Source organism: Capricornis sumatraensis, chromosome 4 (genome assembly GCF_032405125.1).
Source record: "Capricornis sumatraensis isolate serow.1 chromosome 4, serow.2, whole genome shotgun sequence".
Taxonomy (NCBI): domain Eukaryota; kingdom Metazoa; phylum Chordata; class Mammalia; order Artiodactyla; family Bovidae; genus Capricornis; species Capricornis sumatraensis.
Window position 1 is genome coordinate 138,612,619 of NC_091072.1, and position 288,358 is coordinate 138,900,976.

At 40.0% G+C, this 288,358-nt stretch overlaps 1 protein-coding gene across 1 annotated transcript; it reads left to right on the top strand.

The window, feature by feature from the left end:
- Positions 1-48,367: 48,367 nt before the first annotated feature.
- Positions 48,368-185,190, top strand: RERG (RAS like estrogen regulated growth inhibitor). Its single transcript, XM_068971099.1, has 5 exons — positions 48,368-48,539; positions 52,837-53,000; positions 171,808-171,864; positions 181,390-181,463; positions 183,202-185,190. Exons 2-5 carry the CDS (start codon positions 52,940-52,942, stop codon positions 183,607-183,609), a joined length of 600 nt encoding a protein of 199 aa, XP_068827200.1. The 5' UTR covers positions 48,368-48,539; positions 52,837-52,939; the 3' UTR covers positions 183,610-185,190.
- Positions 185,191-288,358: the final 103,168 nt, after the last annotated feature.

Sequence of the window (288,358 nt, forward strand, 5' to 3'; positions counted from 1 at the left end):
TCCGTCTAGTCAAGGCTATGGTTTTTCCTGTGGTCATGTATGGATGTGAGAGTTGGACTGTGAAGAAGGCTGAGCGCCGAAGAATTGATGCTTTTGAACTGTGGTGTTGGAGAAGACTCTTGAGAGTCCCTTGGACTGCAAGGAGATCCAACCAGTCCATTCTGAAGGAGATCAACCCTGGGATTTCTTTGGAAGGAATGATGCTAAAGCTGAAACTCCAGTACTTTGGCCACTTCATGCGAAGAGTTGACCCATTGGAAAAGACTCTGATGCTGGAAGGGATTGAGGGGCAGAAGGAGAAGGGGACGACCGAGGATGAGATGGCTGGATGGCATCATGGACTCGATGGACACGAGTCTGAGTGAACTCCGGGATATGGTGATGAACAGGGAGGCCTGGCGTGCCACGATTCATGGGGTCGCAAAGAGTCAGACACGACTGAGCGACTGAACTGAGCTGATTATATTTATATGCCACAATTTGTCTATCCATTCATCTATTGATGAATATTTGGGTCAATTTCAGTTTGTGGCTATTGCAAATAAAGTTGAAGTGAACATTCACATGCAAATCTTTGAATGAACATATACTTTCATTTCTTCTAGGTAAATACTTAGGAGTGGAATGAATGGGTCATATGGTAAAGACATGTTTAAATTTTAAGACACTTCAAACTGACTTTCAGAATGATTATATCGTTTTAGATTTTTACCAACAGTGTATGAGAGTTTAGTCCCTCCATATCCTTGCCAAGGCACAGTAGGGTGCTCAGTTGTTATATTAGTTATGGTATCTCTTACCATAATACCATTACTTTCATGACAAATAATGCAAATAATTTTCCATGTACTTATTTGCCATCTGTTTATTTTATTTGGTGATGTGTTCAAATCCTTTTCTTATTTTTTGTTTAGTGGTTAGTTTTCTTCTTATTTTTGTTCCAGGAGTTCTTTATGTATTTCTGATGGCCTTTATCATGTAGACAATTTTCAACTATCTTCCAGCCTATTCCTTATAGCTCATTCTCTTAACAGTGACCTTCAAGTAGCAGAAGAGTTTTATTTAAATGTAATTCAATTTATCATGCTTTTTCTTTCTGTTTGGGTGATGTCCCTGATGTTATATCTAAGAATCTTTAATTTGTTGTATCTCAAAAATCTTCAATTTTTGCTTTATTATAGACCAAAGATAGTTTCTTCCAGGTATTCTTGCACAAGTTTAATGTTTCAGAACTTACATTTGGGTCTATGATCCATATTTTTTATATCACTACTTTAAAAAATACTATCTTGGGACTTCCCTGGTGGTCCAGTGGTTAAGACTTCATCTTTCAATGAAGATGCGGGTTTGATCCCTAGTAGGAGAGCAAAGATCCCATATGCCTCGTGGCCAAAAAGCCAAAAACAACAGAAGCAATATTGCAACAAATTCAATAAAGACTTTAAAAATGATCCACATACACACAAAAAAACTTTAAAAATAAATAATTAAAAAAGACTGTCTTTTCCCAGTGAATTACCTTTGTAATTTTGTGAAACAAAACTTGCCCATGAATGCAGAAATCTGTTTCTGAACTTTCTGTGAGTTCCCTGGATCTGCTTTTCTATTTTGATACCAATACCACACTGCCTTAATTACTGAGCTTTACATTAAGCTATGTGTTATTAGTATTAGTAGTATTAGTCTTTCAAATTTATTCTTTTTCAAAGTTGATTTGTTATTCTAGGTCCCTTCCATTTCTGTAAGAATTTGTTTATCGGCTTATAAATATTGACAGAAAGTGTACTGAGATATGATAGGGACTATGAGGAATCTGCAAATTAACTTGGGAGAGGAAAGAAAAAGTGAAAGAGTTCCTCACTCAGTCGTGTCTGACTCTTTGTGACCCCATGAACTGTAGCCCACCAGGCTCCTCTGTCCATGGGATTCTCCAGGCAAAAATACTTGAGTGGATTGCTGTGTTCCTTCTCCAGGGGATCTTCCTGACCCAGGGATTGATCCCAGGTCTCCTGAATTGCATGCAGACTCTTTACCAACTGAGCCACCAGGAGAGGAAATACATGTTAATAATATTGAATCTTTCAATATATAAACAGCCTTATGAATTTTCAAAATAATTTAAAAGATTTTTTTGCATCTGTGTTATGAGGGACACTGTAGTGTAGCTTCTTTTCTTTTAATGTCTTTGTCTGGTTATGGTATCAAAGTAACACTGATCGCAGACTAATATGGGATGTAGTACTAGTCCTTTGGGCTTCCCTGGTGGCTCAGACTGTAAAAAATTTGCCTGAAATGCAGGAGACGTCAGTTCGATCCCTGGGTTGGGAAGATTCCCCTGGAGAACAGACTGGCTACCAACTCCAGTATTCTGGCCTGGAGAATTCCGTGGACTGTATAGTCCATGGGGTTGCAAAGAGTCAGAAATGACTGAGCAATTTTCACTCTCTCTTCACCAGTTCTTTAATACTCAGGAAGAGTTTGTGCAGAATTAATATGGTGGCCTTCTTCACTACTTTGAAGAATCCACCAGTGAAGCCATCTGGGGCTAGAATTTTCTTAGTTGGAAAATTTTTAATAGTTTAATATATTTTATAGGTATGCCTATTAAAGTTATCTATTTCTTATTGAATGAACTTATTACCCTTTTAACACCTCTTTCATTTCTGATATGATAATTTGTGTCATCTTTCTTCTTTTTTGTGATCATTCTTGCTAAAGATTTATAAATATTATTGATCATAATGAATCAAGATTTGGTTTCATTAATTGATTTATGTCAGGTCTTTGCTATTTCTTTTCTTTTTCTTACTCTGTGTTTAATTTGCTTCTTTATTCTGGCTTCTTAAAGCAGAGGCTGAATTCACTTATGTGTGATGTTTTTTCTTTTGTAATATAGGTGTTTAGTACTATTAAATTTCCCCTAATTATTGCTTGTAATCAAAATTTCTTAATGCAAGCATTATTGACATTTGGGGGCAGATGATTCTTTTAATGGGAAGTTGTGTGCATTGTAGAATGTTGACCAGAATCCTCTGTTGCTACTCTTTAGATGTCAGTAAGATCCCTCACTCCTCACCCTTCATCATTGTGACAAGCGAAAATGTCTCCAGACATTGCTAAATGTCCCCTGAGGGAGAGGGAGCAAAATTACTCCTAGTCAGGAACCGCTGATTTAGATGCATCTCTCAGGGGGTAAGGGCTTCCTTGGTGGCTCAGACCATAAAGAATCTGCCTAACCATAAAGAATCTGCCTGCAATGCGGGTAGACCTGGGTTTGATTTCTGGGATGCGAGGATTCCCTGGAGGAGGGCATGGCAACCCACTCCAGTATTCTTAACTGGAGAATATCATGAACAGAAAAGCCTGGCAGGCTACAGTCCAAAAGTTTGCAAAAAGTCCGACACAACTGAACAACTAATCACAGCACACTCAGGGGGTGAAGAATCTGCCTGCAATGTGGGAGACCTGGGTTTGATCTCTGGGATGGGAAGATCCCCTGGAGCAGGAAATGGCGACCCACTCCAGTATTTTTACAGGGAGAATCCCATGGACAGAGGAGCCTTGTGGGCTACAGTCCATGAGGTCACAAAGAGTTGGACACGACTGAGCAACAAACACTAACACAAGTCTGGTATGTACTCAGTTCAGTCACTCTGTCATGCCCGACTCTGCAACACCATGGACTGCAACATGCCAGGACTCCCTGTCCATCACCAACTCCTGGAGTCCACCCAAACCTATGTCCATTGAGTCAGTGATGCCATCCAACCATCTCATCCTCTGTTGTCCCCTTCTCCTCCTGCCTTCAATCTTTCCCAGCATCAGGGTCGTTTCCAGTGAGTCAGTTCTTTGCATCAGGTGGCCAAAGTATTGGAGTTTCAGCTTCATCATCAGTCCTTCCAATGAATATTCAGGACTGATTTCCTTTAGGATGGACTGGTTGGATCTCCTTGCAGTCCAAGGGACTCTCAAGAGTCTTCTCCAACACCACAGTTCGAAAGCATCAATTCTTTGGCGCTCAGCTTTCTTATAGTCCAACTCTCACATCCATACATGACTACTGGAAAAGCCATAGCTTTGACTAGATGGACCTTTGTTGGTAAAGTAATATCTCTACTTTTTAAGATACTGTCTAGGTTTTTCATGTCAGTGTATGGCAAAACCAATACAGAATTGTAAAGTAAAATAAAGTAAAAATAAAAATAAAATAAGATACTGTCTAGGTTGGTCATAGCTTTTCTTCCAAGGAGCAAGCATCTTTTAGTGTGGTATGGTGTTCCGGTTGAAAACGCTATAATTTCCTCTTTGATTTCCTTGATCCAAGGGCTACTTAATTTACGAATATTTGAGGATTTTCCAGAGTTGTTTCTATTATTAATTTGTGATTTAACTCCATTCTGGTTAAAGGACATACTTTTAAAGATCTAAATCCTTTTAATTTTGTTAAATCTTGTTTTATGAGCCCAAATATGGTCTATCTTAATAAATAGTAATTTGTGCTAAGTTGCATCAGACTGTTTGTGACCCCATGGGCTGCCCACCAGGCTCTTTGTCCATGGGATTCTCTAGGTGAAAATACTGGAGTGGGTTGCCATGCCCTCCTCCAGGGGATCTTCCCGACCCAAGGATTGACTCTGCATCTCATATGTCTCCTAAATTGGCAGGTGGGTTCTTTACCACTGTGCCACCTGGGAAGCCCCCACGCTACACTTGATCTTAACCAAAAAAACAAGAAGCAGCTGAGAACCTATTTGCAAATAGATTATTCTATAGAGACTGTTTCTGATTTGTTTTGTGGGACCTGAGCAGGTGAATTAATCCCCATCATGAGGCAATACCTCAAGATTTCTGAGTACTCTACCCAGTGCACTATTAATTATGAGGTTTCTCCATCTGGCTAGTGGGAACTAGAACCACCTCCAACCCGGTGTGAGTGTTGACTACTGTTCCTTCTAATCAGCAGTTCTTTCCTGGAAATGAGCAATTTCCTCACATGTGTGCACTAAGTGTTCTGCAGATGACTTGAGAATACACCTTTTGCAGATCTCTGGCTAACCTCCCTTTGCAGCTTTCTTCTCTGGTACCCTATCCGTAAACTCTAGCCACTTTAGTCTTCCCAGACCCAGAGCTTGTTTCCTCAGCTTGGCACCACCTCAGTTTTCCCACCTTTAGTTCCTGCAAAGCACTCTCTTAAAACAGTAAGTTGGCACCATCAGGGGTATATTTTATTTGTTCACTGCTTGTCATGAGTCACTGTTCTTTATGCCTGAATTCCAGTGGTATAAAAATGATCATTTTATTTATTGTGTCTGTTTCTTAAAAAATAATTTCAGGCTAGAGGGTAGATCTGGTTCCTATTACTGTCTTTGGCAGAAATAGAAGTTCCTAAATGCATTTTATTTTGAAAATTGATTTGAATGGCTATCCCATCTGAAAAAAGATGTCTTCAATTATAAATAGATGTAAATGAATGAAGTACATAGTTTTTCATGCTTATCATATCATGGTACTGATTTTTGTATTCCATATATCAATTATACAGAAATTTTTGTTGGAACATAGCTGTTATATTTCTATCTCCCCAAATGCACTCATTCTTCTTGAACATAAGTGGAAATATGTTGTGCTTTTATATTTTAAGAAAATGACTTAACATGCATCAAAGCTCTTTGGAAAATTTTTGAAACTGCTTAAGTAAATCTGTGGTCATATTTTTAAGTGTGTGAATATGAAATTTTCATAGATGGCACACTTATACCATTTTCCAAATCACACAGTGATGGAGACATGAGAAGATAGCAGTTCTCAAAATGTACTTTGCATGTCAAGGAGCTCTTTTTAAAAGTAGGTAGTTTCTCACTTGTTAAAATCTTTGCCTAGAAGGAACAGATTAAATATTTTTTATTTTAGGAAACATATTTTATGGGTAGCATATTATTGTAAGTCACTTATTATCACTAGAAAGTTCAGCAAATTGGGTTTTATGTGGCTTGAAGCATCAGTGGAAAAAATTGCAAAGGTTTGTCTGCATTTTCTGGTTGCTTGGATTCTAAATGTCTTACTAATTGCGATGGCTCCACATTATCATTAGCTAACATTCCAAGGCAGAAAATACACCTAATGTGAGATTCAAATAGCCTTGATAATTTTGAGTTATTTTGGCTTCTTTCTTGTCTTATCTGATTACATCTTCATTGTTTCTTCCCCTTGGTGTGCTTGACAAAGAGCTCAAACTAGGAATAGAGGTGTCTACCAATATTTGCTGTTAGCCTATGAATTATTGGTATTATGTTTAGGTCAGGTTTCTTGCATGACATCTCAGGCAAGAAGCCATGGCCATCACCTACTTTGTACTTAGAATGTAACTTAGAATCTGCCCTTCCCCCAGCTTGCCTCAGTCACCTCACGTGACACAAGACTATCTTATATACAGAGTAAATTCAGGCACCTGTATCCATCTACACATGACAGGTAAATAAAGGTTAATTTCCTATCTTTTTTAATTTAAAATATATGATTCAAAGTTCTCATATTGTAATCCATATCTCACAACATAGAGAAGGCTGGTTTGGCTTTTGGTTATGGTGTTTACTCAGCTAAATTAGAAGACTACAAGGAGGGAATTACATTCCCAATGCTATAACTATTGAGCAATGGAAGCAAAGACAGGCTGCTCAACCAACTACTGCAGCAATTAACAGCCTGTATGAAAAAATATATATCTACTCAGGACCAAGACCTTAATACCGAGGACATTTCTAGGAATGAATGAATATATAAGGATCATACTCAAAAATTTAAACTTATGTAACTATTGGAGATCAAACTAGTCAGTCTTAAAGGAAATCAGTCCTGAATGTTCATTGGAAGGACTGATGTTGAAGCTGAAGCTCCAATACTTTGGCCACCTGATGTGAAGAACTGACTCACTTGAAAAGACCCTGATGCTGTGGAAGATTGAAAGCAGGAGAAGAGGGTGACAGAGGATGAGATGGTTGGATGGTATCACTGACTCGATGGACCTGAGTTTGAACAAGCTCTGGGAGTTGGTGATGGACAGGGAAGCCTGGCATGCTCTAGTCCACGAGGTCACAAAGAGTCAGAAATGACTGAGCGACTGAACTGAACTATTAGAAAATTAAAACAAATTCCTTGTAAAAGAAAACTGCTTGCTATCTCAAGATTAAACATCAGGATGACACCTAGATTATATACTTTCTCACATAAGAAAACATGCAAAGAGATTAATTGACATATTAGTGGATCTTAAGTTCAGCTGTCAGCAGATTTTGTCATTCAACAGATGGATAAAAATATTAAGCTGTTCACTCTTTAAAAATTCTTTAAAAGTCATATTCTTTAAAAATATTTTTTTTATTTTGGGAAGAATTTTAAGATCCAGTAAGGAGGAACTATTTTACCAAAGCTGTACTTAGTTGCTGCTAAGTCGCTTCAGTGGTGTCCGACTCTGCAACCCCATAGACGGCAGCCCACCAGGCTCCTCTGTCCGTGGGATTCTCTAGGCAAGAACACCGGAGTGGGTTGTGGTTTCCTTCTCCAATGCATGAAAGTGAAAAGTGAAAGTGCAGTTGCTCCGTCATGTCTGACTCTTCGCGACCCCATGCACTGCAGCCTACCAGGCTACTCCGTCCATAGGATTTTCCAGGCTAGAGTACTGGAGTGGGTCGCCATTGCCTTCTCCTCCCATTGGGTTCAACCTGTAGCAATTTTTGCAAGTGTACAAAGCTTGCTTTTCAAGATAGAGTGGATCTCAAGGTTCTAACCTCTCTGTGCTGCAACTGTTCCAGAAGGAATGTGTCACAGCTAGGTGGTTGAGAAAGTCTATTATGCTGGAGACGAGGAGCAAAGCCTTGACCCTAAAGTATTTTGTTAACAACTGGCTCATCGTCTGCACATTGACACACTCTTTTTTTATCAGAAGAGTCGTTAAAAATTCCATAGTCAAGCCAGTGAAGACGGGAAAAGCCAGGATACAGAGCCACTATCCCAGGGTCTTTATCATCTGTTTGCCTTTGTTTGCATTCGCCTGTGATAAAGTGGTGTATCCTGCAAGGCTCTCTTTGAAGATTATATCCTTGACTCAGCTCCCAGCTGTGAGAATCATGGCCCCAGTAACCTGAACAGATGGCCACTGATGCCTCTTACTCCTTCAAGAAAAGCATCTGAGCCTAGTGATGTTACATTACCATCCTAAGTGTTTCAAGTTTTTAGATCTCTCCTTGTTAAGTGAACTTCAATTTAATCATTAAATGAGGTAACAGAAACATGTCAGATGACCTAGGAAAATTCAAACATTGATGACAAAATGCAGATACAAAAGGATTTTTGAACTGTTTCTGCTTCCCTTAAAAAAAAAAAATTTTATTTGGCTCCTCCAGGTCTTAGTTGTGGCACATGGGATCTTCGATCTTCTTTGTGGCATTTGAAATCTTTGGTTGCAGCATGTGGGATCCAGTTACCTGACCAAGGATTGAACCCAGGCCTCTTGCACTGGGATCATAGTCAGCCCATGGACTACCAGGGAAGTACCTATTTTTGTTTTTTAAAAATGGATACTTCTTTTTTTTTTTTCTATGTCATCAGCATGACTCTTAGGACTATTGGCAAGATCAGAAATTAAGATAAAATTCAAAAATATGTATTGAAATTTTAAAAAACCGACAATAAATTATTCCATGTCATATATGAACACAGTCAGTTCAGTCGCTCAGTCATGTCAGACTCTTTGCGACCGGATGGACTGCAGCATGCCAGGGTTCCCAGTCCATCACCAATTCCCGGATATGAACACAGCTCTGCAGAAATACTATAAACCAGTAAAAACAGATTTTTCAAATCAGATGGAAGTATTTTTACTTTTATCATGTTTGTACCATGTGCATTTGATGGTGGTTGATTAAATGATATTTAGATGAATATATATATATTTTAGTGTGTGTTAAAATTTTAATTAGAGTTTCAAATGCATGCTTCAGAAATACTCATTTAAAAAAGTAGTTTAAAAGCCGTTTAAAAACAACTTTTAGATAAATAGTTGCATCAGTCATATGCAAATATGGTCAAATAGTGCAGGTGAATGGCTGAGTGTTTGAGAGATATTGCACTGTGTTGCTTGTAGTGCAATGGGCATAATTTATGGGTTTTGTTGACAAGCTTCCCTGGTGGCTCACATGGTAATCTGTTTGCAATGCATGACAGCTAGGTTTGATCCCTAGGTCGGAAAGATCCCCTGGAGGAGGAAATGGCAACTCACTCCAGTAGTCTTGCCTGGAGAATTCCATGGACAGAGCAGCCTGGCGGGCTATAGTCCACGGGGTTGCAAAGAAATAGACACATCTGAGCAACCAACACTTTTGTTGACAAAAACATCTTACGTGCTGTTTTAGGCTGGATTCCTGAGACGTGGAGCCTGAGGCAAGGATTTCTGTACAGGTGATTTCTTAAGGGGAGGCTTTCAGGAAAAACCTGAAGGGAAGAAGGGCAGGAGAAGAAGCTAGGTAAAACCATAATGTTAGGAGAATCCTAGCTTCAGACTGATCCTACAGGGAATTTGAGTATGTGATTGCAACAGAAGACTTGCTCTGCCCAGAGACAAGGAGGACCAGCTGTTATAAGCCCACTTCAGCCTGTTGTGAGCCACAGAACACTTGGGGGAATAGCATAATTTCCCAGGTATATGCTGGTAAGGAGGCAACCTTCTGGAGGAGAGAGCAACAGTAACAGAAACGGGGAGACAGGCAGTCCGGCCTGGTGAGGGAAATCTGGAGGGGGGCAGAGAATACCTGCCATGCAATCTTACTCAGGACAAGAAAATATCCCAGACAATAGTAAACACCCAAAGTCCCTGGATATAGTTCATTTGTAGATTGCAGTCCAATCAGATCTTGAAATCAACTGGCAACAATGACAATACATCATTTGTAAGAATTTCTGGGAGAAAAGTGTGTACTTTATTCGCTTAATCGAGTCTGACTCTTTTCGACCCCATGGACTATAGCCCATCAAGTTCCTCTGTCCATGAGATTCTCCAGGCAAGAATGCTGGAGTGGGTTGCCATGCCATCCTCCAGGGCATGTTCCTGACCCAGGAATTGAACCTCGGTCTCTTGCACTGCAAGCAGATTCTTTACCACCTGAGCCACCAGGGGGGAGTCTCATCAGTTCTAAAGGTCATGTTGACCATCTTCATACTGGTGTCTTGCTTTCTAGGCTGACCTCCCTGGGGCTGATGGCACCGGGTGACACCAGCAGGATTGTGACATGCCATCAGCAGGGGACTGGCCTTGTCTGATGGCATCCCTGACCTGAGGGGTCCATGGATGTAGTACGGCTAGCTGATACTCTGAGTTCCTGTTCAGTCATCACAAGGCAGAAATATCTCCTCTTCATCAGAGAGTCTATTATAAAGGGATAAATTGTGCAGAATCAATTAGCTATGTGGCAGGCACTCAGAGGAAAGAGAGATTAGGTTTCCACTTGCAGGAGATCTGGCTTCCGGCGAGGGCTAGCCCACTTCAGGGCATGCCAATTCATTGCAGTTGACCACATATTTCCACCTAGTATCTCGTGGACACAAACCGGATGCATCTGATGAAGTGCTCTCGGCTCTGGCTGTTGTAAGTGCCTCTCTGGCAGTTCGCCTTCTTGCAGCTATTCTAGGCTCTGGGCTCAGAGCTGGGAGCTACTGAGATTCGCCATGCTCACCCCAGAGGCTGTTTCAGCAGGGCCAGGTACCTGGCAGTGTTCCTCTGCAAACGCTCTTTCAACTCCTTTCAGTTCTTCTTGGTTTTGTTTTTCCCCATTCTACTCTCGACACTGTGCCTTGCTCAGCAGACCTTACCCTCTTTGTTCTGCCTGCTTGCTACTTGTCTTCTTTGGGCTGACTGCCCAATTTGGAGCAGCACAGAGAGCCCCATCAGGGTCAGCTGGAGCTCTCCTGGGAGGGAGAATTCTTAGTAACTTTGGTAATGACCCGGTGCAGGCCCCTGGCAAGCAAGACTGCACAGTGTTTTTCTTGTTGGACATACGATGTGATTGGCCACACAGTGACTCACAATACAGACTCTACAGCCAGACTCATTGCATTTGGGCAATGTCACTTCAGAGGCTGTGTTACCTTGAGCAATGTATCTACTTCCGTGTGCCTCAGAATGACCAAAGAGTCTGCTACATAGTAGGCTGTCCTTCAGTTGCTAAGTTATGTCTGACTCTTTTGCGGCCCTATGGACTATAGCCCGCCAGGCTTCTCTGTCCATGGGTTTTCCCAAGCAAAAATACTGGAGTGGGCTGCCATTTCCTTCTCCAGAGGATCTTCTTGATTCTGGGATAGAACCTGCGTCTCCTGCATTAACAGGCAGATTCTTGACACTGAGTCAGCACAGTAGCCTCTCATAGTAGGTTACTCCTGTGGAATAGCGGTAGTAGGTTATTCCTATGATGCATACAAATGGTTAGAAATAGTTCCTGCTACACAGAAAAATGCTGATGAAGTATGAGCAATTTTCCTTATTAGCATTATATAGCTAATGTAATTTATATTAATTTCATAGCTCTTCCAAGAAAATAAATGTCTCTAATATCTTATCTGATGAATTCACATCATAACCCTGAATTATTTTATGTTGTATCTTTCCATTTACCAAAGTCCTGCACAAAGCAATCTACCTTGTCTCTCATTAAAGTGTTAATTGTAGGCAGTAATGAAAAAGTGTGATTGATTTCTGAAAAGTGAAAGTGAAAGTCACTCAGTCGTGTCCGACTCTTTGCGACCCCATAGACTGCAGCCTGCCAGGCTCCTCTGTCCATGGGATTTTCTAGGCAATAGTACTGGAGTGGATTGCCATTATAGTTCCTGGAATTCTCCAGGCCAGAATACTGGAGTGGGTAGCCTTTCCCTTCTCCAAGGGATCTTCACAACCCAGGGATCGAACCCAGGTATCACACGTTTCAGGCAGATTCTTTACCAACTGAGCCACAAGGGAAGCTGAAGAATACTGGAGTGGGTAGCCTAACCCTTCTCCAGGGGATCTTCCTGACCCAGAAATGGAACCGGAGTCTCCTGCATTGCAGATAGATTCTTTACCAACTGAGCTATGAGGGAAGCCTTGTAAAAAAAAAGATATCAAATTGAGGAGCAACTAAAAATCACAAAACCATATGTGTAATATGACTCTATAATCCCATTTTATGTTAAAAAGCAAATTTATAAATATATATAATTAGGTATGTGATTACATTTATGGAGGCATTATAATATGAAACAAAAATTAACCTTTAGAATTACTGGCACAGGAATTGTTTTGTGGGAAGAGACCACTTTTGTTGAATCTGTACACTAAGAAAGTGTCTTAGCCTGATGGTCAAAGTACACGGGAGAGGGGACAGAGACGAAGTAAGACAGAGGTGGGAGTGGGCGAGTGCGGTGTCCAGCGTAGTGCGGCAGAGAACCCCAAGTGTCGGTAGTGGGTGTGACGCAAGAACATTGAAAGACAAAGAAATGCTTAGCAGAGAGGGACCGGTCGGTAAACTTAACACCGCTCCCCTAATACTTCAGAGAGTGAATTTCCTTTACGTAGACCATAGGAAAAGGCTATATTCAGCTTCCAGTTGAAAGAAGACACAGAGTTTTCAGTTGGAAACGAGCAGCATTTGAATTATTGGGTTGGCCAAAGAGTTTGTTTGAGTTTTTCCATAAGTCGGTATGAAAAACACAGACTTTTGGCCAGCCCAGCATACGTACAGACCTATGGGGAGATGTGCATATAGGGACACACACACATACAGAGAGAACCCAAAAGCGGGACCCACACATCTCAGAGTGTCATGCGACTGAGAGGAGGCGGGCATGCGAGGGTGAGGACAGGAGGGTTCACTGTCTAGACTCACTCTCTCTGTCTCTGTCTGTCACAAGGAGTGTGTCTTCATATCTGTGGGAGCAAAACGAGCAAACAGGTGGCTCCTCTCCAGGTCTCCTTGGTGAGATGCTTCCGTCTTTCTCAGCACCCGGAGCCCAGGCTGTCACTTAACTCTTCTACAGTTCCTAGTGCTGAGCAGGTGTTAAAGGGTCTGGGGTCAACTTCGCGGCGGGTTTGTGTGCCCAGCATGGGTATCCGCATCTTCCTTGCATTTTCTGCTAACTTTGTAAACGCTTTGACAGAGAAGTAAAGCAATATATGTTCTGTAGCCAACAATGTGTGAAGAGGAAAAAAAGAGGGATGAGGCTTTTTTTTTTTCTTTCCCCTTTCCTGAGAACAAGGAAGATAAAGAGAACAGTGAGCAGGCTTGAACATTCCTAGTTTTGTTTTGTTTTTTTAAAACTGTTCCTAACCCTGTATGTCTGTAACTAAATTCGTTTTCTGCCCCCTAACTCTGCAGAAGCTACACTTGGCACTGATTTTCCTTTGACTCTATGCTAAATACATCCTGTGTCTGGTATTTACCCTTACAACATCCTTCTCTTTGTAGTTATATTATCAGAAAGCAGGCCTCAGAGCTACCAAACTGCCAGACTCAATTACTGCGTTACTGACGCCAGCCTATGCCTGTTTTTGACAAGATCCTAACACTTTTGTTCCTCATCACTGACTCTTGACTGGGAGTCCTCATTTCTTGAAGCGTGAACCTACTGTGATCCCCTCTCCACCGGCTGAGAATTAAAGCCACCTTTCTATTCCCTCCAAACTCCGTCTCTGTCATTTTTATTCAGCTTCGGTGGGCAAGATTTTGGTCAGCAACGCATCCACTCACGTTTCCCCTTTAATATTCTCAGTAACCCCCTGCGTTAGTCACTACAGGCTCCATTATACAGATCAAAACATCAGGCTCAGAAAGATTGGCCTGACTGTAAAGATCCTATGGCTAGCCCGTCTTGGAGTCAGGGTTGAAACCCAAGGGTTTGTGGTTGTAGTTATGTTGTGTGGACTTAAAAAGATTCATAACCTTAAAGCTGAGAGTTAAGTTTTATTCAGTGGGAATTCTTAGGACTTGAAGTCCAGAAGGTAGTATCTCCTGTGACCATGAGAGAACTGCTCTGAGGAGGCAGGGGAGTCAGGTTACATAGAAGCTTTGTGAAAAACAAAGGGCAGGTAGTCTGAACTTATTGTGAATTAAAGGAGAACCAAGTGTTGCAAAGAATTTAGCACTTTTCTGTGTAAGGGAAGATGCAAGCGTGTGGGCTTACTGAAATAATTCCCTTGATATGCACCTCAGTGGTCTGGGAGTGGCCACAGTCTGATGGCTGCAACAGATGGCAGGATTCTTTCCTTACTAAATTCTCTCAAGGCTTTCAACTGCAAGACTGCAAGCACTAAGGGCTGAGGCATCCTTTGTTTACTAAGATGGCAGGAAATATCCCATTTCTCAGTTGTTTTGTCTCTGCTTTTTATTTTAGTTTCACAGCAGGCCCTAATTGGATTGCAAACATTAAACCCTCAACTCCCTAGGGTGACTTCTTTTCCAATCCTCTATCTTATCTCACTGTCTCCTCTTCCTTGGTATTAATCCTGCCTGCTGTCCTCTGTATTCTTCATCTGCTTGTAGCTTGTCCAGTTTCCTTCCCAGTTGTTCCATAGTTGATTCTGTTTTTCTCAGTCATCTCTAGATACAGTCTAACAGCTCTTTGAAGGCGGTACTGTGCTTTGTCCATCTTTCCGTTCCTGGGAACATCACACTCCTAGGAAGTCAATAGTTTTGAATAAAGATTGGTTGGACACATGGATGAATCACTGTGGTACAGCTTTATGTGTTCATGGTTTTCTGCTAAGCTTGAGGCACCTCCATGTCTGCCCTTCATGCCTCCAAGTGCAAACACAATTCCTCCTTCAACAATTTCCCCTTTATTTCTGCCCTGAAAGTTTGCCCCCCTTGCCTCCCCATGCTTTTCTGTGGAAGGTGCAAAAACTGTGTCTGCAATGGCAGTCTTCCTACTTGCTCCTTCTGAGAAAGCCTTGACAAAGGAGCACAGCATCCAGGCGGCTCCCCAGACCTCATCCAATGAGAGAGTTGAGAGACCCATTAATAAATAAAGCCAGAACTTTCCCCATAGCTTTCCATTTGTGGATGCCAACTATATTACGTGAATGGCTGACTCTTGACATTTTAAAACTATAAAACAGAAGTCCTTGAACCGTATTTGTATTTCAGTTATGAGAGTGTCAAGTCTCTTGAGAGGAGAGAGTCAAGCCGAAATTACTACCATCTAGCGATATTAACCCTGATGGCAAGAGGATGCCTTTCATCTACAGGAAAGTGCTGAAGTCCTGCCATCTAGTGGCCAACAGAGGTATGACCTCTGTTGATTTTCTCTCAATTCTGAAACTGCAGTAGGGAATAGCAAGCAGCCGCCAATTGCCTGCTTAAGAACTATTCTTCACCACAAGCAGAGTGACCCGAGCCTGTTTCCTTCCAGCTGCACTCTTTAATGCTCAGCAACTTTGCTTCTTAAAAAAACAAAAAGCCAGCAATGTATTTCACCCTTTCCAAAAATGTGTTTGTCCAGTGGAAGTCTAGATATTCAATCCATATACCCAAATGAATTTTGCGGCTGGAAGGTGTATGGCGGGCTTTTTGTTCAAACTGCAGGAGATACTTTGATTTCTTTGAATCTCAGGGAACAGAAGCAGGCAAACAATGCCTTCCAAGTGCTTTCTTTCACTTTTCTTCTCTTTGTTGGGCTGCACCCTTCATTGAAACAGATTTCTAAACACACAAATCAACCAGGATTCAAATAAACATTTTGTAGACAGGAGGGCAAACAAAGGATAAATAAGTGATGAGATGGTGATTCTTCAGTGAGACTGCGAAAGGCCTAGATGAAGCCACACTATTTGTGGTCAGCAGACTCAAAGCCCAGGCTTAGTGGGAGCCACCCTCTTGCTTTAATCTCCTCGTTTGTCCAAGTAATGCCCCGAAAGGGGGAGGAATGCTTCTCTGAAAGCCATTGCCACACACATCTCCTGCACATGGAGAGAGCGAAGGGCATGTACAAACTGCTGATCTGATGTTCTTGCCGGTGGGCAGATTGTACAGTGACCAAATGCATTGGGTCTGGAATACATTTATCATAATTTGATTAAAGATTTGGTTCCCTTATGCTTATACCCTAGAAATTGGGTTATTCTAATTTTTTTTCAATATTACAACAAAATGAAAATGAGATATTAATGCTGCTAGTGAAGTGAAAGTCGCTCAGTCGTGTTTGACTCTTTGGGACCCCATGGACTATTACAGTCTATGGAATTCTCCAGGCCAGAATACTGGAGTGGGTAGCATTTCCTTTCTCCAGGGGATCTTCCCAGCCCAGGGGTCCAGCCCAGGCCTCCCACATTGCAGGCAGATCCCAAACCCAGTCAGAGGGATCCAAATCTCTCCAAGTGTTTCAAATCATTTAGTAGCAGTTATCCACATTCCTTTCCCACATTTATAGAAGCAAACTCTTTGTGGAACTCTGCTCAGCATTATGTGGATGGGAGAAGAATTTGGGGGAGAATGGACACATGTATATGTATGGCTGGGTCCCTTCACTGTCCACCTGAAACTGTCACAACATTGTTAATCAGCTATACACCAATACAAAATAAAAGGTTTCTGAAAACAAAAGGCAAACTCTTAAAATTATAGAGACTGTGACTCATTCTGAGAAAGCTTGTCTTTTTCTTCTGTATTTTATGGCAGTAATGACACTCAGAGGTTAAGAAAATCAGGGCACCAGTAAAACATCTTGTGTGCAGGATCGTTTTTCTTGGTAAGAAGTCCAGTCCCTGGTACTGGATGTCCTTTATAAAAATGACTCACTGTTGTGAGTTAGAATTCTGTAAACACCTGAGCTGGTGTAGAACTTTTCAGAAAGAAAGTTTCTATAGCATTGCAAAGACATGGTTACCTCTGAAGTGAGGTGCTGGGGGCCCTGTAGAAAACACACTGGTGTATTTGTGTAGACCTCTGGGCCCCATAGCAGACCGGGCAGACCGAACTCCCTGGAACGTGGCCCTGGACTCTGCATTTTTGAGTCAGGTTTGATGACTCTTGTGTTCACCAACATTTGTGAATGCTTGCTCTGAAATAGTAGTTCTCAACTTCCCAGAGACTTTTTAAAAATGATTTTAAAAAATAATGCCCATACACTTTGATACTATGTATGAAATAGACTAAGGAGAACAGACTGTATAGCTCGGGCTTCCCAGGTAGTACCAGCGGTAAAGAACCTGCCAGCCAAGGAAGGAGACATAAGAGATGTGGGTTCCATCCCTGCGTTGGGAAGATCTCCTGGAGGAGGTCACGGCAACCCACTCTAGTTTTCTTGCCTAGAGAATCCCATAGACAGAGGAGGGCCACAAAGAGTCCAGACATGACTGAAGAGACTTAGCGGGTACACATGCACAGTATAGCTGAGGGAACTCTATTCAGTGCTTTGTGATGACCTGAATGAGAAGGAGATCCAAAAAAGAGGGAAAATATGTGTATGTAATAGCTGATTCACTTTGCTGTACAGTAGAAACTAGCATTGCAAAGCAACTATACCGCAGTAACTATTTTAAGAAGATATATATGTAGAAGGGGAAAAAAATGACGTCCTATTCCCTTGAGATCCTGAATTAAATGGCCTGAATTAATTCCCTTGAGCTGCTGAGTGTGGCATGGGCGTCTGGATTTTAAAAAATTCAGTAGGTCGTTGTGACATGCAACAAAGGTTGACAACCCGTGCTCCTAGACTGGGATGGGCAATTTTTTGTTTTTAAATATAAAGGGCCGGGCAGCAACTATTTTAACCTTTGCAGGCCATCTGCTCTCCGCCACCACACCCACTCTACTGTGTTATTGGCGCCTGAATGCAGCCACAGATCATAAGTAAACAAACAGAGGTGGACGGCGTTCCAGAGGAACACTGTTTACAGTAAGAGGCTGTGGGTTGGATTTGGTCTGCAGGCTGGAGTTTGCTACCCTTTGGTCTCCAATTTAAGGCACCCAGATGGCTCAGAGGTAAAAGAATCTGCCTGCCAAAGAGGGGGAAACGCCTGCCCAAGCACCCTGGGTTCCATCCCAGTGAGGAGAAGATCCCCTGGAGGAGGAAATGGCAAGCCCCTCCCGCATTCTTGCCTGGAAAATTCCATGGACAGAGGAGCCTGGCAGACGACATACAGTCCATGGGGTAGCAAAGAGTCGGACACGACTTAGTGCCCCAGGCTTACTGAATCAGACTTTGTATTTCAGCCTGGACCTACATTAAAGCCCAGGAAGCACTGCTCTAGAAGACAGCAGGGTAGAGAAAGGCAAGAGCAAGTATTTGTGTGTGTGTGTGTGTGTGTGAGAGCTCAGTCGTGCCAGACTCTTTACAACCCTATGGACTGTAGCGCACCAGGCTTCTCTGTCCATGGGATTTCCCAGGCAAGAATACTGGAGCGGGCTGCCATTTCCTTCTCCAGGGATCTTCTTGACCCAGGGATTGAACCCAGGTCTCCTGCACTGGCAGGTGGATTCTTCACCACTAGTCATACCCTCTACCACGCCCATGGCAGAGGCTCTGAAAGTCATAGTGCCTTCTTCAGCAGGGTCTCCAGATGACTTCAGAATCACTCTTAGCCCAGTAATCCAGGTAAAATGACTTATTAGCTGTGTCATATGGAACACAGCACTCAGCTCTTCTATTTCCTCATATATTAAATGAGATAGTTTAGAAAATTTCCAAGCTCCTTTTTTTGAGATAATTTAGAAAATTTTGAAACTTTCCCAGCTCCTGCAAGGAGATCCAACCAGTCAATCCTAAAGGAAATCAACCCTGAATATTCATTGGAAGGACTGATGCTGAAGCTGAAACTCCAATACTTTGGCCACCTTATGCAAAGAACTGACTCATTGGAAAAGACCCTGATGATGGGAAAGATTGAGGGCAGGAGGAGAAGGGGACGATGGAGGATGAAATGGCTGGATGGCATCACTGGCTCAATGGACGTGAATTTGAGCAAATTCCGGGAGATGGTGAAAGACAGGGAAGCCTGGTGTGATGCAGTCCATGGGACATGAAGAGTTAAACACGACTGAGAGACATCAGTAAATGTTCTGCAATGCTGGCTAGCTGTGGCCTGAATAATTGGCATGAATTAGTAAAAAAAAAAAAAAAAAACCTAACTGAAATAGAAAGCAGAAAATATTATTTTGCACTTCAGAAATTTAGCAAATTGTAGTGCCCAATTACTAGGGGAACTTAGAAATCTAAGAAAAGAAGATGTAAACTTGAAGAAGTATAACTCCCATCCCCTAGAAAACCTCGCATGACTGGCAGGAGGGGAATAAAAGAGGATGTTGGAGCGTCATCTTTAAAATATCAAAAAGAACTGTTTCAGTGGATCAAAGAGAAGAGGAAAATGTACACACAGCTGAAGGGATGCCCAGAGATGAGGATGGAATTTGAATACATTAATTTAACTTAAAAAAGGAGTCTTTCTCTACAAATAGGAAAGAAATTCACTGCTTCCCCAGTAAAGGGTAACTGTTGTGAAGTTTATTGATTTATGGTTCAGTAGGGAAGCTCATTCCCTGCTCTTTAGCTGTTTGGATTAGAAACCAGACCGCACACACCCCTTTTCCTCTTAGTCCGTTTGACCTTGGTCAGGACAAGTGGGTGAGTCCAGGCAGACTGAGGTCTGAAGAGCCAGTGTGTTTGCTGTAGCACCTGAGCTAAATGTCACAGAACTGTAGCCGAGGCTGGCCAATCTTACATTTGCTGTTTCCTTCACAGGATGAAAAGAATGCACTATCAGAAACTAAAGGACCCTTCAGTCAAAATAAGACTCAATTTTAATTCTCTCTCTACCGTTTCCAATTGCTTTGACTTGGGCCAAATCACTCACCATCTTGGATCTTCAAATTCCTTAACCGATAAACAATTTCATGCCTTAGGATAGCTGTGAGCATTAAAGGGATGAAGAGGATTTTACCCCAAACCATAGTACACATCAGTAATTATTAGCTTCCTTTCTGGGCCTCTTTCTTTAGGTATTCAAGGAAGTAATTTTTTTTTCTTGATGAATGCCTAGTGATGAATATATTATTTATACAAATTTGTAAATACAGCAATGAGGAAAGAGACCATAAATGCCTGCAAGTAAACAGTTTATGAATGAGTGGAACTTGAAAGGCAAATGCTTTCATATTTTTTTCCAGTCACTATTTTCATTTTTGCTCTGTTTCATCTCTCTTCCCCAACTGTTAATTTTAATTGGTGTCATTCCATAGCTTTCCAGCCACTTTTAGGTGTTATAAGAACATGATTACTTCTTGGGTATGAAAATGCTCAGTCAAATCTAAATAAAAATTATCTTCCCGTCTTCAGTTCAAAACTCATTTCCTTCATCCAACCAAGCCCTGAATCATGGCTTTGGGGCCCACGCTGTAGCGGGGGGAGGTGAGGGGAAGTGGGCAGGGGTGAAGGGTATAATTGAGAGCACACCAGCACAAGCCGCTCAGTCGTGTCTGACTCTTTGCAACCCCATGGACTGCAGCATGTCAGGCTTCCCTGTCCTTTACCATCTCCTGAAGTTTGCTGAAATCCATGTCTGTTGAGTCGGTGATGCCATCCAGCCATCTCATCCTCTGTCATCCCCTTCTCCTCTTGCCCCCAATCCCTCCCAGCATCAGAGTTTTTTCCAGTGAGTCAGCTCTTTGCATCAGGTGGCCAAAGTATTGGAGCTTCAGCTTCAGCATCAGTCCTTCCAGTTAATATTCAGGGTTGATTTCCTTTAGGGTTGACTGGTTTGATCTCCTTGCTGTCAAAGGGACTCTCAAAACCAGCATACAGTAGACAGACAGAATGACTGTTGACCAAAGATTTAAAGAGAAAACCAGGTCATTAAAACTATAAAATTAATTCACTTGTAAGTTATCTTCAAATACCTGTTTGATTCCACATACATTTACTGAACACCAACTCAAGGCAAAGCCTTTTAGTAAAGTAGTAGTTGGAAGGGGAAAAAAGCACACTAGCGAAAGGAGAGGTGGATATATATGTTCGATTCTGATATAAACTGACTGTGATAAATACAAGTGGAACATAATCTCTTTGAAGGTAGGAGTTTTTCTAATCCTAAAGCTGAGAAATACTCAATAATACAAATAGAATGTACTATGAGGATACAAAAAGCAAAATACAAAATTTCATAAAGTGTCAGAAGGAAAAAGTGGGGCATAATTTGGGGGAAAACCATAATTCCAATAGATTTTATATCTTAAGCACTTAAGGTAAGACTGTTAACACTGTAACTGAAATGTGTTCCATGTTTCCACTCTGGACTGACATTTCTTTTCTCTGTTTCAATTCTGAACAATTTTTTAAAGTATAATTGATGAATAATATTATATAAGTTACAGTTGTATAATATAGTAGTTCATAATTTTAAAGATTATGCTCCTTTCATAATTATGATAAAATATTTGCTATATTCCCCATATTGTATCCAGAAGGCAATGGCAACCCACTCCAGTGTTCTTGCCTGGAGAATCCCAGGGACGGGGGAGCCTGGTGGGCTGCCGTCTCTGGGATCTCACAGAGTCGGACACGACTGAAGCGACTTAGCAGTAGCAGCAGCAGCATCTTTTATGCTGAATAGTTTGAACGTCAACTTCTAAAACTGTCATTGCCTTTCTTGAACACTAGGTGGCACTACAAATGCAGGCACTGATATAAAAATTTGTTTTTCAGATTCCTGCCTAGATACTTAGAAAGGGAGTCTTTCACCTATTTTGTGGGACTTTTTTAGTTAGCCAGAGCTATAGAAAGAAAAATAGTGAAGGAGAAATACAAGCGGTTCTTGCTTTTGCAAGAACAGGGATTCTATCTAATATTTGGATTTTAATCAGTATTTCTTCAGTGAAAGTTATCATTTGAAAATTAAATTTTATTAAGATTTTTCTGTAAGACCTTATTTTATTTTTAGCATATAGGACTTTGGGAAAAGATGCTTTTTTTGAATTTGAAATATCATCAAACTTTTTTCAATCATTACATATTTAATCAAATTCCCTCAGATGTTTTAAATTACAGTAACAATTTCAATATTTTGTAGCTGGATTGCCTCAAATGATTAATCATCTCAGATACATACAGATTTTACTTTAAATACTCAAATACAGATCTAACAACATCTTGCTAAGCCCTGCATTTGTAAATCAAATAAATTAGATGCACAAACATAGTAGATCAAATTTGTCTAAGCATTTCAAACAGCTTGAGACGCAGACCACACAGACAGCATCATAAATGATTCCTTACTGACAGACTAAGCCAAGCTCTGTTGCTTTGGGCTCTTTTGCACGGTCACATTTGTGACTGTTATGTGAGCAGAAGCTTTCTAAAATTCTCTTTTCCTCCGAAATTAACTAGCTACTTACATTTACATGATTGCAACTCACTGCATTTGCCCCAAGTAATTGGTCCCTTAAATTCAAAGAAAATGTTCAGGTTTTTGGCCTTATAACTGGAAGGCAATGGCACCCCACTCCAGTACTCTTGCCTGGAAAATCCCATGGACGGAGGAGCCTGGTAGGCTGCAGTCCATGGGGCTGCAAAGAGTCAGACACAATTGAGGGACTTTGCTTTCACTTTTCACTTTCATGCATTGGAGAAGGAAATGGCAACCCACTCCAGTGTTCTTGCTTGGAGAATCCCTGGAACGGGGGAGCCTGGTGGGCTGCTGTCTATGGGGTCTCACAGAGTTGGACATGACTGAAGCGACTTAGCAGCAGCAGCAACTCTTTTCTGTAATTGTTATGTGACATCTTCAGTAAGGTCTAGTGTGTGCTGATGGAGTTCAGGACCTCTTCCTTTGGCTGGGGTTATTTCCTTTCACTCTCATAATTTATGCTCCTCACTATCCCCACTTTTGGGTTTCCCAGATGGCTCAGTGGTAAAGAATCCACTCACCAATGCAACAGACACACAGGAGACATGGGTTCAATCCCTGGGTCGGGAAGCTCTCCTGGAGGAGGAAATGGCAACCCACTCCAGCATTCTTGCCTGGAGAATCCCATGGACAGAGGAGCCTGATGGGCTACAGTCTATAGGGTTGCAAAGAGGTGGACACAACTGAGTGACTGCGCAGGCACTCATCCTTACTTTATAGTTGTTTCGTTGACATCAGCCTGGAACTTCCTCTCTGTCCTAGAGCAGGAAATAATCCTTTATCCTTTGTCTCAAATACAGTTCCTTCAACACTAGATACTGAAGTCAAGACAAGCAGGCTTGTACCTTTGATCAAAATTGTGCCAGACAGCTATTCTCAGCCATTGATCATGAACTATGGTATCAGCGAAATGAATTCCTCTAACTTTCAATTCATTTGTGCTTTTGCTTTCCTATTATCCATTGCCTTCCAGGACCAAAAGCGTTAGAGAATTTGATCTGATACCAAAAGTTTCAGACATATTGGAGACCATATTCACTCAACTCTGCAGTTTTACAGAGAAGGATTCTAAGTTTACTTCATAGGCCGGACCAAGGTCAAATATCTGGGCAAGATTAGAGTTGACACTTGAAGCCAGGAATCAAACTCTTTCTGAACAGTTCCCCTGATACGATGTGGGTTTATGACAGGGGCCACCTCTGTGTTATGTAGTCCCTATAGCATGGCAGGGAGTCATTTAATTGAATTCACTTTTTTTTTTTTTGGAAGAAAAATCAATAACCTCAAGATCACAAAACTATTGACCTTAGAAAATGACTTGCTTTTATGAACTTCAATGATAGCTACTATTTATTTATTGAAAAAGTAGCATGTTGCAGGAGTGGAATTGCTGTTTTCCACATGTAACAACAATGTTGTAGGGAAGAAATTATTAACTAATATAACAGGTGAGGTAACTGAGACTAAGCTGTTAAGGAACTTTTTCAAGGTAAAAAAGGAACAGGTCTGGAATGAATTTCAGAAACATCTGCTCCGAAACCAGTGCTGTTTCTTCAGCATTGGAAGTTCTCTTCACTTTTGTTTAGGTTTAGTTTCCACTGCTTTTATTTTTAATATAAGACTTCCTATAACTTTATAGCTCACTAACAGTTCACTAAATTGGTTTTGAAATTATCTTTTACCTAGGTATGTTATTAGGTCCAATTTCAAATGACTGTTACTCAATTTATGGCATAGGGTTCTAGATGGGGCCTGTTTATCTCCCTGAAGAGAAATAATTCTGCACTTCTAATAGTTCTGGAAACACCTGATCTATGGATGCAGACTCTGAAATTGATGGTATCGGGATCCTGAAGGTTCGTGGTCACTGCAACTGCTCAGCCGTCCTGATGGGGACCTAGGTTTGATCCAAGCTTCTGCTCCACAAGCTATGGTATATTTGCTTTAGTCTTCAAACCTGCTGCTTCATTTTGGAGAGATATACCTGCCAGTGGGGTTTCCCCGGTGGCTCAGAGGTAAAGAATCCACCTGCAATGCAGGAGATGCAGGAGGCTCGGGTTCGATCCCTGGGTCGGGAAAATCCCCTGGAGGAGGGGATGGCAATCCACTCCCTATTCTTGCCTGGAGAATCCCATGTACAGAGGAACCTGGCGGGTTACAGTCTGTAGGGTCACAAAGAGTCAGACATGACTGAAGTAACGCCTGCACCTGTCTGTATCTCACACCTGTCTGTATCTCTACTGCACTAAGAGAAGGTCCCTTGTATCAAAAAAGCAAGTTTTCTAAGGAGCCCCACCTATCAGCCTTCTGCTTCTCTCTCTCTACTCCCACGGGACCACGCCTAGAGAGGTTACTAGGGAGAAACTAGGGAGAAGGCGGTGGTGGGTAAGTGTTGACTCAGGCAAACTACAAAAGGTAAATTACAAAAAAAAAAAAAAACCTCTGGAATTTAGAAAAATTGTGCAAGGGGTGAAAGTTCAATGACAAATCCTGAAAAGCTGAAGCCTGTTTTATGGCCTCAGGATTTCAGCAGAGTCAGGAAATACTTCAAGCTGCCAGTCTCCAGAGCAGTACGCCAAGTTGGGGAAAAACCAAATCCACAGAGTGGGATGGTCTACATCTGTCTCACGCAGGGATTAGTTCTAAAGTATGCGCACTGTCTCTGGAAAATCCTTTAGAAATGAATCAGGTTAACCACGGATATATTGATTCTTAGTGAGTGCAGTGTAGAAAATTTCTGCTTCAAGTTTTCAAACAGATCTTTTATTTTTGGTTGACCATCAGATGAATAGTTGGCTTTTATTTATGCACATGTTTGTATAAAAAATACATACCTTTAAAACTATAATTGCACTTAAGTATCTCAGATAATGAATAGCTTATGTGCAGCGGACACATGCTAACTCCTTACCAAATACCTACTTTCTTTTTTTCTCCTTAAACAAAATTTCGTTGCTACTATTACAGTATTTTTACCCTCCCAGATTCTGTGTAAATAGGGTTGGTCGAATGATGCTCCTCTGTCTAATCAAAAATTTAGATGCTTCAGTTGTGAAATATAATTACACAGAGAAAGAATATGTATATTCAGTTTGGGGTTCCCAAGTGACCCTGCGGTAAAGAATTCATCTGCAAATGCAAGAAATGCAGGTTTGATCCCCGGGTCAGGGAGATCCTCTAGAGCAGGAAATGGCAATCCACTCTGGTACTCTTGCCTGGGAAATCCCATGGACAGAGGAGCCTGGTGGGCTACAGTCCATGAGGCTGGAAAAAGTCTGACCCGGCTGAGTGGCTGAGCACATGCACGCACACACACATATTCAGTTTAATAAATAATTATGATGAAGACAACACCTGGGTAACCACACCTATCAGATTTCTAAAATCTTATTTGGGAGAGTCATCCATGTTCTTATAGATTTAGTTCACTTCTTTTCATTCTTGCAAGGTATTTCATTGTACGAATAAATTCGGATCTAATATTGTAACCACTTTTATACAATGGATGATGACAGGATTATTTTACAGTGTATAAAATTAGCAAATTGCTGTGGTGTACAGCCTTAACATACTCCTTTTCCTATTTGGAACCAGTCTGTTGTTCCATGTCCAGTTCTAACTGTTGCTTCCTGACCTGCATACAGATTTCTCAAGAGGCAGGTCAGGTGGTCTGGTATTCCCATCTCTTTCAGAATTTTCCACACTTGATTGTGATCCACACAATCAAAGGATTTGGCTTAGTCAAGAAAGCAGAAATAGATGTTTTTCTGGAACTCTTGTTTTATCAATGATCCAGCGGATGTTGGCAATTTGATCTCTCGTTCCTCTGCCTTTTCTAAAACCAGCTTGAACATCTGGAAGTTCACAGTTCACGTATTGCTAAAGCCTGGCTTGGAGAATTTTGAGCATTACTTTACTAGCGTGTGAGATGAGTGCAATTGTGCGGCAGTTTGAGCATTCTTTGGCATTGCCTTTCTTTGGGATTGGAATGAAAATTGACCTTTTCCAGTCCTGTGGCCACTGCTGAGTTTTCCAAAGTTGCTGACATATTGAGTGCAGCACTTTCACAGCATCATCTTTCAGGATTTGAAACAGCTCAACTGGAATTCCATCACCTCCCCTAGCTTTGTTCATAGTGATGCTTTCTAAGGCCCACTTGACTTCACATTCCAGGATGTCTGGCTCTAGGTGAGTAATCACACCATCGTGATTATCTTGGTCATGAAGATCTTTTTTGTACAGTTCTTCTGTGTATTCTTGCCATCTCTTCTTAATATTTTCTGTTTCTGTTAGGTCCATACCATTTCTGTCTTTTATCAAGCCCATCTTTGCATGAAATGTTCCCTTGGTGTCTCTAATTTTATTGAAGAGATCTCTAGTCTTTCCCATTCTGTTGTTTTCCTCGATTTCTTTGCATTGATTGCTGAGGAAGGCTTTCTTATCTCTTCTTGCTGTTCTTTGGAACTCTGCATTCAGATGCTTATATCTTTCCTTTTCTCCTTGGCTTTTTGCCTCTCTCCTTTTCACAGCTATTTGTAACGCCTCCCAGACAGCCATTTCGCTTTTTTGCATTTCTTTTCCATGGGGATGGTCTTGATCCCTGTCTCCTATACAATGTCACGAACCTCATTCCATAGTTCATCAGGCACTCTATCTATCAGATCTAGCCCCTTAAATCTATTTCTCACTTCCACTGTATAATCATAAGGGATTTGATTATTGTCACCATGCTTATTTAACCTATGTGCAGAGTACATCATGAGAAATGCTGGGCTGGAAGAAGCACAAGCTGGAATCAAGTTGCTGGGAGAAATATCAATAACCTCAGATATGCAGATGACACCACCCTTATGACAGAAAGTGAAGAGGAACTAAAAAGCCTCTTGATGAAAGTGAAAGTGGAGAGTGAAAAAGTTGGCTTAAAGCTCAACATTCAGAAAACGAAGATCGTGGCATCTGATCCCATTACTTCATGGGAAATAGATGTAGAAACAGTGGAAACAGTGTCAGACTTTATTTTTTGGGGCTCCAAAATCACTGCAGATGGTGACTGCAGCCATGAAATTAAAAGATGCTTACTCCTTGGAAGAAAAGTTATGACCAACCTAGATAGCATATTGAAAAGCAGAGACATCACTTTGCCAACAAAGGTCCATCTAGTTAAGGCTATGGTTTTTCCAGTGGTCATGTATGGATGTGAGAGATGGATTGTGAAAAAGGCTGAGAGCCGAAGAATTGCTGCTTTTGAACTGTGGTGTTGGAGAAGACTCTTGAGAGTCCCTTGGACTGCGAGGAGATCCAACCAGTCCATTCTGAAGGAGATCAGCCCTGGGATTTCTTTGGAGGGATGATGCTAAAGCTGAAACTCCAGTCCTTTGGCCACCTCATGCGAAGAGTTGACTCATTGGAAAAGACTCTGATGCTGGGAGGGATTGGGGGCAGGAGGAGAAGGGGACGACCGAGGATGAGATGGCTGGATGGCATCACTGACTCGATGGACGTGAGTCTGAGTGAACTCCAGGAGCTGGTGATGGACAGGGAGGCCTGGTGTGCTGCGACTCATGGGGTCACAAATAGTCGGACACGCCTTAGCAACTGAACTGAACACCTGAAACTAATATAATTTGTATGTCAAATAAGACAATGAAAAAGAAGATTATGTTCTGTTTATTTACTTTGCTATCTATATCTGTATCAAGTTTGTTTCTCTTTTTGCTTCTTATTACACATTCTTAGGCTTCCCTGGTGGCTTAGACAGTAAACAATCTGACTGCAATGCAGGAAACCTGGGTTCAATCCCTGCGTCAGGAAGATCCCCTGGAGAAGAAAATGGAAACCCATTCCAGTGTTCTTTGAGTCCATAGGGTTGCAAAAAGTTGGACATGACTGAAAGACTAACATTTTCACTTTCACATTCTTAATATATGTATCTTGGTGGAGAGAAGTCATTATACTCACTGATTAATTACTAGGGTATATGCCTAAGAACGGAATTGGAAAAGCAGGTGTCCTGAGGTAGAAGGGAGACAGAGGGTTTTTTACTTTAATAATCATTATCATTAGAGAACAATCTTTTTTTATCTTTTATTTTGTATTTAGCCATAGCAGATTAACAACATTGTGATAGCTTCAGGTGACCAGTGAAGGGTCTCAGTCATACATATACATGTACCCATTCTCTCCCAAACTTCAGGAGAGAGCCAGAGTTTTCAAGGAAGAGCAAGAGGCCATGGCACCTGGGGCAGAATAAGTGAGATTAGTCAGAGATGAAATCAGACATAAGGGTAAGTGTGTGTGTGTTTGTGTGTGTCTATGTCTGTGTCTCTACCAGTACGTGTGAGAAATCCTGCAAGATTTCTGAACCATCCTCATGGTTCATTGTAAGAGTCTTGTATGTTATTCTGCTTAAATAAGGGGGACTTTGGAGAGTTTTGACAAAGAAGTGACATGACTTGGGGTATGTTTTAAGTGGATTACTCTAACTGCTTTATGGAGAATAAACTGTAGAACGGTAGGGAGAATAGCTAGGAGGCTAGTGAGAGAGTGAGATGATGATGGCTTACTCCAGGGTAACGGTGATGAAAATGGTAATCAGTAGATAGATTTTGAAGACAGCACCAACAGGATTTATTGAGGGGTGGGGGATAAAGGAATTGGTTATGGGGCAAAAGAGATAGAGAGGGGTCAAGTATGACTAAAATTTTGTCTAGTGCAAATAGAAAGCTGGAGTACCACCAACTGAAATAGAAAAGAATTGTGCATGGAGTAGATGTCAGGGAGAAGATGAGTCAATAGGTGATGAACATATTTTTTCTAAAAATTTTATGAGATAACCCAGTGGGGCTACAAGTAGAATATGAGTGTAGAGTTTGCAAGAGAGGTCTAGATTGCTGTGAAAGTATCCAGAATAGAGATAGTATTTAAAATCATGACATTAGATGAGTGTAGAGAGAAAAGATGGAGAAGGAAATGGTAACCCACTCCAATATTCTTGCCTGAAGAATCCCATGGACAGAGAAGCCAGGTGGCCTAGAGTCCATAGGGTCGCAGAGAGTTGGAGATGACTAAAGCGACTTAACATTCATGCACACAGAGAGAAAAGAAGGAAACAGATGTAGAGAAGGGAAGTCTAAGAACTTAAGCCCTTGTTTACTCTAAAGATAAATATGAGAGAGAAAAGGAAGAACCATTACAGAAAATATGGCCAGTGGTTTAGGGAGAAGAGCAAGAATGTATCTTTGGAAGCAAAATGAAGAAAATATTTCAAGGAAGATGGACTCACCTGTGGATTGTGTCAAATACTATTGATTGGATAAGTAAAGTGAAAGCTGAGAACTGGCTACTGTTTTGAGGCCACAATGGGAGGTCACTGGAGTGAGGATTTAGAAGAAAAAGAAAGAGGGATTAGAAATCATGAGAACAACCAACCCTTTGAAGAAGTCTTGAGAAAAAAAAATGAAACAGGGAAATAACAGGGTATGGATGTAGACTGTTTATAATGTTGAAAGTAAATTCCTACTCCTTGTTTCCTCTGAGACTCTCCATAAGATGCAGCAACGATTTCCCATTTTATAATTAAGAAATCAAAACTCAGAAAGGTAAATTGTCTTGGTCATTATTACACAGCTATCAGGTAACAGAGCCAGAAGCAGAGTCCAGACCGGACTTTTAGTCCAAACTGTTGCAGCATGCACAATGCAAATGCTAGCCACAGTGAAGATAAACTCTGCCTGCTTAATGGTTCTGCTTGGGGTCATGCTCAGCTGGGTTTATTGCACAGCTCAGTCCACTAGTGCACTAGGGCTGATTTTTTTTTTTTTTAAACAGGTTGATGAAGTAATTTATTTGTTCAGCTCCAGAAACCCTGTGGGTGCTCAATATGTGTTAATTCATTAATCGATTCTCAAGAGGAAACTTGTAAACATGAGTCTGTTTTCTTTATTGAAGAATATAATCACAATTCATGCATAATCACTATAATCACATATTTACTCCTCAAACGAAGATTCTTTTGATTTTCTCAGTGACAACTGGGGACCTCATTTCAGTTGCAGCTTGTAGTGTAGCATCATCCAAAGGGCCATTATGGTCATAATTAGCATGTAAATTTAATTTAATGTCTACAGCAGGCAGAGGAAATTAGTCAAACACATCATATTCTTCCTAGGCCCTTTGCAATTTCTTTTTACAGCAAACTGGTTAAGTCCAAATTAATGTCCATCAGATAGGGAAAAGAAATTTTTCCAGAGATGTATGTAAATAGGCATTTATGTTCCTCAGCTGTAAACAACGCATTTGTGAGAGCTTGTCAGACCACTGAGTGAAATCCCTAGCTGCTTTACTGTTGCTACACTCCAGTGTGGACAGGAGAAATAACATTCCTGGAATGGAAGAGTCAGTAACACAGGAAAAAATGTTTTAAAATGATAAATGGAATCAGCATTATTATTATTATGCTCTAGAAAAATAAATGAAATTATCCCCCAATCAGATACACACACACACACACACTCTTTTTGCTTATCTCCTCTCTGTTGCACTGCTGTCTGTCTTTAGATTTCCTGATTTCTAGAATCTTTCATGTGTATTAGGCATTCACGCACATGCTAAGTCACTTCAGCTGTGTTCAACTTTTTGCGACCCTATGGACTGTAGCCTGCCAAGCTGCTCTGCCCACGGGATTCTGCAGGCAAGAACACTGGAGTAGGTTGCCATGCCCTCTTCCAGGGGATCTTCCTGACCCAGGGATTGAAACTGTGTCTCCTTAGTCTCCTGCATTGGCAGGTGGGCTCTCTACCACTCGTGCCACCTGGGAAGCCCTAGTTTACTGTAATATATTTCTGGACATACATTTTTTTAAATTTCTTAATTCATAAAATTCCAATTTTCTGTTTTCATTTTAACCAAATCTTTAATCAAGTGGATGGGAAACTCAAATATAAGGACCAAAATGTTTCTGAATTTTGTTTTATTTTCTTGTGGACAAGTACATTGGCATATTTTCTCCATGTGGAAAAAAAATAATTCCAAACTAACATTGATAAAAAGCCAAACATGATTGAGGTAACAGCAATCATTAGTTGATCCTTAACAAGATATTTTCTTGTTATGTATTGAAAGAACCTCTATAATCAAACTGAACTAAACTTGACCGATTTCAATTTATTTATCTTTCTTTTTTAAGTAAGAGTTTCCAACTGATTACACTGAGAAAAATGTGTAACACCGTCATTATGTAAACATTTTCCCTTGTTTCTCTTACTATTTGCTTTTCCTAAAGCAAACTGATTAATTTTCCTGAAGCTTAAAGAAAGAAGTTTATATAACCTGTGAAGTGTGGGACTTGAGAAGGTAGAAATGCAATTTTATGATAAACTATAAAGGAATTTAGGCACAAGTGATTAAGGCATCAAACATCCATTAAAGATCATGGTCTGCTGTGGAACACAAGAGCATTTTTATTTAGGAAGCATGATTTATGTTCACTTCTTTAAATAGCATTTCAAGCAACATAATTGAAGCAAAGCTGCAGCGGTTGGCAGTGTGGTGATGAAGAAATTGGACAGGTAGGTGGGGAAGAGAGTAGCTGCATATAGTTGGATGGAGTGGGAAAGAGAACATCAGAGGGAGGGAGAGTAAATTAGCAGCGAAGAGAATCAAGGTGGTGAAGTCGGGTGTTTATGTACTTATTTTATCCCCTGTGTATGTGTGTATGTTCAGTCCTGTCCAGCTCTTTGCAACACTGTGGACTACAGACCACCAGGCTCCTCTGACCATGAAATGTTCCAGGCAAGAATACTGGCGTGGGTTGCCGTTTCCTTCTCCAGGAGATATTCCCGACCCAGGGATCAAACCCAAATCTCTTGTGTCCCCTTCATGGGCAGGTGGATTCCTTGCCACTACACCACCTGGGAAGCCTTGTCACCTCATATAAGGGATTACAGGCCGTTTACAGAGAATATATGCTACATACCCAAAGAGCTAGCTTTCTTTTCCCTTTTTTCCTTCCTGTCTACCTGCCTTGTCTCCTCCTCCTCTTTTTTTCTTCCTTTCTTCTCTCTTTTTTTTCCCCACAGACTGCTACTTTTCAAGAAGGAATGCATTACTAAGAAAATGAAATATAAAGAAAACACTCAAATTGCTCCATCTTTTTTCAGTGAGATGAGTTCACTGACCACAGGCTTGAATATCATGTCAATGTCAAATCATTCTTAGTTCTCAATTTCTTTACTTATCTGTCATGAACCATGGTTTTACAAGCACTGAGCTATTCAAACATAAATTAAAATAAAACTGAAGAAAGCAGACAATCACCTACAGCGTCCAGAAAACTGCGTGTTAGGGAAGGAAGCACTCCTACTCATTTGCTCTTGAACATGGTCCTTGGCGATGCTTGCATTTATATACATGCCTCTGGTTTATGTGTAGTAGTAGGAGTCACTATTTTCTGCTTTGTAAACAGTTTTCAGTTGGAAATGCCTTCATTTATGTGAATCCGAGGAAGAACAGAATTAGAACAGATTTCAGAGATTTGTGGAACCTGGCAATGTGGTGACTACATAATCTCCATTTTCTTTTTCTCATCCTTCCTAAATGAGCCTCAGAGTTTGTTGGGTGAGGGGAGGTAAATATGAGGGGAGCCTGACAGTTAGGATTTGGTTGAATGGGCTCTTCCCCAGTGATTGAGCCCTCTGTGCTACCAATTCCTGGAGGAGGAAATGGCAACCCACTTTAGTATTCTCGCCTGGAGAAACCCGTGGTCAGAGGAGCCTGGTGGGCTACAGTCTTTGGAGTTGCAAAGAGTTGGACATGACTGAAGCAACTTAGTATGCTGCATAAAGAATCAGAGGGGAATGGATATTGACAACCTCCACCCCGCTGTGGGTTCCCAGCTTCTGAGATGTGAGGAGTCTCACATTTCCCTTCAGGGGTGGGAGAGGTCCTAGAGAAAGGATGGGATCGTATGCTTGTTCATGTGGAATAAGAGGCACATATGTCATAAGAATACAGTGGGAATAATTATGGCAGGGAGATGGAAGACATGGCTTATGTTACAAGAGACCAGTGATGCCCAGGAGAGTGCTACCGCCCAGCCACTGAAGGTCGCAGACAATGAGATGGAAAAGCAGTCACCAAGCAAACAAGGAGATGGGGGAGGCCTTGCAAAGATGGCCAAAGAGGAGAGCACTCTGTCAACCCTGGTCTCTTCTTACCCCAGATTCAGTGAGGGAAACAGGAAGGACCAATTCCTTCCACTCAGAGCCACGTGAACTGCCAACAGCCTGCTGGCTGGTGGAGTGGGGAGAACAGCTAAATCTCACAGGAGATCAAAGTCTTCAAGTAAACGGGTCTGAGTCTTAGAAGCAGAATGAGACCAACTGAGCAAAAGTGACTGAAACCTTAGAGAATCAAACTGAGATATTGACCGGGAAGATACTCCTTAGTGGGAAACAGTGTCTCATCAAGTATTAGAGGTATGTGTTGCGTATGTCTGCTCAGTCATGTCTGACTCTTCAATCCCATGGACTGTAGCCTGCCAAGCTCCCCCATCCATGAGATTTTCCAGGCAAGGATACTGGAGTGGACTGTCTTGCCCTTCTTCATGGGATCTAACTCCTACATTGGCAAGAGGATTCTTCTCATAGTCATCATTGTGTTATGTAAATGTAGGTGTCATCTATACAGTAGTGAAGATAACATTTACAGTATCAGACTACCTGAGAAAACTTAGGCAGAGAGAGAGCAGAGGGACTCATTTAAAGGCTCTAAGAAGCTTCAGTATTCATAAGGTAAGGAGGAACTTTTGAAGGAGCTTAGTGGAGAAGGCAATGGCACCCCACTCCAGTACTCTTGCCTGGAAAATCCCATGGATGGAGGAGCCTGGTAGGCTGCAGTCCATGGGGTCGCGAAGAGTCGGACACGACTGAGCGACTTCACTTTCTCTTTTCGCCTTCATGCATTGGAGAAGGAAATGGCAACCCACTCCGGTGTTCTTGCCTGGAGAATCCCAGGGACGGGGGAGCCTGGTGGGCTGCCGTCTCTGGGGTCGCACAGAGTCGGACACGACTGAAGCGACTTAGCAGCAGCAGCAGCAGAGGTGAAAAATAGAAGGCTGGTATCATAGCAGGTTGAAGAATAAAAGCGAAGTCTTGCCACCATCGATCCTTCTGGAGCAGAGATGAATCTTCCTTTGGTTCCTTTAGTTCTTGGACAGACCTAGTCCATTCGTCCGTTAGTTGTTGGGACATGTTGGGACCTACTAGAATTGATAGTAAAATTAAAAGTGCCAGGGAACCAAAAGCTTCACGAAGCAACCCTTTAGACACAAGTCAATTGTCTTCAGTTCATTTGATTAGTAACAGAATTTAACAGATGGAAAGCACCATGGGGCACATTTCAGTCTGAAAGTTTTTGTGGGACTGGGAGAAGAACTGAAACCAAAAAGCACAATTGAAAATAAAAACAAAAAACCAACCAGCCAAACAAAAAACTACTAGAAAATCAGCCAGTATTCATTTTCACTCCCATTTATCAAACTGCTGCACATAACAGCTGCATCTCTCATTTGGTTCAGAAAGTTGACTTTTGAGCAGAGACATCCATTTTTAGGCTGAGGTAGAATAAGTATATTATATACTGATGGTTTCTACTGCCCAAGCAGCAATAAAGTGAATAATCTTAAAAATGTTTGTCTGGAATGAGTGAATATACAAATGAATTAAAGAATGCATGCAATGTGTATCATACGCCAAACAACAAGAAAAATTTGAGAATGTATGAAGAGTTGAATTAATATTTCTCCACCTGCTTTCTAAGCAGGGCATCATTTTCTAGTTAAAGAATGTCATATAACTTACCTTAATAGAGCTTAGGCTCTGAGAAGCTTTTAATTAAAAATTCTGTTTTGACTTTGTGGTTCAAATTATCTAGTGGAGCTAGAAAACTGTATATATAATTTTAAGCGAAGATTTAGCTGTTAGGATTCAGGATTAATTTTCACAATTGTTTAGTTGCATTCTCTCCCTTTGAAAAGGCTCAAAACTAAGACAAAACAGCTTAAACAATATTTTATCCATCACTGGAACATTGTTGTCTGAAGCCATTTTGGACTGAAAGATACTTTTTAGCATTTTCTAAACTCTAAAAAGCAACTTTAAACATTGGAATCTAGAAATATCAATCAATGTATCAATTTCTTTTTAGGAAACAATGGTAATTAGGTTTCTGCCTGGTAGAAAAGAGGCTTTCTGGCACAAAAATATACTTTCTTGATCATATAAAGTAGCAATTATTGCCATCCAGAGCTATTTTTGTTTGCCCCTGGTTTAATGTCTGTGAAAATCAGTTCTGGCTGAGGGAAAGCTTGATTTAACTACTTAGTTGGCATAAACACCACACATGATTTGCTCTAATAAATATGAACAGAAAAAAGTGATTCTTGTTTTCTTTAAAATTCTTAATAGTAGGAATTCACTTTTTAAATGTCATTATCCTTTGTTCTCAAATCGCTCATTTGCCAATGGTACATCTTGGTTCATTTCTGCAGATTTTCTATACTTGTGCTGCACTGGGGCCAGTTTTCCAGGAAGCCTGGCTAGATTTTCAGCCTCAGGGGAGTATATTCAGCACAGTGGTAAATGTGAGGGGAATTTGATTGGTGTTGAGTCAACTTGGATGGTTCAATTGCCAGGAAATGGAGAAGTGGAACTATGTCAAAGAGTTATTTGTTGGCCATGGGGCAAGGTCAAGGTTCCTAAAGGTTGCCAGCAGTCAAGTCAAAGGGCATCTGGTATGGTATACTTGTAGACTCTCATGGCAGCCCAAACAGTGTGGGTGGAAGGTTAGTACTAAAGAGTTCTCCCCATCCTGGAGACAGGGCAACATATTTGGGAATCAGCTATATATATATATTCCCCTTCCTCTTAAAGAGTTACGTTGGTGGCTCAATCTATAAGGAGACCGCCTGAAATGCAGGAGACCGGGGTTAAATCTCTGGGTTGGGAAGATCCCCTGGAGAAGGAATTCTCCAGTATTCTTGCCTGGAGAATCCCATGGACAGATGAGCCTGGCGGGCTCCATGGGGTCACAAGAGTCGGATATGACTGAACGACTAAACCACACATCTTCTGATATTTTTTATAGTTTAACTTAAATTAAAATTTTTTCACAGGTAATTACATAGATGTAATAAAATATTAATAAAGTAAAAATGGTATACAATGACAGGTAAGTACCTCTTCAAGCCTTCAGTTCAGTTTTCCAGAAGAAACCACTGTACCGGTGGCTTGTATACCCTCCCTCCAGAGACCGTCTACATATGCGTGAGGACACATGTGTGTGTATAAAGACAATTTCAAAACATACAAATTGTGTCATACTAGTTTGCTCTTTATTTCCCATTTAACAACATATCTTGGAGTTCATTCCTTATCAGTACCTAAAGACACTATTCCTTTCCTGCTTTGAATGGGTTCTGTTGTCTTTTTTTTTTTTTTTTTTTGGTGTATAGTTGCTTTACAATGTTGTGTTAGTTTCTTCTGTACAACCAAGTGAATCAGTTGTATGTATACACATATTCCTCTCCCTTTTGGGCCTCCCTCCCACCCTACTCACCCATCCCACCTGTCTAGGTCAGCACACAGCCTTGAGCTGAGCTCCCTGGGCTATCTATTTTACACATGGAAGTGTATATATGACAATCCTCGTCTCCCAGTCCATTCCACCGACCCCTTCCCCCACTGTGTCTCCATGTCGGTTCTCTACATTTGCATCTCTCTTCCGGCCCTGCAGATAGGTTCATCTGTATCGCTTTTTTAGATTCCACATATACATGTTAATATATGATATTTGTTTTTCTCTTTCTGACTTACTTCACCCTGTATGACACTCTCTAGGTCCACCCATGCATCCCATTCCAGTATATTTGCCTGGGAAATCCCATGGACGGAGGAGCCTGGCAGGCTATAGTCCGTGGGGGTCACAAAGGGTTGGATACAACTGAGCGACTGAGCATGCATGCACTGTGCTGGGAGGAATTGTCTCCCCCGTGGAGGACTCCAGAACTGTGTCTCCAGTCTGTGGCTCACACAGCTCATTCCCCAGGGCAGGTGTTTGCCTACCTACGTAATCTCCCTTTTCCTCTGAGTCACCTTCCAGGGGCACAGGTTGCATTTGTTCCCTTCCTACCTGATCATACATGTGTCTTTCACATAGCCTTGGTCGCATTTGAGTCCTGCTAGCTTAGAGTTGGGCTTCCCTGGTGGCTCAGACAGTAAACCGTCTGTCTACACTGTGAGAGACCCGGGTTCAATCCTTGGGTCAGGAAGATCCCCTGGAGAAGGAAATGGCAACCCACTCCAGTACTATTGCCTGGAAAATCCCGTGGATGGAGGAGCTTGTTAGGCTACAGTCTATGGAGTCACAAAGAGTCGGACACGACTGAGCGACTTCACTAGCTTAGAGTTAGGTTTCAGTAGAATTGTTCCATATGTTGATGTATTTTGCGCATGTTTGTGGTGGGTATTTTGCACATGTTTGTGGTGGGAGGGAGGTGAGTTCCATATCTTCTTACTCCTCCATGTTGGTCAGTCTGGGCTTCATCATTTTTATAGGTTCTATTTCTCTATTAAAATCCAGAAATGGACAAAGTATAGTAAATATTTTGTATTTTTATGTATTTGTTCACTATCTCCTTTAGAAAAATAATCCTAGAAATTTTGAAGTTCTAGTCTAGTTACTCCAAGGTTTAGGTCATCTATTTGCCTGCTCCTATTGACTTTTATCTCTATATTATTAGAGGTAAATCTTTTTATGCTTCCTGCTTATCTGGTAATGTTATTCTATTTTATTTTATTATTGGAGTATAATTACTATACAACGTTGTGTTAATTTCTGCAGTCCAGTAAAGTGAATCAGCTATATGTATGCTTTTATCTCCTCCTTCTTGAGCCTCCCTCCCACCTCCCCATCCCACCTCACCCCTCTAGGTCATCACAGAGCACCGAGCTGAACTCCTCGTGCCATACAGCAGCTTCCCGCTAGCAGTCAGTTTACTCATGGTAGTGTATATATGTCAATGTTACTCTCCCAGTTCGACCTACCCTCCTCTTCTCTCCTGTTGTGAGCACATGTCAGTTCTCTACATCTGCATCTCTATTTCTGCCCTGCAAATAGGTTCATCTATGTACCATTTTTTTTAGTAATTTTTATTGTATGCACTACAGATTAAAGGTCTGTGTCCCTCCAAATTTCATATATTGAAGCCCCACCCCTCAATGTGGTTCTATTTTGGCATAGGACTTTTACAGAAGTAGGATTAAAGGAGACCTTAAGAGTGGGGCCCTGATTTGACAGGATTAGTGTCCTCATAAGAGGAGATAAGGTGCCAGTAGTGGTAAAGAATCCAGTATTCATGTATGGATGTGAGAGTTGGACTATAAAGAAAGCTGAGTGCTGAAGAATTGACGCTTTTGAACTGTGGTGTTGGAGAAGACTCTTGAGAGTCCCTTGGACTTCAAGGAGATCCAACCAGTCCATTCTAAAGGAGATCAGTCCTGAATGTTTATTGGAAGGACTGATGTTGAAGCTGAAACTCCAATACTTTGGCCACTTGATGCAAAGACCTGACCCATTTGAAAAGACCCTGATGCTGGGAAAGATAGAGGGCAGGAGGAGAAGGGGATGACAGAGGATGAGATAGTTGGATGGCATCACCAACTCAGTGGACATGAGTTTGAGTAAATTCCTGGAGTTGGTGATAGACAAAGAGGCCTGGAGTACTACAGTCCATGGGGCTGCCAAGGGTCGGACATGACTGAGCAACTGAACTTAATTGAACAGTGGTAAAGAGAGGGCAATGGCAACCCACTCCAGTACTCTTGTCTGGAAAATCCCATGGATGGAGGAGCCTGGTGGGCTGCGGTCCATGGGGTTGCTAAGAGTCAGACACGACTGAGCGACTTCACTTTCACTTTTCACTTTCATGCATTGGAGAAGGCAATGGCAAGCCACTCCAGTGTTCTTGCCTGGAGAATCCCAGGGACGGGGGAGCCTGGTGGGCTGCTGTCTATGGGGTCACACAGAATCGGACACGACTGAAGCGACTTAGCAGCAGCAGCAGCAGCAGCAGCAGCAGCAGCAAAGAATCCACCTGTCAATGCAGGAGACACAAGAGAAGCAGGTTCGATCCCTGGATCAGGAAGATCCCCTGAAGTAGAAAGAGTACCTTGCTCCAGTATCCTTGCCTGGAAAATTGTATGGGCAGAGGAGCCTAGTGGGCTACAGTCCACGGGGCTGCAAAGAGTCGGATACAACTGAGCACTGTACAGAGCACAGTAAGAAGAGATACCAGGGTCTCTGCAGTCTCAAAGAAGAGGTCGTGTAAGTACACAGTGAAATAACAGCCACCTAAGAGCCAGCAGAAGAAGGAGGCCTCCTAATGCAACCTACTTAACCAGAACCTTGATCTTGAAATTTGCAGCTTCCAGAACTGTGAGAAATAAGTTTCTGTTGTTTACTTTACTCGGTCTATGTTATTTTGCTGTGGCGGCCCAAGCAGACAAATGCTAATGTCTGACATTATGGATGATGATTAGAGAAGCTCTGGATCATGTTCTCTTTCTCAACAGTTTTGTTTTAGCAGGCAGTTAATTTACCAGTGGATTAGCTTGTCCCTCTCAAGGCCTCATCTTAGTTTTCATTCAGGGGAGGGAATGTATTTCACATTTACCATTCTTCTTAGATTCTTGTTCTTATTCCCACACATGACTCTCACTCCTAGGATATGGGCCTACTGAAGTCTCAGTCAAACAAACATCCAGGATGTTCACCAAGTTCTCTGAACTCCGGCTTGGGTCAACTCCAGTGTCTCTTAGAGGACTCTGAGATCTCTGGAATCTCCGCCCAGCTTTCAGACACCACACAGCTGTTCTTCTCCTAGGTCTCCCAGAGACTCATGAGACAATGGGCAAGCTCATGGACTGGCCAAGGTCCCAGGGGCATGTCTATGCAAATATCTGGAATTCTCTCTCTGTGACCAGCTTCTACAAGATTTTACATCTGTTCCCAGACAGAGGGAAAGTCCAGCCATGGCCCAAGTCAGAATTTCCTTTGCCTACTATTGAAGCAACTGAGCATGAGCAATATCTAATTAAATAGAGAATAACAAAAATAACGCCCATCCACAGACCAAAAAAAAAAAAAAAGTCATTTGTAGCAACAAAATCAGGATGTGGTTTTGATTTCTTGCCATAAAACTTTAAAATGAATCTGCTAATGAAACAAAAGATTATGGTATAGACAGGCTCTTACTTCCTGAAGCAGTTTCAGTGAGTCATCAAATCCTGAGTATTCTTTTCACCAATAATGAATACCTCCAATTTTGGAGAGAAATAAACTGAGCAACTATCCTTCTCCTGTTCTAATAGGAGGGACAGGGTGAGTGGGAACGGCTTAAGAGAGAGTGTAGAGGGCTCTGAGAATGAATGGAGCCTCTCAAGCCTGGGGGAAACTTTTCTTTGGAATAGTGTGGATCCTGATTGCCTACACTAAATCCTGGCACTCGGCCATTAACAAGGCTGCACAGAAACTGCAGTGACCTCTCCTCTTTGCTTTATCTTCACATCTCAGCATGATAGACAGAGTCAAATGCTTAGCCCTCAAGCCATGGCTCCACGGTAAAAAACAAACAGGTTTCAGATAAGGGAGGAACAGAGCCAGGAAGAATTCCTTTATTATGGATTGCAGCAAATATGATATCTGATTAAAATAAACAATATAATAAACAGAAAAATATGTTTTTGAAGAAAAAAGGAGGAAGGGGTTCACATGAACAAAAGACGAGTAATAACAAAATAAATTAAAAATAGCAAAGATAGAAACAGTTGAATATACTCCATTATACAATACAGCCCATCCAAGACTTTCTTGAGAACATTACATCAGGAAGAAATGAAAAGGGATGAATCAAAATAATCACAAGTAGAAAAACTACAGCAAAATAATTGAATAAATTTATTTATTTTAATTATAGGACTAAGTTTAAAGCCCTTTGGGACTTAGAGTTACAGAACAAATGCAGATATTATAAAATCTTGATAAAAAATAATACAGAACTAAAAATATAGGAAGAGGGATGGGAAAGTAAGAGGCTAATTTCCTCCTGATTAAATGGCAAGAAGTCAACTGACATTGACTAAAATATGTGGTTAAATATGAACCATATAGGGGCTTCCCCTGTAGCTCAGCTGGGAAAGAATCCGCCTGCAATGTTGGAAACCTGGGTTTGATCCATGGGTCAGGAAGATTTCCTGGAGAAGTAAATGGCAACCCTCTCCAGTATTCTTGCCTGGGAAATTCCATGGACAGAAGAGCCTGGCGGGCTACAGTCCATAGGGTCAAAAAGAGTCAGACACGACTGAGACTAACATTTTTACTTTCAAAGTGAGTAAATATCTAAAGTGAAGACAATCTTTTAAGGTTCACTTTCATTTCTTTATCTTCTGCTTATTTAGTGTATTTATTAAATTAAAAAATAGCATTTATTTATTATTAAAAGGATATGATAGCCCTCAGCATATCTACATGCCATTTAATATCAGTATATCCATCCATTGATTCATTTATGTTCTAAAGCATCTTTAATGAGGTTCTCTTATGATAACAGTGGTCATTTCTGGATGACATCATTTGGAGTGTGATTTTCTTCTCTGTATTTTTCAACTACTCCAATTATTTGCAATGAACTTGATTAGCAACTACACACACACACACACACACACACACACACACACACACACATTCCAGTCTGTAATGGGTATTTTGGGCTTATACTGATGATTCATCTACTAATTTTGTGTTTGTTAGAAGTTTTCGCTTAAGCCTGAAGTCAGGCTGAGGGACCAGAGGATAACAGGAGCTCTCCCGAGGGCTATTGCTGCCTAGCAAGCAAATATGCTGCGACATTACTCTCACAGAATATAGGCTACTGAAGATATTGAGGCTTCTCCAGTGGATCAGTGGTAAAGAACTTGCCTGTGACACATGAGCTACAGGAGACACAGGCTGGATCCCTGAGTGGGGAAAAATCCCTGGAGGAGGGCATGGAAGCCTACTCCAGTATTCTTGCCTGGAGAATCCCACGGACAGAGGAGCCTGGTCATCTACAGTCCATAGGGGCACAAAAAGTTGGCCACAACTAAAGTGACTGAGCACGCATGTATGTGCTGAAAATATCACACAACGGGTATCAGGCTCCAATGTGGCTACTTCATCTCTGGGCACAGCACGTCAAGAGCTGTAGGCATGCCTGCAAGTGCTTCCCTAATTGAAAGGGGAATGCTGGCCTGCCTACATGGGCTAAGTAGAAGGATGGAGAGAACAGATTTTGTAGACAAGTTTCCAAGAACTGTTACAAAAGGAGCCTGGCTTGGACCCTCTTCAATAATTCCAATTAGATAAGAGTGGCAAAGTAGGAGTTCAACTTAAGTCTCTGTAAATAGGAAAATAGATATCTACATACAGATATGTAAATAGAGATATTTTTGGTAACTCCTTCCATGAATACTGGAAAAGGAAATAGCAACCCACTCCAGTACTCTTGCCTGGGAAATTCCATGGATGGACAGTACATGGGGTCACAAAGAGTCAGACATGACTGAGCATAATCACTTTCTTTTTTCTTTCTTTCCATGAATACAGGGTTTGATAGGCAAGGAAGGTAACATGTGAAACCTAAACACCTGAAAGCCACAGAATTCCATGTAACTGGATTTCTATAAAATTCCATATAATCTACCTGGATCATTCTTTCCACAACAGAAGCTTTGAAAACTTCCTGTATGCTGAGACATTTCAATCTCTCTCTCAGACCTCCTTCCTGAGCTTCAGACTCATATGTTCAACTTCTTATTGGCTATTCTATCTCAAATTAAGCATGTGCAAATAAATCCAATATGCACAGTCCCAATTTGTTTTCTTCATTCACTCAACGGTTTTTTGAACACCCACTATGTGCCACCATGATTGTAGATCCTGGAGGTGCAGAGACAATTATGCTATATCCCTACATTCAGGAATGTCAAAGTTTCATGGAGAAGACTGAGAAATAAAAATGAGTACAATGCCAATGTAATGATGGAGCACGGGGTGCTAGGAGACATCGAGTTGGGTCATCTAATGCAAGTGTGTATTTAGCAGTAGGACATAGGTCTGTGATCAGAAAAGTCTCAGAGGAGACAGTATTTGATTTCTCAAAGAATTCTTAGGACAACTGCTAAGCTGCAAGGAGATTCCTGCCTCTGTCCCAGACCCAACTGCTCTGGTCAGTGTGGCCCACAACTCATGGCTGCAGTGGCTTTTCAGGTGAACCAGTCCTGGAAACAGCCTCCCTGCTTACATCTCTCCCATCAAGAACACACTGCAGGTTGTACACTCAGCCCCAGGTCCCTGTCTACTCTATGTGATAGTTTCCTGGAGTCCACCTGGTATCTTGCGAAGGATACCTAGGTTTCAAAGAAAAAAAATAACCTAGCTGTTTTCTGTTCCTCTAACCAGAAGTGTTGTAGTCTTTGGAAAATCATTTAACCTCTCTGAAATGCATCTCCTCATCTCTGAAAAGGTAATAATTTTAAATATGAGTGCTTACCTCAGTTCAGTTCAGTTCAGTCGCTCAGTCCTGTCCGACTCTTTGTGACCCCATGAATTGCAGCACGCCAGGCTCCCCTGTCCATCACCAACTCCTGGAGTTCACCCAGACTCACGTCCATTGAGTCGGTGATGCCATCCAGCCATCTCATCCTCTGTCGTCCCCTTCTCCTCCTGCCCCCAATCCTTCCCAGCGTCAGAGTCTTTTCCAATGAGTCAACTCTTCACGTGAGGTGGCCAAAGTACTGGAGTTTCAGCTTTAGCATCATTCCTTCCAAAGAAATCCCAGGGCTGATCTCCTTCAGAATGGACTGGTTGGATCTCCTTAGAGGGTATAAATACCAAATGAGATAAAGAGATGTGTAAAGTGATCTAGCATAGCACGAATATTAATTATCTTTGCTAGGTTTTGAGGACGATGGACAGTGACTTCAATTCAACTGTTATAAATGCTGATCTTTCAAGGAGAGTGTAAAGCTTTTGGAACTTTCTCAAATGTACAGATATGAGTTTCCATTAAATTCAGTACGTGGGTCATCGTGGAGAGGTCTGACAGAATGTTGTCCACTGGAGAAGGGAATGGCAAACCACTTCAGTATTCTTGCCTTGAGAACCCCATGAACAGTATGAGAATGCAAAAAGATAGGACACTGAAAGATGAACTCCCCAGGTCGGTAGGTGCCCAATTTGCCACTGGAGCTCAGTAGGGAAATAACTCCAAAAAGAATGACGGGATGGAGCCAAAGCAAAAACAACACCCAGTTGTGGATGTGACGTGTGATGAAAGAAAGGTCCGATGCTGTAAGATCAATCTTGCATAGAAACCTGGAATGTTAGGTTCATGAATGAAGGCAAATTGGAAGTGGTCAAACAGGAGATGGCAAGAGTGAACATCAACATTCTAGGAATCAGTGAACTAAAATGGACTGGAATGGGTGAATTTAACTCAGATGACCATTATATCTACTACTGCGGGCAGGAATCCCTCAGAAGAAATGGAGTAGCCATCATAGTAAACAAAGGAGTCTGAAATGCAGTACTTGGATGCAATCTCAGAAACAACAGAATGATCTCTGTTTGTTTCCAAGGCAAACCATTCAGTATCACGGTAATCCAAGTCTATGCCCTGACCAGTAATGCTGAAGAAGCTGAAGTTGAACGGTTCTATGAAGACCTACAAGACTTTTTAGAACTAACACCCAAAAAAGATGTCCTTTTCATTATAGGGGACTGGAATGCAAAAACAGGAAATCAAGAAACACCTGGAGTAACAGGCAAATTTGGCCTTGGAGTACAGAATGAAGCAGGGCAAAGGCTAATAGAGTTTTGCCAAGAGAACGCACTGGTCATAGCAAATACCCTCTTCCAACAGCACAGGAGAAGACTCTACACATGGCCATAATCAGATGGCCAATGCTGAAATTAGATTGATTATATTCTCTGCAGCCAAAGATGGAGAAGCTCTATACAGTCAGCAAAAAATGAGACTGGGAGCTGACCGTAGCTCAGATCATGAATTCCTTATTGCCAAATTCAGACTTAAACTGAAGTGGGGAAAACCACTAGACCATTCAGGTACGACCTAAGCCAAATCCCTATGAGTGAGAAATAGATTTAAGGGACTGGATCTGACAGACAGAGTGCCTGATGAACTATGGATGGAGGTTCATGACATTGTACAGGAGACAGGGATCAAGACCATCCCCAAGGAAAAGAAATGCAAAAAAAGCAAAATGGCTGTCTGAGGAGGCCTTACAAATAGCTGTGAAAAGAAGAGAAGTGAAAAGCAAAGAAAAAAAGGAAGGATATAAGCATTTGAAAGTAGAGTTCCAAAGAATAGCAAGGAGAGATAAGAAAGCCTTTTGCAGTGATCAATGCAAAGAAATAGAGGAAAACAACAGAATGGGAAAGACTAGAGATCTCTTCAAGAAAATTAGAGATACCAAGGGAACATTTCATGCAAAGATGGGCTCAATAAAGGACAGAAATGGTATGACCTAACAGAAGCAGAGATATTAAGAAAAGGTGGCAAGAATACACAGAAGAACTGTACAAAAAAGATCTTCATGACCCAGATAATCACGATGATGTGATCACTCACCTAAAGCCAGACATCCTGGAATGTGAAGTCAAGTGGGCCTTAGGAAGCACCACTATGAACAAAACTAGGGGAGGTGATGGAATTCCAGTTGAGCTATTTCAAATTCTAAAAGATGATGCTGTGAAAGTGCTGCACTCAATATGTCAGCAACTTTGGAAAACTCAGCAGTGGCCACAGGACTGGAAAAGGTCAATTTTCATTCCAATCCCAGAGAAAGGCAATGCCAAAGAATGCTCAAACTGCCGCACAATTGCACTCATCTCACACGCTAGTAAAGTAATGCTCAAAATTCTCCAAGCCAGGCTTCAGCAATATGTGAACCGTGAACTTCCAGATGTTCAAGCTGGTTTTAGAAAAGGCAGAGGAACGAGAGATCAAATTGCCAGCATCCGCTGGATCATGGAAAAAGCAAGAGAGTTCCAGAAAAACATCTATTTCTGCTTTATTGACTATGCCAAAGCCTTGACTATGTGGATCACAATAAACAGTGAGAAATTCTGAAAGAGATGGGAATACCAGACCACCTGACCTGCCTCTTGAGAAACCTATATGCAGGTCAGGAAGCAACAGTAGAACTGTTAGGACATAGAACAACAGACTGGTTCCAAATAGGAAAAGGTGTATGTCAAGGCTGTATTTTGTCACCCTGCTTATGTAACTTATATGCAGAGTACATCATGAGAAACGCTGGGCTGGAAGAAGCACAAACTGGAATCAAGATTGCCGAGAGAAATACCAATAACCTCAGATATGCAGATGACACCACCCTTATGGCAGAAAATGAAGAGGAACTAAAGAGCCTCTTGATGAAAGTGAAAGAGTAGAGTGAAAAAGTTGGCTTAAAATAGAGTGAAAAGTTTCTGAAAAGCTCAACATTCAGAAAACTAAGATCTTGGCATCTGATCCCATCACTTCATGGGAAATAGATGGGGAAACAGTGGCTGATTTTGTTTTGGGGGGCTCCAAAATCACTGCAGATGGTGATTGCAACCATGAAATTAAAAGACGCTTACTCCTTGGAAGAAAAGTTATGACCAACCTAGACAGCACATTAAAAAGCAGAGACATTACTTTTCCAACAAACGTCCGTCTAGTCAAGGCTATGATTTTTCCAGTAATCATGTATGGATGTGAGAGTTGGACTACAAAGAAAGCTGAGTACTGCAGAATTGACGCTTTTGAACTATGGTGTTGGAGAAGACTCTCGAGAGTCCCTTGGACTGCAAGGAGATGCAACCAGTCCATCCTAAAGGAGATCAGTCCTGGGTGTTCATTGGAAGGACTGATGTTGAAGCTGAAACTCCAATACTTTGGCCACATGATGCAAAGAGCTGACTCATTTGAAAAGACCCTGATGCTGGGAAAGATTGCGGGCAGGAGGAGAAGGCGATGACAGAGGATGAGATGGTTGGATGGCGTCACCGACTCAATGGACATGAGTCTGGGTAAACTCCAGGAGTTGGTGATGGACAGGGAGGCCTGGTGCTGTGGTTCATGGGGTCGCAAAGAATTGGACACAATTGAGCGACTGAACTGAACTAATGTCTCTTCTAGCATCTCTGCTTCCAATCCGGCCCGAATTTCATTCCAACCGTTTACTAGCCTTGGGGACAAGTTTTGCGCTCAGTCGTGTCAGACTCTTTGCGACCCCATGGACTATAGCCCGCCAGTCTCCTCTGTCCATGGGATTTCCCAGGCAAGAATATTGGAGCGAGTTGCTATCTCCTTCTCCGAGGGATCTTCGCCAGCCAGGGACCGACCCCGCGCCTCCTGCATTGCAGGCGGATTCTTTTCCGCTGAGCCATCCGGGAAGCCCCAGGAGAAGTCATTTATCCCCTGTTTTCTCTTGAGTCTCATGGGGATCATTAAACATGCCCCTAAAGGATGGCGTGAGGATGGTTTGAAGTAGGGAATAGAAAACATCACGCAGGGATGCGTTCACATGCGAGGTTTTAACCAAGGGGCGAGGTCCCTCTGTGAGAACCCAGAGGCCGGGAACTGAGTGGGGCTGGGGTGCAGCGAAGGCGGATATATGGATGCTGGATGCTCGCACTCTGCAGCTGGAGGCAGCCTCGCGGGGGGAACCGGGGGGCTAGCGCCGGTAGGGGGCGCCGGAGCGCCGCACTGCAGCATCCCGGCGGCCTCCCGGGCTGAGCTCAGTCCTGCCGCAGTCCCTCGGCCGCTAGTCGGAGCGAGCGGCCGCGAGGAGCCCCCGGCCGCTCCGCCAGCGCTTGCCGCCGCTCCCACCCACGATCTCAGCCCAGCGGCTGGGAAACGCCCCCCGCAGACTGCGCTGCGCAACGTGGGAGGGTTAGCGGTCTCGGGGAACAGCTTCCGAACTTGCCAGGGGACCGCGGCTCTCCCGGGCCTGGAGAGTGTGAACAGGTGAGTGTAACGCACGTGCCCAGGTGGCCCTTTCGGGATGACTTCCTGCAGACCCTTCGGAGCCCATGAACGCTCGGCCTCTGGGGTGGTCCTCTTGGTCCCTGGGTCCTCCCAGGCGGGGGTTGGGGGTCTCCGAGAGGGTGATGTGAGCGCCAACGCCAGGGGCTTAACAGCGCTCTCCGTCCGGGGCTAAGATCAGAAATGTCCTTTTGACTCAGGTTCCATCCGCCGCCTAGATTGAGAGCAAGTGAGCTGCAGTCCACGATGGGCTTCTTTATCATTCCAGGATACCTGTTGCTTTCTGAGCAACGCTATAGCCAGGGGTCTCCTACCATCTTCCTCCTCCCCGTGCGTGCTGCGTTGTGATAAGATGAGGGACAATTCCTGGTAATGAGACTGGCAAAACTTGTTTTCAGAGCTAGAGAAGGAGTGGCCCAAAAAGAATCTCATCCCCACCGTCAGATTAGATTCTTTGTTTCCCTAAACACCTGCACTTTATTTTGATGAGACCATAAACACAGAAGTTGAAACAACTATTACCTTATAAAGATGCTTGTGTTTCCAACCTCCTCCCTTCCCCACAAGAAGGCGTAGAAAGCAAGGACTGTGGTAAGTATAATAGTTTAGGGATTTATTATGAATAAATTTTTTTTAAAATAAATAAGATCAGCTTTTAGTGAACTAAATGTCATAGGCCTACTGGATTGTAAGCTCTTTGAAGATGACCATTGTGACTAGCATGAATGTGGGATGACTGAATGCATGTGTTAACAGTAACAGAATTTGGAGTCTTCTTAAGCTTTCTTTTGGTACCTTTCTGTTTAGGAAAAAGATCAGTACACCTTTAATCTCTTAAATGAACCTTTTACCTGTGATTTTAGCTTTAGTAGTGATAGGAACTGAGAAAATTTTTTTGTCCTATTAAAACACTGTCCACCTAAAAACTGAATGGCAGCTTCGAGACCCAGGCAGAATACTTCTGCCCAACAACATGAAAACAAATGTTTTCTTTCATCCATGTTATGGAAGGTCCTGGATCATGAATTATTTTGAACATCAGAGACTTGGCAACAGGTCCCTTATTAATACAACTGACACATTTATCTTTGTTTCCTGTCTTCATCAAATGTAACTTTTTCACATATTCATGTGAGAAAATGTTCAAAGATGTATGTCAGTTTTGTGTCTCCCTTTAAGGATTTTTTCTTAACATAAAATTGACACTAACTAGCTGTATCTTTTTTACATTACATATGAAACATTCAACCCACAGAATTTCTCTAATGTGAAGTTCCTATGCCTCTGAGGCCATTTGGGAATTATTGAAAAACTTGACTTAACAAGTGTTTTGTTTTGTTTTTTTTTTTTTTCCAAATCACATTTGATGGCTACTCTCTTGAAGCATAAATCAGATAGTAAATTATTTGGATTTTTATGGGCATGGGAATGAGCAGTCCTGCATGAGATAGAAAATTGTTGTTTATACAAGCTCCAGACACTTGCATGTTCTATGTTTCAAAGATATGCTTGCCATTCTTATTTGGAATTCATTTAGTTAATATATCTCAATAGATTATGCTTCTGTGATGCTTCTGTGATGAAGCACTGAACCTTAAACATAGAGGCCTTTTCTTTTCTTTCTTTTTTTAATTAATGCACATAAAATGAAAACAAAATTCTTTTATCTTTAGCTGAAAGTGTGGGACTGGACAAATTACAAATGTTACAACTTCTGTGTTTTGTGCTACTAATGATCACTAAGGAGTTTTTTCATTATTTTGATGAAGTAAACAACAGCCAATGTTAATGTTGACCTTTCTGTCCTTCGGAGGAAGCTCTGACACTGTGGAAGTCAGCAAATACAGAATTTGTGAGGCAAAGGTCAATGGTTTAGATGCACAGGGAAGGAAACAATTACATGTTAATGTCTTTGTAGAAATACTTTTTCAGAAGAACTTTTCCTTTTTTTCTTTCTCTGGAAAAGCTCTTTTAGAAAATTTGTAAATGCCAAAACTCTGGCAGGAGTGGTTCATATGTTTAGATAACAGACTTGAAAGTGAAGTCTTACATTTAAGATGAAAACATCGATTGCAGAGGTTCAGAATGGGGGAGCCTTCAGTTCATGTGAAAAATGTGAGCCTTAATATGAATATAACCACCATGCCTTGTTGAAGAAGAGGAAGAATCCCATGAAACTTGTGCTGGGTCATTTGTCAGGTCACATTTCGAGGGGCTGAATGCAGAGGATGCCATGTTTTTAGAGTGATTAAAATGGCAAATGCCAGAGAAGGGAGCTGCATATGGTCAAGAGGGAAGGTGAGGGTCAAAAAGCATAAACAAGAACAGACATCTCCGTGTAGAACCAAGGAAGAGGATTGGGTCTCACTTTCCTAGAAAGGATGTCTAGAATGAGACAAAGGCTCCTAGTAATTGCTAGGTACTTGAAGGGCTCCGAGTGAAAGGAAAGAAAAAGTTGATGTTATGCTGCTCCTCCCCCCACCTCTGGAAGTGGTAAATTTGACCCTGAGTGGTTATTAGATGGTTGCCTGGTCATATGAAAGGGCTCCTGTGATGGCTGGAGGATGTTTTTTTAATTAACTCCAAGACTTTTTCCAATTTTGCATTTCCATGGTACCAAGGACCTTGGTGTCATTCCTAAAGTACCCATAATATAAAGTGGGCTTGCATCCGTGCTAAGTTGCTTCAGTTGTGTCCGACTTTGTGTGACACTATGGACTGTAGCCTGCCAGGCTCTTCTGTCGAGGGTATTCTTCAGGCAAGAATACTGGAGGGGTTGCAGTGCTCTCCTCCAGGGGGTCTTCAGGGACTGAACCCACATCTCTTACATCTCCTGCATTGGCAGGCAGATTCTTTACCACTAGTGCCACCTGGGAAGCTTATGTTTACATAATGTCATCCTTGGAAGGAAAGTTACGACCAACCTGGATAGCATATTCAAAAGCAGAGACATTACTTTGCCAACAAAGGTCTGTCTAGTCAAGGGTATGGTTTTTCCAGTGGTCATATATGGATGTGAGAGTTGGACTGTGAAGAAAGCTGAGCACCGAAGAATTGATGCTTTTGAGCTGTGGTGTTGGAGAAGACTCTTGAGAGTCCCTTGGACTGCAAGGAGATCCAACCAGTCCATTCTGAAGGAGATCAGCCCTGGGATTTCTTTGGAAGGAATGATGCTAAAGCTGAAACTCCAGTACTTTGGCCACCTCATGCGAAGAGTTGACTCACTGGAAAAGACTCTGATGCTGGGAGGGATTGGGGGCAGGAGGAGAAGGGGACGACAGAGGATGAGATGGCTGGATGGCATCACCGACTTGATGGACATGAGTTTGGGTGAACTCCAGGAGTTGGTGATGGACATGGAGGGCTGGCATGCTGCGATTCATGGGATCGCAAAGAGTCGGACATGACTGAGTGACTGAACTGAACTGAACTGAACTAGTGGTGAAGAATCTGCCTGCCAGTGCAGGAGACATGCAGAAGGGGTTTCTGATCTCTGGGTCAGGAAGATCCCCTGGAAGAGAAAATGGCAACCAACCCCAGTAGTTTTGCCTGGAGAATCCCACGGACAGAGGAGCCTGGCGGGCTACAGTTCATGGGGTCACAAGGAGTCAGACATGACTGAACACCCAAGTATTAGGACAATGCCATAAACTAATGTACTTGAGGTTGTTCTAATAGCATTTATCTTTTGTGTCCCAGGGCATTGTGCCTAGGAAAATGTAAAAATATCTAGATGTTATATACCAGTTTTAGGAATGTGGGTATCTGTGACATGACTTGACCTTGTGATCTAGTGAATGGAGATAAAACTTAAACCTTGAGAGGCAAATTCAATCATATTACAGTGGGGTTAGCTAGTAGGAATGTGTATTAGTCAGCCCAAAGGGAAATAGAATTCCAAATGTGACTGTCCCTATCGTGTGTGTTTGTATATTGGGTGTTTACAGGCACATGATAAATACTTGTATTCACAGACAAGGATTTGTTATCAATTACTGACATAAAACGTTCTTTGAGGAGTGCTTTTGAAAATGCTATCTTATGTAAAAAAAAAAAAAAAAAGGTATGTTTTAGAACCAGACAGGTTGAAGAGCAAGTCCTGGAACTATCATTTTTTAGTTGAATGGTTTACAGTAAATTGCTCAAGCCCTCTTGCAGGATTGTGGTGGTGATCAACAGGGAAGATACTGATCAAGTCATGATTCTGGCACATAGAAGATACTTAATAAATATGAAATTCTCCAGTCATTTGTGAATTCACAAATCTCTTTTGTTTAAGGATTGCAGATTTACCATGATATGGTGAATCCCAGGGCTGGAACCAAAAAGATCTTCTCAGCTCTTTAGTTTGAACCACAGTGAATTGTCTACCACCACCCAGCATGGCTAAAAGTGCAGAGGTCAAACTGGCAATATTTGGGAGAGCAGGCGTGGGCAAGTCAGGTAAGGTGTCTGTTGTGGTAGTAGTAGTGTGTGTGTGTCTTTGTGTGTCTTTTTTATCGTGCTTTGTTACTGACTGAGCGGGGGGGGGGGGGGGGGGGAGGGGGAGGGGGAGGGGCGGTTGGCATATCTCCTGTTCTCCTGTGTGGCTCTATTAGATGAAGCGTCTTTCTCTTTAGCTCAGATTTTCATTTTGCATATCAGGTTTTATGTCTTCTTTTGCTTCTTTATGGTAAAGCAGCGCTGTTGATAATACACAAGGCAATGGATACGTCAGAGGTCTTGATATTCCAAGGGAGGATATCTGACTTCCAGAGAAATAAGATCGGAGAAATTAAAAAATACATTTGCTCCTTTTTTTTTTTTGTCTATATGAGATCCTGAGGGGCCAATGTAATATCTCATCAATCTCGATATGCTCAGCAACCGGCTCAATGTCAAGTATGTGTTGAGTGCTGAATACATGCATCTTTACAAGGAGAAGAATTCTATTATTGTTATCCAAAGCAGAGTTCGACTGCTTGCTGCTCAAAAGTCAATAAAGAGACCAGATTGGTCGAAAGGAAGGTTTGCTTTATTTTGGATTCTGGCAGCCAGTCAGGGAGAGAGGACATCTGTCTAAAGGCTGACTCCCCTGTACCCCAATCAGGGCATGTGAATTTTTAAAGACAGAGGGAGGGGGCTACATGCAGAAACCACGCAGTCAGCTGTGACAGTCATCTTGAAATTGGTCATCAATGGTCTGACCAGCATCATCTTGATTGTTTTTGGTACAGTTAATTTTCAGTTCCCAGGTCAGTGTGTTTCCATGTCCTTGAGGCCAATTCTTGGACTTGTGGCAGCTTATGTCACAGCTACAGTCTGGCCATCCTGTAGTTAACTTCTCTACCTGGTAGGGCTTTCAGTATCTATAAGACAGCTCACAGGATATGGCTCAGAATCTTATCTACAACCCTTGAGAAGGAACTGAGGGTCCTTGACTTTGCTTAATGACGACATTATTATTATTTGGTCTCCTTTGACTATTTTCCTTTGTTTCTTCATGTTCTCACTTCTCTGATTAAATGTATTCTTTGGCTAAGGTTTTTCCACAGACAAAAGGCAGGCAGAGGACATGGGGGGAAGGGCCATAGGGTTCTGCTTCATTTCGTTGTCACTCGACACGTCTAAAATCAGGGAGGACTGTGAAGGCTGGGATGTGCCTGACCTCAAGTGAGACAGATATTGCCAGCACCTCCAGGGTGAATTTAAATGACTGGATTGTGGTGCTTCTCAGTAATTGAGAACCTTTAGTGTTCCACACCTGAGGAAAGGTTTGCAGACCTTTCAGGTGAAGGGCAAAATGGTGGAAGTGAAAAATGTATCTAGTCCAATTTGAAAAACAGATCTCAGATTTTATAATTAAAGAGTACTAAGCAGGTGTTGCTAAAATGCCAGGGTAACGTGGCTTTTCAGAGAACATTTCTTTGGTCTCTTACTGGAAGAATGACTCATAATTGACTTTGTCCATTGAGCTTTTGGTTCTCAAGAAAGGACTCTAACAGACATAGTGTGTGTGTGTTCGTAGAGAGAAGCCTGTTCAGATCATCCGATACAACAGGTCATCCATATAATCTTAAACACTTACGTTGTTGTTGTTTTTCAGTCATTAAGTCATGTCTGACTTTTTGTGACACCATAGACTGTAGCCCACTAGGCATCCCTGTCCTCCACTATCTCTCGAAGTTTGCTCAAATTCATATCCCAAACACATATGAGCAGTCATTAATTCTGGGAACAACCTCTCTTTCCAAATTGGGTCTCTAGTTTAATTTCAGCAGTAAATACTGCCTACTGTAAGTCTTTCTCTCTCTTTTTCTCTTAATTTTCTTGAGAGGGCTCTTCTCTGCCATCACCCTTTTTTCCCACTTGCTATTTGCTTTGGCCTTTGGCAGAAACCAGGTAAAGAAAGTAATAGACAGTTGGCAAGGTTAAGAAACTGCCAGCTTTCACAAGCTCTAAAATTGTTAAACTCCTCCCTATTCATCTTAGTTCCCTGATGGCAAGCATGCATGCTTGCTTGCATGCCTGCTAAGTCGCCTCAGTCATGTCTGACTCTTTGTGACCCTATGGACTATAGCCTGCCAGGCTCCTCTGTCATTGAGATTCTCCAGGCAAGAATACTGGAGTGGGTTGCCATGCTCTCCTCTGTGGGATCTTCCTGACCCAGGGATTGAGCCCGTGTCTCTTATGCTGCCTGCATTATAGGGGTGTTCTTTACCACTAGTGCCACCTGGGGAGCCTTCCTGATGGTGTGAGAACCTAACTTTTGTAGCTGGTGGGATGATCTGGAGAATGAGGAGACTGTTTCAGTGAGTGGAGGATGAGGGCGAGGCAGTGTGTGGGAAGATCTGTTCTGCCCACAAAAGCTGGCCTGAATTTTCACCAGTGAGGGATCAAGGCTTAGAACTCACTGTTTAACATCCATTCATTCACAATTTAACACAGGCAATACGGGAAGGAGAATTTTTAAAGCTTATGTCATCACCAAAAGAAAGTCTACATGCTTTGGAAAGTGAATCATGAAAATAAAAATACAGTTGAGAGAACCACTTACTTTCTGTACCGTATGCATGCTGCATGCTGAGTTGCTTCAGTCACATGTCTGACTCTGTGCGATACTATGGACTGTAGCCCACCAGGCTCCTCTGTCCATGGAATTCTCCAGGTAAGGATGCTAGAGTGACTTGCCATGCACTCCTCCAGGGGATCTTTCTGACCCAGGGATTGAACCTGCATCTCTGACGTCTACTGCATTGGCAGGCAGGTTCTTTACTACTAACATCACCTGGGAAGCCCATGTACCCTATAACCACCCCCTTTTCATCTGTATTATCTCTGAACAAACTGGGTGTCTCCTTCTGTCAAGGCTGATCGGTCAGTCAGTGCATAGAGCTCAGTTGGCTTTGTCTTCCCCAAAGTAGTTTCAATCCTTGTTTCAAGGATTCCTCTCATTCTCTACTGACCTTTTCCTCTGAGCATTTCTTTGTCCACCACTCCATCTTTTTCTTTTCTCCAAGGTTATTGAACATGGACTCTGGCCTCAGTGTCTTAACTTGTTTTTTTTGACTTCCTAGTCATTGCTTAAACATCTTTCACTGTGATCATACTGCTGAAACTGATTTTACAAAGGTCAGGGCTTCCCAGGTGACCCAGTGGTGAAGAATCCACCTGCCAGTGGAGGAGATGCAAGAGATGAGGGTTTGATCCCTGGGTCGGGAAGATCCCCTGGAGGAGGAAATAGCAACCCACTCCAGCATTCTTGCCTGAAAAATCCTGTGGACAGAGGAGCCTGTTGGCCTATAGTCCATGGGGTTGCAAAGAGTTGGACATGACTGACCACACATACACCACTGATCAATAACCAACCAATCTAATGACTCTTTCCCAGTTCTTAGAACTCTTGTTACTGTTTAACACTACTGCTTACTCTTTCCTAAAACTCCTGCCTTCCCAGGCTCCCATGACATCACCCTGCGTGGCTTTCCTGCCACTTCTCTGTTGACCCTAAGCAGCTGTTTCGGGGCTACTGTTTACTGGCCTACCTCTCAAAGATCGGGGCTTCCAGTTTCCACATACAATTCTCTTGTCTTCACGCTCCATACCCTCAGGGAATGAGCCCTCAGTGCCCAGAGCTTGAAGATAATACCTGCACAAGAAGTCCACATTCTGCCGACTTTGGTTTTAATTTATGGAAGTGCAGAAGTGGAACTTGTTCGTTAAGGTCCTTCCCAAGTCTTAAATCCCATGATTCTTGATTAATAACTCTTCTTTGGACTGATTTCTCATTCCACCTTATATACATTCTGCCATGGGTGTTTATTTTTATTTAGGTGAAGATGACAGTGATAGACCACATGCCTTTAAACAATTGCCTTTTTGTCTGTCATCTATAAACAGGCAGTGTTTTTCTATTTCAACATGAGACTGTTTTCCCGAGACCTTGTAACCACTCCTCCCATTTAAAAAGAAGTGCTGGTTTAACTTATGTATGGGAGTCAGTTCTAAGACCTTTTCCCAGAGTTCAGTGAAAACAACCACAGAGGACTTGATAACCTATCAGCTTTGAAACCAGACTCTAGCCATGGTGAATTCATGTTTATTCTAGTTCTTTATTAATATGGATAGCTCATCTCTGCCTTGACATTGTACTCTACCTTCATCTTCCTATTGTATAGATTGTATCTGTTTTGTAAGTAACTTGTTTTTTTTTAAGTCTGCAAGAAATACCTTCTGGAATGTATTCTGCTCCTCACTTACTCAAATGCCTCCCCAAATGACCATGATCTACCTGTGGGCTCAAACAACCTATTTCTCATCAAACACCCAGCAGAGGTATTCCTAGGATGGGCGGGGCAACAGGTGACCTTGGAGTGGTAGAAACTGAGTGTCTCTGCTTTGAACCTGGGTCTAAGTGTCAGACACGACTCAGCAACTGAACAACTATGTGAATTGCTTCAGAGGCTTCAAGTCTGACATGGCCTATCTGCTTTCCTCCATACTCAATATCAATTTGAAATTTAGCATGCTTAGTTACTCAGTCATGTCCAACTCTTTGAGACCCCTTGGACTGTAGCCCACCAGGCGCCTCTGTTCATGGGATTCTCCATGCAAGGATTCTGGAGTGGGTAGCCATCTCCTTCTCCAGGGGATCTTCCTGACCCAGGGATCAAACCCAAGTCTCCTGCATTGCAAGCGGATTCTGTATAGTCTGAGTCTCCAGGGAAGCCCGGATATTTAGGGTAAATAAGACCAGTTGTCTATTTGCTAACAGTGGCTCGGGTGGCCTGGAGTCAAGTACAAGAGCCCCTGAGTCCTACTGTTAGGTCTGACTCCCAGTTCTACACTTTATTAGCTGTGTGAACTTGACAACTTTGACAGGGCACTTAAATTCTCAATTTCTGCAATTTTACAGAGATTATAATAGGGCCTATCTCAAAGAGTTGTTGTTAGAACTGAGTGAAATATACACAAGTTTTATAGATCAGTATCCGGCACAGCGTAAGTGCTCAAGTATATTACAGTTTTCAAGGTGTACCCTTTAAGTTTGTTAGTTGTCTAGTGAGAACATACAAATATATATTTCTACTCAAGTGAGTATTTGGGTTTTCAGTAAAAGTCAGAAAACTTATAATAAAAAAATTCTGTATCACTGCTCAGCACACACACACACACACACACACACACACACTTTCTGTCTCTCTCTTCTTAAATCCACAGTCTGGTTTATGTCAATTACAGCGTGACCACTGATGATCATAACAATACTTCTCCTGGCTAATATCTTGGAAATCTTGGGGAAAAACAGCCAGAAATATTTTGGTGTCCTTAATAAATTAAACCTCTTAAATTTGAAAGCGCTTCTGGTATGTAGTTGATGGCTTCCTAAGCCCAGGTAACAGATAAGCCCTCCATGTTTAAAACAGACTTTAACAGTAACCAGAACTCTTTGGTTGACAGGTTGACATTAGACGCGTCAGCACGGGCGAAATTTAATAATGTGTTAATTACCAAACACATGGGGTATGTCTGTGTGTGTATGTGTATTGCAGTATTTACAGGGTCTTCTGGATCAGGAAGATTCTTCTTCCTTCTGTCTAGTTTTGGCAGTTCTTGCAGTTCTGTCTTCAAGTGATCTTTCTGGCTTAGCAAGCTCACTGGTTCAGCGTGGGGAGCACTGTGTGAATGCTTCAAAGTGTAGAGTCCAGGGAAGCCCCAAGTTTTCCCAACCCTTTTCTTTTTCCGTTGCCCCAGCAGAGCAAATGTTTTTCTTCTCTGGCTAAGGATAAGGCAGCCAGTAATAACATGGCATGTAGGACGTAGATTTTCCTTACATGTTTGCATCAGCCTCTAATGTGACAAGTAATGAAAGCAAAAAGACCTGTTGTAAAACCTAGAATACACACCATATTTATTATGTAAATGCTTCCTGGATTCACAGTATTCAAATAGGTAGTATGTGTGGGAGGAGCCGGAACAGAAACAACTGAAATTTTCAATTCCATTTCACAGTTGACATTCTCATTTTAGGACTGAAATATTGTGTGCCTTAGCTAAATATATTTCTTGAAAGGGCTAGTCTCAAAGTTAATGGAGTAATGCTTGTTCTCTAATTCAAAAGCCAGTTGATTCACTCATCCATGAAGGCCTAAGTTCGTAGATTCAGATTGCTGGGCTGTAAACTAGGGTGCCAAACACAAGCAAGCATGTGATATCGCTTCCCTTGGCACAAAGAGATTTATTTTTTTCTTCCCTTCTCTTGCTCTTGTTTGATTTTCCCTCTCTCTCAATTATAAAAAGTTTTGAAAAGTTCTTTTCATCTTCAAGTAGGACAGGCAAGGACAATGCTGATTTTAAATGTAACTCTTCCAATGAGCATCAGACACTGCTTTAATATGTATGTGTCCTTTATGGCTGAGTTATGTTTATGAGATCACATATAATTAATGTATTAAATAAAAACAATATCAGTGGTGTCTTGGGTAGGTCAATTTCCTTAATGCTATAGCACTAAGCTTTATGTTTTAGAACTTTTTCTTTACTCAAGTAGTTACACCAGTCTATATCCTTCATTTATACTGAACAGTGTAGTATGATGCTTCTTAAACATTGTCTCCAAGGTACTTTACAAAAGAAGGAGAAGGGGACTTCCCTGGTGATCTAGTGGTTAAGACTTTGCTTTCCAGTGCAGGGGATGTGGGTTTGACCTCTGGTATGTAAACTAAGGTCTCACATGCCTTGAGGCTGAAAAACTAAAACATGAAACAGAAACAATATTGTCACAAATTCAATAAAGACTTTAAAAATGGGCCACATCAAAAAATCTTAAAAAACTAAATAAATAAAGGGAGGAGAAAGATCTAGGGGATTGGGTCATATAAGCATCTCATTACAGTCATGTAATTCTATTGCATGTTTTATTAATTACATAAATATAGGCAAAATTTAATATCAGTAGTAACCTAGATAGCATATTCAAAAGCAGAGATATTACTTTGCCAACAAAGGTCCGTCTAGTCAAGGCTATGGTTTTTCCAGTGGTCATGTATGGATGTGAGCGTTGGACTATGAAGAAGGCTGAGTGCCAAATAATTGATGTTTTTTGAACTGTGGTGTTGGAGAAGACTCTTGAGACTCCCTTGGACTGCAAGGGGATCCAACCAGTCCATTCTAGAGGAGATCAGTCCTGGGTGTTCTTTGGAAGGACTGATGCTAAAGCTGAAATTCCAGTACTTTGGCCCCCTCATGCAAAGAGTTGACTCATTGGAAAAGACTCTGATGCTGGGAGGGATTGGGGGCAGGAGGAGAAGGGGACGACAGAGGATGAGATGGCTGGATGCCATCACCGCCTCAATGGATGTGAGTTTGAGTGAACTCCGGGAGTTGGTGATGGACAGGAAGGCCTGGCGTGTTGCAATTCATGGGGTCACAAAAAGTCAGACACAACTGAGCAACTGAACTGAACTGAATATATAATATTAACTAAAATAATGTGTATAATATTATCATTAAATTATTAATAGTAATGTGTGAATATTAACATACCATGCTGTTTGAATATAAAACTTAATTTCTATAAAAATCAATGACCAAAAGAGACTCTTCATGAAGATATAGCAAGTCAATCTGTGGCTTCCATAACACCTGGGCATCGGGTGCAGTTCCAGGAACAAGCAGGTTCAGCTGTGTGCATCACATGATGTGAGCAGTGACTCCTGTACTTTACCTACTTAAGAGCCAATCAGCTCTTCAAATTCTTGTTTATTCTTGTTCTAAGACTATACAATATAATCGTAATGGTAAATTTTCTTTAGCTATTTGTTTAGGTAAAAAGAGGGACAAATTGTGTTTCAGGTGGGTGCAGAACTTCCATGGCTCCTGGAAGAACTCTGTGTGTGTATATATGTGTGTGAGTATGAAGACGCCTTTCCTAAGTAGTTGTTGAAATTTAAAGATTACCAGCAATGAGGGTCATTGGTCATTGTGTAGTTAGTTGATGGTTAGAGAAGTAATTGTTTCTTTTTTGTGTGGACTGGATCAAAGAGAGGAAAGTGACATTGAGATGTTTCAGTGGGGCTGGAAAATAGTTGCTCTCTTATCATAAAATATGGTAATGTGGCCTTGGAAGTTTTATACCTTCCTTTACCTGCAAAAATGGAAAACTAGAAAGAGGCAAACAGCCAAAACAAGTTGATTTTCTTTTGGTTGTTCTACCCCAAGAGGAATAAAAGAGTGTTTTCAAATTGCAGGTGTCTACCTATATGTGAGTGCTAAGTAGCTTTAGTCATGTCTGACTCTTTGCAACCCTATGGACTATAGCCCACGAGGCTCCTCTGTCCATGGAGTTCTCCAGGCAAGAATGCTGAAATGGGTTATCATGCTATCCTCCAGGGGATCTTCCCAACCCAGGGATTGAACCCATGTCTCCTGAAGCTCCTGAATTGCAGGTGGATTCTTTTACTGCTGAGTCAATGGGGAAGGCTATACCTAGGGAAATGTACAAAAAGTCAGATTTTATGCAAGGCTTAAGTCACACTGACCTTTCTTGCATACCCAGGAAGTCAAGCAAAAATGAGGGATCATGCTTATAAGGGTTTGCTCCTGCTGCTGCTGCTGCTAAGTCACTTCAGTCATGTCCAACTCTGTGCAACCCCAGAGACGGCAGCCCACCAGGCTCCCCCATCCCTGGGATTCTCCAGGCAAGAACACTGGAGTGGGTTGCCATTTCCTTCTCCATTGTAAGGGTTTAGAAAATGGAAAGGAAAGAAAGAAGAGGAAAGAAAAAATTAAAATAATCAAAATCAGTTGTTTATTGGTGGGTAAACGTTTTTGTAGGCTGGCAGTGACCAATTCTTAAACTTTTCTCTTAAAAAATGTATAATTAGGAAGAAACGATATTAGAAAACAAAACAAACAAATCAAGAACTGTTTTTCAAAGTCAAAAGGGCATATCTCTGTCCTGTTTTTCTTCTGTTGAAATGTATTATTAGAATTCAGTTGTCCTTTATTTTTATCTGATAGCTAATTTACTCGTTGAAATACTTCCCTGTAGTTAATTATCAGTCGCTAGCTGGTTCCATTTTGATCTTGTTTTCTTGGCAACTGACAAAGACGAACTTTGAGGAAAGGGAGGGGAGAAAATTGTAAATCATCCTTGTAATTCCCCTTTTTATTACTGGTATTTCTCCAACTTATGGGTTTGGGGAAATCAGCCAAATTTTCAAGGTGGTACTGGCCTTGAAGCCAAAATTCCAGTGCAAACGCGTCCCTGTTGTTCGCGCTGCCTTTGAAAATTGATGTGGTTTCAGAAAAACAGCCATAATATCCTCCATCCCATTAAAAATGAAAGTAGTTATATTATGAAGACCAGGCAGCCTGAAATAGCTAATTTCAGCCTGGAATAAGAAAATATCTAAAACTCCTATACATACATGTGAGAGAGAGGACTTCCCTGATGGCTTAGATAGTAAAGAATCTGCCTGTAATGCAGGAGACCTGGGTTTGACCCCTGGTTTGGGAAGATTCTTGCCTGAGAATTCCATGGACCAAGGAGCCTGGCGGGCTACAGTCCATGGGGGTCACTATATATATATATATATATATAAAAAAGATTATTACCTAGATCATCTGGCTCCATAGAGCCACAGCCAAGTCACAAAGCCCAGTTTATGACTGTGCAAAGCTTTTGCAACTTTGCTACTAAATGTTTTCATTTTGTAATATCTTATTCCTTTCAAACACCTTACGTTAGAAAATTAAATGATCATTAGAATTTTGTAATATGAATTTTGTTTAAAAAAAACTAAAGAGTTTATTTTTATCAGAGATTTCCAGTAATCAATGAATTACCAGTGTGTGACAAAGACCCCTGGGAGTCCCAGATAAGTTGCCAGTCAATTCAGTCAACATTCTAAGCAACCTGTGTATATGGACGTTCCCCTAAAATGCAGTATTCCATCTCTTACAGCTTTGGATCAAACATAAGAAGGCTGTTGAATCATCTCCTGTGAAAGGATACATTTTTTTTTTGCTGTTATCAAAGAAGAATATTATGTACCATATTCTGTCAATATGATATAATTTTTTTTTTAAAGTGCCCAACCGAACTATCAGGATTGGGGTTTAAACTTCAAACCATCCATCACTCTCTCTTTTCATTCACCTGTCAAATGATACATCTATTTGCTTTTTTTCCTGTGATGCCAGTCAGGTTGTGAAGGTGCTTTGAAAAAGTACAAGTGTGATATAAAACATGCTCCTAATATTATCATACTCTTTTAAAAAAATCATTCATTCATTCATTATTTAATTTTCTTTATGGCTTCCCTGGGTCTTCGTTGCTGCACACAGGCTTTCTCTAGTTTTGGAGAGCAGGAGCTACCCTCTAGCTGCGGTGCACAAGCATCTCACTGGGGTGACTTCTCTTGTTGCAGAGCCTGGGCTCGAGGGCATGCAGGCTTCAGTGGTTGTGGCGCATAGCACAGGCTTAATTGCTCTACAGCAGGTGGAATCTTCCCGGACCAGGAATGGAACCTGTGTCCTCTGCACTGGCAGGCAGATTCTTATGCACTGCACCACCAGGGAAGTCGTCATGCTCTTGTTATTGATATCTGTGCAGTTCTTCCCCTGTGTTCCTTAACATTTGTGTTTGGAAAAGCAGTATGGTCCGTTTCCTGGCTGTCCATCACAGGGGGCTGGATGGATACGCTCAGGCCAGTAGGCATCTGTGCGTGTTCTTCCACTGAATGTATACCGTTACAGACTATCGGAAGGTTATAGATTTTCTTCTGAAGGAATTTGCACTTTCAAATGTGCGAAATGAATGCACGTCGAGTTGGGGTTTTTTTTAGGATCATTATGTCAGAGAGTTAAAAAGGGAGGTGGATTTGGGAAAATAATTTGAACTTATGCCTTATTAGAGAAGGAAGTATGGCATGTTATAAAATTTTTTGATAGTCAAATGTTATCCTTATTAAAAAATTAAAGTTTTAAACATTTACACATTTTTGATAGAAAGATTTCTCAAAAGTAAATATAAATATATGTATCTATAAAGTGTTAGTTCCTGAGCTGTGTCTGACTCTGTGACTCCATGGACAATAGCCTGACAGCCTCCTCAGTCTTGGAATTCTTGAGGCAACAATAGTGGAGTGGGTTGCCATTTCCTTCTCTGGGGAATCTTCCCAACCCAGGGATTGAACCCAGGTCTCCTGCATTGTAGGCAGATTCTTTTACCATCTGAGCCACCAAGTGAGCCCATATGTATCTATGTTTCCTTATAATCTTAAACTATGCTTTTGTTCATTCATTCAATTATTCATTCAACAAGCATGTGTTTAATACCACTCTGTATTCTAGGATAGGTTGCTCATGGTACAGGATTCATATACATTCTAAACAGGCAGAGTAGCTATTTCTGCTCTTTATTATGTCCCCAGAGCAGATGAAGCCAGCATCCTCAATACACTGAATAAATTGAGTTGGACTTATGTGGTCATCAAATGCCAACTGTCACTGGAGAAGCCCAGTTGTCTATGAAGCCTCTATTGCAAGATGGTATCTCCTCTCTTCTTTGAACAGGGAAAGTAGGCAGGAAGCCCAATTGTGGAGAGCTCTGCTATTTTTATTCTTGGTTTTCCATTGCCTTCCTTCTACAAGTATATTACAGAACCATTGGAGAGAGAAAACTATGAAGTGTTGCTTTTTAGAAATGATTATGAAAGCTTTTATCACTGCTATACCCTTAAGAGCCTAAGCTGTACGCTTTTTGAAATTTTAGGAAGAGTGAGCCTATAATTTCAAGATACCTTAAATAGCAAAATTTGAACCATGTCTCCCAAGTGCCTTTCTTCAAAAATCTATTTAGAATCAAACTTAAAAATCACTACCAGCAAATCATTTTCATACCCTATATGTCAACTGAACTTTCTTCTATTTAATTTTTCAGCACTGCTTTATTATAAGACATAGGTTGTAAAAAATAATAAGCTATTTGTATTGTAAGCTGAAAAGAATGAGAATCATAGAGTAGATTTGCAGCAGTCTGTTCTGAGGATAGCAAGGAAAATAGACATTTCAACTGTCCCTTTAGATTCGCAGTCAGGTTGATAGAAACAAATAGCCCCAGGTCATTCAGCTTAAAAGCTAAATAAAGAAACAATCGGCCAACCAGAGGTGTAGAATTGGTATAAAATTTAAAGACTCAAGAGACTGTTTTCTGTAACAGGTTAACCTGGGGTATCCTCTAGTGCACATTAATGAAGTCTCCTTTATATACAGTTGGGAAGGTCCCCTGGAGGAGGAAATGGCAACCCACTCCAGTATTTTTGCCTAGAGAATCCCATGGACAGAGGAGCCTGACGGGCTACAGTCCATGGGGTTGCAAAAAGTCGGACACGACTGAGCAACTAATACTAAAAATACCATGTGGTCTATACATCTACGTAATTTCATCAAGAATCATATATATATGTGAGTGTGTGTGTGCATTCGTGCTCAGTCGTGTCTAACTCTTTGTGACCCCATGGACTGTAGCCTGCCAGGTTCCTCTGTCCATGGAATTCTCAGCAGGTTGCCATTTCCTATCCCACGAGATCTTCCCGACCCAGTGACTGAATCCCAAGTCTCCTGCATTGGCAGGCCGGTTCTTTAACACTAGTGGCACCTGGGAACCCACTCTGTGAGGCAAATGGGATCTCAGTCCCCCAACCAGGGATCAAACCCTTGCCCCTATGAAGTGAAAGCATGGAGTCTCAATCATTGGATTGCCAGGGAAATCCAAGAATCACATATTTTAAATGGTCTCTTTATCATAACCAAAGTGGTTTCCTTGCCTGCCTTTGAATATCTTGGGTGAAGGGAACTCAGCATGATGGGAAATAGACCATTCCATTCTTGGGCAACTGTATCAATTATAGTCTTCCAGAGAACAGAACCAATAGGACATACACTCACTCGCACAAATTATGTATGGGGTCTGTATTTATTTGGGCTAGCAAGACTGATTTGCCTGGAGAATCCCAGGGATGGCGGAGCCTGGTGGGCTGCTGTCTATGGGGTAACACAGAGTCAGACATGACTGAAGCAACTTAGCAGCAGCAACAGCAGCAAGACTGAAATCTGTAAAGGAGGGTGGCAGACTAAAACCTCAGAGAGGAGTGAATATTGCAATCTCAAAGCAGAATTTCTTTGACTCTGGGAAACCTCAGTTTTTGTACTGTAAGCCTTCCAATAATTGGATGAGGGCCACCCACTTTATTAAGAATAATATTCCTTGTTTAAGGTCAACTGATTGTAAATGTTAACCATCTCTACACAATAGCTTTACTGTAACTCCTACAAGATTTGATTGAATAACTGGGTCCTAGAGCCCAGCCAGACTGTCTCATGAAGTGATCACAAGTTTTCCAGTTTGTTATTTTACCTTCTTTGGAACCAAAGGCTGTTCATCAGCTTTTACTCATTAGCTTAACTCCCTTAAAGTTCCACTGTTATTGTTTAGTCACTAAGTTGTGTCTGACTCTTTGCGTCTCCATGGACTGTAGACCTCCAGGCTCCTCTGTTCATGGGATTTCCCAGGCAAGAATGCTGGAGTGGAGAGTTCCATAGAGCGCTTTAAATCCCTCTTCCTTGAGATAGCCCTGAACATATTTGAAGACAGCTATCATGCCTCTGGGGGCTTCCCTGGTAGCTCAGCTGGTAAAGAGTCTGCCTGCAATGCAGGAAACCCTGGTTTGATTCCTGGGTTGGGAAGATCCCCTAGCAAAGGGATAGGCTACCCATTCCAGTATTCTGGGGCTTCCTTGGTGGCTCAGATGGTAAAGTATCTGCCTGCAATGCAGGAGACCTGGGTTCGATCCCTGGATTGGGAAGAACCCCTGGAGGAGGAAATGGCAACCCACTCCAGTGTTCTTGCCTGGAAAATTCCATGAACAGAGCAGCCCATTGGGCTACAATCCATAGCGTTAAGTCAGACGCGACTGAGCACAAACGCATGCAGAGCCTGCCTCCACCCATGCCTGAGTTTTCTCTTCCATCGTCTAGCACTCAGAGCGTATTTCACTTGCTCTGCAGAGATCACAGTTTCTGGCCACAGCATCAGCCTTTCTGTCCTATTGCAGCTGTGCATTCCATGAAGTGGGGGGCTTAGAAATGAGTGCAGGTGTTTCAGATGTGGAGCGCCCAGTCCATGTCAGAGCACAGCTGTGGTTTTGATACTAGATCCTCTGCTTCTGCTTAGACATTCTAAGGTCACTGTTGCTTTTACAGTCACGATGGGCACAATGTTGACTCATGGAATGTATACTGCAAATGAAGTGTATATGTTCTTTTATATATATCTTGCTATATATATATATGCTGTAGTTGAGTCAAGTCTTCCCAAGCCTATACCTGAGGGTATGTGTATTTCATTCAGGAATAGAAGTTAATTTTGTCCTCTTAAATACTGTTGTGTTAAATTTAATTCATTCTTCCAGCATGTCAGGAGCCTTTTGGATCCAGCATGTGTATCATCCTTCACTCCTTTCTGCCATCTAGAAATATGTTGGTTTTGGAACATTTTAGGCCCTGGATGCTCTTATTGAATTGTAGAATTTTCCACTTTGGTATTATTTAGCTCATCGAAATGATGAAGGATCCCAGTGAGTTTTTTTGGATTATTTTCAGCTAGTAAAGAAAAACAAAGCTCTTTGGCTCTTGGTGTGAGGACATTAACACCGTATCACATTACTTCTATGTTCATTAACTAAGCTCTGTTTAGATGTGCCATAAAATAGGTTGTCTGGGAGAAAGCCTTGCAGTTATAATCCCTTGTTTGCCATTTTATTTAACATTTTTTTGTCTCGGACATTCTTGTCTTAAGATTCAAGGCATCTTGTTATATAAAGGGCACAACAGTGATACACTCTTATTGGTCCAAATATCTATTCCATACAGAAAGTCATTTTCTAGTCACATTCCAGGATATGTATATATGTTCAGTACTAAAATAATTGAGCTTCAGTTCAGTTCAGTCACTCAGTCGTGTCCAATTCTTTGCGACCCTATGAGCCGCAGCATGCCAGGCCTCCCTGTCCATCACCAACTGCTGGATTCTACCCAAACCCATGTCCATTGAGTCGGTGATGCCATCCAACCATCTCATCCTCTGTCATCCCCTTCTCCTCCTGCCCTCAATCTTTCCCAGCATCAGGGTCTTTTCAAATGAGTCAGCTCTTCCCATCAGGTGGCCAAAATATTACAGTTTCAACATCAGTCCTTCCAATGAATACCCAGGACTGATCTCCTTTAGGATGGACTGATTGGGTCTCTTTGCAGTCCAAGGGACTCTCAAGAGTCTTCTCCATTACCACAGTTCAAAAGCATCAATTCTTTGGCTCTCAGCTTTCTTTATAGTTCAGCTCTCACATCCCTACATGACTACTGGAAAAACCATAGCCTTGACTAGATGGCCCTTTATTGACAAAGTAATGTCTCTGCTTTTTAATATGCTGTGTAGGTTGGTCATAACTTTCCTTCCAAGGAGTAAGCATCTTTTAATTTCATGGCTGCAATCACCATCTGCAGTGATTTTGGAGCCCAAAATATAAAGTCAGCCACTGTTTCCCCATCTATGTCCCATGAAGTGATGGGACCAAATGCCATGATCTTAGTTTTCTGAATGTTGAGCTTTAAGCCAACTTTTTCAGTCTCTTCTTTCACTTATGTGATGCAAATCAGAGATGACTTTGGGAAAGAGTTTTCTCCATTGGATTATAAGAGTACAGATAACAAACTTAAATCTGCCTCAGAATAAGCTAAGGTGTGTGTGTGTGTGTGTGTGTGTGTGTGTGTGTGTGTGTGTGTGTATGTGTATGTGTGCGTGCATGCACGCTCAGGTATATCTGACTCTTTGTGACCCCACAGATTGTAGCCCATCAGGCTCCTTTGTCCACGGGATTCTCCAGGCAAGAATACTGGAGTGGGTTCCCATTTCCTCCTCCAGGGGATCTTCCTGACCCAGGGATCGAACCAGTGTCTCCTGCATTGGCAGGCAGATTCTCTGTCATTGAGCCACCTGGGAGGCCTCCTAGAATCACATGGAAGACTTGTTAAAATATAGGATTCAGGTCTCCCTCCCTTAGATTCTGATTCACTAGGCCTGAGCATTCGTATTGCTAACAAATTCCAAGAGGATGCTGGTGCTGCTAGTCTGGGGATCGCATTTTGTGAACCATTGTTTAAGTTTGCCGAGTGTTCAATTTCCATTTGAAATAGGTGTTTTCAGCTTTGAAAAGGCATATAGCTTTTTGTGAGCTGCACTTAATAAACACTGAGTGCCAGGAATGTCATGAGTAACCGATGATACGAACGTAAATAAAACAGACAATCTTTCTGCCCTCATGAAGCTAATATTCTAGTGGGAGTAGACTAGGTGAGCCAAAAATACTCCACTGGGGCAGAGCAAATGTGAGACTTTTCTGTAGTTTCTTAAGAGTAGACTTTTTATTCACTTCATAGCAAGATAAGTTTTGTTTAAAACATGAAACAGTGTAAGCCTCAAAAACTGTGACATACTGAGCTTTGTTTTTAAGATGATACCTTGAGCTATTTAGCAATAGTAGGGGTATGTTAAGGCTTCCCTGGTAACCCAGTTGATAAAAGAATCTGCCTGCAATGCAGGAGACCCAGATTTGATCCCTGGATCAGGAAAATTCCCCTGGAGACGGAAATGACAACCCACTCCAGTATTTTTGCCTGGGAAATCCCATGGACAGAGGAGCCTGGCGGGCTGCATAGGGTCACAAGAGTTGGATACAACTTAGCAACTAAACCACCACTACCACAGGGGTAGGTTGGGCTATACTGCTAGAGTCTGGGAATTAAATATGGTCTAAGACCATGGTACCAAATATTATACTGAGAAAAGCTAAATAGACCATATAGGAATTGAAACTGATAAGCTTGAGTTTATTAAACCATGCTAAGGACTTCTCTAGTGGTCCAGTGGTTAAGAATCTGTCTTCCAATGCAAGGGATGTGGGTTCAATCCCTGGTTGGGGAACCAAGATCCCACCTGCCACAGGGCAACTAAGCCTGCGAGCCACGACTAGAGAAAGTCAGCACACCACAACTACTAAGCCCGCATGCTCTAAAGCCTGTGCTCCGTAAGAGAAGCCCATGCTCTGCAGCTAGAGAAAGCCCACTACTGTAGATTAGCTTTCATTAATATACAATAGTTATTCTTTCTCCAACATTTGGAAAAAATAATTTTCAATCATTTGCTGACAGTGGCATTTATAAAACTTATGCAATGGTTGAACAGACAGAATTGCAATATTGAGAAAAGTTCATGAATTTCCACTGTTTTGGATTGAAAGATAACATCTTTTTCTCAATGATGCATTTCCTGTTTTTTTAAAAAATATTTTTCAAGAGTCCTCTTTTGTTTTATGCCATTGGGTAGTCATTTAAGAGGTGAAGCCAACAATTTAAAAGTTAGAATAAAAAGTTGGGACTGTGTATCTGTCTGAAAAGCATTTGACTTCTTTTTGCATTAAGAATCTCATAAATTACAACCGAACCTAATAACTGAGCCAGCTTCCTAGTCATTTGGCAACATGTGTTGAGTTAGATGTTTTAAAGGAAGACTCAGCCACACTTGGTAGTGTGAGTAATGGTTGTCTGTTCCAATGCCTGGGACTATTTTTCCACTCAAATGTTTTATATCTTGAATTTATTTTTCTAGCAGTGTTCCAAAAAGAGGTGAAATCTGGAGGACAGTAACCATACACTTAAGTTTTGAGTCCCAAAATTTAACCCATGCTTTCTTAATGTCTCCCACTTAACAATTTACAAAGATTTGTGAAATTCCTTCTATATTCCCAATTCTTCTACCCTCTCCACCTTCCCATCATATTCCCAATAAAATGCCAGTGTTTGTGGGAGAAGTCCAGAGAACTCTATGATTGTCCTTGTCTTCAAGGACCTTAATGTTTTGTTGGATCTGTCTGGCTAGAAATCAGCTGGTGATGGTTTTTAGCCCATTGATGGATTTTGACAAATTTCAGTTCATTTTAGTCACTCAGTTGTGTCCTACTCTCTGTGACCCCATGAACCACAGCATGCCAGGCTTCCCTGTCCATCACCAGCTCCTGGAGTCCATCCAAACCCATGTCCATTGAGCAGGTGAGACCATCCAACCATCTCATTAATTTACGTCTTGAAATACTTTTAGAAATTTGTCAGAGTTACAGAAACAGACAGAATACTTGTATACCCTTCACCTAGCTTTCCCACAATGATTACACCTCACATAACCATTACCAAAACCAGGAAACTAACATGGACAGGGTATCAGTTGTATAATATGGATACAACTAAGCTGCAACTCTTAGAATGATTGACTTTTGACACCATTCAGTCTCAGGGTCCATTTGAAAAGACAATGGAAGAGCAATACAGAAGGAGAGACTTCAACTGTTTTAAAATGTGTAATTATTTATTTTGTAGTTTGTTTGAAACAGGCTTTTAATAAGGGCTGTGGATTGTAATTTTGTTTGATATGTTTCTTTCATTTCATAAAAAAATTATGAGATTTAAGTTTCCTCCTCCATCAATTTTTGAGGTTTTTTTTTTTTTTTTTTTTTGTTAAGGAAAGTGCATCATGTGTTCTGGTCGGTGATCCACAATTTTTGGACTTTGCTGACTGGATCTTCATAATGTTGTGTAACAGTCCTCTGTCTCCTATATTTCCTGTAAACACAGAAAATTGGTAGTTAGATCCAGAGGATTCATTTTATTCAGTTTTTTTTATTTGTCTGTTTTGCAGGTGCTATTATGTACCTCTGTCAATCAGTATCTGGTAGAAATTGACCTTCATTGTCTAGAGTTATGCTTTCTAGAACAGCACTTTCCAATAGAAATTTCTCTGATGATGGAAGAGGTCCATATCTATTTTTACTTATTAGTTGTAGTACTTTTTATAAAAAGAAACTTCCTCTTAACAACTACTTTGCTACTATGAAGTTCAGTATATACAGAAAAGATAGAAAAAAATTGCTTACTTCTTACTCTCTATTATCAGCTGTCAGAATAATAAGTTGTTTCCTTTTCTTTCTCAAAAAGTGATATATCTTCACTCTTCTGTGGTTTTGGCTGTTGTCATGTATTTTATTTTACTGTAGTCATTCTTGTTGAGGTTCAAATTTGTCCATCTTTGGCTGGAAGGGGTTTACTCAGATCTCATCATGAGTTTTTAAAAGGTGAAATTCGATAAGCTGTTTACTATCAGAAATTATATTTGTTGAGATCTGTGCAAGTTAGTGTCTTAAACTGTACATAAGATGGCATTCTAGCAGTTGAGTTCAGGCCACATGTGCTATAGGGATTAAGAAGAGAGAGAAAAATCAGTGGGAGATACTTGGGGAGGTTTTGAGGGAGGCATTGAGACTGAAATACTGTACGTTCACTGGGGTTTTTATGATTCTCTCTCATTTCTTATCTTTCAAAATTATGATGTTTTCTTCATACCAATTCACATATGTCATTAATATTGGAGTTAGGAGGGAAAAGTGGATAACCAAGTGATAAACGAATGGGATAGGAACTGGATAATGGTTAAGGAGAGTGAAGAGCTTTGGGAATCCTGCTGATTTAGTTGCAGGAAAGGCCCTTTTAAAGCTCCCCAGTGCCAGCTCTTCAGCCCTCATTTCTCTTTAGTGGCAAGAACACAGGTTTGGAGCCTGACAGGCCATATGTTAACTGTGTGTGTGGTCAGCTTGCTTCATGTTGGTGCGCTTCAGTTTTGTCTTCAGTAAAATGCAGAGGACAATAAGCATCTTCTATTAGGGCCGTTGTGCACCAAACCCATGTGAAATCTGATGATAACCAGCAATCATAATAATTAGCTAATGCTTATAGCATTGACTATAAGCCAACTACTGTTGGAGGACTTGACACATATGAGTTCATATAATCATCACCACTCCTCTATGAACTGGCCCTATTATTATCCCTTCTTAACAGATGAGGAGATTGAGGAGGATATAAATAAGTTGCCCAGGGTCTTACAGGTAGAGACAGAACTCCAGCAGACAGGATTCAAACCCAGGCAGTTTGCCTCCTGTGTCTGTGCTGTTACCCTTAGTACTTGAAAAATGTCTAACAAAATGCCAGGCCAGAGTTGTACATGCTCAGAGAATGCCTTCTTCCTTTCTCCTTCTCTTGTCTTCTCGTCCCTGTTACTTGGGAACTTTCATTTAGATTAATCAGTATCTATGAAAAGTACTCTGGGCTTCCCAGATGGCTCACTGGTAAAGAATCTGCCTGCCAGTGCAGAAGCCACAGGAGATGCGGGTTGGATCCCTGGGTCAGGAAGATCCCCAGAAGGAGGAAGTGGCAGCCAACTCCAGCATTCTTGCTTGGAGAATCCCAGGGACAGAGGAACCTGGTGGGCTACAGTCCACGGGGTTGCAATGAGTGGGACATGACTGAGTGATCGCATATGCATACTTGCATGAAAAGTTCTTTAGGGTACTTCTCTGGTGGCCAGTGATTAGGACTCCAGTTTCCAATGTGGGGAACATGGGTTCAATTCCTGGTTAGGGACCTAAGGTCCCAAATGCCACAGGGTGTGGCCAAAATTTTAAAAATGAATAAAATAATTTTAAAAAAGAAAATGAATGCATTTCTTAAAGAAAAAAGAAAAGTGCTTCACTTCACTGGAACCATTACTAAGGAAAAATAAAGAATCAGGACAGAGGAAACTGTGATTAAACTACCAAGAGATATTCTAGCTTTATATTACAGTTTTCTTCAGCTCAGTTTTTAAAATAATATTTCTATTCCGAATTCTGCCTATGATTTCATGCTAAAACATCGTATTGGACTTGGAGACGCAACTATATATAAAGGAGTTGTTACTGGAGGAAAGTGGAAGTTGTAAAGAAAGACGAGAGAGCTTAACATTGAATATGTGAAAAATGTGAAGTGTGTTAAATATCCTCAGTGGGAAGGGAGGATACATTAATAATTTGACCTGGAAGGGCACCAAAAGCAAAACTCAGAAGCTATTTTAAAATGTGCAAGTCCTGGGATGTCAACATTAAGGAAAATAGATAGTCAAGTCAAAATTTTTAAATGATGGGATGTGTTAAAAATATTGGATTGCAGAGTTTCTTCATTATTTATCACAATAGGAGGGTGTTTTTTTCCTCCCCTGAAATACAGGATGTTCTTGTGAACCAAATAGCTGAAAGACTCGGGCTCCTACACAGGGCAAAATGCCAGAAGCCTTCAAACATTTTATGAGGGCAGATTGGGTAGGATTGGATCCCATCAGATAACTGGAGATCTTTTATCTGCTATGAATAATTCATAATTAATTATTGCTGGAGACGTATAGGTCAATAAATATTGAAGACTAGGATGCTTATAAAGGCAAAGGGACCACCGTCATCATTGTTGATGATTGTTTTTGATTCTGTAATTCGTTATTCAAAATTATGTTATGATGGTGGTGTTTTGGGTGAATAATTGCTATAAATAGCCTTGATGGCAAAGTGGAAACTTTACATACAATTTTCTTAAGTCATTTTTTTCAGATTCAGTGAAAAGGAGATTTTGTTCCATACGAATTCAGAAATTTCTCAACCAACCATCACGAGGAAACATGAGCTTTTGTTAACTGTATTTTATTTAAGGTGTAATGAAACAAGATTTTGAGGGGGGGTATTATCTTTTATTTATGCAGTGTAGCTTTTCCATAGTTAGTTATTGAACACTTTTATTTAACTTGGTCACCTCTGGTTTATTCATTGTTGTTGTTCAGTTGCTATGTCATGTCTGACTTTTATGACTCCATGGACTATAGCCCTCCAGGCTCCTCTGTCCATGGGATTTCCCAGGCAAGAATACTGGAGTGAGTTGCCCTTTCCTTCTCTAGGGACCTTCCTGGACCAGGGATAAAACCCTCATCTCCTGCATTGGCAGGAGGATTCTTTTACCACTGAGCCACGAGGGAAGCCCCCAGTATGTTCATTATAATCTCCCAAATACCTCTGTCTGTCTGCTCAGTCAAGCCTAACATACCTTGTGCCCAGTGCCAATAGCATTCACACTGTTATAGGTTTTATTTCTAATGTGTTCTAGTTTGAATGGCTCAAAAATTACTGTAGAGTAATTTTACTGGAGTGAAAGGATTTCATTTTATTGAGAGACACATGCAAGCAAAAAGAATTTGCCAGGAAATATCCAGTTCATTTTAATCTTGGAATGCTGTTTCTATAAAGATGTATTGATAAAGTTAGAAACAAAACTGAATTCTTCAAGTTCCACATTTTAAAGATACTGGACTAGTCATTATATCAAATTAGATAATTTTCAAATCACTGTTATCTGATGAGTGTGTGTATGTGACTGTGTGTGTCTATATGTGTGTGTGTCTGTGTTAGCTAAGAGTGCTAGTTCAGAAAATCTGAACCTCAACCAATTATGAATGGCTGTATTTTATACATTTTAAACCCATGAAAAATTTTAAGATACTAGTGGGTTTAACGTTTAGTCTCTACTTAGTCTCATGTTTAGCATTTCCGTCCGTATGTGGCAAGCATGAACCTAGAATACAGGAATATCAGAAAAAAAACATGTAACTAGCTCTACCCTGGGGGCAGAGAGTTGTAGTCAGAATGGGAAGATAATAATGGCCTACAGTGGGCATGGTGGGACATGCAAGGAAAAAAAAAAACACTTTCAATACAAAAACACTTCCAAATACAGTTTCATCACCAAGTGGAAACCTTGACAAAATGTGTAAACTATAGAGACAGCAATTGAGTTATTTCAAAACACCCCCATTGGAAAAAAGGCTACCTTATGTTGCCACCTAGAGCCCCAGCCATCCTGGTTTATCTGAAATAGATAATAAGATTCCAGACTTTTGATTTGGGATTTTTTGACTTTGAGTAGATACTAGAATGCATTGAAAATATTGAGGATCTTAGGATGGCATGAATATATTTGCACAAAGAATTCCCTTTAGGGGCCAGAAAGAGGAATGCAGTGGATGGAATAATGAACCCAATCTGTACATCTTTACAAAGATGTACAAAGATGTCCTAATCTCCAGAATCTGTGAATATGTTACTTTACAGGGCAAGAGGGACTTTACAGGTGTGGTTGGAGTTATGAACCTTAATTGGGGAGTTTATCCTAGATTATTCAGGTATGCCCAGCTTAGTAGAGAGTCACATGACTCCCTGACGTTGAAGAACCTTTCCAGGCAGAGGTCAGAGGCCAAGGTTAAGAGGAAATGTGAATAAGAAGAAATGGACACAGATATGTAATGCAGCTGGCTTTGAGAGTAGAAGAAGGTGAACGTTAGCCAAGAATTATGGATAGACTCTGGAAGGTGACCCTGTGGACTATAGCCCACCAGACTCTTCTGTCCATGAAATTCTCCAGGCAGGAATACTAGAGTGGGTAGGCATTCCCTTCTCCAGGGGATCTTTCCCAGTCGAGGGATCCAACCCAGGTCTCCTGCACTGTAGGCGGATTCTTGACATCTGAGTCACCAGGGAAGCCTGTTGAAAACTCATGAATGAATCCCAAATCAGACTTGAGGGTGACCAAGTGGATGGGGGTGACCAAGTGGATGGGGATGACCAATATCCGGACGAATCCTAGCTGGTTAGTTTCCAAGTTTAGGGAATTGCCTTGAGCGATCACTTGAGTGAGGCATGACCTGAGAGGACTTGAGTCCTGCATCTTTCTTGGTAAAGAAGGGGGTTGCCTGTGAGTACTGCACAGAGAGGAGGCTACTAACAGGTCAGACCATAGAGACTGACCAGCGGAAGCATCCCCACGAAGAGAGAGGACAGGAAGATAGAAACCCAAGAAAGTTAGGTACAGGGGTTGTAAATGAAAGAGGACCAAGGCCCCAGGGATAGAGTAGCCAGACCAAGAGACAGCCTCATGGACAAAGTGATAAGTGAACTTCAAGCATCTCTGCTTTCAATGGGCCCTGGGTGATCAGGTCATGTTGAAGACAGAGACCTGAAGAGCTGATGATAGGGGATGAAGGACTCAGGCTCCTTGACACAGGAGCTCCCTTTCAGTGCCCCTGGGTAATGCAGGGCGCTGTGCCTTCTTTCTCTCTCTATTGCCTACGTCCATGCACACACACACTGAAGACAGATGGGCCAGAGACCTCCGCTCCCCTCAATCTGTGCTGTCAGGCATTTATCCAGTGCAGGGCTGACATCCAAGATGCCTTCTTTCAGTTTCTCATATTCTCTTGCCTGGGTTTGCAGACAGCTAAATAACAAAGAAGAAGAATAGTTTACTTTAAAAAAAAAACAACCAAACTTTTTTTTCTGCATTCGGAGGTATATGGGATCTTAGTTCCCCAACCAGGAACCATACCTGGGCCTCCTGCAGTGGAAGCTCAGAGTCTTAACTGCTGGACCACCAGGGAAGTCCCAGAATAGTTTACTTTCTATAATTCCAGGCATTTTACCCAGTATTTTATTTCTCTTATCTCATTTAATAGCTCATCACAACACAGGAAATGCAGGTCTTGTTATAATTTCTGTCTTCCAGTTGATACTCAGAGAGGTTTAACAACTTGCCCCTAAGCATCCATGGTATAAATGGCAGAGCCAGGACTTGAACCCAAGTTGGCTGACTCCAAACACCAGCTCTCTTCAGTTTCAGGCCCTGCTCCAACTATTTCCATGGAGATGAGGTCAGTCTCAGTAATCCAGCCACACTGGTCCCAGAACACACATCTCTCCCAGTTGCTTCGCATTTAACTGTTTGCAATCTAGGAGATTCTCATTGGTTCCCAAAAGATGCTTCATTTTGCGACACGTGTTAATAACTATGATGATTTTATAGCCCAGCGGCCAGGCTCTTTGTTTTTTTTTTTTTTTTTTTTACTTTATTTTACTTTACAATACTGTATTGGTTTTGCCATACATTGAAGCCAGGCTTTTTGGATTCAAATCCTGGCTAGGCTAAGTTACAGAATGCAGGCCTTTGTGTGTGTGTTGATCTGCACAGTAGCCCCAGCCCCCAGACTAGGTTTGACACATTGTTGTTGTTTAGTCACTAAGGCATGTCCAACTCTTTCCCACCTCCTGGACTGTAACTGACCAGGCTCCTCTGTCCATGGGATTTTCCAGGCAAGAATACTGGAGTGGGTTGCCATTTTCTCCTCCAGGGGATCTTCCCGCCCCAGAGGATTCTTTACCACTGAACCACCTGGGAAGTCTTGACACTTTGTAGGTGCTAAATAAATATTTGGAGAGTAAATGACTGCTTCAGTTGTCACTGTAAGTACTAAGTGGAAGAATCCATGAACATACTTAGAACAGCCGCTGACAACGAATAAGTACTCTGCCAATGTGAGCGATTGTTATTGTGTATGAAACTGACGTGGTTGGTCTGTGGTCCAGGAGGTTTGTGATCCCTCGAGGAGGTATGGTTGTTATACAATTCCTAACCTTTCATATTTCTCTTCTCAGTCTCACCTAGGACTGTTTTGTTTCAGTGGCAGCAATTAAAGATACGCAGTATTTCTAAAATATAAACTGTGCTATGAATGCTGAAGAATAATCTCTCCTCTGCAGTATTGTTATATATAAAATATCTTTCTCCGAATGAATTACTGACAGTAATTGGCGAATCACCACTTCTAAAGGTCTTTCAAAACCATTTCTCAGCCCAGAGAGGTGGGTTTTGCTTTCACTTTAAACCAAGAGCTCACAAGATATCACATAGCTTTCCCTTCAAATGTGTTTACTTGAGTTGATTCTTAGCATATATTTTTGTGTAAGATTCACAGCCTCTGTAGCAGAAGAGACCTGACTGACCTTTCTGCCAGGGCTTTGAACTTGAGCATGGCTTCACTTTAATATGAAGCCCAAGGATGGGGTTGCATCTGTTTGAGAAATCCTTGTTCAGGGGAAAATGATGATGCAGACTAGGTGTCATTTTTCTTGCATGTTTCTGCCAACCTTGTAACAAGCTGATAATGTTAATTATCTCTTTCCGAGAAGACAGGGTCGTCTCTTCCATCAGAAAAGCTCTGCCTGGGCAGAACAAAATGTTCTTTTTTTCTTGTAAATAAATAAAAACTCTGCCTCCACACCCTTTTATTGGGAAAGGTGGTATGCTCCTTCTCACAGCATCTTTCCTCCTGGGCTGCTTTCTCATTCGACTCAAGATGATTCCTGTTGACCAAATCATTGACTAGAGAGGTCTCACTTTTGCAAACTTGTGAAGGAGTAGCAACCTCTTTCTTGGATTTTTAAATGTCCTAAAAGGACTTAGGAAGTAATGGGATCATATTCTTCAGGTGATTAGGGCTCATGCATTCAGCTTTCATGGGGCATGTTTGCAGCCCACTGAGTTTCATGGGTGGATATGGCTATATCCCATCCACAGGCTTGTCTGTTTAGCCAGTAATGTGTCTCACGATATGCAAAATCTAAAATCATCTGACTGAGCGGCTCTTCACCTTCTGTTGTCCAATTTAAGCCATGATCAGGGGACAGGAGCATAGGACAGAACAGAAGCTGTGAGCCTTCTGGACAGGAGGATGACATATGAGCAGTGTATCCATTATCAGTGATATAATTTCCGGGTATCTGCTTCCCTCAGTGTGGTGCCCTGTGGTAACCCATGTTTGTTTCCTCCCACCTTCATGAACTGATTTTCTTTAGACCTCAGTTCAATTTGAGACAAATAAATGCTGATGGATGTGGATAATTAACTAAACCAACAAGAGAAAACAAATTAATAACCCACAGCCAAGTTTTCTGTGCATTAACAAGGTAAATGGAGATTTTTCCATGGATGGCTACAGAACCAGGATGTACAATCATTCACAAGGCAGAGTGAAGGCCACCTACTTAGCAAGAAAAAAAAAAAATGAGTGGGCAGAAACTACTGAGAGATTAACAATGACCTCTGTTGATCCAATTGTTCATTTCCTAATTAGGCACGCTTGGCATTCCGGGCAGCACCCTTTGTGTGTGAGGTGGGAAGCCGTGGGGTGAGATGGTCCTATAGCATTGACACCTCATTCCCTTTCTGCCACTTTAGATTCATTCTCAGCTGTATAGGACCTTACCCAAAGCAGAACCTTATTCCTGAAGGCAGTATGGGAATATCAATTCTGCCACCATCTCCAGGTGGCTAATTAGAATCTTTCCATTTCAACACTTGTTTGTTCGTTAGCCATGACTCTAATGATGTTCAGAAGGGCTAGACCCAAGCCACTTTGCAAGCATTCATTTGAGAAGTTCTCTAGCTTTCTGATTGATGCATTAAACTTTTCCATGCAGTGTATTATGGAAGATAATATAGATAGGATATTTCAAAAACCAAAGCAATCCCCCAAACTCCATTTCTGATGGATGTAAAGGGATGACTCCTTGACATAAGTTACCGCATACAATCTGGCAACTGGAAATTGGTTTTGCTGAGATAGTGCATTTTGAGTTGGTTATGGAAATCATGGGCTACCTAGGTGGCTCAGGGGGAAAAAATCTGCCTGCCAATGCAGGAAATGCAGGAAACTTGGGTTTGATCCCTGGGTTGAGAAGATTCCCTGGAGCAGTAAATGGCAGCCCACTCCAGTATTCTTGCCTGGAGAATCCCATGGACAGAGGAGCCTGGTGGGCTACAGTCCATCGGGTCACAAAGAATTGGATATGACTGAGCATGCATGTATGCATTCATGCATGAAAATCATGGCTGGAGAGTATAACATCAATGGTATGATTTTTTATGTGGATTTCATCAAGTTCTCAGTGGTCAGACCATCACCCAGTATCCTGCAGCAACCAGAAGTTGAAAAATTGACATAGCAAGAGATCCTGCTGTTGTCAGCAGCATTGCTCTGGCCAATAAAGCAAATGAAGACTTCTTTCTTGGTAACTGCCAACTGGACATCATGCGAAGCATGCCTGGAAAAGATGAGATCCAGGCTTTTAAACGACACCACGAGTGAATATACGGTGCATGAGTCTGAGCTAATGAAATGTCAATAAAAGAGTAAAGCATTCCTTGTACAGATTTCACTTGAACACCAGTTTTATTTTTTCCAGGAGATCAGAAAGCTTCTTTTTTTTCTCTCTTAATTAAAAACATGCAGTCTAATAAAGCCTGTTGTCAAAAGCATAGGTTCTGGAAGGAGAATGTGGAGAGCTGAGGAGCAGCAGACCATATGTGAGAGGGGATAGGAAAAGGGTGTTTAAAGAGATCCGTTTCTAGGGACCTGGGAAGGATCATTTACGGTCCTCCTGGAATGCCTTCTGCCTTTGCTCCCTGCACAGCAGGCCTGGAATGTGTTGCTGAAGGAAGTCAGGGTTTGTTGTCTAGAGTCCAGCCTGGATCCTGTAAATGCATGTCAGGCGAGCGTAGCTGTCCAGCTCCACACGGTTTCTTTTTCATCCTTCAGCAAATAATATAACATAATCCCCGAAGTTCTCAAACCAGGGAAATAATCTTAAATCCCTGCCCTGAGTTTGTGAGTCATTGTTTTGATTGTTCTTGTAAAGGTACTTACCTTTCTTTTCCTGCTGGCAAATAGAAAATCTCAGATTCAGATTCTCTTGAAAGAAGGGTGGGAAAGTCAAGAAGATAAAGAAGGAAGGCACTCTTTTCCCCATTCATGCCATTCTGTAGTATAAAAATAATATGAAATTTAAAGACACTTGCTCCTTGGGAGGAAAGCTATGACAAACCCAGACAGAGTACTAAAAAGCAGAGATATCACTTTGCCAACAAAAGTTCATATAGTCAAAGCTGTGGTTTTTCCAATAGTCATGTATGGATGTAAGAGTTGGACCGTAAAGAAAGCTGAGTGCCAAAGAATTGATGCTTTTGAATTGTAGTGCTAGAGAAGACTCTTGAGAGTCCGTTGGACTGCAGGGAGATCAAACCAGTCAATCCTAAAGAAATCAACCCTGAATATTCATAGGAATGACTGATGTTGAAGCTGAAGCTCCAATACTTTGGCCACCTGACTCAAAGAGTGGACTCATTGGAAAAGACCTTGATCCTGGGAAAGACTGAAAGCAAAAGGAGAAGGGAGAGGCAGAGGATGAGATGGTTGGATGTCATCATCGACTCAAGGGACATGAGTTTGAGCAAACTCCAGGAGATAGTGAAGTACAGGGAAGCCTGGCATGCTTCAATCCATGGGCTCACAAAGAGTTGGACATGACCTAGCAACTGAACAACAACAATAACTGAATCATTTGCCTGCCTCTGAAAGTTGAGAACATGAGAATGAATGGTGAAATAATAGCCAAGTGTTCACAGGCAGATTTTTCTCACTTGAAATAATATTCATCATTTCCTTTACTTACAATATCTTTTCATTCCAATCCAGACCCCGAGTCAAAATGCCAGATTATTCGAAATATCTCTCAGCTCTAGGTTCAGTGCTCTTTCTGCTACACTGTACTGCCATGTCTCCACTATGGTGTCCTGGACCCACAGAATTTCTAAAACTCATTGTAAGTGTGTCTTTCTTTGAAGAAAACAGAAGAGGGGACCCCATTGTGGGGAATGTGGGAATGAGTGCACAGGTAAAACTGTCACAGTGTCAGAGGAACAGGTATAATTCTGGACTGAAAGGAACTGGAACTCCCTGGAGAAGGGGTCCCAAGGCAGAGCCAGGTGAATGAAAGGTGAGCGTCTTTTGTGGCACCAGAAAGTGAGGAAGTGCTAAGAAACAAGAGGGGAAAGGCATATTTTCCAACTTGCAAGGGCTCCCACTGGCCAGAGCTGGGAGAATTCAAGCCAAGTAAATGACAACATAAATCCAATAACAGTACTGATTATAACCTGATGGATAACATGGGTATCCTTGAGTCCACACTGATGGAAACAAATAACCAAGTAAATAAGTAAAAGAGGAAGAAATAGCAAGCCTTCTTTACAAAACAATTCCAGTGAATAAGTACAGACTGAATGAGGGGAATAGAACACCAGAACATCACTGTAATTATTTCTGCAGGCAACCATGGATGGATTTCATGGGTGAAAGTTTACGCCCAAATGGGATATCTGCATAGTTTCAAGAGATCTCCCCTAAAATAAACATTTGCTAATTGCAAAAGAAAAAATAGTAAAAAAAAAAAAAGAAAAAGAAAAAATAGTAATGTTACAGTGAAAAAACTTGACGAGCACCACTTTAAACAAGCACTAAAGGGGAAATTAAATAAATAAGTAAATAAGTTAATCAATCAAATAATCACTAGGTATAGGGCATATCTAAATGGTACTATTCACCTCAGTGTCATTCTTTCCAATAATGTATAATCCTACTTAATCATGGATTAATGCCAGACAAACCCACATTGAAGAATATTCTGCAAACAGCTGGCTAGTACTCTTTCAAAATGTCAGGAAAGTTGAGAAAAGGAAAGTCTGAGGAACTGTCACAGAATATAGGGAAACTAAGGAGACATGATACAGAATACAGCATAGCATTCTGGATGGTATCCTGGAAGAGGGAAAAAGGGGCATTATTGGAAAACCTGGTAAAACCCAGATAAAATCTGTAGTTTGGTTAATAGTATAGTATCACTGTTAATATATTAGTTTTGATCATTGCACTGTGGTTACATGAGGTATTATCATTACATGGATGCGGGTGAAAGGTATACAGAGCTCTCTATTTTTATAACTCTTCTGTAAGTCTCAATTTACCTCAAAATGAAAAATTACTGTGATTTTTAATTAGTGAAAGTTGCTCAGTCGTGTCCAGCTCTTTGCGACCCCATGGACTATACAGTCCATGGAATTCTCCAGGCCAGAATACAGGAGTGGGTAGCCTTTCCATTCTCCAGGGGATCTTCCCAACCCAGAAATCAAACCCAGGTCTCCCTCATTGCTGGCAGATTCTTTACCAGCTGAGTCACAAGGGAAGCCCAAGAATACTGGAGTAGTTAGCCTATCCCTTCTCCGGTGGATCTTTCTGACCCAAGAATTGAACTGGGATCTCCTGCACTGCAGGCAGATTCTTTACCAACTGAGCTCTCACTTTGTATTTTTCAACACTGGAAAATACATGAGTGTAAGACATCAAGGATGGTGGCAAGATAGCAGCTTTCAAGAAAACTTGGCATTTGTTCATTTAATAGTTACTCAGAGATTTAGCAGCTAGCTGGCCAGATAGAGCCTAACAAAGCAGTAAGTGCCAGGATAAAGGAAGTACATGGTTCTACATGAAAACACAGAAGCAATGCTTAACTTAGGCTTAGAGAATCAGAAGTCACAAAACTGAAGATGACTACAAACAAGGTAAGTTGGTTGAGTGCAGAGGGGATACAGGGTTGAGGAGGGTGGGTAAAAGACAGTAGAAATAGTATATCAAGGTGGAAGCAAGAGATGACTTCCTTGGTGGTCCAGTGGTTTAGACTTCACCTTCCAGTGCAGGGGGTGCAGGTTCAATCCCTGGTTGGGGAGCTAAGATCCCACATGCCTCAAGGCCAGAAAACCAAAACACAAAACAGAAGCAATATTGTAACAAATCTGATAAAGACTTTAAAAATGGTCCATGTCAAAAAAAAATTCTTGAAAAAAAAATTAGAGCAAAAGAAAAAAAAAAAAGCATAGAACTTTTGAAAAACAAAGAAATAGCTAACTTGTTATTAGTTTTGTATTTTAGAAAACACTCTGGCTTCCTTGTGAGAACCAGGTTAAACAGGAGGGTGGGACAGAGTTAGGGAGGCAGGAAGATCAAGTAGGAGACTACTGCAAGAGTCCAAGCAAGGGAAAGCAATGGCCTTGACACCATGGTGAGGGCAGGTCTCCTGCATTGCAGGCAGATTCTTTATTGTCTGAGCCACCAGGGAAACTTTAAAGAGAAAGTGGAGAGATTTAAGAAGTTTCAGGAAGGTATAAGCAACAGAAATTAATGCTAGACTGTAAGAGGATGGTGAGGCAGAGAGAGGATTTACTGTCGTTCAATTCTAGATGTTCAATTCCGCATCTAGAAACTATGAATCATTTCTTAGGGTACAAGTAGATTGATGCTATCTTGTATGGCAGTGGCCTGGGACTCAAATATGAGTATTTGGAGATTTAGGATGATGCTAGTGTGAGTGTGACAGACACACCCTAAGATGATCCCTAATGAGTTAGGTCCCTTTCCCCTTGAGTTCAGATAGAACTTGTAACTTGCTTCTAGCCAACAGTAAATGGCAAAGGTAACGGGTGTCACTTCCTGTGATCAAGTTACATTGTAAAAGACTCTTTCTTAGCAGACTGAAGTGAGAGAGACCCTGATGCTGGCTTTGAAGGTGTAAGATGCTTTATTTTGACGAGGCTAAGTGGCAAGGAATTATGCGGTAACTTCTATGAGTTGAGAGCCCCCACCACCAACAGCCAGCACAAAATGAGGAACCCAAAGCCATGAGAAATTGAATTCTACCAACAACCTGAAAAGACTTGAAAATGAATCTTTCCTTAGTTAAGCTTCTGAGGAGACCACAGTCCCTAGTTCAGTTCAGTCACTCAGTCATGTCCAACTGTTTGCGATCCCATGAATCGCAGCACGCCAGGCCTCCCTGTCCATCACCGACTCCCGGAGTTCACTCAGACTCACGTCCATCGAGTCAGTGATGCCATCCAGCCATCTCATCCTCTGTTGTCCCCTTCTCCTCCTGCCCCCAATCCCTCCCAGCATCAGAGGCTTTTCCAAAGAGTCAGCTCTTTGCATGAGGTGGCCAAAGTACTGGAGTTTCAGCTTCAGCATCATTCCCTCCAAAGAAATCCCAGGGCTGATCTCCTTCAGAATGGACTGGTTGGATGTCCTTGCAGTCCAAGGGACTCTCAAGAGTCTTCTCCAACACCACAGCTCAAAAGCATCAATTCTCCGGTGCTCAGCTTTCTTCACAGTCTGACTCTCACATCCATACATGACCACAGGAAAAACCATAGCCTTGACTAGACAGACCCTTGTTGGCAAAGTAATGTCTCTGCTTTTCAATATGCTATCTAGATTGGTCATACCGTTCCTTCCAAGGAGTAAGCGTCTTTTAATTTCATGGCTGCAGTCACCATCTGCAGTGATTTTGGAGCCCCCAAAAATAAAGTCTGACACTGTTTCCACTGTCTCCCCATCTATTTGCCATGAAGTGATGGGACCAGAGCCATAATCTTCATTTTCTGAATATTGAGCTTTAAGCCAACTTTTTCACTCTCCTCTTTCACTTTCATCAAGAGGCTTTGTAGTTCCTCTTCACTTTCTGCCAACTGACCCCTTAATTGCAGCTAGTGAGACCTTGACCAGTGTAGTGAGGCCAGAAACTGAGATACCTTTAGGATGTTTTGAGCCCCTATGTTTGTTGCAATTTTTTATGCAGCCACAAAAAACGAATACACTTTTTCAGATGCCTTTATTCCCTCTTTCGTATTTCCTATCTTAAACTCCTTTCGTTTTCTCAGTATCTTCAACCAGAGATCGTCTTGTTTTTATCCATACTTAAATTTCTGCGACTTAACCCGAATGTTCCAAAAATCAGAAAATCTTTTTGGCTCTAGTACCAGAACCTGGGTTAACTTAAAAATTAAGGAACATCTTACCATATTTGGACAACTCTAGAGCTTTGATGTGTACATAACCCATGACCAGTGACATTTGCTTCCAGATTTTGGAGCAACCCAAAGGTCTTCCCATTGTTCAGTCTCTGAGGGCCTGTCATAGACTCAAGCTGCCTAGCATGCTCTCCTCCATCCCTTACCATAGGCCCTGTCAGAAACATCTGATGGAAGGTGTTTTTAGGATTTAGGATTTAGGCTGTCAATATCTGCCTTAATTTTTGCAGTTCTTGAACCTCCTAATCTAATCTCTCAGCTGGACTCTACATAGAGCAGCCCCAACTCCTCTCTGTCTTACGATTACAAAGAAAATTAATATTTTAAATTAATATTAGGAAATAGATAGATGATTATGAAAAGAGCATAATTAGAAATGTACAGCATCTAAGAAATCATACAGATTCCTTAATGTCTGGCTTGTATCCTGACTGAAGTAGGTGATAATTAGGAGACTGTGGCTTTCTGTCTTATTCATGAGTTATTGAGGATGAGATTTATTCATACCAAGCTCTCCCCCTTTTTAAAAGGTTTTTTTTGATGTGGACCATTTTTTTTAAGTCTTTATTGAATTTGTTACAATATTGCTTCTGTTTTATGTTCTGGGTTTTTGGCTGCCAGACATGTGGGAAATTTTCTCCCCAACCAGGGATTGAATCTGTACCCCTTATGTTGGAAGATGAAGTCTTAACCACTGAACTACCAGGGAAGTCCTTCTCTTTACTTCTCATTTATGGAGAAGGTCATGTAAATTTCTCTCCCAGAATCCCTTTCTTCCTAATACTCTAGCTATAGAACCATTTACTCAACCAATATTTACTTACCATCTACTAAGGCAATGTCAGCCCACTCCAGTACTCTTGCCTGGAAAATCCCATGGACGGAGGAGCCTGGTAGGCTGCAGTCCATGGGGCAGCGAAGAGTCGGACACGACTGAGCGACTTCATTTTCACTTTTCACTTTCATGCATTGGAGAAGGAAATGGCAACCCACTCCAGTGTTTTTGCCTGGAGAATCCCAGGGACAGGGGAGCCTTGTGGGCTGCCATCTATGGGGTCGCACAGAGTTGGACACGACTGAAAAGATTAGCAGCAGCAGAAGCATATACCAGCCACCTATCTGAGGCTCTGGGAATACAGCAATGAACAAACTATTAAAAACAATGGAATTTGCACTCTAAAGGGTCAGAGATAAAATGAATATTTGTAACGTGTGTTACATCAGATGACGATGGCTGTAATGGGAACAAAAATACAAATATGGGAATAGAAACAGAGGGTTGAGGATTGAAATTCTATATAGACTGATCAGAGAAGATTTCAGTAAGACTGCATTAAAGCAAAGATTTGAAGATAATAAGGGAGTGAGTCATGTGGTTATCTGAATAGAGAACATTCTTGGCAAAGGGAACAGTGAGTGCAAAGGTCTGATGTCAGCAAGGACATCAAGAAGGAAGCCAGTTTAGTTGGAGAGGAGAGAAGGAAGAGAAAGAGGTCAAAGTGATTCTTGAGGCTGATGAAATCATGCTGGTTTGGGGTTACTGTAAAGACTTTGGCTCTTACTGGAATGACACAAAAAGCTATTTGAATATTTTAAGCAGAGGGATGACATGATGTAGCTTTTGTTTTAATACAACTACTCTCATTTCTACACCAAGTATACAGTATGGACAAAGAGATGGGGAAAAAGGATTGAAACCAAAGGTTGGAAGAGAGAGGCTAGTCAGGAGACTATTTAATAATTCAGGTAACACAGTGCAAATACAGAGCAACTCCATCATCACAGAAAGTTCTATTTGATTTATCAAGAAGAGGCACAGTCTGAAATACCTTGGCTTCTTCTAGGGACTGATGTCAAGAAATTCCTTGATCTCTTTACTCTGAAAGGATGTGAGGGGCTAGAGTGTTCTCTTAACTCCTGCCAGTGGAGAACAGAGAGCTGTGGAAGGAATTCCTCCTTCTATTAAGTAGAACATTTATTTCTCTCTAAGAATTTTAATTTGGGTAGAAAGGCAAGAATACTAGAGTGGATTGCCATTTCCTCCTCCAGGGGTTATTTCCAACCCAGGAATCAAATCTGGGTCTCCTGCATTGCAGGCAGATTCTCTACCGTCTGAGCCACCAGGGAAGCCCCCTTATTTCTCTCTAAGAATTTTAATTTGGGCTAGAAAAGCCATTTGAAGGAAGAGCAAATAAAATCTAGCTATTGAGCATTCATTATGTGCTAAATCCAATTTAAGTATCACATTGGTATGAGAACACATTGTGTGTGCCCATTATGTATGAAATACAGTTTAAATGGTATCTTATTTTTTAAATTTTATTTTTATTAGATTTATTTATTTTAGTTGGAGGCTAACTACTTTACAATATTGTGGTGGTATCTCATTTTTAGCTCCACTCTAAGTATATAAAGCATATCTTATTTCTTGGTAGTCACAGTTCAGAAAAAAATTAGTGACATGTTCAGAATAGGAGCTAGCGTTAGAACAAGAATTGATCCCAAAGACCAGTCCCTGTTCGTCGTTGTACTTTGTACTGCCTTCTTTCTGAGCATTTCTTCATGCCTGATGATCAAAGAATGTTAGTAGATTCGAATTCTCTGTATATCTGTTTGTGTAACTTCCTCAATATAGCTATAGAGACACTGTGACCTTCTTCAAGTAATAGTGGTTACTCAACCTTGGATCTTTGAGCAGACTGTGCTTTCTTATCCTTTGTTGAAAGCCTATTCTATTAGAGCGTGAAAGATAAACATCTCTTCACCGAGAAGGCATTAAAGCTGGCCATGTGAGCAAAAGAAAACACTGCTGGCAGTACCTGCACATTGGATTGGGTGAAGGACGGGGCATAAGCTATGGTCTTGATTTTGCCACTAATTAGCCTTGTGACTTTGAGCAAGTAAGTCATCCATCTCTCTGGATATCCATATCTCATCCTTAAACTATGACTACTGCCTGTCAAAGAACCTTTCTAGCTCTGGAACTCTAGAATTCAGTTTGGTATTCTTTAGTCTTATTTACTCTGACAGGAAGAAATTTTCTTGTATCTTCGGTATTTATTTCCTGATGATGTAGAGGATAGCAGTATGCAGTCTTATAAAATTATCATTAAGTCTTGCTTCACTGTAATTCCCCTAGTATAATGTCAAACAGGGTCTCAGAGTATTTCATTTTGCTATTAAAAATGGGACGTTGCTGGAGAGCCAGTGATTAAGACTCTGTATTTCCAATACAGGCGGCATACGTTTAGTCTCTGGTCAGGCAACTAAGATCCCACAGGTAGTGCAGAGTGGCCAAAAAAGAAAAATAAGCAAAATACCAAGAAGAAGCAGTATATATGTACAACCTTAATTCCCGTTTGTACCTAACATTGTCAAACTTAAGAGCTGACAATGTTATATCTGGTTGTTGACGTGTGAGCAAATTAGTAATAGTGCTAAAACTCCAAACCTAAAAAACTTTCAGACTGCCAGTCAAATGATATTTAAATTTTGCGTTAATATATTCATACTTAGCATTTGGTTGTGCTAAATACTACATTTACTCTCAGGTTCATTGTAAGCTTTGCTTTCCAAAAAGAGTAGTGTCTTTTACTTAGGATTCATCATGATGCCTTAACTCAAACTCTGATTCTCCCACCTCTTGAAATCCCAATTTTCATAATATCTATTCATCCCTCTTCCCACCTTCTCAGGAATGATCTTGGTCATGACTCCCAGTTTAGCCTGGGGTAACGGAAAAGTTTTACCCCTAGTTCAGAGACTTGAAGAGTGAGAGATGAAATAGACAGTCTGATTATCTCTGGAGGAATCTTAATTGAAACCAAATTGTCCCCTTTGTTAATTTTATTTTTTAAATAGGAAGAGAGAAAGAAGAAGGCAAAAACCAAGCACCCAAGTCCTCCTCCATTTTCCGCTTCATAGCGAAGTTAACAAGAGGCTTTTCCTGGGTATTATTCATTGACTGGGATCATTTTGGCTGTCCCCAGGGCCATCAACTCTTCCCAGCTGCTCCATTAATCTCCGGGAAATCCCCAGGGCTGCAACTGTCACTGTGTAATTAAATGCTTTGTTATTTTCTGCATGGTCCTGTACTTTAGCAGCTTATTTTCATTAATAGCAGGGCCTGTTCTTTGTCACTTACCCCATATGGCTGTGAAAAAGTAGCCTCTAAATCTTTCCTCTTTTTATTTCTTCCTCTTCTCCTTCTGAATCAAGCAGTTTACTTCCCTCCTCCTCTATCCCCTTCCTCCCCTCTCCCCCTCCTCCCCACCCTTTCTCTTCCTCCATCCCCTCTCTCTTCCCCCTTTCCTCCCATTCCCCCCTCCCCCTTCCTCCTCCTCCAACCACTTTCCCTCCCCCTCCTCCCCCTTCCTCCTCCTCCTCCAAGCACTTTCCCTCCCCCTCCTCCCCCTTCCTCCTCCTCCTCCAAGCACTTTCCCTCCCCCTCCTCCCCCTTCCTCCTCCTCCTCCAAGCACTTTCCCTCCCCCTCCTCCCCCTTCCTCCTCCTCCTCCAAGCACTTTCCCTCCCCCTCCTCCCCCTTCCTCCTCCTCCAAGCACTTTCCCTTCCCCTCCTCCCCCTTCCTCCTCCTCCTCCAAGCACTTTCCCTTCCCCTCCTCCCCCTTCCTCCTCCTCCTCCAAGCACTTTCCCTTCCCCTCCTCCTCTGACCTTTCCTTCTCTTCCTTTCCTCCTTCTCCATGCTCTTCTCTTCTCCTTCATCTCTTTGACATCAAGACAAATTCTCTAAGTAGTATATCAGATTGATATTCACCGTTTTCTTTTCCTTTTAACCTTTTCCTCCCCAGAAGATTTAAAGCATTAGAATTTATTGTGCATTGCTTTTTTATTTTTTTTTCCCCCACGGGGGGTTAATCTTTATCTTGAGCCAAGAAGGACTCAGCAAACTTCCAGACACCATGGATGGCTATGAAAGCAGCACAGGAGAAAGAATCAGCAATTTCATTTCTTAATGTTGTCATCATGCTAGTAATTTCTTTTTGAAAAAAAATTTTATTTATTTTTATTTTTTTATTTTGCTCTTTATTTTTTATTTTTATTATTTTTTTTTTACTTTACAATACTTGTATTGGTTTTGCCATACATTGACATGAATCCACCATGGGAATTGCTTTACAATGTTGTGTTGGTTTCTGCCATACATCAACATGAATCAGCCATAGGTGTACACAAGTCTCTTCTCTCTTGAACCTCCCTCCCATCTCCCACCCCATCCCACCCCTCTAGGTTGTCACAGAGCACCAGACTGAGCTCGCTGTGCTATCAACTTCCCATTAGCTGTCTATTTCACACACCATCATGCACTAGCATTTCTTAATTGCAGTGACAAGGACTATGATAATAATACAGGAAGATCTCTTAAAATCATTATTTTCCCCAGAGTCCAACCTCAGAATTTTTGCCTAAGATACCTTTTATTGTTGTTTTTCAGTCACTAAGTCGTGTCTGACTCTTTTGCGACCTCATGGACTATATGGCCCACCAAGCTCCTCTGTTCATGGGATTTCCCAGGCAAGAATATGGGAGTGAGTTGCTGTTTCCTTCTCCAGAGGATCTTCCTGACCCAGGGATTGAACCTGCACCTCCTGCCTTGGCAGGCAGATTCTTTACCACAGCCCCCCCAGGAAGCCCAAGATACCCTATTATTGCTCAAAAGTGATGCCATTGCTTTCACACATGTTGAAGAAGTTTCTTGACAATAAATGAAATATTTTCCTCCAGTGAAAAGTAGTGGCTTCCCAGGAGATCCAGGGGAATGAGGGATTCTAAGGGCGAATTTTCACTGATTTGAACTGCAAGCTCCCTATGGAATATTCCTTCCCATCTTTGTTTCCCCTGTCAGATGATTCTCAGTCTTTGGGGGCACATTAGACTTAGGTTGGGGGAGCTTTCAAAATCTTGATGTCTAGATCACAGCCAAGACCAATGCTAGAGGGATTGTTACAGGGAGAGGTTACTAATTTCATAACTCCAAAGGAGACATGGATGATGAGAAATGACTAAGAACTCTCATGGAAGGCCAAATGATTACATGGTTATAAATTTGGCACCTGCCTAGCTGTATCACCTTCTCCTTACGTGGAGACAGTATAGTGGATCAAGTGATGATTAGACTCTGGAATTAGACCCAGATAAGAATTACTACTGCTGCCTGCAATCCTGGAGCAATGCCCTTGTCCTCTCTGGCCCTCAATTCTCTCATCTGTAAGTGGAATAATTTACCTAATGCATATATGTCCCATGAAATTTCAGCAAGAATACATTTTAAAAGCACACACCTGATCTGTGACACTCCCCAAGAACCTGGTAAATGATGAAGGCCTTGTTTAGCATGATAATGGTCCCACACCTTGTTTCTGTTCCTACAAATTCAAACGGATGATCCAGTGCTCACACTTCTCTTTTGTGCCTCTATAGTTTTATTATTGTTTTTCATTCTAACCATGAGAAGCTGTCTCCTTGTTTACTAGGCAAAGTAATATATATCCTTCCAGGCTTAGCTTGCTTTCTGTGTGTGAAGCATTCTTCCACTTCTCTAATCTGGAAGAGGGCATGGCTACCCACTCCATAATCTTGCCTGGACAATCCCATGGACAGAGGAGTCTAGTGGGCTGCCATCCTTAGGGTTGCAAACAGTCAGACACAACTGAAGCAACTGAGCCCACATGCAATCAGACTTAAGTTTTCTTTTGGCAATTTTTCTCCTGCACTTTATACCTTCCTTGAAAAGTGTAAAGAGTATGCTATTTATTAAAAGACTCATCTATCTTCCCACTGAGGCTTCTCCAGTGGCTCAGCAATAAAGCATCCATCTGTAATGCAGGAGATACCAGTTTGATCCCAGGGTTGGAGAGATCCCCTGCAGGAGGAAATGGCAACCCACTCCACTCCTGGAAAATCCCTTAGACAGAGGACCCTGGCGGGCTACAGTACATGGGGTTGCAGAGTCAGGCATGACTAAGCAACTGAGCATGCATGCATGCTATATTCCCACTAGATTCTAGTTACTAAGGCAAGAACTAAGTGATTTTGCTTAATACCCTAGTGCCAAGTATAATACCCAGAACAGCATAACTGTTCAATATTTTTTTTTTAATGAATGGGAATGAATGAGTTCCTTTAATACAGTTTTCACACACACACACACACACACACACACACACACACACACACACACACACACACACACACACACAAAAGGCTGGAGTTGCCCAGAATGCTATCATAAGTCAGAAAGGAGAAGAAGACATAGACCTCCAAAGGTGGAGATTATCTGGTAGGTAGAGAAAAGAAACTCGCAAGTTGAAAAGAGGTGGCCAAAAACCACTGACCTCTCAAGGAAAACTGGTTTTTGTTTTTTGTTTGTTTGTTTTGCCATGTGGCGTATCAGATCTAGATCCTCAACCAGGGATCAACCCCTTCCCCAGTGCAGTGGAAGCACAGAGTCTTAACCACTGGACCACCAGGAAAGTTCCAGGATAAAATGTATTGATTGTTCTTTGAGGGTTCAAATTCTATTTCATTAAATTTGAGCAAACTCTGGGAGATAGTTAAGGACAGGGGAGCCTGGCATGCTGCAGTCCATGGGTTCACAAAGAGTTGGATCCCAGCTTAGGTACTGAACAAGAACAACAAATTAAACTGAATTGCAAACTTCCTGAGGGATTTCATATCCCCTTTGGCCTCCTTATCCACTGATTCTCACGCTGTCAGTGTATACTGGAATTATCTGGGAGCTTTAAAAAAAATCTTTGACCACATCCTAGACCCAACATCAGTATTTTTTAAAGTCTCCCTCTACCTTCAGTGAGAAGCCAATATTGAGAGCTATTGCCTAGCACAGAATCCAGCTTAGTTTGTTGCCCACAGTGGAGGTTTATAGTCTGTTTTCTAATTGCATAACTGAATCTCTCACTCATTATCTAACTCCTTCCTAGCTTATCATAGCTGAGAATGAGAGCAAATAGCAGTGTTTTCCAAATAGTGAATTAATCAACCCTACAAATCTTCAAAACAGACAGGAGCAACTAATTTGTAGCTTTGGGGAATGCATGTTTGTTATTACTATTTTTTTTTTGCATGTGCTCATCTTTGCTGTCAAATTAATATATTATGTTCTTAGAGTAGTCAGACAACTCTAGAACTACTGTGGCAGAAGATGGTGATTCAGGAAGGGAAATAGAGCAATGGGAGCCTCTGTTTCTGCCAGCTGATCATTCAGGTATTTAGTTACCCTTACCAAAGCAAACAGATGATTTGCCTCTTAAGAGGCCATTGACCATTCAACACATAAAGCTTAGTAGGCATTTCCCGAAACTGCTGCTCTGGAATTAATTATTAGTGTCAGTGAAGGATTTCCCAGCAACATAAGGTGAAGGGAAGAATCCCCAAGGATTGGGACTTCCCTGCTGGCAGTGGTTAAGACTTCACCTGCAATGCAGGGGGTGCGAGTTTGATCCCTGCTTAGGTAGCCAAGATCCCACATGCCTCCTGGCCAAAAGAACAGAACATGAAACAACAGAAGCAAAATTGTAACAAATTCAATAAAGAGTTTTTAAAAATGAAAACATAATTGTTATATAAAAAAAAATGAATCCATGGGGCTCAAGGTAGCATTCACTCCCAGAAGTCAGAGAATGTTTATTATACATTTGGAGACAGGAGGTGAAGGAAGAGAAGAGATTTAAAATGAATACCTGCTTGCAGTTAGGTAGGTAAATATACAAGCAACTTATGCAGCTCAATTCCAGAAAAATAAACGACCCAATCAAAAAATGGGCCAAAGAACTAAATAGACATTTCTCCAAAGAAGACATACGGATGGCTAACAAACACATGAAAAGATGCTCAACATCACTCATTATCAGAGAAATGCAAATCAAAACCACAACGAGGTACCACTTCACACCAGTCAGAATGGCTACGATCCAAAAATCTGCAAGCAACAAATGCTGGAGAGGGTGTGGAGAAAAGGGAACCCTCCTACACTGTTGGTGGGAATGCAAACTAGTACAGCCACTATGGAGAACAGTGTGGAGATTCCTTAAAAAATTGCAAATAGAACTACCTTATGACCCAGCAATCCCACTGCTGGGCATACACACCGAGGAAACCAGAATTGAGACACATGTACCCCAATGTTCATCGCAGCACTGTTTATAATAGCCAGGACATGGAAACAACCTAGATGTCCATCAGCAGATGAATGGATAAGAAAGCTGTGGTACATATACACAATGGAGTATTACTCAGCCATTAAAAAGAATTCATTTGAATCAGTTCTGATGAGATGGATGAAACTGGAGCCGATTATACAGAGTGAAGTAAGCCAGAAAGAAAAACACCAATACAGTATACTAACACATATATACGGAATTTAGAAAGATGGCAATGACGACCCTGTATGCAAGACGGGAAAAAAAAACACAGCTGTGTATAACGGACTTTTGGACTCAGAGGGAGAGGGAGAGGGTGGGATGATTTGGGAGAATGGCATTCTATCATGTATACTATCATGTAAGAATTGAATCGCCAGTCTATGTCTGACGCAGGATACAGCATGCTTGGGGCTGGTGGATGGGGATGACCCACAGAGATGTTATGGGAAGGGAGGTGGGAGGGGGGTTCATGTTTGGGAACACATGTAAGAATTAAAGATTTTTAAATTAAAAAAAAAAATACTGAAAAAAAAAAAAAAGATGATGCTGGTCAGACAAACTTTAAGATGACTGTCAGAGCTGAATGTGATGTTTCTGCATGTAGTCTCCCCTGTCTATAAAAGCTCTTGCCCCCTGATTGTCAGGGGGCGGGGGGAGAGTCAGTCTCTGAACAGACACTTGTCACCCTCCCAGTTGCCAGCATCCAAAATAAAGCAAATTTTCCACCAAAAAAATAAAATAAAATAAAATAAAATGAATACCACTTTTTCACTGTGGTTTCCTTACCATCTTGGAAATCAAGGAATTCTGACCTCGAAAGCAAACCTCAGAGCCAGTGGATTCATGTTGAAGCACGCAGTGCCAGTGTGCTACTGATGGCTTCTGCGACACTTGCATGCCATGGAGGGACACTCTTAAAAGCTCATCTTTCATTAGCATTCCTTGAGAGGGTGGATATGATGTGCCTTATAGATTGGCACAGATGAATATCATTAAGGAGATTGACTTTGCATTGTTCAGAAGTGCATTACCATAGAAGCAGTTTAACTCTTTCATCTTCACAGACCTTGCATGTCTGAGGCCCTGTGTGTTATGAAGATAGGTAATATTTGTACTAGCTTTCTATTGCTGTATAACACGTTTCTGCACATTTAGTGGAGAAGGCAATGGCAACCCACTCCAGTACTCTTGCCTGGAAAATCCCATGGACGGAGGAGCCTGGAGGGCTGCAGTCCGTGGGGTCGCTGAGGGTCGGACACGATTGAGCAACTTCACTTTCACTTTTCACTTTCATGCACTGGAGAAGGAAATGGCAACCCACTCCAGTACTCTTGCCTGGAGAATCCCAGGGACGGGGGAGCCTGGTGGGCTGCCGTCTATGGGATCGCACAGAGTCAGAAACGACTGAAGTGACTTAGCAGCAGCAGCAGCAGTGGCTTCACACAATTCCTACTTATGATCTCAGTTTTCATCGGACAGGTGTCTGGGATCATCTTAGATGGGTTCTCTTCTCAGGATCTCAATCCAGGAATCGCTGGCATACAGTTTCATCGAGAGGCTTGACTAAGGATAAAATCTGCTTCTAAGCTCACTAAGGATTTTCATAGAATATATTGCCTTGCTGCTGTGTGTCTGAGGTCCCCATTTCCATGCTGACTGTCAGCCAGGGTCCTCTGTCAGCTCTAGATGTGCCCATAAGTCCTTGCCACACAAGCTTCCTGCAACATGGCAGCTTACTTCTTCAAACCCAGCCAGGGACTCTCTCTCATCCCAGTTTTGTGTAACATATGATTATGGGATGGACATTCCAACACCTGTGCCATATTTCATTGACTCGAAGCCAAACACAGGCTTTCCACTCAAGAAGATGGGTGGTGGAGTGGCTTATACATGTGACTCAATGCTGTGACTGTATTGTGTGTGTTAACCACAATATTCTGAACAGGCATTTTACTGAAGTTGTTGATTTATTAGAACCAACTCAGTAAAGTTGGCATCGTGTGGAGTAGAAGAGAAAGCCCTGGGATTAATGTGCTTTGCAATCACATATCTCCATGGCCTTCGACTAGTTACTTAAATTCTGAGACTCAGTTTTATTTCCAGTAAAGTGGGAACAACTAACATCTGTTCTATAGAGCTGTAAAGATAAAATTACACATGCATTTGGAAATTCCTGTATGTTGTCCAATCAATCTTAGTTTCCATTAAAAAGCATGATCAATAGAGATTATTTTAGTATGTCTGTGTTCTTTAATCCCTAAATCAAGCCAACAGATTAAATTCTTCTTTAACTCAATATCTAGAATTTTAGCAACCTATCTGGCAACAATATAATTTATTTTCTCTAGCTAGTATGAATTCCCATATGGAGGGAAAGCCTTCTGTTGAATTCTCCAGGGCCGGATATTGTAGAGGGAAAAATAATCAGACAAACTGAGGTAATTTAATTACCCACAACTTTTCTGTCTCTACAAAAAGGGTGAAAGAAGCACATTTTTTTTAACATGAAGTTAATAATGAAAGTCTTAGAATATCAAGCTTTAACTCACAGAAGTCTAGCCCAGTCCATACTATTCCTTTTTAAGGAATGCATTTGAGGTTTAACTTGTTAACAGGTACTATTTTAAGAATATAGAACATACCTTCAGAGCAAAGAAACTAAATATTTTGTGTTCTATATTCTAGTTGTTGAAACATTGCATGATTTGGATTCAAAGTATGTGTATTCTGGCAACTGTGGCAATCAACATCAGATCTAAGTGTTTTAGGGGGAAAGGATATTATATAAATATAGCCACAAGGAAAAAAAATACCATGGACATGCACCCTTCCCTAAGATGTTGCCTGCTTGGGAATAAAGTAAATATTGGGGAAATTATATGGAGGCTTTTTGTGCCATGCATAAGAAACACACATGTCTGTGTTTCACAAATTACTGGGGCTGCTTTTCTGTCACTTTCCATTAGAGTTGGGTTAAAAGAAAATAAAATTATATGTAAGACAGAATATCCTTTATGCCTGCCACCACTCTTCTCTGTGGTATTTCAAATTTTGTCACGTAAGGAAGACATTATGAGTATCTCCGTTCATACTCTGAAAGAACTCCTGAGGGTTAGCCCACTTAAGAAGTATAGTTGCCCCAAAACTGACTCAGTAATATGCATTTTTCATAATTCACCTCTGACGGCTTTAATAACACACACTCTGTCATTGTGATTTGCTGTCATTGGATGCTATTAAATTCATCAGTTCAAACACACTCTCTTCCCAGTTTACAGCTTGTAATAATGACCTAGATCTGCGATCACGTAGCATGCATAGAGAAAGTTAACTGGGTTTAAAAGCTCAGGCATTGTGACTTACTGTGTCTTCTCTAAAAAATATGTCATGGGTCAGATTTCTTTCTTTTTTCTTTTTTTTGGAAGAAGCAAGCCAAAAGTTTAGAAAAACCAGCAACATCCATTTGAGGAGAAATAAGACTTGCTTTCCTGCAAAACTAGTCCTACATACAAAGGAGCATCTTTCCCTTTATGTTTGAACGAGGCCCATTTAATTTCATTACCTGTCACTATGGTGCTGATATATTATTTTCATCATAGAAATGTATAAAATGTAGACATTTTTAAAAGATGAGATTAAAATTAATAGAAAGAGCAGTTTGATTTTTTTTTTTTTCCTGCGTCCCTTGGAAGACTATTGGTGTGGGTGAGGAAATGGGCTAAAACGTGTGGTGATTCACTCCTTTCTTCTGTTCTCTGATTGGTGCTCCCCATCACATTCTGACAGGTGAGTGTCATCGGGTTTGATGTGGGGTGTCTTGGTTACAGGAGATGAGGAGTGACAGCGCTGTAGAGTACATTTCCATAAATTTACATCATATATTTAATTTTTAGAAACGTTAGTTGGCTTCCTACAAAAATTTGATAGTAGGACAGAGAAGTGATGGCAGAGATATTAGGGCTTTTCATTAGACTCTTTGGAGAAGATGAAGGGATACATAGTTGAAATAACTAATGAGAACCTCCTGTAGAGCACAGAAAATTCTACTCAGAACTCTGTGGTGACCTAAATGAAGTGAGTGAAAGTCGTTCAGTCACGTCTGACTCTGCGACCCTATGGACTATACAGTCCATGGAATTCTCCAGGCCAAAATACTGGAGTGGGTAGCCTTTCCCTTCTCCAGGGGAATCGTCCCAACCCAGGATTAGAACCCAGGTCTCCTGAATTGCAGGCAGATTCTTTGCCCGCTAAGACACAGGGAGCCCAAGAAACCTGGAGCAGGTAGCCTTTCCCTTCTCCGGTGGATCTTCCCAACCCAGGGATCAAACTGGGGTCTCCTGCATTGCAGGCAGATTCTTTACCAACTGAGCTATCAGGTGACATAAATGGGAAGGAAATCTAAAACAGGAGTGATATGTAAATGTCTGACTGATTCACTTTGGTGTACAGCAGAAACTAATGTAACATTGTAAAGCAACTATACTCCAGACAACCTGGAGGGATAGGTGGGGAGAGAGACAGGAGGGGTGTTTAGGATGGAGGGGACACATGAATACCTATGGCTGATGCATACTGATGTATGGAAAAAACCATCACAGTACTTTATCATCCAGTTGAAATAAATAAATACATTAAAAAAAAAACAAAAACCTGAGCATTATTCCCAGTTGGGTTCATGGCAGGCTAATCCTAAAATGTGTGAGTTTACGCTTAATCAGGATGAGCTTTTTCTTCTACCCTATTCATGGGCCTGTGTAAGAACTTTGCTTTTTATGGATTTAGGATAAACTGTAATAAAACAATAGAATCAGAAAGACTAGAGATCTCTTAAAAAAAAATTAGAGATACCAAGGGAACATTTCATGCAAAGATGGGCTCAATAAAGGACAGAAATGGTATGGACCTAAGAGAAGCAGAAGATATTAAGAAGAGTTGGCAAGAATACACAGAAGAATTATAGAAAAAAGATCTTCACGACCCAGATAATCACGACGGTGTGATCACTCACCTAGAGCCAGACATCCTGGAATGCAAAGTGGGCCTTAGTAAGCATCACTACGAACAAACCTAGTGGAGTTGATGGAATTCAGTTGAACTATTTCAGATCCTAAAAGATGCTGCTGTGAAAGTGCAGCACTCAATATGCCAGCAAATTTGGAAAACTCAGCAGTGGCCACAGGACTGGAAAAGGTCCGTTTTCATTCCAATCCCAAAGAAAGGCAATGCCAAAGAATGTTCAAGCTACTGCACAATTGTATTCATCTCACATGCTAGCAAAGTAATGCTCAAAATTCTCCAAGCCAGGCTTCAACAGTATGTGAACCATGAACTTCCAGATGTTCAAGCTGGTTTTAGAAAAGGCAGAGGAACCAGAGATCAAATTGCCAACATCTGCTGAATCATTGAAAAAAAAGAATTCCAGAAAAACATCTACTTCTGCTTTATTGACTATGCCAAAGCCTCTGACTGTGTGGATCACAATAAACTGTGGAAAATTCTGAAAGAGATGGGAATACCAGACCACCTGACCTACCTCCTGAGAAATCTGTATGCAGGTCAGGAAGCAACAGTTAAAACTTGACATGGAACAATGGACTGTTTCCAAAATGGGAAAGGAGTGCGTCAAGGCTGTCTATTTAAATTATATGCAGAGTACATCATGAGAAACACTGGGCTGGATGAAGCACAAGCTGGAATCAAGATTGCCGGGAGAAATATCAATAACCTCAGATATGCAGAGGGCACCACCCTTATGGCAGAGAGTGAAGAACTAAATAGCCTTTTGATGAAAGTGAAAGAGGAGAGTGAACAAGTTAGCTTAAAGTTCAAGAGTCAGAAAAGTAAGATCATGGCATCTGGTTCCATGCAGTTCAGTTCAGTTCAGTTCAGTTGAGTCGCTTAGTCTTGTCCGACTCTTTGCAACCCCATGAACCACAGCACGCCAGGCCACCCTGTATATCACCAACTCCCGGAGTCTACCCAAAACCATGTCCATTGAGTCGGTGATACCATCCAACCATCTCATCCTCTGTCATCACCTCCTGCCCTCAATCTTTCCCAGCATCAGAGTCTTTTCAAATGAGTCAGCTCTTCACATCAGGTGGCCAAAATATTGGAGTTTCAGCTTCAACATCAGTCCTTACAATGAACACCCAGGACTGATCTCCTTCAGGATAGACTGGTTGGATATCCTTGCAGTCCAAGGGACTCTCAAGAGTCTTTTCCAACACCACAGTTCAAAAGCATCAATTCTTCGGCGTTTAGCTTTCTTCACAGTCCAACTCTCACATCCATACATGACCACAGGAAAAACCATAGCCTTGACTAGACGGACCTTTGTTGGCAAAGTAACGTCTCTGCTTTTGAATATGCTGTCTAGGTTGGTCATAACTTTCCTTCCAAGGAGTAAGTGTCTTTTAATTTCATTGCTACAGTCACCATCTGCAGTGATTTTGGAGCCCATAAAAATAAAGTCTGACACTGTTTCCCCATCTATTTGCCATGAGGTGATGGGACCAGATGCCATGATCTTTGTTTTCTGAATGTTGAGTTTTAAGCCAACTTTTTCAATCTCCTCTTTCCCTTTCATCAAAAGGCTATTTAGTTCTTCTTCACTTTCTGCTATAAGGGTGGTATCATCTGCATATCTGAGGTTATTGATATTTCTCCCAGCAATCTTGATGCCAGCTTGTGCTTCTTCCAGTCCAGCGTTTCTCATGATGTGCTCTGCATATAAGTTAAATAAGCAAGGTGACCATATACAGCCTTGACGTACTCCTTTTCCTATTTGGAACCAGTCTGTTGTTCCATGTCCAGTTCTAACTGTTGCTTCCTGACCTGCATACAGGTTTCTCAAGAGGCAGGTCAGGTGGTCTGGTATTCCCATCTCTTTCAGAATTTTCCACAGTTTATTGTGATCCACACAATCAAAGGCTTTGACATAGTCAATAAAGAAGAAATAGTTGTTTTTCTGGAACTCTCTTGCTTTTTCCATAATCCATCAGATGTTGGCAATTTGATCTCTGGTTCCTCTGCCTTTTCTAAAACCAGCTTGAACATCTGGAAGTTCACGGTTCACGTATTGCTAAAGCCTGGCTTAGAGAATTTTGAGCATTACTTTACTAGCGTGTGAGATGAGTGCAATTGTGTGGTAGTTTGAGCATTCTTTGGCATTGCCTTTCTTTGGGATTGGAATGAAAACGGACCTTTTCCAGTCCTGTGGCCACTACTGAGTTTTCCAAATTTGCTGGCATATTGAGTGCAGCACTTTCACAGCATCATCTTTCAGGATTTGAAATAGCTCAACTGGATTCCATCACCTCCACTAGCTTTGTTCCCAATATTTCATGGCAAGTAGATGGGGAAACAGTGGAAACAGTGGCTGCCTTTTTTTTTGGAGCTCCAAAATCACTGTGGATGGTGACTGCAGCCATGCAATTAAAAAACACTTACTCTTTGGAAGGAAAGTTATGACCAACCTAGACAGCATATTGAAAAGCAGAGACATAACTTTGCAAACAAAGGTCCATCTAGTCAAGGCTATGGTTTTTCCAGTGGTCATGTATGGATGTGAGAGCTGGACTATAAAGAAAGCTGAGTGCTGAAGAATTGATGCTTGTGAACTGTGGTGTTGGAGAAGACTCCTGAGAGTCCCTTGGACTGCAAGGAGATCCAACCAGTCCATCCTAAAGGAGATCAGTCCTGAGTGTTCAGGACACCACTGCACAGCTGAACTGAACTGTAATAAAATAATTTTTCTAAAATGATATATGCAGGTCTTTTATTTAAAGAATAGAAAACATCTTAGTAGCTTTCTAATTCTTTTTGACATCTCATAATGACAAATTGTAAAATAAACATATTCTAAGGCATCAGACTTTGCATAACATCAGGGAAAATACTCTTCCTGTGTTAGAAATTGTACACCTGAACTAGAAGTTTGGATTGAATGCCATATTTCCTGCCTTGTTTGGTTTTCTTTAACAATAGAGATGTTGTTGTTTAGCTGCTTTTGTTCCTGGCACATGAAGAGATGCTCATTGGTGACCTTCGTTACCCCTTGTGAGACCAATGGCAGCTGAGAGAGTCCTTTCCAAGGTTTTGTTTTATTTTTTCCTTCTCTGTTGTTATGCTCAGCTGTGTCCGATTCTTTGTGACACGATGGACTGTAACCCGCCAGGCTCCTCTGTCCATGGAATTTTTCAGGCAAGAATACAGGAGTGGGTAGTTGTTCCCTGTGCCAAGGGATCTTCAAAAGATCGAACTCGCATCTCTGGTGTCTCCTGCATTGGCAGGCAGATTCTTTACCAATGTACCACCTTCCAAGGTGTAACGTGACCTGAAAGTCGCTCAAGAGTGTCCAGCTCTGTGACCCCACAGACTGTAGCCTGCTAGGCTCCTCTCTCCATGGAATTCTGCTGGCAAGAATACTGGAGTGAGTAGGGGTTCCCTTCTCTAGGAGATCTTCCCAATCCAGGGATCAAACCCCGGTCTCCCCCATTGCAGGCGGATTCTTTACCAGCTGAGCCACAAGGGAAGCCCAAGAATACTGAAGTGGGTTGCCATTTCCTTCTCCAAACAATTGAGATAAACGCTTACATGTTTGGGTGCCAAAAAGAAAGGCTTTTGTGTATCAGGATATATTTCAGGAAGATGGCAGAAATTTTTGAGTTGCAAACAAGACAGATAATGAGTATACATTACACATTTAAATTTGTAAACAAAATTATTTTTATTTAGCATTTACTTTTTAAAATTCTAAACTAAATTGCTTAGTCAGTGTTAGTACTCTAGTGCTTTCTTAATCACAGATTATTATATGTTCTGTTTGTGCCACAGGTTTATGTTAAAATTTAAATAGCATCATGACTAAAAAGATTTTTTAAACCATAAAAAATGATATGATATGAATTATTACATTATATATTATTACATACACTATTATTACGTTTCAAGTTATTATTACCTTCACTGCAATTTATGTCTTTCAGCCCACATATCTTCCATCATACTTTTTCATAATGTTTGGACACAAATCTCCCTTTAATACCTTCTCAATGAGATAATGTCTATAAAATATTTTGAGGTCATCAGGAAGTGAAAGATCACTGTTGTTAAGTCAGAACATAAAGATGAACTGTTTATATCACTCATTGTTGATGCCATTCTGAAATCAACATGTCTATGTAGAAAGCACATGTTTTGCAGTTTGGCAATTGACTCATCTTTCCTAGAATTATATATAGTTTAATGGCTTTAGAGGAGGAGAGGGAAAAAAAAAGATATGTACTTTAGGATGTGATCTTACATCTTTGAGTCAATATTTGATTTTTTTTTTTTTTAACTTCTGAGATTCTTACTAGTGAACAGCCTTCCTTTGGTTCCAGTATGGTTAACCCTTGGCAGGACTTTCTTTGTATGGATGGATAGTTCTTTTAGCAAGGAGCCAGGAGGCCTTTTTCAAGCTTAATCTGCCAGTTAGTTCTTCTTCTGAGATAAAATTGTCTCATGAACTATAATTTAATTCTTCAAAGTATAAAAGAGAGGGACTTCCCTGGTGGTCCAGTGGCTAAGATGCTGTACTTAGGGGCTCAGGTTCCATATCTGGTTGGGGATTAGATCTCACATGCTGTAGCTAACAGTTCTCATGCCGCATATGGAAGATCCCACATGCCACAACTGAGACCTGGCACAGCCAAATAAATAAAATAAAAATAAATATTTTTAAATGCCTTCTCATCATAATTTTTTTAACAATATGGTAATTTTAAACATATATATATATTTATATATATATATATATATAAAAGAAAGTGACTGAATTTCCCGGTGGCTCCTGCCAGTGGTCACAGTGACACTCTTCCAAACTTTACTGTATGAATACCAGAACCATTTGGCCATACCTTTGTAACAACCTCCCTGGGCATTTTTCACCTGGCTATAAGTATGACCTCACTTCTCACCTTCTTTTTCCCGTTCTCCAGTCTCTTCTCATGGATGTAAATTTAGAGAGCCATCTCAGCAGGCTTTTGTCTTTTCCTTTCTTCCTATATGGGATGGAGAGTATGTTCATACAGATATAATAATAAAATCTAACATTTACAGAGCTATTCTGATGTTCCAGGAATTGTTCTGAACATTATATATATATATATAAATTTATGTTATAACAGCTCTATGAAAGTTAGCATTATCCCTTGCTTATTGATGGGGAAATTGAGGAGAGGAGGTTAATTTTAAGGAATTGGCACAACCAAGATTTCAAACCTAGCAACACGGGCACCAGCGCTCTGTACTATGTCTCTGTTGTTCAGTGTCCAGCTCCTGGTGGCCCCATGGGCACATGGCTTCCCTGTCCTTCACTATCTCCCAGAGTTGGCTCAAATTCACTTGAGTTGGTGATGCAATCTCCCTATAATTATTTACTGTTCTGTCTTTAAGTCTTCAAAGCCCAACTATTAGGCAGCTTGATAAATGGCATATCTGTGAACACAAACAAGGAAACAAACCCCATGCCAGCTTTTGAATTGGATGTGGAATTTCATAAAAGTGTCCTAGCCTACTATTTCACATATTGTTCAGATTGTTAAAATTCTTCATGACAGAGAGGACTCCTTTACTGGCGATTGGGTTCCTGGGTTAAATCCACATGACTCAGTCATTATGGGAATGGCTCAGGGCCTCTACTGGGAGGTTTGATGGCTTTCTTTGGATTGCTACGTATATGCTGGTTCTAAATGAAATCAGAGTCAGAGTCTTGGAGGCAGAAAGTGAACCAGAAACAGATTTTCGAAGCTATTGATATCTGTGCTTGGTTTCTTCTCAAGGGAAAAAAATAAATAAGTGTAAAAAACAAATGTCTGGATACAATAGAACTGTCACTCTTCATCATTTGTACATGTGAGAAGAATTGAGACTGAGAATGCATGAGATATCTTTATAATTCATGGCCTGCCTAAAAAACTAGGAGCAACCTGGCTGTGTGGTCCTATTCCCCAGTTTGCACAAAGAATACTGAACCTAACTGTGCATGCATGAAGTTATTTTTGGTCCCATGTAGTTTCTTTGTATTTTGTTGCTCGAGGAGAGGTGTGTCCAGATCCAAGCATTGCAGCACTGCAAAGGGTCCCATATCCCAGCCTGTCTCATTCTCCACAAGACACTCTACACCCTTATTCTTAAGGACTAAAGAGCCACAGGTCTCTTCTGAAACTTATTCCTGCTGGACAGGGGCCTCAGACCCTGGTCTATCTTAGAAGTATAGAAGTCCCTCGCTGACTCTTACAAGGACCTGGGCCACTTTCTGCTGGAATGGGCTGAATTCCTTGAGCTATGAGCCTTACTTCAAATTGTTGGAACCTAAAAGATACAAACTTAACCAGGTTAAAGTTAAACAAATAAGAATAAGGAGAAGAACAACAATAGCCACTGAGGGGCCTAAGAGGGGAAGAAACCAGGTGAACTTTGGGTTTTCTTAACTGTTAACCAGACAAGGGAGGTGATACTTCCCTGCCAAATTTATGAAGCTGCTCTGCCTGGGTATATAGCAGTTGGGGCAAATTCTGGACAAAAGATACCAAGAGACTATAAAAACCAACTGCCACTTCTGAAGAGCCCTGAACAAAAGCGGGTACTACTCATGCCCTTCGCACACAATACCACCTAAAGGGTGGGCCGGCCACCTAATCCACCCCTTCCGCTTGACCCCTGCACACACCCCTACCCTATATAAGGAACAAACTCACCCCCACCTTGGGGAGCAAGCAAGGGAACCCGTTGTTTGTTCTGACTCCCTACTGCTGCAGCAGGGGCCCCAAGAAAACCTTGCCTGGGGGAAAAAAAAAAAGAAGAATACTGGATAATTCTGCTTTTCTCTTTGAAAGCTGGGGCCCCCCACCCCCAGTTCCATGCCTTGCCAAATCAGAAGGGGAAAATATGTCCCCATGGAGTCTTCAGTGAGGCTTTTACCACTGAGTGAGGCTGACAGCCACCTCGGGTTTATCAGCAGTGCTGTGAACGAGCTTGAGTCACCCAGCTTCTAGCAGACAGGAGGGCTCCACATTTTCCCCGTTGCCTTCAGCCAGTATGACTTCAGTCTCCAAGCCTGTGCCTCCAGTTGGAGGCTGTTGGGGATGATTTATTAGATTTGCCTTAAGGGTGTAAAGTTTTGCATTTGAACATTCTTGGCCACAGCCTGGGCAGCTACTGCTCACAGGAAGCTTGGCTGTTGGGATTGCAGAGAGGCAGGGCTCCTTCTCCTGCCAGAGTCAGAGCTGGGGCCTCAGGCCTCCCCACTTAGGGCTGCAGATCTCCCCCTCTCCCCGCTGCACTCCAAGACAGGAAGGGGTGGTTTGAAGAGGGCTCCTGAGGGCCTGAATGGCCTTATGAAGGGGTTCTCAGGATCTGCAGTGGATGTGACTTATGGGTTCATTTCATGTGGAAAATCAGGCTGCAGCTTTATCTTTTTTCTAATTTTTCATTGAAGTATATTTGATTTACACTGTCATGTTAATTTGATGCACAGCAAAGTAATTCAGTTATAGATAGATAGATAGATAGATAGATAGATAGATAGATAGATTGATATTCTTTTGCAGATTATTTTCCCTGATGTGCTGTGCTGTGCTAACTCATGTCAGTTGTGTCTGATTCTTAAAACCCCATGGACTATAACCCACCAGGCTTCTCTGTTCATGGAGGGAGGTTGCCATGCCCTCCTCCAGGGGATCTTCCCAACCCAGAGATTAAACCCACATCTCTTACGTCTCCTGCATTGGCAAGGAGGTTCTTTACCACTGTACCACCACCACCTGGGAAACCCATTATAGTTTACTACAAAATATTGAGTATAGTTTCCTGTGCCATGCAATAAGCCCTTGTTTTTTTTTTTATCAATTATATATATATATATACACACACATATATTTCGGAGAAGGCAATGGCAACCCACTCCAGTACTGTTGCCTGGAAACTCTCATGGACGGAGGAGCCTGGTAGGCTGCAGTCCATGGGGTCGCTGAGAGTTGGACACGACACAGTGACTTCACTTTCACTTTTCACTTTCATGCATTGGAGAAGGAAATGGCAACCCACTACAGTGTTCTTGCCTGGAGAATCCCAGGGACAGTGGAGCCTGGTGGGCTGCCATCTATGGGGTCTCACAGAGTCGGACACGACTGAAGCAACTTAGCAGCAGCATACATACGTGTGTGTGTGTGTGTGTATATATATATCAGCGTGTACATGTTAATCCCAAACTCCTAATTTATTACTCCTAGTATTTTTCGACTTTATTGGTGGCTCAGATGGTAAAGAATCAGGCTACCTGGGTTCAATGCTGGAGACTGGGGTCCAGTCCCTGGGTCAGCAAGGTCCCCTGGAGAAGGAAATGGCTACCCATTCCACTAGTCTTCCCTGGAGAATTCCATGAACAGAGGAGCCTGGTGGGGTACAGTCCATGGGGTCCCAAAGTGTTGGACACACTTTAATACATCTTGGTAATTTTATAATTTAAAAACCATTATGCACTTCCTATATCAGTCTTTTACGGTAAAATTCCAAGATCTCCTGTGAAATGACATTCTTCTCTGTTTGAAAGGGTAGTCTTACATGAGATTTTTTGACTTTTCAGTCTAGAAAAAGTTCAATTCTAGCCAAGAAATACTGTTTTTATTTTTTTTAAAATTATTTTCTTGCACTGGAAACCTCCCCAGCTATGTTCATATAGGTGAATTTCTTGTCTCTTCTTTCTTCTCCCCCAACTACTAAACTCAACCCATCTGCTTTTCATTACAACTTTGGCCTGGCCACTGACCCTGATGATCTGGTCCAAGCTTGGGAAGTGCTGCTCTATGCGCTTCCAGACATGATCTTCCGAAGCTCCCGCTGTGTGGTGGAGAAGCTGCAAGAAAGCATGACCAGAATTGCAGCTGCCCACACTGTATCCCTCAGTGCCTCGTTTAGCTTTCTCTGTTGATCGGTAATTTTCTCCATGAAAAGCCATGAGTCACTCTGTTGTGGCTTTCAGAGATGGCAGTTGGAATAAGAAAACCTGTGGGCGTTTTCTCACACATCTCTTAATGTCTTGATATTTTGGGATGTTACATGGCAGCAAGCAAATGTTTCCTAACAATTTTTTGGAGAAAGAGGCAACCTAAATTTGGAAGCTAATGCATTCAGGGGAATAAGCCAGACACTTCAATTTTTTTTTTTTTAGTGGAAATTTAAAAAATCTATACATTTAACAGTAGTATGGTGGGACAGGAGGTTGCGTTCAACCAGGTACAGAACTCTCATCCTGGCTTGAACAGAGATTGCAAGCAGAGACCTTAATGCAGTTCTACAGTTTAATTTATTAATAGTTAGATAAAAACAGTACCTAGCACTAGCTTTCAGCCTTGCTCCAAATTACACTGGTTTTGAAGATCCTTCCCTTCTAAACTGCCTTTGAGATTGCAAAAAAGTTATGGCTGATGAGGTAAGAGAAAATCACTACTGTTTTTAGAAGCAATTGAATTTAATTAATATAATACAAATTTAATTCTGACAATAGAAGAGTTTAATTTGGTCCCAGCTAAGTAGTAGCCACCCTCAGGCACTTCTGTGGTGGTTCAGTGGTAAAGAATCCACCTGTCAATGCAAGAGCCGAGGGTTGGATCCCTGGGTCAGGGAGATCCCCTGGAGAAGGAAATGGCAACCCACTCCAGTATTCTTGCCTGGGAAATCCCATGGAAATAGGAGCCTTGTGGGCATAGTCCATGGGGTTGCAAAGAGTTGGACACTACTTAGTGACAAAACAACAACAGCAGCCACCCTCAGCCACTCCTCCATACACACACACACACACACACACACACACACACACACACACACACACACTTACGCTTACTTTCTTCCTCATCCCCTCACCCCATATAATTACACATTCTCGCTTGCTCTCTCCCTTCCTTTCCCGTTATTTCTTTTCCTTTTACATATCTGATGTCCAAAATCTTCATTTAACTGGGACATGGGGAAATGATTGTGTTTTAGGCAACACACCAACTGAAGAAGGTAAAGTTATAATTTCAACACGAACTTTTAGTAAATAATTAAGAAACTTTTACTGTAGGTATTCACCTCTTATAACTGAGATAAAAGAGTTGACCTGATTTCTGTAACTCTAGAAAAGCACACAGTTATTTGCAGATCCTCTTCAGGAAGGGCTGTTTTTTTCCACATCTTTAAAAGCAGAGACATGAGTTGATCGACAAAAGTCCTTATAGTAAAAGCTGTGGTTTTTCCAGTACTCATGTATGGATGTGAGAGATGGACCATAAAGAAGGCTGAGCCCCAAAGAATTAATGCTTTCAAACTGGTGGTGGAGAAGATTCTTGAAAGTCCATTGGACAGCAAGGAGATTAAACTAGTTAATCCTAAAGGAAACCAGCTCTCAATATTTATTGGAAAGACTGATGCTGAAGCTGAAGCTTCAATACTCTGGCCACCTGATGCAAAGAGCCAACTCACTGAAAGACCCTGATGCTTGGAAAGATTGAGAGTAGGAGGAGATGGCAGAGGATGAGATGGTTGGATGCCATCACCAGGTCAGTGGACTTAAGTTTGAGCAAACTCCAGGAGATGGTGAAGGACGTGGAAGCCTGGCGTGCTGTAATCTATGGATTTGCGAAGAATCAGATCCGACTGAGCAACTGAACAACAAGGGTTGGTCCCTATACCTAATCTCCGAAGCACAGAGGAATCTGGAGAATGTTGCAATGTACATGTCCTGGATGAATGTCCTGGAGTTTGTAGGAGTCAAACTTTGTTTTGGTGCAGTCATTTAATTTATGTTTATGATTTGGCCCTCACATCAGGTTTTGTTATCCATATTTTACAGATGAGAAAATTAATGCGCAAATATAATATGTAGCTTGTATAAGATCACATGGCAAAAGAAGAACTTGGAACTCAAATATGAATCCAAAGCATATTCTCTCCCCAAATAAGTCTGTAAAATTGATGAAAAAAATAGAAAATAAATAGATGGATATTGTTTTCGGTACTTTCCCTGATACTATATTAATCATTTCTGGTATTTTAACTTTGCAGAGTATAGATCAAGCCTATTCATTACTGCCAAGGTCCCAGTCTTCATATTTTCACTACAATCCTTCAAATATGTAATAATAAATATTGTAGAAAACCCAAGAATGTCATTTTAAATGGAGTAGGAAAGTACAAAGCTTCAGTCAGAAGAATGGTTGAAATGAATAAGAAGAATGTCATCAGTAAATTTCTAAAGACCTTAAAGCTACTCTTGAATCTGTTACATTGTAGAATCAAGTTCTTAGCACATAGTCAAAATGCAAGAACTGCAGAGTATCTGTCCATTATACCATTAGGCTTTCCCCTTCTTTGCTCTAATTTAGCATTAAAAATGTGAAGTCTGTTTCCTCAGTCATCCAGGGAAGAGTTTTTAAATATTTTGGGAAAAATACTGAAACAGGCAAATCTGGAAATGATAGCATACAAATGTCTAAATGTATGCTTCCAGCTCCCTTTGTCCCGTGTGCTCTGACTTTCTGTAATACAACAAACAGTAAAGTGTGAGATCATGTTTTTAAGCAGCAAAAATAATAGATGATAAAAATAGAAAAAAGGTGAAATGAAGAGATGTCACAATTTTAGCCTCTTATTATGTCTTTTGTTTCTTTATTCCTCATGTCCTTCATATAGGCTCTGTCTTTATAATGTAATAATATATTAAATATATAGTAATATATATTGTAATACATATAATAATTATTAATATGTAATAATTATTATATAAAAATATATAATATAATAATATATATAGTAAGTCCCCTACATAAAAGTGAGTTCCATTCCAAGAGTGCAATCATAAATCCAATTTGTTTGTAAATCCAACCAAAATTAGCCTAGGTACCCAACTAACACAATTGGCTATATGTACTGTACTGTATAGGTTTATAATACTTTTCACACAAATAATACATAAACACAAAAAATTAAAAAAAAACATTTTAAATCTTATAGTACTTTGAAAAGTACAATAGTACAGTACAGCAACGGGCACACAAGGGCTGGCATCGAGTGAACAGGCAGGAAGCGTTACTGACTGGAGGAGGGTGGGGGTGGGAGACGGCAGAGCTGAAGGATCGTCAGTGGTGGGAGACAGAGGGCAAGCTGCAATTTCACTTACACCTGCCGTTGATGGCACAGGTTCTGGTTCCTTGATGGTTTCAAGTCTATCTACCCTCTTGAAAAAGCAACCCGGTGAGTCGAGGTAACACTGTACCAGCCACCTCACCGCTGCTTTTAGGCTTGCTTACGGACATTTTGAGCTTGAAATAGAGATCCTGGACCACTGTACTCTATACAGTATGGTCAGTAAAGTACACAAAAGCCCAACCACTTGCAGATGCACACACATGACAGTGTGTGTACACGAGACACATGAACTAACTTACATGATTGGACATGCAAACCTATGTTGACATCTTTGAAGGTTCACAAATTGAAGGTTTGTGTGTAAGGGACTTACTCTGTGTGTGTGTGTGTGTGTGTGTGTGTGTGTGTGTGTGTGTGTGTTTGGTCTCTCTAGATTTTCAGCTGTAGTCAATGTGTTTGTAGGCTGTGAGACTGATAAAAGTGCTCCTTTAAGCTGACAGCTTAGTTGCCTTTAATTCTGAAGTACTGTGATTATTTTTGCTGCCTTTACTGGTCAAACATGGAGACTTTGGACTTACTAGAAAGAAATGCACTTTGAAGTGCTCTCTTCGCAGATGGCTCTAGTAGTTAAGAACCCTTCTGCCCATGCAGGACATGCCGGAGATGTGAGTTTGATCCCTGGGTCGGGATGATCCCCTGGAGGAGGAAATGGCAACCCACTCCAGTATTCCTGCCTGGAGAATCCTGTGGTCAGAGGAGCCTGGTGGGCTACAGTCCATGGGGTTGCAAAGAGTCGGACACGCCTGAATCAACTTAGCATGCACAATAAGCAGTGGTATGAATTACAGAAAAAATTCATAAACAAATTGGCTAAATTATAGAGGGAGAGTTTTTCTATATGAATGTTAAAGTTTTTAAGAAATTAGAAGTGATCATATCAAAATATACTCTTGAATTGATTTGAAAGTAAATGAAAAGATTATACACACCTGTATACCATTTAGATGTAGAAAAATTGAGTGATGACATTTTCAGGAAAATCAATCATTTTCATACATTATGATAACATTTTAGTAAGATATCAGAAAGATAGTAGTCAAATAAACGTGTTTACCCTTTTTGTTTGCATTATTGGTACTTAAGGGGTGGAAGGGGTAATTAGTTAATGTGTGCATGCCTAGTCGTGTCCAACTATTTGTGACTCCATGCACTGTAGCCCACCAGGCTCCTCTGCCCATGGGATTTTGCAGGCAAGAATACTGGAGTCTGTTGCCATTTCCTTTTCCAGAGGACCTTCCTGATTAAGGGATCGAACCCATGTCTCCTGCATCTCCTGCATTGGCAGGCAGATTCTTTACCACTAAGCCACCTAGGAAGCCCAGTTAGTTAATGGAAGTGAGTTATTTTGTTGAAAGATCAAATATTATTAGAAAAGTGTTCTGAGGCAATGCATTTCCCTATGGAAAAAGAAACTAATCTAGGATTTAAAATAAAACAATTAAAATATCTTTAAAGAACACAAAAGAAAGTACCAAGTAAAATTTTGTGTGTGCTGGTATTTAAAATTATATCCTTATAATCATGAAAGATGGGTGGGATTTTTTCTTTCCGTTATTTCCTAAAATAGTTATGCATCGTGGTAGGCAGTTTGAAAGATATGTGTCAGCATTCTGACCAGTAGCCTTCTGACCATTTTCAAACTGCAATGTTCCTGACCTTCAATAGTGAAAAACTAACTTTTTCAGCATATGTTTTACAATTTTCATTTTTCAGTGTCCTATTTCAAGCTGATAATAATCTATGCAGATTCATGTACTCAGGCAGGTGTGTACACTGAAAAACAACAGCAATATAATCATAATGCTTGTTACAGGAAGACAAAAAAGTTCTCGTATGTTCTGCAAAGGTCTGAACACAGCATAGAAATACTGTGTTCTGTTCTAAGTACCAACAGCAACAAAGGCACAATCAAAATAAGGGGAAACAAAGGAGGGCCACATAGGAGATTTAATGTTATTTGTAATATGAGGAACTATGTGATATGAAGAAGGGGCTGGAAAAAGTTGGAAAGTTTATGTTTATGCCATATGTCATAAATTCGTGAACTTTGAACTATATGTAATCTCCTAAATTATATGAAAACAAAGATCAAAAACTACTTATACTGTATGAAAAGTTTCAATCGAATTACATTTCTCTTTAAGGATGAATAATGGTAGGAGACATGGAATGGCCAAATGAAGACCTCTGTAAATTCACCTTCCCAAACAAGCAATGAAAACACTGGCAAAACCATCAAAGTCAACATTTTTAGACCCCAAGAAATTAGCTAAAGTCTTGTAACAATCTGAGAATAGTTTATTCAGGAAAAAAATGCTGAACCTTAAGAACTATAGGGTTTGTGTCATTTTAACTTGATCGATCTACTGTTTTATCACTCTTTTCCCAGCTCTGCACAGTGACCTTGAAAACCAGTCTCACAACCATGTAACTGTGAAAAATGGCAGACTCGGAGTCACTGGAGGGACAGGCAGGTCAGGTTGGGAGCCCCACAGAAAGTCCTACCTAGAGAGCATTGTCACTGTTTGACTTTTCTCACAGCCTGGGGAAAAGCCCAATTCAGGATGTTATTATTTGATCGGACTCAGGACACTTGCTGGAGAAAAAAAAAAAAAACAAACAAACACCCTATCTCCAGGGCATTTGTCAGAAAAAAAAAAAAAAATCAGTAGTGATTGTGTAACATCACAGACAAATGAGCTTGACTAGAAACATGAAAGGAAGATAAGGGAAATGTGACATTCACAGGGGTTTTGAAAAGCTCTGTAGTGTTCCTGGGGATCTGGAAGGTCGGACGCATGTACAGAATTATATGCACACTCAGAAAAGACCTGAGAGGGCCTCAGTCTCTCCCGTGTGGCTGATCCTAAAGCTCTGTGCAAGCAGAAAGTGACATTGAGGCAGAGTCATAAACTGACTGCCTAGACCTTGAAATTGTGTCCCAAGACACAGGGAGAGTCTGATAGAAAAGGTTGGAAGGCTTATTTTTGCTGAAATTTCTAAGTTGGTCCTAAAATTCATATGGAAATTTAATGAATCTAGAGTAGCTAAACAATCTTGATAAAGAGGAACAAAATTGGTGACTCATATCCCCAGATTACAAAGCTACAATAATCAAGAAAGTGTGCCACTGGCATAAGCATAGAAATATGGAACAGAATTGTCAGCCCAGAAGTAAATTCACATTTATGACCAATTAATATTTGACTGAAGTATCAAGACAATTCAGTGATGAAAGGATAGTCTTTTCAAGACTGGTTTTGTGACAAGTTAATATACACCTGTAAAGGAATGAATGTGGGCATGTAACACACCATATAACATTTCTAACTCAAAATGTATCGTAAATCTGAACATAAGAGCTAAACCTATAAATTTTTAGAAGAAAAAAGAATAATGGTATTTGTGACTTTGGGTTTGTGAGATATGACATGTAAACACAAGCTACAAAAGGAAAAAAAAGTTACATTTGACTTCACCAAAATTAGCTATTTTTCATGCGTCAAAGGACATTACAAAGAAAGTGAAAATATAACTCACAGATTGTGAGAAAGTACATTCAAATCAAATATCTGATAAGGGACTTATATCCAGAATTTTATAAAGAAGCTTTATACTAATTATAAAAAAAGATGAATAACCCAAATTAAAAATGAATAGAGGGTTTGAATAGACATTTCTCCCTGGAAGATATACAATGAGCAGTAAGTACACAAAGAGATGCTCAATCAATGTCATTAGCCATTAAGGAAATGCAAATCGAAAACAACAATGAGATATCACTTTGTACTCACTAGAATGGCTATGATGAAAAACAGACAATGATAAATATTGTCAAGGATGTCAATCTCAACTTTAAGTTGGGATTCTCAAAAAGTGTTGATAGGTGTGTAAAATGGTGTAGCCCTTTGGGGAAAAAAATGATAATTCCTCAAAATGTTAAAGAGTTACTATATGGTCAAGCAAGTCTTCTAGCTATGCTAAGTTGCTTCAGTTGTGTCCGACTCCGTGCGGCCCTATAGACAACAGCCCTGCAGGCTTCTCCATCCACAGGATTCTCTAGGCAAGAATACTGGAGTGGGTTGCCATTTCCTTCTCCTTCTCTTCTAGGTATATACCCACCCAATAAGAAGGAAACATATGTTTACATAGAACCATACAAGTGAATGTTTATAACAGTATTATTTATCAGTTCAGTCACTCAGTCGTGTCCAGCTCTTTGTGACCCCGTGGACTGCAGCATGCCAGGCTTCCCTATCCATCACCAATTCCCAGAGCTTGCTCAAACTCATGTCCATGGAGTCAGTGATGCCATCCAACCATCTCATCCTCTGTCATCCCCTTCTCCTCCTGCTCTCAATGTTTCCCAACATCAGGGTCTTTTCCAGTGAGTCAGTCCTTCCCATTAGGTGGCCAAAGTATTGGAGTTTCAGCTTCAGCATCAGTCCTTGCAATAAATATTCAAACTGATGTCCTTTAGGATGGACTGGTTGGATCTCATGGCTGTCCAAGGGGCTCTTAAGAGTCTTCTCTAACACCACAATTCGAAGCCATCAATTCTTCGGTGCTCAGCTGTCCTTATAGTCCAACTCTCACATCCATACATGACTACTGGGAAAACCATAGCTTCGACTAGACAGACTTTTGTTGGCAAAGTAATGTATCTGGTTTTTAATATGCTGTCTAGGTTGGTCATAGTTTTTCTTCCAAGGTGCAAGCGTCATCAGTGTGTCTATTAGATACTTATTTTGACTCATCATCACTCCTAATCACAGTTTTACTGAAGTGTGCTTTGTTACTTTCACTGTTTCTCAGTGTTCGTGCCCCACTGAGAACCCTTTCTCGGTTCCAGTGGCCAGCCTTATCTGCCATTCTTACATAAACCCTGAAAATCATGCAAATTATTTGGTCTCTGAACTCATCTGGCATTTATTCATCATTTATTTCATTAGTCTTTTAGTTAAAATATTTGTTCAATATCTCCTATATATTATAAGTACTGTAAGCTCAAGGTCTAGATATGTGGGGAAAAATCAGAAGACCACAAGGCAGAGTAAAAAATAATTGTGTTAATTCACACATATGCAGCAAGAAGGCCCCAAATCAGCTCTAGTCACCAGCTCTGACTGTTGTTGTTGTGGTTGTTGAGTCACTCAATCACGTCTCACTCTTTATGACTGCATGGACTGAAGCACACCAGGCTTCCCTGATCTTCACTATCTCTTGGAGTTTACTTAAACTCGTGTCTATGAGTCGATGATGCCATCCAATCATCTCATCCTCTGTCGCCCCTTTCTCCTCCTGCCCTCAATCTTTCCTGGCATCAGGGTGTTTTCCAATGAGTCAGCTGTTCACCTCAGGTACCGAAGTATTGGAGCATCAGTCCTTCCAATGAATATTTAGGATTGATTTCCTTTAGGATTGACTTTGCATGAAATGTTCCCTTGGTATCTCTAATTTTCTTGAAGAGATCTCTAGTCTTTCCCATTCTGTTGTTTTCCTCGATTTCTTTGCATTGATTGCTGAAGAAGCCTTTCTTATCTCTTCTTGCTATTCTTTGGAACTCTGCATTCAGATGCTTATGTCTTTCCTTTTCTCCTTTGCTTTTCGCTTCTCTTCTTTTCACAGCTATTTGTAAGGCCTCCCCAGACAGCCATTTTGGTTTTTTGCATTTCTTTTCCACTGGGATGGTCTTGATCCCTGTATCCTGTACAATGTCATGAACCTCAATCAATAGTTCATCAGGGACTCTATCTATCAGATCTAGTCCCTTAAATCTATTTCTCACTTCCACTGTATAATCATAAGGGATTTGATTTAGGTCATACTTGAATGGTCTAGTGGTTTTCCCTACTTTCTTGAATTTAAGTCTGAATTTGGTAATAAAGAGTTCATGATCTGAGCCACAGTCAGCTCCTGGTCTTGTTTTTGTTGACTGTATAGAGCTTCTCCATCTTTGCCTGCAAAGAACATAATCAATCTGATTTCGGTGTTGACCATCTGGTGATGTCCATGTGTAGAGTCTTCTCTTGTGTTGTTGGAAGAAGGTGTTTGCTATGACCAGTGCTTTTTCTTGGCAAAACTCTATTAGAGGTGGCAAGAACACACAGAAGAACTGTACAAAAAAAATCTTCACCACCCAGATAATCACGATGGTATGATCACTCACCTAGAGCCAGACATCCTGGAATGTGAAGTCAAGCGGGTCTTAGAAAGCATCACTATGAACAAAGCTAGTGGAGGTGATGGAATTCCAGTTGAGCTATTTCAAATTCTGAAAGATGATGCTGTGAAAGTGCTGCACTCAATATGCCAGCAAATTTGGAAAACTCAGCAGTGCCCACAGGACTGGAAAGGTTAATTTTCATTCCAATCCCAAAGAAAAGCAATGCCAAAGAATGCTCAAACTACCGCACAATTGCACACATCTCACATGCTAGTAAATAAAGTAATGCTCAAAATTCTCCAAGCCAGGCTTCAGCAATATGTGAACCATGAACTTCCAGATGTTCAAGCTGGTTTTAGAAAAGGCAGAGGAACCAGATATCAAATTGCCAACATCCACTGGATCATGGACAAAGCAAGAGAGTTCCAGAAAAACATCTATTTCTATTTCTGCTTTATTGACTATGCCAAAGCCTTTGACTGTGTGGATCACAGTAAACTGTGGAAAATTCTGAAAGAGATGGGAATAGCAGACCACCTGACCTGCCTCTTGAGAAACCTATATGCAGGTCAGTAAGCAACAGTTAGAACTGGACATGTAACAACAGACTGGTTGCAAATAGGAAAAAGAGTATGTCAAGGCTGTATATTGTCATCCTGGATATTTAACTTATATGCAGAGTACATCATGAGAAACGCTGGGCTAGAAGAAGCACAAGCTGGAATCAAGATTGCCAGGAGAAATACCAATAACCTCAGATATGCAGATGACACTACCCTTATGGCTGAAAGTGAAGAGGAACTAAAAAGCCTCTTGATGAAAGTGAAAGTGGAGAGTGAAAAAGTTGGTTTCAAGCTCAACATTCAGAAAATGAAGATCATGGCATCCAGTCCCATCACTTCATGGGAAATAGATGGGGAAACAATGGAAGCAGTGTCAGACTTTATTTTTTTGAGCTCCAAAATCTCTGCAGATGGTGACTGCAGCCATGAAATTAAAAGACGCTTACTCCTTGGAAGGAAAGTTATGACCAACCTAGATAGCATATTCAAAAGCAGAGACATTACTTTGCCAACAAAGGTCTGTCTAGTCAAGGCTATGGTTTTTCCTGTGGTCAGGTATGGATGTGAGAGTTGGACTGTGAAGAAAGCTGAGCACCAAAGAATTGATGCTTTTGAACTGTGGTGTTGAAGAAGACTCTTGAGAGTCCCTTGGACTGCAAGGAGATCCAACCAGTCCATTCTAAAGGAGATCAGCCCTGGGATTTCTTTGGAGGGAATGATGCTGAAGCTGAAACTCCAGTACTTTGGCCACCTCATGCGAAGAGTTGACTCATTGGAAAAGACTCTGATGCTGGGAGGGATTGGGGGCAGGAGGAAAGGGGGACAACAGAGGATGAGATGGCTGGATGGCATCACTGACTCGATGAACGTGAGTCTGAGTGAACTCCGGGAGTTGGTGATGGACAGGGAGGCCTGGCGTGCTGTAGTTCATGGGGTCGCCAAGAGTCGGACATGACTGAGTGACTAAGCGACTAAACTGAACTGAACTGAGGGTTGACTATTTCAATCTCCTTGCAGTCCAAGGGATTCTCAAGGGTCTTCTCCAGCACCATAGTTTGAAAGCTTCAATTCTTTAGCACTCAGCCTTCTTTATGGTCCAACTCTCACATCCATACATGACTACTGTAAAAGCCACAAGTTTGTCTATACGGATCTTGGTCGATATCACTCTGATATCTCCACTTTTTAATATGCTATCTCGGTTCATCTTAGCTTTTCTTCCAAGGAGCAAGTGTCTTTTAATTTCATGGCTGCAGTCACTGTCCACATTGATTTTGGAGTCCAAGAAAATAGTCTGTTACTGTCATTGCTTCCCTATCTATCTGTTTTGAAGTGATGGGACTGGATGCCATGATCTTAGTTTTTTGAATGTTGAATTTTAAGCCAGCTTTTTCACTCTCCTCTTTCATCTTCATCAAGAGGCTCTTTAGTTCCTCTTCACTTTCTACCATAAGGATGGTGTCCTCTGCATATCTGAGGTGGTTGATATTTCTCCCAGCAATCTTGATTCTAGTTTGTGCTTCATCCAGTCTGGCATCTTGCATGATGTACTCTGTGCATGTTAAATAAGCAGGGTGACAATATACAGCCTTGACATACTCCTTCGCCAATTTGGAACCAGTCCATTGTTCCATGTCCCGTTCTAACTGTTGCTTCTTGACCTGCATACAGGTTTCTCAGGAGGCAGGTAAGGTGGTCTGGTATTCCCCTCTCTTTAAGAATTTTCCAGTTTGTTGTAATCCACATAGCTTCCTAGCTCTGATTACAACTTCCCAAACAGAGCGATGCACACATTCCAAAGCAAGACAATAACATCATGCTGCAGTGATCCTCATAAGCCAAAGAGACCTGAAAATCATCATTCATGCTATGCAGAGTGCCAATAAATACATCAATTAAAGCCTCTGTGTTGGTAAATCAAAGACAATAATAACCTATGCTATAGGTAAGTTTTTCTAAAGCTCCCTTAAGTTGTCGGCAGAGCAGATAATATGCACAAATATAGTAAAAGAAAAAGATGATTTCTATTTCCCCTGGTTGTTAGGGAAGCGATTTATATTTTTAAAAGTGACTGTCAGGACTTCCCAAACTGTGCTTCCAGTGCAGGGAGCTCAGGCTGATTCCCTGGTCGGGGAACTAAGATTTCTGCATGCAGTGTGCAGCCAAAAAAAAAAAAAAATGTGATTGTTTAGGGTCATTTTCTCTTTGGGGAGCTAAAGTATTTAGGAGGCAGCATGTATGGGAAAGCTATGTTATCTTCAGCGAGAGCTGGAAATGTCATTTTGACCTAGAGTGCCTTAACACTGCAGAATTCTGCAGGTTTCCTTAGTTTGTGGCTGCTCATAATCTGCTCTACAAAACACGTTCATTCAGAACAAAGGTCTGTGACCAAAAGTTACACTAGAATCTAGCCTTCAGATATATTGCACTCAGATATCAGAAGCACTGGCCCCTGCATGTTTAACAAGTGTACTATGGTCCTAAAACTTAAGACTCCAGAAAGTGCACCTTAAAAATGAAGGCTATTTCTTTTTTACAATAGACTGTGTTTTAGAGCAGTTTTACATTCATAGCAAACTGAATGGACCATATGGAGAGTTCCCATGTTAATTTCTACTGTTCCTCCTGCCTCCCCAGTTTCAACATCCCATGCCAGAGGGTGCGTTTGTTACAATCAGTGAGCCTATAGTGACATATCATAGTCAACCAAGTTTATATTAGGGTTCACTCTTTTAATATTTATTTTTAAATGATTTAGAACATAGATTTTATTTAAATAAAATTGTGTTTTATGTTAAAGTGGTCCAACGTCTTGATTATCATTAGAGTTGTTGAATTCAGTCATAATGGCCATTTTTGTATATTTATGTCTTACTTTATATTTGGTGGGGTTTACAAAGATTAAATCTAAGTCTTAATATCTGGTCTCAGAATTCCTTCATGGAGATCTCTCTCTCTTACACGCACACACTCATTTAAATGGATGATGTGTTGGTGTATGCCCTCGTTTCATTGCTTATGTCTACATTCTGTTTATGTTCCCACCTCCTGCTATCTAAAAGAAGTGTGGATTAGTCATTAAAAGAGGAAGTTTAGTACAGGTCAGGAATTGCTGTCACATGAATGCCTGGCTAGGAACTCATAAAAATAAAATTCTGCACACATTTAAAAGAGGGAGTGCTTTCTAGCTGAAAGAAATACTACAGATCTGTCTTTATAGGCTGGCACACATTGAACCTGTCATGAGCTGAAACCATTTAAACCACACCGCTTTGGGCATTATAGATCAAAATTTGGGCTTAGAGCTCATTTTCTCTGGCAAATCAGAGGTAACTCCCGTTCTCTTGTTTTACTTTCCTGCTTTGGGATCCCTCGTGGCTGTTCATCGTCTCCTCTACAAAACACGTTCATTCAGAACAAGGGTCTGTGACCGAAAGCTACACTAGAATCTAGCCTTCAGACCAACCTATTGCACTCAGAGATTGGAAGCACTGGCCCCTGCATGTTTGTGAAACGTACTTAATAACCATGATCCTAAAGCCTACAACTCCAGAAAGTGCATCTTAAAAAATGCTGAAAACTAAGTCAAACTATTTTGTCCCAAAAGTCATTAAAGTAATTTTCTTCGCAAAGGAGAAAACTTTAGTATATGGATGAATCACATCCTTTGGTTGGCTATCTGTCTATGTGTCCATCCGTTATTTATCTATCTACCTATCACTTGTTTATCTACCTACCTACCTGTTCTTTAATTATTTAAATTTGGTTTCCCGTAAGAAAAGCATCTTAGTGACAGAAAGACCATGGACTTTTTGAGAGGATTGGGTTCTGCTCCTTACTGTATACTTGGGAAGACAATAAGAGTCTGTGTTTTTGTTTATCCATCTATAAAGTGGAGGAAATCATATTATAACTGTACAGGGATTTAAGAGCTGAGAGGGACCGTGTGTCTGAATGTGACTTTATTACTCATACCACAGCAAAGAAATGTCAGCACTGCCGTGGTGGTCAGCGGGTGTGGAGCCATCATCCTCTCTTATCAGAATCCAGGCATACATTTGGTAAACTGCTCACTATGAGCAGGGACCGGGACGAACTAACAGTCCATCGCTGTGAATAGAGTGCCCGTAACACAACACCAAGCAGAAGGAAACCTTGCTGTTTTCTAACGCAAGTTTCCAACATGCAGTCACTCCTGTTATCTCATTCTTATTTTGATCATCAAAGCAGCACAGTGAAGTAGTCCAGACACTGACTATTGGCTCCACTTTACAATGGAAAAATGTCTGGGAGGTCAAGGGCTTCTCCGGGTTCTGGAACCAATGGGCCTTAAAGCTGGATAGAGGCTGCCTTTAAATTCAGAAGAGGACACGTACTCTGCTGGGTTGCTCACTGGCTAGCCAGGCAGGCGGACCAAGTGAGGCAGAGGTTGGACCGTGCCTACACTTCACTCTGGTTAATAGCGGGTGATTGAAGCTAGAGGGTACACATCCATGCCATTAATACTGAGAATGAGAAAGAGCACATAAATTTCAGGAAATGTAGCCTTTTTAGGAAATTAGGGAACTGTACACATTTTGTTGTGATGCAGTATACTATTAAAGTGGAGCCTTGGAGCTCTGAGTGTGACAACAAGAAAGGCTAAGAGCTTAATTGGTCAATTATTAATGGATGGGCTTCCCTGGTGGCTCAGATGGTAAAGTGTCTGCCTACAATGCGGGAGACTTGGGTTCGATCCCTGGGTCGAGAAGATCCTCTGGAAAAGGAAATGGCAACCCACTCCAGTACACTTGCCTGGAAAATCCCATGGATGGAGGTGCGTGGTAGGCTATAGTCCATGGGGTCACAAAGAGCTAGACATGACTGAGCGACTTCACTTTCACTTTAATGGATGGGAAGCAATCATAAGCCAAACTTGCAAGTATAATGAAGGGGAAAACAGATCTAAAAGGGATCTTACCTTCTCTCAAGGCCTAATTCCTAATTCTTATTCGACTTTCAAAGGACAAATTGTAAATCTGCGTTGCCCATCTGAAAGCCTTTGACCTTGATTTGATTAAAGAACCAATTAAAACGTTATTCAGTTTTAATAGCTCAGGACGCTTGGGGCTGGTGCACTGGGATGACCCAGAGGGATGGTATGGGGAGGGAGGGGGGAGAGGGGGTTCAGGATGGGGAGCATGTGTACACCCGTGGCGGATTCATGTTGATGTATGGCAAAACCAATACAATATTGTAAAGTATTAGCCTCCAATTAAAATAAATAAATTTAAATTTTTAAAAAGGCGACAGATAAAAATAAATAAATAAATTAGATGTCCAGTGTGTAAAACTAGTATGCTTTGCAAGAAGCAACATTTAATTTTACATACACTCATATAGGGCATCTGTTGGGAAGATTTATAAAGATAAATACTTTGTAAAAAATAAAAATAAAAAGATTAAACAAACAAATGAACAATACAAGATGATTTTGTGTCTTTATATAAATATTAAAATGTGAAGTCTACATGAAAAAACATTATTTGGATATAATTTATATCACAATGCTATCTATTTTAAAAGTTTATATCCATTATCTATTTTTATTTTTGACTGTGCTGGGTCTTCATTGCTGCGCAAACTTCTCTCTAGCTGCGGTGAGTGGGAGCTACCCTCTAGTTGTGGTGCTCAGGTTTCTCATTGCAATGGTTTCTCTTATTGTGGAGAACGGGCTCTAAGGCACGTGGGGTCAATAGTTGAGATTTCCAGGCTCGAGAGCACAGGCTGAATAGTTGTGGTGCAGGGACAGAACCCATGTCTCCTCCACTAGCGGGCAGAGTCTTCACCACTGAGCCACCAGGGAAGCCTCATCATCTACCTTTTTAAACACACTTTTTTCTATGCTAGGTGCCATCAGAATCAACACACGAGACTGCTTATTTTTGAGGCACATTTAAAAGGTTATTTTAGATAACAGCACATGAGTTTGAGTAAGCTCTGGGAGTTGGTGATGGACAGGGAAGCCTGGTGTGCTGCAGTCCATGGGGTTGCAAAGAGTCAGACATGACTGAGTGACTGACCTGAACTGAGCTGATAGATGCTGGCCCTGAAGAATGTGATTCTCAACGTGTAGTCCTTGGAATACAAGCATCAGCATTGTCTTGGAAATGCAAGTTCTCAGGTACCACCCCAGACCTCCTAAATCAGAAACTCTAAAACTGGAGGTCCAGGAATCTAGATGACAACCCCAGCAGGAGATTCTAGTGATTCTGAACTTTGAAAACAACTGCTCCAAAAGAGTCAGGCTTTGTCATGGGGAGGTGGAATAGGGTTCTTCCAAGGCAGAGGAGATTGATAATAATAGAAGTGTCTTTGGAATTTTTGCCCAGACTACAAATGATCGTCTACATGACTGACCACAAATGATAGGGTCCTCATGGATCTAAGTCCCTCTCCAACCTGTGCATACAGGAATGAGTGTCTTGCATGATCTCCAGTGGTGCTGACTGTCCACCACTTACACATCCTCTCTCAGAGCTCCTGTAATTACACTGTGGAGATGATCAGGGCAGCTCAGTATAGTCATGGAGCAGACTGTGATCCAAGCACATCCTTCCATCTCAAAAAGACTGACAGGGGGAGATGGAGAGGATAATATTCTAAGATGAGTGAAGTGCAGATGAATCCTGTAGGGTTGGAGTGATGGGGTTAGCTGATCCCTGAAAGCAGAGTTAATTTGCAGGGAATCTAAAAATGTACAAGCTGGGAGTGTTATGGTTATTGCTATTTGTTTAAACTTCTTGGGTCTTCCTGATACTAACTCCAGGGCACCATAACCCAGGTTTGGGGAAAAAAAAGAAAATGTTCTACTTGTGAAAGCCTACATTACAAATTTGGATAGGACTGTTATTTAAAGCCTCGCTGGTCCCTGCATGCTGCAGATGGAAACACCTTCCCATGGTAACTCGTAGCACCACCCGTGACAACAAAACCAGTTGCCCAAGGGTAGACAGTGCATGTGTGGAAGGAGGGAGCCCAGAATTCCACATCATCCATTCTGTGAGGACCCTCAGGGAAGCACAGAGTGTATATTTTCTGGAAGTACAGTTTATTATGTTGTTTGAAAATGTTACTCTGAGCAACAGATGTTATTTTTGGAGGCCGAGCAACTTTGTTTTAGTGAGAAAAGCCTTGGCAGAAGTTAAAAGATTGTTGGCTAGAAGAAGGGGTTGGTATGTGAGCTTCCAATCCTGGTCTCTTGAGTGGTACTGGGACAGTTTACATGCAGAGGCAGAGGGTTGTAATTTTCAGTCTGCCAGTGGCCGCTGCTCTGTCGTGACTAATACCACTAGGGCTCAGCAGCAAAGCAAGCACCCTTCCTCTCGTCTTCAGCTCTCAAGTGCCATAGGGAGAAGGAAGGGTTGACAGGTGGTTGTGTCCTCGGATCCACTGGGGTTTCAGGACACCCTGCTTCCCATCTTTATTTAACACAGAGTCTGCTCTGAAGGAGCAGATTGAAACCTTGAAGAAAGAGCAGAATCCTCAGTGCTAAGAGGATTATGTGCCATCTGCTCTTCTATTTACATTTTCAGAGTGGTGCACTGACTTCATGGAGAGAGCACTTCAGTGGAAAACTCCAGTAACGCCCTTTTTGATTCTCTCTGGGGCTTCCCAGGTGGCACTAGTGATAAAGAACTTTCCTGCCAATGCAGGAGACATAAGAGACGTGGATTCAGTCCCTCGGTGGGGAAGATCCCCTGTAGAAAGAAATGGCAACCCACTCCAGTATTCTTGCCTGGAGTGTCCCATGGACAGAGGAGCCTGGCGGGCTACAGTCCATGGGGTCTCAAAGAGTTGGACATGACTGAAGCGACTTAGCTCACATGTGATTCTCTCCAGGGAGAAAAGGTCAAGATTCCAAAGTAAATTTAGTTGTGTTTCCATCTTATTCTCAGACACCTTTGAATCTTTTGTGTTGATTAACCTCTCTCATGGATGGCAAATAACTGAAGGACAGATAGAGAAGGAAAGCTCAATTTGACTGCTTATGGACCAGGGGCAATCTGAGTGCAGAGAACTGAATGGCGGCTCTGTTGCCCCCAAGGCTGGTAGCCTCAGAAAGAAGGCATGGTGCTTCTTGGGAAATTCTGGTATTGGCCATATCGAGGAGGTCCAATCTGGTGAATGGGGACATAGATCCTAGGGTCATAATGGTGATGATCCAGGATGTCTCATAGGTGGCTGATGATATACTCATTGTGGATCAGTATCTTCATCCAAAATTAAGGGTTTAGGCCTTATATCCCCCAGAAGAGGGAGTTAATCAGAGCTGCTTACTAACAGGCTTTCAGAGTCTCAGAAAAATGCTTCAGGATCAGAATGGATTCTTGTGGTGAGCTGGAGGTTGACTTTATAATAGCCCAGACACTTTGGTTGTTTAGGGAAACTCTAAAGTTTGGCAAATAAACAATGAGTTTGGCGCTTACTTCAAAAGTACTGAAGAGGAAGATGGACAAATACAGACCCTTTGATAACAGAGGTCCTAATGGAAAACTTTCTTCACTTGGGACTGGCTCAGAGATCAATGCAATGGGGATCTGCTGGAGTCAGACTTTATTAACTCTGCTATGTGTTCTGATCAACAAACAGTAATTTCAGATTCATTTCTGCCCTGCTTCTGCTTTGGAAATGGACTACATTGCAAATGAACTGCATTGTTTAGGCTCCCATGTCCTTTGCCCGCCTTGTATGTTTGGCCAGTATGAAGCAATGACAGAAGACTGAAGGGCTAGAGGAGGGAAAAACCACCGAATGTCTCCCTCTTTCTGTGTCTGCTCCTTGTCTCCTGCAGTAACAACATTTCTTCTTAAATTCTCATTACTTCAAAAGAGCGCCTCCTTCCATGAGACTGTCTCCTACAAGGCATTCTACACTTCCTTCTGGAAGGCTCCAGATGCTTGGCTCTGGTTACCTATTTCCTCCTGTTACCTTATCACCTCTACTTGTGATTACAGCTTTCCGCTTCTGCCTGTCCATCTCCATCTCCATCTGGTTCTTCCATTCTTTCATTGTTTTCTATAGCAATTACCCTCTATTAAAGCCCTTCTTTTTGAAAGACCCATGGTGGTTTCCTGTGCTCCTGGCAAGACCCTAGGGTACACTCATGATGAGCAGGTGTGGAATTGCATCAGAGACTATCTGACTATTAAGTTACTTCCTTTCCCCTGTTTCACATTTATGTCCTATCCTCTACTGGAAACATTTCCTCTTTCCTTTTTTTTAAAAATTGAGTTGTTTCTGATGTGTTTCAAGATTATTTTATTTACTGTTATTATTTGCTGTGCTATAGCATGTGAGATCCTAGTTCCCCAGCCAGGGATTGAGCCCACAGAGGAAGCTCAGAATCGTAACCACTGGACCACCAGGGAAGTCCCACGTTTCCCCTTTCCAGCCTTATCCTTCACATCCATGTTTAATTTTAGTTTCTTGGGGTCATTGTGTCCTTTTCATCTCAAATCTGTATATTCATCTTAAAGTTAGCTGGCACTGTTTGAAATACAACCCAGGAAAAATGGCTCTATGAGTCATAAAATGAAATTATAGATGTTAATTCCCATCCCCTCTTCTTCTCTGCAGCCTGAGTCATCTGCTTTTCCTACTATGTTATTCCTTTCTCCTATCTGAATATCAGGCCACCTGACAGGGGTAGCATCTGCCCAAGTCTGTGTAGTGCTTCTGGCATTGTTAGCTCATCGTGAAAGGAAAGCACTCATGATCTCCACCTACATCTGTCATGTTTCAACAAAAGGCAGAAATGCCATGTCACCACTGAAGTTAGGGATCCTCATTAACACAGCCAGGGGCTCCAGAGAAAACAATAACTTGTATTGCTTCAGCAAAGTCTGTTAAACTTCTTAACAAAAATTTATACTTATCATGAATATCATTCCATAAAGCAATTGCTGATGGTAGAATTTAAATTTTTCGCAACATAGGTGTATATTATAGGATTCCAAGATTTGGTACTTATTCATGACGCCAATAATTTGCTGTGTGACCAGAAGCAAGACTTTCATTTCTGGGTTTATTTTCACATTTACAAAATAAGGTAATTGAACTCAATGGACATGAATTTGAGCAAACTCTGGGAGACAGTGGAGGATAGAGGAGCCTGGCATGCTGCCGTCCACGGGGTTGCAAAGAGTCTGATATGACTTAGTGACTGAACAACAATAACAAATCTCTAACAGCCCATAAATATAAAGTTATAACTGTACAGTAAGTGGTTATTGCTTGTATTGCTTCAGCAAAGTTTGTCAAATTCTTAGCAAAAATTTATGCATACCACGAATCATCCTATAAAGCTACTGTTAATGGTAGAATTTAAGTTTTTCACGATATAGATGTATATTATACTCTCATCAGGCTTTATTTTTCCTCCTTGAGAGCAAAAGAGATTGTTACAAACAAAGAAAGAAAAACCTTTCTCTGCTGGCTTTTCCCTCTTCCATACTCCTACCCATATTACCCCCCTTTTCCTTTAATGTATCATGCATACTTAATGTTGTCCTTTTACCCTAGAAGCAGTGCAGAGGGTGAGACAAAAGCCTAGTGGGGTTTTTGGTTCTGCATTTTCAGTTTGCGTAGTTAGTTTTCATATACTCAAGCTCTCCCACCCTTCTTAGCTTGGAATATCTTAATTTTGGTATAGTGGAAGACTTGATCCCCTGATTTTGTTTTTTTTCTTTATCCTGATTGACCCACCCATTCTTTCTCCTGGTGGCAGTGCCCTGTCAGGGTGATGTATGGGCCTTGTTCCATTTTGGGCATAATTAGAGTGGGCAGCCATTTCAGTGATGAGATTTGAATTCTTCTGCCCTCAAACTTTCCTCTTTTCAATCCCCTCCTGTTGTCCTGCATACGGACACTTAAAGCTGCATAAGAGATTCATTTTGACAAAAGTAGTGTCTCATTTTTCAAGTCTTAGGTTATACAGCATTTTCTCAGGAAACCTTTTCATTTCTATCCCTAGCGTGTGTTAGAGTATATTTCCTTATTGCCCTATACTTTCTTTACCAAAGGGTACAGGCAACTGGAGCCAAATTTTAAATTCTTCCTCTGCCAGGTAGTAACTATGTGAAAGTTACTTCAGCTTCACAAGACTTAATTTTTTTAATTGTGAAGTGAGAATAATAACTGTGTGTGTGTGTGTGTGTGTGTGTGTGTGTGTGTGTGTATGGCTTTCCCTGGAGGTTCAGTGGTAAAGAATTACCCTGCAATACAAGAGACTCAGATCTGATCCCTGGGTTGGGAAGAGCGTCTGGAGGAGGGCATGGCAACCCACTCCAGTATTCTTGCTTAGAGAATCCCATGGACAGAGGAGCCTGGTGGGCTAAGTCCATAGGGGGTTGCAAAGAGTCAGACATGACTGAATGACTGAGTATGCATATATGTGTGTGTGTGTGTGTGTGTGTGTGTGTGTGTATGCATGTATGTATCCATTTTTGGGGAGAATTTTTCACATGAACACTTAGAACAGTGCCTGGCAATTAGTCAGTGCTCAGCAATATGACCTGTTCTTGTTAATATTATTTTTTTAATTTAAAAAATATTATTCTGACTGTACTGGGTCTTCACTGTAATTTGTCTCATTGTGGTGGCTTCTCTTGTTGCAAAGCATAGGCCCTAGGTGCATGGGCTCAGTAGTTGTGGCTCACAGGCTTAGTTGCTCCACAGCATGTGGGATCTTCCCAGACCAAAAATCAAACCTGTGTCCCCATCATTGTCAGGCGGATTATTTACCACTGAGCCACCAGGGAAGCCCTAGTTCTTATTATTATGATTGTTGTTGACGTTATTGATTGTTTGATCACCTCTCCACCACCAAACTGTAACTACATGAGAGCAGAGATTGTATGTTTCTTCTGCATGATCAGAGCCTGACCTGCTAACACAGAACTGGTGCTTGATAAATATACAGTGAGTGAATGAATCTCTCAAATCTCTTCTAAAATGAATGTATTTCTAGGAGAATTAATTGAGTACCTCAGCCATTCAGACTGAGTGAAGGGACTCTGGCTAGTTCCTGAATAGGCAAAATACAAATGAGAAGAGGGCAGAAGTGGGGTCCAAAGCATATGGAGAGCAGGTCTGTGCTCTGCCCCAGGGTTTTCAGTGACTAGCTCACTCCTTGGAGAAGGAAATGGCAACCCACTCCAGTATTCTTGCCTGGAGAATCTCAGGGACAGAGGAGCCTGGTGGGCTGCCGTCTATGGGGTCGCACAGAGTTGGACACAACTGAAACAGCTTAGCAGCAGCAGCAGCTCACTCCTGAGATAAGAAAGGCTTCCAGGGGAGATAAAGAGGCTCCAAACGATATACTTCTGTTGACTCTGAGGTTTTCCTTAGCCCATTTTTATTGTTGTTCAGTCATTAAGCCGTGTTCAGTTCTTTTGCAACCCCATGAACTATAGCCCACCAGGCTCCTCTGTCCGTGGGATTTTCCAGGAAAGAATAGTGGAGTGGGTTGTCATTTTCTTCTCCAGGGGATTTTCCTGACCCAAGACTCAAATACATGTCTCCTGTATTGCAGATGGATTCTTTACTGCTGAGCCACCAAGAGAGTGTGATGCAGTGGCATACTTTATTTATACCAGATAGACTGGAACTTTCAGTGATGCCCCTGCTATTAAGAAGCATTATTCCCTAAGGTTTTAATGATTGTTGAGCATCCCAAGATGTATTTTCCCAACTCAGTTCTTAAATTTCCATCTCTCCCATGTGATGGGAGCAATTAAAGTCTTAATCCAATAATCAGTATAGTGTCCTCAAATGTCTTTGAATGATGTGTGTGATCATAATTAATGTGACTCTGTCACATGCAGAGTATTTTATTGTGCAGATTTTCTTTTACAATAATAACGTGTGGGACAGGTAAGGTAGGTATTAGCATCCCTTTTTTTAGAGATGATGGAGTTCTGATTAAAAGGTTAAAAGACATTTTTAAGGTCACACCCCAAATTCTACATACCTTCTACTGTGCGGTTCTTTTAGGTTTTCTTTATGGATGGAACCTTTTCAGAATTTTCCAAATATGTGGGTTTTAAGGAGCCACATTTCAGTTGTATCTGCATGTCTCTTACATTTGCTTCAATCCTTGTGTGCCACATTCTAGCTCATGAAGTGGCCTGGGAACAGCAGGGCTACTATGCTACCCAACAAGTGTCATAGTGCTTCAGACTGAGAACCAGTGAAATCAACACAATCTAACACTAATTCTTTCAGTTCAGTTTTAAGGAAAGGGTTTAAAAGAAAAATGACATAAATGTGCTATATATAGATATATGTAAATAATATATACTATACATATATGTATATATATACATACCTATATATGCATCTATATGTGTATGTAGAGAGAGATATATACTATATATGCACTATACTATATATGTGTATATATGTATGTGTGTGTGTGTGTATATATATATATATATATATATGCTCAACTACAGAGAAAGTATATCAGCCATTATAATGAAACATACTTGCAGTTTTATACAAAACAAATTTGTCATAGATGTGAAGTAGCTATGACTATTTTTCTCTTTTCCAACATTTAAGGCAATCTCTACTGCTGTCTTCCTTCTCATATGAACAATAGAAGATCACAATTTTCCTTCTTTGTCTAAAACCTCTGTTGAGTCTCTATGCCCTTAAGTCTCTGTTTTTCTATTCTCAGGAAGATAAACTTGGTTAAAATATTTTTGCCATTGGTTTTGTCTTTGGCCTGATTGATGCTTGTATCCGTAAGTAAAAAGAAGTGCCTAAAATCAACAACTGACATAAAGAAAACCACAAATCATGAAAAGCAAAACACACAGTTTAAAAAATACATATATATAGTTAAATCAATCATTAATCATTATTCTCCTTCCTGTTAAAGCAAAATGAATCATCTTTATCAAAGAATCAAAGATTTATTTCTGTATTAGCAAGGCAACAAATTTTGCAGAAGAATGAAATACTATTATTGTTGTGTTCAACAAATAAATAATGGGAGCCTGTCAGAAGGACATAGGAGCTTGAAAGGGTACTTGCTAGACAATTCTGGGACAAAATAAACATTGGTAATAATGAATTTCAACCTTGAAAAAATAATATATGAGTCCATGTCTTTTAAAAATATCTATTTATTTTATTATTTGGCTGCATAGGGTCTTAGTTGCATCACGTGGGGTCTATTGTTGTGGCCCACAGACTCTCTAGTCATGGCATATAGGCTCAGTAGTTTCAGCACATGAGTTTAGTTGCTCCATAGCATGTGGGATCTTAGTTCCCTGACCAGGGATCAAACTCACATCCCCTACATTCCTACATTGGAAGGCAGATTATTAACCATTGGACCACCAGGGAAGTCCCCTATGAGTCCAGGTTGATATAAACAAATGACTTACTTAAGAATATCAGATGTGAAATGAACAGCAGATTTAGGTAACTACCATTTGAGAACAACTGTAGTACTAATTGATTAAAGGAAGAGTTGCATGTGGATGCTAAAAGTTCCAATGGGTGAAAGTTTGATGAGGATCAGGATGTTAATAATTACATAGTCTTAGAGGATCTCTCACCTATTATTTATTCATTGGAAACATAAAAATAGCAACTTTACAGTGGAGAAATCTAAACAATGCCACCTTCATTCACTTTACAGTGGAGAAATCTAAACAATGCCACCTTCATCCGGTGATTAAAGTTAATTTCACCAATGGAGGCACAAATCAACCTGTGCCTTCTAATATAATTGACTGAGAAGGACACACTGTAACTTCTGTTGTATTTCTCTCCCCAAATGTGTAAGCTGTATCTAGTCAATTGCCTTGTACTCTCCAAAAATGTTAAAACCTTGAAATATATATATATATATGTATATACGAGTAAAGAAATATTCCAATTTTAGAACAAGTTGAAATAATAATAACTAATTTCAATGTTTGCTCCTGGATTAGATATTGGACAGGAGGGAAAAAAGCAACTGTATAAAGAGTATTACGAGGACAATTGAAGAAATGTGATATTGACTGTGGATTAGATAATATTAGTGTATCAATGTTAAATCTTCTGATACTGGTAATTATATTGTTATAATACAAAATATCCTTGTTAAGTACACATATTGAAATATTTAGAGGTAAGGATGCACAATATCTCCAACTTACGCTCTAATGGTAAAAAAAAAAAAACACATGCAGATTGTCTATAGTATATATTACATAAAGAGAAAGAGGGAGAGAGAATGACAGAACCAATGAGGCAAATTGTAAACAATGGGTGGATCTCAATAAAGAATATATAAGAGCTATTTATTCTATTTTTTTAGCTTTTTTCTAAGTCTTTCTAAGTGTCCCCAAAAAAGTGACCAAAATGTTGAATAGCAACATTTCCCCTTCAGCAGATGCCATCATTTGTATTTCACTGTGATGAAATGCAGCGAAAGAAAATAAAGCCCAGCTTCCAAAAATAAGCAGCCAAAGCTGTCATTTCCTAGTCATCAGTTATCTTTATGTACGAGTTCTGATTTAGTTTTGTTTGTTTGTTTGTTTGATTTGTTTTGTTTTTTTTCTTTGCATCCTTAAGTATAAAGTGGAAACCAAAAAGAGTGAAAAAGGGACATTCCTATTAAGTTTAGCCCTACCACTTTAAGACAGGAAGCAGTTGATCAGTTTTAGGACCATATTTTCATGAAACGGGAGTATGGTTGTTTCCCAAGAATGGCCATAAATTACATCCTTTAACTCAGCCCCAACTAGTGGGAATTCATATGAAAAATTACTTGCTAGTTCTCTAGCTTCCTGCATGTCCCTCATGACATTTTGGCAAAGCAAAAGTGGGGGTGGCTGGATTGTAAACTATTTCCCAAAATTACAAAATATTTTGGAGCTGATACCAGACCTATGCTCTTATCTGCTGACTGCACATAGTTTTAAACTATTCTGGTATGTCCTGCACATCTGCCTCAAATGCAATCTAAGTGGCCTCTTTTCTTTTCTTTTGCCCTCTTGAACCAAAGAGATCCAGAGGTCAGAACGAAAAACAGAGCTCATACGCTAAAGGGAAGATCCTTAAAGAAGCTGAAAAGGAAGCCAGGCTGAGAGATGTCTGTTAATCTGTAGCTGGTCCTCCTTTTTTCACTTCATGACAAGTGAGGGATACTTTATGGCAGGCACTGGTTTAGTACATTAGGATACATTGTCTCATTTGGTCCATTAATATTTCTGAGATGGGCACTACTTTTATTTCCACTTGGCAACTCAAGATAGCTTAAGTTTAGAGTAATAAAACGATTAGGCAAATGTGAGCTGAAGAGTTGTGATTTGGACAATTTGAAAGAAATGCTGCCTGACTTCAGAGTAGGCTTTACTAGGCTTGGTGTGCATGCTCAGGCTCCAGTCATGCCTGACTCTTTGTGACCCTGTGGACTGTGGACCGCCAGGCTCCTCTGTCCATAGGGTTCTCCAGACAAGAATCCTGGAGTGAGTTTCCTTGCCCTCCTCTAGGGGATCTTCCTGACCCATCTCTTAATGTCTCCCACATTGGCAGGCTGAGACTTCCCTGGTGGCTCAGATGGTGAAGAATCTTCCTGCAGTTTGGGAGACCTGGATTCGATCCCTGGGTTGGGAAGATCCCCTGAAGGAGGGCATGGCAACCCACTCCAGTATTCTTGCCTGGAGAATCCTATGGACAGAGGAATTTAGCGGGTTACAGTCCATGGGGTTGCAGAGTCCACAGGACTACAACTTTCACTTTTGCTTTTGTTTACCACTAGAGCCACCTGGGAAGCCCATGCACCCTGTTTTATTAACTATAATGACTCCCCTGCTCTATATTTTTCCCCTGAGGACTCACGGTGCAGTGATAATGTCAGCCACTTTCGCAGAATATGTAGCACATCTTGCTTTAGAAACTATTATGTTTTCTGAACCCAGTGATTTCATCAACAAACATTCCTCCAATCTACAGGCTGATAGGATTTGATCCTTATGGTGTAACCTCTTGGCAATATAAGATTTTTATGTGACTTCTGAATCTTTAGAGAGATAGAGATTAACACTCCTTTGATGTGGGCCACTTTTAAATTCTTTATTGAATTGTTAAAATATTGCTTCTGTCTTATGTTTTGTTTTTTTGACTGTGAGCCATGGGGTATCTTAACTCCCGGACTAGGGATCGAACCCGTCTGCTGCATTGGAAGGCAAAGTCTTAACCACTGGACCATCAGGGAAGTCCCAAGTTAACACGTTAATGAAGTGGGTAATCGTAATATGATTGCTCTAAAACTGATGAGGTGTTTGTGGCAAAGTTCTGTATCAGGATGGGTAAACCTCTATAGCAGTGTTTCTAACCTGAGGTCCAGACCCAACAGTCTTCAGAGGGTCTGTCAGCTTGGATGGGAATATATTTCATCTTCATTTTGACTAACATTTAAATTTCGTATAAGTGAAATTTAGCACTGTCTTCCATTATGATGTTGATACAAATCAAAGTGTTGTTAGCAACACCGTGCCTGTCAACACTAGAAATCACAGATATTTTCAGTCATATCAGTTGCTGCTCCTATTTCAAAATGTCACCTGTACTCATAATTAACTTGAAATTATGATAATTATCAGATTATTATTAAACTCATGACTAGAGCTTTTGTAAAATGTTCAAGAAGCATGTGTAATTGCTATATCACAAGTTTGTACATCAATATTTTAATAGTGGTATTTCAACCCAAGTTTTATTTGTGATTATATTTTTATATTATATATTTTAAAATGTTATCCTGTTAATTGATTTACTAGCCATCCCAAAATGGTGCATGGCATGCAAATGGTTAGGAGTTCTGCTCTGTAGCACAAACCCCAACATAGACTGAGTAGGGAATAGCCTGGCTTAACAGCTGGCTGCTTTCAGGGTACCCTGGAAAATTGCAGTGACCCCAGGGATGAATAAAAGTTCTAAATGCTAGAACAAGATAATTGTTAGGTTCTACCAAGTACATCCTACTCAGTGCTGCAGCAACCTTCTTCCCGCTCCAGCCCCAACCCCTTCCAGAATCCAGAAGTCTGGGCAGTTATTCTGCTCAGCCCCACTGCTATACTCCTTCCTACTCAATTTTAATGAAAGCAGCTCTCCTGGCAGCAGCTCAAGTGCAACCCCAGTGCTCTGGGGAGCCGGGCCTGTGTCAGCAGGCCATGGGGGTGGATCAGAGCCAAGACTTTTGTGACTCTCTCCACCCTGTGTTTTCCTGAGAAAACACAGCCCAGGAGGACTTTGCTGGAGGGTTGATCGACTTAGCTATATATTTACTTTGTCGAAAACTTCAGTTGTTCTTTTATGTGTCATTTTCTCTAATTTCATGTGTTTTAATCCTTTCTTTTGCAACAGGCAGAATTCTGGTCACACCTACACAGGGGGCACCAGGTGTGTGCATATTTTCCTGATACTTACATCATAGACACTTGCTAGAAAATGAAAGATGACAAAGTTAGTAGTGTTAGATTTATTTATATGTTCCAAATAAAATGCCTGCTTCCTTTCCGTTTTGTTTTTTGTTTGTTTTCTTATCGCTTCATATATTCTTCGTCTAGGCTTCCTTAGTTGATCTTTTTATTTTACTTTATTTATTTATGCAGTCTAAATAGTTCTTAGCTGAGTTGTTCATCAGAACTGTTCATTTTATACATAAACTATTTAGTTTCTTTCCCAAGTCTCTGTGGAGCAAGGATCAAGACAGTGTGGCATCAATGTCTAAATGTCTAAGTACGTGTGACTTATGGGACTTCCCAAGTGATACTAGTGGTAAAGAACCCGCCTGCCAATGCAGGAGACATAAGAGACGTAGGTCTGATCCCTGGGTTGGGAAGATCCTCTAGAGGAAGAAGTGGTGATCCATCCCAGTGTTCTTGCCTGGAGAATCCCATGGACAGAGGAGCCCGGTGTGCTACAGTTTCTTAGGTCACAAAGAGTCAGACATGACTAAAGCGACTTAGCACAACAGCACATGTAACTTACATTTCAAAAATGAAAAATGGTGTGATACTATCATCACATTTAAACTAGCTTCTTTGAAGCTCCTTTATCAAATACTAGGACAAGTCCCTTCTGAGGTTTAACATATCTTTAAAATTATAACTTAAAAATTCCACTTGCATGCAAGTTTTCAAGTCTTCATCTGACCTAGATGATATCAGAGATAATGTTCCTAAATGTGATTTCTGAGTGTGACTGAGGCAAGTTCTAATCTGCATTATTGTCCCATTAGGCAGGAGACCAATGAAATGCCACATTATGGAAGTACCAGATATATCAATGGATGTCCATGATCGCTTCTTGTAATCCCAGTATTTTTTACATTCTGAGAAATATTCCATGAATCAGACCTACTCTAGCCATTTGGCCAAATTTTCCTTGAAGATCATGAAATGCAGTCAACCCCATATTCTTTTCTAATTATTTGAACAATAATAAAAATCGAAGGTATTTGGCTTCATAAAGCAATATATGAGTTTCTGCAGCAGATTCACCCTCCTAATTGCTTTGCTCTGGCCAATTCTAAAAGGAACTTGCCTTATGTGAATGGTAGAGTGAGATGGTCCAGCACTGGACCAGGTGGTTGGCTTTGAGGGCAATCTGGATACAAATTCTGTCCTCTGTTAATTGCAGGAGACTCGGTGGTAGATGGCAAACTACAAGACAGACATCAGGAATAGCTATCTGGATTTATTTCTGGGGGCTGCCATAACAAAGTACCATAAACTGGGTGTTTCAAACCACAGAAATGTGTTATGGTTCTGAAGGTGAGAAGTCAAATCAAGATGTCAGCAGCATGGTTCATTCCTTCCTTTCTAAATATCTGTTTATTTCTTTGGCTGCGTGGGTCTTCCTTGTGACATGTTGAATCTTTTACGGCCTGTGAACTCTTAGCTGTGGCATGTGGGATCTAGTTCCCTGACCAGGGGTCGAACCCAGGACCCCTGCACTGGGGGCCTGGAGTATTAGCCACTGGACCACCAGAGAAGTCCCAACTGTGTACCTATAGAGGCTGTAGGGGAAATCTGTTTCTGCCTTTCTCCCAGCTTCCCGTAGCTTCAGGCATTCCTTGTGTTGTAGACGGTATTCTCTCTGTGTCTTCACACTAACTCCCCTCTGCACGTGTCTGTCTCTGTGGCCAGATTTCTCCTGTTTATAAGAATGTGGTCACATTGGATGAGGACCCACCCTAATGATCTCATCTAAACTTGATCATCTGCAAAGACTCTATTTCCAAATAAGTTCTAATTTCATGTTCAAAGGCAGTGGGAGTTAGGACTTCAATATCAATTTCAACTCAGTCCATGGAATTTTCCAGGCAAGAATACTGGAGTGAGTAGCCATTCCCTTCTCCAGAGGATCTTCCTGACCCAGGGATCGAACCTGGGTCTCCTGCATTGCAGGAAGATTCTTTACCATCTGAGCCACTCTAGACCCCAATATCAATTCAACTCATAACAATATCTATCATGAAAAACCACCAGAGAGAATAATTTGTAACTATAAGTAAAATTTATGTGAATCTTACAGTTTAGCTTCTGTTAATTTTTTAATTCTAGATATCTTATTTAGATGATAGAATGCCAAAAGTACCATGAATGTTCTTGTTCTACAAATTATCAATGCTATTCAATTATTCCTACATTTTCCAGAGACTGTGGTTCTTTACTGTTTTCTCATAGACCTTGTTGGCATTTTTCTAAATTTCATTGCTCCCCTTACATTTCATAAACACTAGACTCTCCCTCTTTTATGCCGGATAAGCACATGTTTAAAGAATGGGTAAAGGATTGCTTTTTTAAGTAAAATACACATCTGAGACCCTGCTATTTGGGAAACTTGATTCAATTTCATTCATTTGAAACAGTCAGAGTCTGTACCACTGCTTAATATTTTTCATTGTCCACAACAATAACCTTCACAGTGGTTATCTATGTTCTTTTAAAGTAGCATAGAATTGTAATGAAATTTAAAATCAAGCACCCATCACAACTCCCCCCATTCATTGTTCATTTTGGCTGTGCTCTGTGCAGCATATGGCATCTATTTCTCCAGTCAAGGATGAACCCCTGCCCCCACAGTGGCAGTGAAGAGTCTTAATCATTGGACCCCTAGGGAAGTCCTTCCCTGTTCTTCCATTCAAGAAAAACTAAAGAAACCTTGGGTGATCCTAAGACCCTGTGAATTGCCTGGAAAAACACTGACCCAGAAAAGAAATGTGTAACAAGTCACATTTTTTCCATTACTTAAGGGAAATTGTCGTGTTAATTTTTTTCTTAATCTCTGGGCTAAGTATAAATCTGTGACTCACCCAAACTACCTCATTCCTAGACCATAAATATTAGGAGTGATGACTTATAAGGGAGGTCATGTTGATGTGTGGTGAGTAAATGCTTGTCTGCACGTATTAATTTAACAAGAAAATAGCACTTTCCTAAGTAGCATAACATAAACAGTAGAGAAGTCAATGTAAGTGGAAAGCAGTGTTATTTCTGAAAAGTTATGATGGCAAAAGAATCCTTTTTTTCACCCCCAAATAATAATGCTATTGTATTAGGCTTTAGAATCTAAGAATACGTGTGTAGATCTGGTTCCAATCAAAAAAAGTTCCATTAAGTTTCCAATCCTATGGGAAAATTAAATTAAAAAAATATATATATATATATATTTGTTCATTGCAAATTTCTATTCCTAGTACATGGAAAACCCCAAGGAGGTGTTCCAGCTGCACTGAATTTTCTCAAGTTATCCATGTTAAACTTCACTCCTAGGGCACTGCTACATAACTTGAGTTTCAGAGGCAGAAATGGGATGGTGTCATGTGTTCTCTATTCTTGGAATAAAGCTCTACTGTGTCCAGGATCAGGCAGGACACACTGAGGACCTCAGTCTCCAAGAAGTGGCTTGCTTCGCAGTCTACTCTGTTAAGAAAAATTGAACACTATAGAAAACAGCTTCAGAAAAGAAAAAAAAAAACCCACCTATTACAGTAGATGGGACAGAAATATCACTTGATCTCTAAAGCAGGTAAATTGGTGCATTTAAAAGTTTTCTAAGTCCATGTAGACTGTCAGAAATATTAAATGAAAGGCTTTGGTTTTCCTTAGTCATGAAATGTCTACTTTTGGAACTTTGCTGATGCTGGTTTCTGCTTTCTTTTCTGCCCGTTTTAGTAGTACATTGTTCTCCGCTTTTCTCAGATGGCTTTCCAAAATGACCATGGCTGATATTCCCATCGGTCAACCACAGTATTTTGCATTGCACAACAAAATAGCATCAACCTTCTATATTTTATAGTTCCTGGGTTATCTCATGTGCCTCTTGGTTATCTCAGAAGCTATTTGTCTCCAACTTGCAGGCAAGAGGGTGGTCTTGGAGTTAATTTATACCATGGTGGTGACAAGCTCAGGACTTAGCCCATGAGAAACATTCAACATTTGTTGTAAAATGACATATTTACAATCAAATGATTATGGCAGTTTAAGAGTCGTAAGAGTAAGGGGACCCTCTGTCCATCAATCCCTTCACAAGGAAGAAAAACCTCATCTTATTTATGCAGAAAGAGCAAGCAAAATAAAATTGGAATTCTGTTGGCCTAATCCCATCAGCTTTCTCTGTTTAGAACTAGGGGGTGAGAAGGATGTTCATGTCTTTCCTGAGGGCTCAGACCATATAGAATCTGCCTGCAATGCAGGAGACCCAGGTTGGGAAGATCCCCTAGAGTAGGGAATGGCAACCCACTCCAGTATTCTTGCTTGGGAAACCCCATGGGCAGAGAAGCCTGGCGGGCTACAGCCCATGGGGTCTCCAAGAGTCAGACACAACTAGCACATTCACTTTTTTTTTTTTTTCTCAAGGAGGTTCATACCTTTCCTGAGGAAGTGTTGTTTATACTGGTAGTGCCCTCTAGCGGCTGATAACGAACTTCTTGGGTCACTCCAATCTGTTTCACCTTCAACTACCAGTTAGCACTCTCCCAACCCCACTCCATTTCAGCAGATTTCTCTTTCAAAGGGACTTGGAATGCTACAGTCTATTGCAAATGTCGCTAGTGTGCCCTTTGTGAATTCAACTGAAGTGAATACCAGTTTATACCCTTTCAAGTCATTCAGATGCCAGAGTGCGTGCAATTTAACTGTTGCGTGCAAACCCTTGGCTTGGGTGTGTTTATGTAAACAGTTCAAAGCTGTGGACTATGTGTCTGGCATGCTGCTTCCAAGACACAAAAGAGAAATCAGCATGTTTTCCATTTACAACACATGTGGTTCTTATTGCCTTACAGAGATTGGTCCTTGTTTGTACTTCATTTTATTTTTTTTAAGTGAGTTTTCCATGGTGAAATAAAATGTGTTCATTATAGAAAATGTTGAAGAGAGAGGAAAAAAAAAAATCACCCGGAATTCCACCAAAGCCAAGGCGGATTTTAGATGTAGCCTGACAAGATAGCCTGCTCCCCTGGACCAGGGAACCTTAGAGCCTATCCCCTGTGTGTCCTCAGGGAACAGGCTCCAAGGGACTGAGAGTGAGCATGTCATTAACCTCCCTTGCAGCTGTTTTCTCAATTTATAAAGTGCAATGATAATATGGCATTTGTTTACTTTCATTTTCTGTCTCAAATTAGGTCCAGTAATTGCATAATAATAGCAGCCATTTATTTATTTAGCACAGAATTTCAAAGCCTAACCTTAGAGTTGCCATTTGCCTTCTGGAGAATAACAATTCAGCCCAAACTTGATTCATCCCTATAATCTCCCACATCTCTGCCAGGATTTGTTCTTGTAGTAATAATAACTGCCATTGATTAAGTTCTTATTATAGAAGATAATACAGTGGTTAAGTATGTAGCCTTGAATTTTAATACAAGCTTTTCCCCCCCATAGCTGTGTGATCATGCATGAGCCTAAAGTCTGTTCTACAGTTTCCTGGTTTGTCAATAAAGGCCCTGCCCCACAGGCTTTTTAAGAGAAAACTAAGTCCTTAGAACAGATGTAGGTACCTGGGAAGCACTCTATAATCGTTAGGTATTATTATTACTATATGGTCTGTGAAGAAAGCTGAGCGCCGAAGAATTGATGCTTTTGAACTGTGGTGTTGGAGAAGACTCTTGAGAGTCCCTTGGACTGCTAGGACATCCAACCAGTCCATTCTAAAGGAGATCAGCCCTGGGATTTCTTTCGAGGGAATGAGGCTGAAGCTGAAACTCCAGTACTTTGGCCACCTCATGCAAAGAGTTGACTCTTTGGAAAAGACTCTGATGCTGGGAGGGATTTGGGGCAGGAGAAGGGGACGACCCAGGATGAGATGGCTGGATGGCATCACGGACTCAATGGACGTGAGTCTGAGTGAACTCCGGGAGTTGGTGATGGACAGGGAGGCCTGGCGTGCTGCGATTCATGGGGTCGCAAAGAGTCGGACACGACTGAGCGACTGAACTGAACTGAACTGAACTGAACTGAATTACATATTTGACATTATGCTGTGCGTTTATGTTTAGTTGCTAAGTCGTGTCCAATTCTTGCTACCCTATGGACTGTGACCTGCCAGGCTCCTCTGTCCATGGCATTTTCCAGGCAAGAATACTGGAGTAGGTTGCCATTTCCTTCTCCAGGGGATCTTCCCAACCCAGGGTTCGAACCCACATCTCCTGCACTGCAGGCTGATTCTTTACCGCTGAGCCACCAGGGAAGCCCCAGACATTATACTACGTTCTTTTTAGTAATTATGCCACTGAACCCTCATATCAATCGTATGAGTTAGATATGCTTTATCCTGTTTCAGCTAGCAAAAATAAAACAGACCCAGCAAGCTACCAGTAGACCCAAATCCTAGCCTGGATTTGACTATCATAAAGCCTGAGCTCACCATCCTTTTTGGATGTAGTGGGTTAACTATCATTTTGTTTCTTTAATTTTTGTTGAAGTATAAGATATATTATATATATATATATATATATATATATATAAGAATGCACAGATCACAAGTTTAAAGCTATATGAATTTTCACAAATGAAGTCAACTGAGAAGTGAGCATCACAGCTTTGACAGATCCGTGGGACGTATCCTTATGGCTGCATCCAGTCACTAATGCTTCCAACAGTCACCGCTAAGCTCATTTCCAGGCCATAGATGGGTTTGCCTGTTTTAACCCTTTTCGTGTCTGACTTTATCCACTCAGTTTTATGTTTGCAAGATTCATCTTTATTGTTCATTTTCATTACTATATGGTTTATATCCATTGACAAATCCCAGTGCATCCATTCTACCCTTGGATATTTGGAAGATTTCCAGTTTGGGACTAACATGAATATTGTCCTATGTGCTATTGTGCTAAGTCATGTCTGACTCTCTGCAACCCCATGGACGATAGCCCGCCAGGCTCCTCTATCCAAGGGATTCTCTAGGCAAGAATACTGGAGTGGGTTGCCATTTCCTTCTCCAGGGAGTCATCCTGACCCAGGGATCAAACTCAGGTCTCCTGCATTGCAAGGCAGATTCTTTACTGACTGAGCTGTGAAGGGAAGCCCCAAAATATGAATATTGTTATGAATATTGCTGCTTTAATAATGTTTGCACATGACCTTTGGTGACTATGCATATGCTTTCCATTGGATTAAGACATAGGAGTAGGGCGTGCGGGGGAGGACTTTCCTGGTAGTCCAGTGGTTAAGACTCTGGGCTTCCAAGGTAAGGGGTGTGGGTTTGATTTCTGAAAGGGCAGCTAAGATCCTGGATGCTGAGTGGTGCAGTCAAAAAAAAATCTGGAAGTGGAACTGTTGGGTTTTTGAGCAAGCATATTTTTAGCTTTAGTATTTATTGCCATATTCTTTTCCAAATAATTGTAGCAATTTATACTCCTTAGAGAGTTAACTTTTAACCTACTTAAGATAATTAGAGGCTACTTTTTATTTTTAAAATCATTAGGACAAAAGATAATTTGTTCTAAATATTTTTTTGATTTAAAAAAGAAAATCAGTTAATAATTAGTTGCTCCTGTAAAAGCACATGAGTTTAAATTTACTTACACGATAGAAATGACTCATTTTTGATGTAGTTAAATACTATCATGTGAATAAACTATCAAGAAATTTAAAGGAATAAAAAGAGTAAGCAAAGCTGTGGTATTTGTGGCAAACTAACTCATGGGCAGAATAGCTTGCTTGCTGATGTGCTTGGAAGCATATTACATAGTCATCCATAAATTGTGTGCATCCACACAGAACTAGCTGTTTAATATCAGGGATCTTGTCTTTATCACTTGTGAAGATTGTGGAAAGACAGAAAGGGATCACATTAGAAAGTCCTAATAGTTTGCAAATTCTTAGTAGAAAATCCATTGCTTAAAAGAAATCTTATTTTGAATTGCAAAATGTTAACCAGAGGAGCTGCTGTGTTAAAACAAATGTGAGAAACCTCTCATCTCCACCTGTACTGCTTCCCTTCATTGCTCCTGGCAGGCTCCAAAGACCATGATAGATCCAAGGAGCAGGACATGAGAACGAAGGCCTGTATCCTGGATGATAAAATGCACTTGTCTTGCATGACCTCAGTCAGTAGGTAGCAACTCTCAGGAAGAATATGTCAAGGAAGGATCATAAGGCCACAGTGAGCACACAGGGCAAAGTATGCCATGATCAATTAGTAATGCCTGTCACAGGCATAGAAGGGGATAGTGAGTGTCTGTAGGCTGGCCTTAAATATCATTCATATATATGATATATATTGATATAGACATACTTTCTTTTATGTAGTTTATTTCCTAGTAACTCCAAACTCAGTAACAGGGTGATTGATATGTTGGCATAGTCAAGCAGACAGCTAATTGTTTGGTAAAGATAGGCTAAATTGTGACATAGGAATCACCAAGGTACAGATTATCTTTTTGTATTTGTCCAGAATAGCTTTGGGGATAAATTACTAAAAGTGGAATTTCTTCCATTAGCATTAAATCTCCCATACTCTTCTATAGAATTGAACTCTGCCTCGCTGACATGTAACTCAGATCACACATTGCGCTATGCTATGGTTATGGTGAATATCTATTTGAACTGCATCAGAACTGCAAAGCCCTGGAGTATAAGTTCTGTCTTGTTTATCTGTATTTCATCCCTCTATCCCACCAACTGAGCCTAGCACAGTGTTTCCTTTTTCCATAATAAGTGTGGACTCATATTTTTTACTTTAAATAATAATGATACATTTTAAAGAAATGCTAAGAATTGTGTCATAATTCAGCTCACGTAAGGAAAGCCTGAGGTGAATTAGTAAAAACTAGGAGAACATTTTCTATATTTTATTATAGAACAAAGAAACAAACACTGTCTTGTTCTTCTCAGTTACTATTATGCACAGCATTAACAATTCAGTTCAGTTCAGTCGCTCAGTCATGTCTGACTCTTTGCGATTCCGTGAATAGCAGCACACCAGGCCTCCATGTCCATCACCAACTCCCGGAGTTCACTCAGACTCACATCCATTGAGTCGGTGATGCCATCCAGCCATCTCATCCTCTGTCATCCCCTTCTCCTCCTGCCCCCGATCCCTCCCAGCATCAGAGTCTTTTCCAATGAGTCAACTCTTCTCATGAGGTGGCCAAAGTTAAAGGACCACTAATGAATTTAATGGAACTGTTGTCCTGATCATTGATATTCATTGTAGAGACCAAAATTTCAGAGCTTAATATCAGAGTGGGAATATATGAATATTAAAAAAAAATCTCTAAATGCCTACAAAATCACTGGTTTTAACAAAAGTGACCTTGTCTAATTCACTTCATGCACCCCCCCCCCCAGTGCCTCTGCCCTTGGCATCAAGGACTGATTTATCAAGCCATCTCACACACAGCTTTTCCCCTGATAATTAATATGTTTAGATTATTTTATATGAAGTTTCTTGTACTGACATCATAAAGACATTTTTCCAGGGTGTTTAAGTGTTTACGATTACAGGACTCAGCTCCACATTCTTTCAGAAACAGGAAGGTTCACTAAAGCAGACCATTACTGGCGTTGTTCATCACTTACTATTTGTTTTGTTTTTTGGGCCAGTTTGGGTTTGGTCTTTTTTTTTAGTTTTAAATTATGATTTTCTTATGTGTTTTCACCCAGAATACTACAGTAGTGATGGTGTATCTTGCGTGCTCAGTCACCTGATAATCATTTGCCCCCTATTACACCTGATGTTCACTGTTTCTTGGAAAAAAAATATTTATCATTTGAGTTGAGCTTTGTTTCAGAAGCTTAACATAACTGAGCATACATTAATAACATGATTCTTGTAAAAGTGTTTGAAAATACAGGAGGTGATAAGAGTATGTCTGTTACGTAAGAGCAGAGTGTAATGGAAACTTATAAGGACAAGGCTTGATCAATTACAGGCTCCACTGGTCTCTGCATATTTTATTCGTCCCTTCTTGGTTTTTTCCAGTTAAAAAGCTGGAAAATATTTTGTATTTTCCTTTTGGAAAATAAAGAAGTCCCCATGATGGCCAGTCTGCCTAGTCTTCTGTGTCCTTTGATTTTATTACCTACAATTCACTTACAGTTTGTTTTGAATGCACCTGTAGCCTTGTCTTCTGGAAAGTTTCTCCCTCTGGCTTTTTTCTCTCTGTTCAGTTGTTTAAGAAGATACTGCTCTCATTGGCTGGGTTGTGTCTCTGCTTTCAATTTTTGCAGTGCTTTCTTAGATCTACTTAACCACTCTCTCTTTGAGAGAAGTTCTCAGATTTTACATGCCTCCATGTTATTCTGAGGGAAACTGATGTACTTTACATATATGTTTGACATATTTCCTGTGCACAGACTACTATTATCCATCAAGACTCAGAGACATGTTGCCTGACTCCAGAGACATATTTTTATAGAAGTGGTAGGATTAGCCCCAATTTTTTACATACCTTTTTCCAAGTACAAAATAATTCAGTGGTCTCTCTTTTCTGGTTTGGCATCTTAATACATGAAATTCTCACAATCTACCTTCTAATGCATTCAGATCTTGTCTTCAGTTAATCATTCTAGAGCAATGTTTTGTTTGCTGTTGAATGTTGCTAAATAGTTCATCACATTTTGATGGAGGTATTCTGGATCAGTGGGTATAATTTCAGATACAAGTTCTACACATACAGGTATTATTTTTTCAAAGTTTCAGTCTCCCCCCATCTTATATCAGTATAACAGGATGCTAATTTATGCACTAACTGTTCTAAAAAATAAATATATCTGCAAAATTACAGTTACAAAATAATTCCATTTTCTTCCATCTTTATTCAGATTATTTCAGCCTAAATTAACTAAAGACCATCCCCCCAAATAGTCATCTCATTTGGCTCCTAAAGACACAGTTTTAGTTCAAGAATGTTACAAAACACTCTTTTGCTTAGAGCAAATTTTACAGTATGAATAATATTCATTTTCAGACCCAGATTTTCATCTTTTGATTTATAGTATTAACTTAAGGTCACAGAATTCTGTGAACCACAGCCAGAGAGTCTTTCTGGTCACCAGTATAATTATAACTTTCATCCTCTGTTTACCAGGGGATAGTGAATTCATTTTGTTAAGATGAGATCTGGCATGAACCTTACTCCAGGCTTCACTAAGCAAACACAGTTCAGTTCAGTTCAGTCGCTCAGTCGTGTCCGACTCTTTGCGACCCCATGAATCGCAGCACGCCAGGCCTCCCTGTCCATCACCATCTCCCAGAGTTCACTCAGACTCACGTCCATCGAATCAGTGATGCCATCCAGCCATCTCATCCTCTGTTGTCCCCTTTTCCTCCTGCCCCAAATCCCTCCCAGCATCAGAGTCTTTTCCAATAAGTCAACTCTTCCCGTGAGGTGGCCAAAGTACTGGAGTTTCTACTTCAGCATCATTCCCTCCAAAGAAATACCAGGGCTGATCTCCTTCAGAATGGACTGGTTGGATGTCCTTGCAGTCCAAGGGACTCTCAAGAGTCTTCTCCAACACCACAGTTCAAAAGCATCAATTCTTCGGTGCTCAGCTTTCTTCACAGTCCAACTCTCACATCCATACATGACCACTGGACAAACCATAGCCTTGACTAGATGGACCTTTGTTGGCAAAGTAATGTCTCTGCTTTTGAATATGCTATCTAGGTTGGTCACAACTTTTCTTCCAAGGAGTAAGCATCTTTTAATTTCATGGCTGCATTCACCATGTACAGTGATTTTGGAGCCCCCCAAAAATAAAGTCTGACACTATTTCCCCATCTATTTCCTATGAAGTGATGGGACCAGATGCCATGATCTTTGTTTTCTGAATGTTGAGCTTTAAGCCAACTTTTTCACTCTCCTCTTTCACTTTCATCAAGAGGCTTTTGAGTTCCTCTTCACTTTCTGCCATAAGAGTGATGTCATCTGCATATCTGAGGTTATTAATATTTCTCCCAGCAATCTTGATTCCAGCTTGTGTTTCTTCCAGTCCAGCGTTTCTCATGATGTACTCTGCATAGAAGTTAAACAAGCAGTAATATACAGCCTTGATGTACTCCTTTTCCTATTTGGAACCAGTCTGTTGTTCCATGTCCAGTTCTAACTGTTGCTTCCTGACCTGCATACAGGTTTCTCAAGAGGCAGGTCAGCTGGTCTGGTATTCCCATCTCTTTCAGAATTTTCCACAGTTTATTGTGATCCACACAAAGGCTTTGGCATAGTCAATAAAGCAGAAATAGATGTTTTTTCTGGAACTCTCTTGCTTTTTCCATGATCCAGCAGATGTTGGCAATTTGATCTCTGGTTCCTCTGTCTTTTCTAAAACCAGCTTGAACATCTGGAAGTTCATGGTTCACGTATTGCTGAAGCCTGGCTTAGAGAATTTTGAGCATTACTTTACTAGCGTGTGAGATGAGTGCAATTGTGTGGTAGTTTGAGCATTCTTTGGCATTGCCTTTCTTAGGGATTGGAATGAAAACTGACCTTTTCCAATCCTGTGGCCACTGCTGAGTTTTCCAAATTTGCTGGCATATTGAGTGCAGCACTTTCACAGCATCATCTTTCAGCAAACATAGCCCCCCTCCTTTTTTGAGGTTTCACTAAATTAGATTTACAAACTGGACAGAATTAAAAGCTTTAGAATACCAAGGAAAAGGCAGATTTGAGGGAGATGGAGATTTTCTTTTAAGGATGTTTGACTGAAACCAAAATAAAAAGAAAACTGAAGAGAGGGGTTGTTAATGTAATTTTTTTCCAAGTTGATTTGCTTATAGCTAATCTGCATGCTTTTGTATTGCTTGCCAGTCCAATGCAAAGTCCAAATCCCTGAAGATAAACAGGATTTGGGAGGCTGCCTGCCCAGAAATTCAAGGATTAACCTTCACTGTGTTCTTGACTTGCTACTTTAAGTCTAGGTGGCTCCCATCTCTGTGCCTCAATAAAATGGTTTCAGTTTATATACACCAAGGGCTTCTCAGGTGGCTTAGTGGTAAAGAATACTCCTACCAATGCAGGAGACCTGGGTTCAATCCCTGGGTCAGGAAGATCCCCTGGAGGAGGAAATAGTAACCCACTCCAGTATTCTTGATTGGATAATCCCATGGATAGAGGAGCCTGGCAGGCTACAGTCAATGCGGTCACAAAGAGTCGGACATGACTTAGCAAATGATATGCCTGCAGGCAGTTCTAAGGCAAATCAAAAGAGTAACTTTGTACTTTCCATGATAGCACAGTAGATAGAACAGCCTGGCCTTTCAAGTTGGTGGGCTTAGATTTGATTTCTGATAAGGCAGTGTAACCCACTGAGGGAGGACAGGTAAATTGCTCAGGCCATTTGAACTTTAGCTGCCTCATCTATGAAAAGAAAATAAAAATATCTACTTTATCTTGCAAGGATATTGTATGACACATATATACAGGGTGACCATGTAATTTATCATCTAAACCAAAAATACATTTGAGAGTAAAAGTGGCATTTTAAAAAATTATGCCAAGGCAATAGCAGTAAAATAAGGCTCTCCTGGCAAACCAGGAATATAATATAATATAACATAATATAATGTAATGCAATATAATTATGTGCATGCTAAGTCACTTTGGTAATGTAATAAAATATAATTATGTGCATGCTAAGTTGCTTCAGTCACGTCGACTCTTTGCAACCTTATGGACTATAGCCCACCAGGCTCCTCTGTCCATGGGATTCTCCAGGCAAGCATATGGGAGTGGGTTGCCATGCCCTCCTCCAGGGGATCTTCCTAACCCAAGGGTTGAACCCCACGTCTCTTACCAGCAGGCGGGTTCTTTACCACTAGTGCCACCTGGGAAACCCTATAGTATAATTTCTACATATATTAAATATAACATAATACATATATTTATCATAATACAAGGAGCCTGGTATGTTGTAGCATCTGGTGTCAATTTCTTTACCTTTTATTTGGAACATTTATAGTTTTTAAAACACTTTTATATATAGCATGGGATTTTATAATCACAGCAGTCTTGTAAGGTATATTTACTTGTTCTCCTTTTACAAATAAAACCACTGGAGCTCAGAGAACATAATTTCCTTGCTTTAAATTCTTTGGAAAGTTGCAGAGGTGGGACTCAAATCTAATTCTTACTATTTCAAGTGTAGAGTATTGTATTTCCCTATACCACAATTTCTCCCAAAGAGCTTGTAAACACACTTTCTGTGTAATTGTGGGCCCATGTGGCTGGTATAATTTTTTCTAAAACCACATAATTTCAATCTCCAATCATATTCTGTTTTCTGACATAAACTTAAAATAGCCAATTTTTATGAGTTTACTCTGAAACTTCAGATTTTTTGCCGTGGACTTATAGTCCACCGTAGGGTTTTGTTGCTGCCTATTTATCTCCTGATGTGATGTGGAAGATATTAATGCATGGATTTCCATCAAGCACTGGAAGTTCTTCATCATTGTTCCTGCAGGTGTCTGCTGGCATTGATATTCAGGCAGGTTCATCCCTCTGGGCTCTCTAACCATCTCATCCTCTGGTTAGAGAGCGCAGAGGGAGAGCATCACCAACTCAGTGGACATGAATTTGAGGAAACTCCGGGAGATGGTGAAGGACAGGGAATCCTAGTGTGCTGTAGTCCATGGAGTCACAAAGACTCAGACACAATGGAGAGACTGAACAACAACAAAAAGAGTACATAGTTTAAATATATATATATATATATATATATATATATATATATAGGCTTCCCTAGTGGCTCAGATGGTAAAGAATTTGCTTGTAATGCAGGAGACTCAGGTTCAGTCCCCAGGTTGGGAAGATCCCCTGGAAGAGGACATGGAAACCCACTCCAGTATTCTTGCCTGGAGAATTCACATATAAATGTATATTCATATATATATATATATATGTCCCAAATATATTTTTTCACATAATCTGTGAAATTAGGTAATATGAGAAACTTGAGTCATAAAAACTAAATAAAACTAAAAATGAATTATTAAATACTTGTTAATTGAGCTGTTTCTAGTCCTATGATGCCTCTATAGGTCAGGAAAATCCATTTTGCATTGCCCACATGAAAAATGCTGGAATATATATAACATATGGCTGAGCTAAAAGAATAGTAACAGAGTACTGAAGAGGCAGAAATAATAATAAGATCAAGAAGCCCTGGAATTTACTTATCCTGTAAAAAAATCTAAACCACAATCGGATTTCAGCCCTGAAATGTAAAGAGCTTCTAAATCATCACTTTTATCCTTACAACAACAACAACAAAAAGCTGACCACACAAAGTTAATTACTTCTGGTCCAACCAAAAAAGTGAAGTTGCTAAGCAATATACCATATCCTGAAATCTAGAAAGATGAGTACAGAAAATGATAGCCAAGATTAGCTTACCTGGACATAAGCTAATGGAACTATCTCATGAACAAGCAAGAGAAGAGAAATCACAGAAAAATAATTAGAGGTACAAAAAAACACTTGACAAAATCCCACACTCATTCATGCTGAAAACTCTCAGCAACGTAGGAATAGAGAGGAACTTCCTCAACTTAATAAAGAATATCTACAAAAAACCAACAGCTAATATTATAATTAATGGTGAGACACTAGAAGTTTTCTTGCTAAAATCAAAAACAAGGGAAAAAATGATTCTTTTCACCACTCCTTTTCCACAGTGTAGAATGTTCTAGAAAATGCAATAAGGCAAGAAAAGAGTAGAAATAGATTGGAAAGAAAGAAATCAACTGTCTTTGTTCACAATGACATCATCATATATGTAGAAAAATCTCAAAAAGTAGACAAAAAGAAAGAAACCTCTTGGATACAATAAATGATTATAGCAAGGTTGCAACATATGAGATTAAAATACAAAAGTCCATTGTCTTCCTTTATACCAGCAATGTGCTTAGTTGCTCAGTCGTGTCCTACTCTTTGCAACCCCATGGACTATAGCCTGTCAGGCTCCTCTGTCCATGGGGATTCTCCAGGCAAGAATACTGAAGTGGGTTGCCATATCCTCCTCCAGAGGATCTTCTCAACCCAGGAATTGAACCAGGGTCTTCTGCGTTGCAGGCAGATTCTTTACCATCTGAGCCACCAGGGACGCCCTTATACCAGCAAAGAACAAGTGGAATTTGAAACTAAAAGCATAATATAATGTTTATTAGCACCCCAAAAATGAAACAATTGAGTAGATACATAATAAATATGTTTATGATGTATAGGAGAAAACTACTAAACTCTGATTTTAAAAACCAAAAAACTAAAAAACTCCATGTTTTTAGATAGGAAGACTCAGTATTGTCAAGATTACAGTTTTCCTCAACTCAACCTAAAGATTCACTACAGTACCATTCGAAGTCTCAAGGTTATTTTGTGAACATAGACAAACTAATCCTAAAGTTTATGTGGCGAGGGAAAAGACCCAGAATAGCCAACACAGTCCTGAAGGAGAGCCAAACTGAACTGATACCACCCGACTACAAGATTTACTATAACCTGAAACAATGAAGGGGGCTTCCCAGGTGGCTCAGTGGCAAAGAATCCATCTGCCAATGCAGAGACGCAGATGTGGGTTCGATCTCTGAGCCGGGAAGTTCCCGTGGAGAAGGAAATGGCAACCCACTCAAGTATTCTTGCCTGGAAATTTCCATGAACAAAGGAGCCTGGTGGGCTACCATCCATGGGGTCGCAAAATTGTCAGAAACAAATTTGCAACCAAACTAACAAAATCTTACTACGATCCAGCAATTGTACTCCTAAATATTCACCCAAATTGTCTGGTAACTTCTGTTACATAAACACCTTCATGTAAATATTCATGATCAAAACATAATTGCCAAAAATTGGAAGCATCCAAGATGTTCTTCAGTTGGTGACTGGATAATCTATAGTATACCCATACAATGGAATAAGCTCACAATCCAGGGCCTGACATAGAAGAAGTTAAAATGCACATTGCTAGGGAAAGACATCAGACTGAAAAGGTCACATATAATTCCAATTATGACTTGGCGCATTTACTAATAGATAGGAGTGAAACAGAAGTCATTCTGTCTTTATTTTTTCTTCTGTAGTACTAAAATAGCTCCTTCACTAGTCCTCCTATCTCCAGCTTTACCTACATCCTCCTAGTTCATCTTGGCACTGAAACAGCAGTGACCTTTGTAAAACAAAAAGGCATCATGTCATCTTTGTGTTTATAGTATGTTAATGGCTTCTCATCATCTTACACTGTCTTAGCTTGGTATCATTTTAAACCTAATTAGAAATGTCTTAGCTCTTCATAATGTGGGTCCTTTTCCAGTCCAATCACTCACAACTCCTCTTAGTTGCACTCTTATTTGCCAGGCTCTAGTTCTCCACGTACATTGTGACTTTTTAAAGCCCCATGTTTTGGTTTTATCTTATGAGGTTATGAAGGTACCTGTAGGAGTGATGGTGCAGCTACAAATGGAGACACCCAACTGCTAGAGGTGAGACCCCCAGACTAGAGTCATAGGCACAGCCTCTTAAATCTATTAATTTCAGTTCAGTTCAGTCACTCAGTCGTATCCGACTTTTTGTGACCCCATGAACTGCAGTATTCCAGGCCTCCATGTCCATCACCAACTCCTGGAGCCTACCCAAACTCATGTCCGTTGAGTCGGTGATGCTATCTAACCATCTCATCCTCTGTCATCCCCTTCTACTGCCCTCAATCTTTCCCAGAATCAGGGTCTTTTCAAATGAGTCAGCTCTTCACATCAGGTGGCCAAAGTACTGGAGTTTCAGCTTCAACTCAGTCCCTCCAATGAACACCCAGGACTGATCTCCTTTAGGATGGACTGGTTGAATCTCCTTGCAGTCCAAGGGCCTCTCAAGAGTCTTCTCCAACACCACACTTCAAAAGCATCAATTCTTTGGCACTCGGCTTTCTTTATAATCCAGCTCTCACATCCATAGATGACTACTGGAAAAACCATAGCCCTTGGATTGCAAGGAGATCCAACCTGTCCATTCTGAAGGAGATCAACCCTGGGGTTTCTTTGGAAGGAATGATGCGAAAGCTGAAGCTCCAGTATGTTGGCCACCTCATGCAAAGAGTTGACTCATTGGAAAAGACTCTGATGCTGGGAGAGATTGGGGGCAGGAGGAGAAGGGGACGACCCAGGATGAGATGGCTGGATGGCATCACGGACTCGATGGACGTGAGTCTGAGTGAACTCCGGGAGATGGTGATGGACAGGGAGGCCTGGCATGCTGCGATTCATGGGGTCGCAAAGAGTTGGACACGACTGAGTGACTGAACTGAACTGAACTGAACTGATGGACCTTTGTTGGCCAAGTAATCTCTCTGCTTTTTAATATGCTGTCTAGGTTGGTCATAACTTTCCTTCCAAGGAGTAAGCATCTTTTAATTTCATGGCTGCAGTCATCATCTGCAGTGATTTTGGAGCCCAAAAAAATAAAGTCAGCCACTGTTTCCACTATTTCCCCATCTATTTGCCATGAAGTGATGGGACTGGATGCCATGATCTTAGTCCATATAGGCAGGAAGCAAAATGAGTCTGGAGCAGAGGCCATGTGAAAGCAGAATAAATTGTAAGATACTTGGTTCTTTATAAAAGAAGGCATTCAGTGGGGATCATATGAGATATTCTTCTGCTTGTCTACTTGTCTGGGCTACTAAGTCACTCTGAATCACTTTAATGCTCCCACAAATTCTATACATTTCCAGTTGCCAATTTCTTGGGTGTTCTAGTAATATGAGCACAGGAAAAGAAACTCAGAAATTAACATCAAACATGTTCCTCTTCCAAAAATGAGTAAAAATTAAAAATTCAAATTTTATGACCAAATCCTTTGATAAATTTAGAAGAATCCTTAATATAAGATACATAATTCTATTTAAATATAGTGCCTTGGTATGAAATATTATTCCAGTGAAAATAATTATAAATTGTAAATTGTTACATTAAAAACTCTGGCCTAGGAAATTTAGTGACTTATTTCTTAAGCATCACTTATAATTAAATTATAGTTGAAATGAATAATAATTTCCAACCTATATAAAGCTGGTTTGAACTCCTTGGCACAGAATCCGAAGCTTTTCACTTAGTAACTTGCAAATACAAACTAGGAAACAAAACCAAATCAGTTGATTACCATATTTCAGAGATAACTTCTCTTGTTTCTACTTTCAAGTTAAATTCAGGAAGAATTTATTGTTAGTCAATCATACAAGTTAATTTTTAATTTAAAATAAAGTTTTTTTTTTAAATTTTGCATTCTTTATAAGCATCCTCAAACCTCTACTCTCTATCAAACATTAAGTATTATAAGTCATGGTCCTGCCATTTTCCCCATTCTGATTTGTCATCCTAAAGCCCTATTGTCAGTACCAAATCCTTACCTTACCATTCCATAGCAAAATAAGTCAATTTTCAAGACTTGAAATGCACTGAAGCTGGACTCCATGGCTAGGTTTCCAGATAACAAAAGCATCTCTAATAATTCTTCAGGATTACTCCATTTATCTTTAAGAATTTCCCTACATAGAGAACTGACATTAATTTTGTAACTCTTCCTCAAAGTGATATTTTTGTCAGAATGCAAGACAAGTCAAAATTTTCAGGCCTAAATAATAATTTAAAAGCAATACTTAGACCCCCATCTGGAACCAATTTACTTCTCATCTGAACTTCTGGCATTATAAAGCACCCACTTTTATATTGCATTAATTTTAAATTTCCATTAAATTGCTCAATTTCCATGTTTTTATGAGGCTTCAATTTTTTTATTATTTCAGTTTATTTTGACCATCACAGGAAATGGAGCAGGGAGGAGAGGATTGGGGGTGGTACTGCTTCAGAAACTATATGAACAAATTTTTGTCCTCTGACTTCATCTGTTCAGTTTTTTAGTTTGGCTAGAAATTTGAGGAGTTGACATGGAGAAGAAAATAGGAAGTAAAGAGTTCACCGTTAAGATGAGACTGAAGATAGAGTTCTGTGCTCAGTCCTCTGTTCTTGTTTTAACTTTCTACATGGGGCATCTTAACCATGCCCTTTGTATTTGCAAATCCCTAGATCATTCTAGCAGTGATCAGTTCTGTTCAGCTTCATGCTGTGATGCCAGCTGCCTGTGGGGCAATGCTTACCTGTGACTGGAATATGACAGGTATTTAATAGATATACATTGAATGTAGGATAGATGAGTGAATGAATGAAAGGATATAAGATGGATGGATGGATGGATGGAAGCAGAGATAGTACTTGTCTACCTGGATATTGTCATTAGTGTCTCATGCTCAAGTCCAATCTCACCTGCTCTTAACTGACTTTTTCATTATATTCTGCCTCAGAGAATAATGCTCCTCCTACACTTTTATTCCATATTGGACCAGTCCCTCTATCACTCTCTATAGCTAGTCAGTGAACAATTTCTATAGGTAACCAGCTCAAATTAGGCCACCTTTCTACTCAGAATCTGTGTGCCCATAGACTTCAGAGTAAAATTCAAGCTCTTCAATGTGGTATATAAGCTCCTTCATAGACTGGTCTCTGAAGAACCTCACAAACTACCCCCTACATAGTTCCACCCACATACCACTCAACCTACCCTGAACCACTTGCACTCCTAAACCAACCAGAGTCTCCCATATCTAGGCCTTTGAGCATGATGCTCTTTGCTCACAGTGCTCTCCCTAAGTTAGCAAACTTTTAATTCATCCAAGACTCAGCTCTCAATTTAGGTCTAATATGAAGTCACTGCAAAGATCTTGCATAGGGAATCCTCTCAATCTTGCTTTCTTTCATGTCTAGCACAGTGATCAATAAATACTTAATGATTAAATAAATGTGTTTAAAACTCATATCGGTGGGGAGGAGAGAAAGACTTAATGAGAGAACCAGATGGAGAAGCATTTGAAAATTACTAAATTTAGATAGCAGTAATTCTATCTGAAATCTGAATTCTGTGTATACATTCCTTGCTCTGAACCCCTCTGTAAGATCTGACATCTCAGAAGATTTAACAGAATATATAAGTGTGTATAACAAAATCACTTTGCAGTAAAAATTAACACAACATTGTAAATCAACTATACTTCAATAAAATTTACAAAAAAAAAAACCTGACATTTCAAGTCGCACAATTTCCTGGTGCTTTTTTGACATCTCATTTCCAGTCCAGCCTATTTTCATCCCTTTTCAGTTAAATTTCTCAGTTCAGAAAGTGCTTTTAGCCCCTTTGAATAAGGGTCCTAAGATTCCACAGTGCCATATTCTTGATTTCAGTCATCACTTACAACTGTTAAGCCCAGATTTCAAAGAAGTGTGCTGGCCCCCACAGGTCTTTCTAGATCAAGTCTCTGCTGAGATTTGCATAGTTTTCTCCTTGATTTGAGGCACAGTGGCCCATGTTTCTTGGGGGAGGTTAGTGTAGTCATAGAAAGAGAAGACTGCTGAAAGGAAGAACATGACCTTGGGTTGGTGGTTCAAGACAGACCCAGGAGTAAGGTACAGAAGTGTCAGATCCAGGTGCGATGAGGGTGGGGAGAATAGGGGAATTTGATTTGGAAGCTTGAATTGACAGGAGGATGATAGAGGTCCAGGTGAGGGAGGAAAAAGATAAAACTGAACTTCCTCTTACCTTTTAGCCAAACCCCATCCATCTTGAAGATGGAACAGAAGCAGTCACAGGATTGACAATTTATACATATTACTCTGATTTTGTCTCGTACACTTTCCTTTCTGGAAAACACAAGGCTTTCTCACTTTGAGGCACTTAAGTTGGTTAAACTCACCTCAGTCTGGCCTCCTTTCATTTACCTGGGCATCATAACAGGACTCAAATTAGACAATACTCTAAATTAGCTGCCTGTCTTTTGATTTTTCCTAGAATATGCAAAAATACAAATTCTCAGCTTCTCAAAAACAGGAACTGCATCTTATTTTCTGTGCTGTCCTCTTTACTGTCTACCATGTTCCCTGACACCCCATTTGCGTTGCTGAAAGAAAGGAACTTGTTGATGTCAGAGGAAACGAGTAAGAAAACAGTCATTTATCACATACGAATTTATGTCTGTATCATTACATACCTGTTTTTTTTTTCCATTTGCTGCATCTTTTAAAGACCTTTTCAAGAGAAAAACAAAAATCTTATTTATGTAAAAGTTTCCTTCTTGCATCTTGAAATTCATATTCTCTTTCTGTGTTGCCATGGTTTCTGGTCAATATTCCCTCCACTCTGGATGAAGAAATCTAGTCAAAAAATGCACTTTTCAAAGCATACTTCTTCATCAGATGTAAGCTCATAGGGAAAACAATTTCAACCATTCAGAATTAAATCATATTCATAGAAATATTAAAATATAGTGGTAAATATTGGACATTAGAAAAAGCATGCATTTTAGAGTAAATGAACCTGATTCAATCCAGCTCTGTCACTTGCCTGCTCTGCAAAATAGATATGTTTATTACTTTTCAGTTCAGGTCTCTTATGTGTAAAATAGGAACATTAATTCCTACTTTTGAGAGTGCTTATGAGAAATAAATAAGCTTGTAGTCAATATTCAATATAAACTCCCTTTTGGTAGTTACCTTTCCAGAAATCCCATTAATGTCTTTATTTAAATAATAGCTAAAATCTACTTAATGGTGTTCCGAAAAGTATATATACTTTAATCCAACAGCTCATATAGTTATTAACTGGGTACTGAGTTCTACAAAATTAATTTATTTAGCAATAAGCTGTTTACCCAGATCTAGAGTAGAACTCAACCTGCTTTTGTAAGTAAGCTCATTTTTATTTCTCTGAAGCTTATGACCACTGAAGGTTTGGAGTTAAACTCAGAGTGATGGTAGTATGAGGTCTAGGACAATGGGTCCCTCTGGCCCAAAAGAAGGGACCTGGTGGGTCTCAAGGATGACCAATCAGATTTTCAATAGGCATCTGAACTAGGCATTGAACCTGAGAAGTGATGCCTTATAGTCAATGGAAGCTCCACTGTAAAGAAGATTTCTGCAAATAATAAAAGCACACTCAAATACTGACTTGAGTACAGTAGTAATATGGGGGTCAAATAGTTAAAACGATTTTAATCGTTTCCTCATTCATCTCTTTAAATATTTATTGAGCACATATTATGTATCAGGCAGTATTCCAGCCCCAAGAGACAAAAGGGAACAAGGCTTAATCTCTGACATCAGATTATTCACAATTTGTAAGACATACAGGAATATAAGTGAATATTTTATATGGCAGTTGTACACATTCTATAATAGAGAAGAAACAAATGACAATTTCATATCACCATGGGCAGAGATTATGGCTTGGGAAAGTCAAGGAAAACTTGAAAGAGGAAGTGATACTTCACTAGTTACTCCAAATAGAAATGCTCTGGTGAGCAGTAACTATCTATGAGTTCATTGCTTTCTAGATCCATATTTCAATATCCCTTCCTTCGATTTAGTTCCATTCTGGATTACCTACATAATATGCTGGCTAGATTTTAGCTTCTTTGGGCTTTCCAGGGTGAAAAAATTTTTAAAAGGACCAACCTGAAATCATTTATGTACTGTGCTGAGTTGCTTAGTCATGTCTGACTCTTTTGTGGCCCCATGGACTGTAGCCCACTAGGCTCCTCTGTCTGTGGGGATTCTCTAGGCCAGAATACCGCAGCGGGTTGTCATGCCCTTTTCCAGGTGATCGTCCCAACCCAGGGATTGAACCCAAGTCTCCCACATTTCTGACAGATTCTTTACCATCAGACCCACCAGAGAAGCCCAAGAAAACTGGAGTTGGTAGCCCATCCCTTCTCCAGGGGATCTTCCCAACCCAGGAATCAAACTGGGGTCTCCTGCATTGCAGGAGCATTGTTTATAAACTGAGCTACCAGGGAAGCCCTGAAATCATTTACAGAACACTCAAAATAAGTGAGGATCTCTGCATTGTATGTAAAATTGTAATAGACATGTGGCAAAGGGGATGACAGGATGAAATGATTGAACAGCATCATTGACTTAATGGACATGAATTTCAGCAAACTCCAGGAGACAGTGAAGGACAGGGAAGCCTGCCTTGCTGCAGTCCATGCTACAAAGAGTTGGACCCAACTGAGTGACCGAACAACAAAAACAACAACCAACCACATTCAGATCTAGCAAAATATACCATGAAGATGATTGCATGGTCTGTGTCTTAGAATGAAAACAGTGGGTCACTGCTTCATACGGAAGTAACAAAAGAAGCCCAGGAAAATTCAGAAGCATGTGTCTAGAAACTCACTTTCTTCTAGAGACATTTCCAGCCTTTATTTTCACCACAGGTTTGATCCCTTTTTTGTCGCAAAAGCAGTATTAGGTAACTAAATAATATATTTTCTTCAAAATGGAACCTATATGTAAAATACATACAACTTTCTCCCAGAAATTTTTTTTCAAATTAAGAGTTCAGTAACAGAAGAGGAGGACACCAATAAGAGTTTCCAGTGGCAAATTCCTCATCTGTATTTTAAAAAAAGAAGAAGAAGCATCATCCACTGAATGAATGAGGGTGACCACTGAAACAATATGGTTCCTGGTGTCAGACAGGAGTTGGTACATATTTCAGGAAGGAATGTAACTAATCTGAGCTTCAGTTTCTTCTGTGAAGTACACACATACCTATATATAGGTGCATCTATATGCATAGTCACATCCTATACTGTATGTGTCCCATGCTATTGAGCAATGAAGAGTAAAGATACACATGTAAAGATATATAGCACAGCACCAACCTAGCATAGCACACACTCAATAAATAAAACTTGATAACAATATGGACAAAAACTGCACTATTTTTTGACTATTTTCCCATTATAATCTTTATGATATTGTTTAGATTGATGTGCTTAGTAGAGTGAGAAAACAATTCCAAAGTCGTATTGAATTCTTTCATCCTTTTCCATTATTTTTCAAATACTTTACTTATTGTGATATCTTCCCTATATATCACAAAATTCAAGCTGAAAGCAATTTAGTATTGATTTTTGCCACCCATTTAATCTTGGTAATCACCATTTCGTCTCATTTTTGCTGGCCAAGTGGTTACATTGTAAGTAGCGTGATGAAGTGCAGAGGAGGAGGAAGAAGAAAAGAGATATTCTATTTTCTATGCATTACAATATTGAGACGTTTCACACTTAAGATACTGTGTAGGTTTACTATAATGTCTTTTCATGGTTTTTAATCTTTTATATTCATTTAAACACTGAAAAAATTGGTTGCAAGAGAATAAAAAAAAATTCAGATAACAAGTGGTAAAAATACTTATAACCCAGAATGGACTTTGATTGTGCTAATATTGCCCATATTTCCTTTCTTTCCCTATAACAAAATTTTTAGTTTTTCACAGAATGATTAAAATTCTTTGTGAAATAATTGTCCTAAATTTAGTAGGCTCTTGTAAAAAGTCATTTAAAATTATTTAAAAGTTACCTGGTTTTACAATTTGGAAATAAATATATTTTTTAATGAAAGTCCTGCAGGCTACAAACAAAAACCACATACATCACTTAACACATATTCTTCCTAATAAGTTTTCATTATGATGTAAATAGACAAGATAATAAGCACCATCTTAGCATATATATGACGTCAAGGATTTTCACTCAGTGTGTTACCAGGATCAATGGCAAGTTCAAAAGTTATCCAAAATGGCAGGTGAAAATTAGTATTCCTTGAAGTACTCTCAATTGAAGCAGAAATTCTTTTCCTATCCTAAAAATTCTGACCTAGCCATTTAAAACACTTTTCAGCTGAATTCTCTTTTTTTAAAATTTATTTATTTTAACTGGAGACTAATTACTTTACAATATTGTATTGGTTTTGCCATACATCAACATGAATCCACCATAGGTGTACACGTGTTCCCAATCCTGAACCTTCCTCCCAACTCCCTCCCCGTACCATCCCTCTGGGTCATCCCAGTGCACCAGCCCCAAGCATCCTGTATCCTGCATCAAAACTGGACTGGTGATTTGTTTTTTATATGATATTATACATGTTTAAATGCCATTCTCCCAAATCATCCCACCTTCTCCCTCTCCAACAGAGTCCAAAAGACTGTTCTATACATCTGTGTCTTTTTTGCTGTCTCGCATACAGGGTTATCATCACCATCTTTCTAAATTCCATATATATGCATTAGTATACTGTATTGGTGTTTTCCTTTCTGGCTTTCTTCACTCTGTATAATAGGCTCCAGTTTCATCCACCTCATTAGAACTGATTCAAATGTATTCTTTTTAACGGCTGAGTAATACTCCATTGTGTATATGTACCACAGCTTTCTTATCCATTCATCTGCTGATGGACATCTAGGTTGTTTCCATGTCCTGGCTATTATAAATAGTGCTCCGATGAACATTGGGGTACATGTGTCTCTTTCAATTCTGGTCTCCTCTATGTGTATGCCCAGCAGTGGGATCATAAGGCAGTTCTATTTCCAGTTTTTTAAGGTATCTCCACACTTTTCTCCATAGTGGCTGTACTAGTTTGCATTCCCACCAACAGTGTAAGAGGGTTCCCTTTTCTTCACACCCTCTCCAGCATTTATTGCTTGTAGACTTTTGGATCACAGCCATTCTGACTGGTGTGAAATGGAGCCTCATTGTGGTTTTGATTTGCATTTCTCTGATAATGAGTCATGTTGAGCATCTTTTCATGTGTTTGTTAGCCATCTGTATGTCTTCTTTGGACAAATGTCTATTTAGTTCTTTGGCCCATTTTTTGATTGGGTAGTTTATTTTTCTGGAATTGAGCTGGATAAGTTGCTTGTATATTTTTGAGATTAGCTGTTTGTCGGTTGCTTCATTTACTATTATTTTCTCCCATTCTGAAGGCTGTCTTTTCACCTTGCTTATAGTTTCCTTTGTTGTGCAGAAACTTTTAATTTTAATTAGATCCCATTTGTTTATTTTTGCTTTTATTTCCAATATTCTGGGAGGTGGGTCATAGAGGATCCTGCTGTAATTTATGTCGGAGAGTGTTTTGCCTATGTTCTCCTCTAAGAGTTTTATAGTTTCTGTTCTTACATTTAGATCTTTAATCCATTTTGAGTTTATTTTTGTGCATGGTGTTAGAAAGTGTTCTAGTTTCATTCCTTCACAAGTGGTTGACCAGTTTTCCCAGCACCACTTGTTAAAGAGATTGTCTTTTCTCCATTGTATATTCTTGCCTCCTTTCTCAAAGATAAGGTGTCTACAGGTGTGTGGGATTATCTCTGGGCTTTCTATTTTGTTCCGTTGATCTATATTTCTGTCTTTGTGCCAGTACCATACTATCTTGATGACTGTGGCTTTGTAGTGGAGCCTGAAGTCAGGCAGGTTGATTCCTCCAGTTCCACTCTTCTTTCTCAAGATTGCTTTGGCTATTCGTGGTTTTTTGTATTTCCATACAGATTGTGAAATTATTTGTTCTAGCTCTGTGAAAAATACAGTTGGTAGGAGAAGGCAATGGCACCCCACTCCAGTACTCTTGCCTGGAAAATCCCATGGACAGAGGAGCCTGGTAGGCTGCAGTGCATAGGGTCGCTAAGAGTCAGACATGACTGAGCAACTTCACTTTCACTTTTCACTTTCATGCATTGGAGAAGGAAATGGCAACCCATTCCAGTGTTCTTTCCTGGAGAATCCCAGGGACGGCGGATCCTGGCTGCCATCTATGGGGTCGCACAGAGTTGGACACTACTGAAGCAATTTAGCAGTAGCAGCAGCAGCAGCAGCTTGATAGGGATTGCATTGAATCTATAGATTGCTTTGCATAGTATACTCATGTTCACTATATTGATTCTTCTGATCCATGACCATGGTATATTTCTCCATCTATTAGTGTCCTCTTTGATTTGTTTCACCAGTGTTTTATAGTTTTCTATATATAGGTCTTTAGTTTCTTTAGGTAGATATATTCCTAAGTATTTTATTCTTTCATTGCGATGGTGAATAACATTGTTTCCTTAATTTCTCTTTCTGTTTTCTCATTATTAGTGTATAGGAATGCAAGAGATTTCTGTGTGTTGATTTTATATCCTGCAACTTTACTATATTCATTGATTAGCTCTAGTAATTTTCTGGTGGAGTCTTTAGGGTTTTCTATGTAGAGGATCATGTCATCTGCAAACAGTGAGAGTTTTACTTCTTCTTTTCCAATTTGGATTCCTTTTATTTCTTTTTCTGCTCTGATTTCTGTAGCCAAAACTTCCAGAACTATGTTGAATAGTAGTGGTGAAAGTGGGCACCCTTGTCTTGTTCCTGACGTTAGGGGAAATGCTTTCAATTTTTCACCATTGAGGATAATGTTTGCTGTGGGTTTGTCATAGATAGCTTTTATTATGTTGAGGTATGTTCCTTCTATTCCTGCTTTCTGGAGAGTTTTTTATCATAAATGGATGTTGAGTTTTGTCAAAGGCCTTCTCTGCATCTATTGAGATAATCATATGGCTTTTATTTTTCAATTTGTTAATGTGGTGAATTACATTGATTGATTTGTGGATATTGAAGAATCCTTGCATCCCTGGGATAAAGCCCACTTGGTCATGGTGTATGATCTTTTTAATGTGTTGTTGGATTCTGATTGCTAGAATTTTGTTAAAGATTTTTGCATCTATGTTCATCAGTGATACTGGCCTGTAGTTTTCTTTTTTTGTGGCATCTTTGTCAGGTTTTGGTATTAGGGTGATGGTGGCCTCATAGAATGAGTTTGGAAGTTTACCTTCCTCTGCAATTTTCTGGAAGAGTTTGAGTAGGATAGGTATTAGAAGAATACGTCTTTAAGAGAATATAGAAATGACAATGATCACAAATATTTAGGGAGTTGAGTACGCCTAAGTGTCTATGATACAATTGTATCAGATACCTTGTTAATTAGGCTATTTCATGATTGTATAAGTGAAAAATAATGATATAACAGGACTTTTTTTTAAAGAATATGAGCTCAAAAAGTAACCTTTGAAAGTTCTTTCTGAATGTCTTTTGAGGATATCTCTTAACTATTTTTAGAGTGGAAGAATATCATGGGTATTAGTTTTCATTTACTTTGAAAAGTTCATTTCTTTTTAAAAGCTAGTTTATCGCATAGATTATATCCAGTCATTTTTCATTTAAAAATATTATTCTAATCCTCAAAGCTGATACTTCTGATGTCTGCTTCATTGTGATAATGACATCAGGAATTATTTCGAATAACTGTCCCAGCCTTGTTAACCTTAAGAAATAGTTTGACTATTTCAAAAGAAATAGTAGAAAAAATTTCAGTAGAAATTTTACCTGTTAACTCTTGCTTTTAACCAGAATTTTCATCCTATTTATTTATTACCTTGATGTCACTTTTTATATGTCTTTGGATCAAATTCTACTTAGTGAATTTTCCATTTCATTGGAAACTAGCTTTCATTAATAATTATGAAATTCAGTGCCAGGAATACCAAAAATAAACCACATGTAAAGAAGAGCTGACTCATTGGAAAAGACTCTGATGCTGGGAGGGATTGGGAGCAGGAGGAGAAGGGGACGACCAAGGATGAGATGGCTGGATGGCATCACCGACCTAATGGACATGAGTCTGAGTGAACTCAGGGAGATGGTGATAGACGGGGAGGCCTGGCATGCTGCGATTCATGGGGTCGCAAAGAGTCGGACACGACTGAACAACTGAGCTGGACTGAACTGAAAGAAGAATTACTCAAGTAGGTTATAATTTAGACAAGATGAGGAAAATGTTGCTCTCTAGATTAGAGATTTTTTACTTATTTAGTGGAAAGGTATAGGTTTTCAAGGCAATAGGAAGAAAATAAGATATTTTATAATACAGAGACTTACTTGTAACTAATCAAATATGTCAAACCTTAAAACTTAGGAAAAAACAAAACCATATATCAGACTCTTAGTGGAAGTAATTATTATCAATACCACCATTTTACATCAAAAGAAGACCTTTGCTCGGGTTTGTTGGGATGGAAACCACAGAATATTTAAAAGATAATTAGATCAATTTTATAGTTTTAATAAACTTTAAGAAATGTAATCTGTATAAGCATCATAAAATAGACATTTCAGCTTGTATATTTACATGACATTTTAGGAAAACATTATAGCATGATTCTGCTATAAATTCTCTTGGGTTAATTTTTCTGCTTTTCTCTCGATGACTGATTATTACTTAACTATTAAGAAGAGTGAATGGTGAATTGATACATCTTTTTTCGTCTATTCAGCAAGTATTAGTATGTTTAAGTCTACATGTGCCAGACACTAGAAAATAGTGGTGAACAAAGCAGATCCCATGCCTTCATGAAATACACATTGTAGAGAAGGAATCAAGTAAAATGATAACAATGATGATAATAACAAAGAAGCATTTTAGTTGTTTTAATTATTAGTAGTAGTGGTGAGGGTGGTGATGGTGGTGATGTTGATGGTAGATTTATGGAAGGGGAAAGCATGACTGAAAGAAATAATCTAATCAGCTTTTCTCTCTATTGCTCATTCTACTTTAGTCATACTGGCTTGCTTAATGTTCCTTGAGCATATCAAGTGCATATTCCTGTTTTAGGACCTTTCAATGGCTGTTCCCTTTTTTTGAAATACTATTCCCCCCACATATATCCCCTCATCTCTTTCTTCTATCACCTTCTCAGAAAGAATTACCCTGGTTACCCAACCTTAAATAGCAACTCTCACACCTTCATCTCCCAGTGTGGAATCCCCCTTACTTTACTCTCCCTTTTTCATCCCTTAGCACTTATCACCTCTAACAGACTATATAATTATTTATTTTTTTAAATCTGTCTTTAGTAGAATATAAGCTTGGTATGTTCAAAAATCTTTGTCTCAGTTGTTTACTGAATGATTTGTTGTTGTTCAATCTCTAAGTCATGTCCAACTTCTTGGGACCCCCTCCTTGGACTGCAGCACACCAGGCTCCCCAGTCCTTCACTATCTCATGGAGTTTGTTCAGATTCATAGCTATTGAGTTAGTGATGCTATCTAATAATTTCATCCTCTGCTGCCCTCTTCTCCTTTTGCCTACTGTGTGTTAAGTGCCTATCACGTGTTATGCAGGCTTCCCAGGTGGCTCAGTAGAAAGAATCCACCTGGCAATTCAGGAGACCCAGGAGATGCGGGTTCAATCCCTGGGTCAAGAAGACTCCCTAGAGAAGGAAATGGCAAACCACTCCAGTATTCTTGCCTGAAAAATTCCATGGACAGAGGAGCCTGGTGGGCCACAGTCCATAGGGTTGCAAAGAGTCAGACATGACTGAGAACACACACAATATGAAAAATATATTTATCGAATAAAAAATTAAAATCATTCCAGAGCCATAGCACTTTAGAATTGTTCTGCCTCTACCACTCTTCAGCTTCTAGAAGTATTTCCACAACCACACAGGGCACTAATAGATTCTTTACTAAGATCTAGACATTTAAAATGAGTTAGTTCTATTCAGTATACTAGGTTTTGAAAGGTAATGGCATGTCTAAAATGTTTTAGAAAGATTTCTTTGAAAAATTGTTAAAGTGTAAATGGTCTAGGAACCAGGGTACTTCGAATTTCAGTTGTATGAGAAATTTTGTTAATTTTAATAACTCATGGCTTAAAGATGCCAGATAAATGTATTTTGCTAGTCACAAACTTTCAAGCTAAACCTCCATATTACAACAAAACTGCGAAATGCTTTGGATACTGCAGGCAGTTATGTTTACTACCACTGACAATTTAAAAGCAGAAAAATTCTGTCTAGAGCTTTCTACTTCTTACACACAAAAAGAATTTTAAATGACTCAGTCTCAAGAGAGTGGATGGTGACAGACTCTGCAAATTGAAGATAAAACCACAAGTACATGCACTGTGGGAAGTACCATAGGGTCAGTGGCCTTGCTACTTTTGGCACTGCAAATATTTTGGCTCAAATCCAGCCTCACACTCTGTAGTTGGAAAGAACATTGCAGCTTTCGGTCTACAGCCAAGCCACGTATCCTTGTGGTCTGTCTCATGAAGTTTTCATTGCTATTTGCACTGCAATGTCTCATATAGGCCACTGTGGTAGGGAGTATATATCTCTGTTGGTCTTAACAGGGGCTGTAGGAAAAGGAAAGACTGACAGTGCCTTTCAATTAAATAGTCTTGCTTCTCCAAGGAGTATCTTTAGAATACTACATACAGGGCATTTCAGTAAAAATAAATAATGTAATTTCAGTAAACACTGATTCTTTAGTTAGGGTCAATGAGATCCCAGGAAGACCATGAGGGTATTCAAAGGGCTAGTGAGCCTGCTGAAATTATATACTAGACTGTGTGTATATACATTTCTCCAGGGAAAGAATCCAAAGCTTTCATTCTAAAGTATCAGTGATGCTCTCCTCCAAAAAAACTGTTTTTTGTAGATTAAAAGCCATTGTTTTCAACTATAATACAAGTCTAAGAAAATGTCCAGCATTTGTCCCATCAGTTTTTTAAGGACAATAGAATCCACCTCTCTCAGCATCACTCTTTGTCTGGCTCATCTTCTAGTTAAGTATTAGCCAGATGGCCTCGGCCTTAAAATCAGTTGTAGACAATGGAGAAATTACAGGTTTTGTAAATAGCCTTTTTTGGAGTCACATCCTGGCTTAGCCACTAACTGGCTAGATGAGCTTAATTAAATGAGTTAACCTCTCAGAGCCTCAGTTGCCTTATCTGAAAAATGGGGTCAATCCTAGTGCCTGCCTCACAGGGATGAAGTACTGGTCAAGAAGGTCGTGGAAGTGAGGTGCTTAGCATAACTCCAGATCCTGATTCTTTCTATAGCTACCTCATCAGCTTTACTTTTCATGGGCTTTAATGATTCACTAATAAAATACTTAATTTTGAATAGTTTTGTAATACAAATGAGGCTTCCCTGGTGGCTCAGTGGTAAAGAATCTGCCTGCAATGCAGGAGATCCAGGTTCTATCCCTGGGTCAGGAAGATCCCCTGGAGGAAGGCATGGCAACCCACTCTAGTACTGTTGCCTAGAGAATCCCATGGACAGAGGAGCCTGGCACGGGACAGTCCATAGGGTCACATAAAGAGTCAGATATGATTGAAGCGATTAAGCAGCAGCGTACTATAAATATCTTTTCATTACAGTAAAAATAATTGCATTTTAACTGACCTGTATCAATCATTATCAGTACTCAAACTTTAGACACCAGTATTGTGATGCTGTATGGTTGAATTCATTGTTTTGCTAAAAATTGATTATGTTTGCATTTTCACATTGTGATGTTTTCGACTCCAAGATTCAAGGGAAAAAAATCTAAGCTGTTCATTAAGGTACAACAAACCATTAAAACATTATACCAATTTTTAGGCCACAATATGAAATTTTAAAATATTTGAATAAACATAAATAGATATATTGAGTTTATTTGCCAAGGAACCATGAAACACATATAGTTTTATGGGCTATTCCTCTTTCTGAAGGAGGGTTAAAAGCTATTAAGAAAATTAACAAATTTGATTGAAATGTTGTTCTTTTTTCCCACAGCTCTTGTGGTGAGATTTTTGACCAAACGGTTCATCTGGGAATATGATCCCACCCTCGGTAGGTCAAATTTTATTTTATCCTCCTCTCCAATCAAAGTTTTGACCTGAAAGAGAGAATCTCATTTTCTGTTGCAACATTTTTAAGCATCTTGCAGCTATTTGAGAAGTGCTTTATCAAATCACGCAAAGAGCCCTGTAAGAAGATGGATGTGTGTTGTATGCTGTCTGCGCTTAGAACTTTGCAGGATTTTCATGCATAGATGAAGAAATCAGGTCAAACCTGAGACAAGAAGGAAGTGGGTACAACGTGATGCTCTTCCATCAGGAAATGTAGCATCATTCTAGTGGGAGAAAGAGGATGCAGTGGATGTGGCTAATTGGGCATGGGAGAGAAGGGCATGGGGAGAAGAGTATAATAGTAATATAAAGCTTGTGAATACTCATTTTGGGAAAATGTATAAATAAACTATGTTTTCCCCCCCTTCTCTCCAATGAATCTGATCTAAGCCTATTTAAAATATAAAAAAGAAGCAAAAGTTGATATCTGTAGATCTTGAAAGTAGCAATAATATTGATGGATGAAGTATTCATCAACTGTATTTTTTGTAGTCCAGAGCAGAGTCCTTACTGGTAATCTATTTAGTTCTCATCTTCAAAATAACACTGAAAATCCATGGGTTTCAAATTGAGCTAAAGTTTAACTCTGAATTAAGCCTTTGAGTTTTTGTTTGTTATGATTTGGGACCCTAGCTGGTTTTGTAAAGGTCAACATTGTTGAAATCCAGAGGAAGAAGGAAAGGCATACATCATTTTATTACCAAGCAGTGTCCCAGACCAAGCTGGCCTTACTCAGAATGATGAAATGGGCAAAGATGATTCCCAGTTTCTTTTCTGTTTTTGTGTTTGTTACTACAGGTTTACACCATCCAGCTTAAAAGGGGGCTTTCTTTGCCCTTGTGAGCTCCTTTCATTGCTTTCACTCATTCATCCCACAAATATGTATTAAATGCCTCCTATGAGTTAGATGATTCTAGGTGCTGAGGATAAACCAATAGGCAGAAGGGGAAAGCATGGGCTTTGTTAAACTTACAGTTTAGTGAAGAGAGAAGAGTCAGTAAACAAATATATGTCAAATAGTGATAAGCACCATGAAGGGAAACTGAACAGGAAAGGGAGTAGAGAGTGATCTTATATTTTATCTAATTTCTAACTTTTTAGTCTATAGAATTCACTGTAGTGAGAAGTACAAAGTGATGATGCAACATTTTTCCCAAAGAGTTGACCAATTGTCCTCCAATGACTTACTAAATTATCTCCACCTTTCCCCACTACTTTCAATGCTGCCTTTTAAAAATACATGGAATCATGTACACAAGAATGCAACTCTAGATTTGCTTTTCGCATCCAATGCCAGTACCACACTCTTTTGATAACTGTATGTTCCTTAGGACATGTTGATACTCAGTAGAGAAAGCCTTCTTTACTTTTTAACAAAATTATATTGGCTCCTATCTCTAGTTTATTCTTTCAGGTCAATTTTTAAAACTATATCATAGCATGAAATAATTTTGATTGGAATTGCATTAAAATTATACATTCCTTTGAGAAGATTCACAGCTTTATGATATTCATTCTTTTAATCTAAGAGAATAGCATGTCTCTACATTTATTAGTCTTCTCTGGTTTCACTTTTAAATAAAAGGTTTTTCAACATCAATAATTTTTGCATCATTTTAATATAGCCACAATTTAATCTTAAGATGATATATTTATATCTAAAACATTGTACTTGGTTTGAAAAAAATCATTATCTATTGTTTACCCCATTTATGTAAGTGCTTACTCTCCTCATAATTTTATTACTTATATAAGCTTTATAAAGATTATAGCCCCTGAGAGCCTTAATGATTTATGAGAGTTTAATAGAAAAATACAAATTTTATTTATCTATACTGGTACAACTCAACAAAAGATGAAGCTTCTAAAAGATGATCTTAAAAATTTTTGAATGCTGTCTGAGATTTGTTCTGGTAACTAATGTTGTTTTTTAATTAGTCTTAGGTCAACCATTTTCCCTTTGGTTTTATTCCTTCTGAAAAACAAATGCTATTAATAGAAATCTCCTGCACCAGTTATTTGTACCATGGGCTTCCTTCACTATGAATAATGAAACTTTATTGAGTGACCTTGTACTGTTCTGCTCCACAAGAATTGCAGCTGCTAGGCAACAAGGGGGCTCATCTGCCTTCAGGCATATCAGATAGATGACTCACTCCCAGGTGAGGCTTTCATTCAGTCACCCTGGAAACTGGATGTGTGTGTGTATGTGTACACTCATATACAAGAAGTCACCAATGTTCTAGCCTAGAGGAGTTCCAATCCATTTGATTCAAGATGAACCAAGCATTTCCTGGGCAAGCATGCATGTGTGCTAATTCGCATCTGTAATGTCCTACTCTTTTCGACGTCATGGACTGTAGCCTGCCAGGTTCCTCTGTTCATGGAATTTCCCAGGAAAGAATACTGGAGTGGGTTGCCATGCACTCCTCCAGGGGATCTTATGGACAGGGATCAAACCTGAGTCTCTTGTATCTCCTGTGTAGGCAGGAAGGTTCTCTACCATTAGTGTCACCTGGGAAGCCCTTCCTGGGCATAACTTCATACTATTAGAGAGTTTCAAGACCACCACCCCAAAGGAAAGCTACCTTTGAAAGCAAAGTATCTTATTTGTAAAAACAGTTTTGAATTCTGAGTCCAGAGCCGTCCTCGAAAACATAGTGCTGTTTTTCAACCTATGACAGAACTTTTGCTCCATCAGAAACTGAAGACTGTGAACATCCTTCAGCATATTAACACCCCTGGAATATCTATTGCTCTGAGATAATTCTGGAAATAAATTGTTTGCTAGTATAAGCACAAGTGATTTTCAAACTTTTATTTTATTTTTTTTAAGGAGAGGAACTCTCATAGGAATTCTAGTTACAGATGGAGGGCTCAGAGGGTGAGGGAGAATTAAAAATTCTAATGGCACTTCCATTTTCATATAAGAAGGAACTATTGTTAACATCCATGTGTTTTGAAGGATATAATCTAAGAAAAAAATCAGTCCTTGACATTGGACAATGTTATTTTTCCTTAAATTTTTCTCATTTCACCATGGACCAGTGAAATCTTTGTCAGAGGTCAGAGGTGCTCTGTGAATTGCATTTAAAAACTACCCATTCCCAGGTGGTGCTGAAGAATCCACCTGCCAGTACAGGAGACACCAGAGCCTCCGACTTGATCCCTGTATTGGGAAGATCCCCTGGAGAAGGAAATGCCAACTCACTCCAGTATTCGAACCTGGGAAATCCCATGGATAGAGGAGAAGAGTCAGACATGACTGAGCACATATCCACACACACGCAGACACGCAGACACACATACACTGAAGCCTATAGAATTTGGGACTGGACCATCTAACCAAGAAAACTCCCTGCATGATGGAAGTGGCAGCAGTTTCCTGGGTGCAGAGCAGCTTCTGTGTCCTGTTCAGATTCCAAAAAAGAGCTCAGTCTCTACCTCCCAGAGTCATATTACCTTCAGAAAATGCTGATCATGGTAGAAAATACAGACAAAGATTTAGATCATATACAGTTGTGGTGTGTATGTGTGCTTGTGTGTATGTGCACACCTATGTGTGTTGCGGGCAGTTGGAGAGAGAGAGAGAGGTTAACTATTACTACTTAGGAAGCACTGTACTCTGTTTGAATGGATTAAGGCTCAGACACAAATGAGAGTGGGAAGTGGGAGACATATTGGACCCACTGGTGCTCTGAGTTTGTGACTGGTTCTCCCTACCTGAATTACAGTTCCCTCTGATTGGAAAAACTCATACTAAGAAAGAGACACACTCAGAACAAATTGTCTCAACTGGATACTAAAGCAGAGGTTCTTAGCCAACTCTCAGAACTGGTTAATATTGGCACAGCAAGGAACTCTGAGATCGTCACTTGGCAAATAATAAAACAAGTCCAACGAAGTCAGTTTATCCAAGATTATGTGGCTATTTTGTGGTTAGATCAGCAATCGAACTCCAGTTAGTACAATTCCCACTCTAGCACAAATCAACATTACTAACCGTTATTGTTGTTGCACTAGCCAAATGTCCATATTAATATGTTGAAATTTGCAAAAGAGCTAAATTAGTAAAAGGATTAATGGCATGAAACATTCCTCTGAGCATCAATTTCTCTTTGTATGAAAAATATACTTCGGCTTATGAAATTATGCAGGTTTTCAATCATGTATCTCTCATATACAGTGAACTTGAGATATATATTTAATAAGCCCAATTTCATCTTGGAGTTCCCTGGTGGCTCAGTCAGTAAAGAATCCACCTGCAATGCAGGAGACCCAGATTCAATCCCTGTGTCAGGAACATCCCCTGGAGGAGAAAATGGCAACCTACTCCAGTATTCTTGCCTGGAGAATCCCATGGAGAGAGGAGCCTGGCAGGCTACAGTCCAGGGGTCACAAAAAATCTATCACAACTAAATTACTGCCACCACTAGCGCCACAATTCCATCTTGAAACTAATGTTGATGTTGTTGTTCAGTCACCAAGTCATGTCCGACTCTGCAACCCCATGGACTGCAGCACACTGGTCTTCCCTGTCCCTCACCATCTCCTGGAGTTTGCCTAAGTTCACGTCCATTGAATAGGTGATGCCAACTGTTGATCTTACAGTATCCAATATTTGGTTCATTTTGAAGCATCTCTTAAACAATCATCCCCTTATCCTTCAAGAAAAAAAGACTAAAATGATCATTTTTTCGTGAGTATGAATGAAAAGTATTTCCATTCTCCATTTTTGCTTAACTTCCTTAACAAAAACTTACACAGTTTTTCTTAACTTCCAGAATGAATAGTAGAGTTTCATTCCGTTCTAACAGTACTTAGTGCATTTTTTAGAATTATTTTCAGAAAAGCTAGCACACCGATGTACATTTTGCCTCTGTAAGCAATATTTCCGCTGTTTTACATGTAGCCATGAATTCCTAATGAGAGAGAGAGAAGGGACTTAAAGAAAATATTCTTCCAATGGCGTGAAACCAGTGTTCAGCTTAGACGAAATCACTGCTGCCTCCCGCTGCTGTCTGTGGCCGACATTTCCTCGTTTCCTGCCTTTCATCGTTTTCATTTCAGTTAACAAACAGCCAGAGAATCACACAGCTTCATACCATTTTCTTTATATTTTATTCCCCCCTACTGTGGCCTTCTGTGGTTGTAATACATATCCTATTTAGCATGGAGGCTACTCAGAAAAATGTCCCTGTCTGTCAGACAACTTGTGGTGCAAAGAGATGGACTAAAGCCCAGAACTCTGTTTTCCAGGCTCCAGGGCTGATGCCAGTCCTTTAAAAGGGAAAGCAGCACAAAGGTCACAGCAGAGCAGTGGGGAGAGAAACAAAAAGGGCATGGATCCTAGCATGTGCCCTGCCCTGTGGGCTTCTCCTCTTCAGACTGGCGCCCAGAAGATGAAAAGGAACTAATTGAGAGAACACTTAGAAATGAGTAGTGGCTGTCAGTGGTATTTTAGAGCATTCAATTATACAAAACTGTAATCTCCCATTTAACATAACAGAGGGGAGTGGAATGATCTAGAATTGAGAATCATACATAGCCTGTAAGGATTACGTATTACAGGAGAATGATGATAATGTAAAATATACTTATTAAAATATATTGAACATAATCTCATTTTCATTTTTTAAAAATTGACAAATAGTGACTTACAAAACTATATTAGTTTCAAGTGTACAACATAGTGATTTGATATTTTATAGATTACAAACTATATAAAGTTATTATAAAATATTGGTTATATTCTCTGTGCTGTACAGTTATTTACAATAGCCAAAATAAAGAAGGAACCTAAAATGTCCATAGACAGATAAATGGATAAAGAAGATGTGAGATATATACATGTACACATGCAGGCAATGGAATATTGCTCAACCATGAAAAAAGAATTGAATCTTGCCATTTGCCACAACATCGATGGACCTACTTAGTGAGATAAGTTAGATAGAGACAAATACTATATCCTATCACTGATATGTGGAGTCTAAAAAAATAAAACAAACATAACTCATTTTAAACTTTTATTTTTCAGGAAATGCATCTGCAGTGTGTTGTGCCTTTGTGAATGATCATCACATACGACTGATGGCTAGGTTACACTGCTTAGCTAAGCTTCCTTTCTGTGGTTTGTATTTTGAGTAGGAGATTAGATTTACAGCAAAGTAACATAAAACTGTGGTCAAGAAAGAACTGTAAGATAGTTGATGAGTTGAAGAAAGAAACATGAGATAGATAGATAATAGATAATAGGTGGGTGGATAGATTATAGGAAAAAATAAAAGCAATGGCTTACCGGTTACCCTGGTAGGAAAGAAATTTCTAGGTTTATTTTAGTTGGTTGATTGGTTAGTAACTTGAGTACTTCAGGGGCAAATAATTGAGTTAATACTTAAGTCAATCGTGCTGCTCTCTTCCTAGCACCATGTCATGCGTATGTAAAGGCTTTCTATTTTTTCACTTTATTTTTCCTGCATCCCCTATTCTGACACCAGTGCCTTCCTCTGTTCCCAAAGGCATATAGTCTAATACGGTTGATACTTAGCACAGTGGTTCAAAGTCTAAATTCCCAAAGCCAGTCTTCTGAGCTCCAGTCTTAACTGTACCATTTACCACTTAACATCTGTGTGACCTTTGGCAACTTATTAAATGGTGCTGTGCCTCAGTTTCTTCACATAAAATAGATCTGATAGTATTACATACTTCATAAAATATTTGTAAAGAATAAATGAGTTAACATGAGTAAGGCATTTAGAACAATCTGTGTTCAAAGGGCAAGCAGTATGTGTTAGTTATTACATATTTTTTTTAAAATTCTATATGTGCACATATTTTAAATTTGCATACATTTTATCATGCTATAGATCTACCTATAGAGGTACTCGCAATTTTTCTTTAGTTCTTTAATGTGTTAATTGCACTGATAGTTATAAACACTTTGTAGTCCTGAAATAAACTCTACTATTTTATGATGTATTTTTCTTATTATACTGTTGGATTCAACTGGATATTACTTTTTTAGAATTTTTGAATCTATGTTCAAAAATGAAATGAACCTACATTTTTTTTTCTCTTCTCTTATTACTTTTCTAATATTTCTTGCTGGAATTCATGTAGTGGGTAGCTATCCTTTCTTCTCCCCCTAGAACAACTTGTTTAATATTTAATAGAAATCTATAAAGCCAATTGGGTAGTCATTTTTTCTCATAAGAAATCTACAGTGAGCATTTAAATTTCACAGGCTATTGACCTAGTTAAGTGTCTTGTTTCTCATTGTACCAACTTGTGCATTTTTTCCTCAAAGAATTAATCAGGCTTTGAAATTTGTTTGGTATACAGTTCATAACATTATTTTATTTCTATTTCACCAGAATGTGTAATTACTTCCTATTTTTATTCTCATTTTGTTTGATTTCATCTTCTCTCTTAATTTACTAGTTAGTTTTCTCTGATCTTTACCTCTCCCCCCACCTACTTCTTTTAAATTTTTCAAGTGCCATGCTTTTGCTTTTGCTTATCTAATTTTTTCTGCTATTTTCTCTTTTACTTTTCTCATATCTTCTTGAATTTGCTTTGTTTTCCTCTTCTAAACATTGAGTTGAATAATTTGTTCACTTTTTTCTGTTCTAAATACTTTTTATTATATCATCATTTAGAATAATACAAGTACATTAACTCCCTCAAACCTGCCTCTGGTCTCTTCCCTCATCTCTACCCTGATACTTTGGTGTTATCTAGAATTGTGGTTCTGAATTGCTTCTGGTATAGTTTTGTCGCTTTGCTTGACTCCATTAAGATCTTGAATTCTGTTTTGCTGATGAGAAGTCCAGTGTCAATCTGAGTCACATGCTTTTGTAGGTGATGGACTTTTTTTTCCTCTAGATCTTTAAAAATTTTCCTCTTTGTCATTGATATCTTTACATTTTGTTGTAATAGGTTGAAATTGGGGCTTTTCCCCTTGTGTGTCCTGTCAGTCCTTTTTTAAAACTTATATTTATTGAAGTATAGTCGATTTTCAATGCTGTATTAATTTCTGCTGTCTGGCAAAGTCAGTTATCCATATGTGAACATTGTTTTTCATATTCTTTTCGCATTATGGTTTATCACAGAATATTGACTATAGTTCCCTGTGCTACACAGCAGAACCATGCTGTTTATCTATTCTATACTTATGGTCCTTTTAATGTGAAGTCGTTCAATGGCTCTAGTCCTGGGAAATTCTCAATTACTACAACCTCAGCTTCAACTATTTTCCACTCTTCTATGTATATTATTCTCTCTTTGAGGCTCATTTTATAGGAGAAAATAACATGTCTATTTCTATTATCCATACCTCTTATATTTTGCTTTCATATTTTCCTTCTTTTTATCACTTGCTAGTAATTTCTGGGAGAATGTTTCACCCTGAACTTCATCAACTCAGTCAATCATGTATGGAGTGCTTTATGTCATTTGTTTCGTTTTCATATAGAGCAACACCATTTTAATGCCTGGTTTTCGTTTCATGTCAGAACCCTCAGAGCCACCTAGTGGTTGTATTCTTCCTGACTTCTGACCCCAGCAGAGCTTGAAGATTACTCTGATATTATCTTGAAGTGAAAGTGTTAGTCTCAGTCGTGCCAGACTCTTTGCAACCTCTGTAGACTCAATAGCTCTCCAGGCTTCTCTGTCCATGCAATTCTCCAGGCAAGAATACTGGAGTGTGGAGCCCTTCCCTTCTCCAGGTGATCTTCCCAACCCAGGGATGGAACACAGATCTGATTGCAGGCAATCTGTCCTGCATTGCAGGCAGATTCTTTACTGTCTGAGCCACCAGCCTCAACTGGTACTAAGCAGCCTCTCTGCCTCAGCTTTGTTCTCTCTCTTCCTCGGTCCTCTACTGTGGGTGACCATTCCTTACCAATCCCTGAACACCCGGGTCCAACCACTTCAACCGCCCCGAGGGTTCCTGCTAGCTTTCCACTGTCGTTTTTTACATGAATAGCGATCTGCCCCCCTCTAATGTTTAATACATTCCTAGAGTGGAGGTCTAGATGGAAATGAGCAGCCTCTGTCTGTCTGCCATCTTGTCAGGAACGGGAATTAACATGATTCCATAAACTGTATTTTTAGGAGTCTCAAGATAGAATGCCCTTGTGGGAATCACTTTCTCTTTTTAGGATGTGGAAGTCTCATTTTAGAGAGAAAAGGGTATTAGAAAGCTTGCCTCACAGGAGAATAAAATAATAGAAAAAGGGAATCTCTCATGCTATATGCTGAGCATCTGTGGATCCCATATTAGAATCTGTTACTCCCAAGAACTGAAGAGTATAAAAATGGCACCTTCTCCCACCCCTCAGGCTGCATGTTTTTTTAATGCTCTGGAAACAGGTATACATTGGAGACTAATTTATAATTTCAAGGATCAAATCTAATTATGCATTTATTTACCATTTTACCTTCGTTTTGTTCATTCCCTCAGAATCAACCTACCGACACCAAGCAACCATTGATGATGAAGTTGTCACCATGGAGATACTAGATACTGCTGGGCAGGTGAAAAGGAATTCAGCTCTAATATTTTTGGATAAATAAAAATGAGATGTGCATAACGTGAACAGAATTAAGACACTTTTCTATAGTTAACTAATGATGCCTGAAGACTTATCTAGTTATGCTTTATCTTAGTTTATTTTCAATAGCTTATATATGTGTCCTTATATAAATTACTCAGTGCTCCAAAAGGGTTTTGAAAATACCCTAGCATTCATATGCTATCATCTAAAGTAAAATTGCTCACCTCTATTATGGGGAGATCACAAGGTATTAATGTTAGGTTTTCATGGTTAATGTGTTTTGAAATACTCTGATCAAGTTAAATATATATCTTAACTGGAGAAGTTCTCAGCACCCTTAATATGCTTATATATAAGTTGAATCTTAAAGAAATCTACAATATTTATAATTCTTGACTTATATAACCTTAGAATCTTTTTTCAGAATATTTTAAGAATATTTTCTGTAATAATCTTTCTAAATCTCATCACATCAGATTAAAGATTTGAGCCACATCATTGAATGCTAACAACTTATTTTAAAATGAAACTAATGTACATTTGCCTTGCAGCCAGTCAATTCTGAAATTATAAACAGTTTATAGGAAGGCTTGGTTCCCAAGAATAGAAAGAAGTGAAAGTGAAAGTTGCTCAGTTGTATCTGACTCTTTGCAACTCCATGGACTATACAGTTCGTGGAATTCTCCAGGCCATAATACCAGAGAGGGTAGCCTTTCCTTTCTCCAAGGGTTCTTCCCAACCCAGGGATTGAACCCAGGTCTCCCGCATTGCAGGCAGATTCTCTACCAGCTGAGCCACAAGCAAAGCGCTTCCAGGAATAGTGGTGACCACTAAGAATAAGAGTTAGGAAGCTGAAGGATATCATAGTGCTTTTCAGTTACTACTTGATAAAACTATTTAATCTAAGAAATATATTTGCAGCTAGTTATACAGTTTTACTTCTCATCACTACTTGCTCCCCATATGTACTCTCACCTTCCGGTACTGATTCTACAGAGAGAAACATCAGGAAAATACATGTCTGGAGAAGTCATTTGAGCCTATAATGGTGATACACTTTCAAATCACACCTGCTTCAGAATGCTTTCAAATGTTACCTTCTTAAGAAGGAGGGATCACCCCTTTTGAGAATCACTGCAATTGAGTTTCTATCATTATTGAGACTGCATAATATATCAAAAGTGCTGAGATAGAAAATGAAGCCCAAATCCCCTAGCTTTTACTTAGACTCTATACAATTTTTCACTTTTGTTTTGGTGGCTAATTGTCTCTAATCTGAAGAAAAGAAGATTAAAAAACAAAACAAAATCAAAACCATTCATTAATTCATACCTCTAATTCTGATCTCAGAGGATGGGGTAAGGTCTACTTGTTTATTATCTATTGGCCAATTGTTTAATTGTGATGAAAAATCTCAGAGGCAGTGTGCTCAACTAGGAGGATAATTTCTTTACAGTCCTTGCAATTACACATTTAATGATGTGGCAAGAAAAAGAATCACAAAGTTAGGTTCCGCGCAGTTAGAAAATGTTTAGTTCCCTAAGTTATGCTTCTGTTCCAAACTGAGAGGGTCAGCTGGTTCAGGCAGTCTACCAAGAATTTCCAATGCTGCTGAATGTAAAGAATGGTTGTTAAAAGGATCACTGTTAGCAATTGCAGCATCTATACACTGCAATTACTTCCAGGTCTCCCGACTGCTATTTTTTCCCTGCCAACAGGAAGACACCATTCAGAGGGAAGGACACATGCGATGGGGGGAAGGCTTTGTGCTGGTCTATGACATTACTGACCGAGGAAGTTTTGAGGAAGTGCTGCCACTTAAAAACATCCTGGATGAGATCAAAAAGCCCAAGAACGTGACTCTCATCTTGGTTGGAAACAAAGCTGACTTGGACCACTCCAGACAGGTCAGTACAGAAGAAGGGGAGAAGCTGGCCACAGAACTGGCATGTGCTTTTTATGAGTGTTCTGCCTGCACTGGAGAAGGGAACATCACCGAGATATTCTACGAGCTGTGTCGAGAGGTACGTCGCCGGAGGATGGTCCAGGGCAAGACGAGGCGACGCAGCTCCACCACGCATGTCAAGCAAGCCATTAATAAGATGCTCACCAAAATCAGCAGTTAGGCAGCTCCGTCCTTGGGAAGACCCTGCTCAGGTGGGTTTGGGTAATTGGAAACATTTTCTTGCCCTTTTTCTTCCTCCAAAGAAAAGAAGATACTACATTCCTTGTTCTGACTCTGGGAAAAGTTTGGGCTTCCCACTGGTCCCAGCCTTCCGTATGTTGGGAAGTTGCAGAGTGTTTTAATGCAATTTCAGTGCTGACAGTCTCTCTTTTGCCTGCTTGAATAAAACATGCTGTATTGCAGTTTGAACATGTAATCACTAGATTCTAAAATGGCTGGGTTCGTATTAAGCTATTTTTAGGCATCTTCGCCTTGCTTCCATAGGTTGAAGTCTTTTCAAAAACATTTTAAATTCTATTCCTTGTCAAAACCTACAAATGATCATCCTAAAAATGTAAGATAACAGAAAATACAGCGCTTCCCTGGTGGCGCTAGTGGTAAAGAACCTGCCTGCCAATACAGGAGACATGTTGGTTTGATCCCTGGATCGGGAAGATCCCCTAGAGGAGGGCATGGCAAACCTCCAATATTCTTGCCTGGGAGAATCCCATGGACAGAGGAGCCAGGTGGGCTACAGTCCATAGGGTCACAAAGAGTCAGACACGATTGAAGCGACTTAGCATGCATGCACGCAATAGAAAACACAGTAAGGGTAGCTGAGACGTTGTACTGAAGAATAGAGCCTTAGTTTCTATTTGAAGTGAGGCTTTTCTGAATGATCTTAAACCATCTAGTTTTTCTTTAACCTTTGTTCTGTCCTTAAATTCAAACATGCACTCACGAGGTTTTCCATTGTCACAGAGAGTTTCATTTCAATTTGAGTTGACTGTCTCCTTGATCTGTTTGTTGCTCATTGCATCCTAATTATTCTTCTGTGATTCCAACAAGACTTAACTATAACAGAGACAGCAGGACCCCTCATTTCAAATCTGCCAGGCCATTTCTCATCAAGCCCAGGGTGAAGTAAAGACAAAAGGAATTTTTTCACCAAACCCTGACTTTATTGAATGCTAATAGAAGATTTAGAATTGGATTCTAGGATGCTAATAGAGGATTTAGAATTGGATTCTTATAAATTAGATTTATTCATTTACATTTCTTTCTATGTTTATCATCTTAGCAGAAAGACAACATTCAAATAAACAGGGGAATTAAAAATGATGCTTAACTACTCTTCTGTTGGGGAGCCCAGGTTCTGTGCCAGGCACAGTAAGAATTAGCCTCTGATTCATTTAAACTGGCTACATGGCTTCTAATATATTGGATAAATTAATTCACTTAGAATTCAGAAAAGAGTGAGTGGTAAGAGTTCACTATATCTGAATAAATGTGTATAAAACAGATTCTTATATTGTGAAACTGTCTATAACTGATAAAGCTTTATGATTCTTTTTTCCCCTATTATGCCCCCATATATTAAGATTTGGGCACTTTATTTTAGAAGAAAATATATATCTTTTACATATGTGTGTATTTATAAATGCATAGATATATGTATAAAACTTTGTAAAAGTTGGAGGCTTTAATTCACCAATGCATTTGGACAACTTGGTGTAATTGACTATTTTATGTGAATATAATAAAAAGCATAATTTTCACATTCTGTCACATTCAGGCAGTCTTTCTTGTGGTAACAGGAGAAGTTTGCCATTTTAGGAGAGATTTTGGGAGACTATTGGATTGCAGAGTTGATGACTTATTAAATGTGATGCAAAGAAATAAGCACCTGTTCATAATAATCACTACTGTTTTTAGGGTCCTTACATTAGGCTATTGTAGGCCCTTCATGTCTTATCTCATCATATTCTCACAGTACCCCTATGCAAGAGATAGTATTATGGTCACAGTTGTAAGGATGAAGATACTGAGCCAAAAGGGAAAACAAGTTTGCACAGCTATTTAGTGGGTAAAGCTAGGATTTGAATTCAGAGAGGCAAAGTCAGACTGTAAGCCTATACTGTGATCCACCATAGTGTCTTAGTAGACTTATTCTTCAGTCATCAATATGAAGAAACAGAAAGGAGCAAATTTAGGGAAGACTTGTTTTATTCATAGGGCTTCCCTGGTGGCTCAGTGGTAAATAATCCACCTGCCAATGCAAGAGACAGGGTTCCATTCCTGGGTCAGGAAATCCGCTGGAGACGGAAATGGCAACCCACTCCAGTATACTTGCCTGGGAAATCCCGAGAGAGAAGCCTGGCAGGCTACAGTCCATGGGATCACGAAACAGTCGGACACAACTTAACAACTAAACAACAATAACAACTGTTTCAGTTATGCTTTCATTTATCCGTGAACAAATATTTATAGGTAAACTGGACATGTAACTTGACACATTAGTCCATCTGATGGTTTCTGAGCTGAACCTTGAAGAATACAGTTAACCTTTGAACAGTGGAGGGGGCTAGGGGTGCCAGCTCTTCACACAGTTAAAAACCCATGTGTAACTTTTGACTTCCCCAGAACATAACTACTAATAGCCTACTGTTGACCAGAAGCCTTACCAATGATATAAACTGTTGACTGACACATATTTTATATGCTTTAGGCATTATATATTGTATTCTTATGTAAATTAAGCTAGAGAAAATGTTATTAAAAAAATCATAAGGAAGAGAAAACACAGTTACAACACTGTACTGTGGTGGGCTACAGTCCACGGAGTCACAAAGAGTCAGACACAACTAAGAAACTGAACATGTATACATGCACTGTGTTTATCAATACTATAAGTTTATGTCATCTGTTTATAAAATGAATCATTCTATAGTGCATATAGAAATATAGTCTTATGTGTTGTGAAGCACTGTAGATGTTATATGTGTTATATTTGATGTCAACAATGGAAAAATCTGTGAAAAAAAATTATGTTTATTTCATGCATTGATAATGAAGAAGCAGCAATATGATTCCTTTATAGTAGCCTAATGTAATCAATATGATTGCTTCATATTGGGGTAGCCTATACACAATGAATGACTCCATTATAAAATTTGTATGGTGTACAGTATTACAGTCAAATTCATAACACAGTATTGGAAAATTCATATTTTCCAAAAACCTCTTACCCATGACAATAAGCTGATACATAGTTTCTTCAATTTGGGGAGAGTGGTATATTGTACTGTAATATGATTCTTTAAAAACAAAGTTATAAGTGGTAAGAAAACTAACACATTATTAATTTTATAGTAAGTATCACTCACCTTATATCTATATGATCTCCATATCTACATATTTTTAATGTATTCATGACATATCTTTTTCTTAATTGCTTCTATATTTCTAGGCTATGTGTTTTATCTGCAAGTTTTTTCAAATTGTCGCAAACCTCCAAAAAGCTTTCCAATGTATTTGTTCAAAAAAAAAAATCCACACATATGTGGACCCATGCAGTTCAACCCTATGTTGTGCAAGGGTCACCTGTACATACAAGTTATCTAGGAAAGAAAGATGGTAAAAGTATCTAATCAAAAGGAATAGCATGGAACCAAAATATGGAGACATGAGAGGTGGTGGTAATGTAGTAATTATGAGTTTAGAGAGCCACATTTATCATTTTTGAAGAAGAGAAAAAGAAGGTGAGGAGAGAGAAGGGATTAAGAGAAAGAAAAAAAGATAAGGGATTCAGAAGTAAAGAAAACATGTCACATCTATTCATAAAACTACAAGTTTAGGTAACTACATGTTAAAGGACCAAGTAGGTAACTTAGCTGTGATGCATTTTCAATAAAGTCCATTTAGACAGGGCAGGGAAAAGGAAAGCAGAGAAAATTTGTTTTTAAAATGGCATCTTCTAGAAATACAATCTCTTTCATTCTCTCATGCTATACTTGGGGATGAAACTCAGCCAGTGCCCATTAAGAATATGCTGCTAAGGAGGCCTACTGTAATATCTGGATGCTCTCTTAGGTCAAACACTAACGAAATGAACTTTAGAGTCTCCAATACCAGCATCTTCCTTAGCCAGATGTATACAAATCCAGACCTGTTAAAACACAACTACTGGCAGAAGTCCCAACTGGTAATTACAGAAGAACTTGAGATTGCACAAATATAAATTAGTTATTCCTCTCATGCCTCAGGCTTCTCCACAAATGAACATTATAAACACATTGGTTCTTTTACACATGACAGAAACCTGTGTATTCTTGAACAGTAATAATGGGTTGCTATTACCACACTACCACTACCGATATTTGCTTTCTTGTAATTGTTTTTCTTGCAACAGTCAAAAGACTTTTTTCCGTATATTGTGTTTGTACTCATATGCCTCACAGCGCTGAGAGAAGGCAGGATCTTTCTTTTAAATAATATTTAAAAGACATAGACATAAATAAACATAACATCTTGCATTCCAAGTGTGGTAACAATCAAGCTTTCTTATTAAAACAGCCCCTGTCCACTTTGAGGATAAGGAAAGTAGTCAGTTCATTGGGCCAAATTTAATCAAAGTAAAGTTGAATTAAGGGTAAAGTTGTTGAGCTAATCACTTTTTGGGAGAGTCTGAGAAGAAAAAGGACAAGTAATTTTTTTTTTTCTCCATAGGTTTGGCATGTTACATTTAGAGAATTCTGTATTCCCATATATATGGGTCTGTTTGGAGACTGTTCTGTTTCATTGGTCTGTTTGTTCATGCTCTAGAACCATGCTATGTTAAAATTTGAGCCCAATAATATGTAATAATTACTCCTATTATAACATGATTTTTTTAAGAGAACATATGCTCTTTATTTTCATGTAAAATTTTGTGTTCACCCTGAATTATGTACAACAATAAGAGTGGTAAGCTTACTTCTTTGTGACTGGAGTAGTGATACTCCCTGAGGTGATCAAAATTAAGAATAAATTTTTTTATTTGGGCATTACTGTACTCTGGGACTATGTAACTATTTGTTCTAAAAATAGAATCAGAAGGAAGATTTTCTGTTTGTGCTTAGAAGGTAGTGTCTATTTTTCCCCAGCCTTACTAAGACACAATTGACAAAGCATTGTGCAAGTTTAAGGTGTACAACCTGATGATTTAATGCATGTGTATATTGCGACCACAATAATATTTCTTATCATGTTTATCACCTCACATAATTACCTTTTCTTTTTTAAATTTAAATTTATTTATTTTAATTGGAGGCTAATTACTTTACAATATTGTATTGGTTCTGCCACACATCAACATGAATCCACCACAGGCGTACACGTGTTCCCCATCCTGAACCGCCCTCCCACGGCCCTCCCTGTACCATCCCTCTGGGTCATCCCAGTGCACCAGTCCCAAGCATCCTGTATTAATACCTTTTCTTTTTTGTCGTGAGACTACTTAAGGTTTACTATCTCAGCTACTGTCAAATACAGTATTTTTAACTATAGTCAGCATGCTGAATATTAGATTCCCTGACCTTATTATTTTATAACTGGATGAGCGACTAGAACTTTGTACACATTGACCAAAATCTCCCCATTTCCCCTACTTCCCATCCTTGGCAACCACCATTCCACTTTGGTTTGGCTTTTTTAAAGATTCTAATGTAAGTGAAATCACATGATACTGTCTTTCTCCGACTTATTTCACTTAGCCTACTACTAAAGTCCATCTATGTTGCTGCAAATGGCAAGATTTCTTCTTTTGCCTGGTGAAATAATGTTGAGTAGTGTATGTATGCATCTCCTTTTCTTTGTTCACTCATCTGTCGATGGGGATGCTTAGGTCCTTAGATCCCCAGTGTAAGGCCCTTTCAAGATCTCCGGGGATGCAGACAGGAGTGTTTTCTGCAGGGTTCCTGAGCCATCAGGATTGTTTATGGACTCTGGCTGGAATGGACTGGAGCCCAGGTACAAGACCCTTTCAGAGTTTGCATTCGGACGAAGTTTCATAGGCTTACCTTTGGGGGTTCTCAGACTGTGGTCAAGAGGGGCTGGAGGGGGTTCATGAGCCTCTTTTGTTATCCAGTGCACAGGTGGACATCACTCCTCCAGGCTTCCTCGGTATCTGGTGCTGGTAACAGATCCAAACCCAAAGGGGCTGTAGCTGAGTTCTTATGGGTATGGAACTGTTTGTCTGTAGGCAGGACCACAGTTCACAAGTCAGCCATATGGTGGTGAACTGCCTTCTTAAAATGACTTCAGTCTTTGACTACACTTCAGTTTCATAGCCTACAATCTGGATCCCAAAGCTCACATTAAGACACTTTTGTCCATGTGAGTGCTGTGTGTTCAGTCCTGTCCAACTCTCTGTGACCCCATGGACTGTTGCCTGCCAGGCTCCTCCATCCATGGGATTTTCCAGGCAAGAATACAGGAGTGGTTACCATTGCCTTCTCCAGGGAATCTTCCTGACCCAGGCATCGAACACACATCTCTTGCATCTCCTGCATTGGCAGGCAGATTCTTTACCGCTCAGCCACCCAGGTAGCCATGTCAAATTATTGTTGCCGAGGGGAGGATATATGCGAGGGACAGCTTATTCAGTCATCCTGCTGATGTCACTTCTAAATAAGTTAATATTACTAAGTGTATGAATGGCAATGAAGCAAGATTCACTTTGCTTCGGTAGGCACAGAGTCTTATTTTCAGTGTTAAAATTATATCATTCATCTGGCCATGGTGGAGTAACAGGGACCAGACCAGATGTTTTTACATATTAAACAACTAGAAAGAACCAGACAAAATATTTGAAACAATGGTTTTCAGTCTTTGAATGACAAGCAGTACAGTATGATAATCCCTGAGAGAAAGGAAAGAATGAGGTAAACCCTATAGTCATTCCAGTTTCCTGCCAAATGGCAGGTTCCAAGAAGTAATATATTTCAAAACAGAGCCTGACAGTTGTACTGAGTTGAGGAGACAAAAATCGGAGTTTGGGGAGGCCAAGTTGATAAGACCCTATTGGATAAAATGCCTAGAAAGGCTTAATGGTAAAGAACCCTTTCAAATCAGGAGGCACAAGAGATGTGGGTTTGATCCCTGGGTATGGAAGATCCCTGGGAGGGGGAAATGGCAACCCACTCCAGTATTCTTGCTGTGAAAATCCCAGGGACTGAGGATTCTGGTGGGCTTCAGTCCATGGGGTCCTAAAGAGTCTGACATGACTGAAGCAACTGAGTACAAGCACACACGTGGAGAGATCTTCAGAAGGGTTCCTTATAGCCTTTGGCTGAGTGTGGATCTTTGCATGATGAGAAAAAATTCCTCAAGGTTGGAGAAAAAAGCCCTGGAAAGAAATAGGCCAAAAATTGGGAGGTGCATACATAGGGCTGACAATAGTATTTGTATTCCCGCTGGCCAGGGTGAAAACACCTTGTAATACACAGGGCATCAGGTAATACGCAGGACTTCAAAAGCATATTGTGTTAATTATGGGTCTAAATTAGCCCTGGACCCAGCTGCCATAAGAAAGCTTAAAAGGATGTCTGAGTTTTTTTTTTCAAACTGAGTCCAGGTAACTTGATTTTATTCTGGAATAATACCCAATTCACTATACAATGGTATACAATGAATCCTGCACTCAAGATAAAAATTACAATGTCTGGCATCTAGTCAAAAATGACCATTTATGCTGGGAAATAGGAAAATATGATTCATAAATAGGAGAAAATTCAGTCAACAGGAGCAGACCAAGATATGTCAGATGATAGCATTAAGAAACAAGTAACTTAGCTCTTCTAAATATGACATATATGCTTAAGAAGATAGAGACATGAACAGTATGAGGATAAAAATGAAAGATATAAACAAGGCTTAATTGTAACTTCTAGAGATTGAAGATACAGTATCTGAAATAACAAAACATTAGGATTAACACCAGATGAGGTCCTAAAAAAATCACAGGGGAATTTAATGACATAGTACTAGAAATAATCCAAAATAAAGAGAGGAAACAAAACAATAAAGAATCAGTGGCATCTGAAACAAACTCAAACAATCTAACATACATATAATTAGATTCCCAGAACTAAAGGAAAGGGATGGTGGAATAAAGAACTATTTGAACAAATAACGGCTGCAATTTTCTCAAATTATAAGCTCCACAGCTCCAAGAAGCTCACTAGACATTAAGTAATGAAAAGCAGAGGAAACAACCCCAAGGAACATAAAAATCAAGTTCCTGAAAAAAAGAACATTTAAAAAGCAGCCAAGGGTAAGGATAGTAGGTGGAAACATGAGTACAGTGAAACAAAAGATGATAAAATGTAATTATATTATTCGAAGATGTGCAATGATAAGTTCAATGAGTATCATGTAAACCTAACAACCATTTAAAACAAAAACGAAAGCAAGAACAAAAACAGATGTAGCTAATAAGTCAATAGTGTTTATAAAATGGAAGAAATACTAAATTCAAAAAAAGACAGAAAAAGGAAATAAGGAAAAAATAACAGATGAGCGAAATAGAAAACATGAGCAAGATAGTAGCTTTAAATTTAATCATATCTTTAACTATGTTAATTGTAACAAGTGGAATAGACCATAGAGGGGCTCATGTGAACCTTCTAGGGTGAAGAAATTATCCTACATTATGATTATTATGATAGTCATATGACTACATACATTTTCTAAAGCTCATCAATTTGTAATCTTAAAATTGGCTTATTTATTGTATGTAAGTTCTGTCTCAAGAATGCTGAGCTTTCAGTTGGCAATTCAGCAAGGGGGACATGTCAAAGATAACCATCCTGAAATCTATTTAAAACAAATGTTCAATATCTCAGTATAGGTTTCTAATTTGTACTTTTCCCACTCTTAATAAAGTATCAATATTGTATTTTAAAATAATAGTTTCATTTGAATTGTCCATGCTCCTATGTCATTTCGGGCTCCCTGGCCTGAATTACCTGTAGTCACTAGAGACCCATTGCAAGTGAATCTCATTCTGTTCTCTTGTGGGCCCAAAGACCTTTTTACTTTTCCTTTAGAAACACAAATGAGCACCTGAACTTATGAATTTTGGACTGTGCATTATGTACATGTGTCTGTCTAGTCTTTCTTTACCTATTTTATGATAGAAGAAAATAATTTGGTTTATTCCCTGGCAGAGTATTTTTAAGAATAAAATCTCATTGTTCAGCAATCTAGGAATGTGTTTGTTGATGCCTTCTTGATGCTCCTTAATGATTTATGAGAGCCTATAAACATTGTCATAAAAAACTTTTGTTCTATCATCCTCTTCATCTTCTCCTTGTTATGGGAAGCAAAGGACTTATTGAGAAAAACAAGGTAGGTATTGAAACAAATACAGGATATTGATTGCTTCTATTCCCTGAGCCTCTGAGTCAATCTATACATAGGAAATGTCCAACTACAATTTATGCTCCTAGCATTTGGTTGTAAATTGGCTTCTTGGGATGTTGAATGCAATTTCTCTGGAAAACAAAACTATAAATCATATTTAGGTTCCCCAACCTGTCCACAGCAGCCTGTTAACCCATAACATTGCAATTTTCTTGATGAGAAATACTTTTAAAATAACATTTCAAAAAGGATAAACATCTTTCCAGCATCCTCTCATATTTCCCACACATTTTGGTATTCCCCCTCTGCTTTTCAGGTGGCTCAGTCAGTAAAGAATCCACCTGCAATGCAGGAGATCCCAGTTCAATCCTTGTGTTGGGAAGATCTCCTGGAGAAGGATATGGCAACCCACCCCAGTATTAGTGCCAGGGGAAATCCCATGGACAGAGGAATCTGGCAGGCTGCAGTCCATACGGTCACAAGGGTTGAACATGACTTAGCTACTAAACCAACACAACCTGTCCCTTGAACCCTTCACCATATATACGTTCTTTGGAAAATGGGGCAAATCAGGGATTTTTTTAGGAGTAAAATTGATTACCCAAACATATCTAATGGGTGATGTTTCAAGTAGCCTAGAAAAGTGAATGAAATATTTTACAAAATAGGGAGTGATTTTTTATTTTTATTTTTAAAATTTTTATTTTTACTTTATTTTACTTTACAATACTGTATTGGTTTTGCCATACATTGACATGAATCCGCCACCGGTGTACATGAGTCCCCAATCCTGACCCCGCCTCCCACCTCCCACCCCATATCATCTCTCTGGATCATCCCGATGCACCAGCCCCAAGCATCCTGTATCCTGTATCGAACATAGACTGGCGATTCGTTTCTTACATGATAGTATACATGTATCAGTGCCATTCTCCCAAATCATCCCACCCTCTCCCTCTCCCTTGGAGTCCAAAAGTCTGGTCTATACATCTGTATCTCTTTTGCTGTCTCACATACAGGGTTATCATTACCATCTTTCTAAATTCCATATATATGTGTTAGTATACTGTATTGGTGTTTTTCTTTCTGGCTTACTTCACTCTGTATAATAAGCTCCAGTTTCATCCATCTCATTAGAACTGATTCAAATGTATTCTTTTTAATGGCTGAGTAATACTCCATTGTGCATATGTACCACAGCTTTCTTATCCATTCCTCTGCTGATGGACACCTAAGTTGTTTCCATGCCCTGGCTATTATAAACAGTGCTGTGATGAACATTGGGGTACATGTGTCTCTTTCAGTTCTGGTTTCCTCGGTGTGTATGCCCAGCAGTGGGATTGCTGGGCCATAAGGCAGTTCTATTTGCAATTTTTAAAGGAATCTCCACACTGTTCTCCATAGTGGCTGTACTAGTTTGCATTCCCACCAACAGTGTAAAAGGGTTCCCTTTTCTCCACACCCTCTCCAGCATTTATTGCTTGTAGACTTTTGAATTGCAGCCATTCTGACTGGTGTGAAATGGTACCTCATTGTGATCTTGATTTGTATTTCTCTAATAATGAGTGATGTTGAGAATCTTTTCATGTGTTTGTTAGCCATCCATATGTCTTCTTTGCAGAAATATCTATTCAGTTCTTTGGCCCATTTTTTTATTGGGTCCTTTATTTTTCTGGAAGTGAGCTGCATAAGTTGCTTGTATATTTTTGAGATTAGCTGTTTGTCAGTTGCTTCATTCGCTATTATTTTCTCCCATTCAGAAGGCTGTCTTTTCACCTTGCTAATATTTTCCTTTGTTGTGCAGAAGCTTTTAATTTTAATTAGATCCCATTTGTTTATTTTTGCTTTTATTTCCAGTATTCTGGGAGGTGGATCATAGAGGATCCTGCTGTGATTTATGTCGGAGAGTGTTTTGCCTATGTTTTCCTCTAGGAGTTTTATAGTTTCTGGTCTTACATTTAGATCTTTAATCAATTTTGAGTTTATTTTTGACAAACCATTAGCCAGACTCAGCAAGAAACAAAGAGAGAAAAATCAAATCAATAAAATTAGAAATGAAAATGGAGAGATCACAACAGACAACACAGAAATACAAAGGATCATAAGAGACTACTATCAGCAATTATATGCCAATAAAATGGACAACGTGGAAGAAATGGACAAATTCTTAGAAAAGTACAACTTTCCAAAACTGAACCAGGAAGAAATAGAAAATCTTAACAGACCCATCACAAGAATGGAAATTGAAACGGTAATCAGAAATCTTTCAGCAAACAAAAGCCCAGGTCCAGACAGCTTCACAGCAGAATTCTACCAAAAATTTCAAGAAGAGCTAACACCTATCCTACTCAAACTCTTCCAGAAAATTGCAGAGGAAGGTAAACTTCCAAACTCATTCTATGAGGCCACCATCACCCTAATACCAAAACCTGACAAAGATGCCACAAAAAAAGAAAACTACAGGCCAATATCACTGATGGACATAGATGCAAAAATCCTTAACAAAATTCTAGCAATCAGAATCCAACAACACATTAAAAAGATCATACACCATGACCAAGTGGGCTTTATCCCAGGGATGCAAGGATTCTTCAATATCCACAAATCATGTAATTCACCACATTAACAAATTGAAAAATAAAAGCCATATGATTATCTCAAGAGATGCAGAGAAGGCCTTTGACAAAACTCAACATCCATTTATGATAAAAACTCTCCAGAAAGCAGGAATAGAAGGCACATACCTCAACATAATAAAAGCTATCTATGACAAACCCACAGCAAACATTATCCTCAATGGTGAAAAATTGAAAGCATTTCCCCTAAAATCAGGAACAAGACAAGGGTGCCCACTTTCACCACTACTATTCAACATAGTTCTGGGAGTTTTGGCCACAGCAATCAGAGCAGAAAAAGAAATAAAAGGAATCCAAATTGGAAAAGAAGAAGTAAAACTCTCACTGTTTGCAGATGACATTATCCTCTACATAGTAAAGACTTCACCAGAAAATTACTAGAGCTAATCAATGAATATAGTAAAGTTGCAGGATGTAAAATAAACACACAGAAATCCCTTGCATTCCTATACACTAATAATGAGAAAGTGGAAAAAAAAATTAAGGAAACGATTCCATTCACCATTGCAATGAAAAGAATAAAATACTTAGGAATATATCTACCTAAAGAAACTAAAGACCTATATATAGAAAACTATAAAACACTGGTGAAAGAAATCAAAGAGGATACTAATAGATGGAGAAATATACCTTGTTCATGGATTGGAAGAATCAATATAGTGAAAATGAGTATACTACCCAAAGCAATCTATAGATTCAGTGCAATCCCTATCAAGCTACAGTGGTATTTTTCACAGAACTAAAACAAATAATTTCAAGATTTGTATGGAAATACAAAAAACCTCAAATAGCCAAAGCAATCTTGAGAAAGAAGAATGCAACTGGAGGAATCAACTTGCCTGACTTCAGGCTCTACTACAAAGCCACAGTCATCAAGACAGTATGGTACTGGCACAAAGACAGACATATAGATCAATGGAACAAAATAGAAAGCCCAAAGATAAATCCACACACCTATGGACCTCTTATCTTCGACAAAGGAGGCAAGACTATACAATGGAGTAAAGACAATCTCTTTAACAAGTGGTGCTGGGAAAACTGGTCAACCACTTGTAAAAAAATGAAACTAGATCACTTTCTAACACTATACACAAAAATAAACTCAAAATGGGAGTGATTTTTTAGAAAAGAAGGATGCATACACTGAAACAAGTACTGTTTATATAAACAGAGACAAAAGAAACTTGGTGATCACTTAATTCAACAGCATTTGCTGCAGTAACACCTTTCTTGAGCCTGCAGACTGCTACTGGTTATCATTTTTAAAAGAGGATTATGTTTCAAATGATTGGAAAACAACATGTTAATATAAGACAAGCATTCATTCATTCAAGCGTGAATATTATACTAGTGAATGCTATGAACTAGTAAGTGTTGCCTAAACTCACTTGGCTATGGGGTGCACCTCACGGGATTCTGTGAAATATACTTTAGGAAATAATGTTTCATCCCATGATAATGTGTCTTCTAGGTCATCATGGTTTTCCATTAATAATGGAGGATCTCTTTGTAGGTTGTACTGTCCTACTTTAAAAATATAATGTGAGCCATACATGGAGGTCACAGTTTTCTATTTTCAATTTATCAGATCATTATTAATTGTTTAAATGACCCAGAAATCCCTCTACTAGACATAAACTCTGAGGAAACCAAAATTGAAAAAGACACACGTACCCCAATGTTCATTGCAGCACTATTACAATAGCTAGAACATGGAACCAACCTAGATGTCCATTGACAGATGAATGGATAAAGAAGTTGTGGTACATATATACAATGGAATATTACTCAGCCATAACAGAGAACACAGTTGAGTCAGTTCTAATGATGTGGACAAACCTAGAGCCTAGTATACAGAATGAAGTAAGTCAGAAAGAGTAAATATAAATATCATATATTGTTGCATATATTTTGGATCTAGAAATATGGTGCTGATGAACTTATTTTCAGGGCAGCAGTGGAGAAACAGACTTAGAAAACAGACCTATGAACACAGGGGGAGGGGAGGGGGGAGAGGGTAAGATGTATGGAGAGAGTAACATGGAAATTTACAATACCATGTGTAAAATAGCCAATGGGAATTTGCAGTATGACTCAGGGAACCCAAACAGGGGCTCTATGACAATCTAGAAGGGTGGGATGGGGAGGGAGGTTTGGGAGGGAGGGAACATTGTTATATTTATGGCTGATTCTTGTTGATGTATGACAGAAAACCACAAAATTCTATAAAGTAATTATCCTTCAATTAAAAAAAATAAATAAAATGGCAAAAAATAAAGTATGTAAAATGATTTACATTTAAGGTAAAAAGAAACACATGAAATTAATTTTAATGTATTTATTTTCACCAACATGTCTGATATATGATCATTGAAGCCTACAATTAATATAAAATGAATTCACACAATATTTCACAATTTTTTGTATTACATCTTTGAAATCCACTGTGTACTTTTACATTTACAGCACATTTCAGTTTGGACCAATTATATTTAAGAGTTTAATAGCCACATGTGGCTAGTGGCTACTGTATTGGATGGCACAGATTTAAAATAGTTTAATATCTATTGTCTTAATCCTCCTTTATTCTGAAGAAGTCCAGTCATAAAAAGTTGAGATTAGAATCCTAAAATTTTAGACATGAATGTGTTGTTGAGGTTGGTAGGCAGGTTACATTCTCCTGGTCCCTGATATACTGTATAGTTTTAAAATTGAAATGGTTAAGATTTAAATTTATAAAAAGAATCACTGGCTTTACCTTAAAAAACAATCACTACAGAATTCCCCTTGAAAATGGTCCACCTCCAGAAAATTTAATATATGATACTTTAAAATAAAAATTCAATTTGCAAACACATTTTCCAGACTTCATCTACTGCATAAAGTGATGCCACCTGCTCACTTTTGGTGCCAGGCTAAAAATGGGGCATAGTTTGTAGATTAAAGAGCAATCCTTGTCTGTTGCTATATTTTCATTGTATGAGGCCCCAAAGTCAGCTGTACAAACATATAACAAACTCAGCAACCATAGCCAAGTCAGTAAATGCTGGTCTTTCTCCATTTCTCTCAGGAGAAGAGGCAGCTAGCTTCCATTCATGTGCTCAGCTTCTGTCCTTAAGCCAAATGATGTCACTTACAGCTTGAATTTTAGAATTTACATTGTTAGTTTATCTAGCCAACTCATTCTATTGGCTTTGGGGAAAAAATAGAAATAGGAAAAAAAAATAAGACATGTACTAGGCAAATTGAGATTTTTTATCTATGTGATCTTTACCAAACTATTCTTCAATAAAAAATTATAACATTTCACATCCATATTGATTTTCTGTAATAACTGGGTTTCTAGTTTTTCTAGCGTAGCATTATTGACCTAATCGCTAGTTAACTGTCAATACACACTGAACATGTACCCCTGAGAAAACCAAAATTCAAAAGGGCATATGTACCCCAGTGTTCATTGCAGCATTATTTACAGTAGCAACCTGAATGTCCATTAACAGATGAATGGATAAAGAAGACGTGGTCATACATACAATGGAATATTACTCAGAAACGAAAAGGAATGAAATTGGGTCATTTGTAGTGATGTGGATGAACCTAGAGTTTGTCTTACAGAGTGTAGTTAAGTCCGAAAGGGAAAACCAAATATCAAATATTAATGCATATATACGGAATCTAGAAAAATGGTGCTGATGAACCTATTTGCAGGGTGGGAATAGAGGCACAGACACAGAGAATGGATATGTGGACAGAGAGAGGGAAGGAGAGGGAGGGGAGGATGAGTTGAGAAAGTAGCATTGACATATATACACTACCATGTGTAAAAGAGCTAGGTGATGGGAAACTGCTCTATAGGACAGGAAGCTCAGCTCGGTGCTCTGTGATGACCTAAAGGGATGGGATGGGGTGGTCGGAGGGAGACTTAAGAGTGAGAGGATATATACACACAATAGGCTGCTTTGTGTTGTTGTACAGTGGAAACCAACACAACATTGTAAAACAATTATACTTTAATTTTTAAAATAAAAATAATAAAAAAGGTAAATCTGAAGCACTCAAGATGACCAGTGTATCAAACAAAAGCTTTTATGGGAATAAAGGAATATGATCCAAGGATATGTGAGAACAAAGCAAACAAAGCCTTACCCACCCAGGTATCTTAGGACTATAGAGTGCTGATAATAATATTCCTAATATTATCTTATCTCTTCTTGCTATTCTTTGGAACTCTGCATTCAGATGCTTATATCTTTCCTTTTCTCCTTTGCTTTTCACCTTCAAAGAATAGCAAGAAGAGATAAGAAAGCCTTCCTCAGCAATCAATGCAAACAAATAGAGAAAAACAACAGAATGGGAAAGACTAGAGATCTCGTCAAGAAAATTAGAGATACCAAGGGAACATTTCATGCAAAGATGGGCTCCATAAAGGACAGAAATGGCATGGACCTAACAGAAGCAGAAGATATTAAGAAAAGGTGGCAAGAATACACAGAAGAACTGTACAAAAAAGATCTTCACGACCCAGATAATCACGATGCTATGATCACTCACCTAGAGCCAGACATCCTGGAATGTGAAGTCAAGTGACTTCACAAATATGCCAGCAAATTTGGAAAACTCAGCAGTGGCTTCAGGACTGGAAAAGGTCTGTTTTCATTTCAATCCCAAAGAAAGGCAATGCCAAAGAATGCTCAAGCTACCACACAATTGCACTAATCTCACACGCTAGTAAAGTAATGCTCAAAATTCTCCAAGCCAGGCTTCAGGAATACATGAACCATGAACTTCCTGATGTTCAAGCTGGTTTTAGAAAAGGCAGAGGAACCAGATATCAAATTGCCAACATCTGCTGGATCATCAAAAAAGCAAGAGAGTTCCAGAAAAACATCTATTTCTGCTCTGTTGACTATGCCAATGCCTTTGACTGTGTGGATCACAATAAACTGTGGACAATTCTGAAAGAAATGGGAATACCAGACCACCCTCTTGAGAAACCTATATGCAGGTCAGGAAGCAACAGTTAGAACTGGACATGGAACAACAGCCTGGTTCCAGATAGGAAAAGGAGTATGTCAAGGCTGTATATTGTCACCCTGCTTATTTAACTTATATGCAGAGTACAGCATGAGAAATGCTGGGCTGGAAGAAGCACAAGCTGGAATCAAGATTGCTGGGAGAAATATCAATAGCCTCAGATATGCAGATGACACCACGCTTATGGCAGAAAGTGAAGAGGAGCTAAAATGCCTCTTGATGAAAGTGAAAGAGAAGAATGAAAAAGTTGGCTTAAAGCTCCACATTCAGAAAACGAAGGTCATGGCATCTGGTCCCATCACTTCATGGGAAATAGATGGGGAAACAGTGGAAACAGTGTCAGACTTTTTTTTTTGGGGGGGGGTGCACTCCAAAATCACTGCAGATGGTGACTGCAGCCATGAAATTAAAAGACACTTACTCCTTGGAAGAAAAGTTATAACCAACCTAGATAGTATATTCAAAAGCAGAGACATTATTTTGCCAACAAAGGTCCGTCTAGTCAAGGCTATGGTTTTTCCAGTAGTCATGTATGGATGTGAGAGTTGGACTGTGAACAAAGCTGAGCACCAAAGAATTGATGCTTTTGAACTGTGGTGTTGGAGAAGACTCTTGAGAGTCCCTTGGACTGCCAAGAGATCCAACCAGTCCATTCTAAAGGAGATCAGCCCTGGGTGTTCTTTGAAAGGAATGATGCTAAAGCTGAAACTCCAGTACTTTGGCCACCTCATGTGAAGAGTTGACTCATTGGAAAAGACTTTGATGCTGGGAGGGATTGGGGGCAGGAGGAGAAGGGGACGACAGAGGATGAGATGGCTGGATGGCATCACTGACTTGATGGACGTGAGTCTGAGTGAACTCCGGGAGTTGGTGATGGACAGGGAGGCCTGGCGTGCTGCGATTCATGGGGTCACAAAGAGTCGGACATGACTGAGTGACTGAACTGAACTGAACTGAATATTATCTTAGGAATAATGCCAAAAAAAATGAGAGGTGCTATTGTGATCATTTTTCCAGCTGAAATTATTAACAGTGAATCAACATCCTGTCTCCAGCTACCACCTTGGCTAGATACAGACCTTTAAAGTCACAGCTTAGAGTGGGGCACAAAATTTCTGCTGGACAAATAATGATCCTGTTAAATGATCAGACCTTGACCATAAAATTTCATGACCAATTAAAGCAGATTGGAACTCTTCTCACTAACTCTAATGACTGGGCACCTGTCCACAAACCATAATGTGTATCTGATTTTTGCAGGGACTAGACCTAAACTGCACTCTGGATTGCCAACCCACCAGATGTCACCTCCATGTTGCAAATCATGTCCTTTCAAAAGAGTCAAGAGTGAATCATGAGTGCAAAAATCTGAACCCATAAGTAAATAACTGTTTCTCCTGGAACCTCTTGGTCAAACCCTACTGACTGCACACCACAGCTGAGCATCGTGTCCCATTTTGATAGAGCTTGTTAGAATCCCTGGGCTTCCATGATGCAGCTGAGTACATTACTCCTATGGTGATGTTTCTCCAAATACAGCCCATGGAATACTTTTAATATTAAGAGTCATCTGGGAAGCATGTTTAAAATTTAAATCCTGGGCCCACTCCAGTCCAACTAAGCCAGAATATATAGGAGCAGAGCCCAGAAATCTGCATTTTAACCAACTCTCTAAATGATGATGGTGTTCATCTATGTACACTGGGTAGAATGACAGTCTTTTCTGGAGTGCCAATGAGACAGAGCTAGAAACCCGTATCACATATATCAAGTAACTATTTTCTGAAAAATCTGTGAATCTCGTGGGGGTGAGAAAGTATCTCTAAATTGTTACCATTTCTTGCTACCCTACAAAACAGTATGCCATATCTTCACATTGCTGTGAAGGAGACAGGGTTCTCCAATGTCCTCTGAATGATAAGAGCTTTGACAAAAGCACCTGGATAATTTGTATAGCTCCTGGAGACAGGATGAAACTGAGATGCTAATGAAGTCTCTCACTTCCAACTTTACAGTAATACTTGTTTAATTAAAATGGTATAAAGAATAAGGCCACCATCCAGCACCTGAATACCAAAGTCTCTCTATCCATCTTTTTTTGTATCCAGAATAGACTTTGTCTCAAAATAGCTTTGACATCAATTTATAAGGTTTCTTTAATGGGCAATTCTTACTTAAACTGAGTAGAGATGGTTCTAAGGTATGGAAGGAAGGAGACAGATTAATTTCTGATTCTTCTGATACCAACCAGGGTTCTTAGCCTTCCTCAATCAATAGAAATTAACTAGATGTCAAAGAAGAAATTCAGGCAAAGCTTTATTGGGGTTCCTATGCCTGCTATAGGAGGGAGAGAAAACAAGTAACAGATTCGCTTGCTTGCTCCCTGAGGGGTGAACGGATTCCTCATATCGGTTGAGGGTAGGGGTATGTCCAGGGATTGGGATGGAAGGCTGGCTTAGGTGGTTTGTCCACCGCTATGTGGTGTTAGAGTCCCTTGGACTGCAAGGACATCCAACCAGTCCATTCTAAAAGAGATCAGTCCTGGGTGTTCTTTGGAAGGACTGATGCTAAAGCTGAAACTCCAATACTTTGGTCACCTCATGTGAAGAGTTGACTCATTGGAAATACTCTGATGCCAGAGTATTGGAGGGATTGGGGGCAGGAGAAGAGGGGACGACAGAGGATGAGATGGCTGGATGGCATCAGGGACTTGATGGACATGAGTCTGAGTGAACTCCGGGAGATGGTGATGGACAGGGAGGCCTGGCGTGCTGTGATTCACGGGGTCGCAAAGAGTCGGACACGACTGAGTGACTGAACTGAACTGATGTGGTGTTAAGTGCAGGGGGACATGCATAGTACCCTGCTTTTGCTCCTGACACACAATTTTTTGCTTCCAACTCTTCAGAAATGGCAGTTGGAGTTTTTTAGTCATTGTGTCTTCTGGTTCAGCATTTGCCCCAACTACACATGCACACAGTTATCTTTACTGCCATATAGTTTCTTCTTATTTTGTTGCTTAAGTTGAGGTGTGTCCAGGTGCAAGCTTTGCAGCACTGCAGTAAAGGGGTCCAGGTACCAGCCTGTCTCACCTCCACAGGGCAGTATGCCATGAGGTCAGTGTATCCCAGAAGGCTGTAAATAGTTAAACTGTTAAACATCCTCAGTGACATTAGTACAAGGATAGGGACCTCTTCACTTTACTCTGCAGAGGGAAAAATAGAAGCATCTTCAAGCTTGTGAGGAGGCACCAAGGCCAAATTATACCTGAACTTCCTGGTGGCTCAGATGGTAAAAAAATTTGCCTGCAATTCAGGAGATACACATTCAGTCCCTGGGTTAGGAAGATCTCCTGGAGAAGAGAATGGCAATCCACCGCAGTATTCTTGCCTGGAGAATTCCATGGACTGAGGAGCCTGGCAGGCTACAGTCCAGGGAGTCACAAAGAGTCGGACAAGACTGAGCAACTAACATAAATAAAAGGAAAAGGGAATATTGTTTAACCCAGGTATTGGGAGAGTCATGGAGAGATAACTACAACTGTCATCTGAAGCTCTTTTTATATCAAGCATCCAGATTATTCTGCATATAGCAAAGATCTTGTATCTAGACACAAATAATTAAAAGTTATAAAATCCAGAAAGAATTGACTACTTGGAAGGAAATGTAGAAGGAAGTGGGTAGCCATTTCCTTCTCCAGGGGGATCTTCCCATCCCAGGGATCAACCTAGATCTCCTGTATTGCAGGTAGATTTTTTTATGATCTGAGCCACCAGGGAAGCCCAAAAAGGGACCATTTCTGGCTAAAGAATATTAATACTTCTTAGCATACAATAAAGCAAAACAAATTTACAACCACTTTATTGGAATTGTAGAGGAGAAATAAGCATAAAACTTTCTAGCAAGCAAAGGATAGTATATAGAAATTCATTGATATCTATTATACAAAAGTAAACGGGGGGTCCAAGAGGAAGACGATATATGTAGACATATAGCGGACTCACTTCATTGTAAAGCAGAAATTAACACAACACTGTAAAGCAGTTATACTGCAACTCAGTAAAATAAAAGGCATTGAGATAAAAAGGAAAGAAAATCAATAAGATGTTCATTCGATGTTGAATTTGTTTGACTTTTTTAAATGTAATAAGCATTTGTAAGAGTCTTTGACCATCAAGTCTTGTTTTTACTACACAAATTCCTTGAACTTTTCCAGGAAAAGTTCTTTTATCATGGGGAAAAGGAAATGGTAATCCACTTCTGTATTCTAGCCTGGAAAATCCCATGGATAGAAGAACCTGGTGGGCTACAGTCCATGGGGTCGCCAAGAGTCGGACACAACTGAAGCAACTTAGCATACACGCAAGCATTAGAAATATTGTTATCAGTACATTTTCAGTCATAGCTGACAGAAACTATGCAATCTAGCTCAAGTATGACTGTGAAGATTAGGGATGAGGGCTTCAGGCATTGATGGATGCAGGGGATTAGAGTACAAAAGGATTTGGTCTCTCTTCATTCTCTGTGCACAAGATGGAAAAAACAGTTACTGAACCTGAATGATCTCCAACCACCTTTCTCAGCTCCATCTGAATCAGTGTTGTAATGACTGACATTGCAAAAAAAGTGAAGCAGTTTAAGTCTTTCCTGTATCTAAAATTTTAGTATAAGCACATAATGTTAAATTTTACTTAAAACATTGGTGTGCATACACAAACATGATCACACCAACTCTTAAAATCTCACTCCATCAACAAAAAAGAAAATAACTTGATTAAAAAGGGACTAAAGGACTTAAATAGACATCTTCAACTTTAATGAGAATATATATTTAAAGTACTATATGTGATTGTCCTGTATCCTGCTTATTTTACTTATATTTCTGTTTTCATGCAAATAAATATGCAATTACAGCATAAAAATAGGAAAAAAAAAAAAAACAGTTACTGGCTAGCCCAAGAGAGAGAGTTTTTGACATTTTCTGCTAGGAAAAAATTTCACATACCTTGCTTGTCCTGACACATGTGTTAAACTCATCCTTAAACCATTCATTGTATTCAGTGGGTTGAGTACTCTAATTACTCACAATCATGTTTGCTGCCAGCCCCTCTAGCTGGAGAAAAGCTCAGCTGCATCCAGATAACATGCACTGACTTCCCTATAAGAAAGAGAGGTTCTAGTTCTAGAAGAAGGAGAATCTAGCAGTGGGTATTTTTGTTTCTAAAGCACAGAAGCAAACAAAATGGAACTCCGTGTGAAACAGCCAGTGTGCTGGTAGATGTATTTCTCTTTGTTGCTATTGCTCAGTGGCAAAAAGTGTTAGTCGCTCAGTTGTGTCCTACTCTTTGTGACCCCATTGACTGTATGTAGTCCACCAGTCTCCTCTGTCCGTAGGGGAATTCTTCAGGCAAAGATACTGAAGTGGGTAGCCATTTCCTTCTCTAGGGGAATCTTCCATCCCAGGGATCAACCTAGATCTCCTGTATTGCAGGCAGATTTTTTATCATCTGAGCCACCAGGGAAGCCCCAAAAGGGACCATGCTGGTTAAAGAACATCCTCTGGCCTGTTGTTTTCTTCTATTCAACCATCACAGCTAGTAGGAAAAGACTCTCAACTCTTCAATCTTTTTAGCTGGGTTGGGCACACTGGTGTTTCCTGACCTGGTAAAAAAAAAAAAAAGAAAAAGATCTTCCAGTTAGATCTGAAGTGGTTTCATGTCACTCAGCAGCTAGGCTCCCCAAAAAAGCATCCAAAAATTCCTCCCAAGGTTCTTCCCATGATCCCTCTGTTCTAATGAAAAGAAATGGGCTTGGGCTTCCCTAGTGGCTAAATAGTAAACAATCCACCTGCCACTGCAGGGAACATGGATTTGATCTCTGATCCAGGGAGATTCCACATGCTGCAGGGCAACTAAGTCTTTGTACCACAACTACTGAGCCTGTGATCTAGAGCCAGGGAGCCAAAGCTACTGAAACCTACACATGCCTAGAGCCTGTGCTCCACAGCAAAAGAAACCACCACAATGAGAAACCCATGCACCACAACTAGAAAGCAGTCCCCACTCGCTGCAACTGGAGAAGGGCCATGCAAAGCAATGAAGACCCAGTGCAGCCATAAATAAAATAAATAAATGTTTATTTTAAAAAAAGAAATGATCTCATGGGCCCATGCCTGGGTTGTTCCAGTCCACATCTCCTCTTTCAGCCTCACTATTTCATCCTTAGAATAATAAGATCGTCTTTAGATTTTCTGTATGAATTTTGTTTGTCCAGCAGCTCACCATTAGCTCTTCTTTTCATGATTTTTGAATTAAGGATTCTGGATACTATGCATTTAGCGATCTGGAGCCCCCCCATTAGCAAGTCGTGTAACTGACAGGCTCTATCATCTTAAAATCACTTTTAAAATATTTTTTAACTTTACTTATTTATTTTTGGCCCTGCTGGGTCTTCATTGCTACATCAACTTTCTCTAGTTGCAGTGAGCATGGGCTACTCTCTAGTTGGGGTGCTCAGGCTTCTTCTTGCACTGGCTTCTCTTGCTGTGTGTGGAGCACAGGCCCTAGGGCACGCGGGCTTCAGTAATTGCAGCTCCTAGGCTCTGGAGCACAGGCTCAATAGTTGTAGCTCAGCAGGGCTTAGTTGCTCTGGGGCGTGTGGGATCTTCCTGGATCAGGAATTGAACCCGAGATTCTTGCATTGGCAGGTGAATTCTTTATGACCGAGCCACAGGGGAAGCCCTTAAGATCACTTTTTACTTTTAACTTCCAAGCCTCTGACCACTGGACTAGCTGTAAGTTTCTCTTTCTCTCATTGGGAGGTATCTTTGTTAGTATATTCAGCTATTATGAGGTCTTTAAAACATGCTTGCAGATTTCTGCTGTTTTTGTTTTCATGTACAGAGGACTCTATATTCACATTTTATGTAAGACTTCTGTGAAAAAATCATCTCTACATTTCACGGTCATCTTTCTAGATGAAATTTACATTTCCATAGTCATTTTTAAGCCAGGGAAATAGTCTGCCTGTGATTATGCTGCTTCCTGTACCTAGAATGCTATTTTTGTCTCTATCCCTTTATACCTCCAAATATTTACACTCAAGAGTCTACTTCTAGAAAACTGTTTTAAAGAAAAAAAAAAATGCAGCAAAGACAATGCCAAAGGTATTGAGGTAATTACACTGTCTCATAACAACAACAACCAAAAAAAGCAATGAAAGAAAGAAAAAAAAAAAAGACAGAGGAAGTCATTTGCATATCTAGTAATGAGATTTATTTAAAATTATAGTAAAGGCAAATACATTTTATAGACATTAATAGAGTGTTATTTACAAGTTTTTAAAAATACAAGAAAGTGCTTATGACAATTTTTAAAAAGATAAATGGGATATAAATAATTCATATAAATCTCAACCACATAACAACTATGCATAAAAAGAAAAATGAAATCTTTAAATAAAATTATCTTTTACTAGCTTTGGTGTTTGTCAAATAATCTGCATAGGCATAACTTTCAGAAGAAAAATAAGTTATTGGCAGTACTAAAATAAATACAAGTGAGAGTTGGACTGTGAAGAAGGCTGAGCGCCGAAGAATTGATGCTTTTGAACTGTGGTGTTGGAGAAGACTCTTGAGAGTCCCTTGGACTGCAAGGAGATCCAACCAGTCCATTCTGAAGGAGATCAGCCCTGGGATTTCTTTGGAGGGAATGATGCTAAAGCTGAAACTCCAGTACTTTGGCCACCTCATGAGAAGAGTTGACTCATTGGAAAAAAAAATCTGATGCTGGGAGGGATTGGGGGCAGGAGGAGAAGGGGACGACCCAGGATGAGATGGCTGGATGGCATCACGGACTCGATGGACGTGAGTCTGAGTGAACTCCGGGAGATGGTGATGGACAGGGAGGCCTGGCGTGCTGCGATTTGTGGGGTCACAAAGAGTTGGACACAACTGAGCAACTGAACTGAACTGAATCTTAAGGATTAAACTTAAAAACATCTTTTCAGTGAAACTTCCACTGACCTTTCTCCTTTTCCTTCTTTGTATTCACAGATTACTTGGCTTATGATGAGCCCTTTTTAACTTCCATTGTGGTGATTAAAAAGCAGAGACATTACTTTGCCGACAAAGATCTGTCTAGTCAAAGCTATGGTTTTTCCAGTAGTCGTGTATGGACATGAGAGTTGGACCATAAAGAAAGCTGAGCACTGAAGAATTGATTCTTCTGAACTGTGGTGTTGGAGAAGACTCTTGAGAGTCCCTTGGACTGCAAGGAGATCCAACCAGTCAATCCCAAAGGAAATCAGTCCTGAATATTCATTGGAAGGGCTGATGCTGAAGCTCTAATACTTTGGCCACCTGAGGCAAAGAACTGACTCATTGGAAAACACCCTGATACCGGGAAAGACTGAAGGCAGGAGGAGAAGGGGACGACTGAGGATGAGATGATTGGATGGCATCACTGACTCGATGGACATGAGTTTGAGCAAGCTCCAAGAGTTGGTGATGGACAGGGAAGCCTGGCGTGTTGCAGTCCACGGGGTCACAAATAGTCAGAAACGACTGAGCGACTAAACTGAACTGTGGTGATTCATAGTTTTTTCACTCTCATGAATCAGGTAACCATTCAGTTAACTGTAGAAGTTGTGCCTTATTTGCTTTTGATTTCCATAACTCATTTGCAATGTGTTGTATTAAATTGAAAGCATAAAGATTGCTGTTCTCTCAGTTTTTTGTTGCGACAGCTTCTATCTTCTATATGATGAGCTTCTGAGGATGTGGCAAGGAACTTAAAAAAAAAATTAAAATAGCATCTGATCACAAGAGCCATCAGATATCAGTTACCTGGATACAAGACCAGTCTCTGGGTGAAAATTGCTATTGCTCCCAGAAAAGAGTGAAATTAAAGGGACAACATACCAGAACTAGAATTATAGCCCAATGACAAAACCAAAATTTAAACCTTGGGAGCCTGTACTCTTAATCTCTGTCTGAGATAGGAATGTCACTTTTGGTTTGACATGTCTGTGTCCACACAGTCACTGTCAAGGCTTGGTTTTGATCCTTGATCCTAGCTGTGACTACTGAGCCAAAACCACTAGCTTAAAAATGTCTGCTTAAGTCAGTCATTTGTTTCCAGGAGACTCAGAATAAACCAGTTGTTAAGATTTTTTTTTTTTTAATCTGAGGTTAGTAAATTGATCTGTGGTCTTGGCTTGCCAAAAATATGACCTTAAATGTGAACTCTGCGTAGTTAAATATGGACCCAACCAACTCAGATTGCAGGATTGGACCAGCCTCAGACAGAATTCAGAAATAAGCAATTTGCCTTAAGTCTCCTCCTTTTCCCTTATTTGTCTCTGCTCTTTCTGTCAGTCTGTTTTCCTTCCTTTCTCTCTTTCTCTCTCAATGTCTGCTTATCACAATTTGCTGTATAGCAAATGAATGTTTATAACTATGACCTAATCTCAGAAAATAACGTCTTAATTATATTCCTTAATATCTTGAAGTGAATAGATAGTCCACAATAATACGTTTTAAAATCCCCTTTCTTCTTTTCACTCCTAGTAGAGCTCTTGGCACATTTCTGCTCAAATCCTCAAAAAAAAAAAAAAAAAAAAAGCTAAAAGCTCCTCCCCTTCTTTCTCCTCCTGTTTGCATATTTCTCCAGATTTTGTGTTATAGAAGCTCACAGGACAAACCTAAAAGTGACAGGTGTTTCTTTGGGTAGACAATAAAGTGGAAAAAACCGGACAGAGTAAAGCTGAAACCATTTTTGGTGACAAGGGAGAGGGGAAACACCTGGAAATGGTTTATATTTTTCAATTTACTGACCATGCCTGCTTTCTATAAATACCTGTCAGTCTTCACATAGGAAAGAAAATCTCATTTTCACTTATTACCTTCAGTCTATGTTACTCTCCTTTCCTACTTTCTTCATATCAAGTCATTAGAAAACCTGAAAACAAATAAAGCAACAATTTAAATATTGAGTGCTTCCTGTGTGCTAGACACTGTGATCAATAAATTTCATGCATTATTTAATCCTCAAATCAAACTTGTAAGTTAGAATATTACCACCTTTTAGCAGATGAGGATATGAAAATTTATATAAGGTGGTACTTTCCCAAGGCCATTCAGCTTGTAAATAACAGCAGACCAAGGGTTAAACTTCTATATCTTTGACTGTAAATAGCCAAATTATGAAGTATTCTTTTATACTCTATGAATATAACAGAGTAAAATATAGTATATATTGATTATCCCTTATTTTTCATACATTGTATGGGACTTGTCTCTACATGCCTATTGGAAAAGAATAACATACCAAGAAAAATATTCACAAGTACTCCTAAATTATATCTTTAGTTTATTTTAGGACTAGCTCAATAAATTATGGCTTTCAGGAATTTTAGAATGTGGCTTTAACTTCAGCTTCGAGTTCAGTATCTAACATATGAGAATCATGGCTAAGTTTCAAAAAAAATTTTTGGTATAGAACACTTGGAAAATGAGGCATTCTAATTAATTTTAAAATGTGGTAGTTATTGTGGTCCATTTCTGAAGCATTGGGTTGATCAAAAAGTTCATTTGGATTTTTTCTGTAATAACTTATGGAAAAACCCAAACAAACTTTTTGACCAATCCATAGTAATAGGAACTTGAACTTGGAATATAAGAGAGTACTATTACTAAAGCACTAAAGTAAAAGAGAATCAGTGAGGTAAAAATCAGGTCAGGTGCAGGGGGGAAATTAAGGTAAGAATTTCATCAGCATGTGAGGAGAAAAAATAGAATTTTTGTTTATGGTTTTGATAATCAGTCTTGGTTTCTCATATGGCTGCACAAGATAAGGAATCTTATTGAAGTATTGTTTCTCAAATAGAAAATCATGTATTATATTTTACAAACCTCTCAAGGTAAAGGCAGGGGCCATAATATGTTCATTTTATTGTTAAAGAATTGGCTCATGACAAAAATGTGTTCAGGATGCTGTGTTGTGCTGTGCTTAGTTGCTCAGTCATGTCTGACTCTGTGACCCCATGGAGCCCAAGAGGGCCCACCAGGGTCCTCTGTCCATGGGGATTCTCCAGGCAAGAAGACTGCAGTGAGTTGCCATGCGCTCTTCCAAGGGATCTTCCCAACCCAGGGATTGAACCATTTATGCTGGGAATGACCATTTATGTGGGAAATAGGGCAGATTCTTTACCGTCTAAGCCCCCAGTGTGGTAGACAGGATAATGGCCCTTATTATTGTGAATCATTGAATATGTCATCTTACTCAGCAGAAGGGACTTGGCAGATGTGAATTAGTAGAGAACCTTGAGATGGAAAGTTAGCCAATCTAACTTAGATGGGTGTATCTAAGATTAGATGTATCTAATCTAATTAGGTGTATCTTAGATTAGATGGGTGTATCCAATCTAATCACTTGAGTCCTTCTTTGTCTAGAGTCAGAGAGAGATGTACCAATGACAGAAGCAGGGTCAGAGAGATAGTGACTCAACCCACCATTGTTGGCTTAGAGGATGAAGGAAGGGAGCCATGAGCCAAGAATAGCAGGCAGCCTCTAGAAGCTGCAAAGGACAAGGAAATATATTCTTCCCCTACCAACAGCCCCTAGGAAGGAAACTAGCCCTGCTAGCTCCTTGATTTTAAGCTAGTGTCAGACTTCTGACCTCTAGAGTTGTTAGACAATAAATCAACATTGTTTTAATCCAATACATTTGTGGTAATTTTTTCAACAGAAATTGAGTGCAAGGACACAAGTTAACACATGGCAGAGGGAGAATTACCCTATTTTTACTAATATTTGAGTACTGCCATCTATCAGCACTATATTCTCACTTCACATATTCAGTCAGTCAGTCAGTCAGTCAGTTCAGTCATTCAGTCGTGTCCGACTCTTTGCGACCCCATGAATCGCAGCACACCAGGCCTCCCTGTCCATCACCAACTCCCGGAGTTCACTCAGACTCATGTCCATCGAGTCGGTGATGCCATCCAGCCATCTCATCCTCTGTCGTCCCCTTCTCCTTCTGCCCCCAATCCCTCCCAGCATCACAGTCTTTTCCAATTAGTCAACTCTTCACATGAGGTGGCCAAAGTACTGGAGTTTCAGCTTTAGCATCATTCCTTCCAAAGAAATCCCAGGGCTGATCTCCTTCAGAATGGACTGGTTGGATCTCCTTGCAGTCCAAGGGACTCTCAAGAGTCTTCTCCAACACCACAGTTCAAAAGCATCAATTCTTCAGCGCTCAGCCTTTTTCACAGTCCAACTCTCACATCCATACATGACCACTGGAAAAACCATAGCCTTGACTAGACGAACCTTTGTTGGCAAAGTAATGTCTCTGCTTTTGAATATGCTATCTAGGTTGGTCATAACTTTCCTTCCAAGGAGTGAGCGTCTTTTAATTTCATAGCTGCAGTCACCATCTGCAGTGATTTTGGAGCCCAAAAAATAAAGTCTGACACTGTTTCCACTGTTTCCCTATCTATTTCCTGTGAAGTGATGGGACTAGATGCCATATTACAGCCTACAAAATAACTTGCCAGAGGGATGTTCTTCCCATTTTTCAGATAAAGAAAGTAGTTAATTACACACCTATGTTCATATGATGGCTCAGCTGGTAAAGAATCTGCCTGCAATGTGGGAGACCTGGGTTTGATCCCTGGTTGGGAAGATCCTCTGGAAAAGGGAAAGGCTATCCACTCCAATATTCTGGCCTGGAGAATTCTATGGACTGTGTAGTCCATAGGGTCACAAAGAGTAGGACACGACTGAGGTACTTTCCCTTTCACTTTCATGTTCATATGGTATTAGTCAAAGAGCTGTCTTTGCCATTGACAAATTTTGTAGGTTTCTACCAACCCCATACTGTTTTGCAGCTCAGGGCTTTTGACTTCTAACAGACTGCCTTCATGATTCAGCCTATTGTTAGCAAAATGATGAACTACATGGAATTTTTTTCCAAACATTCCTTGGTGTATGTTTAAGCAGTACGTTTAAGTAGCTTGAGACCCCCTAAAGTAAGACTTCTAACCAATATTTTGAGCTGAATTGTGCTGTTCCCTGTCACCTGCCCCCCACCCAAATTCCTCTTTAGAAGTCTTAACCAGACTCAGATTGTGGCTGTATTTGGAAGTGGCACCTTAAAATAGGAAGTTGCGGTAAAATGAGGGCATGAAAACGAGCTCTCGTCCACTGTGACCAGTGTCCTTATAAGAAGAGGAGACAGGGGCACAGACAACACAGACGGCAACACGATCATGTGAGGACACGGCACAAGAAAGAGGCCTCAGAAGAGCATGAACACACCTTGATCTTGAACTTCTAGCCTCCAGAACTATGAGAAAATTAACTTCTGTTTGTCACTCAGCCTGTGGTGCTTTGTTGTGGCAGCTGTAACAAATACACAACGCCCTTCCAAGAATAAGGTCTCGTTCCTGTTTCCCAGAGATGGATTTAATTGGTCTGAGTGCTGCTTCACTTCAGTTTAGTTGCTCAGTCATGTGCAGCTCTCTGTGACCCCAGAGGCTGCAGCATGCCCCATGGACTGTAGCACACCAGGCTTCAGTCATCATGTCCATCGAGTTGGTGATGCCATCCAACCATCTCATCCTCTGTTGCCTCCTTCTCCTCCTACCTTCAATCTTTCCCAGCATCAGGGTCTTTCCTAATGAGTCGGCTCTTCTCATCAGGTGGCAAAGCACTACAGCTTCAGCTTCAGCATCAGTCTTCCAATGAATATTTAGGGTTGATTTCCTTTAGGACTGATTGGTTTGATATCCAGCCAAATGAAAAAGTAAAGAGTGCTGCTTATGTACCAGGCTTTTGTTTATTTCAATTTAGATCAATTCTCTGGTTTTTTTTTTTTTTAATTTTAAAAATTTACTCTTACAGCATCTTTTAAAAAATATTTATTTTTTTGTTTGTTTGTTTATTTGGCTGCACACTCTTAGTTGTAGCATAAAGGATCTTTTGCTGCAGCATGCTGGATTTTAGTTGCACTGTTGCCACATGTGGGATCTAATTCGCCAACCAGCAATTGAACCGAGGCCCCCTGCATTGGGAGCGTGGAGTCTTAGTCACTGGACCACCAGGGAAGTCTCAGGTCAATTCTGTCTATGGAGAATTTAAAAACTGGTCCTTTTAGATAAATACAATCTTTAATAGATGGAGAAGAATAATATCCAATAAGTCAGATGTATTTACAAAAATGTTTCTTTCAATACTGTCATTCAGTGGTGAAGTCGTGTCTGACTCTCTGTGACCCCATGAACTAACTGCAGCACACCAGGCTTCCCTGTCCTTCACAACCTCCCGGAGTTTGCTCAAACTCATGTCCATTGAGTCAATGATGCCATCTAAAGCTCTGTTGCCCCCTTTTCCTCCTGCCCTCAATCTTTCCCAGCATCCTGGTCTTTTCCGATGAGTCAGCTCTTCACATCAGTTGGGCAAAGTATTGGAGCTTCAGCTTCAGCATCAGTCCTTCCAACAATTTTCTTTAAGAAATTGAATGCCTGAATATTATGTAGGGCAATATTAGCTTTTGAAACAGGAGGAAACAGTAGCATTACCTAGTTTTTGTGAAAGTATTTCTACTGAGAATTTTTCTGTATTTGAGCTATGGAAGGTACTTACCTAAAGGTAAATTTGCTATTATAGCTTAAATGTTGAGAGAACAGTTTAAGTTCTGACTCTGCTCCCCTCTGGGGGTAGCTTTAGTCTACCTCACTTTCCTGACTCTACATTTCCTACAGTGTTATACCCTTCCCTTTTCTTGAGAGTACAGACAAAAGGGATGTTAGTAATGGAAATGATTGTGCTAAACCATTGAGCACAATTTCAAAATATCCTAGCTTGAACTTCACAATAAGAAAAACTTGCTTCCTTTAATAAGGACACTTTTTAGTTCCTCTTCTCATCTGAAATGCTGCAAATAGCAAACTTTTTTCTCAGTATCTCCTGAAGGCTTTAAGAAAAATCATTATTTTAGTAGCTATTTATGACAACTGCATGTATGAAAAGTGCTGCTTATACTCTGGTCTGGGTAAATTGAAAAAGAAAAATTAGTATTAAGTTCTAGAAAGAGAGGATAAGGAACTAGAGGCTGCCACTCAGCTGATGCCAAGTTCTTCACATGGTCAAGGTCAGCTACCTTCATCCTGGAATGCAAAGACTGAAATAGTTCCAAGCTCATTTCTGTTTTAGTTATCTTCCTGAGAGGAAAACGGTTTTAGTAAATTCTCAGCATGTACTCACTTGCTCTCCAATTGAATCTGCAGCTTTAAGAAAGGCAATTCTAAATGTGGTAGCTATTTGAATTTTTCAAATTGGTGTTATTTAATGCCAGTTCATATCAATCCAATTTCTTCTAATGTTCTCAGAGCATTAATTACTTCAATATCTTCCTCCATCTGTTTCTATGCCCAGAATTTCCAGGGAGCAGCTTTATTCCATGCAGAGGAAAACGGCCCCTAAGTCTGAGTAACTGATTCAGACATAAAAAGGCAGTTCTTTATTATGCCATTTGTTTCCCCAGGCTTCATATTCGGCAGCAGTTTATTCAAGCGCTTGGCATGACTGACGATAAAGCATTAGTGTTTGGCATATAAATGCCAAGCACAGGTATTTTGTGGATCATTCGAAGGCCCAAATAGCAGGCAAATTCTAGTGGCCTCCTCTAAAATGCCTCTAAATTTTTCAAGTCATACATTCTGTCACATAATCTTATATCCTATTTATTGTGAATCCACCTTTATGTAATGGTCTCATGCTTCTCCACTGAACATGATGTTTCTATGTACTCTTGAACCTAAGACAGCACTAAGAAGAAAGTTGGTGCCAACTATTTCTTTTATTTAAAACCAGAAAAGAGCTTGTCAGAATATAACTTTTATGACAAACATGTTTATTTATATTGTGAAAGAGTATCTATGACTTAAATAGGTAATAAACATAAGTAGATAATAATAAGCATAATAGATAATGAACAGCAGAGGGAAGACCCCTTGTACTCAAAAACTTTCTGCTCTTCCCTATATAAAGGACCTCTTTACTTATAAATATAACCCGTAACACTTGCTTTCTTTTTCCTGAATAATTCAGAATTATTTGCTAGAATTTATCTGCACTGAAGACAGGAATAATTATAATCCAGAGTGTATTTAGTTTTTCTTCCAGATATAGAAACAATTGGTGATAAATTTCCAGCTATCTGATGAAAGGACTGGCATGCCACCCCGGTGCCACAGCTCAATTTTCGAGACCATTATACCATTGTTGTGTCTATGGGAGACCTTCTTGGAATCAGAGGCTAATTATTTGCTGAAGTAAATGCTTTTTGTTTGTCCCAATATTTTACAGACTAGTAGCATTCAACCAATTAGAAAATATTTCCAGCTTTCTTTTTAAGAACACACCAAAAAAGTAGTTGTTTGAATATGATTTACACCTGCCAAAAATAAGGTGACCATGTTTACCATCGAAACTGAAGCACTTTGGAGCCTAAGAGAGGATTATTTATAAGTTTGCCAAGAAAATAGGCATAAACTAAGACTGTCCCAGGAAAAATGGCTTCTACGTTCAACGTACTCATAAATACATTTTTGCCACAATACCAAGGAAAGGTAATTTGTGCTGTGAAGTATATTATTCCTCTAAGAGTACCATGGTTTTCATCAAGGTTTTGCAGTCTTTTACTGTCTGCAGCATTTTCTCCTGCCTGCTGGAATCTAAATATCAATCCAATGAATAGAACTCACAAATACGCAAAACAGAAAACAAAATCTGACCTGTCCGACATCAGAACTTGACCTCTTTCAATGCTCTGTCAATCCCACCCCAAACAACAGTGAGAAACAGAATCAATGATTTTGTCTAGACAGTATCAATCAATGTCATCCCTCAAAAAAATGAACAAGCATGGAAACTAATAGTGAGAAAGTGAACTTGAAGTGCTCACAATTAACTCATTGCATGTATCACCATACAGAGAAGCTCAAAAACAGATGGCTATTATAAATCCATAAGCCTTGCATAGACAGAGCCAAAAAAACTGTTCTGATTCTAGAATTTGAATCTTTAGGGAAAAAAGAATAGAGTAAAAAAATTTATCCCACATAATTGAATTTAGAACAGGAACCTTGTTCTGTAATAGAAAAGAAAAAAGACATTGAGTGTGAGATGCTTTTGCCTTGAGACCTCAGGGAAACAGGAAATTACTTTATTCATTTCAGATGACACGTCTGTTCAAATGAATGTGTATAGGTCTTAAGAACTAAGGTGCTCCTGGGACACAGATAAAAGAAGGCAAAGGCTACTTTCTTCTGGGTAGCTTGCCCTTCTGTGATGGGGAAGAAGAGAGACAATATCCCCATCTAAATCAGGTACTTCCAGTATCTTTGTACTATAGAAGGCATAGAAGACTGGTCAAGGTCAACCTTTGGTTTGAGTTACAGTCAATATCAGTTGTTGCTATTCCAGGGTCTGGCTGATGATAGAATATTATAAACATAATTTCTGGGGGAAATGTAACTGAATCACTAGAGCTTAGTTAATGTTCTTCACCAAAGGCTTGTGTGGCCACCTGATGCAAAGAACTGACTCCTTTGAAAAGACCCTGATGCTAGGAAAGACTGATGGTGGGAGGAGAAGGGGACAACAGAGGATGAGGTGATTGGATGGCATCACCGACTCAATTGACATGAGTTTGAGTAGACTCCGGGAGTTGGTAATGGACAGGGAGGCCTGGTGTGCTGCAGTCCATGAGGGTTGCAAAAGTTGGACATGACTGAGCGACTGAACTGAACTGAACTAAACGAAACTGAAGTTGTGTCTGACTCTCTGCTACTCCATGGACTGTAGCCCACCAGGCTCCTCTGTCCACAGGGATTCTCCAGGCAAGAATACTGGAATGGGTTGTCATGCCCTCCTCCAGGGCATCTTCCCAACCCAGGAATCGAACCTGTGTCTCTTGTCTCCTGCATTGGCAGGCAGGTTCTTTACCACTAGTACCACCTGGCAAGCCCCCACGAAAGGCTTACATACTTTCAATTCTGTAGTCAGAGAGTTTTCAACCTAGAAAAATCAGAATTTGCAGAGTAAGAGTATTACCGTGCTCTCCTTTGTAAGAAGAAGCTTAAATACAAATAGATTTTGTGGTTTACCTAAGATCACCCTGAGTGGGTGGCAGAGCTAAGGATGCACAATACAAGTACCTTCTGTTTTGTTAGACTACTGGGAAGTGAAGGATATTTTAGGCATTTCAAGAACAAAGTGTTACCACAATGTTTTTGGTAAAGAGTGCCCAGTATGTTTTAACATATCATGTTGGCCATTGATTCACAAAGTGTGCATCAGCTTCTCTGGGGAACTTATTAGAAATGCAAAAATTTTGCCCCCCTCCCAACCAGATCTCCATGTTAGTTGCTCAGTCATGTGTACTCTTTGAGACCCCATGTACTGTAGCCCTCCAGGCTCCTCTGTCCATGGAATTCTCTGGGCATGAATACCGGAGTTGGTAGACATTCCCTTCTCCTGCAATGCAGGAGACCCGGGTTTGATTCCTGAGTCAGGAAGATCCCCTGGAGGAGGGCATGGCAACCATCTCCAGTATTCCTGCCTGGAGAGTTCCATGGACAGAGGAGCCTAGAGCTCTACAGTCCATGGGGTCTCAAAGAATTGGACACAACTGAACAACTAAAACACACTTTTTTCCTCCAGACATTTCAAGTTAATGAATTTAGCTTTTTTGTATGTATGGGAAGATGCAAAAGTCTGGGCTCATTGAAATCATTCCTTTGACATACATCTCAGCTATCTGGGCCAATATTCTGTATTTTCCCATCCTGAGTCTCCTCAGAAACATTGGCAGGTTGCTGCAGTGGCTGGAGGCTTGATGGTAGGCATCCTGTTTCTCTCTTGAATTCCCTTGGGGGTCACCATCAAGGCAGCTATAATACGATGGCTTGATGGCGTCAACATCCTTTGTTTACTGATACAGCAGGCAACATTTTTTCATTGACAGAAATAATGTGCATGTATTGTATATGCCTTCTATGTCCAAAGGTATACTGTTTTTAATTTTAAAAAATCTGACCATCAGAGCAAAAAGGAATCACTACTACAATTCTACCTGAAACTTAATTTGGGAAGGTTTCTTCTAGCAATATGTAGAATACATCTGGTCATTGCTAGCTGATATTATTGAATTTATTTCAAGAAATCCCATATGTGAGCAGCAGCAACATCAGTATCAGACACTCATCAATATGCTATAATTTTCTAAGAAGAGAAACTTCAGTTTCCATTGTGGGCAGTCAATTAACTTTTATTTCTTGTGACACCAATATAACCTCTGATTCCACCCTCAAGAGCTCATGTAACAACATTGAGTATAATCAATCTGAAAAAAATTAACTTTGATAACCAAGGAAACACAAAAACCAGTGTTTTTAAATAGGAAATTGAATATATGAATTTATAATTTTACTTAGCAATTCAAAATGAAAGGTCAAACCATATCCCTGGGCCAGGAAGTAAGAATGACTGTTGCTAAAGTGTAATTTAATAAGTGAATAAATGGCCAGATGATCTTGCAGTCATGGTAACTGATTTCTCTGTGACTATACTGAAAACAGATTTGCCAGAGAAAGTAAAAGCTCTCATTTTATTTATGCAGTCTAGATTTCACATAAGACAAAACATTAGGACATAAACAAGCATTTGCTGCTAACATTTACAATATATGCTGTTGAAAAAAATGATAATTAAGATGTCTGAAGCAATGATGCACACTTGACTAACCATTGTTCTCTCTGATTATTTTTTTCAAAGCAGTAAATAGGCATATATTAAACTAAAAAGGCATAAAATTTTCAAACATGAATCCCAAGCTAGATTTCTGAATCTGCTGATATTAGAAGCAAATCTGTGGGACAGTGAGCCTACCTATAAAACAAAGGCTTTTGATTAGATTTTAGAAAAGACAATGATGAAAGGTATTAATAGGTTTGAACATTCAAATAGGCCACATAGAGAAAGAAGCATACTTCTCACATTATAATCTCATCTAAACAATTACTACATTCAGTTCAGTTCAGTCACTCAGTCGTGTCCGACTCTTTGCAACCCCATGAATCACAGCATGCCAGGCCTCCTTGTCCATCACCAACTCCCAGAGTTCACTCAGACTCACATCCGTCGAGTCAGTAATGCCATCTGGCCATCTCATCCTCTGTCATCCCCTTCTCCTCCTGCCCCCAATCCCTTCCAGCATCAGCATCTTTTCCAATGAGTCAACTCTTCCCAGAATGCATATACAATTTATATGTGAAGTGAAAGTCACCCAGTCATGTCTGACTCTTTGCAACCCCATAGACAGTAGCCTGCCAGTCTTCTCTGTCCATCAAATTCTCCAGGCCAGAATAGCCATTCCCTTCTCCAGGGAATCTTCACAACCCAGGGATTGAACACAGGTCTCCCACATTGCATGCAGATTCTTTACCCTCTGAGCCTCCTATATACACCCTTAAATTAAATATCTATAAATTAAATACATATGTATATACACATATATAATATGTATATGGCAATATATAACTTGCCTTGAAACCCCATGAACAGCATGAAAAGCCAAAAAGATAGGACACTGAAAGATGAACTCCCCAGGTGGTAGGTGCCCAGTATGCTACTGGAAATCAGTGGAGCACTAACTCCAGAAAGAATGAAAAGATGGCGCCAAAGCAAACACAACACCCAGCTGTGGATGTGCCGGTGATAGAAGCAAAGTCCGATGCTGTAGAGAACAATATTGCATAGGAACCTGGAATGTCAGGTCCATGATTCTAGGCAAACTGTGAGTGGTCAAACAGGAGATGGCAAGAGTGAAGGTCGACATCTTAGATGTTTAGACATGGGTGAATTTAGACGTGGGTGAATTTAACTCAGATGACCATTATATCTACTACTGTGGGCAAGAAACCCTTAGAAGAAATGGAGTAGCCATCAGAGTCAACAAAAGAGTCTGAAATGCTGTACTTGGATGCAGTCTCAAAAATGACAGAATGACTTCTGTTATTTCCAAGGCAAACCATTCAATATCTCGGTAATCCAAGTCTATGCCATGATCAGTAATGCTGAAGAAGCTGAAGTTGAATGGTTCTGTGAAGACCTACAAGACCTTCTAACACTCAAAAAAGGTGTCCTTTTCATCATAGGGGACTGGAATGCAAAATTAGGAAGTCAAGAAACACTTGGAGTAACAGGCAAATTTGGCCTTGAAGTACAGAAAGAAGCAGGGCAAAGGCTAATAGAGTTTTGCCAAGAAAATGCACTGGTCATAGCAAACACCCTCTTCCAACAACACAAGAGAAGACTCTACACATGGACATCACCAGATGGTCAACACCAAAATCAGATTGATGATATTCTTTGCAGCCAAAGATGGAGAAGCTCTATACAATCAGCAAAAGCAAGACTGGGAGCTGACTGTGGCTCAGATCATGAACTCCTTATTGCCAAATTCAGAGTTAAATTGAAGAAAGCAGGGAAAACCACTAGACCATTCATGTATGACCTAAATAAAATCCCTAACGATTATACAGTGGAAGCGACAAATAGCTTCAAGGGATTAGATCTGACAGACAGAGTGCCTGAAGAACTATGGATGGAGGTTCACGACATTGTTCAGGAGACAGGGATCAAGACCATCTCCAAGGAAAAGAAATGAAAAAAGGCAAAATGGTTGTCTGAGGAGCCCTTACAAATAGCTGAGAAAAGAAGTGAAAGGCAAAGGTGAAAAGGAAAGATATACCCATTTGAATGCAGAGTTCCAAAGAATAGCAAGGAGAGGTAAGAAAGCCTTCCTCGGTGATCAGAGCAAAGAAATAGAGGAAAACAATAGAATGGGAAAGACTAGAGATCTCTTCAAGAAAAGTAGAGATACCAAGGGAAAATTTCTTGCAAAGATGGACAAAATAAAGGACAGAAATGGTATGGACCTAACATAAGCAGAAGATATTAAGAAAGGGGGTAAGAATACACAGAAGAACTATACAAAAAAGATCTTCATGACCCAGATAACCGTGATGGTATGATCACTTACCTGAGGCCAGACATCCTGGAATATGAAGTCAAGTGGGCCTTAGAAAGCATCACTACAAACAAAGCTAGTGGAGGTAATGAAATTTCAGTTGAGCTATTTCAAATCTTAAAAGATGATGCTGTGAAAGTGCTGCACTCAATATGCCAGCAAATTTGGAAAACTCAGCAGTGACCACAGGACTGGAAAAGGTCAGTTTTCATTCCAATCCCAAAGAAAGGCAATGCCAAAGAATGCTCAAACTATTGCCCTCATCTCACATGCTAGCAAAGTAATGCTCAAAATTCTCCAAGCCAGGCTTCAAGAGTATGTGAACCATGAACTTCCAGATGTTCAAGCTGGATTTAGAAAAGGTAGACAAACCAGAGATCAAATTGCCAACTACCGTTGGATCATGAAAAAAGCAAGAGAATTCCAGAAAAACATCTACTTCTTCTTTGTTAACTGTGCCAAAGCCTTTGACTGTGTAGATCACAACGCACTGTGGAAAAGTCTTCAAGAGATAGGAATACCAGATCACCTGACTTACCTCCTGAGAAACCTGTATGCAGGTCAGGAAGCAACCGGTAGAACTGCACATGAAACAACAGACTGGTTCCAAATTGGGAAAGGAGTACGTCAACACTGTATATTGTCATGCTGCTTATTTAACTTATATGCTGAGGACATTATGCAAAATGCCAGGCTAGATGAAGCAGAAGCTGGAAACAAGATTGCTGGGAGAAATATCAATAACCTCAGATACACAGATGACACCACCCTTATGGAAGAAAGTGAAGAAGAACTAAAGAGCCTCTTGATGAAAGTGAAAGAGGAGAGTGAAAAAGTTGGCTTAAAACTCAACATTCAGAAAATGAAGATCATGGCATCTGGTCCCATCACTTCATGGCAAGTAGATGGGGAAACAGTGGAAACAGTGAGAGACTTTACTTTTGAGGGCTCCAAAATCACTGCACATGGTAACTACAGCCATGAAATTAAAAGACGCATGCTCCTTGGAAGAAAAGGTATGATCAATCTAGACAGCATATTAAAAAGCAGAGACATTACTTTGCCAGCAAAATTCTGTCTAGTCAAAGCTGTGGTTTTCCAGTAGTCATGTATGGATGTGAGAGTTGGACTATCAAGAAAGCTGAGTGCCAAAGCAATGATGCTTTTGAGCTGTGGTGTTGGAGAAGACTCTTGAGAGTCCCTTGGACTGCAAGGAGACCAAACCCATCCATCCTAAAGGAAATCAGTCTTGAATATTCATTGGAAGGTCTGATGCTGAAGCTGAAACTCCAAAACTTTGGCCACTTAATGCGAATACTGACTCATTGGAGAAGACCCTGATGCTGGGAAAGATTGAAGGCTGGAGGAGAAGGGGACAACAGAGGATGAAATGGTTGGATGGCATCACCGACTTGGTGGACATGAGTTTGAGTAAGCTCTGGGAGTTGGTGATGGACATGGAGGCCTGGCGTGCTGCAGTCCATGGTGTTGCAAATAGTTGGACACAACTGAGCAACTGAACTGAACTGAATTGAATATTCATATATCAGTTCAGTTCATTTCAGTCAGTCATGTCTGACTTATGTATTCTTACTTGTAAAGGAGAGAACTGATAAGTGCCACTTGTTGTTGTTGTTGTTTAGTCGCTAAGTTGTGTCTGACTCTTTGCGACCCTATGGACTGTAGCCTGCCAGGCTCCTCTGTCCATGGAATTTTCCATGCAAGAATACAGGACTGATTTGCCATTTCCTCCTCTAAGGGATCTTCCCAACCTGGGGATCAAAAGCCCAACTTCTGTATTAGCAGGTTGATTTTTTTACCACTGAGCCACTGGGAAAGCCATAACAATACATAGAATTCTGAGGCTATGAGGTTAGTAGAAGGATAATAAATACTGCAATTTAGAACAAATCTAGGGTTTATTAGGATTTGTGATAAGATTTATGATAAAATTCATGCTATGCATTCAAAGACCCCATCCCTTCCTCTTTTAAGTAAGTTCTCATGGAATGCTTTGTAGAATAAAGATTTTCTGACTGAAAGATGAAGTACTTCCTTCAATGGTTGTACAGATAAGAGGTCAAAAAAGAGATGAAAAAAATTTTAAATATTGAAAAATCTGTATATTCACAGGAATATTCCAGCCAAGAAGAAGAAATTTGTGATGCAAAAGGGAATGAAACTGTAAGACAACTAAGAATAAACAGATTTCATACACGAGGCACCTTGTACATCATGTTTAGTTTACAGAAAATGAACCTGAATTTTAAAAAGTTCTGTAACTTCCCTGTAGAAATTTAGCTTAGAGTCAGGAATAATTCTAGAACCCTCACCACACAATCTTTGTTTGAATGTGCTTTTAGTTATACTGAGCAACAGTTTTTTGTTTTGCTTTGTTAACTTTCTAAGTCCCTGAGATACTAGTGTGATATGATCTGACTTCTGAGTCAGGAAAATAAACCACTATATCCTAAGGCATTCATTTCTCCACTAGGGCCTGGTATAACTACAAAACTCAACTGATAAGGTTCCTAAAGGCAGAATTCCTTTGAGAAGGAACTTTCCTCTGGTCTATTTCAACCTGAAAAGGGTAATCAACTTTGAAACTACAAAGATAATGTTCCTTTAAGCAAGTTTACTCCATAAATAAATATATCAGATTTCTTAGTCAAAATTTTTCTCCCTGAAGAATAAGTATGATAATTCCACAAAACAAAACTAATTAGACACATTAAAAAAAAATTTTTTTTCATGCTCCAAAACACCCTGGGAGAAGATACATGGGCCTTTGGAACATGAGGAAAAAGAAGAATCATTTTACAAAACAGAGGCAAAGCAAGTGACCTGACTATAGTAATTGTATTAAAATTATTCATAAAACAAAAACTATGGAATCAGGTAAATTTGAGACATATTTTCTGTTTTCACAGAACTTAGGCAGAAGCTAAACAAGCCATCCAGCAGTTAGGCCAGAGCTACTGTATGCACAGCAAAGGAAACCACAAATAAAACAAAAAAACTGCCTAGATCTGGGAAAAAATATTTGCAAATGATGAGACTAACAAGGGCTTAATTTCCAAAGCATACAGGCAGCTCAACTAACTCAACAACAAAGAAACAAACAATCCAATCAAAAAATGGGCAGAAGACCTAAGTAGACATTTCCCCAAGGAAGACATCCAGATGACCAACAAGCACACGAAAAGATGCTTATCATCGGTAATTATTAGAGAAATGCAAATCAAAACTACAGTGAGGTACCACCCCACACAGGTCAGAATGGTCATCATTAAAAATTCTATAAATAATAAATGCTGTAGATGGTGTGGAGAAAAGGGAACTCCTTTGTAAATTGGTACAGACATTATGGAGAAGGGTATAGAGGTTTCTCAAAAAACTAAGAGTTGCCATATGATCCAACATGCCCACTCTGGAGCATATACCCAGATAAAACTACAGTTCCAAAAGATACCTGCACCCCTATGTACATGACAGCACTATTTACAATATCCAAGACACAGAAACAACCTAAATGTCCATCAACAGATGACTTGATGTGGTGTGTGTATATATACAATGGAATATTGTTGTTGTTTAGTCACTAAGTTTTGTCCAACTCTTTTGTGACCCCATGGACCAAGCTCATCTGTTCATGAGATTTTCCAGGCAAGAATACTGGAGTTAGTTGCCATTTCCTTCTCCAGAGGATCTTCCTGACCCAGGGATTGAACTCCAGTCTCCTGCATTGCAGGCATGCAATAAGGATATGTAAAAATCCTTAACAATTTTAGCATATTAACTTGGCAAGTGGTGTTTATTTTAGGAATATAAAGTTGGCTTCACATTTGAAAATCAGTATGTCAGCACAAATGGGCTTCCCTGGTGGCTCAGACGTTAAAGCGTCTGTCTGCAATGCAGGAGACCCGAGTTTGATCCCTGGGTTGGGAAGATCCCCTGGAGAAGGAAATGGCAGCCCACTCCAGTATTCTTGCCTGGAAAATCCCATGGGTGGCAGAGCCTGGTAGGCTACTGTCCATGGGGTTGCAAAGAGTCAGACACGACTGAGCGACTTCACTTCACAAAAACAGGTTAATGGGAAAAGTCACATGGTCATCTCGTCAAGTACAGAAAAGACTTGACAAAATTATTCACCAGGCTTACTAAAAATTCACAGCAAATTAGGAATAGCACAGAATTTCCTCAGTCTGATTAACTGTACATATTAAAAAACCTACATCTTACTTAATGGTGCAACACTGAACATTTTTCATATTAACATTAGGAATAAAGAGGGTATCTACTTTCATCATTTCTATTCAACACCTTACACAGTCTTATATCATACAACTATATAAGACAAGAAAAATATAAAGTGCATTACAAAGTAAAATTGTCTCTATTTGCAGATGTGATTTTTTATGTAAAAGTACCTGAGGTAATATGTGAAACAACTACTAAGTGAGTTTAGCAAGTTCTCTACACAAGGCAATATGCACAAACAACTTGTCTACATACTTGCACCGTGTGTGCATGTGTGTATGTGTATGTGTATGTGTGTGTTAGTCAGTCATGTCTGACTGCAACCCTATGGACTATAGCCCGCCAAGCTCTTCTGTCCATGGAACTGTCCAGGTGGGAATACTGAAGTGGGTTGCCATGCACTCCTCTAGGGGACTCTTCCAACCCAGGGACCAAACCCGGGTCTCCTGCATTGGTAAGTGGATTCTTTATTGTCTGAGCCACCAGGGAAACTCTATACTTGCACTATACAGGTAAAAAATAAAATTCAAAACTTCTACTTACAATAACATCTAAACAAAATATTTAGGAATAATTTTAACAAAATATCTGAAGGCTTATACACTTATACACTCCAGTATTCTTGCCTGGAGAATCCCATGGACGGAGGAGCTTGGTGAGCTACAGTCCATAGGTAGCAAAGAGTCGGACACAACTGAGCGACTTCACTTTCACACTAAAAACTACAAAGCATTGCCTTGAGAAATTAAGGACCTAGGTAAATGAAGGGAATATTAAATTCATGGATTGAAACACTTATTACTGTTAAGCTACTAATTCTCTCCAAAATAGATTGGAATACACTCTAATTACAATCTCAGAAGGATTTTTATCAAAATTATCAATCTATTTCTAAAATTCAAATGGAAATGCAAACAGACTATATCAGTCAAAGAGATTTTGACAAAATGATTGGAAGGCACATTAAGGTAGAGTAATTAAGATATTGTACTGGCATAAGGATCAAACAGAAGGGATAGTACAGACGTAAACCTATTTACACAATCGACTTGAAAGAGACAAAAGTGTTCAATAAGATAATAAACATCTTTTCAATGAAAATTGCTGAAACAACTGGCTATCCACATGGAAAAAGCTAACCTCAACATTTACCTTACACCATACTGGAAAATTAACACAAAATGGACATAATATAAATGTTAAAGTTATAGACCAAAATGTAAATCTAAGTCCATAAAACATCTAGAAGAAAACATATCTTTGCAGTCTGGGGTAAGGCAAACGTTTCTTAGAGTGCAGAAAGCAATAGCAACAAGAGAAAAAGTGTTACAATTCTGTCAGTCAAGACTGCACTAGAAAGTGAACAGACAAGCCACCAATGCAGAGAATATATTCACAATATACTTAGCAAAAGATCTGTATACAGAATATAGAAAGAATGCCAACAACTCGATGACAAAAAGACAGTCTTATTTAAAATGAAGGAAAAGGTTTGACACCTCACTAAGATTCCCAAATGGCATATAAGCCTGTGAAAAAAAGCTCTGCAGGTTAACCAAGAGAATGCAAACTGCAACACAACCCACCACAATGGTTTCAATTTAAAATACTGACAATACTAAACATCAACAAGGAAGTGAAACACCTGAAATTTTCATACATTATTGGTGGGAATGTGAAATGGTACAACCACTTTGGGAAAAATTTGACAGTTTCTTATGTGTCCTGTCATCTAGCATGTAAACCCAGCAATTTTCAAAAAAAGAAAAAAAATACATGAACATTTATATCCATAAAGAAACTGGTGCACAAATGTTTATAGCAGTTTGATTCATTGGCAAGAAAACAGATAAAGAAACTGCGGTACATTCATGTGATGAGCTATTGCTTAGCAATTAAAAAGAATGAAGTTCTTATGCATGCAAAATGTGGGTAAACCTTAAATTTATGCTGAGTGAGAGAAGCAAAATACAAAAGAGTATTTACTATAAGATTCCATTTATCAGAAGGTTTAGATCAGGCAATACTGAGCTATTGTGGTTAAAAAAAGTCACAACAGTGATTGTCTGGACTGGGAGTTATGGAAAATGTCCCCAGGAAATGTTGCAGAAACAGAAAGATTCAATACCTTGCCTGATGTGTTGGCTTTACAGGTGAATGTGTGTCTCAAAACTCAAATTGTGCACTTAGTATCTGAACATTTCACTCTAAATTTTACCTTAAAAATTACAAAAACTAAAGCCATAATACGATAGAAAGAAACTTGCCCTGTGATCTAAAAAAGCTGAACATGAGTTCAAACTCTACCTAGTGACCTTAGAATATCATTTTCACTACACATACTTCAGATACTTACTTTAAAAAATAAGTCATTAATATCTGCATTGAGGGTGAGATGGCTGGATGGCATTCACTGATGCAATGGACATGATGAACTTGGGCAAACTTTGAGAGATGGTGAAGGACAGAGAGGCCTGGCGTGCTGCAGTCCATGGGGTTGCAAGAGTCGGACATGACTGGGTGACTGAACAGCAACATTAAATCCACATTTCCTTCAGTCTTTGTTTAAGGACCTATTAAAACCCAAGGTTCACTAAGCAATTCTACTATTTCATAGGCTTATTATAAAGTTCAGATGAGAATATGAAAGTGATTTATGTGATGAGACAGTGTACAAATACTGTGATCTGCTACTGAGTAAAGTAAGGGAAACTACCTCCTGGGGGAAAAGAAAGATACACTCTGGACTTCAAATCCTGTGTAGCAATGAGTAATTTCTGCTTTTTTTTATAACATGAAAGAACATGAGAGATCTTAGATGAGAGAGAATATTTTAAAAGGTAAACTACAAATAGCCCTTCTAGTTTATGATCACAGAAAGTACTCTTATTTGTGTAATTAAAGCCGGATGCCACGGGAAATAGCAAACCTACAAGCCTTTAATAACAAAAGTCTAAAGATCAAGAATTTAAATCCGTGAAGTAGAAGTGTTGACACACAATGTCAAAAGGACAGACTCCAAATAAGGAAATAGATGTAAAACCAAAATTTGAATAGATCAGCCCTATCTTTATCCATTAAAATTTTTCTCATATGACTGCAAATGGGGCCTGCAGCCGTGAAATTAAAAGAGGCTTGCTCCTTGGAAGGAAAGAAAGTGCAGCACTCAATATGCCAGGAAATTCGAAAAACTCAGTGGTAGTCACAGTCAATCCTAAAGGAAATCAACCCACTATATTCATTAGAAGGACTGCAGAAGTTCCAATACTTGGGCCACCTGCTGTGAAAAGCCAACTCATTGGCAAAGACCCTGATGCTGGGCAAAGACCTTCTTAGGAGGAAAAGGTGTCGGGGGGCAACAGAGGATGAGATGGTTTGATGGCATCACTGACTCACTGGACATGAGTTTGAGCAAACTCCGGGGGATGGTGAAGGAAGCCTGGTGTGCTGTGGTCCATAGGGTCACAAAATGTTGGACACGACTTAGCAACTGAACAACTCAAGGGGCTTGCAGATACTTTGTGAATTTCCTTCTATATTAGCACTTATTGGCAACAAGAGAGAGGAATAAGCAGCAACGCTTTTAAAGAAACAAAGGGATAATTTATGCATAAAGAGTGTATACTCTACCCTTGTTTTCCATTAAGTGAATATATTTTTCATTCAATATCACAAACATTGTGTTAGATCATTTGTCAAAGGGAAATGTCCCTGTCTTTGTTTATATTGGCATAGTCCTTGGATCTAGCTAATATTGTTCAGTTCTTAGCAGTCTTGGTGGTTTCATTTTTTAAACGGCAACTATGTCTTGCCCGATAACATAGGGGGACTTATATTGAACCAATCTGCCTTCAAAGAATTTTATATAAGTGAAAACAGAAACCCTTTAAGCAAGAAAATAATATGAGCAAAGATTTAATTTAGAGCCATATTTCTTTTTTCCCCCATCTTTCTTCTTACTCAACTGAAGTGTTCCTATACATTGGCTGTTTCCATGCTTCCTAGTACTCCCTGGACAGAAAATAATCCAACTTGCTTTAGCATGCAAGTCTTTGTCATTTTTCCCAAAGATAATTAGTAAAGGAAGAGACTTTGAGAACAAGATGGGGAAAGGGGATATTCTTGGGACAGAGGATAAAGGCTGTTTGGTGTCCTTCGAATCATGCAACGTGAAACTCCACTGTATGAATCTAGCTCTGAATAAAAAGGGAGTTTTCTACTGCAATTCTACATTTTGTAGTTTATGTTCAAATACTAGACATCTAAGTACTTGGCTGACGTTTAAACATATGGCTAACATATGCCAAACTTGTGTAAAGTTGTGTCCAAAAGTTCAAAAGTGGAAGACTAAAAGTCCTTATTCATGTTTTCTTATTATATTCTCCTAAAGATAAATCAGTGCCAATATGTCTGTGTGTGTGGCAGGTTTGGGGTGGGGAGGAGGATTAGAGAGCAAGTAGAAAATCCTCCTTTGTTTTTGTTTTTCCCTCCCTGGAAAATCAAGGTAGAATACTGAGTCTTGTAGCAGAGCAAGTCTTTGTATCCAGTAGAATACAGATTTTAGATGATAGTTAAAGATAAAAAGTGTAAAGTGAGAATGTTAATTGCTTTGCGACCCTGTGGACAGCAGCCCACCAGGCTCCTCTGTCCATGGAATTCTCCAGGCAAGAATCCTGGAGTGGGTTGCCATTCCCTTCCCCAAGAGATCTTCCTGACTCAGGGATTGAACACAAGTTCCTGCATTTCAGGCATATTGTTTACTGACTGAGTCACCAAGTAGGTTTTTTTAAAGCCTGTATGGTAGTAAATTTTCAGTGCTAAAAAAAGATATTCAGTGGTAAATAAAATAGGAAATGTTTTACCATAATTATATAACAGTTTGTGTTCTTTGTGCCTAGCACTTTAAAAAATGCATGTATTAATTATTTAAATCTCAGAACCATCCAAAATGGTATATATGTATTATTATCTCCATTTTACAGATAAAAGTAGAGCTGGACTGAGAAACTATATATTTTGACCAAGTTATCAGTGCTAGAAAATAGTGGAGCCAGGATTCAAACTCAGGCAATTTGGTTCCATAATTCATAATCTTAACCACAATGTCATAGAAATGCTGAACTGATCAAATCTCTGTTACTGTTACTTTGAGGAGACAGGAAGTATAGCCCATTCTCAGAAATCTGAGAATTATTTCAGTACTTCTTATACCCATATATCCACCCTCCTCCACTCACTTAGTAGTAGGAAGAATTAAAACAATCATTGTGCTGTATAGCAGGTCCTTGCTAGTTATCTATTTTGTATATGGTAGTGTGTATGTGTTAATCTCAGATTCCTGGTTTATCCCTTCCTTGCGTTTACCTTTTGGTAACCATGAGCTTATTTTTGATGTCTATGAGTCTACATCTAATTCAACTTAATTTCTTACTTGTCAAACTACAAAATTTGTTGTAAACTATTTACCATAAATCATTACTATTACTAGAATATCATTGACATGGCATCAATATAAGGTCATTATGAATATGTTATTTTTGAAAGATTAAATCCATGTTTCTTAAATTCTTCAAAAAACTAAAAAATTAACAAAAAGAGATGCCAATATGACTTCCTACAAGAGAACTTTAGTTTATCAGCAAAGGGAACTAAAGGAATCCCTATGTGGGACTGAAAATAAGTTCTCCAGCAGAATCTGCCTGCAAAGCAGGAGACCCTGGTTCAATCCCTGGGTCAGGAAGATCCCCTGGAGAAGGGAATGGCTACCCACTCCAATATTCTTGCCTGGAGAAATCCATGGGTAAAGGAGCCTGGCAGGCTACAGTCCAGGGGGCTGCAAAGAGTCAACTGAGCAACTAACACACACACACACACACACACACACACACAGCATCATTAATGTGACAAACACAAAAAAGTAGGTTGATGATAAACAGTAACTAGTGAAAATGTCGTCTTCAGCCTTCTACCTTCTACCATTACTAGAGAAGAATAATCTCAGAGATCAGTACTAATTAGCACTGTAAACATTCAGTGAACAAGTTAAAATAAGAGATATGCTCTTAAATTACATAAAAGGAGCAACTTCAACATGACTTCTGCATTAGTGAATAGAATTTCATCAAAAAGGCAAGTAAATGTATAAATGTGTCTTTTTTAAAATACTGTGCTGTGCTTAGTCACTCAGTCATGTCCAACTCTTTGCAACCCCGTGTACTGTAGCCCACCAGGCTCCTTTGTCCATGGGGATTCTCCAGGCAAGAATAGTTGAATGGGTTGCCATGCCCTCCTCCAGGGGATCTTCCCAACCAACGGATCAAACCCAGGTCTCCTGCATTGCAGGTGGACTGTTTACCATCTAAGCCACCAGAGAAGCCCCTTTTAAAGTGATTCACAAATTTTAAAGGTTATACTCCATTTGTAGTTATTATAAAATATTGTCTATAATTCCATGTTATACAACATATCCTCATAGCTTATTTTATACTTAATTGTTTGTACCTCTTGTTCTCCTAACCCTATATTGCCTCTCTCCCTTTCCCTCTCTGCACTGGTAACCATTACCTTATTCTCTATATCCATCCAAGAGTCTGTCTCTTTTTTGTTATATTCACTAGTTTTTTTTTTTTTTATTCTACATACAAGTGATATCATACAGTATTCATCTTTGTGTGAGTTACTTCACTTAGCATAATGGCCTCCAAGTCCATCCATGTTGCTACAAATGGCAAAATTTATTTTTATTACGATTGAGTAGCATTCCATTGTATATATGGACCACATATTCTTTATCTTTTCATCCGCTGACGGACACTCAAGTTGCTTCCATATCTTGGCAGTTGTAAATGATGCTATGAACATTAGGATGCATGTATCTTTTCCAATTAATGTTGTTTTTTTTTTAGATAAGTATGTTTTTCTCAAAAGGGATCTTAATTGAACACAAATCTTTCTTCCAGCTGATGTATCTATTGATAATTTATCATTAGTGATCATTCCTAACTTATTCCTGCGGCAATACCATAATTCAAGTCATTACCGTATAACAAAAATCTTGCCAAGCACATGAAACTTTCTTTAGGGCTTTTCCTTCAAGCCATTCCTTTTCTATGAAACCTTATCTGATCATATGTCTTATCTTTGAAATTTGTGACATTGAATACTTGCATACTGTCCTGTATGTTGTCCATGTTTTATGTGTTATCCTGTTATCTAAACTGTAAACTCACATTGGTCAGATATTTTTGTCTGCTCAGTGATGTTATAAATGTACAAATTAGAGACACTCAGCATATTTGAATGGTTTCATATTTCTATAATTACCATGTAGTCTCGAAAATCTGGTTCCTAATAGGAAAAAAGAGTACATTAAGGCTGTATATTGTCACCCTTCTTATTTAACTTATATGCAGAGTACATCATGAGAAACACTGGGTTGGAAGAAGCACAAGCTGGAATCAAGATTGCCAGGAAAAATATTAATAACCTCAGATAGCTTTATGGCAGAAAGTGAAGAACTAAAGAGCCTCTTGATGAAAGTGAAAGAAGAGAGTGAAAAAGCTGGCTTAAAGCTCAACATTCAGAAAACTAAGATCATGGCATCCAGTCCCATCACCATGGCAGATAGATGGGGAAACAGTGGAAGCAGTGGCAGGATTTATTTTGGGGGGCTTGAAGATCACTGCAGAAGGTGACTGCAGCCAGGAAATTAAAAGATGCTTGCTTCTTGGGAGAAAAGGTATGACCAACCTAAACAGCATATTAAAAAGCAAAAACATTACTTTGCCAACAAAGGTCAGTCTAGTCAATGCTAGTGTTTTTCCAGTAGTCAGGTACAGATGTGAGAATTGAAGGGCTGAAGCTGAAAGCTGAAGGCTAAAGAATTGATGCTTTTGAACTGTGGTGTTGGAGAAGACTCTTGAGAATCCCTTGGATTGCAAGGAGATCCAACCAGTCCATCCTAAGGGAGATCAGTCCTAGGTGTTCATTGGAAGGACTGATGCTGAAGCTGAAACTCCAATATTTTGGCCACCTGATGCAAAGAACTGACTCATTTGAAAAGACCCTGATGCTGGGAAAGATTAAAGGCTGGAGGAGGAGAAGACAACAAAGGATGAGATGGTTGGATGGCATCACTGACTCAATGGATTTGAGTTTGAGTAAACTCCGAGAGTTGGTGATGGACAGGGAGGCCTGGCATGCTGCAGTCCATGGGGTTGCAAAGAGTCAGCCACAACTGAGCAACTGAACTGAACTGAATCTTGAAAAGGGTGACACAGATATGAAAATTGATTATAAATTATTAATATAACTAAGAACACAGGTAATGACATTGTTGCAGCAAAGCATATAAGAAGAATAATTTTATAAATCACATTGTACATTGTACATCTTAGAAGAGTACATTGGTACACTTGCCAATATAAATTTGAATTATTTTCTCTCACAAAAGTCCAGATTCCAAAGGAATTCACAGCTTTCGATGTGACAAGTTTTGAACGGATAACATTTGCTTTCTAAACCAGCACGACAAGCAAGTTACAGTACTTGTAACTTGTACAGCACATCGGCCCCTCATTTATTTATTTTGCAGGCAGCCACTGGAGTCATGAAGCTGGCCAACAGAGGTTCTATAGAAACATTCAAAGCCTCTACCTCAAAGGGCTGGCATGCAGCCATCTTTACAGGTTTTGAGCTCCCCAAGCCAAAATCCTACCCAAGGGGTAGAGTCCTAAGCATTTTGCTTATTCTGTCAGCATCAAGAATTTGTTAAATCTGCCAAGACCCACAAGTTTTAACACCTGCAGTCAAAATAGGTTTGGTTTGTGTACTACCCTCAAGAAAAAATATTTGGGTAGCTTGCAACACACTAAGCCTAGGAAACTTTATTTAGACTACCAGGCTATTACAGCTGTTTCCTGAGGGGTTAAAAATGAGGAATGGGATGAGGCAAAAATGGGAACATTGATGGATTAGTAAGAAAACCTTAGTGTGCAATACCTAAGACCAATATTCTAACACCTAAAACCAATACTCCAATAATACAACTATTAACATTAGTGCTTAAACAAATGTGAAATACACAAGAAAGAAAATATATAAGTGATTCTTCTCTAAGTTCTTGAAATAGTGTACTGTCCAAAAATATGTTCTCCAGTACACAATTAGGAGATAATATATTTTACAACTGTAGGGAATAAATAAAATAATATTAATACTTAGTACAGTGCCAGACATGAAGCAAATGCTCAAGAAAGTCAAAATTCCTTATAAGTCTTTGGGTGAACAAATCCTTTTAATGGGGATCTTGAATCGACCTATCTTAAAGTATCTTGTTCTCTGATGAAAAGTATGTTAGTGAAGAACTATTGTAGCAACAGTGTACTTTCACTAGATCAAATGCTACTCATCAACACCAAGATAATATTAATAGCCTGCTTTTGATTAATTATGACATTGTTCTCAAAACTTAACTTAAACTAGCACATGTAAGCCTCAGAACAAAGCAGAAAAAAAATTATCCCCAATTTTCAGATGAGAAAATTGAGTTCAAAAGGCATTAAGTAGACTTCTCAGTTTACAGAGATAGGCAGAGCTGAGATTTGAACTGATACAGTCATACTCCAAAACCCATGCCCTTTTAACTACGAAATTATACCACCTCTGGCATTTGAGAAATTAGAGATAGTAATCATGGTGAAATTGTACCCTTGACTTACAACTATAATAGTAGAGCAAAGGCACTTTTATTCCATTTCTCTCTCCTAAAACAGTTGCAAATAAGCTTAATTTAAATAAAGATACAACCACACAAAAATGTAAACCTTAAAAACTATTAACTATGTAAGTTTGCAGTAAAATAATGGAGTAATTCAAACTGATGCGTGTTCTAATCTTACTTTTTCACTTATGAAGTGTGTTTTCAGAAAAGTTATTCTACATTTAGCTTTTTTAAAAAATAATTTTGTTTATTTATTTATTTATTTTTGGCTACACTGGGTTCTCATAGCTGCACAGGTTTTTTTCTCTAGGTCAGCAAGCAGGGGCCACTCTTTAGTTGTGGTATGCAGGCTTTTCATTGCAGTGGCTTCTCTTGTCACTGAGCATGGAGTCTAGACACACAGGCTTCAGTAGTTGCAGTGTGTGGGCTCAATAATTGAGGCTCCTGGGCTCTGGAGCACAGACTCAATAGTTGCGGTGCACCGGCTTACTTGATCAAAGGCATGTGGGATCTTCCTGGACCAGGCCTCAAACCAGTGTCTCTTGTATTGACAAGAATTCTTTACCATTGAGCCACCAGGGGAGCTCCTCCCTTTAGCTTTTGATTCTACAATTAGATGAAAATATAACTATTGTGGTGAATATTAAATACCTGAAACTATACTGGTTATGGCTCTGGGAACACATAATGTCTATAAATTATTAATGATAGCTCTTCCCCTCTTGAGGACACTAGAGTGAAGGAATGGGGGAAGAAAACAAAAGTCTTAATGAAAGGAGCATTCTTAGTACTGGGAAACCTGTTCCCTGTCTGTTTCAGGGGAAGAGGATTTGTTGTTCAGCTTCTGATTTGATTTAGGTCTCAACTCTGCATCTTTAGAAACTCATGGATTTTTATGAAACCATTAAAGGTAAGACTCCAACTCAGTTCAGTTAAAGCAAATCTGCGGGGAGTTAGGACTGGACATTATAATTTTTAAAATACCTCCAGGGAATTCTAGTCCAGATTTGAGACCCACTTTGCCATGTGCTTGTCAGCTTGGCCTATCAAAAAGCATATAGATGTGGTCATGGTTGGCAGCTACAGGTGCCATATCTCAACTTACTGCTCAGTCATTCAGTGAGTTGGGAAGCCTTGTGAAGGAGGGAATGGCAAGACTCACCATCCCATAGTTAATAGAGTATAGGTACAAAGACAGTATAATTAATGAGACTCAAGATGTCAGCTTTTTTGATGGTCAGTCAGATTGTTCATTTCTCTCCTAAAGCACAGTGTTCTTTGGGAAGATTGATTTTAGCACAACAGTGGGCCATTTTTTCCCCTAACCCCAAATTGCAGACATCAAAAATAGGCAGGGTTAATCTGGGGTAGTCACCCAATTGCAGGCTAAAGAAGTTGAAACAAAGAGAGCTGGAATAGCTGTACCTTTCTCTTTCATCGAGGGGACTAGAACAAGGGACATCAACTGCCTTTTTTGACAAGAGTGTTGCCATTTTCCTCATGTTAGAACAAAGTATCCTGGAGGCTCCGATGGGAAAGATCAGCCTGCAAAGCAGGGGGCCCAGGTTTGACTCTTGGGTCAGGGATATCCTCTGGAAAAGGGAATGGCAACCCACTCCAGTATTCTTGCCTGGGAAATCCCATGGACTGAGGAGTCTGGCGGCCTCAATCCATGGGGTCGCGAAGAGTCAGACACGACTGAGTGACATTTCACTTTTTTTTTCTTTTACTTTTTTAAATCCTGAAGTGAAAGTGGACGTGTTAGTTGCTCAGTCGTGTCCAACTCTTTGAGACTCCATGGACTGTAGCCTGCCAGGTTCCTCTGCCCATGGGATTCTCCAGTCAAGAATACTGGAGTGGGTTGCCATTGCCATTTCCCTCTCCAGGGGATCTTCCCGACCCAGGGACTGAACCCGAGTCTCTCCCAGGGTAGCATGTGACAATATAAATAATACCCCAAATAATACAAGGCCCTAAAAATTAATAACATAGATTGTCTAAATATGAGGTTTCCAGAGAGATTAAATTCCTAAATGCAATATCCTTCTCATCCACTAAAATAATTTAAGTTCAAAATCAGTTTTCTCTTTAGCCCAGTTCAGCAGATACTCACTTAATCTGGGTTTCTTCAGCAGCTTGGTGCATCCTGTCCTGTCTTCCACTGGCAACTCTCAAACTGTTGCTATTTCTACTTTAAAACTTGTGTGTACCTCTTTTCCAGTCACACTCAATACGGTATACAGTCTATCATATTACTGTCTTCATACCCATAAGACCTGTGAAACAAATCTTTGGCCCCTGATATATTCCTAGGGGGAAAAAATATATATATTCCAGAATTTAAGGCCATGCATACCTACAGAAGTGTCAGTATTATCTTGGAAAGAATAGTAGACAGGAAGTATAAGAGATAAAGGGAGAAATATCTAGCCTTCAGGACATCCTCGATAGGGATGCCATTCAGTCCGTGAACAATAGTCTGAAGCTCACAATCTGTAAGTTGAAACTCATTTCTAAGACACTTTCCACTGAGAGGTTAATTGTTATAACATGCTTGCTCCATCCTGGGGGTAAAATCTGTCTATAGGCACTGCTTTATCTCTCAGAGCATTTGAGACACTTCAGTATCCATAAGCCTTCTTTTTGCCCTTTGATCCCACATATTTAAAAAGTTAATTTCCATTTTCCCTTAGAAAATGTACTTAGTAGCCCAGGCAAGAATTTGGTGTAAATTATTTCTCCTGTAACCACTGGTGCTTGTTTATAAGTAGAGCTTCTCTAATTTTTAACACACAACTTCTCCAAGCAATTTACTGCACTTCTTTCTTTGCAGCCATTGTTATCCCTTTCTGCATCCCAATAAGATCTCAAGACTTTGCAGCCATATGCTGCCTGTGAATCCTGTCTCCTAGGACCAGTTTCCCCATTGACCCCTACACACGTGCCTGCTGGAGAGTTACTCTCAGTGGATCTCAGAAATGAAGCTGCTTTGGATGCTACCAAAACCCATGCCCTCAGAAACACCAGGAGGTTCAAGGCTTTCCCTCACCTTCTAGATAGTACCTAGAAAACTAAGCAAATGAAAAAAAAATCCATTGTTAACTTCAAGAGAAATGAAAAGTTACACGAGAAAAAAATGTAATGGCAGTACACCAAATGCCTCCGTGGACAACAGGTACATGTTTCTAGCAATCTAAACCTAATACTGATTTAACCAAATGTGTAGAAAGGATGAGAAATTGAAGTGCATAGGAACAGTATATAAAGAAGAACAAAATCTTCATCTTCCAGAGTAGGAAGCCATCACTTAAGTTGAAAAAAAATCAAGAAATAGCCAATAAACATACAATAATAGCCAATAAACATACAACATGGATGTAAATGTTAGAAGCAGTATCCAAAAATGTTGATCAACACTTCTCCCTAAGAAGTAGCCCTCAGGGATAAGAGATGGGTCATTTGATTACTCCTTGCGTGTTTGTGTGTATGTATATTTAGTATAAGCCTATGATGTTACAGAAATTTCCAAACCATATTCAGGTACCAAAATAAAAATTTTAGATTAATGTATAATATGACACATAGCAAGCTGAGAGAGTCTGTCTTTCTAATTTTTGTCTTTGTCAAGCTACTTCCATATACCAGAAAGGCAGTGCTGAGAGTTTAATAGCTAAGAACACACCTACAAATACTTAACAGAGCCCATATCTTAATTCTAAACACAATAGAAACAAACTAATTACTCGGGTTCCCCTCCCTTATTTTTCTTTCTCGTGTATAAATAATTTCTCAGCCTTAAGCAGAGAAAAGCTATGTGCAATTTTCCATTTCCATGAAGCAAAAAATAACAACCATCTGAAAACCCTGTCTCCCAGCCTAAACACTTCAAGGAAGCTTTACTTGCTTGGGCTTCTTAGTGCCTTGAATTTAAAAAAAAAAAAGGGGGGGGGCAAGGAAAAGAGATCAAGATGGGTAAGTGAACACTATGGAGGAAGACATTTCTGAATTTGAGCCAATGGAAGGATTACAAAGTCCTGTCTTGCAGATGGCAATGAAACCTGCACATTTGGAAAGAGTTCTTCTCACATGCAAATCCAACTGACAAGCCTGCTGAGCCTGACAAGGACTTTACACAAGCAAAAATGTTTCTTTTTTAGACCTCTCACCGTGTTCCCATTAAAAAAAAAAAAAAAGATTAGTTTCCCTTTCTAGATGTAGGACATGGCTTTAGAACTTCTTTATTGACAGCTTTGCTTTGTTGAAAATGCCAGTGTAATTTGAACCATTATCTTTAGTTGCAGGTCAATTTCATGTCCCATCAGTTCATGCGATTCCCATTTAATGTGCAGAATTCTTGTGTTTTATTGAGCCCCTGTTCTTATCCTGTCAGATTTACTGATATGTATATGGTATTTCAGTGTCCTGCATAATTAAAATGTAGATTATGAGACCTGAAGATGGGAAGAAAAATAATGAAAGGACTGCAAAAGTAACCTAGGAAAAGCTAACTGAATTCTGATTTTTGAATCTGAGTCTAAGGTTGAGACGTCCATTCATCATGTATTTCAAGGTGCTTAAGAAATTGCTATAAGGGAATAGTGTTCATGAATTTTTTCTGTCTCATTGAATAAATGCCAGAAACAGTTGGAGCTTACTTCAATTATGGATTGAATACATAATTACTTGTTGGTTTTATTTTATCCTGAAATAATCAAACAAGGAGCAAACTTCATTTTAAGCCTGGCAGCATTCTCTTTCTGCCTCCAACAATGTGGTCTGTTGAGACCAACTCTGGCTGTGTTTCCAGAGATTACATTTGCCTGGGATGTTGCTATTTCCCTGTATTGCACTGCCTCACAGCCAGCTGGTTCCCTTCATGCTCTCCCTGATGGCAGTGGGCAGGCTTAGCCCTCTTTGTGATCAGCAGCCCACACAGTTCATTTAAGAAGCTTTTTATCTCTCCTTGCTAATCTCTGGAACTCTACATTCAGTTGGGTATTTCTTTCCCTTTCTCCCTTGCCTTTTACTTTTCTTCTTTCCTCAGCTATTCGTAAAGATGCCTCAACCAAATGCTTCAGCTTCTTGCATTTCTTTTTCTTTGGGGTGGTTTTGCTCACTGCCTCCTGTACAATATTATGACCTCCATCCACAGTTCTTCAAGCACTCTGTCGACCAAATCTAATCCCTTGAATCTATTTGTCACCTTCACTGTATAATCATAATGAATTTGATTTAGGTCATATCTGAATGGCCTGGTGATTTTCCCTACTTCCTTCTATTTAAGCCTGAATTTTGAAATAAGGAATTCATGATCTGAGCCACAGTCAGCTCCTGGTCTTGTTTTCACTGACTATATAGAGCTTCTTCATTTTTGGCTGCAAAGAACATGATGAATCTGATTTCAGTATTGACTATCCAGTCAATGTGTACAGTCTATGTGTACAGTCATCTCTTGTGTTGTTGGAAATGGTTGTTTGCTATGAGTAGTGTGCTTTCTTGACAAAACTCTGTTAGCCTCTGCCCTGCTTCATTTTGTACTCCAAGGTCAAACTTGCCTGTTAATCTGGGTGTCTCTTTACTCCTTACTTTTGCATTCCAATCCCCGTTGATGAAAAGGATATCTTTTTTGGTCTTAGTTATAGAAGGGCTTGTAGATCTTCATAGAAACTGTCAACTTTAGCTTTTTAAGCATCAGTGATTGGGCCTTAGACTTGGATTACTGTGATGTTGAATAGCTTGCTTTGGAAGTGAATTGAGAGTCTGCTGTTTTTGAGATTGTACTCAAGTACTGTATTTTGGACTCTTTTGTTGACTATGAGGGCTACTCCATTTCTTCTAAGGGATCTTGCCCACAGTAGTAGATATAATGGCCATCTGAATTAAATTCTTCCATTCCCGTCCATTTTATATCACTTATTCCTAAGATGTCAATGTCTTAACTAATATACTAAAAGTTCAAGTCATAAGAGGAAAATTAAATATATACATTATATTACATCAAAATTGAAACTGTTCTTCTATAAAGGACATCTTAGACAAAGTAATAAACTGGATAAAATATTTATATTTTTTATAACTGACAAGAATTTAATATTGAGCAAATATAAGGAACTCCTGAAATAAGTAAGGAAAATATTGGAAACCCAATGTAAATGTAAAGTTCATATACCTTTTAATTTGGTCATTTTATTCTTAGGCCAAAAGTATCCATCAAGATGTTGAGTGCTTCAAAATATTAACAGGGTAGTTCTTGTGGTAGCAAAGGTGGACAGAACCTCTGGAGCATCACCAGTAGAATGGTTAAGTAGCGGTATACACACACAGTGGAACTACAGTCGCCACAGTCAGAAGTCATGAACTAGAATTCCTAACATTGATGGTCATTGAGAACCTAATATTGTGGGGAAATGGTAAGAAAGATAATGCAATTATAACTTTTATTTTACAGCGTTAAATCTACATGTATTAAACTGACAGAAAAGCACACCTTATATTTTTCAAAAATTAAAGTATGCTATGGAAGGTGGATTGGAAAGACTTACACAGCAGATACAAAGTGGGTACCTACTGAAGGGATAAGAAAATGGGGTTGGGCATGGTTCCTAGTCAAGGGAAATAATAAATATCACAAAATAAACATGGCCATAATTAACCATAACTTGAGGAGTATAATCTATTTTCTTCTTTTCCCCCAAAGGAAGAGAAAAGTAGTATTCAATGTGTGACTAAGAAAAGAGACTGTAGTGATCAGGAATAAAAGCTTGAAAATAAGAAACACTGACTTTGTCATTCACTATTTCAAGATTAGAACATCCTGATGGACTCAGATGTCCTCTTTACCTTGCACACTGGGCTGATATTCAGCAAGTATGAACCATTTTGGTAGATTATAGCCAGAGTCCTAACTGAGGACAGTACCCATTTGTTTGGGTTGAGGTATGTGTTTATCTATTACAGAGGCAACCCCACTGCAGAGATCAAAACAACAAATGATCAGAATTTGATAATATTAATTATTTAGAGCATATAATTAATTCTTTTGCTCCGAGACCATACCTCTGGGTAACATCATCATTAGTTTGCCTATAGGAAAATCTGTATGGATTAGAAATAAGGGAGCAATTGTATCAAACAGCTTTATTTGTTAGTGTAAATTAATAATGTTGATATTATGGTTAAATTTTATAACACAGTGTCTTAAACATACAAAGCTGAAAATGAAATCTTGGATCCTGATAAATTCATCAAGTCAGTTTGTTGTTTTTAATGTTTGCTTCATCTAAAACATTAAAAGCTTATTTCGATTATTAAACATGCTTATTGACACCATTACAATATTTATGAGAAATCTGAATTTGAATGATTAAACATGGAATCTCCAAGTTAATTTCCAGTGTTGAGGAAATTTTCCAATAAAAAAGGAATTTTATTACCTGGGCCATTGTCTGAAATGATTCTAAATTGTTATAATAATCAGTTTCTCTATCTATGAACTTGCAAAACAACCCATGACTCCTGCTTGTGTCTTCCGAAGTAACTCATAAAAACAAGCAATGATATTTGATCAGCTGCCTTTTTTCTTTTAATGTCTTCTTGAAGTTGACATTTTCATTTCACTAGAATGGGTGAATTAACTCAGATGACTATTATATCTACTACTGTGAGCAAGAATCCTTTACAAGGAATGAGTAGCCATCATAGTCAACAAGAGTCCGAAATGCAGTACTTGGATGCAATCTCAAAAATGACAGATGACCTCTGTTTCCAAGGCAAACCATTCAAAATCATAGTAATCCAAGTGTATGCCAGGACCAGTAATGCTGAAGAAGCCGAAGTTGACTGGTGCTATGAAGACCTACAAGACCTTCTAGAAATAACACCCAAAAAAGATGTCTTTTTCATTATAGAGGATTGGAATGCAGAAGTAGGAAGTCAAGAAATACCTGGAGTGACAGGCAAATTTGGCCTTGAAATACAGAAAGAAGCAGGGCAAAGGTTAATAGAGTTTTGCCAAGAAAATGCACTGGTCATAGCAAACACCCTCTTCCAACAACACAAGAGAAGACTCTACACATGGACATCACCAGATGGTCAACACCGATTGATTGTATTCTCTGCGGCCAAAGATGGAGAAGCTCTATACAATCAGCAAAAACAAGACTAGGAGCTGACTGTGGCTCAGATCATGAACTCCTTATTGCCAAATTCAGACTTAAATTGAAGAAAGTAGGGAAAACCACTAGACCATTCAGGTATGACCTAAATCAAATCCCTAACGATTATACAGTTGAAGCGACAAATAGATTGAAGGGATTAGATCTGATGAGTGCCTGATGAACTATGGATGGAGGTTCATGACACTGTACAGGAGACAGGGATCAAGACCATCCCCAAGAAAAAGAAATGCAAAAAGGCAAAATGGTTGTCTGGGGAGGCCTTACAAATAGCTGAGAAAAGAAGAGAAGTGAAAGGCAAAGGAGAAAAGGAAAGATATACCCATTTGAATGCAGAGTTCCAAAGAATAGCAAGGAGAGATAAGAAAGCCTTCCTCGGTGATCAGAGCAAAGAAATAGAGGAAAACAATACAATGGAAAAGACCAGAGATCTCTTCATGAAAATTAGAGATACCAAGGAAACATTTCATGCAAAAATGGGCACAGGAAAGGACAGAAATGATATGGACCTAAGAGAAGCAGAAGATATTTTAAAAGGGGGGCAAGAATACACAGAAGAATGATACAAAAAAGATCTTCATGATCCAGATAATCACGATGGTGTGGTCATTCACCTAGAGCCAGACATCCTGGAATGCAAAGTCAAGTGAGCTTTAGGAAGCACCACTATGAACAAAGCTAGGGGAGGTGATGGAATTCCAGTTGAACTATTTCAAATCCTGAAAGATGATGCTGTGGAAGTGCTGCACTCAATATGCCAGCAAATTTGAAAAACTCAGCAGTGGTCTCAGGACTGGAAAAGGTCCGTTTTTATTCCAATCCCAAAGAAAGGCAATGCCAAAGAATGCTCAAACTACCACACAAATGCAATCATCTCACACACTAGCAAAGTAAAGCTCAAAATTCTCCAAGCCAGGCTTCAGTATTATATGAACTGTGAACTTCCAGATGTTCAAGCTGGATTTAGAAAAGGCAAAGGAATCAGAAATCAAATTGCCAGCATCTGTTGGATTATCAAAATAGCAAGAGAGTTCCAGAAAAATATCTGCTTCTTTTTTATTGACTATGCCAAAGTCTTTGATTGTGTGGATCACCACAAACTGTGGAAAATTCTTCAGGAGATGGGAATACCAGACCACATGACCTGCCTCTTGAGAAATCTGTATGCAAGTCAAGAAGCAACAGTTAAAACTGTACATGGAACAATAGACTGCTTCCAAATTGCGAAAGGAGTATGTCAAGGCTGTATATTGTCACCGTGCTTATTTAACTTATATGCAGAGTACATCATGAGAAATTCTGGGCTGGATGAAACACAAATCATCCAATCAAGAAATCTTGAAATCAAGATTGCTGGGAGAAATATTAATAACCTCAGATATGCAGATGACACCACCCTTATGGCAGAAAGTGAAGAGGAACTAAAGAGCCTCTTGATGAAAGTGAAAGAGGATAGTGAAAAAGCTGGCTTAAAACTCAACATTCAGAAAATGAAGATCATGGCATCTGGTCCCATCACCTCATGGCAAATAGATGGGGAAGCAATGAAAAGAGTGACAGACTTTATTTTGGGGAGCTCTAAGATCACTGCAGATGGTGACTACACCATGAAATTAATAGATGCTTGCTCCTTGGAGGAAAAGTTTTGACCAAGCTAGATAACATATTAACAAGCAGAGACATTACTTTGCCAACAAAGGTCTGTCTAGTCAAAGCTATGGTTTTCCCCATAGTCATGTATGGATGTGAGAGTTGGACTCTAAGGAAAGCTGAGTGCTGAAGAATTGATGCTTTTGAACTGTGGTGTTGGAGAAGATTCTTGAGAGTCCCTTGGACAGCAAGGAGATCCAACCAGTCAATCCTAAAGGAAATTAGTCCTGAATATTCACTGGAAGGACTGATGTTGAAGGTGAAACTCCAATACTTTGGCCACCTGATGCGAAGAACTGACTCATTAGAAAAGACTCTGATGCTGGGAAAGATTGAAAGTGGGAGGAGAAGGAGATGACAGAGGGTGAGATGGTTTGATGGCATCACTGACTCAATGGACATGAGTTTGAGTAAACTCTGGGAGTTGGTGATGGACAGGGAGGCCTGATGGGCTCAAGTCCATGGGGCCATAGAGTCTGACACGACTGAGTGACTGAACTGAGCTGACTGAAGCTGACATTTTCATTACACATTCAAGCATTTATATTTTAGTCTTGCAAGAAATAATTTATGATTTCTTACTATTTGAAATACTCAAAACTGAACTCTGAATTAAAATCATGTTTCTTTTTTCCTAGAAAGAACCTGCTTGACAGTATGTGACCTGCCCTTTTAAAGAGAAGACCCAAAGGAGAGCCTTCTTGCTGCTTAACGAGTGGCACTCCTCATTTCAATCCACAGCATCTGTGTCCCCTGAGAACACCTGAGCTCCACTCCCCCCATCCATCCAGGTCCACAAATTGGAAGCTCCATTTTAACAAGAGCCCTGGGTGAATTATGTGCACTTTAAAGTTTGAAAAGCACTAGTTTTCCCAAATCTGGCCAATCATCAAAAATCACCGTGAAGAGCTTTCGAAAATATTGAGCCATGTATCTTGCCCATGAAAACTCTGATCCACTCAGTTTAAGATGGATCTAAATCTCAGCTTTTATAACTTCTAAATCTTGGTCAAATTTTGGAACCAATGCATAAAATGTTTTCATCAGTAATGCCCAGAGATTAATTCCATCTAGTGGAAACAGCTATTTAGTTGCCCTGAGGAAATGACTCTCTTTTAACATGAGACACAGTGGCAAGTTTGGAGAACCAACTTAGGTATCTTTTAGAAGTAAACATTCTGCTCTATAGAAGAGAAACTTGTAGCTAAGAGATATAAAGTGATTTGTTTCTAAATTACATTGTTAGTAATTCTAGGACCAGGGATTGAACATAAACATACTGCTTTAAAATACAGTAATTTCCCCATTATGCCAGAGCTGTCCTTTCCTTCTTTGTTTTTTGCAACCATGAAAATTCCCTTATTACTCCTTGCAGGATGGGGAGGAGTGTGAGAAGACCATACTTCCATAAAAAGTCCTATGTTCCCTTCTCTTGGAAGCAGGTAAATTGGGCCAACTAAAATCCCAGTTACACCTTTTTTTCCTATCAAAGCTAAAAGGTATATAATATATTAAGCTCCAAACTCTAAATTTGAATATCATTTCAGAATTCATGAGGAAATAAAATCCTATAACTTCGCTACCCTGCAACAACTTTTATATTGGTATTGTCACTTCCAGGTTTTGTGTTACATAGATTACATATATTTATATAGTGACAATTACTATAGCTTTAGCTCCATAAAAATCCTCAAAAATCTCCCTTCCAAAAACATTGCTTGTGGTAACAGGAATATCATTGGATTTACACTGGTACAGAAGGACAGCATCAGAGGGCAAGAGTCTTTTAACAAAACTTGTATGGGATCTGTATGTGGAAATAAGAAAATTCTAAGGAAAACAATCAAAGAAGACTTTAATACTTGGAGAGAACATGCCATGTTCATAGATTGGAAAATTCCACATAATAAATGTATATTTTCCCTAAATTTATCTATATGTTTATCAAAATTCCTATCTAAATCTGTGAAACTTTTATGCAAAAATAGTTAAACTTACTTTAAAATTTATCCAGAAGGGAAGAGACTCTAGACTTTTATTTTTCAAAATAATTTTGAAAATTAAAAATAAACTGTGAGGAGTCACTCTTCACAATATTCAGGCTTAGTATATAGCTGAAATAATCAAAAGAGTATAGTATCGATACATGAAAAGATCAATGAAATGTTAATTAAAGTTTTTAGAAAGTGGTCTTCTGATACAAAGGGGAACTCCCCTGGTGGCTCAGATGGTAAAGAATCTGCCTGCAATGCAGGAGACCCAGGTTCGGTCCCTGGGTTGGGAAGATCCCCTGAAGAAGGGAATGACAAGCCACTCCAGTATTCTTGCCTGGAGAATTCCATGGACAAAGGAGCCTGGAGGACTATATTCCATTGGCTCACAAAGAGTCGAACATGACTGAGTGCTTAACACACACACACACACACACACACACACACACACACACCCACACATTTCTGGTACTACCTCTGATGCTGAGAAAAATCAATTATGATACCATGTTTCTCTGAATGAGAATATTCTATGTTTGCTCTTCCACTTTTGAACTCTGTTGGAAATACTATGATGTAGACCCTGTAAGTCCTTATTTACACCCCTCTTGATGTTATCACTGGAGTGAAAACCCGCCAACTTTCAACTTTCTGAGGACTTTCTCTGCAGGCTAGAGCTTGCATCAATCTGGTTAGAAGTGCTGAGGAATCAATGTTTCCACCTTACACCCACCTCTGTGACATTTCCGAACCCTCATCCTTTGGAGGAGCAAACTATGAGGTGTATTTTCAACATACTGAGAGAATTACAAAAAGTGTTACAAAAAGTGGTAACTGAATTGATTTGCACCCTTTGTTAACTTATTTCTCTCCCTTTTCTTGATTTCCCACTATCTATCTGGTTTGTCCTGGAATCACCACCTCTCAATCAAATTTCTTGCATTAACATCCTTGCACTGGAATCTGTTCATTATGAGCCCCAAATAAGACACATTCACTCCACAAATCTAAGGGTGAATTTTGATGGGCTTTACGTGATCTTTTCTTCCACTGCATGTTTTTGCACTTCATATACCCTTGCCTAGACCTTGGAAGTAGACTGTCTGAGGTCCAGTGTTTCCTTCTATTTGATTTGATCTAATGAGCAATGAGTACAGAACCATCCTTGTTTCTAGCGCATTTCCCACCCCTCATTAGCTCCCTGAACTCAGCCCGGATAATACCTCACTGGCTCTGACATTTTTTTTTTTTTCTTGAATAAATAGAAATACTAGTACCTGCCTTATTGCCATCACAAATTTGTCATGAGGATAAAATGTGAACATGATTGGGAAAGAATAAAGCATGATGAAATGTGAAGGTAGAGCATCCGTACCTTTGTTTTCCCAGGGAAAATTCTCTCTGAAAGCTTACTGCCCTGGTGTGACTGGCTGCAGCGAGGGGAGAGGCTCTGAATCACCCATTTAATCTTTCCCTTCAAGGCTTTCTCTGCATTCCACTTAGGTGCCAAATGGCTTTTGTACGCAGTGTGAGTCTGGTTGTGTTCTATCTTGTTGGAAACTTCAAGATATCTAATTCCCTTTTCAGAAACCCTGCTCCAGCATTGTTTCATGTTCAGCTTAAACCAGCAAAGGAGCTTCCGTTCTGCAAAAAGCAATCACATGCTCCCTTTGTTGTTTTGTGTGAATCTCTAACAAAGGGATCTGAGTTTTATGAATTTTCCCTTCCCCACATTCATAACAGAGTTATACAATTTTCTCTCTCTTTTAAATTCAAAGGGAAGATGTTGCCCAAGGCAGAGAATACTTATCAGATATTCATTTTTCATGTAGTTTTCCTCCTGCTGTGACTTAATATAGAGATAATGAAGTTACAGCTCTCATATAATCTGGGTTTTAAAACACAACTATGACAAAGGTCTTTCTCACATGTCTTGGCTGAAGTGGTACAAATCTCTTGAAATGAGGGAAAGCTTTTGGAGTAAAGAAACGAGAAATGTTCGGTATATCAGGTCCGAAGAAGTTAGGTCTCCAAACCTTCTCTCATTTCCAAATTCCCCTTTTCTACATTCTCTTAGAGGCAGTAGTAACTATAATACCAAAGAGATTTTCACATTATACTTTTGTTTAATAGCTGAGTGACCTTCAGCAAGAGATTTAAGCTTTGTGAGCCTTCATCTGGAAAATGGGCCTAATGATGACATCTATTTCATGAGTAAAAATGCTTAGTTCTTGGCACAGGATAAGTTTTTCAACAAATGCCGCTGCTGCTATCATCACCATCCTCATCAAGGGAATTAAGATTTTTTTAACATCACTATCATTTTTTATCTTTTGGCCTCGCTGTGCAGCATGTGGGATCTTAGTTCCCTAAACAGGGACTGAACCCATACCCTTGCACTAGCAGCATGGACCATCAGGGAAATCCCACATTTACTTTTTCAAATGCAGTAATATGGTCATTAAGATTCTCTTCTTGAAAGATGTATATCTATTAACCAGATAATCTTTCTTTGTTTTAAATGACAGATTATTCATTCACTCCCAATGGTATGGCAGTCCTGGCACTTCACAGAAAGACAAAATTTTCATTAGTGTCCCGAGAATCACCAGTTTTCCCCCCATAATGTTTGGCACTATAGCAAGGGCAAGAAATAAGTGTCTGCTGGTGTTTCCCTGATACCGTCTTTAGTTTCTTAACATTCCTGTGTTCAGTATTATCAGGGAACCAGTTTTGATAAAGCAGACATAAATGGTAAACAAACTGATTACTTGCCTGTTTTCAGGAATTAGGGTGTACTTTTAAAATATGTAATAGACTTTTTTTTTTTTTTAGTAATTTTAGGTTTATGAAGAAAGTGAGCAGCAACAACAAAGTTATCGGTAATAATCAATAAAATAACAAAAGAATAGCCATGAGTCACTTATAAATAGGACTCCATCTGGCTAAGAAAAGTGCATCTCTTTTATAAAAGAGTCTCAAACTAAAGAGTTCAATCCTGCTTGAGAGTTGGATGCAAAGGTAACAAAAGTAAGAGACAATGCTTTAAGAAGAGGGCAGAAAGAGATCTCAAAAGACATTGACAAGGGTGAAGATTTTGTCCTAGAAGTAATGGGAAACTATTAAAGAATTTCTCCCAGACAAAACAACATAATCAGATTTGTGTGGCATGGTCAGTCTGATAGCAATGTGTCAGATGGATTAAGGCAAGTCAAGCCAAGGTGGGTGGAAACTGATGTGTCTATTGAAATAATTCAAATGCAGTCATTCAAATGGGAACTCAAGCAGTGACAGCAGGATGAAAGAGAGGATGAATCATATTTAAGCATTATTAAACAGATGAAATTAACAGACTATTTTGGGTCCTTCTTGGTAAGGACGACACAGAGGAAGAAATATAGAATGACTCCCAAGTTCTGGCTTGGGCAATTAAATTACTGATGCTGTCCTTTCCTGATAAAAAAAGCATGTAGGAAGAAAAGAATATCAGAAAAGAGAATAAGTTGAGTTTTAAATCTGTTGAGTTTGGGACATTCTGGTAGAGCTCTCAGATAGTATATAAGATGTAACATTCTGGAGCCCAGATAAAGATGTTTAAGCTGGAGGTAAGATTTGAGGGTCACTATTGCAGGCAGACGCTTTAACCTCTGAGCCACCAGGGAAGCCCCAACTAATTGATGGCTCAAATGCTAAAGAATCTGCCCACAATGTGGGAGACTCAGGTTTGATCCTTGGGTTGGGAAGACCTCCCTGGAGAAGGGAATGGCCACCCACTCCAGTATTCTGGCCCAGAGAATTCCATGGACTGTATATCCATGGAGTTGCAAAGAGTTGGACACTGACTGAGTGACTTTCACGTTCACTTCTCGGATCTGAAACTTATCTGATAGACTGGTATCATCACACTCACTCAGCTGTCGCCTTGATGTCCTGTGCTCCTACTCATTTATTCTTGTGAGGGTTTTAAAACAAAGAAACACAGATGTATAGAACAGTCTTTTGGACTCCGTGGGAAAGGGAGAGGGTGAGATGGTTTGGGAGAATGGCATTGAAACATGTATAATATCATATAAGAAATGAATCGCCAGTCTAGGTTCGATGCAGGGTGTAGGATGCTTGGGGCTGGTGCACTGGGATGACCCAGAGAGATGGTGTAGGGTTGGGGGGAGGTGGGAGGGGGGTTCGGGATTGGGAACACGTGTACACCCGTGGTGGATTCATGTTGATGTGTGGCAAAACCAATACAATATTGTAAAGGAAAAAATAATAATAATAATAAATAAAATTTAAAAAAATGAAACAAAGTATTTTTCTTTGCCAAAAGTTTAAAATAAATTTTTAGTAATTTAAAAAAATTTAACTGTGTTAAAGACATTCAAATGACCATCCTAACCATTTCCAAGTGTTTGGTTCCTTCATGGTAAGTGTTTTCACTTTGTTGTGCCACGGATATATAACACCTTTTCATCTTGCAAATTTCAAACTCTACAGCAGTTAAACAACTCTCTATTTCTCCCTCCCCCAGCCACCAGCAACTATCATTATACTCTCTGTTTCTATGAGTTTGGCTGCTTCAAATGCGTCATAGAAGTGGACTCATACAGTGTTTGTCACTTTGTAATGGGCTCGTGGCCCTCCAGGGCTTCCCTGGTGGCTCGGTCAGTAAAGAATCTGCCTATGATGCAGGAGACCTGAGTACAGTCCCTGGCTCAGGAAGATCCCCTGGAGAAGGAAATACACTCTAGTGTTCTTACCTGGGAAAGCCCATGGACAGGGGAGCCTGGCAGGTTACAGTTCAAGTGGTCGCAAGAGTCAGACACCACTTAGCGCCTAAACCACCACCACACTGTTGTCCTCCAGTATCATACATGTTGTGCCACACACGATGGACCTGCTTTTTAAACATGGCTTCAGCACTTCTCTCCCAAAAGTTCTAAGAAGCCAATATCACGTATAAATCATGCAGTTTCAAGTTAAGTGGGAAACATGAGGGTTTGTCTATCTGCTTTGGGTGTTTCTTTAACAGGGAAAGAAATCATTCTTCTTATCAGTGATAGGGAACCCACAAACATTGAGGGTGCCTACCACATTTTTTTTAATAAACATCACTATTGAAATTTAACACTACTCTCTATACTGTCCTGGAGATGCATTTGTTGAAATCCCAGAATTTGACAGAAATAAAGCCAATGCCAATTTAAAGCAGGGATTTTCCTCAAAATCTTATAACATCTTGCAAATCACCTTTACCTTTTGGGCAACTAGCCATTCTATTCATTATATCATTAAACTGGGGGTTACTGATTAATTATACCCCAGTGCAATATGATTGCAATAACCATGTTTTGCAAATAGGTTAAGCTTTCTTGTTTGGGGACATGAAATGTGAGACAGGCATAAAAGGGGAAAGTTAGAATTTATCTACAAAGACCAGACAGAAACAAAAAGCAGTCTGCTATCTCAGCAGCTAATAGCTGCCTCCTACACTACCAGATTTTACTATAATTAAGCTTTCTAGTTTAGCACACTGCGACTTGCAACAGTATTTCGGAGGCAGAAACCCAAAAACATTTTCCACACAGTTTTTATTTGTAGTTTGTTGCTGTTGCTGCCTGAAGAATCCCAGGGGCGGGGGAGCCTGGTGGGCTGCTGTCCATGGAGTCACACAGAGTCAGACACGACTGAAGAGACTTAGCAGCAGCAGCTCTTGCTGCTTAGTTGCTCAGTCAGGTTCAGCTCTCTGTGGTCCCATGAACTACTGCCCACCAGGCTCCTCTGTCCACAGGATTCTCCTGGAGTGGGTTGCCATTTCCTTCTCCAGGGGAATCTTCCCAACCCAGGGATCAAACCTGTGTGTCTTGCAGATGGTAGGCAGGTTTGTTAACACTGGTGGCACCTGGGAAACCCCATTTGTAGTTTGGGCAACAGAAAATTTGAAAATGAGAAAAGCTGGTGTCCAACTTCCTACGTAAATAGAAAGTAAGGACAATTCAGTTCTTGTGCTTATACCTACACTTCTCAATTCTACCACACATATATTCCAGAAAGAACTGGGTTAATCTTAGCTAACATGGTTCTTCCTTTTGGCCAGGTACGATAGTCTAGATTCCGGAGGGCAAACACATTTTATTTATTTTTACTAGAGTTAAACAAATAAGCACTGAATCTTTCTTTTAAACTTGAACTGATCCTCCACGTAATCTTTTAGGAATTTCCAAAAGGTTTTGATGTCTTAAGTTTTCAACCTGGTGTTTTCACTTGCTTCCCTGTTGTTCTCTGTTGTCCACTAGCCAATCCTCATCTTAAAAAAAATGTTTTGAGAAATATTATCAGCTCTCCATATAAATTATGAGAAAAAATCCACGATTACTCTGAATACAGTGCAGTCAGTTCAGTTCAGTCACTCAGTCATGCCTGATTCTGCAACCCCATGAACTGCGACACTCCAGGCTTGCCTGTCCAACATCAACTCCCAGAGTTTGCTCAAACTCATGTCTATCGAGTAGGTGATGCCATCCAACCATCTCCTCCTCTGTCGTTCCCTTCTCCTCCTGCTTTCAATCTTTCCCAGCATCAGAATCTTTTCCAGTGAGTCAGTTCTTCACATCAGGTTGCCAATGTATTGGAGCTTCAGCATCAGTCCTTTCAATGAATATTCAGGACTGATTTCCTTTAGGATGGATTGGTTGGATCTCCTTCCAGTCCAAGGGACTCTCAAGAGTCTTCTCCAACACAACAATTCAAAAGCATCAATTCTTCGCCACTCAGCTTCCTTTATGGTCCAACTCTCACATCCATACATGACAACTGAAAAAACCATAGCTTTGACTAGACAGATTTTGTTGGCAAAGTAATGTCTCTGCTTTTTAATATGCTGTCTAGCTTGGTCATAGCTTTTCTTCCAAGGAGCAAGTGTCTTTTGATTTCATGGCTGCAATCACCATCTGCAGTGATTTTGAAGCCCAAAAAAATAAAGACTTTCACTGTTTCCATTGTTTCTCTATCTATTTGCCATGGAGTGATGGGACCAGATGCCATGATTTTCATTTTTTGAATGTTGAGTTTTAAGCTAGCTTTTTCACTATCCTCTTTCACTTTCATCAGGAGGCTCTTTAGTTCCACTGTGTATGGTGTCATCTGTGTACCTGAGGTTATTGATATTTCTTCCAGCAGTCTTGATTCCAGGTTGCGCTTCATCCAGCCCAGCATTTCACATGATGTACTCTGCATATAAGTTAAATAAACAGGGTGACAATATACAGCCTTGACATACTCCTTTCCCATTTTGGAACCAATGTGTTGTTCTATGTACAGTTCTAATTGTTGCTTCTTGACTTGCATACAGATTTCTCAAGAGGTAGGTCAGGTGGTCTGGTATTCCCATCTCTTGAAGAATTTTCCACAGTTTGTTGTGATCCACAGAGTTAAAGGCTTTGGTGTAATCAATAAAGAAGGAGTAGATGTTTTTCTGGAACTCTCTTGTTTTTTTGATAATCCAAAGGATGTTGGCAATTTGATCCCTGGTTCCTTTGCCTTTTCTAAATCCAGCTTGAACGTCTGGAAGTTCACAGTTCATGCACTATTGAAGCCTGGCTTAGAGAATTTTGAGTATTACTTTGCTAGCGTGTGAGACGAGAGCAATTGTGTGGTAGTTTGCGCATTCTTTGGCATTGCCTTTCTTTGAGATTGAAATGAAAATTGACCTTTTTTAGTCCTGAGGCCACTGCTGGGTTTTCCAAATTTGCTGGCATGTTGAGTGCAGCACTTTCACAGCATCATCTTTTAGGATTTGAAATAGCTCAACTGAAATTCCATCACCTCCACTAGCTTTGTTCATAATGATGCTTCCTAAGGCCACTTGACTTTGCATTCCAGGATGTCTGGCTCTAGGTGAGTAATCACACCATCATGATTATCTGGGTCATAAAGATCTTTTTTGTATTCTTGCCACCTCTTCTTAATATCTTCTGCTCCTGCCCCATCTGTTTTGTGGTGAGATGATAGTATTTCAAGGTGTCGTTTATTAACCCTACTAAGTGGGGCAAGGAAGGAGACATTTATTACACTACTGTTTCTCATGGGAAAGAACATCTGGTTTTATGGCGCACAGCTTCAAGATGTTTCCCAGGTTTCAGTGGTCCTGGTAGATAAAAGAAAATTAACAAGATCAGAAGAGAGAAGAGATTTATCATGCAATAGAAATGATAACTGTATACAGTTACTTAAATTTTTTTTTTAAGTTTTTGCCAGGGAAGTATCTTCTTTATACTATAGAACACAAACAATACAAACAGTATCGTGGGCATATTACTTGTATTTACTAAGGTTTTCCCTTTCGGAAGAAGCATAAATATACATTGAGACTAACAGAAATTCCTTTATATGGAAGATATTAACAGTTAAATTTTACTATGCTATATACTCAGATATATGCACTCTTTTTTAAATTAAAAAAGAAATTGGCCATACCACACAGCATGCAGGATCTCAGCTCCCTGACCAGCAATCAAACCTGCACCCCCTGCAGTAATAAAGCAGAGTCTAAACCACTGGACAGCCAGGGATGTCCCAGATATACACACTGTTAATAACTGTTTCAGATGCCCAAGAATCCAGGGCTAGGTTATGAAGTATGACCTGGGTTTTCACCAAACTACATGATTCTGCTCCAGGATAAACCTGACTCACTCCAGCCCCAGGACCTCTACAGATCTAAGAAACATCCTCTCAGCCTTCTGACTTATATGCAAGGCACAGCTGTACAAAAACAGTAATTCTTGACACTTTCATAGAGAACACAGTTACAAAACATGTTCTCATATGTTACCTTAACACAACAATCTGAGATAACCAGGTCTGGAAACACTGCTACAATTTATAGATCAGGAAACCCAGGATAAACCCATGGTCTAAAGACCAAAAGGTGAGCAGAATGGAGACCAGATCCTTGGTTTCCTGACTCTTCACTGTGGTTTTCCTTCTGGAAAGAACCCGCCTGCCAATGCAGAAGATATAAGAGACGTGGTTTCAATCCTGGGTCGGGAAGATCCCCAGGAGGAGGGCATGGCTGCTCACTCCAATATTCTTACCTGGAGAATCCCATGGAGAGAGGAGCCTGGTGAGCTAAGGTCCATAGGGTCACAAAGAGTTGGACACGACTGAAGTGACTTAGCATGGAAGCACACATGTGTAAGTCATAAAGTGAAAGCAACATTGTTCTTAATACTTCTCTTTCTATCCAGTTGTCTTTGTGTCCTTATCTCTGTCTTCCCCTCATCAGTCTTCTGATAGTGGTTCTGGAAGTTATCTCTGCCCCATAAGAGCCAGTGTGTATTTATCCTTTGTAGCCACTTCCTGAGGCTTCCTGAACTAGTGATTTCCTTGAGCTCCAGAAACCTCTCATTTTTCTCAGTGCCCTGCTAGACAGTTGGGACTGATTCATAAGTAACTAATAGGAAACAATGGTTTGGGGCAGTGCTTCTCAAGGTGATTTTATCCCCAAAGTGTCCTTTGGCAATGTCTAGGGACTTTTGTACTACCAACATCTACTGGGTAGAGACCAACTGGTGTTATTCATTTGCTAAGTTATGCCTTACTCTCTGGGACACCATGGACAGCAGCACCCCAGTTTCCTCTGCACTCCACTATCTGGAGTTTGCTCAGATTCATGTCCATTGAGTCAATGATATGAGCGAAGCATTTCATCCTCTGCTGACCCATCTTCTTTTGCCTTCAATCTTTCCCAGCAACAAGATTACTTAGCCCCAGATGTCAATAGCATCCCAAATGTAAAGATTGAAAAACCTTGATTTAGAGCTATAATCTACCCTGAAATATTTATTACAACAATTTCCCCCAAAGAATGACTAACATCAGGACTTTCTGTCACCATGGAAATTGGAGAAAGTTATAGGATTCAGTGGAGTGGGGAGTGGAGAATGGCAAGAGGGGGTGGTGTTTTCAATGAGGTCACTAAAGTGATTGCCTAGTTGGACTGTGTGACCTGGTCATTCTTGGCACCATAAAACCATGTTAGCTTTTCAGGACTGCTTCCTGGTGACATAGCAGACTAGCCAAGTGAGGAAAACAGAGAAGTGAATGTGACCATGAGGTTCTCCATCTCAGACATACTCAAGGTTTTTTTGTGTGAGCTCGATAATGGATCTCCTGCTTCCAGAGGTGAGTTCTGGGCAAAATGAGTCCCAGGCAACTACAGGAAATGATTATGCCTTCAGAATTAAAAGAAAAAAACGTAGTATCCCATGGTGAGGAGCACAGTGCAGTTGTGAGAACCTGTATTAGAAATCCATGGTCTGCCTTTGCTCAATCTATCGGAGCCGGAGGTCATCTAATCCCATTCCATCTAGACAATGATATATTTATAAAAACATTCTGAGACCTATGTCACATAAATTTCTAAACAACAGAGCAAAATTCCATTTCAGCTCAAGGACAAAACAACAATTTGCTCTGAGTTACAAGCTTCCCTTCTTCCCTCTCTGGCACTGTCAATTCTGTTCTTAGTTCCTTCTGTCTACCCTCACATGGGACCAGCTCAAAGGATGAAGATGTCCTTTCACACCATTGTCCCTCCATTTTTGCATTCATGACATGTATCACAGTATTTTGAATGCATTATCATAGCTAGTGGAAATTTGCTGTACGAAGCAGGGAGCTCAAATCAGGTGCTCTGGGACAACCTAGAGAGGTGGGTCGTGGGAGGTTCAAGAGGGAGTGGACATACACATGCCTATGGCTACTCCATGTTGATGTATGACAGAAACCAACCCAATATTGTGAGCAATGATTTTCCATTAAGAATGAATAAATTTAAATAAATAAAAAATAAATGTGCTATCATTCAGTTCAGTTTTGTTCAGTCCCTCAGTCATGTCCGACTCTTTGCGACCCCATGAATCGCAGCACGACAGGCCTCCCTGTCCATCACCAACTCCCGGAGTTCACTCAGACTCACGTCCATCGAGTCCATGATGCCATCCAGCCATCTCATCCTCTGTCGTCCCTTTTCCTCCTGCCCCCAATCCCTTCCAGGATCAGAGTCTTTTCCAATGAGTCAACTCTTCGCATGAGGTGGCCGAAATACTGGAGTTTCAGCTTTAGCATCATTCCTTCCAAAGAAATCCCAGGGCTGATCTCCTTCAGAATGGACTGGTTGGATCTCTTGGCAGTCCAAGGGACTCTCAAGAGTCTTCTCCAACACCACAGTTCAAAAGCATCAATTATTCAGCGCTCAGCTTTCTTCACAGTCCAACTCTCACATCCATACATGACCACAGGAAAAACCATAGCCTTGACTAGACGGACCTTAGTCGGCAAAGTAATGTCTCTGCTTTTGAATATGCTATCTAGGTTGGTCATAACTTTCCTTCCAAGGAGTAAATGTCTTTTAATTTCATGACTGCAGTCACCATCTGCAGTGATTTTGGAGCCCAAAAAAGTAAAGTTTGACACTGTTTCCACTGTGTCCCCATCTATTTCCCATGAAGTGATGGGACCAGCTGTCATAATCTTTGTTTTCTGAATGTGGAGCTTTAAGCCAAGTATTTCACTCTCCACTTTCACTTTCATCAAGAGACTTTTTAGTTCCTCTTCACTTTCTGCCATAAGGGTAGTGTCATCTGCATATCTGAGGTTATTGATATTTCTCCCAGCAATCTTGATTCCAGCTTATGTTTCTTCCAGCCCAGCGTTTCTCATGATGTACTCTGCATAGAAGTTAAATAAGCAGGGTGACAATATACAGCCTTGACGTACTCCTTTTCCTATTTGGAACCAGTCTGTTGTTCCATGTCCAGTTCTAACTGTTGCTTCCTGACCTGCATACACATTTCTCAAGAGGCAGGTCAGGTGGTCTGGTATTCCCATCTCTTTCAGAATTTTCCACAGTTTATTGTGATCCACACAGTCAAAGGCATTGGCATAGTCAATCAAGCAGAAATAGATGTTTTTCTGGAACTCTCTTGCTTTTTCCATGATCCAGCGGATGTTGGCAATTTGATCTCTGGTTCCTCTGCCTTTTCTAAAACCAGCTTGAACATCAGGAAGTTCATGGTTCACGTATTGCTGAAGCCTGGCTTGGAGAATTTTGAGCATTACTTTAGTAGCGTGTGAGATGAGTGCAATTGTGCGGTAGTTTGAGCATTCTTTGGCATTGCCTTTCTTTGGAATTGGAATGAAAATGGACCTTTTCCAGTCCTGTGGCCACTACTGAGTTTTCCAAATTTGCTGGCATATTGAGTGCAGCACTTTCACAGCATCATCTTTCAGGATTTGAAACAGCTCAGCTGGAATTCCATCACCTCCACTAGCTTTGTTCGTAGTGATGCTTTCTAAGGCCCACTTGACTTCACATTCCAGGATGTCTGGCTCTAGATGAGTGATCACGCCATCATGATTATCCGGGTCATGAAGATCTTTTTTGTACAGTTCTTCTGTGTATTCTTGCCACTTCTTCTTAATATCTTCTGCTTCTGTTAGGTCCAGACCATTTCTGTCCTTTATTGAGCCCATTTTTGCATGAAATGTTCACTTGGTATATCTAACTTTCTTGAAGAGATCTCTAGTCTTTCCCATTCTGTTGTTTCCCTCTATTTCTTTGCATTGATCGCTGAAGAAGGCTTTCTTGTCTCTTCTTGCTATTCTCTGGAACTCTGCATTCAGATGCTTATATCTTTCCTTTCCTCCTTTGCTTTTCACCTCTCTTCTTTTCACAGCTATTTGTAAGGCCTCCCCAGACAGTCATTTTGCTTTATGCATTTCGTTTCCATGGGGATGGTCTTGATCCCTGTCTCCTGTACAGTGTCACAAACTTCATTCCATAGTTCATCAGGCACTCTATCTATCAGATCTAGTCCCTTAAATCTATTTCTCACTTCCACTGTATAATCATAAGGGATTTGATTTAGGTCATACCTGAATGGTCTAGCAGTTTTCCCTACTTTCTTCAATTTCAGTCTGAATTTGGTAATAAGGACTTCATGATCTGAGCCACAGTTGGCTTCTGGACTTGTTTTTTTTTCGACTGTATAGAGCTCCATCTTTGGCTGCAAAGAATGTAATCAATCTATTTTGGTGTTGACCATCTGGTGATGTCCATGTGTAGAGTCTTCTCTTGTGTTGTTGGAAGAGGGTGTTTGCTATGACCAGTGAATTTTCTTGGTAAAACTCTATTAGTCTTTGCCCTGTTTCATTCCGCATTCCAAGGTCAAATTTGCCTGTTACTCCAGGTATTTCTTGACTTCCTAATTTTGCATTCCAGTCCCCTATAATGAAAAGGACATCTTTTGGCAGTGTTAGTTCTAAAAGGTCTTGTAGGTCTACATAAAACCATTCAACTTCAGCTTCTTCAGTGTTACTGGTTGGGGCATAGACTTGGATTACTGTGATATTGAGTGGTTTGCCTTGGAAACGAACAGTTTTTGTCGGTTTTGAGATTGCATCCAAGTATTGCATTTCGGATTCTTTTGTTGAACATGATAGCTACTCCATTTCTTCTGTGGGATTCCTGCCCGCAGTAGTAGATATAATGGTCATCTGAGTTAAATTCACCCATTCCAGACCATTTTAGTTCTCTGATTCCTAGAATGTCGACATTCACTCTTGCCATCTCTTGTTTGACCACTTCCAATTTGCCTTGATTCATGGACCTGACATTCCAGGTTCCTATACAATATTGCTATTTACAGCATCAGACCTTGGTTCTATCACCAGTCACATCCACAGCTGGGTATTTTTTTGCTTTGGCTCCATCCCTTCATTCATTCTTTCTGGAGTTATTTTTCCACTGATCTCCAGTAGCATATTGGGCACCTACTGACCTGGGCAGTTCCTCTTTCAGTATCCTATCATTTTGCCTTTTCATACTCTTCATGGGGTTCTCAAGGCAAGAATACTGAAGTGGTTTGCCATTCCCTTCTCCAGTGGACCACATTCTGTCAGACCTCTCCACCAGGACCCGCCCATCCTGGGTTGCCCCAGGGGCATGGCTTAGTTTCATTGAGTTAGACAAGGCTGTGGTCCTAGTGTGATTAGATTGACTAGTTTTCTGTGAGTATGGTTTCAATGTGTCTGCCCTCTGATGCCCTCTTGCAACACCTACCATCTTACTTGGGTTTCTCTTACCTTGAGCGTGGGGTATCTCTTCACGGCTGCTCCAGCAAAGCACAGCGCTGCTCCTTACTTTGGACCAGGGGTATCTCCTCACCGCCACCATTCCTGACCTTCAACGTGGGATAGCTCCTCTAGGCCCCCCTGCCCCCATGCAGCCACCGCTTTTTGGATGTCAGGTGGCTCCTCCAAGCCGCTGCCCCTGGCCTGGGACATGGGGTAACTCCTCTCGGCCATTCCTGTGCCATCGCAGCCTGGGACTCTCGGCTGCTACCCCTGCCCTCGGACGTGGGGTAACTCCTCTTGGCCACCGCCCTTCTAGTATGGGGTCCTTCCAGCTTCTGCCCCTGACCTCGGACGTTGGGTAGCTCCTCTTGACCATGCGCTTAGTGCATCAGTCGCAGCCACCAGCGCTTAGTGTGCAGGTCGCAGCCACCTGCTATCATTTCAGTTCAGTTCAGTCGCTCAGTCATGTCCAACTCTTTGCCACCCCATGAATCTCGGCACACCAGGCCTCCCTGTCCATCACCAACTCCCAGAGTTCACTCAGATTCACATCCATCAAGTCAGTAATGCCATCCAGCCATCTCATCCTCTGTCGTCCCCTTCTCCTCCTGCCCCCAATCCCTCCTAGCATCAGAGTCTTTTCCAATGAGTCAAGTCTTCACATGAGGTGGCCAAAGTACTGGAGTTTCAGCTTTAGCATCATTTCTTCCAAAGAACACTCAGGGCTGATCTCCTTTAGAATGGACTGGTTGGATCTCCTTGCAGTCCAAGGGACTCTCAAGAGTCTTCTCCAACACCACAGTTCATTACTTAAGCCTATTTTTTTTTTCAAAAAATAAATGGTTGTTCAAAAAACATTCAAAAACATTTTCCTTAAACCTCTTTCTTTCCCATTCCAGTTTGCCCAATCCAGTGTAATCTCTCCCTTCCCACGTATCTTAAATCCAGGGACTAATCTTTGTTATCTGCCCTCTGGACCCTTGTTTCACATTTGACACTTTTCCACGCTCTCCACTTGACATTTTTCCAGTTTCAACTGCAGAGGCATTTAGTTTTTAATCTTCCCTCTGTTACTACAGCTTTCTGTTACCAGAACATCACATGTGCACACATTAGTTCTTTTCCCTTGGTACAATAAGATTGAACTGTATGGGTATGTAAGTTCTACTTGTCACTGCTCATGGAAAACAGTGTTTATTTTGAGCTTTCATCTCACCTAACTACAACCCACCTGTCACAGTCTGATTCATCTACTGAGATAAGGGGGCTTGAGCTCTCCTAACACTTTTCTTTTCCACGATAAGTTTTGAGCAAAATTAACAAAATTAGCAAAATTAACACCTGTGAGGTGTGTGTGAGTGACTGTATGTGTGTGTGAGAGAGAAAAGGAGACCATCATAAAGAAGAGAGAGAAAAAGATATTATTTTCAGATAGTTAAAGGTCATAGAATGGGGCTTTCCTGGTGATTCAAACTATAAAGAATCTGCCTGCAATGCAGGAGACCCAGGTTGGACCCCTGGGTTGGGAAAATCCCCTGGGAAAGGGAAAAGCAACCCACTCCAGTATTCTTGCCTGGAGAATTCCATGGACAGAGGAGCCCGGTGGCTTACAGTCCATGGGGTCACAAAGAGTCGGACACAACTGATCAACTAATGCTTTCACACAAAGGTCACAGAAATTATTTCTGTTAAAGAAGTTTCTACCTGTATCTCTGGCTGCTGTAGTACATCCAACATAACACAATGACCCTTTGCTCTTCCATGTCAAGGTTCCAAGCCTAAGGATCATGCTAAGAAGAGGGATTTAGGACTGCATTAGTTTCCTTTCACTATTGGAGTCTATCTCAATGCTTGATTGTTTTTTATCCTTTGGCAAAGACAAGTTTTTGCTTTGTTTAGAAAGTTCTTTGCTGTTGGCAGTAGCACATACTTCACAAAAAAAGATAGAATGAAGGAAGTGGAGAGAACTATGTGACATTTTTCTTGACTTTTTCCCCTCAAAATGGAACGATAGTGGTCATGTAGAGTAAGAAAAATAAGGTGTCCTCTGACCTTTGCAAAGTAAACCCTGAATCTACTTTTCCTGCTGTTGTTCAGTAATTCATTAGTGTCTGAGTCCTTGCAACTCCGTGGTCTGTAGCACGCCAGGCTTCCCTGTCCTTCACCATTTCCTGGAACTTGCTCAAACTCAGGTCCATTGACTCGGTGATGCTATCCGGTCATCTCATCCTCTGTCATCCCCTTCTCCTCCTGCCTTCAATCTTTCCCAGCATCAGGGCCTATTTTACCATCCCACAAAACCTAGTTTCTCGAACAAGTCAGTGTCAGGTCAGTATTATCACCAGTTTGGTTTTGTTCTGAAAGTCTAATTTTAAAATAGTCAATTAAAAACTTCTTGTGAAAGTATACATTTTACCTTTATAAAAAAATACTGTATAGAAGGTTAAACGGATCCACCCAGTGGACACATACACAAAGGCTTTACAACTTTCAATGTGCTGCTCCCTAGTGAGCACTTTATAGAAAGACATCTCTGCCTGAATATTTTATTCCACGAGCCAGAGGAGGAGCCACAGACTGTGGGGCCAGGTTGGCGCTGATGGTAGTGCTGATACGGGCAGCAGATCAGGAGAGGCAGGAAAGCCACCAAAGACCCTGAGACAGAACTACAGAGACCAAAACTGGTGTGGAATGCCTACTGAAGTTTCTCTGATGCATTAAAAGACTGCGTGGACTAAGCTGGCCAGGTTTAAGCAAGTTCCAGCGATTAGCCAGCACTCTATTTTGGAAACCAGGGACTAATGGGAGGGGTCGAGAGGCAATGAGCAAGAAGCTGATCTATCAGGGGGTGGTAAAAGACCAAACTAACCAATCTGAAATTCACATGTAGTCAGAATCCTGAAAGATGCTATCTGAAAGACATGGCCAGCTCTTCAGAAAGTCTTCAACTTCCATGCATTACCTTCTTTGCACAGCAAAATTATTGTGAGCAAGGGAGGGTTACAGGGTGGAATTTTTGCCACATTGTGAAGAGCAGGTCTGGGCCTGGGAGTTCGCAGGTCCAACACAGCTACTCTGCCGGAGATGAGACATAGGTGAGCTGAACACAGCTTACAAAGGACGAGGAGTTTGCAGGTCTGACCACAACAGTAAATACCGAATCTTTTGTTTCAGCATTCTAAGATAGCCTACTCTTCCCTTCTTGGGTATGGAATATAGGATTAACTTCCTCAAAACTGTGAAAAGATGAAATGTATTTTAGATGACATTGCCATCTCTTTGGGGTAACATTATTATTATTGTATCATTATTAATTATTATTACTACTATTACTACTACTAATGTAGGAAACAAACGAGCCATTATTTATGAATACTTACCGCAGATGGTGACTGCAGCCATGAAATTAAAAGACGCTTACTCCTTGGAAGAAAAGTTATGACCAACCTAGATAGCATATTCAAAAGCAGAGACATTACTTTGCCAACTAAGGTCCGTCTAGTCAAGGCTATGGTTTTTCCTGTGGTCATGTATGGATGTGAGAGTTGGACTGTGAAGAAAGCTGAGTGCAGAAGAATTGATGCTTTTGAACTGTGGTGTTGGAGAAGACTCTTGAGAGTCCCTTGGACTGCAAGGAGATCCAACCAGTCCATTCTGAAGGAGATCAACCCTGGGATTTCTTTGGAGGGAATGATGCTGAAGCTGAAACTCCAGTACTTTGGCCACCTCATGCGAAGAGTTGACTCATTGGAAAAGACTCTGACGCTGGGAGGGATTGGGGGCAGTAGGAGAAGGGGACGACCGAGGATGGGATGGCTGGATGGCATCATGGACTCGATGGACATGAGTCTGAGTGAACTCCGGGAGATGGTGATGGACAGGGAGGCCTGGCGTGCTGTGATTCATGGGGTCACAAAGAGTCGGACATGACTGAGCGACTGAACTGAACTGGACTGTGTCTTTCTGTAATCCTGAAAATAACCAAACCTGGATGTAAATTTAATTTCCCAGAGAATGCTGTCAAGAGAGTTTCTCATGATTTAGGAAACTAGTACATGGCAGTACTGAAACTCAAACTGTTGGTCTAACACTAAAAATTCAAGTCTTTCCACCATACTCAAGTGTCTCTCTCTCCTTTTTAACAATCATTTCTTTTCAAGACATACAAAATTCTATTTGCTCTTCAGAAAGGTAATTAGCAAAGCTGACGAATTAATCTGAACAAAGTAACCTTCCCTCTGCTCCTGAGTTATAAGGACGTTTGTCACCACGACTTTTTGAGACGGTGTCGGACTAAAGGAGATCATTGGATATTTCCAATCAGACATAAAAGGAGACTAAAATTATGACAAAACAGTACAGTAAGCCCCCGACATACAAATGAGTTCTACTCCATTCCAAGAGTGATTTCAGAAGTCATATTTTTTGTAGGTCTGAAGAAGTTGGCCTGAGTACCATATGTACTGCGATCAGTTATATAGTACTGCACTATAATAGGTTTCTGGGCTTCTCATGTGGTGCTAGTGGTAAAGAGCCTGCCTGGCAATGTGGGAGACAGAAGAGAGGTGCGTTTGATCCCAGGGTTAGGAAGATACACTAGAGAAGGAAATGGCAACCCACTCCAGTATTCTTGCCAGGAGAATCCCATGGACAGAGGAGCCTAGCAGGCTGCAGTCCATAGGTCTCAAAGAGTTGAACGTGAATGAAGCGACTGAGCATGCGTGCTTGCATAGTTGATTTACAATATATTCATTTCATGTACACAACATAGTGATTCAATATTTTTTGTAGATTACATTTTATTTAAAGTTATTGAAAATAACTATACTTCTCTGTACTGTACAATTTATCCATGTTGCTTATTCATTCTATACATGGCAATTTGTGTCTTTTAATCACATACCTCTATTTCACCCCCATCCACCAGCCTGGTAATCACTATTTTGTTCTCTATTTCTTTAAGTCCATTTCTGTGTTGTTATACTCATTAAGTGATAACATAAAATATTTGTTTTTGTCTGACATTTCACTAAGCATAAAAATCTCTTAGAGGATATTTTTAAAATCACTGTATTTCTTTTAAGTTGTGCCTTAGATATTTTATGTAAATAAAACCAGTTTTCCCAATAAAAACATTATCTAACAAACTTTGATTGCAATGTGCTGAACCAAAACATACATTTGTAGATAAACGAGAGATTTTTTTAAAAATAAATAAACTTCAAAAACTGATATTCATATGAAGGCCTTCCTAAAGTCAACAGTAAATGTACGTTTATATTAGTTCTAGCCAGAAAACTCTTTCAAGATGGTATTTGTACAAACAGTTCTTTGCTTAAGGTTTCATAAAACCCTTAGTGAATACTTGTGGGGGCTCTTTAGAAAAACAAAGTTTGAGTTAAAGTTAATTACTTTCTCAGAATAAGCAAGCAGGAGTCTCAGATGGAGCATGGAAATCCTTTCTAGCCTCATTCATTATTAAGGAGAAAACAAAAAGACCTCGTACTTTAATAAAAGGAGCCTTGTGCAGAGAATCGGGGGCTCCAGCTGAATTATAGCCCAGGCTCTGATAATGATTTAGTGTAAGAATAAAAGGCAAATATTTCATCTCTTGCTGTCTCAAGTTTCAGCTTTGCTGTGTAATGTTTGACAAGTTCTATAATAAGGCTCAAACTGAGTTTCCTCACCTATTAAGTTAAATAATATCATCCTCTTAGGATTAAATGAGTTAACATGTGTAAGGCATTGAGAACAAAACCTCACACAGAATAGCTAATATTAGTGATTGCAATCACATCTCTTCTCTCCCCTTTGAAATTAAAAAAAAAAAACTGAATTTTTTAAAAAATAGCTATCTCATTATCTTTTTTTTTTTCTTCTGTTTTTTGGCCATACCGTATGGCATGTGGGAACTTAGTTCCCTAACCAGGAATTGAACCTGCATCCTCTGCAATGCAAGCATGGTGTCTCAAGCACTGGACCAACAGGAAAGACCCTCCCCTTTGAACTTTTAAACTTCCTGAGTACAGGGATCATATCTTACTCCATCCTGGTACTCTCAAAATACCTACAATGTATCTTATATATAGTAGCTGCTCAATAATTATTTACTGACCTGAATTAAACATCAAGGACGATGGCCACATACTATGTGGGTTATTGGGGTTGTATTCATTTAATTTTTTTTCAAGATGCAGCTATCTGGGAAAATAAGAGAACTCTTTGGGGAAAACATCTGTGAACAAAGTATTCCCATGAGAAAGTTTCTATCAGGTTGGAAAAGTACTTTAAAAATTCTTCCCCCAGAGAAGGCAACAGCCTTTTGGTCTCTCTGGGCGCCAAAGTCTGCTCTCTTAGTGCAGCCTGGAATATGCCCACTGTCTGGAAAAGCCAAGCTCCTCTCTTTATCCCCTTCTCTTCTTTCTACTTTCCCCATCCCAGGCCCATGAATCACCCCAGCTTCTTCTCACTCTGCTGGAGGCCTCCTCCTCCCAGGAGAACTAATTGTAAATTCTTTATTACTTTAGCTTTATTGCTTTTAGCTCTGGAAAGAGCATGCTTTAGGTGGTAATTATGTTTCATTTATAAACATTATCTCTAAGAGAATAGCTTAATAGCTTTTTGGTAATGCTATCTGTAATTTTGTAGCTGCTAAATTTATGTGTCAACTAGAAACTTGAAGTAAACAGAGTTTATAAATTTATTCCTGTAGATCTTGCTGAACTGTTAATATGGCTCAGATAAGAAAAACAGAGCCCGTCAGCTAAGCCAGCAGTGAAATTAAAAATGCAATGAACATTCTGAGCAGTCTTCAAGAATCGGGATGAATTAACAGTGAGACTCAGCATGTGAATGTCAGTTGTCCTGGGAAGTCAGGTTACAGTTTACTTGACCTTCAAAGGTTCATGTGTTTTTTCACAAGTTAGATTCAAGTTAGCTTTTCCTATTAAAAAAAAAAAAAAAGATTCTGATAGATAGTGCCTTTAACCTTCACAGCAAAGAATTTCATGGAATTGTGAAGAAGAATCTAATTCACAGGTAATGCTACTGATGCCTGTAGAAGGTCAGCATACGGAAATGCTTCTCAGTAAGAAGTTAATGTCCTCTCTGATGTCTTAGCTGTAATGGCAGGGTCAGGATGAGGATAGGATGGTAACTGGATCCCATTTTTGTCCGGAGGGGCTCCTAAGGAAAACTACATGCTGTGGCCTTCCCAACACTAAGGTGTATTAAATGTTAGCAAACATCTGCATACTTTGATGAAGTTCACTTTCTCTTGAGAGGTAGTCTTATGGAATGATAAACTGCATAAGAACTAAGGACAAAGCTTAATTATAATAGTATTGATTTGATTTGGATTTGGATAAGCCGCGTTGGTTTTTTCCATTTGTAAAACGGGCAGTGGTTTCGAACACTAAACCTATCAATACAACTAAAGAGCCTCAGTTCAGTCTCTCAGTCGTATCCAACTCTTTGTGACCCCATGGACTACAGCACGCCAGGCTTCCCTGTCCATCACCAGCTCCCAGAGTTTACTCAAACTCATGTCCATCGAGTCAGTGATGCCATCGAACCATCTTCTCCTCTGTCGTCCCCTTCTCCTCCTGCCATCAGTCTTTCCCAGCATCAAGGTCTTTTCCAATGAGTCAGCTCTTCACACCAGGTGGCCAAAGTATTGGAGTTTCAGCTTCAATATCAGTCCTTCCAATGAATACTCAGTACTGATTTCCTTCAGGATGGACTGGTTGGATCTCCTTGCCGTCCAAGGGACTCTCAAGAGTCTTCTCCAACACCACAGTTCAAAAGCATCAATTCTTCGGTGCTCAGCTTTCTTCACAGTCCAACTCTCACATCCATACATGACTACTGGAAAAACCATAGTCTTGACTAGACAGACCTTTGTTGGCAAAGTAATGTCTCTGCTTTTTAATATGCTATCTAGGCTGATCATAAGTTTTCTTCCAAGGAGTAAACATCTTTTAATTTCATGGATACAGTCACCATCTGCAGTGATGTTGGAAATGAAAAATATAAAGTCTGTCACTGTTTCCTCTGTTTCCCCATCTACTTGCCATGAAGTGATGGGACCGGATGCCATGATTTTAGTTTTCTGAATGTTGAGTTTTAAGCCAACTTTTTCACTCTCCTCTTTCACTTTCATCAACAGGCTCTTTAGTTTTTCTCTTTCTGCCATAAAGGCGGTGTCATCTGCATATCTGAGGTTATTGATATTTCTCCCGGCAATCTTGATTCCAGCTTATGCTTAATCCAGCCCAGTGTTTCTCATGATGTACTCTACACATAAGTTAAATAAGCAGGATGACAAAATACAGGCTTGACGTACTCCTTTCCCTCTTTGGAACCAGTCTGTTGTGTCATGGACAGTTCTAACTGTTGCTTCCTGACTTGCATATAGGTTTCTCAGGAGGCAGGTCAGGTGATCCGGTATTCCCATCTCTTTCAGAATTTTCCACAGTTTGTGGTGATCCACATAGTCAAAGGCTTTGGCATAGTCAATAAAGCAGAAATAGATGTTTTTCTGAAACTCTCTTGTTTTTTCGATGATCCAGTGGATGTTGGCAATTTGATCTCTGGTTCCTCTGCCTTTCCTAAAACCAGCTTGCACATCTGGAAGCTCACGGTTCACGTACTGTTGAAGTGGGATAGGAGAATTTTGAGCATTACTTTAGTAGCGTGTGAGATGAGTGCAATTGTGTGGTAGTCTGAGCATTCTTTGGTATTGCCTTTCTTTGGGATTGGAATGAAGACTGATCTTTCCCAGTCGTGTGGCCACTGCTGAGTTTTCCAAGTTTGCTGGCATATTGAGTGCAGCACTTTCACAGCATCATCTCTTAGGGTTTGAAATAGCTCAATTGAAATTCCATCACCTCCACTAGCTTTGTAAATAGTGATGCTTCCTAAGGCCCACTTGACTTCACATTCCAGGATGTCTGGCTCTAGGTGAGTGATCATACCATTGTGATTATCTGGGTCATGAAGATCTTTTTTGTATAATTCTTCTGTATATTCTTGACATCTCTTCTTAATATCTTCTGCCTCTGTTAGGTCCATATCATTTCTGTCCTTTATTGTGTCCATCTTTGCAAGAAATGTTCATTTGGTATCTCTAATTTTCTTGAAGAGATCTCTAGTCTTACCCATGCTCTTGTTTTTCTCTATTTCTTTGCAGTGATTGCCGAGGAAGGTTTTCTTATCTCTCCTTGCTATTCTTTGGAACTCTGCATTCAAACGGGTATATCTTTTCTTTTCTCCTTTGCCTTTCACTTCTTTTCTCAGCTATTTGTAAGGCCTCCTAGACAACCATTTTGCCTTTTTGCATTTCTTTTCCTTGGGAATAGTCCTGATCCCTATCTCCTGTACAATGTCATGAACCTCCATAGATAGTTCTTCAGGCACTCTGTCTATCAGACCCAATCCCTTGAATCTATTTGTCGCTCCCACTGTATAATTGTAAGGGATTTGATTTAGGTTATACCTGAATGGTTCCAGATGTTCAAGCTGGTTTTAGAAAAGGCAGAGGAACCAGAGATCAAATTGCCAACATCTGCTGGATCATCAAAAAAGCAAGAGAGTTCCAGAAAAAACATCTATTTCTGCTTTATTGACTATGCCAAAGCCTCTGACTGTGTGGACCACAATAAACTGTGGAAAATTCTGAAAGAGATGGGAATACCAGACCACCTGACCTGCCTCTTGAGAAACCTATATGCAAGTCAGGAAGCAACAGTTAGAACTGGACATGAAACAACAGACTGGTTCCAAATAGGAAAAGGAGTATGTCAAGGCTGTATATTGTCACCCTGCTTATTTAACTTCTATGCAGAGTACATCATGAGAAATGCTGGACTGAAAGAAACACAAGCTGGAATCAAGATTGCTGGAATCAATAACTTCAGATATGCAGATGACACCACCCTTATGGCAGAAAGTGAAGAGGAACTTAAAAACTTCTTGATGAAAGTGAAAGAGGAGAGTGAAAAAGTTGGCTTAAAGCTCCACATTCAGAAAACAAAGATCATGGCATCTGGTCCCATCACTTCATGGGAAATAGATGGGGACACAGTGGAAACAGTGTCAGACTTTATTTTTTTGGGCTCCAAAATCACTGCAGATGGTGACTGCAACCATGAAATTAAAAGATGCTTACTCCTTGGAAGGAAAGTTATGACCAACCTAGATAGCATATTCAAAAGCAGAGACATTACTTTGCCAACAAAGGTCTGTCTAGTCAAGGCTATGGTTTTTCCAGTAGTCATGTATGGATGTGAGAGTTGGACTGTGAAGAAAGCTGAGCACCGAAGAATTGATGCTTTTGAACTGTGGTGTTGGAGAAGACTCTTGAGAGTCCCTTGGACTGCAAGGAGATCCAACCAGTCCATTCTGAAGGAGATCAGCCCTGGGATTTCTTTGGAAGGAATGATGCTAAAGCTGAAACTCCAGTACTTTGGTCACCTCATGTGAAGAGTTGACTCACTGGAAAAGACCCTGATGCTGGGAGGGATTGGGGGCAGGAGGAAAAGCGGACGACCAAGGATGAGATGGCTGGATTGCATCACCGACTCGATGGACTTGAGTTTGAGTGAACTCCGGGAGTTGGTGATGAACAGGGAGGCCTGTCATGCTGCAATTCATGGCGTCACAAAGAGTCGGACACGACTGAGCAACTGAACTGAACTGTTACCTGAATGGTCTCGTGGTTTTCCCTACTTTCTTCAATTTAAGTCTGAATTTGGCAATAAGGAGTTCATGATCTGAGCCATAGTCATCTCCCAGGCTTGCTTTTGCTGATTGTATAGAGCTTCTCCATCTTTGGCTGTAAAGAATATCAGTCTGATTTCGGTAATGACGATCTGGTGATGTCATGTGTAGAGTCTTTGCTTGTGTTGTTGGAAGAGGGTGTTTGCTATGACCAGTGCATTTTCTTGGCAAATCTCTATTAGCCTTTGCCCTGCTTCATTCTGGACTCCAAGGCCAAATTTGCCTGTTACTCCAAATTTTCTTGACTTCCTACTTTTGCATTCCAGTCTCCTATAATGAAATGTACATCTTTTTTGAGTGTTAGTTCTAGAACATCTTGTAGGTCTTCATAGAACCGTTCAACTTCAGCTTCTTCAGCATTACTGGTCGGGGCATAGACTTGGACTACCATGATGCTGAATGGTTTGCCTTGGAAATGAACAGAGATCATTCTGTCATTTTTGAGATTGCATCTAAGTCCAATCCATTCGGACTCTTGTTGACTATGATGGCTGCTCCATTTCTTTAAGGGATTCTTGCCCACAGTAGTAGATATAATGGTCGTCTGAGTTAAATCCACCCATTCCAGTCCATCTTAGTTCGCTGTTTCCTTAAATGTTCACTCTTGCCATCTCTTGTTTGATCACTTCCAATTTGCCTTGATTCATGGACCTAACATCCAGGTTCCTGTGCAATATTGCTGTTTATGGCATCAGACTTTGCTTCTATCACCAGGCACATCCACAAGTGGGTGTTGTTTTTTCTTTGGCTCCACCCCTTCATTCTTTCTGGAGTTATTTCTCCACTGATCTCCAGTAGCATATTGGGCACCTAGTGACCTGGGAAGTTCATCTTTCAGTGTCATACCTTTTTGCCTTTTCATACTGTTCATGGGGTTCTCAAGGGAAGTGGTTTGCCATTCCCTTATCCAGTGGACCACATTTTGTCAGAACTCTCCACCGTGACCCATCCATCTTGGATGGCCCTACATGGCATGGCTCATAGTTTCATTGAGTTAGACACCAAAGGACCTAGCACATAATAAAAGATGAATGAGTGTTTGCTATTATCATATTATTATTATTATTATTTAGAGTTATTTTTATTTAGAATAACTTCTTCGGGTTGTTTCATTCTGAATAGTTCTATTGTTTATAGTTGTTATTTAGTTCTTTCTTAGTTCTTACCACCTTTATTTCAGCTCAGCTACTGTCAAGCTGCTGCCACCATCTTGACTGTCCTGAAAGTCTCTCTCTTTTTTAATTAAAAGACCAAACAAGAACAAAAACAGTTAAATCTGAAAAGAAAAGTAATGCAGAACACAGCCTTCCAAAGTGACTTTTTACCACTGCTAAGGGAACTGAGGTCCCTCGGGAGCTTTTGTCACTCTCGGGGTGGTTGGGGCGGGGGGGTGGGGCGGGAGAGGGACACTCTATTTCAGGAAATACAAGGAATTTAGGCAGTTTCCCCCCTCCTCTGAGCTGTGACTTCTGTTTTCATCTACTGGGATTTCTTTTTCTTTTTTTTAAATATTTGTTTGGCTGTATTGGGTCTTAGTTGTCCAGAGGCATGTGGAATCTTAGTTCCCTGACCAGGGATTGAACTCACATATCCTGCCTTGGAAGGTGAATTCTTAATCACTGGACCTCCAGGGAAGTCCCTTTACTGGGATATCTATTTCCTTCAAGACTGGTTACAGAGTGGATCGCAATTCTCCCCTAACTTTCTTCCTTTGTGCTGTCTCCCCAAACAACACTTTTCATTCCAAGAATTCTATTACTATAGAGCTTTAAAAAAAAAAAAAACTTAAATTTTTAAAAAATTTTTAAAAAGTTCTCAAAAAATAACATTGGGAAGCTGCAGAGCTCTCAAAACTGTTAGGAAACTTTGGGATTTTGACCCTGAATGCCTTTCTTGCATGGAACACAAACCCCAGTGTCCTCTCATTTTTCTGTCACTCTTAAAACGTCGAGCTTAACAAAATAGAATTCATTACTAAATTTTCTCCAAATCCTTTACTTTTAAAAGACTCTATAAAACAAGCATAAATATATCATTAAGGTGAATGATGGATGGCATTACCAACTCAGTGGACATGAACTTGGGCAAACTCCAGGAAATGGTGAGGAACTGGGAGGCCGGGCGTGCTGCAGCCCATGGGGTGGCAAAGAGTTGGACACTACTGAGTGACTGAACAACAAACAACAACAAGATGAATGAATTAGGCTCTCCTCAGATGAGTGCTGTGTACTTCAGATGAATTCCAGACATACAGCTCTCGTTTGGGGCCACATTCGTGTTCCTGCACTTCTGTACGTGAAAGGTCACTGAGTGAAGTCCACTCATATCACCTAATTCTCATCCTTAATCCAGTGGTTTTCAAATTGTAGTGTGTATTGCAGTCATCGGGAGGGCTTCAAAAAACACAGATTACTGGTCTCCACTATCAGAGTTTCTCATTCAGAAGGTCTAGGAAAAGCCCCGAGAATTTGTATTTCCAGCCAGAATCCAGATAATGCTAACTCTGCTGGGAGCACTCTGAGAACCATTGACCTATGCTCTTCCTATCCTGGCCCTTCATTTTTGCTCAAATAGAGCTTTTCTGCAGAATGAAGCCAGAGTGAGAAGCTCAAAATCAAGAGAAAAGAAGCAGGTACAGAGATAGAAAACAGAAACAAAATTTTTCAGCTCTGGGACCCACCAGGGTCTAAAGGCAACTTCAATACTCCGCTTCCCAGTTATAGGTTAAAAGTTATCAATATCCTTTTTGCTAAGCTATTTTGAATTGGGTTTATGCCACTTGTAGCGAAAGAAGCACAGCCAGAATAACCTCAGTAAAATGTACAGTTATTACCATGTCCACTCGAGGGCATTTCTCACTGCTCCTGTAAGTAATCAGAGAAGTTATTTCTCTGCATCAGTTTATCAGATTCGTCACCAACAAATATCTGTTACGAATGTAACAACCGCCACATGTTTAATGATGGAGATCTGACAGTAGTTGAAGCAGATGGAAACTCCCCCAAGGCAGATCAAGCACTGAAGGCAAAGTTGGGCATATGTTTGGTGAGCCTGGAATCTTTCATCCATTTAGTCAATGAATATTTGTTAAATCCCAACTACATGCTCTTCATTAGGCCAAGTGTTGGTAGAAAACAGTGAAAAAAGCCCTTCCTGTCCAGTTGGGGTGACAGAAGTAAGCAGTCCCTTACCATAGAGTTAGCTCAGTGTTCTGCAGGCATCGACACAGTACCGTTGCCCCTGGAGTGAACAAAAGCACCAGGGAGCCAGGAATGTGTTCTGTGAACCATTGCTTTCAGACTAGTTCTGGGTGAAGGTGAGAGCACAGTGAATGTGACAGACACATGGATTTTTGTGTTTTGGGGGACAAGTTTATGGCTTTGAATAGACTTAGGTTGGAGGCATGGCTTCAGTGTCCTCTCATCTAGCAGTTACAGAAAGTTCCTTACATATGAACAAGCGTCCATTCTGAGAGTGCATTCATAAGTCTAATTTGTTTGTAAGTCCTACAAAGTTAGCCTAGGTACCCAACTAACACAATTGGCTCTATAGCACTGTACTGGCATAGGTTTATAATACTCTTCACACAAATAATACACAAACAAACACAAAAAAATAAAGAAAATATTTTTAATCTTACAGTCCAGTACCTTGAAAAGTACAGTAGTACCAGCTACCTCAGGCTTCCCAGGTGGCATAGTGGTAAATAATGCACCAATGCAGGAGTCACAGGGGACAGGGGTTCAATCACTAGGTCGGAAAGATCTCCTGAAGAAGGAAATGGCAACCTGGTGCAGTAGTTTTGCCTGGGAAATCCTATGGACAGAAAAGCCTGGCAGGCTACAGTCCACAGGATCGCAAAAGAGTTCGACAGCTTTGTGACTAAACAGCAACAACCAGCTACATCACTGCTGCTTATATGCTTGCTTCTGGATGTCCTGGGCTTGAAATAAAGATACTGTACTTCTGTATTCTATGCCCTGAACAGGGCACACAAACACACAACCACTTCAGAGGATGAACGCACATGACAGTGTACACCAGACACGTGAACTCCTAATAACTTATGTGACTGGATAGATGAATGCACCTTCACATCTCCGAAAGTTTGCAACTTGAAGGTTTCTATGTAGGGCACATAACGTAACTGGAAAGCCTCAGCTTCTCTTATTTATAAACCAAGCTATTTTTATTTATTTTAGGTTAATATTGCAGTAAACCCTGCATGCCAGTACTAAATACATGGACTTCCCAGGTGGCACTAGGGGTAAATAACCTGCCTGCCAATGCAGGAAACGTAAGAAGCTCAGATTCGATCCCTGGGTCAGGAAGATCCCCTGGAGGAGGGCATGGAAACCCACTCCAGTATTCTTGCCTGGAGAATCCCCATGGACAGAGCAGCCTGAGGGGCTACAGTCCATAGGGTCACACAGAGTCAGACATGACTGAAGTGGCTTAGGATGCATGCATCAAACATATAATAATAAATGTTCTATCAATGTTTACTAAGCAAAATACCCCCAAATTACATAATTTTAGAAAAACAGTATGGGAAACCCTCATCTTCCAATGGGAATCTGATTATGGAGGAAATGTGAAATCTGAAGTTCCAAAGACCAATAGGACACTAAAATTAAATAGAAGAGAAATTTTGAGTGATCAATAGCTTCTAATGGCCAGTAGTGTTAGGTCCATGGGAAAAATGGTGTATTCAATCCACATCCTTTCCCTAATGTGATGAATGAAAATTTTTCAAAATAACTAATTGGTCCAGTTTACCTGAATTGACAGTTTACATTAACTTTCTCTCTGCCATAAGCCATTGTTTCACCTGTCAGTGGCTCGGGATAAGCAGCTCGATTGACAACATGTACCTGATAAAAGAACACCTAAGATTTGTTGCTTTCCGGGAAGAGCCTTAATACAGACACGTCAGCTCAAGGCCAGCTCATTGAGCTGGGTGGGCTGCAGGATACTTTCTTTGAGGATGTTCTGGTGTCCCAGACATATTCCATGAGTGTATGAAATAATCCATCTCAAAGAGTTTTTCTGATGAGCTGCAGGTGCAGATTTTGTAGGAGAAATTAAAACCTAGAGAAGATGTTTCCGGGACTGATGCTTCTTTTAAAGCTTCAGTGACAAATCCTCTATTTGTAGCTTACTCCAAATTCCTAGTGGCTACTGCTTGTAAATGTCATCTAAAATATAGCAGTCTCTGGTTCTGCTCAGTCAGCTTTACCCAGTTCTGTCACCTACTGGCCCTGGAGGTATTTGAGCTTTTCAGACTCTGTATTCTACTGAACAGCTCAGAAGAGATATTAACAGTACTTAAAGGTTTTAGGCAATGTTAGGTATTAACCTCTTGGTTTCTGATTGTGAGGAGAAGAGGCTAGGGTGTGGGGGTGCAGGAAAAACTTAGGGGGCTCAGGGTGGTAGTTACTTGCCTATGTTGTGAAAATATCAATATCTGAACAACCCACATGGTCATATTGATTGAATGTCAGATCTAGGTGAACACTTGAAGCAAAGGAGTTATGAAACTTCTTCATGAGTTTAAGGTGACTGTTGAGAGAAAAGATGGAGTGAAGAAAGAAGATATAGGATCTTCAGTTGCATAAATCTAGAGAATAAAGGAAGAGGGTGTGTGTGTGTATACCAGAAAACCTAACTAAGGAAAGCCTGTAGAGAGTAGAAAGTGAAACAGGAGGAAAGAGGGCAGGGCACAACCTTTAAGAGAATGAAATAAGCATAGGACATGCATGACGAAAACTGATTAGTACCAAATAGGTCCAAGTTGACAGATGAGTGATCTTCCATTAGACCTTGAGCCTCAGTATATGCTCATTGTAACACATCAGCAAGCTAAATCACAACCCCACAGGCTCTATGACAGACAGTTCCAAAGCTGACTATAAAGGTCAAAAAGTAGGCAGTGACCCAATTCCAGGAAATCTCCACCCCTCCCCCCAAATAGCTGGAATACCCTCCTACTCATTAGCCTATGAAATTCAGTTCAGTTCAGTTCATTCACTCAGTTGTGTCGACTCTTTGCGACCCCATGGACAGCAGCACACCAGGACTCCCTGACCATCACCAACTCCTCAAGTTTACTCAGACTCAAACTCATGTCCATTGAGTCGGTGATGCCATCCAACCATCTCACCCATCTCTTCCCATGGGTATGAAATTACCCACTCATAAAAACTGACAACCCCATACCCTGGGGCTGCTCTCACCTTCTGAGATGACCTACACTCTGTCGGTGGAGTGTGTTTCTCTCTAAATAAGTCTACTTCTTACCTATCATTTTGTCTCTTACTGAATTCTTTCTGTGATGAGACATCAAGAACCTGAGCTTCATTAAATCCTGAGACCAGGTATGTGATCTCAGTTAAAAGACTGTGGGTTTACACCCCAATGTGAGTTACATGGTTTCGAGAGATTATTGTTTCTGAGGCCCTGAACTTTGAGCTCTATCAGATGTTAAGAAACAACTAAGAGACTCCTGTCTTTAAATGGATAAGAAAAGCAATGATTCCCTGGGCCTGCAGGCCTCATAATGGAAAAACCCGGGCAACAAGACCTCTATTAGATCCCTTATTCCACTTATCTTTCCCTTTCCACTGGACTGAGATTTCTTTCGACTTTGTATTTTCCATACATAAGACAGCACCTGGCACATGGTATATTTCTGCCCATACCCTTCCAACTTCAAGCTGATTTAGGTGTTCTCCTTTTGCTCCAATTTATCAATCTCCACTGGAAGGTCCCTGAGGGAACAGACTGTGCCATTTACTTATCATTATGATAGCACTTGGCTCAGCATAAGGCTTAATATAAATATTTGTTGAACAGATAAGTAGATGAATATCAATCCATAGACTATCTTGGCAAATCCTTGTAGGGAAAAATCCATAAGCTTAGGCATTTATTTGTTTAAAATATGCTGCTGATTTATGGGGAAATGGGTCAGATGTTAATGACTGGGCCCAAAAGCGATTCCCAATCCCTTCATCCTAGTGGTCCCTTTGTATAGCAGCTGAAAAGCTTCATAGTCCACTTTGCTTAGAGGTAACCATGTGATGTAGCTCTGATCCATAAACGGAAGTCCACTGGGGTGAGGATAGGTGTAAGTGTTTTATTCTCTGGCCATTTTTGGATCTTTTCCATATATTCTTCATCCTGTCTTAAACATGGATGTGATGGCTGGTACTGAAGCAGCCATCTTGAAGTCATGAAAGAAAAGACATGAAAATCCAGTCCAGGACATCTTTGAGCACCTGAACTGTCACTAGAATCTACACGTTCACTCTACTTTTTTATGATTAAAAAAAAGTGAAGGTTAAAAAATAAACAAATGTCCTATTACTTGCAACTGGAAACAATACTAATTAATGGATTGCAAGTGTTAAAGTTATACAATTCTGGCATATAGTCTCTGGTGAGCACACTGTGGGACCAGGGAATGTAAATGTTTTTAGATCAAAGGATTTGAAAGAGTGGGAAAAAAGTTAGAAACCAAGGTATGTTTCCTGAATTTTCTCTACAGTCTTTAGACAATTTCCTGCCTACACACACTAAGAATGAACCTACCTTGCTGAAAAAAAGAAAAAAAAAGTAGACTTCGAAATTTATTACTCCATTTTTCTGAAATGAGACATTCAAGCCTCTTGTTAAGCTAATTTTCATGTTGAAAATGTTCCTAAATTTCTGGGTACAATTTCTCTCCTTTCCCATTTCCCCAGTGGCCTTTGCACCAGTTTTATTGACTAATAATAACTTTAGCCCTGCCCCAAAGTGTAGTCCTTCTGTATTTTCACAGTAAAACTCTTATAAGAAGTGCTTTATTACCCTACTGTGTGTTAGTCACTTGGTCATGTCCAACTGTTTGTGATCACATGGACTGTGGCTCATCAGGCTCCTCTGCCTGTGGAATTCTCCAGGCAAGAATACTGGAGTGAGTAGCCATTCCCTTCTCCAGAGGATCTTCCCAACCCAGGGATTGAACCCAAATCTCCACAGTGTAGGCAGATTCTTTACCATCTGAGTCGCCAGGGAAGTACCCTACTACAATGTTATAAAACCAATTACAGTAGTTAAAATATTAATCATATTGCTACCGTTAATACTTATCATTGAAAAACTAGTGAATATTGATTAATTCAACTCTGTCTGTCCTTGACATTCATTTCCAGCAACTTGAAAGCTTCTGGATTAAAAATGAAATAGGCAACAACTTATTGAATAATCTTTAAAAGGAGGCTTAGAGATTCTATCACCTGATTTTACAAGTGAGGAAACTGAGTGACCTGAAATGGGAATCATCTTTATGTACATTTTCATGTTTCCATCAGCTATGTTTATTTATGCAATCTACTCGGGACAGTTTGAAGGTGAGAGCCATTTGAAAGTGGCTCAGATGGTAAAGAGTGAGCTGGCAATGAAGGAGACCTGGGTTTGATCCCTGTGTCAGGAAGATCCCCTGAAGAAAGGAATGGCAACCTACTCCAGTATTCTTGTCTGGAGAATCCCATGGACAGAGGAGCCTGGCAGGCTACATACTATGGGGTTGCAAAGAGTCGGACATGACTGAAAGACTAACACTTTCACCTTCACTTTCAATGCGGGACAAAGATTGCTTTCTCACATCCTTTTTCCTGTTTTAGTCATCTAGTGGCTGACATAGTACTTTGCCCGTAGAAGATGCTCAATTAATGTTTACTAACTGAGGACATGATTCCACACATTTGACTAGGTTTCGTCTCATTTATCAGACAATGAAAGGCTGGCCTCCATCTAGTCCTCATGGGCCTCAATGGACCTCTGAATGTACCTTGATCATTCTCACCCACCCATCTTCTGTCTGATTGCTGTCCCCTCTTCAGCCAGCTCAGATTCTAGCTCCCCTAAGGAGTCATCCATGCAATCTCCAGGCCTCATGGTTCTCATCCTGCTGAAAAAGCTCAAAGGGCAATCAGCCTGTTTTATACAATTTAGTATTTCCTGATATAATGTCTCTCATTGATTTCTCTTTTGCTTGAATAATTGTGTCCCTGCTATATCTAAACTCCCAGAAGGCAGGAATAATATGCTATGTTTTCTATGTGCCAAAGGGCACATCTTGTTCCAGAGTACATGAAGGTCTTTGGTCTGGAAGAGACAGAAGCTGCCTCCAAGTTCCTTTGTGAATTCCTACTCTAAAAAGTAGATATGAAACAACTTCCGTATCATGAAACCAGCATCCTAAAAAGACAAATGAGAGGCAGAATATTTTATTGAGAATCAGAAAGCAACACTAGCACTAATAGAATACAACAATTTAACATCAAAAGGATTCTAACAAATTGTTCAAGTTGCTGGACTGGGTAACTGTATTTATATGCTGTACCTCCCAGAACACACTGAAATAGTTCCAAAACACACACACAATCCAGAAAACAGCAGGGATAAGGGATGAAAATAACCAATAGACGAGAGGTTTCAATAAGCTCCTGGAAGACAGAACACAGATGGGAGTATATTGATGGACCACACTAAAGGAAGTCAAAGCCTGGAATGTTCCATAAGGGGGCCATTATGGGGATGGGGGTGCCATGATCTGCCAACTAGAATCTCAGTGGGGCTCTGGACTCAGGAGGAAAGATTGGTCTGAGTCCTAGAAAAAGATGGATTTATTGAAGATATAAACAAAGAAAAGGTATGACAGTTCATTTCTCCTCTCTACACCTCCTTCATCTGGGGAGCTGAGGCTTCTAGCTGGCGCCCACAGAAAAGTTTTCTCACTCTCACCTTTGAAGGAACCCCACCTGACAGCCATCCCCACATCATTCCATTTTACAGCTGAGCCTGCCATTCCACAAGTTCCCATCTGTGTAAACAACTCCATCTCAGAATTTCCACTCCATGGAGCAGCATATCAGGAAAGCAATTGGAAATCAATTTAGCAGAGGAGATGCCCGTACCAGATGCCATCTCTCATTCTTAAATATGAAGATAATCAAAGAGAGCCAGACACGAGAGCATCAAAAGGAAAAGAAAATAAAAGAAAAGCAAAAATGAAATCACAGGGGAAAAATGAGAATTCAAGATATTCAAAAAGACTTTTTATTCATGAATCAATGCAAAGAAAAAGGAGCAAGCAAAGGACAGTAAAGAGGTTAAAAATAGAATTGCCAACAAACCCAGTAAATAGTAGAAAAATAAAAAAGAGAAATGTCAAAAAATGGAAGCAAAATGATAAAGGAAAGAAATATAATACAAGAGAAAAAAGAGAACACATCTTTTGATTTAGAATTCCAGGGAAAAGGGGACAGAGAAAATGGTGGAGAGGATATTATCAAAGACAGTTTTAATAGAAAGAATCCTCAAATTTGGAAAGACAGAACTTTTCAACAGAGAAGGATTCCCTGATAGCTGAGAGGGATGTGTGGAAAATCTTTGTCATTTTTAGATCACCAAGGATAAAAGATAATCATAAACATTTCTATAAAGGAAAACACAAGTGTGATCTAAACAACGAGGATGTCTGAGATGACACAGTAATGCTATGAGGTTGGAAGATAAAGAGTCCAGAGTGGTCCAGTAAGACAGAGGCTCTGGTAGGGACTGAATTTAGGGAATAAGAATATATGGGGCAAGTAGTCAATGGCATAAGATAATATTTCATCTTTTATAGCAAGGAGTCTATAAATGGTAATTAAATAAAGATATAAGCCTATTACTTAAAGTTGTGGTAACTACAAGAAGATAAAAAATAGAAGCATAAGCATAGAAAGAGTCGACTCTAAGAACTGGAGAAGTGAAAGCATATAATGAGTACTTTGATGTTGGAATAAGCTCTTTAGCTTTACAAAACATGTTTTTATACTGTTTTATAACACTAAATTTGTGATAAAATAATGTATTAAGAATTATCCCTCAGCCTCATTCCCATTCTTGAACCTCATCCTATCTTCTAGTTCTGTTCAGTCGCTCAATTGTGTCCGACTCTGCAACCCCATGAATTGCAGCACGCCAGACCTCCCTATCCATCACCAACTCCCAGAGCCTATCCAAACTCATGTCTATAGAGTTGCTGATGCCATCCAATCATTTCATCCTCTGTCGTCCCCTTCTCCTCCTGCCCTCAATCTTTCCCAGCATCAGGGTCTTTTCCAATGAGTCAGCTCTTCTCATCAGGTGGCCAAAATGTTGGAGTTTCAGCTTCAACTCCAATTGAACACCCAATTGAACTTTCCAATGAACACCCAGGACTGATCTCCTTTAGGATGGACTGGTTGGATCTCCTTGCAGTCCAAGGGACTCTCAAGAGTCTTCTCCAACACCACAGTTCAAAAACATCAATTCTTCAGAACTCAGCTTTCTTTATAGTCCAATTCTCACATTCATACATAACTACTGGAAAAACCATAGCTTTGACTAAGACGGACCTTTGTTGGCAAAGTAATGTCTCTGCTTTTTAATATGTTGTCTAGGTTGGTCATAACTTTCCTTCCAAGGAGCAAGTGTCTTTTAATTCCATGGCTGCAATCACCATCTGCAGTGATTTTGGAGCCCAAAAAAATAAAGTCAGCCACTGTTTCCCCATCTATTTGCCATGAAGTGATGGGACTGGATGCCATGATCTTAGTTTTCCGAATGTTGAACTTTAAGCCAACTTTTTCACTCTCCTCTTTCACTTTCATCAAGAGGCTCTTTAGTTCCTCTTCAGTTTTGGCCATAACGGTGCTGTCATCTGTATATCTGAGGTTATTGACATTTCTCCCAGCAATCTTGTTTCCAGCCTGTGCTTCATCCAGCCCAGCGTTTCTCATGATGTACTCTGCGTGTAAGTTAACTAAGCAGGGTGACCATATACAGCTTTGACATACTCCTTTTCCTATTTGGAACCAGTCTGTTGTTCCATGTCAAGTTCTTTAATCTCACCCCAAATCTCATATCTGTCCAACCTAGGACTTACTCAGTCTTCATTACTGAGCTGGGAGTGCATAGTTGATATATCAAAATTGCCCATCAGATTGACCAAAAGAAAATGTCACGAGGTCATTTCATCCTCTGGGCCTCAAGCTTTTCTTCTGCAACATGAGGGCCTTCAGTGAATAATCAACTCTCTTCCGATAGTTTTCATATACCTTAAGAATGAATGTGTACATTTGTTTTTGTCAGCACTAGACTGCATATCTAAACATCCACGAGATGGCAGTCTAAGTCCAGTTCTATGAAGACTCTGCCTTTGTTTTGCTTTATAGCTCTTAGTCTTGCTGGTAGGAACTACACGCCATAAAGAACTAAGAAATATTTTGAGGAAAATTCACTGTAGCCATCAACACCATCCACAGACCAGGCTTACTTCTCCTAACTTTCAAGTATTTATGATAAATAAATGCTCTCCAACTGCTTGTGAACTGTGTTGTTGTGCTTTCCAGGTGGTTCCATGGTAAAGAATTCACCTGCCGATCCTGAAGATGCACGTTCAATCCCTGGATTGGAAAGATCCCCTGGAGAAGGAAATGGCAACTCACTCCCGTGTTCTTGCCTGGAGAATCCCATGGACAGAGAGGCCTGGATGTCTACAGTCCATGGGATCACAAAGAGACTCAACTGAGCAACACACACACACAAGTTGTAACAGCTTGAGTGTAAATGTGGTTTCAAAATAATAATCATAGGGAATTCCCTGGTGGTCCAGTGGTTAGGACTCAGCACTTTCACTGCTGAGGGAGAAGGTTCAGTGCTTGGTCAGGGAATGAAGATCCTGCGAGCCAGGCAGCATGGCCAAAAAACAATCACAGAACCAGATTCTCTGGTTTCCTCACCATCACTGAAGGAAGCTGAGTCTGCTGCCCATTCCCCCAAGCCACCCGGCTATTTCTGAGATGCCTGAAGGGTGCTTTATCAGCCAAACCTATTACACCTTCACTTCTGTATCAGCCTCAAGTCTCTAAGGAAGCATCTTTCCCTGCTTCACCCAGCTTCTGATAGTACAGGTGTTTCTCGGCTGTCACAGGACAACTCTGATCTCTGCCCTTATTGTCATATGGCCATCTTCCCTCTGTATGTCTATGTCTGTGTCCAAATTCTCTTTCTCTTTTTTCCTTTTCTATTGTTATTTATTTACTTATTTATCAAAGTACAGTTGATTTACAGTATGACATTAGTTTCAAATGTATAGCACATTGATTCCTATATATATATATATATATTCCTTTTTTAATTTTTTACCCTTAAAAGTTATTACAAAATATTGAATATATAGTAATATATTAATTATTAAATATATTAATATAATATGTACGCGTGTATATATTATATATTAATATAATAGGATTAGTATAATATATTGTGTATGGGTACTAAGCCACTTCAGTCATGTCTGACTCTGTGAGACTCTATGGACTGTAGCCTTCCAGGCTCCTCTGTGCATGGGATTCTCCAGGCAAGAATACTGGAGTGGATTGCTATGCCCTCCTCCAGGGGATATTCCTGATCCATGGACTGAACCCACATCTCTTATGTCTCCTGCATTGGCAGGGGGGTTCTTTACCATTAGTGCCACCTGGGAAGCCCAATATAATATCTTAATATATGTTAATTAATTATTATATAGTCAACATTTTGTAATAACTTATAAAAGTAAAAATTGATATGTAGTAATATATAATGTTAATTGATATACTAATATATGATAATAGTCAATATTTTCTAATACTAAGGGTAAAAATTTTGATGCATATTAACATATAATATATATAATATAAATATAATACATAATGAAATGTTAATATATTATATAGTCAATGTTTTATAATAACTCATATGGGTAAAGATTCAAAAGAATATATATATATTTATGTGCTACACAGGTCCTTGTTGATTATCTATTTTATATATAGTAGTAGTATCTGTTAATCTCAACCACCTAATTTATCCCTCCCCTTCCTCTTTCTCCTTTGATAACCATAAATTTGTTTTCTATGTCTGCAAGTATCTTTCTGTTTTGTAAATAAGTTCATTTGTATCTTTTTTTTAGAGTCCACATATAAGCAAGATCATATGATATTTGTCTTCGTCTGGCTTACTCCGCTTAGTGTGATAATCTGTAGGTCCCCACGTTGCTGCAAATTGCATTATTTCATTCTTTTTTATGGCTGAGGAATATTCAAAAAATGAGAAAATCTAATAGCCGCTTCTCCAAAGAAGACATACAGATGGCCAACAGGCACAGGAAAAGATGCCTAAATCACTAATTTTTGTGAAGTCGCTCAGCCGTGTCCAACTCTTTGCAATCCCATGAACTGTAGCCCACCAGACTCCTCCATCCATGGAATTTTCCAGGCCAAAAAAACTACAATGAAGTATCACCTCACACTGGTCAGAATGGCCATCATGAGAAAGTCTACAAATAATATAATAAATACTGAGGGGCAGTGGAGAAAAAGGAAACTTCCTACACTGTCGGTGGAAATGTAAACTGGTGCAGCCACTATGGAGAACAGTATGGAGGTTCCTTTAAAAAGTAAGAATAGAATTAACAGATGATTCCTATAATGCCACTTCTGGGCATATATCCAGGGAAATCTATAATTCAAAAAGATACATGCAGCCCAATGTTTGTTGCAGGACAATAGCCAAAACATGGAAGCAACCTAAATATCCACCAACAGAAAAGTGGGTAAGGAAGATGTGGTACATATATAAATGGAATATTACTCAGTCATAAAGTCCCCTTTCCCTAAAGACAAGAGTTACATTGGATATGAACATAGAGCAGTGCGTGGAAACAAGACTTATGTTGAATTTATGTTCACTTGAGAAATGGCAACCCACTCCAGTGTTCTTGTCTGGAGAATCCCAGGGACCGGGGAACCTGGTGGGCTGCCGTCTCTGGGGCCGCACAGAGTCGGACACGACTGAAGCGACTTGACAGCAGCAGCAGTATGCTCTTTAGTTCCCCCTGGTGGCTCAGACGGTAAAGCGTCTGTCTACAATGAGGGAGACCCGGGTTTGATCCCTGGGTCGGGAAGATCCACTGGAGAAGGAAATGGCA

Bases quoted from the DNA above. Each gene is read 5' to 3' on its own strand.
- RERG (XM_068971099.1), top strand. From the start codon at position 52,940: ATGGCTAAAAGTGCAGAGGTCAAACTGGCAATATTTGGGAGAGCAGGC. The intron at 53,001-171,807 runs GTAAGGTGTCTG...TTTTTCCCACAG, and splicing joins AGCAGGCGTGGGCAAGTCAG to CTCTTGTGGTGAGATTTTTG. The intron at 171,865-181,389 runs GTAGGTCAAATT...TCATTCCCTCAG, and splicing joins GGAATATGATCCCACCCTCG to AATCAACCTACCGACACCAA.